Genomic DNA, 288,358 nt, shown 5'->3' with positions numbered 1-288,358 from the left:
AGCACACATATAAAGATACAAGGAAGCCTGATAGATAAGTCCTAGTGGACTAATGAAAGGGGTGCATACCTAACTTGCAAAAACACGTATATATTTTTACAGCTTTGAAAAATAGCACAGCCTAAAGATGGCTTTTCCCCATCTTTTGACCATAAAGAAGGCTGATCACCAAAGAATTGAAGCTTTTGAATTCTGGTGCTGGAGGAGACTCTTGAGAGTCCCATGGACTGCAAGAAGATCAAACCTCTCCATTCTGAAGGAAATCAGCCCTGAGTTCTCACTGGAAGGACAGATCATGAAGCTGAGGCTCCAAGACTTGGCCACCTCATGAGAAGAGAAGACTCCCTGGAAAAGATGGAGGGCACAAGGAGAAGGGGACGACAGAGGACGAGATGGTTGGACAGTGTTCTCGAAGCTACCAGCCTGAGTTTGACCAAACTGCGGGAGGCAGTGGAAGATAGGAGTGCCTGGCGTGCTCTGGTCCATGGGGTCACGAAGAGTCAGACACGACTAAATGACTAAACAACAACAACAAGATGGCTTTCTTTCAAGTTTTTCAAATATTTTCTAAACTTGGACTGATATCTTGTGGTAAATGAAACATACACACACACCTTTACAAAGGGCAGCAGTACCTCAACAGTTAACTGCATGAGCTGTGAACCGGGGAGATCTTAGTTTAGCCATGAACTCACTAGCCGTGGCCACATTTCGTGGTAAGTCATGGCTAATGGTTTGTCACGAATGCTCAGACTGCTGCCGCTAGTGAGGGGCAGCGGCGAACTGCAAATGGTGGAAATGACTGGATTTCCACCATCACCACCAACGGATTTTTTCCCATACATACACCCACCTATCTGGAATCAATAACTGCAAGCCAGCAGTTTTGATTCCAAGAAGGTCACTCTGCATGATTTGACGTGGGTGATTAATTGGACGCGGGAGTCCACATGCGCATAAACGTCAGCGCTGGCAATACATGCTGCTGTTTCAAAATGAGTCTGCTGGGGATCAAGACTGCTAATTCCCTGCGACCAAAAGGGTAATGCTAACATGGAAATATATGGATTCGATGGGGTGGGTTTTTCTGTTGTGGGAAGAATAATGATTAGTGTGAATTTAATGAGCTACTCAAGGATACAGGCAGTGGCGGAGCTTGAAGCTCTGGTGGGGGGCGGAGAACAGGCGGGGTGTGGCTGGTGCGTGTCCCAGGGGCATGGCACACTGCCCGCAGTGACACCCCACCAGGATCGTGCCACCGGGGCACGTTCCTCCGCCAGTGGGTACGGGAATATATCACATAGGGTTGCCATTTCAAGAAGTAAAAATCCGGAAACAAAAAACTTTTCTTGGGAAAGTTGCTGAGCTTTTTTGTTTGGGAAAAATCGCCCAATCCCACACCTGGGATTGAAAAAGAATTGAAAAAGAATTTTAACAGCATTTTTCTTTAAAAATCGCCCTAGTTGCCATCAGCGGTGGAGCATATGTCCACACTGCCCAGGGCGGGCGTGGTCCCAAGGGGGGCAGGGCATGGAGGGTGCCCTCCCAGGTGTGGGATAGCTGCTGGGTGCATGGAGCGGCATGTGTGCCTGCAGCCAGGGGCGGAGAGAACCTCCCACAAGGGTGGAGTGGGCCACTAATGGTGGACATTTGGCGTGCCGCCCACCCATGACTGCCAAATGTCTCCCCCCTCAGCGAAGACACCTAGGGTGGTCCGTCCCCACCACACCCCCTTCCTCCTCCCCTGGTTGCTGTACGTCTAGGTTTGCCGATTTGGTGAAAATCCTCCCAGAGGCCATTTTGACAGTCCAATTCCTGGACATGTCTGGGAAAACCCGGACGTATGGCAGCCCTAGGTACTCTGAGATCTCTTTTGAGTGTGTAACTGCTTGGTAATACAGTCATACCTCAGGTTGAAGTTGCTTCAGGTTGAGCGCTTTCGGGTTGTGCTCCGCGGCAACCCGGAAGTAATGGAATGTGTTACTTCCGGGTTTCGCCGCTCACACATGCGCAGATGCTCAAAATGACATCACGTGCATGCGCAGAAGCAGCGATCTGCGACCCGTGCACACGCAGACGTGGGTTGCGTTCACTTCAGGATGTGAACGGGACTCCAGAATGGATCCCGTTCGCATCCAGAGGTACCACTGTATAGCCATCGCCTGCCCAATTTTGCTTGACTCCCAGCTCCCATCGTCCTTGACCACTGATCATGTGGACTGAAGCTGATGGGAGTTAGAGTCTAACAACTTCAGGAGGGTGAAAGGGCACTCCATCCACATGGCACGGCCACCTCCACTTCCATTTCCTTCCCCTCTTCCTGTTGGAGAAAGGAAGAACCTCAGGTTAAGAACAGTTTCAGGTTAAGAACGGACCTCCGGAACGAATTAAGTACTTAACCCGAGGTACCACTGTAACTTTGTCCAGATTTTCACTTGGGGGAATATGGCAACCCTACATTCAAAGCACTCTTTAAATTTGAACAATTTTTCTTTCTTTAAAATTTATAATCCACTCTTCCATAAAGGAAGCTTATAAAAATCATTCGGGGAGGGAGGGGGCAAAAAGAAGAAAGAAAGAAAGAAAGAAAGAAAGAAAGAAAGAAAGAAAGAAAGAAAGAAATTGAAAAACATCATTTAAATGGGTTGAAAGATGTTCAGCTTTTTGGGAAAGTTTCAAAAGCTCAGACATTTCCTAGAATTCCAGCCGGAATCCAGATGCAGGCATAACCGGAGTGGAAATGGTGTAATGTAAGTCTGAATTTAACAACAGAAAATTGCAGCTTCCTTTTTAAAAGCATGCCTCTAGTCCTCAGTGTAATACAGAAAGAGATGAATGTGCATGGGCAAGCCTGCACTGACCAAAAATTGGAAGAGATGGCTTCTTTGCGGAGAATAGTTACTTGTACGTCTTACAGGCCTTAGTTTTTGTCTTCTTGTCTTACACACTAGGGTGGGAGGATGAGTTTATCAGTAGCTACTAGACCCAATGGCTACTCTCTGCCTCCACTCTCGGAGGCATCAGGACTTTGAATGCCTGGGAATCACCTGTGGGGAAAATTTGGTGATGCTCAGGTCTTGCTTTCAGGCTTCCCATAGGCGTCACGTTGGCCAGTGTGTGAACAGGATTCTGGAATACATAAGAGCAATGAAGTTTCTGACTGTTCTCACAGTAGGGACGCAGGTGGCGCTGTGGTCTACACCACTGAGTCTCTTCGGCTTGCCGATCAGAAGGTCGGTGGTTCGAATCCCCGTGACGGGGTGAGCGCCTGTTGCTCTGTCCCAGCTCCTGCCAACCTAGCAGTTTGAAAGCACACCAGTGCAAGTAGATAAATAGGTACCGCTGTGGCAGGAAGGTAAATGCATTTCTGTGCACTCTGGTTTCCGTCACAGTGTCCCGTTACACCAGAAGCGATTTAGTCATGCTGGCCGCATGACCCGGAAAGCTGTCTGCGGACAAACGCCAATTCAGCAATATACTTTCTCAGAGAAGGCCATGGGTCGTGGAGTGATCCAACAAGCTCTTCTAATGTCCGTTTTACATTCCTATGGGCCTCTTCTTAATTGTTTGCCAGTCAAAAAGCTTTCTCCCCAGTTCTGACAGTGGAAAACATACTTGGGCACTTTGCTGCAGGGAGCTACATTCTCTCCAGAATTTAAACCAGGCTATTTATTTGTTTAACCAGGTTTATATACAGCTTAATCAACATAATCGAGGCAGATTAAGTAAAACCATTTGTAATTTCACAAGTGCCTCCTCTTCCTGTTGGAGAATGCAACTTCCTGCAGCCTTTTCCTTGAGACTGGCTGGAAGGGGAGAGAGCAGCAGCCAGGAGGCTGTTCAGGCAACTTGAGAAGCCAAGTTTCATCCAAGTTTCAGCTCCTGCAGAGAACTGGCTCTGAGGTTCTTCCTTTCTCCAACAGGAGGAGGGGAAGGAAATGGAAGTGGAGGTGGCCGTGCCATGTGGATGGAGTGCCCTTTCACCCTCCTGAAGTTGTTAGACTCTAACTCCCATCAGCTTCAGTCCACATGATCAGTGGTCAAGGACGATGGGAGCTGGGAGTCAAGCAAAATTGGGCAGGCGATGGCTATACAGTGGTACCTCTGGATGCGAACGGGATCCATTCTGGAGTCCCGTTCACATCCTGAAGTGAACGCAACCCACGTCTGCGTGTGCACGGGTCGCAGATCGCTGCTTCTGCGCATGCACGTGATGTCATTTTGAGCATCTGTGCATGTGTGAGCGGCGAAACCCGGAAGTAACACATTCCATTACTTCCGGGTTGCCGCGGAGCACAACCCGAAAGCGCTCAACCTGAAGCAACTTCAACCTGAGGTATGACTGTATTACCAAGCAGTTACACACTCAAAAGAGATCTCAGAGTACCTAGGGCTGCCATACGTCCAGGTTTCCCCAGACATGTCCAGGAATAGGACTGTCAAAATGGCCTCTGGGAGGATTTTCACCAAATCGGCAGACGTAGACGTACAGCAACCAGGGGAGGAGGAAGGGGGTGTGGTGGGGACGGACCACCCTAGGTGTCTTCGCTGAGGGGGGAGACATTTGGCAGTCATGGGTGGGCGGCACGCCAAATGTCCACCATTAGTGGCCCACTCCACCCTTGTGGGAGGTTCTCTCCGCCCCTGGCTGCAGGCACACGTGCCGCTCCATGCACCCAGCAGCTATCCCACACCTGGGAGGGCACCCTCCATGCCCTGCCCCCCTTGGGACCACGCCCGCCCTGGGCAGTGTGGACATATGCTCCACCGTGATGGCAACTAGGGCGATTTTTAAAGAAAAATGCTGTTAAAATTATTTTTCAAAAAAAGCCCAGAAAAGATCAATACAGTGGTACCTCGGGTTCCATACGCTTCAGGTTACATACGCTTCAGGTTACGGACTCCACTAACCTAGAAATATTACCTCGGGTTAAGAACTTTGCTTCAGGATGAGAACAGAAATCGTGCTCCAGCGGCGCAGCAGCAGCAGCAGGAGGCCCCATTAGCTAAAGTGGTGCTTCAGGTTAAGAACAGTTTCAGGTTAAGAACGGACCTCCGGAACGAATTAAGTACTTAACCCGAGGTACCACTGTAACTTTGTCCAGATTTTCACTTGGGGGAATATGGCAACCCTACATTCAAAGCACTCTTTAAATTTGAACAATTTTTCTTTCTTTCAAATTTATAATCCACTCTTCCATAAAGGAAGCTTATAAAAATCATTCGGGGAGGGAGGGGGCAAAAAGAAGAAAGAAAGAAAGAAAGAAAGAAAGAAAGAAAGAAAGAAAGAAAGAAAGAAGAAAGAAATTGAAAAACATCATTTAAATGGGTTGGTTTGAAGCAAAATTCATGATGCAAAGACCTGTCAAAACAGTGCAGTTTTCAAGACACAAGATTTACCCACGCTGGAGGAATGGCAATCGCAGTTGATGGACTATATGGAATTGGCTGAAATGACTGGCAGAATCCGAGACGTGGGAGAAGAAACAATTGAGGAGGACTGGGAAAAGTTTAAGGACTATTTGAAAAAACACTATAAGCTGTATGAATGTTAAAAAATGCACCTTTCAGGAAATTCTAGCTTCAGCAAATGTAAGTTAATGAAATGAAAATTAAGACACAAGAATTTAGAGGTAAAATAATGAAACAACTTTATTGTGTTTAATACAAAGCATATAAGAATTGGGTTACAGTAAAATTGAAATTAGGGAACATGATAAAATGGAAGTTACAATAAGTTTTGAAATAAGTTAACAAATTGCTGATGCCTTATAAGACAGGGAACGCAGGGTTCGGAGGATGTGGGGAAGTCCTATAGATTGGATGGAAAAAGAATATGGAAATTTGTTATTCTTCTACTCTATTTTCTTATAACCACTCTTTATTCTTTTTTCTGTATTTCTGTATCTCTAAAATGCAATAAAAAAATATTTTAAAAAAAACAACAGTGCAGTTTTCAGAAGACGCAAGGGTGGGGGAAAGGCAGGGGTGTTTCCTGCCAAGCCTCTACAAGTAGTTCAGTCCCTAGTGAAGGCCAGCTGACCCTCAGGGGGATGGGGAACCACCAGAAGAGGCCCAGCAGAGGATCTCAGGTGATCGAGGTGGCATGTAAGGGATCAGGGAAAAAAGCCTTTTGGCCCTTACTGCTGGTCTTGGCCTTCAGAGTGCTCCATGTTTTCATCCTTGGTTGAAGAGAGTCTAGAATGTGTGCTGGAGGTAAACTATATAATAAAATAGAAACAGCAGCTCTGGGAGGCTGGGAAAGATCCAAAATTGAGCAAAAGGCACCACCTAGAGGTCTAGGAGGAGAAGGGACTCTTCAGTCTTAAGAAAAGGCCCAGTTTTGAACTAATTGCAGATTGCAGTACACCCAGACCAGACCGCTGCCTGCATTGCATTCCATTCCTGTGAGTTTTCCAGCCTTCCAGGACTGGATCCCATTTTTCTTTAAAAGGGAAAAGGAAAACGTTGGATTTGCACGGTTGCACCTGTGCAACTCAGGGACACAGGTGGCGCTGTGGGTTAAAGCCTCAGCGCCTAGGACTTGCCGATCGAAAGGTCGGCGGTTCGAATCCCTGCGGCGGGGTGCGCTCCCGCTGCTCGGTCCCAGCGCCTGCCAACCTAGCAGTTCGAAAGCACCTCCGGGTGCAAGTAGATAAATAGGGACCGCTTATCAGCGGGAAGGTAAACGGCGTTTCCGTGTGCGGCTCTGGCTCGCCAGAGCAGCGATGTCACGCTGGCCATGTGACCCGGAAGTGTCTCCGGACAGCGCTGGCCCCTGGCCTCTTGAGTGAGATGGGCGCACAACCCCAGAGTCTGTCAAGACTGGCCCGTACGGGCAGGGGTACCTTTACCTTTTACCTTTACCTGTGCAACTCTGTCACCTCACCCACAGTACCTTCGCCTCTGTTTGCTCAAAAATGGTGGTGGGAGTTGGAAAACCGTGGTGGGCAGCCAGGAATCTCCTCTGCTACCAAGACATTTGGTGAACAGGCAGAAATAATGTGTGTCTCTGCAGTGGTGCAAATTCTGCACTGATGAATGAGGGGGCAGATCTGACCCTCAGATGAAGCTTTGTTTTGAGGGCTTGAGAGACAAGACTGGCAAGGGAACGGAGCCTTTTTGGTGGTGGTGCCGACCCCGTGGAATTTTTTGACTATCAGTTCTGGGCCTTAAGGCAGAGCTGCCTCACGGAGGGCCAGTCACTATAGAGGTATTTTGTTTTGTTCTTTGCTCACACAACTGGCCCAGTCTGCTCTGAGAACCTTAGGGTCACCTGGTAGCAACATTCGCAGTAGGAGAGATGAGAAGTTGTTAGATTTGCTGAAAGGCCGTCAGATGGCTGCCTCCTTCTGAGCTGTTCCCATTGCCACTACTTCATAATGCAAATTTTAAGGATCGGCACGGAAGTTTGCTTCTCCCCAGCCCTTCCATTCCTCTTCCTTTTGTCTTTGTGAGTCGGCTCTTGTAGATTAGAAGTCTGCAAGCAGGCACTGCCTTGTTTTAATTTACTGTATGTAAGACGCTCTGGGAGCCTATGGGTCTGAAGAGTAGGGTGCAAATGCTCTAAATAAGAAAGTGTTAGAAGCTTGTCAATCAAGTTCCTAAGATGCATCCCAAGCAGGAGAAGACATTGAAGCAGCAGCAACAGCACAAAGGTTGCTGCTGGTGATGATGATGATGATAAAGAAGAAGAATTGTTGTTGTTTAGTTGTTTAGTCATGTCTGACTCTTCGTGACCCCATGGACCAGAGCACGCCAGGCACTCCTGTCTTCCACTGCCTCCTGCAGTTTGGTCAAACTCATGTTAGTAGCTTTGAGAACACTGCCCAATCATCTCATCCTCTGCCGTCCCCTTCTCCTTGTGCCCTCCATCTTTCCCAATATCAGGGTCTTTTCCAGGGAGTCTTCTCTACCCATGAGGTGGCCAAAGTATTGGAGCCTCAGCTTCAGGATCTGTCCTTCCAGTGAGCACTCAGGGCTGATCTCCTTAAGAATGGATAGGTTTGATCGTCTTGCAGTCCATGGGACTCTCAAGAGTCTCCTCCAGCATCATAATTCAAAAGCATCGATTCTTTGGCGATCAGCCTTCTTTATGGTCGAGCTCTCCCTTCCATACATCACTACTGGGAAAACCAGAAGAAGAATTAAATTTGTATAATGCCCTTCATCTATTTACAGGTAGGTAGCCGTGTTGGTCTGCAGTAGTCAAAACAAAACAAACAAACAAAATTCCTTCCAGTAGCACCTTAGAGACCAACTAAGTTTGTTATCAGTATGAGCTTTCGTGTGCATGCGCAACATAAAAATACAAGGATAAAAACTCCTTACATATCACCCCAAAAGAGGAAACACATCACAAATAAAGAAAAAGGACACCGATTTGCTTAAAAATTGCCCATGCTAATTTTATATGTATAGATGAGATATAATTACTGTAATTATTTTGAATATTTAAAGAATCTCAAGCTGAGCAATATCGAAAGAGGCAATATCATTAAACCAAATATGCAATATAAAATCAATTAAACAGCAGTATAGAAGCATATTTGAAACATATAAAAACGGCTGGAATAGCTCAGTCAGTAGAGCATGAGACTCGTAATCTCAGGGTCTTGGGTTGGGGCCCCATGTTGGGCAAAAGGCAGGGGGTTGGACTAAATGATCCTTGTGGTCCCTTCCAGTTCTACAATTCCAAGTGAAACAGGGATTCTGGGAATTCAGAGCCAGTGTGGTGTAGGGGTTAAGAGTGGTAGACTCATAATCTGGTGAACCGGGTTCGCTTCCCCGCTCCTCCACATGCAGCTGCTGGGTGACCTTGGGCCAGTCACACTTCTCTGAAGTCTCTCAGCCTCACTCACCTCACAGAGTGTTTGTTGTGGGGGAGGAAGGGAAAGGAGAATGTTAGCTGCTTTGAGACTCCTTCGGGTAGTGATAAAGCGGGATATCAAATCCAAGCAGGATCCGATCTTATAGGTCAGGAAAAGCCTGGGCAAATCATCTCATCAACGTGGGAAGATTTGACCTGCATGGTATTCCTGCTCACACTGCTGTCCAGGGCATGATTGTTGGTGTACCCAGAGCATAGCTGTCAACTTTTCCCTTTTCTTGCGAGGAATCCTATTTGGAATAAGGGAATTTCCCTTAAAAAAAGGAAAATGTTGACAGCTATGACCCAGAGGTATCAGGGAAACTGTGTGTTTGAACAAGAGGAGTGGTAAAACTGGTCTGATGAGCACGGGTTATTTTGAATTTCTTTACTGTAGGTTTATAAAATATCAATATGAAAAGCCAATAATAACTGTTGATAGATGGTCTCTCTTTCCGGTACATGCAGTTCCAAAGGAAACGATCAGTCATTAGATCAGGAAAGTGCAAAAAAATGTTTTTGAAAGAGTTTCAAGAAAAGTCCTGCTCTCATTCATTCATACTCATTCTCTCATGTGGGTTTCCTGTCGTTTGGGGGACTTGCTGGTTTTTTTGTTTTAAAATGAAACTTCCAGAATATACTTTCTGTTCAGCTTTTGCAATTTCCCGTGAGACTGAAACATCCGCCAATGGTGGCTTGAATTTTTTGAAAAAATTTGCCTCAGCAAATGAAACCTTCACCCTAGGAGGAAGATCAACTCATAAAGCCGGGTTCCAGCTTCCCTTTCTGTCTGGCTCTCTCTGCAAACTTAATTCATTCAGAAAGGGGGGGGGGGCAGTTAATTCACACACAAAAAAGTTGTGCAAACAGCCTTTGGCCCGTGTGGCTCATGGATGGTCAACGTTGCACTTCTGCAAAGGGCAGTGTGTGCTTGTCCTTCATACTTGACAAACCCTAATGGCTGCCAAGTCTGTTATCTGCCTATAAGTGCTTCCTATGTTCTTACCTGCCACAGACATCCTTAGAAAAACTAGGAGCCGTGACAAATTGAAGTGGGGCAAGGGGCAATGAAAGAAAACACGGTTTGGTTTTACGCCGGAAATATCTTTCAAGCTGCCTGTCATCACCTTCCTGCAAGGCTGTCAAACCAGGGAGAGCCTTTTGAGTTGGCTAATAGATTACCTGCTTCTGTTCAAATGTACTTGCATGCTGCCGACACCTCCATATAGGTGCAGCTTCGAAGGAGGTGTTCGATAGGGTGTGATTTAATAAACTATCAAAGGCTTTTCACCAAAACCAGACTAAACGTCTTTCCTTCTGCAGTGTTGGATGGTAGGTTAAGCAGAGTTCCCTACCAGGACAGACTTTGCTCTTGTGCTCAAGACATCGATTCCATAAAACATATTTTGTTGCACTGTGCAAAATATGAGCAAGCCAGGGCTGAACTGATATTACCCTTGCTGGTACCTTTCCCGGGAAAATCAGAGGCTCACTATGTCAGGTTCCTATTGGAAGGCGGGACAAATGCTAGAACATTAGTGGCAAAGTTTTTATTGGGGGTTGCAAGAACCAATGATCCCTATATTCTGAACAAAATGCTTGTTTAACCTGGAGATAGGCTGTATGAATTGTGTATTGCTTTGTAACAATTTGTTGGGTCTCTGGACGATAATAAAGATTGTTATTGTTGTTGTTGTAATAAACAAAACTTTTAGCTTGTTGTTAGAAGCGAAGTATTAAACAGCTCCTTTTCTCGCTGTTACAGCAACACACCAGAGCCCAAAAAAACCAAAACAAAACCCCACACAATTAAAGCAGGGTGCCTTTATTTTGAAAGCCCACGTCAATGATTAAAACTGGCCTTTGCAAGAGAGAAATCGCAGGCACGCTGGTGTAAAGCACGCAAGTATAAATTACCGGTAAGCAGGCGTAAAGTGAAGCCGCATCCAAACCGCATTCAGCGACAGGGCTACTGCCGCTGATCTGCCTAAGCTTGGCAGAGGGAAAACAAGCCTTTAAGAATGCAAGGAAAGCCTGTAGGATCAGGCCAGTGGTCCATTGAGTCCAGCATCCTGTTCTCACAGTGGCCAACCAGACTCATGAGCCCTCTCCCCCCCCCCCGTGGTTTTTCCAGCATCTGGTATTCAGAAGCATCGCTGCCTCCAGCTGTGTTCTGTGCTAAGGTTGCCAGGTCACATGCCCAAGTTGTGCAGGTTTTAGTGTAAGGTTTTATTATTATTATTACGCTTTTTTCTCAAAATACAGTAAAATTACAAGTACAAAAGGGGGAAAAGCAAAGCAGAGAAACAGAAAAGGGAAAGAAAGGGACAACAGAAGTAAAGGGGAAAGAGAAAGAGAGAATAAAATAAGGAAAGCAAAGAGAAACAGCAACAGCAAAAGCAGCAGCAGCAGCAGCAGCAACAACAACAACAACAACAACAACAACAAGGATTTATCATTTATACCCAGCCCATCTGGCTGGGTTTCCCCAGCCACTCTGGGCGGCTTCCAACAAAATATTAAAAATACAATAAAACATCAAACATTAAAAACTTCCCTAAATAGGGCTGCCTTCAGATGTCTTCTAAGATATAAAAGAAGAACTTCCAATTTCCCATCTGCCGGTTACATAGAAAAAGAAAATATGATTATTTAAAAGCTTCGGTCCAGGCAAACATCCATCTTCTCCACTTCCTGTTAAACAATATTTATTTTAAGTCAAGGTGTCTCAGAATCATTCGTTTCTTTTTCTTTCAAAAAGCTCAAGATGTTGTTATTATTAATACATGCTGACCATATTTTGTTTCCCTTTGAATTTTATTTCTGTGGATTCCCAAAGGCATCGTGGGAAATATAAAATGGTGGGCCTTAATGGTGGGCTTCCAATTTTTTACAGTGAGAGAACGGTGGCCATTTTGGTTGTCGCTATCTTGCTCAATTTTGTGGCATGGTTTTTGGGGAGGAACTGCATCGCGAAATAAACGCACAAAATCGTGGCAATGAAAATAGCTGCCATGCTCTTGTTATAAAAAAAGGGGACACCCAGGAAGATGGGCACCCCAGATTTTGGCTTCAAAGTGTGGGAAGATGTGCTTTTGTACTGTTTGGCCATGTGAACTTAGCATAGGATTACCAGACGTCCCCGGATTTGCAAATCTGTCCCCAGGAAACATGGCAGTGGCACCCTGAGCAGCCAGCCTGGTAGTGCAGTTGGCTCTGGCTGGCTTCAGGAGCTGCTCTCTGCTCGCTGCCATGGCGCCTGCCATTTTTCCTCTCCAGAAGTCCACATGTGTCTTGTGTGCAACACATCAAATAGGGACTTCCAGAGAGGAAAAGTGGCGGGCGCCATGGCAGCGAGCAGCTCCTGAAGCCAGCCAGAGCCAACTGCGCTACCAGGCTGGCTCCGGGCTGCTGACTGCCGCCGCCGCCACTGCCAACAGGAAACCGGGGACATCCAGCGGTACAGATCTCCTGCCCCCTGCCCCCTTTGTTTTGACCGATTGGGGGAGGCTCGGGTGCCACAGGCAGGCAGCGTGGCATTGTCCAGTTTTTTATAAAAAAAAACTCTGCGCATTTATGTTTCACAGGGTGTGAAAGAAGGGCTTTGCACCTTTATACAATATGCATGTGTGCTTGGGCCCAGGGTCTTTTGCCTCACCATCCCCACTACTGCTACTCAGTTTTTTTATTAAAAAAAGAAGTGTCGCCGGATTCATTGAAAAAAATCTGGTAACCATAACTTAGCATGCATTGGGTATCTTTCTGCCACAAAGTGCGGGATTGCTTGGAGGAAACCAAGATGAGGAGGATTCTGAAATGTCTCCACAGGCCTTCAAAGTGAAACCTCTGGTTACGTACTCCAATTCTCAGGTGCATTGTCAGCAAAACACTTCTGTTTGAGTGTCAGAGTGCCCTGCTTCATTCGCCTCCGAAATTAACCAAATAGCTGCACTTTATTCAGCCTTAAAACCACAAAACCCATGATGCGCTGTGTTGGCGAGTGAACCACATACAGCTCAACTTTGAAGGAAAATAGAAGGAACGGCAGAGAGGGAAGAACCAACTGAAATTCACATAGATGGATGGATGTTCTATATAGAGATCTTCATCTGTGGCTTAGGGAGATATAACCAAAAACAGAATTCCTGTGGCAAGCTTCGCACATGCTGAAACTCCAGAACTGGGAATTTGTGGAATGCTGAAACAGCAGCAACACTCTGGAGATTAACTCAGCCACTGATGTGTTTCTGTGCATCACAAACTTCCCAGATCCTGGAGGTTGCCACTGCATAAATACTGTTGTCTTATTGTGTTACAACAGCAGCGGAATGAATGAATGCATGCATGAATGGCTATCATTGGCTTTTGGTTTTCATTCATCTTCTCGTTTTCATTGAGGAAAAGAAACAGATGATGGGGTGCCTGTCATTCAGCGGCGTATGGCTTGGTGGGAGGCTGGTGGAGCACTTTATTTCAAAATGACTTGAAGCCTTCCCCACTGCGTGTGGAGGTTACTTCGCAGCCATGCACACACACACACACACACACACACACACACACACACTGTGAGTCAAAAACAGAAATGGTCTTCTCAGAATAAAACCGCTGCTCTTTATATACATGTGCTCACAACTCCCTAGAAGGGAGACCCTTTGCTAGCTTGTATCCAGACATCCTTTTGGTGCATTTAAAATGACTCTCTGGTGGCCAGAAACCAGGTGGGTGTTGGACTAGATCAGGGCTAGGGAACCTGTGCCACAAACACACCTGCCCAGATGTTGCTGAATTGCAGCTCCTATCAGCCCAGTAAGCATATTCACTGGCTAGGGGTCATGGGAGTTGTAGTTCAGCAAAGTCTGGAGGGCCAACGTGTCCCCACACATGGAATAGATAAGGCCCCTGCAGCTGTATGATTCTAAGAAGGCTAGGGGCAGTCCAACCATGAGGTAAGGCATGGTGACCACCTCAGGCGGCAGAATCCACAGGGTCAGCAATTCCCAATGTAGATCTTTATTCAGGGCCGGCCCACCCATGAGGCATGGTGAGGCGACTGCCTCAGGTGGCAGGAACCACAGAGGCAAGAGATCCTGAAGAAAATCTTTATCCAGGGCCGGCCCACCCATGAGGCATAGTGAGGCGACTGCCTCAGGTGGCAGGAACCACAGGAGCAAGAGATCCTGAAGAAAAGCTTTATCCAGGGCCGGCCCACCCATGAGGCATAGTGAGGCGACTGCCTCAGGTGGCAGGAACCACAGAGGCAAGAGATCCTGAAGAATTATAATTAAGTGTTTTAAAGTGTTTTAAATTTGTTGTTGGCCGCCCTGAGCCCAGTTTTTGAACCGGGAAGGGAGGGGTATAAATAAAATTATTATTATTATTATTATTATTATTATTATTATTATTATTATGAGGAGCTTTATTCAGGGCCAGCCCACCCATGAGCCATGGCGAGGTGACTGCCTCAGGTGGCAGGAACCACAGGGACAACAGACCCTGATGTCAATCTTCATTCAGGGCTGGCCTACCCCACTCATGAGGTAAAGCGAGACAACCACCTCAGGCAGCACGATTCTCCGGAGCAGCAGATCTTGATGTCAATCTTTCTCCACCCCTTGATCCCTGAGGGGAAGGGTGGCCGCCATTTTGGGGTCCTCCTCAGGTGCCAAATTCCCCTGCTAAAAAGGCACAACCTCAGGTACAGCCCTACTAGTCCTAACGACAGACATACATCGCTTGCCTGGGCCTTTCAGGATCTGGGGGCTTCAAATAGGAAGGATTCTGTTCTGAGGATGGATGCCGAATCTGGGGTTTTTCTTTTCTTTTCCCTGAAGCGGAACAAATTTCTCCAATCTTCCAGAATGCGGTTATGGCAGTTAATATGATTATTAGCAAACGGCTGCTCTTTATTTGTTCGAATCAAGGCTCCTGGGCATCCTCTGGGAACGAAGCCTTTCTCCAGAGAATTCAGATGGATTGCAAAAATGTGCCATGGATGTTTGAGCTGATTTACATGAGCAAGACAAAACAGATTGGGGCGGCGGGAGGGGAATATGCGCCGGCTGACAAGATGAGTGAGGGGATCATTCAGTGTTTGTTGCTTTTACATTTCCTGCAATAATTAAAGGACACTGCAACTCATCAAGCGGTCGGCGTTTCTTTTTCTTTTTTAGCAGCCAGGCCCGCAATCGAGATCGAAATCTAGCATAACGTAGAATTGGAAGGGACCCTGAGGGTCATCTAGTCCAACCCGCTTCAATGCAAGAATCACAGCTCTAGCTCCCTTCTCCTCTGATGTAAAGGAACAACTGTTTGAATTAATTCCCTTACAGCCCACCACTTTCGTTTTCCTGCCTCCGGTGAAATTTCTGGAGGAGGCTGATTTACCTCAGTTTGCCTCCTTGTTTTGCGTATTTGTCCTGAGTTACAAAAATAGGAGAACAAAAGATCCTTTCCTGTATGGTAACTCCTAGACAATGCCCTCTTGCCCTTTTCAGAGTGAAGGTGGCAATTACAGGGCCTGGGTCTATGTGAGAAGACGGCACTTACTGTCTCCTTTGAAATCCTTCCTCAAAACCTACTTCTCCCACGAAGCCTTTACTTAGCCCAGCAGAGTCTGTGTAATTACGCTCGCTTGCATCTATCTCTTCATACCGTTGCTTTTCCGTTCTCTCGGTTTTTGCCGACATGGTCAAGTGTTGTTGACTGTGAGTTCCTTGGGGCAGTGTCCTGCCCCTTTTCCTTGTGGGCCAAAGCCCCGTGTAAGTTAAGCACCATCGGCATAATGAATGGCGAAAGGGTCCTGTGGATCACGTCCGGTGGCAGAACTCTGACAGCCAGGGCATAATCTGCACTATGAACACAGATTGGTTGAATACCATTGCAACTACCGTGCTTTCCCCCAGTGAATCCTGGGAATTGTAGTTTGCTGAGGGTGCCTGTTTTAGAAGCCTTTAGCTCCTCTTCACAGACCTATTGAAGAGAGCAGGTGCGGACCCACACCATACATTTAAAACGTGCTCCATGCATATTTAAAGCGCATGGTTTTCCTTCAAAGAATCATGGGAACTGTAGTTTTTTAAGGGTGCTGGGAATTGTAACCCTGTGAAGGGAAAACTACAGTTCCCCAGATTCTCTGGAGAATGCGTTGCATCCTTTCCTGGCGCCCAGGGTCCAGGCGGGACCAGGGGCTGGGCGCAGAAAGTAAACAAAACCTGCCATGCCAGCCCAGCCTCCTCCGCCGCTGCTGGGCAGCTGTGGAGCATGGAGGGTTCCTGGGGCCACACTGTGCCACACCGCCAGCCTGCCTACCCATCCACACAAGGGGGTGCCCGGCCAGCCGACATGCCCTTGGTGAGTGCATTCCCCAATTCTGGCCAGGCAGCCATTCAACAAGAGGGCTGGTGATGCAGTGGAAAGGCCAGGCCAGGTTCCAGGGCTCAGAGACCCTGGTGGTAGGCAGGGTGGGGCCACCTGGCTTGCAGCCCTTCAAAATCATGTGCCTGGGGCTATGGCCCCCCAGCCCTCCCCACCCTACGCCCCTGACCTTTTCTCCAAACTAAGAATCCCCAAATGCTGTAACCTTTCATTGCACCACAGAGGGTGTTCCTCTGGCGTGGGGGTGGGGTCAATTTTTGCATGCCACCTCCTTCAGGTGAGAGCTTAGCCACACTTAACTTTTGCCCTGCTCTCTCCAGACAGAGCTATGTGCTTTCATACTCTCTGTCCAACCGCTCAATCAGAGCAAATGTCAATTTGGGTTTTCCACGTAGTGCTGTTTGTTCCGAATGGACTTCAGAGAGTGGGTTTTCATGTGGAAAGCTATGGAGCAAAAGGAAAAGGAGAAGGGGGCACTCTGACATGGAACTTTAAATCTTCTGCCTCTGTAGTAGTTGCTGGTTTGCTCTCCCTGGTCACTTCCAGACACCCCGGCTGGATCTACACTGACCTGTTTAACATTAGAATACTAGATATATCATTCTAAAACATCACAGGCCACACTTCATATTCTCCAACATTTCTCCCATGAAAATAGGGACGTCCCATTCCATAATGATAGTTTTACTATTTACAGTATATTCCACACATCTTACTGGGTTGCCCCAGCCATTCTGGGCGTCTTCCAACATATATAAAAACATAATAAAACATTAAACATAAAAATAAACACTTCCCTGTACAGGGTTGCCTTCAGACAACTGGGGGGTCAGATAACTCCATGCCATGCAAGATTTCCCCAATGAAAATACGGACATCCTAAGGAAAAGTGGGACATTCCGGGATCAAATCAGAAACCAGGATGGCTTCTCTAAGTTAGGGATGTCAGGGCCGGATTTAGGTTTGATGAGGCCCTAAGGTAATAGGGCCCTTTATATGTCCAGCTGTCCTTTGTCATCAACAAATTGTCGTTGTTTTTTGTGTTGAATATATCCTATATGGTAATTTATGGACCTAATAGGTATCTCAAGCCATTTGCCCCTGTTGTCATACAACCAGTCCATGCAGAACGTAGGCACCCTATATATAGAAATGAGCAAACCAGTGATATTTTAGGGAGCAGGCTAGCAGGCGGGGCCTATTACTTACATCATAGGAGCCTACACAACACAAAACACTGTTGGTGTATGTAGGTTTTATTTTATTTGTTTTTATCTTATATTTTGGAAATGTACATCCAGTTTTTTCCCCCTTTCAATTTTTTGGGGGGCCAAGAGAGTGGGGCCCTAGGCTACAGCTTGTTTACCTTATACGTAAATCCAGCATTGGGGACGTCTCTGGAAAATAGGGAGACTTGGAGGGTCTGCACTTGTAAATTATCAAAACGCGGCTTCCCTGCTACCGGTCACCAGTTGCTCTGCAGCACCACCTGTCACATTATGAACGTTAACACTAGGACACCATGCATCCATCTATGCTATGAAAACCATTCCTTAACCCTTCCTTAACATTATAAACCATGAGTGTAGATCTGACCCCTGTTCACTGAGCATTCACAGAATCATTCATCCCGATCGTTTTGCACGGATCATAGAATTATAGAATTGGAAGGTTTGCAGGGAGGTTAGGCAATGTCCGCCATTTGTTGGAACATTCATTCTCAATTATTTTGCAGAGATGTTATCTTTCTGGCTCAAGAAAGTCTTGCCTCACATGTCCCAGTACAGTTCCCTCTCACTTCACTCACCACAAAAAGTCTGCAGGAGTTAGCATATATTGCAGAAGAGATTCGAATCAACTTGCCACAAGGCAAGATTGTTTGCCTTATCCTTCAGTGGTTCTGCTGTGTTCAGCCGGCCCTCTCCTACCTTTCAACCTGACTCCTAGGTAGATCTGGGACCACAACACTTCTAATAATCCTTGGAATTGTTTGCATTGGGCGTGCAGATCTAAATTAACCTGAAGGGATTTTGCAGAGGAAGGAGGTCCTGCATGCATAACATAGACATGAAACCATGCAATTTCCCTCTTCTTGACAAACACAGGGACACAAAATCTAGCTTGCAGGGAGAGAAGCTTGTTTTAAAACTGACACTTAATACAAAGAAATATCACAGCAGCAAAAAAAGAGAGATGCTTGATTAACTGATCTCTTGTTATATTCCTCTTTCAAAACTTTGTTTTTCAAAAATGTTATCTCGGTCTCAGGGTGGAGGCCTGGGTAGGAGAGAGAGAGAGAGAGAGAGAGAGAGAGAGAGAGAGAGAGAGGTTTGCATAAAACCCCTGCCTGGTGCCACATCACCAGCTGAAATCTAACTAAGAAACATCAGGCTGACCAAGAAACCCTGATAGCTCCCAGGCTGGCACATTTCAAGCCCTAATGGAAAACCAGACCATATCTGAAGACAGAAGCTTCCCTTGAACAAGACTGACCCCTGCAGTTTCTTGTCAAAGCTTCGGTTTCTACCAAACAACCCCAAATTGACATTCTCGGCAAAGAAATCCCCCACACCCAGGACTAACTGGGGCAAAAATATGGGCTGCTGTTTTGATGACAACAATGTTGTAGGGACAGTGGGAGGCGGGAGGAGACCATAGGTGAAGACCATGGGTAGGCAAACTAAGGCCCGGGGGCCAGATCCGGCCCAATCACCTTCTAATTTTGGCCCATGGATGGTCCGGGAATCAGTGTTTTTACATGAGTAGAATGTGTACTTTTATTTAAAATGCATCTCTGGGTTATTTGTGGGGCATAGGAATTCATTCTTTTAGAGAGAGAGAGAGAGAGAGAGAGAGAGAGAGAGAGAGAGAGAGAGAGAGAGTCCGGCCCCCCACAAGGTCTGAGGGACAGTGGACCAGCCCCCTGCTGAAAAAGTTTGCTGACCCCTAATGAAGACCATCGATTTCATGATAAATTCTCATCTGCATGATTTTGTGCAGTAAACGCTGGGTACATTTCTGGGGGGGGGGGACATTTTAACAATATTTTTTTAAAAACAACAACAACAACAACAACAACAACAACACTATGGACTTTTAAATGGGGTATTTTTATACTATGTTCTGTATTTTTGTGTTTTTATATTGTGAACCACCCTGTGACCCTTGGGAGAAAGGCAGTATATTAAACAAACAAACAAACATCATATTCTCCCCCAGAATTTGGCCACACATTTGGCTGGGTTGGTGCCTCACAGCTAAAGGCATTTTGGACCATATTGGTTCTGTCTGACCCACATAGTAGAATATAAACCAATGCTGGAAATCCCATGTGAGGAGGGTGTCAATTGTGCTCACATTCTCCTTGCAGGGGCATCCAGTTGAGCACCACAGAAATGGAGACAAGCTAGGCCTGATCTAACAGACATTTCTCATGTTTGTATACACAGAGGCCCTTTTAGCCATGTACTTTGCAATAGCACCTCAAGAGGAGAGCACAGCTGCCTTCCTTTCCTGGGACACTTCATCCACTCCTAGCTGAGGGTGAATGAGAATCGGCCTGGGAGCTAAGTAAACCCCTAATTCAGACAAGTCCCCAAGAGTTTCTGCTGTCACTGAGAACAAACGCCTCGGATTGTTTCAACGCTGCAGTGAAACTCAAACCTGCCTTATCAAATGGCACTGCAAGGAAGACCCCCGGCTGCGATGATTGGAGTATCAAAGGCTTCAGGCCTCTGAGAGCAAGGAGCCAGCCTTCAAGTGGGGAAGGAGGAATGTGGGAGTAAACAAAGGGGCGAGCGTGTAAAGGAAACCAAGTCAGATTGCAGGGCAGGGTCAGCCCATTCAGCAAATGGCAGGCCGAATTTCCACAGCTGGAGGATACCTCTGCAGCAATCGAGGTATCCACTGGCACGGGCCTGCTTTCAAGGTGCAAATCAATGATTCCCAAACTTTTTCTGGACCACCCGTCCCCATTGGTTCCATGAACTTTGTCCCCAGTGCCCACTCCCCTACGAAAAAAGCATTATTCAAAATAGCGGTTTGCACAAATCCCACTTACAAATACAGTCTCAGAGCAGCACACTGTTAGGGAACAACATATATGTCCATTTGGGTTTCTCATTTTCCCAATCTTAGATGATAAGTGTTAGGTAAAGGTAAAGGGACCCCTGACCATTAGGTCCAGTCATGGCCGACTCTGGGGTTGCGGTGCTCATCTCGCTTTATTGGCCAAAGGAGCCGACATACAGCTTCTGGGTCATGTGGCCAGCATGACTAAGCCGCTTCTGGCAAACCAGAGCAGCACACGGAAACGCCGTTTACCTTCCCGCTGGAGCTGGAAGGTAAAAAGCACTTTGATGTGCTATCAAACTGCTAGGTTGGCAGGAGCAGGGACCGAGCAATGGGAGCTCACCCCGTCGCGGGGATTCGAACCGCTGACTTTCTAATCGGCAAGTCCTAGGCTCTGTGGTTTAACCCTCAGTGCCACCCGCATCCCATGATAAGTGTTCTGTATTGTTTATTAAATTTCTACATCCACCCTTCTTCCAAGAATCACAGGGGGCAGTTGAACAATATAAAAACAAAATGAAAATGCCTAACATAATGGCAAACAAAACAATACTATCTCACACACAAAGTTTGAAAGGCCTGGAAGAGGAATGTTTTTGACTGGTACCTCAGGACATGTAATGAAGGCGTCAGGCAAGCATCCATGGGAAGAGCATTCCACAAACGGGGAGCCACAGCAGAAAAGGCCTGTTCTTGTTTTGCTACCTTCCAGACCTCTCCTGGAGCAGGGACATGAAGAAGGGCCTCAGATGATGATCACAAAGTCCAGATCAGTTCTTATCGATGAAAGGCAGTCCTTGAGGTATTGTGGTCCAGAGCCATTTAAGGATGTATAGCTCAAAACCAGTACTTTGAATTGGACCCAGAAACTATTTGGCAGTTGGTGCAGTCAGACCAGGATCAGTGCAATATGCTCACAGCATCTTGCCCCCATGAGCAATGCGGCCACTGAATTTCACACCATTCGTAGTTTCTGAAGCATTTTCAAAGGCAGCCCTATGTATAACGCATTGCAGTAATCAGGTTACCAGAGCATAGACATCAGTAGTTAGGCTATCCCTGTCCAGATAGGGGCATAGCTGGGCCACCAGCTGAAGCTGATGGAAGGCATTCTGGGCCACTGAAGCCACCTGAGCACATTTTCAAACCTGTCCTTGTGAAAATTCACCAGCAAATTAGCACACATTTCGACTACTATACACAATTTTGGCAAACCATTTCCCCTGGACTAATGCATTTTGCTGTGTTATTTTCATTAACATGTGCATTTTCACACACATTTCCCCTTGCATATGGAACATTTTTGTACAGGTTATTGGGCAGGACAGGTGCATCGCAAATTTCGAAGACATGCGAGGCCATTGGTGATGGTTGTACATCCTTAGGCTTAGTTACAGCAGAGTAAGGATGAGTAACATTTGATTGACTCTGCAGATGTTGTTAGTCTCCAGCTCCAATCATCCCCTGGCCATACTGTCTTGGGTTGATGGAAGTTGTTGTGCAGAATTTCAGGCTCCTCCTCTTCTCTGCTTTGGGATTATTTTTGTCCAGGAATTATTTGTTTGCATTGTTTCTGGACTGTGTTTGTCTCTTGCCAGGGGGTGGGGGGTGGGAATTGTATGTTTTGGGTGCAGTTTTTAATTTAAAAATTAAGCCCCTTTTTTCGTTGTTGAAAAATATAGGACGATGGAGATAACGATTAAAGTTGTGGCAATAAGAACAACTTGATGGTGTTACTGTGAATCAACTTTTCTTTTTCAGTGGATGAAAGACTTCGTGATGATGCTCTAACAGTACAGTTGTACCTCTGGTTGCAAAAGGGTGGCACTGTGGGTTAAACCACAGAGCCTAGGACTTGCCAATCAGAAGGTCGGCAGTTCGAATCCTCACGACGGGGTGAGCTCCCTTTGCTCGGTCCCTGCTCCTGCCAACCTAGCAGTTCGAAAGCACGTCAAAGTGCAAGTAGATAAATAGGTACCGCTCCGGTGGGAAGGTAAACGGCGTTTCCATGCGTTGCTCTGGTTCGCCAGAAGCGGCTTAGTCATGCTGGCCACATGACCCGGAAGCTGTATGCCAGCTCCCATGGCCAATAAAGTGAGATGAGCGCCGCAATCCCAGAGTCGGCCACGACTGGACCTAATGGTCAGGGGTCCCTTTACCTTTACCTTACCTCTGGCTGCAAATGGGATCCGTTCCAGAGGCCCGTTCACAACCTGAAAAGAATGCAACCCGTGTCTGTGCATCTGCACGGGTCACGATTCGCTGCTTCTGCACATGCGCGTGGCGTCATTTTACACATCTGTGCATCCGCGAGCGGCAAAACCCGGAAGTAACCCTTTCTGATACTTCCGGGTCACCATGGGATGCAACCTGAAAACACGCAACCGGAAGCAAATGTAACATGAGGTATGACTGTACTGAAGAACTTCCTTTTACATCCTCACAGAATGGCCATGACTTTGCCCAGGCAGACGTTTTCGTATCCGACTCATTTTCGCCTGAGAACATACCTGTGCAATTTCCCATAAGGATTACACAAGCCGGCTTACGAAACGTAATTATTGTTTTAAAAAAAATGCTACCCGGCGTGCCTCTCTCTCGATCTTCCATTCACAAAACTGCTGTGTGTAAGCTTGTGGTTGCTGAGCTCCTTGGATAAACCTCTTACAGTAATTCTCACCACAATGTACAAGGTGCACTGGGAGATTGGGAGGAACTTGTTTCTTTCCGTTGGTAACCATAGGACTTTCTCTGAGGCCTTTTTGTTCATGATTCCTAGAAAAAGAGGTGTGTGTGTGTGTGTTTGTGTGTGTAATAGGGGGTGAGCAAAACACCCTTTCTCCCTGGTTTGCCACACATCCAGACCCAACTGATAAAGAAGAGTGGTTTTCAAACCCTACCTTCTCAGAGCTTTTCCCCCACCAACTTGTCTGCTGAAGAATCCCAAATAATTTTTTGACACGGGACTCTTGGATATTGCCAAGCATTGGGGGCATGTGCCTGGGGAGGGGGCAGGTGGGGATTGCCAGCCTGGGAAGGTAGCCCATCTAGGAGAAAGAAAACTCTGATCCGAAACCTCTGGCTCATTTGCGTCTTTTTCAAGATCTTGCAATTCTCTTTGTAACATTAGTCGGATCAATCTCCCCAGCTTGGCTCCCCTTCCAGGCTGCAGTCGGGCTCTTTTGTACTCTGTGCCAAATGAAACGAAAATAATTGTGCCATTGTAAACGTGTGTTCTGCCACTTGTATAAATTACAGGATTCATCTGTCTAATTTTGTGCATTGGTTTATTCTGCAACATTTGCTATTTGGAATCGTTTCGTTGACTTCCCTTAGGCTGCAGTTCTGTGCTCACTTACCTGGGGGCAATCTCACTTGAACTCAATGGCACTTACTTTTCCATAGACTTGTGTAGGATCGTGCTGCTAGCCTTCAGTTTTGTTTTGTGGGGAGGGAAAGTCCTGCTGTCTACTCAGAAGTAAGTCCTGTTGAATTCAGTGGGGGCTCACTCCCAGGTAAATGGATCAGGATTGCAGCCTAAGTGTGGCATAACAGTTAGAATATCAGACTAGGACCTGGGAGAGCCGGGTTCAAGCCAGCCATGAAGCTCACTAGGTGATCTTGGGCCAGTGACATTTTCTCAGCCTAACCTACCTCACAGGGTTGTCATGAGGCTGAAACGGGCAGCAGGAGAACCATGTAACTAGCTTGAGATCCTTGGAGAACAAAGATGGCGTATAAATGTAATAAACAATAAAATAAAATAGCTAGGCCAAAATGTTCAGGCCAGTGGACACAACACGAAAATTCAGATTTGGGCCTGAGAGGGGCAGAGCTTTGAAGGCAGAAGGTCCCAAGTTCAACCCTTGGCAGATCCAGGCAGGGTTCCTGGTTTGAAACTCTGGAGAGCTGCTGTCAGTCAGTGTAGGCAATACTGAGCTTAATGGGCCAATGGCCTGACTCAGGATAAGGCATCTTTCTGAGTTCCTTTGTTCCCACATAAGAGCCTTATTATGCATTCATTCATTCATTTTACCTTGCCCATCTGGCTGGGTTTCCCCAGCCACTCTGGGTGGCTCCCAACAAACAACAACAACAATGCGATAAAACATCAAACATTAAAAACTTCTCTAAACAGGGCTGCTCCAGATGTCTTCTAAAAGTCTGATAGTTGTTTATTTCCTTGTCATCTGATGGGAGGGCGTTCCACAGGGCGGGAACCACCACCGAGAAGGCCCTCTGCCTGGTTCCCTGTAACTTGGCTTTTTGCAGTGAGGGAACCGCCAGAAGGCCCTCGGCGCTGGACCTCAGTGTCTGGGCTGAACGGTGGGGGTGGAGATGCTCCTTCAGATATACTGGACCAAGGTCGTTTAGGGCTTTAAAGGTCAGCACCAACACTTTGAATTGTGCTCAGAAACATACTGGGAGCCAATGAAGGTTTTTCAGGACGGGGCTTATATGGTGTCTGCGGCCACTCCCAGTCACCAATCTAGATCCCCCTAAGGGATCAGATAATGATTTTATAAACTCCTGGCACCTCTCCCTTGCCTTTTCTCTAAGGCAAGAAGTCCCAAACGCTGCAGGCTGTCTTCATAGAGGGGCCACTTCAACCCCTTGATAATTCCGGTGGCCTTTTTCTGAACCTTTCCAGAAGCATGACCGTCCTCCGCCTGCCCCAGCACTCCTGTGCATGTAATTAAACTACCGCATGCCCATGTGCAATGAGCATGTTTATGGGGAAGGTGTACAGGAGAGGGATGCGCTCAGTAACAACCGGCCACGAATTACTTGACAACAAGCAAGGCAACAATCCATCTCTGTCAGTGTATCGGTTACAGGGAAGCATCTGCTAGAACAATCTATCATAGCTAGAGGAGCCTGGTAAACATGGGGGTGGGAATCTGGACCTAATCTGCTGTATGCATCAGAGGGAAGTTTTTTGAGCAGGGAGCTCATCTCCCAGGGATGTTCTTGAACTACTTTGTCCTGCATGTGTGTTGCTAAAGCACAGAGTTGGCCATGGTAAAGGTAAAGGTAAAGGTAAAGGGACCCCTGACCATTAGGTCCAGTCGTGGAATGGTACCTATTTATCCCGCCAGAGTGGTACCTATTTATCTACTTGCACTTTGACGTGCTTTCGAACTGCTAGGTTGGAAGGAGCAGGGACCGAGCAACGGGAGCTCACCCCGTTGCGGGGATTCAAACCACCGACCTTCTGATCGGCAAGTCCTAGGCTCTGTGGTTTAACCCACAGCGCCACCCATGTCCCTACCCCATGCTTAAGAAACCAAGGGTCAGTTGCCTCAATGCTGGGCTGCCGCTGTGCACTCTCCATGGAGCTGTCTTTGGAAAATGCTCAGAAGCTTCAGCTGGTCCAGAATGCTGCAGCCTAGCCAGGGCCAGCCAGCTCTGGTGAGGTGAGGTGAGACGACCACCTCGGGCAGCAGGATCCATCAGATTCCAATGTCAATCTTTCTCCCCTTTGCTTCTGATAGAGATCTTCCCTGACCCACTTCTTCCCTGGTGGGGAAGATGTAGAGGCAGCATTTGGGACTCTTGTCTCGGGTGCCAAAATGCACCTAGCTGTCGACTGGAGACGTTATTTGGAGCATTGCAATGGCTTCCCTGTTTGCCCTTCTGCTTCTGGGTCCAATTCAGACTGATAGTTATAGGTAAGGTAAAGAACCCATGGATGGTTAAGTCCAGTCAAAGGTGGGTGTGGGGTTGCGGCGCTCATCTCGCTTTCAGGCTGAGGGAGTCGGCGTTTCTCCACAGACAACTTTCCGGGTCATGTGGCCAGCAGGACTAAACTGCTTCTGGTGCAACGGAACACCATGACGGAAGCCAGAGCAGCACACAGAAAGGCCGTTTACCTTACTGCCACAGCGGTACCTATTTATCTACTTGTGCTGGTGAGCTTTCGAACTGCTAGGTTGGCAGGAGCTGGGACAGAGTTATGGGAGCTCACTCCATTGCAGGGATTTGAACCGCCGACCTTCTGATCAGCAAGCCCAAGAGGCTCAGTGGTTTAGACCACAGAGCCACCCACATCCCTGCACCTCTAGTTATGTCCACTGAGGAAATAAATGGCTTGGGATTAAGGGCTTCACAAGTACTGACTGAGTCACAAGTACAGTGGTACCTCTGGATGCAAACAGGATCCGGAGCCCCATTCGCATCCGTGCGCTGCTCTGGTTCGCCAGAAGCAGCTTAGTCATGCTGGCAACATGACCTGGAAGTTGTACGCTGGCTCCCTCGGCCAATAAAGCAAGATGAGTGCCGCAACCCCAGAGTCAGCCACAACGGGACCTAATGGTCAGGGGTCCCTTTACCTTACCACTCCCACTACTGAAACTTTAGCCTGATTTCTTGGTATGCTTTTTTCTTGCATCCTTATTCCAGGCTTCTCTTTAAGTTTAGGGCATCTGCTTGTCCTCTATGAGAACAGGCTGTTCTTACTTTCCTAGATCTGCCCAGAATTTGGCAGATACTGAATTCAACGGGTCTTTCTCCCATGTGAGTGGGTTGTATAGAGTACCGCAGCCCACATACCGTGCAAAATATTATCAGAAGAGACTTTCTGTTCACTCACCCAACCCAATGTTTGGGAAGCAAGCTTTCCTGAGAAACAAATGGATTTTCTGCTAACCTAAGGAGCAGCTATAGGCCAGCCTCCCAGAGAGACCCCCATTATCCCTGATACATCTGGGTTGGAAAGATTAGGAGAGGAGGGACTGCATAATAAAAGGAGGCAGGGAGTCTTTTCTGGAGTGGACAAAACAGATAAGGGAGTGGGGGCTCCTACCAGCGATGTTTGTGCATCACACCAAGGGATCTTATCCAGTGTCCTCCTCTGAAACTCAATGTTTATTTGCTCTGGGACCACAGATAGCTGGAGGGTGGGAGACTTGCGGTGTACTTGGGCAAACAGTTGGCTCATTTCAGTAAACAATGGGGCCCACAGAGGAAAATCAGCAGGCCTGGAATGGACCAACTAGCAAGGTCTGGTCGTTATGAGTACGGGACAGATGAGATACCTTTAGCTTAAAGCTTGTAGGTTTCAGACTCCTGCTTGTCCCTGAAGCTCTCTACCATGAAGGGGTCCTTGTGTGGACCATGACATGAGATAAAGACATAAGACTTTCCTTCCCATGGGTGCCACCAGTTTCTACTCCTAGTTCAGATCAGCGGGCAGAGTTTTGTAGGAGTACAACACCACTTCCGAACAGGAATGGACACATTCTCCTGCAAGCGGAAACTTATCACAAGACAAATGTCAGCAGCAGTTCGCATACAACTGCATAAGAAGTTCATATGTTAGTTAATACATGGAGATTCAAATTTAGGAATAATTGCTAGGATTTGAATAGAAATAGTCTCACTGTAGTGGGGAGTCAGTTATTAAGAACCGAAGAAGAGGCTGTGTGGGGCTGATGGGGCTCATCAACCTGGGAATGTAGCCCATCTTGGAGAATGAAAACTTTGACCCTAAACCTCCACTGCACTGTGGGAATATCTTCAGGAGCAGAAAAGGCTAAGGGGAAAACCCTACTCAAATCCAGAGTGGAGTCCCTAAGATGGTTGGATGGTGCCTTGTGCACCTGCTTCTGGCAACTCCTGCACATAGCTGTCAACTTTTCCCTTTTCTTGCGAGGAATCCTATTTGGAATAAGGGAATTCCCCTTAAAAAAGGGAAACCTTGACAGCCATGCTCCTGCAGCCAAGCTAGAGCTAAACATCTTGCTCTGCCTTCCTTTAGACCACATCAGAGAGGCCAAGAGGGGGTCTTGCCATCTGGGGAGCAAGCCCAGGGCCTCTAGACACACTGCCCAGGCTTGTGCCCATTGGTGCTGCTAAACAATGTGGTTTGGCTTTGCCCCTGTAGGCACACTCCATGGTGTTTCAAAGAAGAGCCTGTTGGATCAGGCCAGTGGCCCCGCTCATCCAGCATCCTTTAGTCACAGTGACCCTGTGGGAAGCCCGAAAGCAGGATGCCACCGCCCTGGTTTCTAGCAACTGGTATTCAGAATCATGTTGTATCCTGGAGTGACCTACCCACCCAGGGCCTTACAGAGCCAGGCAGAGGGCTGGGTCAGGTAGATAATGTGGGGCGCCCCCTTTTTTTACCCTGGGGATAACTGAAGTCTTATAAATAAGTAAGTATATAAATAATGTTTACAAACGTTATGCTGACAAATAATTTTATTTCAAGGCTTGAACCGTATCTGCATATAAAGACAAATCGCAGGCCCAGCTCCGGATGCCGGGGAAGTTTTCTCTCGCGCTGCCAGCCATGGCCCCAGGGAATCCGCCCACTGCCGCTGCTGCCTTTGCACCTCCGCGGTCGCCCCAGTGCATCCCCTGCGATTGTGAATATGCTGACCGAGGCCCCCTTTGGAATCAGAGGCCTGGGCCAAGTGGCCCATATGCCAAACCCTTTGACTGGGCCTGTACCCACCAGTGAGAGTTTTATCTTCTGTGAATTTGACAGAATTTGGAGCCAGGTGTGATTAGCCTGGAAAAAGAGGAGACTTGAGAAGAGATATCTCAAATATCTCAAGGGCGGTCACACGGAAGAGGGAACAAGCTTGTTTTCTCCTGCTCTCGAGGGTAGGACTCGAATCGATGGCTTCAAGTTGCAAGAAAGGAGATTCGGACTAAATATGGGGAAGAACTTTCTGACAGTAAGAGCTGTTCAACTGTGGAACGGGCTCCCTCGGGAAATGGCAGCCTCTCCTTCCTTGGAGGTTGTTAAGCAGATTAGATGGCCATATGTCATGGATGCTTTAGTTGAGATTCCTGCATTGCAGGGGGCTGGACTAGATGACCCCTGGGGTCCCTTCCAACTTTCTATGATTCTATAGTTCTCGTTTGGCCTTGCAGCCTGTCCCAGTTTGTTCTTATGATGCCAAGCTTGGGAGGGTGATGGTGGAGAGGAATAGGAGGGCGCTCAGAGCGAGGAAGGGCGGGGGGCGATGTCCTCCCAGTTCAGTTAACGCTCGCAGGAAGTGGTTTGGCAGCCCCCGGTCGAGCGCCGATACCCCTTCTCAGAAATGAACATGCAATTCTCTAAAGATAGATTGCGCAAATTGAGACGCAAACCCACCAAGGCCCTCGGGAGCCCACAGCTGCAATTCCCCAAGCATGGGGTTCCAGAAGGCCATTACAGAAATAAGATGGGGGGGAGAAGAAAATGCCCCCACCCCACCCGGCACTTTTACGCAGCTGCCTCATGGACCTAACCAACCAACGCTCCACAGCAGAGCAGGTCTCTTATGCAAGTTTCTCTTGGGTTTCACATCCGCAGAACCCACTTTTTGTCCAGAGTGTGGCAGCTGCACACATCCTTTTACACACACACACACACACAGCCTTTGTAATCTCTTAACTGTAACCTCAAACTACGCCTCATTCTCCCGGATGCCGCAATGGCAATGAGGAGTCTGCTAAAAATTGGGCACCGTGAGAAGACTTCCCACTTTGGGGTCTTTGATGAAACAGGTGCTGAGAGAGAGAGAGAGAGAGAGAGAGAGAGAGAGAGAGAGAGAGTGTTGTGGGTGGCACTGCAAGTGACAAGGCAGCAAGTCTTATCTCTGTAATCCAGGTCGATTGAGCATATCACCTCCTGCACGTTCCCATAGTTTAGGGGAAACTGTCCAGTGTACAGATTTATGTATTGTAAGAAAAGCTCTGGTGGATCAGGCTCACGGCCTGCCCACCTGCTTTCTTTTTTGGCGATCACTTGTAGCCAAGTAAGATTGTCTTCCATAAACACGGTTTTAACAATGAGTCCATAAGTGACTGTGGAGGCCAATTCTGGATCCACACCTCCTTCCACAGTGGGGACGTCTTTGTCGGCCCTTGTGGAAAGATAACTGCAGTGCCCAGGTAGGAGAAGCGATCGACATTTTGCAACGTTGCACCGTTGAGTTGGAATTGTGGCGCTGCAAAGGGGTTGTTTTGTGCTTGTTGGGGCAGCACTTTGGTATTTGGGATGTTGAGCGATAGGCCAAGCTTTTTGTAAGCTTCTGCGAAGATATTTATGGTGGTTTGGAAGTCATCCCCTGAGTGTGCACACACTATGTTGTCATCAGCATACTCAAGCTCTATGACGGAAGTTACGGTAACCTTATTCTTTGCTTTCAGCCTGCTCAGCATATTTGCTTTCCAGCATCCTATTCTCACTGTGGCCAACCAGATGCCTGCCATCGTGGCCAGCAGCCTTCTGTAGCCCTCTCCTCCATGAATTTGTCCAACCCTCTTCTATAGCCAGCTTGTTCTGGGAGAGCCCAGGGCCCTCCAGCTCAGGCTCAATCATTCGGCCCTCGTTCATCTAGAATACCTGATGAATCTACAGAGGGCAGAATCCTGTAGCAAGATCTGTGAACATGAGCAGCATAGGATCCAGCAGATCTCAGGCTGAGGTGGGAGATTCCTTCTCTTCATTTTTTATTCCCCACCCTTCTGACTGGGTTGCCCCAACCACTCTGGGCAGCTTCCAACATATATAAAAACACAATAAAACATTTTTTAACTTCCCCATACAAGGCTGCCTTCAGATATCTTCTAAAGGTTTGGTTCCTTGGTTTGGGGGGGAGGTTGCATAACTCCTTACCCATAAACATTTCTGTAATGAAAACAGGGACGTCCTAACAGAAAGCGGAACATTCCAGGATCAAATCAGAAACCAGGATGGCTTCTCTAAATCAGGAACTGTCCCTGGAAAATAGGGACACTTGGAGTGTCTTTGGGTCATGGCGCTTACGGAGGACTGGTGTATTCCTTGTGAAATTTATTTGTTTGCTTCCTTGAGCGGTGTATTCTGAATGCACTTGGATAGAATTATCTCTTGCAAACAAGCTTGCCTTTTTCACATTTTGTATTAAAGGACAAGAAAAGGCGGCTTCTATCGCTCTGTTTGGGGGGGGGCAGGCCCACCCAGTTACGACAATCGTAGAACAGAAAGGAAGGAAGCTCTTCCATTTTCTTCTTTTCCTCTGTGTGCAAAACAGGAGCCTCTGGGGATTCCTGCCTAGCTGAAAATCCCACAGCTATTAATAATAAAGAGCCATGGTATTTGCATATGCAGGGCCCCCACCTCAAAGCCTTGTGAGACCTTTTTTAAAAAAAAGAATGAGCAGGCTAGCCAACAACTCTTCAGTGGTTCTTCATATCAATCTCGCACAGCACCCCGAAACACACTTTTTGGGTGCTATGCTCTCGTGCACGACCCCAGAAGACGTGTGTCCCAGTTTTTTGCCTCGGTGTGTTGCGGGTTATGTCCTATTTCCACCCACTTTAAAGCAGTCTTCCATGTCAGGTTGCCATATTATGTGATCCTAAGCTGAACAGGAGGAGGAGACTCTTGAGGCTCCAATACTTTGGCCACCTCATGAGAGGAGAAGGCTCCCTGGAAAAGACTCCGATGTTGGGAAAGATGGAGGTTCACAAGGAGAAGGGGACGGCAGAGGACGAGATGGTTGGACAGTGTTCTCGAAGCTACCAGCATGAGTTTGACCCAACTGCAGGAGGCAGTGGAAGACAAGAGTGCCTGCTGTGCTCTGGTCCATGGGGGTCACGAAGAGTTAGACTAAACGACTAAACAACAACAAGCTGAACAGGCTTAGGATCCAGCCTAAGTCCACCCTCTCTGGTCCCCTGTCCCTGGAACGCTCCTTCTGAGGGACTTGTACTAGCATATTGAAACTGTCCCACAAACTGTCCCAGGCCCTAAGGAAGTCAGACAATCCTTCACCAGGGCCAGGGCCTTCTCAGTGATGGCTCCGACCTGGTGGAATGCTCTGTCCCATGAACCAGGGCCCTGCAGGATTTAACCTTCTTCCGTCGGGCCTGTAAGACAGAGCTATTCCACCTGGCTTTCAATTTGAACTTAGGCTGATCTTTTATTCCCCTTCCTTCCTTCCTTCCCTCCCCCTCCCCTTTTTATGAAGATTACCCGCTCTGAAACCCCACAGCTAATTCTCCCCTGGCTTCCTCGCTGGCCCAAGTAGGACCAATTCAGCCAGCTAGCCCTGGGGATTATCTAATTGATTTTTGAATTTTATTGTTCTTCATGTTTTTATACTGTATTTTATGCTGCTTTTATAATTATGTGTTTTAAAGTGTTTTCAATTTGTCGTTAGCCGCCCTGTGCCCGGTTTTTGAATCAGGAAGGGCGGGGTATAAATAAAAAATTATTATTATTATTATTATTATTATTATTATTATTATTATTATTATTATCTTTGGCTGACTTAATGCTGGCTGAGCCACAGATGTGCCTCACCTTAAGTTGCTCATTCCAGCATATCATGCCCCTTGCTCTTCAATATTCTCAGTTCTCCGGTTTTCGTGATGTGGTCCTCCAACCGATGCAGAGAAAGACGGATGTATTACGGAGCGAGAGTGCGCAAAATGCACACATTAGCGAAAACGGCTTACGAAAAGGCCTTCCGCTGGGGGAAAGTGCTTGCAAAAAATGTGCACATTTCTCAGAGCTGCATGCCAAAAATGTTTCGGGAGAAATGCACAGCAACATGCTTATATGTATTTTCACGGTCTAAAGGGTAAAAAAATCGCAAGATTCAGAGAACTGAATTTCGGGTTGGAAAAATGAGGAATCTGGGCAGGGGGGCTGAAAAATCGATGGGTTTGCGAAAAATTGGAAAAAATAAATAATTCCAACAAAACAAGAATGGCAAGATAAATTATTTAGTTATGTTGAATTGGCAAGATTGACAGATGCGATCAGAGGTTATAGGGAGAAAAAAAAAAAAAATCAGAAAGGCTGGAAGAAATATAGCGATTGCCAGAAAAAGCAATGCCCGCAAATTACTACTTCGACTTGTTTTAATTAACTTTCACAAGTGGATTTATGGTTAGAATAAAATATTTAAATAGAAATATAAAGAGAGTTCATAAGAAGATAAAAGGAAGCAGATTATTATGGTTGACAACAGACCTGCGTAGAGGATGAAGGAAGTCATCAAAGAAGATGGATCTGAAATTTGGTTAAAATACACCATCCATTAGAGTATTTTTTAGGTACGCTTTTATTTTTGTTATGGTTCTTTTTTCAAAAATATTGTTATTTCTTTTCTGTTTTTTCTATTTCTTTTTCCATTTTTATTTGTCATATAATGCATATCTGTGTGTTATGTCTGTTTGCCCGCACACAAAATAAAATAAAAATTGAAAAATAATTTAAAAGAAAAGAGAAAATCGATGGGTTTGGCCCATCCCTAATTTCTGAAGCTGTCGGTTCTTGGTGCAACCTCACACCAGTTGCCCGTGAATGCTATGTGTAAGCTGCTGATTCAAGCTGGGGAGCATGGCAGAAACGACACACCACAGCCTGTCTCGGTATTATGTACGTCCCTTTAAGCTAGCCTCGCATTCTCCTTCGCCCGGCATTCCCACACTGGAATTGTGTTGTATAATTTAGTGAGAGGGGTGCTCTCCTCTTCCTCCGGCACAACAAAGAGTTGGCCACACAGCAACAGAGGAAATGAGCAACATCTGTCCGGCTTCCTCTTTCTCTCTCTCTCTGGTAAGCATCGCAAATGAACAGCTGTGTCTGGTATTTCGTCCAGCGCATAAATCCATCATGCCGTATTTCTCATTCCCCCCTCCCCTTTTAACACACCCCTCAGCACAGGCATCCGCGCTCAGGCCAGAAAGGTAATCTGAGTATTTTTATTTCCTCCACGATACACTAGCTTTGTTGTTCGAGTTTCTCCTCAACAGGACTGGTGCAAATCGGGCTTTCCCTTCCTCCTCCCCTAAAAATTAGGAACCCTTTGTTCATATTAGGACCCCTTCATTCATATTCTGGGATCGCTTCATTCATCCCTTCCCATCTGCTTCTTTTTATAAGGCACAAATCTGTACACCTTACTATTTTCTGTATACAAATTTTTATAAAATTTGCATATCCCAGGGTGGTTTGCAACATAACGTCGCAAGATAAAAACGCCAAAAAAATCGCAACAAACACAAAATACATAATTATACGGGTTTTTTTTCATTTAAGGATTTTATTGTTTTTAATCTGATCTTGCATTCAGTAGACTTTTTCCCCAGTAGTGATATATGGAAGTGAGAGCTGGACCATAAAGAAGGCTGATCGCCGAAGAACTGATGCTTTTGAATTTTGGTGCTGGAGGAGACTCTTGAGAGTCCCATGGACTGCAAGAAGATCAAACCTATCCATTCTGAAGGAAATCAGCCCTGAGTGCTCACTGGAAGGACAGATCCTGAAGCTGAGGCTCCAGTACTTTGGCCACCTCATGAGAAGAGAAGACTCCCTGGAAAAGACCCTGATGTTGGGAAAGATGGAGGGCACAAGGAGAAGGGGACGACAGAGGATGAGATGGTTGGACAGTGTTGTTGAAGCTACCAACATGAGTTTGACTAAACTGCGGAAGGCAGTGGAAGACAGGAGTGCCTGGCGTGCTCTGGTCCAAGGGGTCACAAAGAGTCGGACATGACTAAACAACTAAACAACAACAGACTTTTTTTCCTGTTCTTTGTATTTCAGTGACAGCATAATATTCTTCAGTTTTTGTTATTTATTACATTTGTATACCGTCCTATAATCGTAGATCTCAGGGTGGGTCACAACATGCAATTACAATATGAAAAACACAAAATATATAATAAGAATAAGAACAAAAACAAACCAATAACCCACCCACCCCTTCCTTAATACGTCCAAAATGAACCAACACAGCCCCTAAGATCATCCCTTAAAGGGGCATCGGATGTCAATCAACCCAAGGCCTGGTTGAAGAGGGACATTTTCACCTGGAGCCTAGAGATATGCAATGAAAGAGCCAGGTGAGCCTCCCTAGGAAGAGCATTCCACAAACAAGGAGCCACTGCAGAAATGGCTCTTTCTCATGTTACCACCCTCTGGAATTCTGGGGGAAGAGGTACACTAAGATGGGCCTTGGAAGATGATCTCAGGGTCCAGGCCAGTTTATATGGAGAGATAGATAAGATAAAATTTATTCGCATTAGCCAATGGCCATAGCAATAGTAAAACATTACAGTATACGCAGAAAAGGAAACTTGATATAAGAGCACAATTTAAAGTCCTGAATCAGCAGTCAGTTAGTGGCCCTTATTCTGATTGCCCCTGCCATGAACCTAGCAACCTTTGCTGTTATCTGCTCATTTTGATCTGACAGAAGAACATTGTGGCAGTGGTTGGGCGTCCTGGCATGGTTAGTACAAGTGGGGCGATGATCTCTTTCCTCAGGTCTTTGTAGAGAGTACAGGACAGGAGGACGTGTGCCACTGTTACGGTGCTACCATCTCCACAGGGGCAAAGACGTTTCTCAGGCGGGATCTTCTGGAATCGGCCCTCAAGTACCGCAGATGGCAAAACATCCAGTCTTGCAAATGTAAAAGCACGTCTGTATTTTGGGATGTTAAGTTGGTGCAGATATGGGGCCAGAGAATCAAAATGGAGAGGTGGAAACTGAACATACCAAGGGCAGAATTTCCTTATAGTGGCCAGGTTGTTCTGATGCTCTTTTAGAAGTTGACCAATTAGACTGTTTGCTTTAGTGGGGCCCATAGTGAGTAGGTGTTGTGGGGATAGGCCACAAGAGTGGAGTTTTTGATAGACGGTTTTAAGCCAGGCACTTTTATGGGAGTCTTGAAGTACTAGGGATAGTAAACCAGGGGGAGATGGTCCTTGAGGTATTGCTGCCCCAAGCTGTTTAAGGTGCTTTTAGGCTTTAATAAGAACAAGAACAACAATCCAATAACCCAATCCTATACATGTTTAATTGGAGGTAATTTTCACTGATTTTCACTAGTTTCCCAAGGTCTTACCCTGCCAGCAGAACCAAGAGGGAGCCAGTCTAAGAAATTCCACAACAGGGAATTTGGAGAGAGCCTGTGTGGTGTAGTGGTGAGAAAGTTGGGCCAGACCTGGTAGGCCTGGGTTCAAATCCCCACTCCGGCCCTTAAGCTCAGTGGGTGACCTTCGGCCCGTCACTGCCTCCCACCCTGCCTGCTTTGCAAGGTTGTTGTGAGGATAAAATGGGGTGGGGAGGAAAATTGTACTCCTTGGAAGACAGGTGGGATATAAATTTAGTAATAATAATAATAATAACAACAACAACAACAACAATAATAATTTATTATTTATACCCCGCCCATCTGGCTGGGCCTCCCCAGCCACTCTGGGCGGCTTCCATAAAAACCAGAAATACAGTAAAATATCACACGTTAAAAACTTCCCTGAACAGGGCTGCCTTAAGATGTCTTCTGAATGTCAGGTAGTTGTTTATCGCTTTGACATCTGCTGGAAGGGCGTTCCACAGGGCGGGCGCCACTACCGAGAAGGCCCTCTGCCTGGTTCCCTGTAGCTTTGCTTCTCGCAATGAGGGAACCGCCAGAAGGCCCTCGGCGCTGGACCTCAGCGTCCGGGCAGAATGATGGGGGTGGAGACGCTCCTTCAGGTATACTGGACCGAGGCTGTTTAGGGCTTTAAAGGTCAGCACCAACACTTTGAATTCAGTAATTAAATAACCCAGTATTGTCAGTAGATCAGAGACCATTGGTCCGAAGGGGCCTTGGTCCTGAATACTTGAGCTATGACATAGAGCTGAAGTGCATTTAGGGCTGTTCTGCAAATTGCAAATCTGGGTGTTTGCATAGGATTTTGTGAGGTGGATCTGGAGCAGCAGGGAGGCCAGTCAGATGTTGGTAGACTCCAACTCCCATCATTCCCCACCAGCATGGCCAATGGCCAGGGACAATAGGAGTTGTAGTCCATCAACATTCAGCCGGGGATCCCACAGCTTCCACATGCTTGTCTTTGAAATGGTTTCTGAACGCAAAGAGATTTCTTTCCCCCCTAATCACCCAACATTCCGGGGGAAAAGATTTTTGATTCTTTCACAATGTTGCATTATATCATCTAATGACTTAAACATCCTCAAGCCAGCTTGGAGAGATTTTGCTCTATGACTGAATGTGGATTCATCACATGGGGGAGACAAAACGTATCTGGTTTGTCCATCTTCCAAAGTACGCAAACAATTGTTGCAGTAATAAAATACACTTTGCTACCCACACATACATTCATTGAATAATCACAGATGGAATTCATGGAGAGTTTGTTAAATTCAAAAAGATGTTGTGTTCCTATTTTTTCTAGGTTGTAGCAGAAATAGGACGATGTTTCACATTGCCCCAAATAAATCTGTCACAAGTTTCTGGGACCGAAGCATGGGGGTTCCTCTGGAAAACATATCAGAAATTGCCACATTCATTCTCTTACATGTGTGTTTTGTTGTCCATATCAAACTCACACAGGATCATGGGCTTTGTAGTGCTATATAACGAAGAAACACTGAAATAGAACAGCATATCTGTTCATCAGATTAGCACTGCATCATGGGATGTACAGTGTCTGGTTTGGCCCTTCATGGCACTTGTCTGTGTTACTTAGGTGTCTTTGCTGTTTCCAGAGAGAAAATAAGTCCTGATAACACTGTGGAAAAATAACAACAAGAGAACATAATTTGAGGAGAAATGAACAAAGAGGTTTTGTCATTCTTAGTCCAGGCATAACATAGCAGGGAGACATTCAACCAAACATACAGAGGAAAAACTCCCGCAGAACAACACAGCCAATCAGAGCATGTGATACCTCAGCAAAGAACACACCACTCTGCCTGGTTGCTAAGCAACACCTCCACCTGATCCCCTCCTGGCTAGCTGAGAACAGAATTAACCCTTAAGATGCAAACTGAATGATCCCTTGCTGCTGGACTCCCAACACCTGGTGCAGAGAATTTTGCAATTGAACTACTTGCCTTCCCATCAGATGTCAACGAGTTAAACAACTCTATGTCTTTTCTAAAGACAGCCCTGTTTGGGGAAACTTTACATGTTTGGCATGTTTTTCCCCTTCCTCTGTATTTTGTTGGAAGCTGCCCAGAGTAGCTGGGGCATCCCAGTCTGATGAGTGGGGTATAAGAAATAAATTATTATAATATTATTGTTACTGCCACGCATTACTTCATGGTGGAATCGTCTCTGCCAAGTGGACTAGGGGACAAGTGGAAGCCTCCTTGACCAAATGCCTCTCTCTCTCTCTCTCTCTCTCTCTCTCTCTCTCCTCTCCTCTCCTCTCCTCTCCCCTTTCATAGAATCATAGAATTGCAGAGTTGGAAGGGACCCTGAGGTTCATCTAGTCTAACCCCCCTGCAAGGCAGGAATATGCAGCTGCCCCATACAGGGATCAAACCTGCAACCTTGGCATTATCAGCACCATGCTCTAACCAACTGAGCTCTCATAGGAACAATTGTTAGGAACATTCCCATGCAGAGTGCAGAACGCTGGTAATCTACCATGCGAGATTTCCTTCATCAAATCCACTCCCGCAGAAACATTACCCCAAGCATTTGCCTACCATATATAAAAGAAAGCACAAAAGGTTGAAAAGGCTTGCCATTCTCAATAAGGCAATAAGCATATCTGCCTTTACAGTTGTCCAGCTGGCAACTATGAACCCGATACAGTGAGACATAGCCCTTGTGGGCTGCCCAAAGTCCTTTTTTTTTGTGGGAGAATGTGCAAATCCAGGGGGGGATGGGACATGGGGCTTAGAGACCAAAGATGTGCTTGTTTCTGCCAGTTTGGGTTCCACGGCTTCTAGCATCTCTATTTCATTGTGATATTTGGCATTCCACGAATGCTTTGGGTGGGAACCTAAGAAAACAGCCTTCCGCTCTTTAAAACAGCAGAGAGAAGGACACAATGCTGGTCCACAGAGCCAGAGGAGAAGGGAAAGAAGCAGAGAGGCCCGCTCACATCCTGTGATGGCCTGGGATTCGGACTCGGATGCTGAACCTGAGGGATCCCAGCCTGCACAGGATTCCCCGCCTCCAGAACCAGCTGAGCCGGGGCTGGGGCATGAGCCTGAAGGGTCCTCACCTGTGCTGGGTCCTCAGGTGCAGGCATCAGCTGAGTCTGCTCTGGCTCCTGAGGTGATGGAGGACCCATTGCCTGCAGGTGCTCCACTCTCAGCCCTGTCAGAGGAAGCTGAGGTTGCCTCTGGGCCCAGTAACCCTCCAGCCTCTCCTGAGCTGCAGAGGCTCAGGGCAGAGAGGCGGAGGGAACTAAGTTCCCGCAGGAGGAGTGCTCCAGGCCAGGAGAGGCGAGTCACCAAGGGATCAGGGCCGCCCTATGCCTTGGGGCAGTTAAAAGCCAGCCAGCCCCAGTCCCAAGTTGTGGGAGCAACATTGTTGGTTGCTAGTTCCTGCCTGACCCACCCTGGCTCCCTGCTTGCAAGCCTGTTCCTGACTTCACCCGACTCCCTGCCTTGCACCCAGCTTCAGCTACTACGGACTGCCTCCATCTTGTACCTTTGACCACGGACCGGACCTGGACCTCGTCTCTTGGGTAACCCCCGGGACCAGCACACATTCCAATGCAAAGGGATACAATACAACATTGCCAGATATTTGGGACTGCAACTCCCATCAGCCCTGGTCAGAGATGATGGGTGTTGTAGTCCCAAAAAGAAATCTGAAAGGCACCAGGGTGAAGAAGGCTGAAATGTAACACAAGAGCTGGTGTGGTGTAATGGTTAGAGTGTTGGACTAAGACTTGGGAGACAAGGGTTCAAATCCCCACTTGGACATGAAGGTCACTGAGTGACATTGGGTCACTCACTGCCTCTCAGCCTAACCTACCTCACAGGGTTGTTGTGAGGAGAGAGAGAACCATGGACAGCATCTTGGAGGTGGCATATAAATGCAGTCCATGAATAATGTTCAGACATATTTGCAGGGCAAGCTCCCTTGGCCAATAAAGCAAGATGAGCGCCGCAACCCCAGAGTCAGCCATGACTGCACCTAATGGTCAGGGGTCCCTTTATCTTTACCTTTATGTATTGCTTAAAAGCGGACGCAGGTGGCGCTGTGGGTTAAAGCCTCAGCGCCTAGGACTTGCCGATCGAAAGGTCGGCGGTTCGAATCCCTGCGGCGGGGTGCGCTCCCGCTGCTCGGTCCCAGCACCTGCCAACCTAGCAGTTCGAAAGCACCTCCGGGTGCAAGTAGATAAATAGGGACCGCTTACCAGCGGGAAGGTAAACGGCGTTTCCGTGTGCAGTTCTGGCTCGCCAGAGCAGCGATGTCACGCTGGCCACGTGACCCGGAAGTGTCTCCGGACAGCGCTGGCCCCTGGCCTCTTAAGTGAGATGGGCGCACAACCCCAGAGTCTGTCAAGACTGGCCCGTACGGGCAGGGGTACCTTTACCTTTTTACTAAAAGTGGACAGTTGCAAGGGATGTAGCTGGGCCACTGGCCTGGGTCACAAACGGGTCACAAAAGTCAACGCAAAGACAGGGAGAGCACCCAGGAAAGTGAAACGAATTTGCAATGTTCTTGGTCTTCCTTATTAGGGCTGCTCTGCCTGTGTCCTCCTTCGCAGGAAGGGGGTCAGGGTGCCAGTTTATTGGGGTTGTGTAATGATGAAATAAATACCCACCCTGAGTTTACTGAGAAGCGTTGGCTCTGGCCGCAAGAGTTGCTGCAGCACTTTCTGTTCCTCCCAGGATCCAGAGATCTGCCAGGCGCACACCAGCAGTTAAGTAATAGGAAGCCCCTCTTTCCGCCCAGTTTCCACATTAAGGCATTATATAATGAACACATTGTTTTGGAAGTGACCAACGACCAAGCCACAGGAGGATGCAACTCTGACAGGAGAATTTATGTCTCTCTCTCTTTCCTCTTTCCTCCTTTTGGGCTTCATTGCCAATAACACACACTTGCTCCTTCACCTTTCACCCAGTCCGTTGAAACAGCCGCTTGCTCCTTTTGCACCCGGGACAGTATCACTGCTAAACCTGCTTACAGAAACCCTAGTGCAAGAATGTCCAAACCATGTTCGCCCAGGGGGCCACTGTCGTAGGTGGCAAAAGCAGGCAGAGCAAGAAATGTAAAATTTGCCTTTAACTACTTGGCTGTTGTTGTTGTTGTTTTTTTCCTTTCTTTCTTTCTTTGCCCAAATCATTTTCGTTGATTTTCCAAATTTTAACAGATCAACCACTAATTAAAGCAAATTTAATGCAATCTTTTCCAAAAATTGGCTTCCCACCCTATGCCCTCCATGTGTCCATAGTTTCCTCTCGTTGCTGCATTGTTTTCCCAGCTACAGTTGTACCTTGGAAGTCAAACGAAATCCATTCCAGAAGTTCGTTCGAATTCCAAAATGCTCGAAAACCAAGGCACAGCTTCCGATTGGCTGCAGGAAGCTCCTGCAGCTAATCAGAAGCCAGAGAAGCTCCATCGGATGTTTGGGTTCCAAAAGAACGTTCACAAACCGGAACAATCACTTCCGGGTTTGTTCAGGAGCCAAAACGTCTGAATTCCAGGGCATTCGAGATCTAAGGTACGACTGTCTTTCTAATTCACATTCCATTCCTTGCAATTAACCTCATATTACAATAATTCTTTGTTGCTTTCCATGTATTATCCTTAATCCACTTGCCAATTCCTGCATGTACAATATTTTAACATTTCCAATATCTACAAGGGAGGTTGCTACTTGGCTATTTTCTACACACTTTGAGACACCCCCTCTCTGCCCTGCATCCAGGATCAGAGTTCAAGGACTCAGCTAAAACACTCAATGAGGGTGCAATGCAAGGGCTGTGGTTCATCGCAGGGAGCGGATGTGGCCTGAACAGAGTTTGAATAGCCGGAACGAGAGCTTGGATTCAGCTGCCCATCCTGGCATTGGGTCCTAGTGCAGTGTTTCTCAAACTTGGGTCTCCAGCTGTTTTTGGACTACAATTCGCATCTTCCCTGGCTGGCAGGACCAGTGGTCAGGGATGATGGGAATTACAGTCTGCAAACAGCTGAAGATCCAGTTTTGGGAAATACTGTCCTAGTGCAACACTCTACCCACTACACCATTATTATTGTGTGTGTTTGTGTGCTTAATGCTAGCTGCCTTGTTGTTACTGAAATATATATTAAATAAACAAATACTAAAATTGCTTTTTTATTATTATTACAAATCACAAACCTGATTTCCAGTTCATCAGAAGCACCTCCCTCCTTGGCTCAAAATATTTTAAGTTTGATTAAACTCAAAGATTATTTATCTGAACATTGCAATCCTAATTGTTACCGTCATCTGAAAGATGCACGTGTTGGCTGATGCACACAGAGAGATCTGGCTTTATGTTGACGAGACTGTTTTGGAACTCCAGAGTTCTGCTTCAAGTGTGTGGGTGTTTGGCCAAATCTTTGTGGAAGGCAAATGTTGTGTGTCATCTCTCCTGACTTCCGTTTTCAGATCGAGATAGAAAAGACCCTGATGTTGGGAAAGATGGAGGGCACAAGGAGAAGGGGACGACAGAGGACGAGATGGTTGGACGGTGTTCTCGAAGCTACCAGCATGAGTTTGACCAAACTGCGGGAGGCAGTGGAAGACAGGAGTGCCTGGCGTGCTCTGGTCCATGGGTCACGAAGAGTCGGACACAACTAAACGACTAAACAAAAACAGATTAGATAGCTAGATAGATAGACAGATACAGTGGTGCCCCGCAAGACGAATGCCTCGCAAAACGAAAAACGCGCAAGACGAAAGGGTTTTTCGGTTTTTGCGTCGCTTCGTAAGACGAATTTCCCTATGGGCTTGCTTCGCAAGACGAAAACGTCTTGCGAGTTTGTTCGCTTTTTTCCTAAAGCCACTTGAAGAGGCGCAGTTGCGACGGACCGTGCTTCGCAAGATGAAAAACATCGCAAGACGAAAAGACTCGCGGAACGAATTATTTTCGTCTTGCGAGGCACCACTGTAGACAGATAGATTGATAGATGATAGAGATAGATAGATGATAGATATAGATATAGATAGATAGATAGATGATAGATAGATGATGATAGATAGATAGAGATTAATAATAATAATAATAATAATAATAATAATAATAATAATAATATTTTTTTATTTATACCCTGCCCTCCCCAGCCAAGGCCGGGCTCAGAGCGGCTTACAAGCAATAATAAAAACAAGATGAATAATTACAAACTTAAAAACAAAAATAAAACACAACAATTAAAATAATGGAACATTAAAATATTAAAATGTAGCCTCATCGCAGGAGGAGAAGGAAAAGAAGGGGGGAAAAGAGAGGGGGGGAGGGAGGGAATCAAACTGGCTCCAAGCCAAAGGCCAGGCAGAACAACTCTGTCTTACAGGCCCTGCGGAAAGAAATCAGATCCTGCAGGGCCCTGGTCTCATGAGGCAGAGCATTCCACCAGGCCGGAGCCAGAGTTGAAAAGGCCCTGGCTCTGGTCGAAGCCAATCTAACTTCCTTAGGGCCCGGGACCACTAGGGTGTTGTTATTTATGGACCTTGAGGCTCTCCGTGGGGCATACCAGGAGAGGCGGTCCCGGAGGTACGAGGGTCCTAGGCCGTGAAGGGCTTTAAAGGTCAAAAGCAGCATCTTAAATCTGACCCTGTACTCCACCGGGAACCAGTGCAGCTTGAAAAGCACTGGGTAAATATGCTCCCATGGCAGAGACCCCGTGAGGAGCCTCGCTGCAGCATTCTGTACCCGCTGGAGTTTCTGGGACAGCTTCAAGGGCAGCCCCGCATAGAGCGAATTACAGTAGTCAAGCCTGGAGATGACCGTCACATGGATCACTGTGGCCAAGTCAGGGCGGAAAAGGTAAGGGACCAACTGCTTGATGCGGCGAAGGTGGAAAAATGTCGCCTTGGCTGTTGCTGTAACCTGCGCCTCCATGGAAAGGGAGGCGTCAAGGATTACACCCAAACTCTTAACGGAAGGCAATGGCACTAATTGGGCCCCCGCAAGAGAAGGGAGTTGGTCCCTCATCCCCATGCCATCCCGACCTAGCCATAGGACCTCTGTCTTCGAAGGATTTAGTTTCAATCGGCTCCCACGAAACCATCCAGCCACAGCTTCCAAGCATCTGGTCAATGTGTTTGGGGCCGAGTCGGTGTGGCCATCCATCAGCAGATAGAGCTGAGTGTCATCAGCATATTGGTGACAGCCCAGCCCAAAGCTCCGGATAATCTGGGCAAGGGGGCGCATAAAGATGTTAAAAAGCATCGGGGAGAGAATTGCGCCCTGCGGCACTCCACACACCAAGGAGTGGCGCGACGACATTTCCCTCCCTAGTGCCACCCTCTGTCCCCGACCAGAGATAAAAGAGCACAACCAGTTACGGGCTATGCCCTGTATCCCCACGTCTGCGAGGCGGTGGTCCAGAAGATCATGATCGACCATGTCAAAGGCTGCTGACAAATCTAAAAGGATCAGCAGTCCTGACCCGCCTCGATCCAGTTGTCTACGGAGATCGTCTGTTAAGGCAACCAGAGCCGTCTCCGTCCCAAAACCAGGACGGAAACCGGACTGAAATGGATCTAATGCCGATGTTTCCTCCAGAAACCTACCAAGCTGCTCAGCAACCGCTCTCTCAATTACCTTATCCAGGTATGGAAGATTTGAAACTGGGCGGTAATTGGATAGGTCTAAGGGATCTAATGAAGTTTTTTTTAAGAGTGGACACACCACTGCCTCCTTCAGTTCCCCTGGGAATGTCCCCGTGTCAAGGGACAAATTGATAATTTCAACCAGAGGGGTCCGCGCAACATCTGGACACTCCCTAATCAGCCAAGACGGGCACGGATCAAGGAGGCAGGTGGTGGGCCTACTAACTTGGAGGAATCTATCCACATCAGTAGGGAGTATCCGATCGAAATGGTCCAACACTGGACCTGAAGTCATTCGAGGGGCCTCCAGTTCAGTCACTGTATCTAAATTGGCAGGGAGGTCACAGCGGAGCAATAGGACTTTATCCGCAAAAAAACTCGTGAATGCCTCACAGCTGTGGGTCGAATTTGTGCTTGAATTTGATTGTCCTCCTAAGGATGTTATTGACCTAATTATTCTAAAAAGTTGTGCCGGGCGAGAGCTAGCTAGATAGATAGATAGATAGATAGATAGATGATGATAGATGATAGATAGATAGATAGATAGATAGATAGATAGATAGATGATAGATAGATAGATGATAGATAGATAGATAGATAGATAGATAGATAGATAGATAGATAGAGATATGAGAGAGAGAGAGAGAGAGAGAGAGAGAGAGAGAGAGGGAGAGGGAGATTTTTAAAAGGTGTAAAAAGAAATGCAGAAAGTATGCTTTCCAAGAAAAGAGGGTGAATAAAGTTCAGTTGACTTATTTTTAGACCTGTTGGCCAGTTTTAAGATGTGCGTCACTACTGCTGACATAAAAAAAATGTGCCCAGTCAGCTCAGAGAATCATAGAGTTGTAAAGTTGGAAGAGACCCAACGACTCATCTAGTCCAATCTCCTGCAATGGGGGAATCACAGCTAAAGCATCCCAAATGACCGTCCAACCTCTGTCTATATACCTCCACCACCTTCTGAAACAAGCCATTCCACTGTCAAATAGCTCTTGCTGGCAGAAAGTTATTCCTAATGTTAAGTTGGAATCTCCATTTTTATTTTTATTTTGTAATTTGTAATCCATTGGTTGGGGACCTACCCTCCAGAGCAGCAGAAAACAAGCTTTCTGGTGCTCTGCCACTGACTGAGTTCTGGTTCCCCTCCTTGAATGTGCCTGGAGGTTTCTGCTCTAAACCTTCAAATCAATTTATTAAGCAGCTGCAGCTGATTCAGAGCCGAAGAACAGATGCATCTATTAACAAGTCTTTTCCCCAAGAATTTACCGGTGCGTATTTTCTTCAAGAGCACATTTGCAGCCATCGGGGCTAGTAAATAAGTTTCTAGTCCTTTTGGCTGGAAAATACATATATTTCTATGAAGGTGGCTGGGGGGGGGGGGAGAACATTTGCCCAAGTGTAATTCTGAGCATGCAGAATTCATACAACCCAGTGTGCAATCTAAAGTTAAAACTTCAGCAGTGATCATCGATCAGGTCCACATATCAGCACGGAATATGATAGGAGTTGCAGAATTCAGCATTCTTAAAATTGCACGTTTATGGTTGTTGTTTTAAAGAAAGTTTCAGCATTCTTAAAATTGCACATTTATAGTTGTTTGTTTGTTGTTGTTGTTAAGAAAGAAAGTTTCCTAGATCTCATGTCTCTGATGAGTTTAGGTTATTGTATTTTAGTGTTTTGTTGGAAGCCACCCAGAGTGGCTGGGGAAACCCAGCCAGATGGGTGGAGTATAAATAAATTATTATTATTATTATTATTATTATTATTATTATTATTATTATTAGTTCAATTCAGAGCGAGGTGCACTTAAGCTGATTGATTTCACTGAACTTAAACATGCTTCAGTCTAAGTAAGATTGTGGGGAAAGCATGTAACCAAGATTTCCTGTTCACTATCTCTTTACTCGTCTCCCTGGAATAAATGATCAAATGCATGAGTTTTTCCTTGATTGTATAATGTACACAGGCTGCAAAATTAACCTCCTCTTGGCATTGTGTTTGTGATATTCGATTGGATTTTATTTTTAAAAGTTACAGACTAGGTGCACACCTGCTGGCGATGCAGTCTGCCTGCTCCCCTCCTCGATTCTAATATCCCGCCATGCGATTCCCTGAGAAGCGAAGTCGGAGTCACTGCAGCCGCTTCTTTCACACACACAAATGCACGGAGCTTCCTTAAACTTAACCTCCCCTGAGGCCTCATCAGGCAACAGCAGCTGCTTTGCTCGGAGCCTGGAGCTGTTCCCAGTGTGTAGCTTGTCCCAGAAAGGCAAGAGGATGAGATCAGCTTAGCTCTTCCAGGCTACCCAGATTCATGGGCCTCTGCTGCCATCTACCGCCTCACCAGCTTCTTGGGGAAATCATGTCCGCTCTGGCTGATGGAATGTGTGGGATGGAGGCAGATCCCACCATCGGCAAAGCAGAAGAGTTGAGAACATAAGAAAGCATGGCTGCCTCTAGTTGTGGGGTCAGAGTACAGCCAACATGGCTAGTAACCATCAATAGTCCACTCCTCCATGAATGCTGGAGATGTTTCAACAACGACCTTTAGCAATGACCTTCTTTAAACAACCCCAAAACAAAACAAAGTATATTTATCATAATTTCAAAACATCAGATAGTAAGTCCATGGCACTGTGGGTTAAACCACTGAGCCTCTTGGGCTTGCCGATCAGAAGGTTGGTGGTTCGAATCCCCACGACGGGGTGAGCTCCCATTGCTCTGTCCCAGCTCCTGCCAACCTAGCAGTTCGAAAGCACGTCAAAGTGCACGTGGATCAATAGGTAGGTACCGCTCTGGTGGGAAGGTAAACGGCGTTTCCGTGTGCTGCTCTGGCTTAGTCATGCTGGCCACATGACCCAGAAACTGTACGCCTGCTCCCTTGGCCAATAAAGCGAGATGAGCGCCGCAACTCAAGAGTCGTCCGCGACTGGACCTAATGGTCAGGGGTCCCTTTACCTTTAACATTCTGTATACAGTGGAACCTTGGTTTTCAAACGTAGTCTGTTCTGAAAGACCATTCAACTTCCGAAACGTTCGAAAACTGAGGCACAATGGGCAGTCAGCAAATTCAATAGAGAAAATTGAAAAACACAGTGGAAGCCATTTGACTTCTGAGGCGTGTTAAAAAAAAAAAAAAAGAAGCATTTACTTCCGGGTTTTCGGCATTTGGGTTCCGAAATGTTCATCAACAGAGACGTTTGAGAACCAAGGGTCTACTGCACAGTGGTACCTCGGGTTACAGACGCTTCTGGTTACAGACTCCTCTAACCCAGAAATAGTACCTCGGGTTAAGAACTTTGCTTCAGGATGAGAACAGAAATCGCACGGCGGTGGCAGGAGGCCCCATTAGCAAAAGTGGTACCTCAGGTTAAGAACAGTTTCAGGTTAAGAACAGACCTCCAGAATGAAATACATTCTTAACCCGAGGTACCACCATACTTAAAAAAAATAATAAAAATCAATGGATATTAATACTGATTTTCACTATGTGTATAGATTACTATAAATATGAATTTAGCAATTACCTTGTATGAGACTTTCGAAGCAATTTCAAACATGTAGGGCAGGATTCAGCTAACAGGTCCTGCTAGCAGAAGCCCACAAAGGATTTTTGCTAGTCCCCCACTTTCCTCCCTGCTCATAACCCCCCTGCCCATCCAAATTGACTTGGGGAGGGAAGAACCCCCCCCCACAGCCCATGTTTTCCTCTGTATTTCGTATTGATGAAAAATTTGTTGTGGCTCAGAGAAAAAAGTTTGAGAACCGCTGACTTAGGACCATCAGTTTCAGTGAGTTTGCACTGAGTAAATGCTAGTTGAAAGCAAGTCATATAAAACAATTTTGCACATGTATGTGAGTCAGCATGGTGCAGTGATCAGAGGTGTCGGAATAGGCCTTGGGAAACCCTGGAAATAATACATTGAAAGAGCCACCCTGGTGTCAATAGGCAGGGCGTAAATAAATTGTGAGTGCTCACAATCAATTATCATTGCAATTCTCACAGCCTTACCACGCAGAGAAGCTATTACAGTTGTACCTCGGGTTTCAGATGCTTCAGGTTGCGTTTTTTTTGGGGGGGGGGGGTTACGGACAGCTGAAACCCAGAAGTACTGGAACGGGTTACTTCCATGTTTTGGCGGTCGCACATGCGTAGAAGCACTAAATCGCACTTTGCCCATGTGTAGAAGCACTGGTTCGCAACCCGTGCGTGCGCACATGTGCCACTGCGGGTTGCAAACGTGCATCCTGCATCGATCACGTTCGCAACCCGAGCGTCCACTGTATATTTGTCAGCACCCTTATTATCTGTTTTTCATACGTGCAATCAGTGGGAACAATCAAAACTGGTTCTGTAACTGTATGCATTTCTGCAGCTTTCCAAATATTAACCAGCCATTCTTTAATCACAGGCTGAGCCATCTTCAAATATCTCAAGAGCTGGCACACGGAAGATGGGGCATGCTTGTTTTCTCCTGCTCCGGAGCATAGGACTTGAACCAAGTTACACAAAAGGAGATTCTGACTAAACATCAAGAAGAACTTTCTGGCAGTAAGAGCTGTTTGATAGTGGAACGGACTCCCTCAGCAGGTTGCAGACTCTCCTTCTGTGGAGGTTTTTAAGCAGAGGTTGGATGGCCATCTGTCATGGATGCTTTAGCTGAGATTCCTGCCTTGGACTAGATAAGTGTCAGTGTGATCGAGACAAGTTTTCCTTGGCCGCAAACTTGGACAGAGTATGAAGATTTCAGCCACTCAGAATGCACAGTAAACTTGCAATCACTGTCTTTATTTAATGTGGAAGTTCCATCTTTAGAATAATACAGCTGTAGAGTTCTGGGGCACTCAGTCCCATTCAAACCCACCACCACCCCACTCGGTGCAAGAGACCTACCACTCCAGCATTCACAACAAATCACTGTCCAACTTCAGCAAGAAGACCTCAAGCAAAAGGAAGCCCAGCACCTCTTTGAGCAATTGGCTCTGAAGCTGAACTGTGCTCTTCCAGAAAGCGTCTTTTTATGCTGCGTGAAAGATCACCTAAAACGTGGGAAATGTCAGGCAAGTAAACGGCAGGAAAATTGAACGAAGCTCTGTCGGAATGTAGCCCAAAAGCGGCACATGTTTGCCATCTAGTGTCAGGAGCCAGTATTCAGAAATAGTACCTCGGGTTAAGGACTTTGCTTCAGGATGAGAATAGAAATCGTGCAGCAGCGGCGTAGCGGCAGCAGGAAGCCCCATTAGCTAAAGTGGTACCTCAGGTTAAGAACAGTTTCAGGTTAAGAATGGACCTCCAGAACGAATTAAGTACTTAACCCGAGGTACAACTGTATTCACCTATTGCTTGCTGTAAAAGTAAAGGTACCCCTGCCCGTACGGGCCAGTCTTGCCAGACTCTAGGGTTGTGCGCTCATCTCACTATATAGGTCGGGAGCCAGCGCTGTCCGCAGACACTTCCGGGTCACGTGGCCAGCGTGACAAGCTGCATCTGGCGAGCCAGTGCAGCACACGGAACGCCATTTACCTTCTCGCTGGTAAGCGGTCCCTATTTATCTACTTGCACCCAGAGGTGCTTTCGAACTGCTAGGTTGGCAGGCGCTGGGACCGAACGACGGGAACGCACCCCGTCGCGGGGATTCGAACCGCCGACCATGCGATCGGCAAGTCCTAGGCGCTGAGGTTTTACACACAGCACCACCCGCATCCCTATTGCTTGCTGTATATGACCCTAAAGTCGGGAGCCAGAAATTCCTGCAGCACTGCATAGGATTCTGGGTGCTCATATCTAAGACTGTACCCTGCATTATACATGCAGGACCCCTAAAATACCGACACACTCTCTGTAACACTCTTTGCATGTCTTCTTGTGCACCTGGGTCCCAGCTTGCATCTTATTCCCACCATCCCCATCCCGGGCTCTTATTCCTCTTTCAAGGTTGTGTGAATTCTGGCCTAAGCAGTATAGAATTTAAAACCCAACAGGAGCTCCAAAATCCCTTTCGGCAAGCTGATCGCATCACAGGAAGGTGGAATTAGTCACGGAGAAGAGGAGCCTATAAAAGTTAGGGCCAGCTCCCAGCAGATTTGGCATTCCAGCCTTTTGCAAGTGCTCTCTAACCCCAAACGCCTGTGGATATTTATTTTAAGAAATCTCCCAGGGAGGTGGAACCATGTGCCCCAGGAAAAACAAATGTGTTTCCATGCTATTGAAACCTGGCAAAGCTGGGGCTACAGAATGCGAGTGCAAAGGATAAAGAAAAAACTGCTGGAACATATATATTTTTGCGGAAAACCCACCTACTAATTTGGATGTATGCATTGTGTCACCTACTCATTCAGTTAGTAGCTACTTCTTATTGTTTCCCTTCAATTTTAAAGATCTAAGTTGTTTATTCATTACATTTGCCACCTCCCCTTGCCTCCAAGGAGCTCATGCATGTTCCTTTCCCTCCCAATTTTATTCTCAATACAACCCTGTGAGGAAGGCTAGCCTGAAAGACTGTGAACTTGCCCAAAGTCACCCGAGTTTCATGGCAGAGCGGGGGATTCAAACCTAGATTTTCTTCGCATGAAGAAGGGCCTTGACTGAAAACAGGTTGGCATGGGAGCTGGAACAAAATATTTGCTCTCACAAGAGTGGTTTTGCAAGCAATGCCTCTTCCCAGGGGATTCTGTGTGTTGCAGCTCTGCGAGAGAAATAAGGGGTCTCCTACCATCTCGGCCGTTTACCATCCCACCAGAGCGGTACCTATTTATCTACTTGCACTTTGATGTGCTTTTGAACTGCTAGGTTGGCAGGAGCACGGACCGAACAATGGGAGCTCACCCCGTTGCGGGGATTCGAACTGCCGACCTTCTGATCGGCAAGTCCTAGGCTCTGTGCTTTAACCCACAGCGCCACCTGCGTCCCAGTTTCCGTGTGCTGCTCTGGTTCGCCACATGACCCGGAAGCTGTACGCCGGTTCCCTCGGCCAGTAAAGTGAGATGAGCGCCACAACCCCAGAGTCGGCCACGACTGGACCTAATGGTCAGGGGTCCCTTTACCTTTACCAACTCTCGGCACCCTTTACAATGCTCCCTGGCATCATCCAGTCATCTTTGGGTCCCCACCCTGGATTTGTGTAGGGTTTACTCCTTAGCCTTTTCTTCTTCCGAAGATGTCCTACAAGGCATCGGTTTAGAACCAGTTTTCTTTCTCCTAGATGGGCTACCTTTCCAGGTGGATGAGAACCACCTGACCCTCAATACAGCAGGTACAGAAACTGCCTTCTGGGTCGTTGGACCCACTGTTGGTTTCATCCGCTCAATTCCCCAGGGCCTGTCTGCATGCAGAGGAATTCCCTAACTCACCTAGGTTTTGAGACCCCTTGGCGGATACCCTTTACCTGGTTTAGCCGGCCAGTTGAAACCGTTACCCTGGGAAGCCATGATGGTTTAGAGTGGTGTAATGTTACCCAATGTTACTCAAGAGAGTCCCATGGACTGCAAGAAGATCAAACCTCTCCATTCTGAAGGAAATCAGCCCTGAGTGCTCACTGGAAGGACAGATCCTGAAGCTGAGGCTCCAATACCTTGGCCACCTGATGAGAAGAGAAGACTCCCTGGAAAAGACCCTGATGTTGGGAAAGATTGAGGGCGCAAGGAGAAGGGGACGACAGAGGATGAGATGGTTGGACAGTGTTCTTGAAGCTACAAACATGAGTTTGACCAAACTGCGGGAGGCAGTGGAAGACAGGAGTGCCTGGCATGCTCTGGTCCATGGGGTCACAAAGAGTCGGACACGACTAAACAACAAACAATGTTACCCAAAGTGTATAGTGTGTATGGATCCTTAAGTTTGATCCAACAGGGTTCATCTTGTGCTCAAATACTTTGCACAGTGCTAACAGCCCTCACACCACCTGGAAGCCACCTTGGACGCCATATCTGTATAATCTACAGCGACTGAGAGCAGCTCTCCAAGGTTTCAGGCAGCACAAATTCCCCGCCTTACCAGGAGGTGCCGGGGATTGAACCTGCGGCTTTCCGCATGCACGGATGGTGCTCTACTGCCAAGCCACAGCCCTGCTTGTCAGCCCCGTTTCCTTCAGCCCAGGACTATTCTGGGCTGAAGGAGATAACTCAGCCAAGTGGTTAATTCACAGAACAGGCACGCTGGAGAGGAAGGTGTGGCCCTAACAGGCATTTTGCGTAGGCATTTTCAGAGAAAGGAGTAAAGGGTCTTCTATCAGCATTGCTGGCTCAACACTGTGATAAGAAACCGTTTGTTCAGGAGAGAGAATATCCCAAAGAGAGGCCGGGAGTTTCTTCCAGTGCTTTGCAGGCAGTTTTGCTTGCAGTCCTGAACTGATAACTTCTACATGTGCAAAAATATGGAAGGTGGCCAGTTATCCCAAGTGCAAAGGATGACAAACCAGGTGGCAGTAGAAGGAGTCTTTGTGTGCCGAGCAGCAAATTAAAATCCAGACAAGCATACACAGGTCTTCTTGGAGGCTGAGCTCTCCAACATGCTATTATTTTCATGACGAACTCCTGTCATTGCCACAAGCCGGCCAAACGTGCCATCGGAACCAAACAAAAATATTTTTATTTACCCAGGCATTTTAATCTCTGCTCTTGGTGCTTTTATCTGCTGTGTTGTTATAGTTTAGTGTGTCAGGAAGCAATTCACCGGGATAAGCAGCTTAGGATGCAATGCATCTCAGGCCCACTCAGCAATTTCCTGGCTTAGCCAGCAGTCGGTCCCTAACCCCGATTCAGCCAAAGATACACCATACCTTGCCCTCCACAGCCCTCAGATATGGGTGCCCACCAGCAATTGATATTCAGGTGTTTACTGCCCTCGAATATGGCACATCCATGTAGCCACCCGAAAAGTTGTCGCTAGAACCATCCTACCAAGTTGCAGTCAATGAGAAGCTGTCAATGGCTTAAGAGCCCTGCTCCCTCCAAAGAATAAAAAGTGGATGGCCCCTTCTGTCTTGCAAAGATTATTGCCTTTCAAAGAGCTGCATGACTATGGGGGACTTATCTTTGGCTGAAACAATGGGTCTGAAGGAAGACAATTCGTTGCGTGGGGTAGTTTAACAGAGTTCAACTCCAGGGCAAGCCTACAAAGCACCAGTTACAAGAAGCCAGGCCCAGGATGGCTCCAGGAATCAGCACACCCTCCCGTAGCAGTGACTATCAGTTGCTGTACAAAGAGGGATGGTCCAATTATAGAGATGCAAACTTGCAAACCACTTGGGGCAGGGATGGAGAACCATGGGCTCCCTAGATGTTGCTGAACTCCACTGCCCATCACCCCCAGCCAGCATGACCAACTGTCAAGGATGATGGGAGCTGGAGTCTAATGGCATATGGGAGCCACAGGCTCCCTAGGATAGGCTGAACAGGGACATGGGTGGCGCTGTGGTCTAAACCAGGGGTCAGCAACCTAAGGCCCATGGGCCGGAAGCGGCCTGCGGAGGTCATTTGACCAGCCCACGAGCCACCCCCTGAACCAAGCTGCCAGCTCATGCGCTGCGCTAAAACCAGTGCAGCGCGGCACAGAGACTCGCTTCCGTGGTGCCAAAAATCACAATCCAGCCCATGGAGGGATCTCCGTGGGACCGATCCAGCCCAAGGAAGATAAACCTTGCTGACCCCTGGTCTAAACCACTGACCCTTTGGGGCTTGCCGATTGGAAGGTCGGCGGTTCAAAACCCCACGATGGAGTGAGCTCCCGTTGCTCTGTCCCAGCTCCTGCCAACCTAGCAGTTCAAATGTCTGCCAGTGCAAGTAGATAAATAGGTACCACTGTGGCAGAAAGGTAAACAGTGTTTCCGTGTGCTCTGGCTTCCATCATGGTGTCCTGTTGTACCAGAAGTGATTTGGAAAGCTGTCTGTGGACAAACACCAGCTCCCTCGGCCTGAAAGTGAGATGAGCGCCACAACCCTTTGACTTTGACTGGACTTAACTGTCCCAAAGGTCCTTCACCTTTTCCTTTTACCTTATGGTAGGCTGGCAAAGTTCTAGGAGACTAAGTTTAGGAAAGAAAGAGAGTTAGGTGTTCAGATAGAAGTTTAGGAGCTGACCAGCTGAAGGATGGATTCCCCAACATACTAAAGCAACCTTTGCTAACCATCCAAGGTATAAATGTTTGCAAACAGCTTTTCGAAGCTTTGGAATCGAGTGGATAGAAAATCTCATTGTCATATCAAGGATGAAAAACTCGAGGTAATTTATACAGTGAAATAAGCCCAGGCACAAAGGTTTATTAAAGGTGGTAATCATAGGATCATATGAGTTGGAAAGGACCCTGAGGATCATCCAGTCCAACCCCCTGAAACGCAGGAATATGCAGCTGTACCTTGCAGGGATGAAACCTGCAACCTTGGTGTTATCAGCACCACGCTCTAACCAACTGAGCTATCCATAACTAAGTTCCATAGAAAGCAATTAGGAACGTTCTAACATGCTGCTCTGGTTTCAAGGGGACTCTCTGGAACAGAGCAGCGCTTACCTGCTTACCTGGGAGTAAGTAGCACCCAATACATCAACACTTATTTCTGATAAAACACGCCACAGGACCCAGTTTCATGGGGGTTCATTTTTAAAGCTCAGGGACCTAGCAAAAAGCTACTGACCACAGGCCTCTCAACAACACTGGTAAAACAAATCACACTTAGAAAAATGAAAGCCGTTTTTTATTGTTGTCTCCACAGCCAATCATTTGACACGAACATGCATACGTAATTTGACTACGCACACACCACTTTTCTTTTTAAACGTTAGTTATTAAACATACAACAGACATCCTTACAAAAATGAGTCAAAATGCAAACTTAACTTTTTAAAACAAACAGTTTTACTCATTTATTTATTTTTTTTCTTAAAAAAAACCTTTGTGTGTTGGGTACCATTTGTACAAACACAGTTAATTTAAACAAATCTGCTCTTAAGTTTCCTCATGGTTGCACATAAAAAAGCTGCAATACAAAATGAAGTCACTGAGAGTTTCTTTCTTTCTTTTTAAATAGCAGAAATAGGCAGTTTCGCCATGCACAAGAAGCAATATTAAATATTAGTTTTTCAAAAAAAGGAAAAAAAACCACGTTTAAAAATATTTAGTTCAAGTCACAGAACTTTCTCCAGTCCAGAGAAATCCAAAACGCAATGCAGAATTAGCTGCCACAGAATGGCCATTCTGAAAGGCAAAATAAAAAATAAAATAAAAAAATCACCTCCCAGGGTTGATAAAATTTTCAATGATTTTGGCACAGAAAAGAAGTTATCAGCTTACTCAAGAACAAGAACGTGATTTTTTTTTTAATGGAGAAGACAAGAAGAGGAGAAAAATCAAAAGCAAGACTGAACAAGATAGTAGTTGCAATCACTTAAAAAAAAGAAAAAAGATCTGTGCATCTCCGTCATTGCAGAATACTGTTTACAGCAGAGCATAATTTCCAGGTAACTGTTATTGCAACATAGATTTAATTTGCTTCGAGGTAGTCTCATCATTCAAATGTTTTGTTGTGTACCTAAAAAGGAAAAATAAAAGTGTGTAAAAACCATGCACATATGTCTGCATTGCAGGGGGTTGGACTCTGTGATCCTATGGCTTTGTACGTTTCTGACAGTCTGATCCTTAAAAAAGACTATTTTGGGAACAAGAGGGCATTCCTGGGGCAGTGCAGTGGAAGGAAGCTCTGGGCTGGGTGTTCCTGCTGAATCCCCGTGTACGTAGGCATTTGAAAAATTCTAAAATGCTGTACCTGCCTTCACACTGTACCAGTAGTCCTTATTTACCAGTGCTAACCACTGTTTTCCAAGAAAGAAGAGTTGGCACTTACAGTGATTCCACGTTCAAAAGCTAGATACCTGAGAGCATTTAGAAGGCCTTCTACACTGTTTGGAGGCTGGTCTTTGAGAACTTTGATGCATCCTTTCATCTGGAAATCAATACAAAAGGGTTTGGGGAGACAGGAAACACACGTTAATTCACAACAAACCGGCGTTGGATGTAACCATGACACAACCTGCAATTTCACTTTTCAGAAAGGATCCAGCCCCTCGTGTCAATACAATTAGCTCAATCAGTGGGACAGCAATGACTTTAAAACAACAGCCCTCGAAGGAAGCCAAGGCAGCCATAGATACACTGACCATGATTCATAGAAATAGCATTTTCACACAAGTGCAGCCTAGCTGGCATAATATGGGAACTTGCACTGAATCACCAGCATCATTTTTATTGACATGCAGATGTGCTAAAAAATACATATTTTATAAATGACTATCTTCTGTGTTTCCTTCTTGCCTCCACCCCACCCAGCTGGCCCACCACAAGGAAGCGTAATTCACTCAGCCCCAGAACTTACATCAATTTTTGACGTTTTAGCAAACGCGCCTACTGGATGCACGTGGTCATAGAGAATGATGACGCCCACCATCACCCTCAGACAGAACGATACCGTTTGCTCGTTGGTGAACCTGCTTCTGTATTCCCTGGGATTTTAACAAGACACGGCAGTAAACACTTGATTATCCAAAGCTGAATTCTAAATAATAATAATTTATTATTTATACCCCGCTCATCTGGCTGGGTTTGGGTTTCCCCAGCCACTCTGGGTGATTTCCAGCAAAACACTAAAATACAATAACCTATTAAACATTAAAAGCTTCCCTAAACAGAGCTGCCTTCAGATGTCTTCTAAAAGTCTGGTAGTTATTTTTCACTTTGACATCTGGTGGGAGTGCATTCCACAGGGCGGGTGCCACTACCAAGAAGGCCCTCTGCCTGGTTCCCTGTAGCTTTGCTTCTCACAGTGAGGGAACCGCCAGAAAGCCCTCGGTGCTGGACCTCAGTGTCCGGGGAGAACGATGGGGGTGGAGACGCTCCTTCAGGTATACTGGGCCGAGGCCGTTTAGGGCTTTAAAGGTCAGCACCAACACTTTGAATTTTGCTCGGAAACATACTGGGAGCCAGTGTAGGTCTTTCCGGATCGGTGTTATGTGGTCTCGGCAGCTGCTCCCAGTCACCAGTCTAGCTGCTGCATTCTGGATTAGTTGTAGTTTCCGGGTCACCTTCAAAGGTAGCCCCACACAGAGCGCATTGCAGTAGTCCAAGTGAGAGACAACTAGAGCAAGCGTCTCAGCGGAATGCCATCCCCAAAATAACAGCCTTCTCAGGGTAAAGTTTCTTCCTTCCCAACTGCAAATCCTGAAGCCTGGTGCTGGGGTTTCGTTCCTACCTTTTCCTAACAGCGCAACACGCCTTGCTAAAACCACCCGCGATATCTGGCTGCACAATAACCATTTGTGGCAGGTTAGGGTGATCAAGCACTGGGGGTCAACCCTGGAAAAGAGGCTCAAGATGCAGGCAAAGTACGCTCCAGGTTCTTATATCTTCCTGATTTATGCATGAGATCAAACCATTTCCCAAAGCGTACAGATGCCTTCCGATACATTCCGGTGTTGAAATATTAAAAAGAACTGTTCCCACAAGAACTAGCCATCTGGCACATGTCCAGCTTAATCTGAAACAGGCACTACAAAACTGGAAGTGTCGAGACCTCTCAGAGAGAGCACCCTATCTGTCTTCTCCAAGGAGCACTATCAATAGCAGCCACTTCTGGGGAAGAAAGTAAAATGCACTTGGGAGACTGTTACGGAAGGAATCGCCTCTGCACAGCCCACCTTGTGGGTCACAGGCTCCTTCCCTGACCCTAACCGGACCATAACATCTGGGTCAGATGTGTTCAGTCAGGAAAATGGCATGGTCCAATTCAGTAAACCAGGCTTGGCCCCAACTCCTTGCTCTGTATAATGCACGGTCTTCAATGACCGAGACTCTCCACCCACTTCCCTCCTCTATCTGCCATATTACAAAAGTTTCTTACTAGTTCAATACGACTGCAGTCAGTCCTGCACTTGGGTACATACCAGAAAGGAACTACCAGGTTCTTAGCTTATTCTTCCTTAATTCTAGGTTCTGGTTTTCCTCAAATTGTTTATACCGTCGGCAAATTAACTCTGAATTTGTGACTTACTATCTATGGCTTATCGTGATCAGAGTATGATTCCTTCTTAGCGTTTGAAACTTCTCAGTAAAAAACAAAGAGGCTTTGCTTAGGGAGATGCCCATGTTTGTCAAATAAATAAAATGGTGTTTTGATCAAAAGTTATGTTTGAAGTAGCCTCGGTACTTACGGGGTTTCCAGCATAACTCTGCAAACGCTGGCCATGGTGCTTAAGCAGTCTGTGGTGTTCTCTATAGGCAAATTTTTGTTCTGTAATTGGCATGAGAAATACATAGTTACTGTAATGCAAGCAGCAACCCAATTTTTCCAAGTAGGACTGAGAATGTCTCCTGTTCAAACCCTGGAGAACCACTACCTACTGACGTAGACCAGTGTTTCTCAAACTTGCTGGACTACAACTCCCATCATCCCTGCCCGTTGCTCCTGCTAGGTAGGGATGATGGGAGTTGTAGTCCAACAACAGCTGGGGACCCAAGCTTGAGTAACACTGATCATGTTGAGAGCAATATTCTTCCCCTTGGTGGAGAAGCTTCAGTGACAAGTTTTAGGAGCCAAGTGCAAAAGGCAGACAAGTTGTTGTGGGGTAGGGAGGGAGCAAACTTTAGCTGCGCATTACTGAGTTGCGCTGAGATGCTGCCCTCTATGACGAGTCACAAGATTTACTGAATTCCGAAACCTCTCTTCTATAACTAAGTCAATTCTACAGCCCTTAACACCTTCAAATCACACTGACACGTGAAATTCAACATTAAGATGCACCCAAAAGTCTGTAACATGGAGTCTTGTCAGTAGCACAAGCCAGTTTTACGCAACACACTTGTGTTTTCCACAGTTTTCCTAACAAGGAGGTCTATTCACGCACATACCTCTGAAACGAATTTTGTCGTGGCATCGCTTAAGGTTTTCAACATTGGCGTTGCTTCGGCATAAAATAAAGACATTCTGTTGGCCAATTCGTTATTTACTTCATTTTCTCCTTCTGCCTACCAAAGTATAAAATTTTACAAATCACAATCTTCACTGGTTTTGAATAAACAGAGTAAGTGATACAAGGGTCACAAAGAAATACCTTCTTCACTTCTACAGAAGGGTACTTACTGGAACATTATTGATCCTCATACGACTCAAAGTTCTTCTGTAGTAGCTGAAGTCATTCTGAATTGCGGGATTCGTCATCTAGAAAGATGGGGAGGGAGGATGTATTGGTGACAAGTGCGGATCATACCCTAACTCATTATGAAGGGGCAAGGGATTTCAGTTCTGTGAAGACCTGGGAAATGAGGCCAGCATCTTGAGGTCCTGCACCGAAGCGGTGGTCTAGGGCAGGATCCTAAATATTATTTTTGTCAAGGCAGAATCTTGCATAACTAGGCTATTAAATATCCAGAATACTATGGAAGACATAATGTGATTTCGTGTGTTTTGCCCAATACCGTAATATGGAATAGGTAGCAGCTGAATCGGGCAAGCATTAGTCGCTGCTGTTAGCAGGACAGATAGCTCTGCCTGGATGCTTATAGGTATGGCTGTACTGTCCCTTGCTTGGAGAACCTCCAGCATTTTGTGCCAGTATGAGGAATGGGTAATTGGACTAAAATGTTCCTCTGTTCTGGTCCAGCAGGGGTCTTCTTATGTCCTTAGTGATGTGACGAGCTTGAACAATCAGTAAGATCAGGGTTAACAGTCCTTGGCTGCCATCCAGGAGCAAAAATGGAAAGGGATTTCCGTATTTGTTTACAGCAACATCGGATCAATGGACAAACAAGCACTGTGCAACGCCGTAACACGGATCACACCTGCTTTGCGACCGTTCAGTTTGGACAACTATGCGGGGATAATTCTGGACTTACCTTCAGCTCATCAAAACGAAGTGTGAAATGAAGGATTTCCGCAAACTGTTTTGCAAGAGCCTGCTCTCGCTCCAGGTGCTGCGTGGGAGAATATGGAGTGCTTGTCAAAGCCCCAAGAAGACCTCGTAATGCAGCTTCTGCACGCAAGAACAAGGGGGACAGTTATGTAAAACAGTGTGAAAGTGTTGAATGTCCTGTCGTTCTGGATGATTACAAAAGCAGGCCACAATCGAGGTGTTATAAAATCCTAGGTGCCAGTGGACTACCCAAAAAAAAAAGAGTCTCCTTCAACCTTCCTCAAAAGCAGTTGATATTGGTGCCAAGATACATTAGACTAGAAATTACAAACAACAAAAAACAAACCCACCAAATTAGCAGTAAATGTCAACATTTCGGTGTAGGTAGTAAATTAGCAATACAAGTCATTAGAAGTAATATCAACAAATTCTACCATGCTAAAATACTTAACACCGTGGGATCCTGGCCTTAATTACCTGGTAGATCATACAATATTGTGGAGCAAATCAATCAATCAGTTACTACTGACACTTACCAAGTCTTTGAGAAAATTCATAGAATTTCTTTAGTTTGCCCACTAGAGGGACAACCGCACCCCATGCCTTCTCCTGGAGCCTCTCATCAGTGGGATGCTGTATTGCCTGGAACAATTAAACACGAGCAAGGATGTTTGCTTTATAATAATATTTGCTTTACAGTATAGTTTTCTCTACATTTAAACCATATAAAAGCATGGGACAACCAAGCCATAAGACCACAAAACAGAGACATTGTTCTGTGTGACCATGCACATTCCCTAGAGGAGCTCAGAGAGAGAGAAAAAGCCTAGATGAAGCTCTCGCGGTACACAAGTCTCACTCTCATGTCAATAGCCTGCAGCGTGGAGAACGAGGATCACTTCATGGCAAAGGCAAGAGCGGGGGGAAGAAGGGAAATTGCACTGCTGATTAATGAGACTCGTACTATTGTCAGATCATTCTTCCACCAACTGGCAGCTGCTCCCCAAGGTCTCAGGGCAGAGGTCTCTCCCAGACATGGTGCCTAATATCCTTTTAACATGAGATGCCAAGGGCTGAATCTGGAGCCTTCTGTATGCAGTCATCATGTTCCACTGCTGAGCAATGGTTTAGCCCAAGCTACCTGCACGACTACATGTCATGCAACAATATCAGAAGAATGTCAGGAACTAACTGGGTGACGGATTCCCCCATCAACTAAATATTACAGGTGGTTAAAAGGTAGGGGAAATGAGATACCCTGAAATAGAATTGTGGCGCCAAGGAAAGAAAATGTGGTTGTTGGTGCAACAAGTGAGAAACATTCACACTGCATGTTTGCAATATAAATCTGATTATCCGGAAAGGGTCCAAAATTACCTCTGTTTCAGGACTGCCGAGAGGGCAGTTAAAACAAGATAGTAAAAATTACTTGAACATAGAGCATGCTATTCGTAGTGCACAAACTGTTATTTAAAAGTTATAGAGACTCTGGCAGAAACTGAACCTTTAACTGATCTGTATTAAGGTCATATGGGACGGTGGCGCTGTGGGTTAAACCACAGAGCCTAGGACTTGCCAATCAGAAGGTCGGCGGTTCGAATCCCCGCAACGGAGTGATCTCCCATTGTTCGGTCCCTGCTCCTGCCAACCTAGCAGTTCAAAAGCACGTCAAAGTGCAAGTAGATAAATAGGTACCGCTCCGGTGGGAAGGTAAACGGCATTTCCATGCACTGCTCTGGTTCGCCAGAAGCAGCTTAGTCATGGTGGCCACACAACCTGGAAGCTGTATGCTGGCTCCCTCAGCCAATAAAGCAAGATGAGTGCCACAACCCCAGAGTCGGCCACGACTGGACCTAATGGTCAGGGGTCCCTTTACCTTTATTAAGGTCATAATCACTAATGCAAAGTATGACATGTAGCATCACTAAATTGATTACAAAATACTCCATCCAATTATGCTTTTTACCTCTCGTATTTCATGACCGGCTCCTCTGTATGACTGCAAGTCTTCCAGGATTCCTTCTGCATCCTTTAACACTACATTTACCTGATTATAAATTTCTTTTTCTGATTCTGTAGGTTGAGCATCTAAACAACAGGACAGCATATTAAGTCATATTTGTAGTTACGCAATTTTCAAATATAAACATCTTGAGTGTGCTTGAATATACTCCTGAAAATAGTGTTTAAATATATATACATGGTTTGGGTTTCTTTTTCCTATCAAAATATACTTGCAATCTGTGCATTATGTCTAAATGCAACTGGAATATCTAGAAGCCTTGTTTGTCAAAACAGCTTTGGTCAGTTCAGCCTTTCACAATCTACATGGTAAAAGCCTTCTAGGTTAGAGAAACACATAGGTTAGGGTTGACATATCCAGGATTTGCACATCGAAAATAGCGTCCGGGAAGAATTTTCGAAAATTGGGGAAATGTTCAGGAAAACCCGGGTGTATGGCAACGCATGTCAGAAGTGTTGATTTCCTAAAACTTTTGTGTCCGGATTTTCAGTTTTTGAAATATGGCAAGCCGAGCATAGGCTTACTAGCTTTGGTAAGAGGAGCAAATGAAGCAATAGCTCACAGAATGTGGATAGTAATATCACAGCTGTGGGCAAGTGAGGAACCTCCTTATCAGCTGTATAATGATTTGGTGTGAAAACATGAGGCAGAGAATTAGTAAGCTGAGTAATCTTTTTTAATATACAAAATCAATAAATAGGCATCTACAATTTTAATCAACCTTGCCATGCAACACACAAGAAGGGAAGCGCCACAGATCAGAGCAAATGCTTTGCGCAAAAAGACCTGATGTTTAATCTCTGGCATCTTCCATTAAAAGGATCCCAGGCATCAGGTGATGGGATAGACCCTTAGATGCTGGAGAGCAGCTGTCAGTCAGGGTACAGAATACTCAGCTAGATTGACCAAAGGCCCAGCTCAGCAGAAGGCAGGCTCATTTGCGCCTATGAAATAATACCAACAGGTATGTGGACTGTGTGGCATTTGTGTACAGGGCTTGAGTCCTGGGCACTGGGCTATTTATCATTGCTCCAGATAAAAATCAGAAGGTGCCTAGCTGGATAAAAGCCGCACACAGACCTTTGGTCAGATGTCATGAGTAGCATTTAGGAGTAGAATACAAAATCAGATACTAATACTGTTCAAATCCATGTTGGTACAGCATCTGTTCTATTAAAAATTCCTTGGGTGGTATTCAGCTAAGTTTTACAAGACCCTTGGGTTAAGCTCATTTTAATTTCAGTGAGTCTGCTCTTGAGTAAAATCTAGTTGAATACCAACTCTTATTTAAGATCTGGAATTCACATGCCATTCTAGAAAATTTCTCTATTTAACAGCAAAATTATACTTGCTACCGCAAGGGAGATGTTTTTGCTGGGAAAAGCTGTTGCTGTTATTGCATCCTTATAAAAAGGCCATTTCTTAGGGCATAGCCCTAACAAGATAGCTCATGCAATCATGAAATAAAATGCATATGAAATCAAATTAAGTTAGCTTCAGTAGATCTAGCTCAGAGTCCTGACTTAAGTCGGATACCATTTTAAAACAGTTCCATCATTGAATACATGTGGCATTAGGATACCTCCTTTAAGGAAAGGCAATTCTAAACAGATCTTAATGACCATTTAAAATAAACAATGTTAAAGCTACATGCAACTGAGTGTGAGCTAGAAACTCACAGACTGCAATCAAACATTTGTCGCTTCATTTAATTTCCATTGATATTCACAGGCCTTTTGCCTGAACACACGGACACTTCAAACGCCCCCTTATAAATGATAACAGTTTCCAATTTCATCTGAACTGGGAAGTAGCATCTGAACTGGGGGCAAGTCAGGGTCTTAAACAAAGTTTAAGCTGTGGTTTAAGACCTTGGCTTGTTCTGAAGCTGCTAGTCATAGATTCCCCACTCAGATGAAAGGGGAAACTGTGGTTAATTATAGACTTTCTGGCTCCCCCAGGTGTGCCATGAAGGAGCTACATCTGAGACAAAAGGCTTGTGCATCCCTTGGCTTATTAAGATGAGATACGAACTTCTGAACTGGGTGTTAAGATGCAAAAGGCATAAGGCAACAGGCAGATTCTTTTATGACTTCATCAAAGGAGGCCCAGAAGCACAGCAGCATCTGATTTTCACAGCAGTAAATATAAATTGATATTAAACATTGTAAATTATAAAAACAACTACTTAGACCCCCTTCATTCACATGCTACCTCTGCAGTTGCTCCCAAACTTGGTGCTGTGTTTACAAAGAGGCAGCAACATGCACACAAATAAAAGTACATGCAAAAGTGAGTCTAACTGGTAGACTCTCTTTGGACTACTTAGGGCACAAGATAAAAGATACATTTTTTTTTAAATGTTCTCACTTTCAAAGTCAAGGAAAAAATTTGGTCCCTGCTCAAGGTCTGTGCACGTCAAAACTTTAAGAAGGTTCCCCATGCTAAGGTACCTGTTGAGACAACGAGAAAAGACAAAGAATATTTCTTTTAAAAAAGAATATGAGATTAACAGGGGGGAAATGCATTAACTTTCCAGGTACTCCTGTATTTTAAGTTCCTGTATGATCCAAGCAATGGAGTATTGTTTCCAACTTCCCAACACATCCAACAGCTGAAAAGTGGGTTACCCAATAGCAGACAGAAGAACATCCATCAGAAAGCAAGAGAAAATCTCACACCATGAAGCTCCCCAATTGTACTCATGGAAGTCAGATGCCCATAATACACTGTTCATAAATTAGAATTTCAAAATATCCAATTCTGTATGGCTGTGTTTCGCAGGCATCCTCTTCTCACACTGTTTCACTTCAGAATATCTATGGATGATAGCAAAGTTTGACAGCCTTTTCTAGTTCATTTTAATGGATTCAAAACTCCAAGTCCAAAATGGGAGTGAGGTACCTGCGGCCATTCAGACGTAGTTGGACTCCAGTCAGCCGACATGGCCAATGGTCAGCGATTGTGGGAGTTGAAGTTCAGAGACATCCAGAATCTGCAGGTTCCCCATTCCTAGTCTATAAGAACATTTCAGATACCCAGCAATACCTAAAAAGCATTTTCCGTTTCTCTTCTATAGTCCGCCTTCTCTTCTCTTGATATATGCAGCTACCTGTTCTACTTCCCTGGATCTCCCCCCCCCCCCAAAAAAAAAAGTGTGCTAGGAAGGGAAAGGTGGGTCATGTCTATTGTTATTTGATTGTTTGCGCTTTTATTATAGCCAATAAAATGTTTCTTGAGGGCGACAGTTGGTACTCCTAATGTAGCTGCAGAGGCAGAATGCAAACCAATGAACACAAAGTAACTGCCACACAGACATATGAACTCCGCAGCACAACAATACAGCAAGAGTAGAACTGCAAAAGTCCCGGTCATTCATGGCAGCACAAAACCCAGGCCTAGTTCTCACTGAGAGAGTAAAGACATATCTAGAATGCACCTCTTCAGAATGCAAGGCAAGCTCCACGTGACCAAACTCTTCTTTTGATAAAGGATTCTTTCCATGTAGGAAATTAAAACACTAGGGACAGGTAGGTAGCCGTGTTGGTCTGCCATAGTCGAAACAAAAAATAAAAAAATTCCTTCCAGTAGCACCTTGGTCTCTAAGGTGCTACTGGAAGGATTTTTTTTTGTTTTGTTTAAACACTAGAGGTTTCTTCATATTTCCTGAGACATATGGGATAAAACGTAGTTTTCTGTTGTATCTAGTCTGTACACTTCGCTACAAAAATCACTCTGCTTCAACCATGCAACGGTCGGCGGCCATTTTTGTGCAAGCATGTTATTACATTTTGAAAAGGGCTACAGGTCCATTAAGATGGATGGCACTGCAGAAATGCCTCGTTTTAGATCTAAGAATCTCAAGTGCTGACAGTTTAACAAGATGTCAAGTCTGTGCTCCAAGGTATCACGTTGAAAAGAAAGATATTCTTGGAAAGCCAGCAGAGTGTGGCTTGAACGGTGCATGAAATCGTCTGTTCAGAAAGCAATTACTGGTGTGTGAAGGATAAAGTACTTAGCCCTCAATAAAACTGGCAAGGCTGTAAGCTTGGATGTTTTTACAGCAGAAGTTTGTATTTCAGAAGGCCCTGCAATACAAAGACTGCCATACCATACGAGATAGATTTATTCCCCAAATACATCACAGCATCACCAATATTTTCCCTCCACCAATTCAACAGAGTCCACACCTGAATTGTCTGGGAGGGGAGAGGGGTTATTGGTTTGTTCTCTTCTTCATTTTGCTTTTAGGATGCATTTTGTGCTTTTATCCAGTATTTTTATGCTGTGAATTGTCCTGAGATCTTCAGATCAAGGGTGGCATACAAATTTAATAAATAAAATAATCTGGCTATGACAATTTAATTCATTTTCGTATCCAGCTGTAAGAATTTCGCCTTCTAAGCCCGCTTAACATGAGTTCCCCTTGGAAGCAAAATTAAAGTTCAGCTGATGCCTGTTAGATGCGATGCAGTCCACCTAAGAATACTGCTTTATTTGAAGTGGGGGAAGGGAAAGCAGGGAAGAGCCTCACTAACACTCCTGCCAGCAAATGCTCTTGAACAACATCCAATGGGGTCAGCTTCCTTGCAGAATAAATTTCCAGATTTTCGGGGAGGTGGGACAGGCATGGCGGGCTGCAAAAGCAGGAGAGGAAGGGGATGTGTTGTTGTGTCTGGTGGCTTCTTAAGAGTTTAAAAAGCTATTTTTAATGTACCTGTCATATTTAATTTGAAAGACCAGCAATTCTTGCTATGTGACTTGAGATTCTATTGTTTTATGATAGTTTCTGTCATTACTGCTGCTAGTACCACATACTGCCCCAGATGATGGTGTGCAATGGCAGTAACACTGTCTTGGTCGGCTCAGCCAGGAGAGCTAGGAGAAGAGGGCTTGGATTGCTCTGCTTATCAAGTCAATTTGTTCTGGCCATAAGACATACATACACACAAAGCAAGCAACCACGGGAACCAAACAGTGCACTGGTACAAATAATTGCAATGAACTGTATCATCATTTTTTGATGCCACTTGAGAAATCAATTAGAATGAGCAGAGACATCTTTTCATATCTCATCAAGTTGAACAGTCCTTTGCTGGTGTTCAGTAACAGAGGGGGAAAATATGTGAATGCCACATATTAAAGAATAGTTTCTAAGGATTGTAAATAATTCCTATTTGTAAAAAAATCAAAAAAGGCTTGCTTATTCTTCCCCCCACCCCTTAAGCTCAAAACACATGTATCTACTTAACTTTAATCCTTAGCTTTTGTCTATTTCTTTGGGCTCACTTTCAATATATGATGCTATTCTATAAAGGAACTGCAGCCTGTTTAACGCCTGCAGCTGTGTGAAGCCACACCACTAGTCAGAGCAGATTATTACACCGAGGATCCCTTCCAGGGCCTAAAAATAATGCATCAAATTTAAATGCTTTTTGCCAGCTTCGGTTTCTAGTGGTTGTGTACTAAAGACTCTTGACTGCCCTTGCTTAGCGTCTCCTAATCCCTCCCAGCGGTTTCTATGGTATCAGCAAACAGCTCTCTCAGGCCCTGTGGAACCAGGTTGTGGGAATCACGGAGAAAGGCTGCTTCCAACTTGACCTACTTTCGCAGAATAAGACATACGGGATGCCACATCTGATTAAAATGACTCTGCCCATTACAGCCTTATGGGGTTGTCTGATGCAGAGTGCCATGTCAAATTCAGACAGGCGGAAAGCCCAGGCATATTTTCAAAACAACACTGGCACGCATGGCCTTCATTCTGAAAACATCCCAGGCACATTTCAGCTTGGGCTCCGTCGAGATAAAACGAAAGAGAATTACGGGATGTAATAGAAATTCCCAAGAACCAGAGATGACTCCCCTCAGGGGTAAGAGTAGGTTAATAACTATTTTGTTCCCAACTGGTGAACAAGACTCGCGGCTCAGTGAGTGGTAACCTCGCTCCCTCGTTTTCAATATTTATGGAGGAACAAGCAGAGATACAGAATTCCTCACCGCCAAGAACTGACGAGGTTTTTTTTTGGGGGGGGGGACTGTTGTGCTTTTTCGCTTGGAAAAAAAACAATGCAGAAGATCAAAGTCAATAAAAGAAGATCCCGATAAATCAGACCGGAAAAGATAGCATGATTTTAGAGCTAATTCTCTGACCGCAGAAAGAGGCATGACTTCTACAATGTGCCTTTTTCTTACAAATTCTCAAAGGAACAGAGTTTCAAGAGACTTAAGCTAAAGAGTGAAATCCAATGCTATGAAAGCAGATTTCCCTTTCTCTCCTCCCACTGCAGTATTTGTCTGAGGGTACCCCAACCTCCAGCGCAGAGTTTGGAGGCTTGTGGGGGTTGAAAGGCTGGGAGAGGGAGGTGAACTCCCACTGGGCCAGCAGATGTCTGTTTGGAGATAATCCTGTTAAAACTTGTACAGAATAAACTGGAATCACAAAGAAATTCTCCCCTCCCTGCAAAAAAGTAACTAAGGCCCTGATCCAGTTCTCATCATGAGAGAGTTATAGACCCAACCATTTGCACCTAACGCTGTGTTTTAATAAAAGTAGTTTAAGGTTGTTTGTTAAACTGATGCGTTTTGGTTGCAAGGAGCTTTTAAAGTTATTTTTAGTGATTTGTCATGTTTTTTATTGCCACTTGTATTAGCTGTTTTGAGTATTTTTTTAAAAGCGGAATAAAACTGTTCGGCCGTAGGTAACACACCACTATTGTGGTTTCCTCTTCCTTTCAGTCTGTAGAGCATGAGACTCTTAATCTCAGGGCTATGGGTATGAGTACCAACGGACAAAAGATTCCTGCATTGCAGGGGGCTGGACTAGATGACCATTGTGGCCCATCCAACTCTATAACTCTATGATATTACAATCTGTGAAAATGGAATAAAGCTCTGTTCTAACAATACACAAGCTCCAGAGTTCTGTAGCTTTCAAGCTAGACAGCTCTGTCAAGTTAGAATGGTGATATATAACTTCAAACATACAACAATTAGCACTCAGTTTTTCCAGTTCTAAATAATTAACTGATTAGTATTTACTCCTACTGGAAACAACATGGCAGTGACTATGTGCAAACTTAATTTGTGCAAACCTGCTTGACTTGCATAATACATTCCTTAAAATATGCATATTTCCAAGGCGCTGGCTGCATGACACTGAAATGTCCAGGAACATTAGACAAGCAAGTCAATCTGAATACTGAAATAAAAAGGACTAATTGCCGGGCATCTAAGGGGAACAGGATTTGGTAACATCCTCTCTTAGCATGCCACAACTCTGAGCTGCAGGCTAAGAAGAGATTCTTAACACAGGTAAGATTAGTCAGGTAAAATGGCCCTTAGCAACAGGCAGTATCCTAAACTGAGCAGCCAACTGGTTCTCTTTATATATCCAAGCATGCTGCTTATGAAAGCAGTCTTGCGAAGTGAGCTACTAGCGCTCATCCTTTTCCAGCAAGAAATCGGCAAAAAAAACAAACCCCCCAAAAATCCCAACACATTTGGAGAGGCTGAAGTTGAATCGAATAGCAAAGAGAATATAAAAATTCACAATTACTTCCAAACACACTAAAACATCATCTCCAGGCCAAACTGGATGTGATAGGGCAAGCCATGTGGATTTTTATACAATGCCTGCTCCACACTTATACAAAAGGGGGAGGGTTTACTCTTTACACAAAATGGAGGGCACAAGGGAGGGGAGGGAAATAAACTTTTAAGTCATTTTTTGCCTCCTCAACTTAGTATTGGAAATGGGCTGGAGAAAATGAGCTTGAAAAGCAGCAGAGTGCAGTAAGAGATGGCAATGGAGGTTTGTTCTTGCACCCAATGCTTCTTTTCAGATAAAGCAAGCAGACTGAAACACACACAGAGATACAATTTTTAAAAAATTAAAACGGAGATGTTGTATGGCTGCCCTAGGCTCCTTCAGGAGGAAGACCAAGATAAACATACATTAATAATAATAAGCAAATAGGGAAGATACATCACTATGGCCCTGTCACATCTGGTTTGCTCCTTACTGTGTGCATTATTTTATTATGCTGACTGGTAAGTACTGTAGTTGGATTAATGCCTGGAAATGTTAGGAATCAGGGGCCACAGTTGTCAGTAGTGACTAGGCTTTGGTTTTCCTTTTCACTACCGTGTCGTAAGTCAAATCCAAACAATGCACCACAATTATTTTAATGCCACCTTTCCTCCGAAGGTTCCCAAGTCTGTGCACATGGGTCTCCTCCTGTACATTCAAGTGCCTTCCATCAGCTTCGGATGGTGGCCCAGCTACGCCCCTATCTGGACAGGGATAGCCTAACTACTGGTATCTATGCTCTGGTAACCTCAAGGTTAGATTACTGCAATGCGTTATATGCAGGGCTGCCTCTGAAGACGGTTCGGAAACTTCAGCTAGTGCAGAATTCAGCGGCCAGGTTGCTCACTGGAGCAAGGTGGTTTAAGCACTTTACACTGATCCTGGTCCAACTGCACTGCCTACCAAATAGTTTCTGGGCCCAATTCAAAGTGCTGGCTTTGACCTATAAAGCCTTAAACGGCCCAGGACCACCTCTCTCCTTATGAACCTTCCCAGACCCTGAGATCATCTTCTGAGGCCCTTCTTCATGTGCTTCCTCCTTGAGAGGTCTGGAGGGTGGCAACACCGAGAAAAGGGCCTTTTCTGCAGTGGCTCCCCATCTGTGGAATGCTCTCTCCCCAGGGAGGTTTGCCTGGTGCCTTCATTATACACCTTTAGGTGCCAGCAAAAACGTTCCTTTTGAACCAGGCCTTTGGTTGATCTGTTCGACAGCCTATACTCTTTTAAAATGTGGCTCTTTTCTGTGGGGGTGTTATTGGGTCGTTGTTTTCATTTTGATTATATATTTTGTCGTTTGAACAGTGGAAAAGACTGGGCCATTATAGAGAGATTTAGTGGTTCTTGATTGGTCGGTGATGTGGTAGTGTTATACTGTATTATTTATGCAAATTGTTATGCTGAATTCGTACTTTCCATAATCTGTATACGGTGTTGGTTTTATAATGTGTGGTTTGCTATGCCTAATAAAGGATTGATTGAAAACAGTGGTACCTTGGGTTACAGACGCTTCAGGTTACAGACTCTGCTAACCCAGAAATAGTACCTCGGGTTAAGAACTTTGCTTGAGGATGAGAACAGAAATATCGCCGCCACCACGCAGCAGGAGGCTCCATTAGCTAAAGTGGTGTTTCAGGTTAAGAACAGACCTCTGGAACAAATTAAGTTCTTAACCCGAGGTACCACTGTATTTAGATTTTGTTCTGTGAACCGCCCTGAGACCTCCAGGTATAGGGCAGGATATAAATTAAATATATAATAATAGTAATAATAATCTTTACAGTCACCCTTTGAAATAGGTTCACCAGAGAGTTACTGTCACCTAGTGAGTGTCATCGCTGAGTGGAGACTTAAAATCATGTCTCTCTGGTCCTTGTCCGATACTACAATCATTATGCCATGCTGGTTCTAGAATTGCATTGCTTTTCTCTCCTCATGCTACAAATTTTGGGTCACATTAGTTAATAACATCCGATTCTAGTCTACTGCTGTTTTGCCTCTGCTAAACTAAGGGACATGCAACAGCTTGGATCTGGAGATGTCTACTCAAGCCATAACATACAACTCGTATCAGCCACTATTCCACTAGAGCTCTTTGCGACAGTGAGGCCTCCTACAGGAGCCTTGCTGGAACCAACCCACTGTTTGCCTCCTCCCTTCCCAGAAGCTTCTCCGGCAACGGCCATCATGTAACAGCAGAAAAGACTGGACACCTGAAGATAACGTGTTTTCCTTTTCCTTTCCTATTCACAGAGTTGAGTTTAGCAATCTCCATATACAGTACCACCTACAGTTGCGAATGGGATCCGTTCCGGAGGTCTGGCCACATCCCGAGAAATTCGCAACTGGAGGACTGCTTCTGCGCATGGCAGTTTAGCGCTTCTGCTCATGCGCGCGGGGTGAAACGCAGAAAAATACTTCTGGGTTTGCCGCGTTTGCATCCCAAAGTTTACATATCCAGAGGAATACGTAAGCGGAGGTACAACTGTAACTATTAATGCATATTGATAAAGGAGATCTTTTCACAGAATCATTGAGTTGGAAGGGGCCATGAGGATAATCTAATCCAACCCTCTGCTTTGGCAATGCAAAATCTTATACATACACTTTTATTCAGGAGACTGAGATTCTCTTTTCTAAAGTCAATGTAACCAGAGATGGCATAAGAAAGAGATTTTAGGGGATACTGAAATTAACTTCCACACATGTACAAGACTGGAAATAATGCAACTGCCGTAATTATACAGTTACTGTGAGCATGAAATTTTTTTTATGAATTTACTTCTGAGTCATGTTTGTCATTCCTACCCCATCATTCAGCATTCTCTTTTGTACTGCTGACATCTAGTGGTCGATTTTAAGTATACCAGCTCATGTTGCCCAAAGTCATACATAATTTAGGAGGTCAGAGCTGCAAATAGAATAAGACTTCTTAATGGTTCTCTCTGAAAAGCTGTCAAAAGTGAATGCATTTTCGAAACTCTACTCTTCACAGTGAGGAGAAATTGATATTAACAAGTTGTGCAATATTTATAATAATGAAAGCAGCTGCGGGGGGGGGGGGGGAGGAACTCAAGGCAAAACTAAGCGCGGGAAAAGGCTTGTGAACATATGGGATGGATCTAAGCCAGAGCTTTCCAAATTGTGTATTGCAACATGTTAGTGTGTCACCTGCAGTGTGTAGGTGTGTCACACGAACACTCCCTGCACTCCTTCCGGGGCTGGAAAGGGGTTAGTTTAACCTCGAGTTTGCAAGTACAGTGGTACCTCTGGTTACGAACTTAATTCGTTATGGAGGTCCGTTCTTAACATGAAACCATTCTTAACCTGAGGTACCACTTTAGCTAATGGGGCCCTCCCGCACCCGCCACACGATTTCTGTTCTCATCCTGAGGTAACGTTTTTAACCCCAGGTACTACTTCTGGGTTAGCGGAGTCTGTAACCTGAAGTGTTTGTAACCCAAGGTGTTTGTAACCCAAGGTACCACTGTAAAACTGAATTAAAGGTAAAGGTAAAGGGACCCCTGACCATTAGGTCCAGTCATGGCTGACTCTGGGGTTGTGGCTCTCATCTCGCTTTATTGGGCGAGGGAGCAGGTGGCCAGCATGGCTGGCAAACCAGAGCAGCACACAGAAACACTGTTTACCTTCCTGCTGGAGTGGTACCTATTTATCTACTTGCACTTTGACATGCTTTCGAACTGCTAGGTTGGCAGGAGCAGGGACTGAGCAACGGGAGCTCACCCCATCGCGGGGACTCGAACCACCAATCCTGTAATTGGCAAGTCCTAGGTTCTGTGGTTTAACCCACAGCGCCACCTGCATTCCCAAAAACTGAATTACTTTGTCTCAAAATGATGCATGTCCAAAAAGTGTGTCACCAACATGAAAAGTTTGGAAAGCTCTGATCTAAGCTGTATTTAAATAGATACTAAATATTACTATACTCCTAACCCATTTTTCTTGTGTCCCCCCAGGGTCTCCAATCCAGGTAACTGATTACACCCCACAGTCGCTTAGCTTCAGCAATAACTGCAGCATCAGGACATTTATTGGACCCAGTATTTAGACTGCTTGTCTTATCAAGTAGGTGACTAATGAACAGAATAATCCTATACACGACTACTCAAGAGTAAAGCCTATTACATTGGGGTGGTCTCTTGTGTTATTCAAAAGCACGCTACAGAAAAAGAAAAGGACATGAAATAAATGAGAGAGCATTTTCTTATTTAGTAGTCTTGTCTAGTAGCTCAGGAGAGAAAAAAAGAACTTTCTTTCACCAGGGACATCCTATAAAGTTCTCTCATACCAGTTTATGGGTACTAACAAAAACCAAGATTGTTTCTTAGGTGATAAACTTCATTAGAAAACAATAACATAAAGTGGACACTTACACACACAGATGACTGCAGCTCATGTGAAACTCGTATCAATATTTAGGAAGACAATATTTTTGTGCAGGCCAAATATTTGTGTGCCCTTTAAGATACCTTTGAAGCACTAAAACGTGAGCACCTGTGCCAACACTCCTGAAAAGGAGCATGGCAGTGCTTATATCCTGCCTTTCTGTCCAAAGGATTTCTAATGTGCGTTAGCATTATGCATAGAAGTGTCTTGTGAACAACATACACAGTGATTTAGTTCCCTTAGGCCAGTCTTGGGACCTGGGGCCCTCTGTGTTTTGGACAACTGCCACCAGCCCCCAGTTAGCACGGTCGGTCAATGGTCACAGATGTTGTAGCCCAACAACATTCGAATGGCACCCTGATGGAGAAGGCTGCCTTAGCCAAAACCTGGGTGCGACACACACACACACACACACACACACACACACACACACACAGAGAGAGAGAGAGAGAGAGAGAAAGAGAGAGAGAATGAAATTCTCACCTATAGCCAGTGCTTCTCTGTTTTTGTTCCCAATCTAAAAACATAAAAGAAGAACATGTGAAACCATCTCCACTAAAATTTTGCATAACAGTTCATGTATTTTCTCTCTCAACTTGTGGGGAGGGGGGGATATAGACCCATGCAAGCACCTCTAAAGAAAAAGGGAGAAGATTTGAAGAAACAGAACAGAGCTGAAGAGCACTCCTCCAGCATCACCCTCCAGAAATAACCGTCCAAGCAGGACTGGAAGCACCACAAAGTAGTGGCACCCACCCCTAACTTCAACAGCCACTCCAGAAGGATAGCATGGTCAATGGTATCAAAAGCCACTGAGAGGTCGAAGAGGCACTACTATTACAATATTGAAATGTGCATTAAAGATCCTTAAGAGCTCTTAAAGAAAGCAAGTACAGTGGTGCCTTGGGTTAAGAACTTAATTCATTCTGGAGGTCCATTCTTAACCTGAAACTGTTCTTAATCTGAGATACCACTTTAGCTAATAGGGCCTCCCGCTGCTGCTGCGCTGCCACCACGCGATTTCTGTTCTCATCCTGAAGCAAAGTTCTTAACCTATTTCTGGGTTAGCGGAGTCTGTAACCTGAAGCGTATGTAACCCGAGGTACCACTGTATCCAGAATACTACGGAAGACATAATGTGATTTCATGTATGTTACCTAATACAGTAATATGGAATAGGTAGCAGCAGAATCGGGCAAGTGTTGGTTTAGCTAATGGGGCCTCCCGCTGCTGCTGCTGCGCTGCCGCCACACAATTTCTGTTCTCATCCTGAAGCAAAGTTCTTAACCCGAGGTACTATTTGTGGGTTAGTGGAGTCTGTAACCTGAAGCGCCTGTAACCTGAGGTACCATTTAAGCCCCTGCTTAAATATCAGCCTATTTTCACTAGTATCCACATCTCTTTATTTTAAAAAAATTAAGGGGGGAAAATAGTTTGAAAGTATCAATATAACCTGTTCCTAATCAAACACCTCCCAGTGACTAAATGCTCCCCAGTAAAGAACAACCTTAATGCCCCTGAACACTTTCTGAGTATCTCTCTTACACACCGAATAAGCATAAGAAATGTGGGGCCTGGTAGCCAAATTCAGACTCCAGAGGATCAAAGTCCCAGGTCCCAAGGAGGTGAGGGCTTTGTGCATATGAAGTGCTAGATCGCACAGAAACAACCTATAGGCGATGGGCTCACTGACCCTGTCCCTTCCAAAACGAACTGCAACAGAGGCTCCAACGGAGTTATCTCCTTATTATGCACTTCAGCTGCTCGCTCCTGGGTAGAATCCAAAACACATATGCAACAAGTGGGAGCAGCTGCAATGCATATGGCAAGAATTCTGCTAACGCCACAGATGCTATTCAGATAGTGGGGTGTGTGTGTGTGTGTGTGTGTGAGAGAGAGAGAGAGAGAGAGAGAGAGAGAGAGAGAGAGTTAGTTAGTTAGTTAGTTAGTTAATTAACAGGAGCCGCCTAACAGCACCTTGTGTGAGTCAACAGGTGGAGCCAATGTTACCAAACCTTCAAGTCCTCTCAATTGGAATCAGAGGCCCTATTACAAGTAATTTGTTGACTAAGGGAACTGACATATCTGATGCTTCATCTTAGCTTGTGGGGTTTTAACATAAAAATCAGTATTACATGGTAACAAGTAACTGAACATGCAAGGGGGAAAAGGACAACCTAACAGTTCACCACTGTTCAGTGATGTGGGCCCAATCAGAAAGCCATCATTAAGTCAGAAAAGCACCAACCAGTTTGGACATGCCAACTGTAAACAATTGCGATCATTAGTATTTCTTGAGAACAGCCACTGTGAATGCTAAACCACAGATGATGACCATGTTCTACTACATCATGTATTTCGGTGTTTTCTCATTTCATTTGTGAAAAGACTGGCAGGGGGCAGTTTTGCTGTGCCAGAAAACCAAAAGACTGCTCTGGTTTCCTTGGACAGCTACTGCTTTGCTTTCTGGGCAAAGAGACTGCTAATCCTGCACAAGCTGGGAGCTGGCCTTCTTACCTGAGCAGCTGAAACTTAAGAGTAAAAAAATCAACCTCCCAAATCACCAGGAAATAGGTTTTGGAAATTGTAACATTTGGAGGAATGAGTGTGCCCATTCTTCATCACACTTGACAAACAGGTCTACAAAAATTCCTAGCCCATAAGAATATGCACGAGTCTGCATGTCCAAACAAACCTATGTTGGTAATCTGTGCCATTACCGATAGCCTGAAAGAAAAACGAAAGTGTATTCTTCCATTTTTTTCAAGAGCTTTCTTGCTCGGCTGCTCAAAGGTAATCTTAACTTGCCACAGGCAACCAGGCAGTTTGGCTATTTTACAAAATGGTCTTTGGGCTGTTTCACATGTTTCCAGAGGGTGGTCTGAAAGCTCACCAGTAGGTAATTATTTCACAGAAACCAGTTTGTCATTACATCCTAACAGAGCAAACCATGGTTTGTATCTGCTGTCAAAACAGGATTGCTAAATTAATAGTCCATCCTCTCACCAAGGAACCCTGGAAATAAAGTGTTGTATCCAACATTAGTCATTCCGCTAGCACAATACTTCTATTCATGCTACAGAATATCCCCCTTCTCTCCTTCAACATATCCTAAAAATCTAGTCTTAAGAACCCCTTGGAGCAGATTTTGGGGGCATGCAGGGAGACAAGAGGAGAGTCCTCTTGCATGTGCAGAAGTCCACACATACAGCTTCTGATACAACTCTAAAAATATGTGGAAGGCAGAATCTACATTATCACCAACCTAAATTTCCCAGAATTCTTTGTAAGAATCCCTGATTCTTAAATTGGCATGAAGGCAGATATACCTTTAAATTCTAGACATAAGATATATTGTGCTTTTTTCCCTTTTAGGAAACAGTAATCCAGCCCCCACATAGAAGGAATGGCTGCAAGTAAGTTAGCAAGATTATGTGTAGCTTTGAACAGTAAAAATCAAAGTCTCTCACAAAGAGTGTGAAAAAGATATTTATAGGCAAGAACATCTATCAAACGCTTACCAGGTGACAATATTGTCTTGAAACTTCTGTAGACTCTCACTCCTTAAAAGGCAGGCGTAGCAGCTTATCTGTGAAACCTGAAAAGATGAAAGAATAGAACATATGAAAAACTAGACAACCCATTCTAAGGCATACTGGTATTTGTCTCTCAGAGAAGTATAACCAATTCCAGGTGACTAAATCTAATAAAATACTGAAATATATGAGTGACATAAAGCATTGTCAGCCCCCTTGCACAACAGATTTCCCCTTCCCCAAATCTGTTTTGCAGTGTTAGGGAACCCTCCACAGCAGATGGGGGCACAGGGGGATTGAGAGAAGTCTTAATGTGATGTTGGATATCCCAAATTTAAATAGATACACAAACACAGAGTATAATTCCCACAACCAGGAGGGATTAAACACCATGTGCTGTAGTGTCTTTTAGTTTATCTGTTTTATGATCAGGAAACAATGAGTAATTAAAATATGTTGCTCTACTGTACCCATAATAGGCCCATCCATATCAGATCACAGTTTCTCTACTCTGGTTTTTAAAAAGTAAGGCCAGGGAGTTCCTTAACATATTATAAAAAGCATGGCCATCAGTTTATTTATTCAAAAAGCAGTGTGCAAATGAGAGAGAAAAGGGCACAAAACATCAAAAAGTAACAGAGTAACAGGAGAAATTAACCACCTACTGTTTGATTCATGAGGCCAGCCCACTTGTCCCAAGATTACTTAACATGCTTACAACACAAGGATGGCCAAACAGTACAGATACATGAGCCAGGCATGACCTAGAAAAGCATTTAATTCAGCCTCTGGAGGCTGAGCAAATCTGGAGTTGTAGTCAAAATCTGAATATAGTTTAATTTGTCTGGGACCAGAGGTGGGGGATCAAGCTGAATTTTGTAAGTAGTGCCCAAGCAACCATGCACCATCTTTTGCAGTTCCTACAAGATGGACCAATCTTATAAGAAAGCCTGGAAGTCAGGTTGCATGATTTCTATGTTAGTCTCTTGCAACAAAGAGTGATAACCGACTAAGTCACAGAGTAGACACAGAGTCTCTTGCAACAAAGAGTGATAACCGACTAAGTCACAGAGTAGGCCCATTCATTTCAATGGGTCAAGTCAATTGATTCCAATAGGTCTTACATACTGCCAGTATGACTAACATTGTATATCAGTACAGTCATACCTCTGGTTAAATATGCTTCAGGTTCAGCGTTTTCAAGTTACGCTCCGCGGCAACCCGGAAGAAACAGAACGCGTTACTTCTGGGTTTCGCCGCTCGTGCATGCGCAGACGCTCAAAATGACGTCACGCGCATGTGCAGAAGCGGCGAATCGCAACCCGCGCTCTCACAGACACGGGTTGCGTTTGCTTCAGGATGCGAATGGGGCTCTGGAACGGATCCCGTTCGCATCCAGAGGTACCACTGGGATTGTATATCACTGTATATCAGTAAAGAGTCTTGAGGCACCTTAAAAAATATAGTCCACAAAAGCTTCTGCCATAATCAGTAAATTTTTATGCTAGTTTAGTAATGCTTGGCTTGAAAGAAAGAAACAGGTACCAGTCAAACCAAAATCAACACAGGTAGAAGTACATTGCCATGAGTAGCAGCCCTGTAATTACATCAGCCAGTTATTAACAGAGATTTATGGGGTTACGCCAAGGGAAAACAGCAACTACATCAACTGGAACTTAATTACCCTTTTCACCAACTGAACTAAAGTTTGAACCTGTCTGCTAAAGATTCAGCAGCAGACTTTTGATAACAGCTGCCTCTGGTCAGAGGTGGGTTTGATCTCTGCACAGTTTCTAGGATGGACTTCCTAGCCCCAACTCAATCCTATACTGAAATTCAACAACCAAAGCCCCGCACCCCATCACCACAAATGGAAAAATCAGTTTCCATAGGTTGTGTTTTTTTAAAAAAGCAAGTATCCCAAGAACAACAATAAAGCCAACTAAAACAGTATCTGCAGTACGTTAAAATAGTCATAAAGCAAATTCTAGATCATAAGCAGTTCAGAAAAAGTCTTCATCATTTATTGCCCAAAGGCCTCCCTGTGCAAATGGGTCTTGTTTAGCTGCCGAAAAGGCCATGACTGGGGTACAAAACCACACCACTTGAAGTTATTCTGCAGTCCCAGAGACACAATCAAAAAATCCCTGTTCCTCATTAAGGATGAATAATGCAAAATAAAGGGGTAGAGGGACATCAGAGCCTTCATACAGACATTCAAACTAGCACTACTTTGAATGTCTGAAACGAACAAGGAAGTGAACTGTATTTTCCCCCTCTACCCACTATCCCAGGAAACCACAGAATAACTGCTTAGTGACTCCATCAAGCGTGTTGACATTTCAGATCTGACGTCTACTGACATTCTGTTCTCCTACATGAAGAGCTTTGTATAAACTGACAATTTGCATTGTCTTGCACTGAGGGAACATGATCCTTCTACAGAAGGATATCACGTTACCAATTTTCTATATTTATTTGTCTGTAATCACCCTGGAAATACTTGAAAAGCAGATTTCTTTTAGAGGCATGGGCACTGGGCACAACAGATGCCAAGGCCCTTCCCATCCCAAATCATTATGCCTTGAAGGAGAGAGGGAGGAGGTTGGTCTGTCCCAGTACATTATTATTATTATTTATTAAATTTCTATACAGCCATTCAGCTGAGGTTATCATAGGGCAGTGTACAACATGAAAACACAAAAATGCATAATATAGTAATAAATAACAACCCCCCCCACACACACACACCATTTAAAAGACCATCAATTTGTTTTAATTAGCCCGGGGGTTGGCAACCCAGAGCCGCATGTGGCTCTCTTATACCTTTGCTGCAGCTCCGGGGCAGATACTAGCGAGGGGAGGAGGCGCATTGTGTGCCCCGACACTCCCCACTGTGGCGGACGCTGTACTGGCTGCGACATCACATGGGGGCGGTGCGTCACCTTCCCGCCCGCCCACTACATTGTAAGGGGCATGTACGCTGGTCACTGCATTGAAAGGGGGCATGTACGCTGGTCACTGTTTTGAAGGGGAGTGAAGAACACACACACACACACACACACACACACACACACACAAAAAGGTAACTTGTTAATTTAACGTTTACTTCTATGAGGAGGAGTAATTCTGAGGGGTCAAACAAATAAATAATAAAAAAGTGACAAAAAAAGTTATTTTTAGAATGACGAGTTTTGCGGCTCCCAGTTTTTTTTTCTTCGGAAACGGGTCCAAGTGGCTCTTTTTGTCTTAAAGGTTGCAGACCCCTGAATTAGCCAAAGGCCTGAGAGAAGGGGAATCTTTTTGCCTGGCACCCAAAGATATGTAACAAAAGTACCAGGCTAGCCTTCCTGGGGAGAGCATTCCACAAATGTAGAACCACCACAGCAGGGTGGGCGATGTCTGGTTTTCAACATGGAGATATATCACCAGGTAAATATCGTGATACACCAATATATCACAATGTGTAGGGAATGAGGATGGAACTATGTAGAGGAGAACGGGGCAATGTCCTGGCAACTGCTACTACTTCGGCAACTAAAAATGACAAAGTTTTAATTATCTTTAACATATTGCTACAACTGTTATTTTAACGTACAGATCATTTTTAAATTAGCACATTTTCTTTAAAATTAAAAGCTGTAGATATCCAAGGTAAGGTGAGAGAATGTTTTCTAAAAATTTAATTACATTACTAAGCAAGAAAAAAGTCAATTCTGTGCCACACTTTTAGATATTCAAATATAATTCACTATTGGGTCTTAGTTGACTACATGTATACATCCCACACCACCAGTTCTTTTGACTGATTGTCAATTTTCTACACCAGGCCAAACTAGAAAGAATGGATAAAAATTTACAGAACAAAAAAATTCTTAGTCAATAAAAAAAATGCCAGAAAAATCTGCATTTTGACATTCTCTAGCAACAGAAACACCCTTTGCTTTTGAAGAACATTGCCAGCCATGCTGAAAACACTTTCACATGGCACACTTGTTCCTGGGATAGCTAAAAACCTCTTTGCAAGTGCCTTCAACATTGGGAAGGATGCCTCTTGTGCCTTTCACCACATCAGAGGGAATTCATCAAAATTCACTCTTCGCATAGCCATATAGTCTTGTAGCTCTCCTCCTGCTTTCAGTACAGACAGTGTTGCTAATCCATCACCTGCCCGGCCCTCTTCTTCCTCTAAATCAATTTTTTTTTTTTTTTGGCCAACTCTTTTTCTTTTCATGGCTCTGTAGAAACAGCCCAGAGTCACAAACACAGAGAAGAAGAGAAGCGAGAAGGGAGACATAGAAATGAGGGAGACACGGGCACACACAGAGAGAGAGAAAGAAGAAGGGAGGAAAGAATGAACTGTAAAACATTATGGATTTAGATTATTATGAAAAGAGAAGACGATAGTAAAGTGAAGGAGTTAATTTTATTAGAAAGAAGATATTGGAGAACTGTTACAAGGCGATTCAATGAAACTCAGTTAGGGAGGATTCGAGGAAGTCAGTTAACAATGAAAATTAAAGGGGGTCTTAGAAGTAATCTGTGTTTATATTTTTGTTTCTTTTTTTAGTATTGTAATGTCTTTTTCTTTGTGTGTTTTATATGTTATATCTGTTATAAATGTGGAAAATCAATAAAAAAAATTGAAGAAAAAAAGAAAGGAGGAAAGAGGTTTAAACAACAGGGCAAGGTTGTTGTTTTTAAACAGGGCAGCAACATGGGGATTTTGGTAGGCAAGGTGGAAAGGGCTTTCTGGTCTCGAGGGGGCCCCGGTGGGATTTGGGTCTCAGGAGGAGCTGGGGTATCAGGAGGCACCCATGGGGGGGGGGGGCTGCCAGCAGAGAGAGCCCAAAGAGAAGGGAGAAAGGTGCTCCCAGCAAGAAATTCAGACTAGCATCTCTCTCTGCCACCAACCAGCCTGGGGCCTGCATTTAAAACAAGGAGCTTGTGGGTGTCTATATTACTTAGGAAAGTTCCCAGATAGGTTGCTTTCTTCAGCATCTGCTCTTGTGGTTCCCTGGCCCCTGCAAGAGGCAGGGGAGAGCTGAGAGGCGGCAGGAATCGCTAGAGAAGCAGTGACCAGCTTCACGGTTTTCCCCACATCGTGATTTTTAACATAGTGCGCATGCACATTGTGATTCGCAATATATATTGATACACCACCCAGCCCTACACTGCAGAAAAGTCCTGTTCTTGTGTTGTCACCCTCTAGACCTCTCATGAAAGGGGCGCATGAAGAAGGGCCTCAGATGATGATCGCAGGGTCAGTTCATATGGGGAGTGGCGGTCCTTGAGATCTTAGTTTCATGCCTTAGCTTCAAAACATTACAACACTGCCTGGGCATTGCCAATTCCCCAGCAGGCTCCTCCCACAACACATTACTAACATCATGATGTGCTATGTAGATGGCTGAAAAAATAGGAAGAAGAAAAACCCCTCACATTAATCATTTTTCTCATCAAACTTGAAATAAATGTGTGGCAGTTTCAAAGATGGCTTGGTGCAACATCCGCTTTCTGAAAGTCAATTTTGTTGCCAGGCGTCTGGAAAACTCCATACAAGATGGAATGTCCTAGGATAGCACTGCACATGTATGTTAGCAATGAATGTATTTTAAATCAAAGAACAATCAACACCACAAAAACTCACTGGCTCACAAATCATTTTTCTTTAGCACCCCATTACGGAGACAAGATTTTTCCCTAACTAGTAAATTCGCCTAACTGCTTTGCAGATCAGCAAAATGGTCTATAGTCACACTTGATGTCATTCTATTACTGAAGTTAAGCAAGACTGGTCTTGTACGTTACCTGGATGGAAGACTAACCAGGAACCATATGTTGACAACTCTTGAGTTCCTTGGAAGACGATTGATGCAAATGACCAGGAGCCCACAAATATTGACTGACCTCTGTAGTCAATCATTATTTGTAACTGGTCACAAGTCTGCCCCCTTCCAAATTCTCCAGCACACATGAAGGAATTGGGGGAGGGGAGAGGTCAGTCTCCCATTCTGCAGACACTCTAATAATGCCTTCCAAGAGTTGAGCACAAGAAGTCAATTAATTCACACCAAATTTTGAAGGCAATTAGAATCACAGACTGTGTGTGTGTGTGTGTGTGTGTGTCTGTGTCTGTGTGTGTTGCTGTCATAAAACCCCCCAGAAAAGCTTGGATGCCAAATGAAAAGGGGACACACACACCCCCAGACACCACTCCATCACAAGAACACAAGAGAAGATCTGCTGGATTAGGCCAAAGGTCCATCTAGTTCAGAATCCTGTTTCCACAGTGGCCAATGTAATGCCTATGGGAAGCCCCAAAGCAGGATCTAAATGCAACAGTGTTCTCCCCTCTTGCGATTCTCAGCAGCTGGTATTCAAAAGTTTTCTTCCTCTTTGTACGCATGAGATCATGAAGGGTGAGGTGTCACTCTCCCACTTAGTACAAAATAGAAGACTGCTCCCGTAGAATTTTGCCTGACAAATTAGGCACGGGGAGGCATCTTGTCATAATGGAATCAAGTCGATGGTTGCCAGAAAAAGTTAATGATCATCAACAGCAGCCACATTTGAAGAAATCCATACTACTGCAAGAAATAACTCACTTTCAGAAGGACACAAAGATAAAAACTTTTTTTTGTACACAGATGAGTACTTTAAAGGAACCTAAAAAAAATAGAGGAAGTAGCAAGGAAAGTAAATGAAACCACTGCAGTGGATTATGTGCAAGACTTGCTGTATTGCTTAACTGCAAACCAGTTCAATTGCTCTTTGGCACACCTGCAAAATGTAAGAGCTCTTTCCTATAGTCTGAATACTGAGTCAGCATCACAACTTTATAGGAGCACTAAAAATGCTTTCCAAGTAGAATTTGGTCTTGGACAACTCAAGCAAGAAATATCAAGATAGGAAAATGAGAGGCCTCTCAATCAAAGTAAACCCTGTCATATTTAGAAAACCACAGATGCTGCCCTGGGAAAGCTGATGAAGGATGTGTTAAGACCCACAGCTTCGTGCATGATCAACTACAGAAGAAAAGAATCACACAAGGAAATGGTACGGACACTTTGCTTGCACAACCCTTATTTCCCACCTCACATCCATTTAACTTTCAATTTTCAAAGTTAAAATATACTAGCCATCGCAAACAAAAATATACATTTTACGTAATAATATTTGAGTCCCCCTGACTGGCTGACCCACAGAGGTATCAAAATTGTTAGGACACCCTTCATAAGGGAGGGAAAAACAGAGATTTGTAGTATGTGTAATCCAAGACATCCCGTTTCCTAAAAATGAAATATGTTTTCTTCTAGCAAACTGCTGCCTGCCTTATAATAGCTACCAACTCTCCTCAAAGAGCAAGCCTGGCCACACATGCGGTGGAATGCAAGGGTGTGGAGTTTTCCCTTTATACAGCCATCGATGAGAGATGAAAATTTTGGAGGCAGGCAGGAAGAATATACAGAGTAAATGCAGCCTTATATTCTGCAACCACATTCCTGAATGCCACTGCAAATACTCTACCTCCTCCCTGGCGTGTTCCAATTTTAGAATAACACTCTCACTGAAAGTGCATCCCCCCCCCAATACCTTCTCCTTTAAGCTTTGTTTGATCAGGTTTCCATTTTGCTGTAAAGTGACAATGGTGTACTAAGATTCCTTTCCCACTTTTGAATGTAACTCAATATTTCAACAATTCTATATTTCTACCAATTAATAGCACATTGATAAAAAGTAATGGAAACCCACTTTATATTTTTATTGCCACTGACTGGTTGTGCCTGAAACTACAAACCCCTGGTACTTGTCATCCAGTGTGTCTGGCATGCAGTTTTCTCCAAATCCAGGCTCATGGTTTATTATCACCAAATCTTGGTAACTACTTGTGGTTTGCTTGGAGATTCTTGGATTGGATGACATGACAAGCCACACAAACCCGATGCTGGCAAATCCTAGGTTAAGACAAGGAAACAGATAGCCCAACAGAATATGACAAGCTTCAACAGCCAATATATTCTATGTCGGGCCTGGAAGACAAGCTTTGGTGCACCTAATGAGCCAGCCCCATATCTCAGAACAGCAATATTTAAATTTCCATGCATGCATTCATATGTGCACAAAAATCTCTGTGGTTTCCTCTTCCGACAAGAATGCCTTATGCTGCATCAAATGCCCTTCTGGCAGGTCTCTAACTTTGAGAAGCTGGTTTTTGAGAGACACAAAGGCTGTGGTAGGAAGTGGCACGGTGTTCAGCTATTTGGATCCCAGATGGCTTCATGTGTTTGGTTTAAGCTACCTACTATTGATGGACAGCAGGCAACAGACTTATTCCTTTTACTAAACTATTGCTTTGTAGCTTTGCTTCCAGGGGCCATCGCTAGGTAAAAAGCCAGCTATGGAGAAAGCCAAGCAATAGTCTGTGGTGCACTCAGGTAAATAATAACAGCAATGAGATGAAATCACAGTATGAAAAATAATAATATAATCCATCGTGATACTGGACTAATAATGATCACAGGACAGGCCCTCGTGATTTCATTCTATCCAAGACCCACAAGAGAATATCATCAATATGGTGAGCAATGGAAAATTATATAGAAATACCAGTATGAATCACAAACTGAGGTGGATCTTGAAATGTTAAGAACACACCACCCTTTCTTTCTCTCATGCACATACATTGCCTCCAGTCAACTGTGAAAAGCTAAGCGTAGCAAAACCATGCTGTTCTACGTAGTAGAAAACTAGTCGGCACGGAAAACGATACTACCCTTCAGCGTCAGCATATCCCAGCATTTTTAAGAGTGCACTCACCATACATACAGTCTCACAGTTCATTAAACGACAGCAACTGCAGCTTGCACTTTGTTTGACCGCATCTCTGGATAATAGGTTCTTTGGTGACAAGTCCACATGCTTAAGAACCAAAACAGGCAAACAACACAAAACAAAGGACTCAAAGATCAATGAAAAGTGAAGCCCAAGGCTAATTTGCTTAGGCTTACAGGCAAGCATTAGCATTCCAAAATTCCCCATTTCATTTATATATTGAAAGGCATTTATAAACAACTTAATATTTTAAAAAATCTCTAAGCAGCATATAATATAAAAAAGCAATCAGTATCATTAAAACAAATAGAAACCTAAAACCAGCAGAAGTGTGATATAAAAGTGTGCGAAAGCATATCAAAGCAAATAAAGCAAGGCCCAACCACGAGGGTCAAGGGACAGCCTGAGGAAAAAGACACATTTTTACAATATATCTATACAATGACTCTTGGGGTCCCTTCCAATTCTAAGATTCTATTATCCAAAGCGATTGATGCTTGCCGCTTCATGTAAATTTTGAGACGAAAGCACACATGCACACGTTTCTAAACTTCATGTTGCACAGAGGATTAAAAGTAGGATGCTACAAATACTAACGGATCAAGCACAAAGAGGAAATAAAACTCCACTTAACTAGTTCGCAACCGATACAATGTACAAATCAAGATTCCAAGATCTCCCAAGCTCTGCCTCGTGTGTTGTATTGAGGCTAACCTTTCTAGAATAAGAACACCCTGAAAGTGTGATGTCTTATCAGTTACAAGCTAGGCCAATCACACAACTGAAAGAAGCAAGTTGTCTGCAAGAGCAGCTCGTAAGGTATTTTCAATACGGCTTGCAGGGCTGGGAAAGGTTACCTACCGCTGCACTAAACAACCATCTTGAACACTGCTGGCAAGTGAAAGATTTTGGTCCTGTAAGCAACAAGCTATGTTCAGAAGCAACTGCACACTGCAATAAGCTTGTCACAAGTTCTGCCTGCATTCAGTTAATGTTTCCTTCCTTCTACTGGGTTGAGTCACATCCTCCAGTTTGTTTCCCTTTTTTAAAAGAAACTAGGCTATGTTAAGAGGCAAGGGCTGCAATTCTGCATACATTTATATGGGAGATGGCTGCTTCCTCGCTGCTTCATGTATGTTACCACAACCATCACTGCACTATTCGAAAAGACAAGACTCGTATTATTATCATCATCATCCCTGTAATAGAGAAATCTTGATTTCATGACTGAAAGTTGAACTGCACCTTCCAGCGCACAGCTCATGCTCTTTATCAGTGTCCCACAACGGCTTTCCAGACTGCCGCTAACTATTGTTGCCCCAGGCGTGCTTAAAAAAAAACTCCCAGGAGAGAAAAAGCCCATTCCTGATTCAGTGGGTTTAACTAAATGTTTCCCTGACCACTGGCCATGCTTTCTGAGACTGAGGAGAGTTGCAGTCCAAAACATCAGAAGGGTACCATGTTGGGAAAGGCTGGCATGTGAGAACATGACTAAAAGCTTACAGTGGAGGATAAAGTTTCTACACATGTCCCAAAGGATTCACCAAACAAACATTGGAGCCTTCTGTAATGTCTTCCTGCATTGCTAAAAAGTGGGGTGGGCGGTGGGGAGACAGTAACAGCTACAATTTTAACTTAAATTGCCACACAGCATTGGAGAACACAGAAGCAACACAAATGATCATTTTAAAGGACTTTGCAACATTATTTTTTTAGCCAAACTGGTTTCTTATTAGTGTGCTTTGTATGAGGAAGTGAGAATCGTGTGCTCATTTCTTCAAACAAATCCTATTTTTAAGGGCTATACTCAGACACTCTTCTATGAAGTGCTATATTAAATGTTCCATTTTTAGAAGAGTATAATTGGGAAGCAAACTGGCATTCTGATCATATTCATCTTTGTACTTCCCGTTAAATAAAGAACGGGGGAATTTTGTTCATACAAGAATTTGAATAGTAAGCAAGCTCAGTCATCACTGAACAGGGTAGGCATCTGGAAAGTACTCAAGTCTGCCATGCCCTAACCTAGAGGGGGGAGGCCAGAACGAGATGTGGGCCTGGGGAGGATTACAGGTGTACTGGAAACCCAGCCAAAATGCCATCCATCCTTGGGGTTCAAATGGTTAAATTTGAAAGGGGATAGGAAAGGTCACTTCCATTCAGCTTCAAAGAAAATGCCACCCCAAAGAGGCAAGCCTCCCACAAGGATGCTCTTGGGAGCACCATGCTCTTCCATTTTTCTCTGTATCACTAGAAAAGACCAAAGGCTGATCACAAAATTCATTCATTCAGTTTGCCCCTTCACCTGCTCCTCCCCCTTTTCTGGTTCTTGGCACACTGCTTACAATTCTGACCCCAATAATGAGAACGCAATTTGCTTCGCCTGCCAAACTCTTTGTACAAATACTCAGCTTTCTCAAACGATGGTGGAAAAAAATCCTTAGTAGTCGCTGAATCCACAATCTGTAGACAGTGTCATGTATACTCTTCACTTCAAAATAACGCTGATGATAAAGATTTGCTCAAAAAAACACCCTGAATACTGCACCTTGTACAAATTATGTACCTTCAGAAACTGTGCACAATTTCTCATTTTGCACACATTATTCTGCTGTTGTTAGTTATGGGAGAGAGACAAAGAACTATGCAGGGCATAAAAGCCCCATTCCAGACCACTGCAAATCGAGCTAGTTCCCTGGTTTGTAAGATTTTGATAGGCATTGCCTACAAACTTTTAAGCATATCTTTTGCAGTCCAAATGGGCAGACACATGGTTTTTAGTGGGGGCTATCTGTGAACTGAATACTGCACATATTTCTATTTTGTGCTTTTTCAGTGCTCCCACAGAATAACAGTTCAGCACAGAGATACACATGCATGCCTGTGCACAGTCCAATCCCAGATGAAAGGCGATGACAGCTTGCAATTTAGCAAGGCGGCTGAAGGAAAGGCATTCTGTATCTGCTTTCTGGGAAGGCTGGGTGAAGAAGTAACAGCATATAAACTACTTGGGTCAGAATTACGAACCCACCTTCCGCCATGCTGAAAGAAATGCAACTCCTACTGTGAATTTAATGAAACCACATAGATTTCATATAGAATTCATGATAAATGACTGCACACCCTTCCATAGTAGATATTCTTTTAATGTGAAAATGAAACTGGCCTTAGCAATTCAGCCTCTACTATTCATGGAAGCTCCTTGAATTGGATGACAACAATGCATTAACAAACAAAGAGAAAAGGTACTCTGGATACAGTTGTCAGGATGGAGAGTCCCATCTATGTCACTCATGCTTGTAAGAGATCCACCTCAACGGAGCGTCCATGCCAAACAAGCATTCCTCTGTATATGTGAACTGCTTCCTGTGTATCTGAAGAAGTGTGCATGCACACGAAAGCTCATACCATAACAAACTTAGTTGGTCTTTAAGGTGCCACTGGAAGGAATGTTTTTATTTTGCTTCCTTCCAACAAATGAAATAGGGGGAGCCAGGTGGAGATTCATTAGGCATGGTTAAGCGTCCATTTTGGCTTCCTAGCAAAAAGAACAAGAATGAAACCCAGTGACCTGGAACTCTTATCCCTCCCAGAGTCCACTGGCCTGTTGAAATACCTGTTTAAGAAACTATCTCTTAGTTTTGGAATTCCCAAACTCACCTGCCATTTCCCTTCTACTCCCTTTCTTTCCATGTCTTAAGACTGCAACTGTGCAAATGTTATATGCAGCACATTGATACTCCAAGCATACTATAGAAGCCCTACAGAAATACTAACTAACCGAGATTCATTCATTTTTCTTTTCAAGACCTGGCATGAGAATCACTGTCAGGTGGGGCTACAGCTAACAAAAAGGACGGTAAGCCCCACAGCCCCTTTCAGAAGTCTACTGTTTCTACAGAATTCAAAGGGAAATAAATTTGCTTAAGCGTGACAGGCTTCTCTTTTACTCCTAATGCCAACTACACCTACTTTGTGCCCAGTGTGGTGTTTTAACATGCACATTTTAATCCCCCTCTCAAACAAGTTATACTACCTTTCCTTGCATTGTAGTTAAAAAAAAACCCCAAGAAAATTCACCCAAAGTATCAAAGAAGTGGAAGTTGCACAGAACCCTCCCCAAGAAACTAAGCACAACACTTTAAAAGAATGGCACCTGAGGAACTACTCAACTTCTACAGATTCCCAGTCCACATGAGGCTGTCCACTAACAAGAAGAAGAGGGTCTTCTTCACAGAAGCAGTTTTGGAATCCACAACCAAAAGATGTGGCAGCCATCACCAGCAGACATGGGTTTGAAAATAGGTATTTCCAGTGAAGGGTAGGCTTATTAGCCATGGCAGCTAAATCGAACTTACATGTTCAGAGCGTACTTGTATGTTGGATGCTGGTGGCAAACAAAACATTATCACTGTGCTGCTTGTGAGCTCCCAGATCTGGCCACTGCTGGACAAAGAATGCTGGAATTGATGGACTTTGGTCCAATTCAGCAAGGCCATTTAAAGTACCATCAATACCTTCTGCAATTTGGAAAAAAGAAGCATTTTCTCCAGTTCCCTTGGTGAATCCATTGCATGTAACTTTATTTCTGACCACATTACGCTGAGCTCTCTAAAAGGAAGCGCACAGCAGTTTACATAGGTTCTAATGCAGACTCCCACCCAGGCAACTTCAAAGGCCAGAACTACCTTGATTCATCACTTAGATTTCTACCCTCTTCTGGGCCAGTTATCTAATAATTTGATTTCAGAATTGATGTTGAGCTTTACTAACTTCCTGGTGTCAAAAGTCAGCCCTCATAGCTAGGTAGATATCAGCCTAACAATTTTGCAGACGCATCAAAAGCTTGTTTATGGCATTTTAAATGTTAGCTATACCAAACAACCAAGTTGCCAAGCTTGTTCTCTCTTTGCACTGTATGATAATCACTATCAGTTTTAATCCATTCAATTACATTTGTTAAATGAGAACAAATAATCCTGTTTTCTGACTCTTGATCAAAAATTGAAATATGTCAAAATTCACTGTGTTCCCTTGCAATTTACTGTATAAATGGAATCTTTTATAAATACAATTCTTGCTCATTGGAAATAATCCTATATTTAGGATGCTCGCCCTGCTAATCATATCCACAAGGCCATGCTGCACAAATTTAGCCTTAATGCTGGTTTCCAACCACCAATTGTCTACACCTGCTGAAAACCCACAGCAGGGAGGGCATATCTTTCAGAACGAAGTCCCTGCTGTTACTTCAGTGTGCCTTCCAACACAGCAAGGCTATGAAGTTATAAAATCTGCCTGGAATAGTTGTGGGAGGGCAACCTTTGCCAAAGAGTATGGGAGTCTTGCCAGCATTTGCTGTAGAGTTTAAACTTCAATTTTAAGAGGGGGAAATAATACTGTACACTACCACCAGCTTTCAAATGATTTAATAAAAGGATATGTACATAACAAGAGTAACTTCACTCTGATCTAGGAGGTCCCTACATACAGATGATCCCACCAAAGCAGTAGCATCTCTGGAATTTAATCCAAGCACTGATGGGCTGCTGACAGAAAAAGGACAAAGGAAGCTGTTTTAGCATCATTGTATCATTGGTCCATCTAGCTTAGTAATGTCTATATTGGCTGTGTTCATTAAGTTATGGTTTGTTTTTAACCATGGTTTCTTCAGCAAACCACAAGTCAGTTCACAGACAAGCAAACAAACAGGGGCTTCGCACTATATGTTGGCAGAAAGCAAACCATGGGTAGTGTGCAGGCTTCGGTTCACAGATTTAAATAAATCATAGTTAAACTAAACAAACCAAGACTTAGTATTATGTGAAAAGCATGCCACTGACTGGCAATATCTCTCCAGGGTTTCAGGTTGGCATCTTTCCCAGTCCTGCCTAGATATGCCAGGGACTGGACCTTGGAACAAAGAAGGGTTGTCGTTTAGCTTGGATGACTTTTTTTTTTAAGCATCAGACAAACTCATGGACAAATTACTATCAGTAATTATTTTCCATGATAGATATATGGAGCTTCCATATACTTGGGCAGTATTCTGCTGAATACCAGGTAGTAGGGGATAGACAACAAGGGAAAGCTCCCTCTACTTTATGTTCTGCTTCTGAGCTCTCAGAGGTTTCTGACTGGCCCTGACTAGATTAGGTATGACCAAGCAAAGCAATCTGCAAATTCCTAAATTATGGTACTTGTTCTCCAGAAATTCCATAAGTACACTGAACCAGGTTTCTGGTCCAGGCTCATGATGATGGTGATACATCTCATGTACTGAAGGTTGTTTTGCCACCCCCCAATAAATCATTGGACTCACTTGATGAACACAACCAAGTGAGATGGGTGCAGGGAGAATCAAGGAAAGTAGCATTGCTTTTGCCAGAATTTTACTAGCATTTTTAAGATTAAAAATCAAGAGGGCAGTGGTTTATTTGAAAGACTCAGTGCCCGTTTTAAAGAATGAGAGAAGGCATACTAAACTTTGCCTCTGGGTGACTCCAGCTGGCTGCAAGATGCAGCTGACAAGGCATGGTCTCTGCTGCAACAGCAGTTTGTTAGCCAACCTTTTTACTGTAACTGTTATCCACATTAAGAGAGAGAGATACAGAGAAATGTGAAGGGTTTGTTGCCTTATAGCTCACAGTAGCTTTCCATGACACTGAAGTCCACCCTTTCTTTAAAATTATCTGTTCTTGCTAGCAGCAAGCAAACTGCTCTTCTCAAACAGAAGCAACACGCTGAGCATCTCCTCACTCAGCACACTAATGTGCCTTTATGTCTGACCTGAATAATGAACTGCTATGCCATAACCAGCTCAGCACTGAGGCTTCAGACTAAAGATCACAGACATTAACAACAGGACTGGAAAATTCCAATTCCTAGGCATCAGAATAAAAGTGCATAGTCACCTGTTACCCACGACTTTTGTAGCTACAATTTGTATAGTACTTTAGAAAGTACGACATGTTTCCCACACATAACAACTTTAGTAACCCTTAGAAACCCACTCCAACCCTTAAGCTGGGTGAGCATTATTATCCCAAACTGTTGCCTGGGAGCAGAAGGATGATTGTCTAAGGCGACCTAATCCATCCCATGAAACTCACCCAATTTGTATCTGCAACTTTCTGCCTCAGTTTTCTGGCCACGTTACTCATTGCCAGAGCAACTGAAGTTCAATTTACAACCTAGGTTTTTTGTTGTTTTATTAGGCTAGGCAGTGGTGTCCAAACTTTTTTCAAAGAGGGCCAGATTTGATGAAGTGGAGGGCCGTGAGGGCTGACCAAAGGGCCAGCCAAAGTTGTTGACTTTTTTAAAGGATTGAAGTTGTTGAGCTTTTTTTATGATTTTACCCCAAAGTTGTTGAGCTTATTTTAGGATTGAAGTGCTTGAGCTTCTTTTAGGGTTTAAACTGTTTTTTTAGGATTGAAGTTGTCAAGGGTTTGGGGGGATTTTACCCCAGGAAATAAACTGCCACAGGGGCCGGATTAAACTGACCAGCGGGCCGGATTAGGCCCCCAAAACAGACTTTGGACATGCCTGGGCTAGGGAGTCAAATTAAGTGTTCATGGCCAAGCCAAACGGCCATCAGAAACTGATTCAGAGAACACTGCAATGTACTAGACTTGTTTATGTTTAAATATGAGCAACTCCGCATAAATTCAAATATTTCAATACTAACCATGTTGATGAAGCACAGACATGCAATGCAGGTAGGTTGCTTCAGATGGCTGGCACTCTGGATAGTGTGTACTATCTCACACTGATAGTAACCAGGCTGGGATGAGGAGCTGTGATGCAGCTTCTGCCACATACACAAGGCGAACAAAAGGGAAGTTGGACTGTGCTTTCACAGTGCAGGCCACAGCATATTTAAACAGACTTTGACTGCAAGAGAACATCCTGTGGTATTTCATGGTTGATAAGGAGAAATAAAATCTTCAGGGCTCATTTTATAATTGCTGGAAATGTTTTGATCCCATGGGGCCAATTTTACACGCCTAAGGTGGAAGAGCCTTTGTTGAAGTAAGTTCTTTAAATGTTTTGAAGGCTATTTATAAAATGGCATGAGTATAGACTGTTGTTAGATCATGAAGTTATTCCATTCAGCTGCTAGGACAACATAATTAATGAAGAAAAAAAAGAACTTGACCAAAAGTCCACTTGTTGTAAAAAAAAAAAGAAAAAAAGGGGGGAAAGGATATTAGAAATCATAAAAACAACTAGAATGGATACAAAAATGCAGTGTTGCCGTACTAGTGAAAATGATCACCTTAATTTACACTTGAGGACAACTTGGCAAACAGTGGCAATGCATGTGATTAAAGGGGCTTGAGCCCCCAAAACTTTTTATTACAAGAGATTTCCAAATCTTTAAGGTACCACAAAACTCTGATGTTTCTGATAGTAATCATTTTCTAAAGATTTCGGCCTTAAGGAAATGAAAATTCTGGAGACTGCTTAGTCATTCATTTTTGGCTTCATAAGCATCACACCATGCAAAAATAAAAATCTGTTAAGATGTAAAGGTAAAACTTAACTTGTCCACGCTACTTTATATAAAAGGTAAAGGTAAAGGTGTTGGAGGAGACTCTTGAGAGTCCCATGGACTGCAAGAAGATCAAACCTCTCCTGAGTGCTTACTGGAAGGACAGATCCTGAAGCTGAGGCTCCAATACCTTGGCCACCTCCTGAGAAGAGAAGACTCCCTGGAAAAGACCCTGATGTTGGGAAAGATTGAGGGCACAAGGAGAAGGGGATGAGATGGCTGGACAGTGTTCTTGAAGATACCAGCATGAGTTTGACCAAACTGCGGGAGGCAGTCAAAGACAGGAGTGCCTGGCATGCTCTGGTCCATGGGGTCACGAAGAGTTGGACACAACTAAACGACTAAACAACAACAACAAAAGGTAAAGGACCCTGGGTGGTTAAATCCAGTCAAAGGTGACTATGGGGTGCAGCGCTCATCTCGCTTTTCAGGCCAAGGGAGCCAGAGTTTGTCCCCAGACAGCTTTCCAGGTCATGTGGCCAGCATGACTAAACTGATTCTGGAGCAACAGGACTGTGATGAGTGCCAGAGCGCATGGAAACACCATTTACCTTCCCGCCGCAGCAGTACCTATTTATCTACTCATGCTGGTATGCTTTCAAACTGCTAGACTGGCAGGAGCTGGGACAAAGCAATGGGAGCTTACCCCACACCGCAGATTCAAACTGCCAACCTTCTGATTGGCAAGCCCAAGAGGCTCAGGGGTTTAGACCACAGCACCACCCACAGCCCTGCTGCTTTATATGAGGAAAGGGGGGGGTGAAATCTAGAAAAACAGACAGGCACAAACATGATGGTATCAGCAACTTTAAAAAAAAAAGGCACAGAAGTACATTACATCAGGAGATTACTGAGCAGGGGGTGGGGGAGGAAATCAGAAACTTTCTGCTGATATCCTGAAGTGTGTTTGTGAGGAGCAAGTGTTTCCTCATTTGTGAAGTGGGACACTAGTGGGACGCTAATATGTTTTATCGCTGTAACCGGAGCATGCAAGGGAGGCAGAACTGTGACTTAAATGAAGGAAGTAAAAGTAATTTCACTTTCAAATCCCCTTTGTGCAGCCAGTAAAACCAAAATAAGTGAACGCCAATAATGTTATGTGGATATGTTTTCACTGTTGACTGTGGTAATTATTCAGGACTGGTCTATCCACACAGGAGAATCAGATTAATAAAATCCCTTAATCATCAATGGGTTTTGCCTTTAATTTATTGTGGATTCTGAATAACCCGCTGTTTACCTAAGAGATTACAATTTGGAGACTGATGGGGTTTTGCTGCAAGATAACCGCATGGCCCTACAAACCAAATCATCAGCAGCTCAAATCAGGGCAGTTAATAAATGAAAGTTCAAGATGGACTTCTGTCCTGAAGCTTATTATTATTATTTATTACTACTACTATTACACAGGGGAAGCCACATTTCTAGCAAATCATGTCAGCAGCGTAGGAAATCTTCATTGGGCTGCCACTTGTGACTGGGAATTTGGACTAATTACTGGACAGAAGAATCCGAACACTTAGCATGCACACTGACAGGCATGGTCACTTGGAGTCCCCCCCCCCCCCCGATGCCATTACATCTTTTTTATATATAACTTATTTATTTGATTTTACAAATTAAAATTTACATTCATAACCAGAAATAAAGAGAAATACACAAAGATTCCCCCAAATCTTTGGACTTCCCTCCACCTCTCCACAGGTTCCATTACTAATCCTTTTCCTCTGCATATTTGAAGTCACTCCATTTTTAAAAATACTCCACTATATCCATCATTCTTGTTACATTACAAGTGTTTTTAAAATCCTGCCAAAGAGTTCACCTGCTTACAGTGGTCTCCTAGATAAACTATAAATTTCCCCCATTCTTTATTTAAATTTTGGTCCTCTTGGTTTCTGATTTTCCCAGTCAATTTTGCCATCTCTGCATAGTCCATCAGCTTGGTCTGTCATTCTTCTCTGGTAGGGACTTTGTCTTCCTTCCATCTCTGGGCTAAGAGATGTAGGAGATTCTTACATGCCATAGATAGCCAGGTGAATTTACATTTACAGAAAAGGTAAAATTATACTCAGCTGGTGCAATCAGCTCCTTTTACTCTCTACAGGCATAGACAACACAGTGCTATAATACTGACAAAAATTTTCAAAGACCCTGATGCAGAAATTTAAGCAGCTTGCAGCAGATATAGCATACTGTGCTTGAGGAATTAAGTTAACTAACACTTCAAGATAAGGAGAGCAGTTCCTGAGCAGCAGTGGAGTCAGGTTCCTTTGCATCTTTAATGGAGTATGCAATTACATGCCATCTTGTCTTGCAATAGAGTTAAACTGCTGAGAACATCCATACATTTTTAGGGCTGAACAGATCATCCACATCCCCCATGGAATTTGCAAGCAGTATCCACTTAAAGACCGAGAGCTCCTGCAAAAAAGCTCCTGGAGACTGAATTGGCCTTAAGTGCGAGGTATAAAAGCTATGTGAATTACCTCCAATATGACTGTGGTCTCCTGAGCAGCAAGCAACATAAATATGTGATAAAATAAAATGAACAGCTTACTCAAGTTCTGCTGCTTACTAGTTATCATCATTTATATTTTCACCGTCCCTCTTACATTCTTCACAATTTTTGCTCCTCCCTAATCATATCCCCATTTCAGCAATGGAAGAGAAATGAGGGCAAAATTGAATTATTTGCTGGCAAATCAATTCTGAGTTAATGATTCAGCAGGGATCTGTTCCCAGGTCTCACAGGTAGAAGCTCAATGTTGAAAAAACAAAGTGTCCAGAAGATAAAAATATATAATAATGTACTAACATTTTAATGTGGCATTCATTATGATGAAGTGTAGGGGGATTGATTAGCTGTGGTTGGGCGGTCAGAGGGGCTTCTGGTTGCTACTGGATCAGCTGCTGTGATCCTGCTTAGGTGCTCAGATAATAAAGCTTAATAACATAGGCAGTCAGGACACAACAAAGACAGACTAAGCCTAGGAAAGGAAAAGGCAGGAGTTAGAAAAATGTAGGCTATGGAGGTTCCTAGGAAAGGTTGTTGAAACAAGGGAATGGTCCAAACCAATACAAAGAGGACAAGACCAAAGGGAGGGTGGGACAGTCAGAGAGGGGAACAGCAAGGCACCAGGAGTTTTCACATAGAAATAAAATATTAAAGCCAGGTTTTTAGAAACCCTCTATTAAATGTCTTTGAACAGAAGTGGACAACTCCACTTAATGACACTAACACAACTTTGTGAAGCGAAGCTGAGTTTTCACCGGAAAACACAGCAACTTAACATATCAATGTAAGCTGAAAGAACTGCGGAAGAGTTCATTTTAACTAATCATGGGTCCCTCTTTTAATACCCATGCTAGTTCTTCATTGGTCTTCTTGTAAAACTTCAAACCCCTAGATCTCCAAATCTTCACCTCTGCCTAATTCACTTTCTCCACCTTGCCAACCAATTAGCCCCCATACTGTGTCCTATCCTCACACCTGCCTTTGTGCTATGTTCTCCTCCTGCATCTGGCAACACACTGGCTTTTCTACCTTCAAATAACTATTCTTACTATGTCTGCAAAGTCTCCCTCCTACCAGTTCACCACCCCTTGCCTCACTTTATCCTCTCCTGCTCTCTGGACAAAGATCAGATACAGACCACAAAATTAACAGCTACCTCTGGTACACATCAAAAAGCAATAGGTGAACTAAATACTTTCCCCAAAGTACCATGGACTGTCTGATCAGGTGGTCTGTAGAGCTGCTGCACTAATCAGGACATAGGAAAACCACTCCTAGGAAGGCTTACTGTTACAAAGTTGTGTTTTTGTGCTAAGAGCAACTTTTTAATAGTCTCTGTATGCCACCTATTCACAACTCCTAAGAAAATTAAAAATTGGTAAGAAAGAATACACCACAATTAAAACCAATCAGATAATATGTTGAAACCATATGCAGGGTTTTGCAATTGAAGAAGGCCCTCTGCCCAGGTCTCAACAGCTTCATGACGTTAAGAAGAAGGAATCAGGTTTGAAAAGAGCCATTTGTCTGACTGCCTGTGCTGAATAAACATTACCTTTGTATATCAGAATGGATATTGGGGGTGGGGGATTCTACTTCTTTCAGGCCATCTATTTTGACACTTGGAACCCACCCTTCCTTGCAAAGCTTGGACTCCTAGCAGTCTTAAAATGATGAAAGTTAATCTGCCATGGGACTAAGATATGGGAAACCCTTTCAAGGGCAGGAGGCTGAGTTGCATGACTTTCAGATCATCTCTGTCCTGTGGCTCCACGTATCTAATTAGCTTCTTTCAAAACAGTACAGAAGTAATGAATTCGTATTAGCTCTTCACTGTTGGCAAAAGGAAATCTGGACTTTTCTGTTATCAAGACAGTTAACCATATATTTATTAATTTTTGTGAAATATTTCTTCAGAGTGGCCACAAGAAGTTGAACGCAGAAAGAGCAAAAAGTAATTAGAAAACTGAAGTAGTTCATATGGGAAGAAAGCAATGCATTCGCTCAATTCTGTTTGTGGGAAGTAGGCACCAAAAGAAGAGAATGAATTCAGAAGCCACAGGTAGGAAACACAGAATCCTAAGTGGATGGGAAAGAGTTAAGTTTCAAGAAAGGCCTCTCTAGACAAAACAACAGAAAAGCTTAACAGAGATAACAAGCAGACTCAGAAAGCATTACAGAAGTCTAGATGTAAGTGACAACTTGAATTTCTATTTTAAAGGCATCATTTAAAATGGTAATACAGTACAAAGTTAGATGCTTGTACTACATGGGGGATACTAACATGAGTTTGACCAAACTGCGGGAGACAGTGGAAGACAGGAGTGCCTGGTGTGCTCTGGTCCATGGGGTCACAGAGACTTGGACACGACTAAACAACTAAGCAACAACTACATGGGGGATCAATATTAAAGGTAAAGGTAAAGGTACCCCTGCCCGTACGGGCCAGTCTTGCCAGACTCTGGGGTTGTGCGCCCATCTCACTCAAGAGGCCAGGGGCCAGCGCTGTCCGAAGACACTTCCGGGTCACGTGGCCAGTGTGACATCGCTGCTCTGGCGAGCCAGAGCTGCACACGGAAACGCCGTTTAACTTCCCCCCAGTAAGCGGTCCCTATTTATCTACTTGCACCCGAGGGTGCTTTCGAACTGCTAGGTTGGCAGGCGCTGGGACCGAGCAACGGGAGCGCACCCCGCCGCGGGGATTCGAACCGCCGACCTTTCGATCGGCAAGCCCTAGGCGCTGAGGCTTTTACCCACAGCGCCACCCGCGTCCCGGATCAATATTACTGGCATTCAATTTTTAGATACTTCTATGTGCTCAAGCTGAGCACCCAGGTTTTTCTAAGCTCTCTTTACAATATAATCAGTGCATTACTTTTATTATACAGGTAGTGCCTATGTAAGAGCATAGGAATATCCTTTCTGGATCAGACAAGCAGTCTACCAAGTCTACCACTCTCAATAATACTAACCAGCTGCCTCTCCCAAGGATGTGGAAAGAGCCGCTCCCTGTTTGCACTCATCCTCTGACAGAATTATACAACCTCTAATAGCTGCTGGTAAAGCTATCTAATCTTCTTCTTTAATAGCCTTCTAAGCTAGTAGTCATAAAATCATGTGGCAATTAATAGAGGGCACAAGGTGAGGCATTTCAGAGTCCTAGATTCTTAACAACACTGAACAGCCAGCTGCTGGCATTAAACTGGGGTTAAAGTACTGGGGTGAAGACAGATGTATTGGGACCATTGATTTCTAACAACACATTCCAGTATGCAAAATGCTTTATCATTTCTGGCTGATTTATCTTCATGACAGGTGTGGCAGGGTACAAGGAGGAGAGGGGTTGAAAGTCAGATCCACCTACAGTTATCAGAGGAAGGGAAGGGAATCAAATGAAATATAGACGGGCCACACAACTACAAGAGACAGGGAAGGAAGGAGAAACAACTTGAATTTTGGGAGGGGAAAGTACATACTGTCGCCTTAATCTATGCAAAGGAGTGTGGGGGGTTTTAGAGGGAGGTAAGAAATTGTTTTGCATTGGAAAATAGGGAGAATACAGAGGGCAAATGGGATCAGATCTACCTGGAGGGAGGGAGCAGGCAGTCAAAGCATGTCTACTTTGAAGTAATCTCCAATTTATTCAATGGGACTTGTTTGCTAGTAAACTGATAAGGGGTTACATCCTAATAGTAACAGGAGGAGAGAAATGATATGGAGAAGGAGGAAGTGTATAGGGACCTTAGGAAAATGAGAGGGGGGGTCTATGCAGTTATCCTAAATAGATAATATAAGAAGACTAGGAGGAAGGGTTTTGTCCAAAGTTAGGGAATGGGCAGGCTGTTATTATCATTACATTATTATTATTATTATTATTATTATTATTATTATTATTATTATAGATTTGTATACCGCCCAATACCTGCAGGTCACAGGAGGAAATCATGATATAGAAACACTAAATACATAATCAAAAGGAAAATGAAAACAACCCAATAACACCCCCCCAAAAAAACCCCACATTTTAAAAGAGCATTGGATGTCACATTCCAGTTATGCACTTGCCTCCTTTATCTTTCAGATCCTCTGGCACAAACCCAGGTAACCATCATTTTTAAAAAGCCATGGGGGGAGAAGGGTGGGCTTCCAAGACTCTCTTTCTTCTGCAGAGGTTCTACTAATTTATTCCAGTATCCTCCATTAGAAGGGAAACCTATGAACAAGTACGCTTGAGAAATGCCCGCCCAGGGATGTAGTAACGCAGAAAGCGCGTAGGAGAAAATCAGGGATTGGAAGGGGGGGGGGAGGAAAAGAGGAGCGGAGCCACGAGGCGGGGGAAAAAAATCCGAAACAGACCCACGTGGAAAGCAAGAGGGCGGGAGAGGGACGAGGAGGCGGTTTCCATGGAGACAGAGGAAGAGGCGCGCGATCGGCGCAGGGAGGGAAGGTGGGCGGGGCCAGCCCATGTGCCGAGAGGGCGGGACGCAGCGTTCCCTGAGAAGCGAGCCAATCAGGAGCGAGCGCAGCTCACACACTGAGGGGGGTGGCGGTTGGTTGCGCGCGCGGCGGGGGGGGGCGGTTGTGAGGGAAGGGTTCCCCCCCTTCCTCCCCCCTCCCCAGGTTTAACGGATAATACTCACCGCGCTGCCCCCCTCCCCCGAAGCTGAGGGGAGGGACCGATATGGGGCGGCGGCGGTAACAGCAGCGCCCGCAGGGACCAGGCTGAGGAGGCGGCTGAGGAGACGACAACCGCCGCCGGGCGTGCGTCACGCGCGTGCGCGCGGCCCCCCCGCCCACTCCGCGCAGTGACCCGGATGTACCGGGCTAGGCAAGGCGGGCTCGCTGTGAAGGCGGCGGCGGCGGCGGCAACGGGTCGCCGGCGGCGGCCGACGCTACTGCGCATGCTCGCTCGGCGCGGCAACCTAAAACATAAAAAAGAAACGCGCCCGCAGGTGATCTTTATGTTTCTCGGCGCGGGCGGGCGGGCGGGATTAGTCCCTCTAATCCGTTTTCTCTTAAAAGCGGTTAAATCTCGGGATGATTTCGGGAAGGAATCGCGTGGGGCTTTCCACACACACCCCGCAACACCTGATTAAAACGGAGAGGATTTGAACGATATGGTTAAAATTAATAATATTTCATATTATGCACTGCCTAAAGAACAGCTAATTTTTCCCCAAAAAAATATTTTAAAAAATCCATTGAAACATTAATAGAATTAAAACTGTGCGTTTGGGTAAATCTTTGTTTCTATATCTTGCATTTATGGCTTCAAGTTTCCCTTTTTCCAAACGGTTTGGAGAGCGCACACGTGTGTGCCTGTGCAGAGAGCACATGGCAAAAGCTGGTGCAGTCTCCTGGGTTGCCGGCATCTTCCAGCCATGAGCCTCATTCATGGCATGTTCCAAGGGGAAGTGCTAGCGATGATTGGTTTAGTTTTGGAAAAGGTGGAAAAACCAAACAAAAAAACTTCACTCTCTGAGGATATTTGCATGCCAGGCAAACTTCCCCAGCTAGACCCCTTGCCTGCTTCTTCTGGGCAGCTGTCCATCCACTTGAAGATGCAAGACTAACCCAACAAGTCACAAGACTAACCCCAACAAGTAATAATAATAATAATTTATTATTGACAGTACATACTTCGCTGCCTCGTCTATAAATAAGTTCAGTTATCTCCATCCGTTGTGCCACACTGATTTGCTGCTGTTTTCATTACATCTCGTGATTTTATTGTGGCTTTATTTGTATTTTGATACTTTGCCACCCACCCTTGGACCTTTTGGTGAATAATAAATCTCAAGAATACATAATAAATCAGGGCATCATTGGCTGATTTAGGATTGCCACGTCCCTGCTGTTTCTTTGACAGGTGAGCTTGGCGGAAAATCAAACAGGTGATGTCTTCAACGCCAGGCTGAGCTTTGCTTCACCTGTTCCATTTCCACCTGCCCTGCTACTGATAACGGCACAGGAGCTCTGGCACGGAGGAGTCCAACTGTGGCAACCCACCGCTGGCATCTCAAGCAGCTCCTGCAGTTTGTTTAGTCGTGTCCAACTCTTCGTGACCCCATGGACCAGAGCACGCCAGGCACTCCTGTCTTCCACTGCCTCCCGCAGTTTTGTCAAACTCATGCTGGTAGCTTCGAGAACACTGTCCATCTATCTTGTCCTCTGTCGTCCCCTTCTTCTTGTGCCCTCCATCTTTCCCAACATCAGGATCTTTTCCTTCTCATGAGGTGGCCAAAGTATTGGAGTCTCAGCTTCACAATCTGTCCTTCCAGTGAGCACTCAGGGCTGATTTCCTTCAGAATTTATAGGTTTGATCTTCTTGCAGTCCCTGGGACTCTCAAGAGTCGCCTCCAGCACCATAATTCAAAAGCATCAATTCTTCGGCGATCAACCTTCTTTATGGTCCAGCTCTCACTTCCATGCATCACTACTGGGAAAACCATAGCTTTAACTATACGAACCTTTGTTGGCAAGGTGATGTCTCTACTTTTTAAGATGCTTTCTAGGTTTGTATCTCCTGCAGTTAATAACTTGCAAATCCCAAATGGCTGGTGCAATATCGCACCAGTGGCAGGCGATAATAGTTTCACTGACCCAGCAACCTCATTATCTTCAGACGGGGAGATTTCTCTGGGTGCAGCACCAAAAAAGCTTGTAGTTCTACAATTTTCAATCAGAAAGATGTCCCTGGCTCAAACTGCATATCTGATATTTCCGACCTGATTTCACCAACGGTACTTGGAAACGGGGTCAGAGAGAGAGAAGGCCCAGGCACGAATTGCAATGCATCACTGTAACCCACCCTCCAACTGAAAAGGAGTTAAAAGGCACAGGCAGGGGCCTTGTGACCCTCCAAATGTTAGATGCCAATTCCCATCAGCCCCAATCACCATGTCAAACGACCAGGCATGATGAGAACTGTAGTCCAATAATATCTGGAGGGCCATGGGCTTCATACCACTGGCTTAAGGAACAGCAACCAGGAGCACCGCAAAAATAAACACAGCATAAGGAGATATTATGTGTGAGTATATGGGAGGCAGATCCATATTTTCTACAGAGCCGTCGGAACCACGTAACACTGGTCCTGAGAGATCTGCATTGGCTCCCAGTACGTTTCTGAACACAATTCAAAGTGTTGGTGCTGGCCTTTAAAGCCCTAAACGGCCTTGATCCTATACACCTGAAGGAGAGTCTCCACCCCCATCGTCCAGCCCAGACACTGAGATCCAGCACCGAGGGCCTTCTGGCGGTTCCCTCATTGTGAGAAGTGAGGTTACAGGGAACCAGACAGAGGGCCTTCTTGGTAGTGGCGCCCGCCCACCCTACAGATGTGAAGGAAATAAGCAGCTATCTTATCTTTAAAAGACACCTGAAGGCAGCCCTGTTTAGGGAAGTTTTTAATATTTAATGCTGTATTGTTTTTAACACTCGGTTGGGAGCCGCCCAGAGTGGCTGGGGGAAACTCAGCCAGATGGGCGGGGTATAAATAAATTATTATTATTATTATTATTATTATTATTATTATTACAGAGCAACTGCAAATCTGGCGTATTGTTGTGCCTGGACAGTGGTTAACGGGGACCCTCTCATCGTCCCCAATGCATAAGTAAAAGGGAACAGGGGAAACTTGTTGGTTGTTATAAACATTACTGGCTGTTATAAAAGGGGAGACAGAGAGGGAAATTGAGCTTTATGACTGCAAGAACTTAAAAGTGAGGAAACGCAACCTGTTCTAGAAAGGAAGGAAGGAAACCTACTATGCAGAAGCAGCTGACAGGCTCAGCATTATTTCGTTTCATTTTATTTTTTGATACCTCCAAGGTTTGATTAGTCAGTCTCTTTGATCTCTGTAAGTTCGCTCTTGTCTCCGACATATATGACATTAAGAAAGTAGTCCCATTGGGGCTTGGGCTGCCTTCTGGAGCTTTTCTGCACTTAATGAGAGAGCTGGTGCAGCAGAGATGCTAACTGCAGGGGCATGGAATCCCTTTCCACACACACCCTTTCAAATTTCACCCCAGCCATGAACTTGCAAGATGCCCTCAAGGCCAAGCCTTGGTTCCCTCATCCCTTACTCTCCATGTTCAGCCAGTTTGCAGAAGCTACAACTAGGTCACAATGATTAAACCCATCCAACGGCGTCCGGAAACGAGACTGTGCAACTTACCAACGACATGGCACAATCCAAGGAGCTGAGCTTGACATTTCTAAACCAGGTGTGGGTGGCCTGTGGCCCTCCAGGTGTCATTGGGCTCCAACTCTGATCAGCCTCCGCCCCGGTCAGCATGCCCAGTGGTCTGGGACGACGAGAGTTGTAGTTTATATCTCAAAAGTGGGCAACCAAAACGATCAAAGCTGGATCAAGTCCCTTAAAAGGACAGTTTGGGTGACTTTCTTGTTTGTTGGGTTTGTCTTTTAAAAAATGGTAAGATGGACATTTTTCTGTCTCGGATAATAGTACAACCCGAGGTTATCCAATGAAGAAGAATACAGTGCTACCTCTGGATGCGAACGGGATCCGTTCTGGAGCCCCGTTCACATCCTGAAGCAAACGCAACCCGCGTCTGCGCATGTGTGTGACGTTATTTTGAGCATCTGCGCATGCGCGAGTGGCAAAACCCGAAAATATTCATCCTGAAGCATATCTAACCCAAGGTATGACTGTAGTATAAGGACATGGGTGGCGCTGTGGGTTAAACCACAGAACCTTGGACTTGCTGATCAGAAGGTCGGCGGTTCGAATCCCCGCGGCGGGGTGATCTCCCCTTGCTCGGTCCCAGCTCCTGCCCACCTAGCAGTTTGAAAGCAGGTCAAAGTGCAAGTAGATAAATAGGTACCGCTCCAGCAGGAAGGTAAACAGTGTTTCCGTGTGCTGCTCTGGTTCGCCTGAAGCAGCTTAGTTATGCTGACTCCCTCGGCCTGCGAAGCAAGATGATCGCTGCAACCCCAGAGTCGGTCATGACTGGACCTAATGGTCAGGGGTCCCTTTACCTTTTGTGACTGTAGTAGGAGATTCAAGCCAGAGAAAAGGAAGCACTTCCAAATAAAATTGTGGGATTTAATCCCACAAGATGCAGCGGCGCCACCTTGGACGTCTTTAAAAGAAGACTGGGCAGATTCAAGGAGGACCAGGCTATGAATGGCTATGAAACCTGATGGATATGTCCCAATTTTGCTACCAGTTGTTGGCATCCATCTGTCTCGAGAGACAATGGAGTGTGCCTCTTGGGGTGAAGTCAGCAAGCCTCTGGGGCGCAAGCCTGGGCAGTGTGTCTGGAGGTCCTGGGCTGCCCAGACAACAAGACCCCCTCACAGCCTCGCCGATGTGGTCCAAAGGAGAGCAGAGCAAGACGTTTGACACCAGCTCGGCTGCAGGCGTTGCAGGAAGGAGACGTGTAAGGCGCCATCCAACCGTCTCCACTCCAAATTTGTGTAGAGTTAGCCTTTTCTTCTCCCACAAGGCAGTTTGCTTCTGGAAACCACAGGAGGAAAGAGTTACATTGAAGGGCCCTTTGGAGTAAATCTGACTTCAGCACTGGACCCCTTTGCTTTTCTCAGTTCTTTGGCACCGCAGTTATCAAGAAAAACCCGAGAGAGACCCAGCTAGATGTGAGCTCATTTTGACCTTGGGCAGAGTTGTTTTGTCTGCACAACTACTTTCCTGTCGCCGTTTCCTCCTCCTTTGGTGCAAGCTGTGCTTCGGGGAAGGGTTGCAAGCTCAGCAGCAGAGCACATGTGTTGCATGCTAAAGGAAAGGTCCCTAGTTCCATCCCTGGCATCTCTTGGCACCCTTGCCCAAAACCCTGGAGAGTCACTACCGGTCCGGGTGGACATTACTAGGCTCCATGGGCTCATGGAGGCACAGGTTGCAGCCACAGCAAAGGGGGCATTTTCCCATCTCCGCCGTATTAAGCAGTTGGTCCCTTACCTTTCTCGCCCTGATCTGCCCACAGTGATCCATATGACAGTCACCTCCAGGCTTGATTATTGTAACTTGCTCTACGCGGGGCTGCCCTTGAAGCTGACCCAGAAACTCCAGCGGGTGCAGAATGCTGTGGCGAGGCTCCTTACAGGCTCCTCGCCGTGGGATCACATTCACCTGGTGCTATACCAGCTGCGCTGGCTCCCGGTGGAGTACAGGGTCAGGTTCAAGGTGCTGGTTTTGACCTTTAAAGCCCTATGCGGCCTAGGACCCACGTACCTACGGGACCGCCTCTCCTGGTATGCCCCACGGAGGACCTTAAGGTCCACAAATGACAAAATTTTGGAGGTCTCAAGTTGCAAGGTGGTTAGATTGGTCTCAACTAGGGCCAGGGCCTTTTCAGTACTGGCCCCGACTTGGTGGAACGCTCTGTCACAAGAGACTAGGGCCCTGCGGGACTTGATATCTTTCCACAAGGCCTGCAAGACAGAGCTGTTTCGCCTGGCCTTTGGTTTGGACTCAGTCTGACCTTTATGTTTCCCTCCCTTTAGGGTTTTGATCTATGGGCTACTTTTAAAATGAGGCTGCATTTTAAATTGGATTTTAACCTGTATTTTAAATTGTGGTTGTTGTTTTCCCCCTATTATGTTTTTACTGTAATTTTACTAGTGATAGTCGCCCTAAGCCTGGCTCTGGCCGGAGAGGGTGGAGTATAAATTATTATTATTATTATTATTATTATTATTATTAAAGACCTGACTCCGCAGGCGACGGCTTCCTGTGCATTCAGGAAAAAGAAGTCTTCTCTGTAAATAACGGCAGGCAAAAGGTTTGAAGGAAAAAGCAAGTTTGTAGAATTAATCACACAGGTGCCCCATCCCTCCTTCATGAAGCCCCTCCATCAACAACCCTGTGAGGAAGGATAAGCAAAGAGATATTGGCCCAAGGTCCCTCAGTGAAATTCACAACTCAGCAGCGTTTAATTCGAACGCAGCTCCCAGCTGTACTACATTACAAAGCATAATCCTTGCCATGGCAATATCATTTATTTTATTTGCAGGCCTTTTGCCCAGTTAAGGCAACATTACCTTAGTAAATCTATGAGTGGCTTCGCAGCACAATCCTTCAGGACTAGGCTGGGGGAATGTGTCACCCGCAGGGTCTCGCCATCCAGACTGTGACCTCCCCTTTTCACCTCCCACACGAAGCAATCGGGGTTTTATTTTTGCTTTCCCTGCCCCCCAGTGGCTTCTGTTTCTGCCAATGTTAATGTATTGATGCCATTTGGATGCTCTGGGCTTTCATCTCTGCATGAATAACCCTCTTTTAGCTTCACTTGGCTCAAGAGCAACATGCTGATCTATTGCCTTGCTGGCAAGCAAAATGGATTGCCATCTCCGGTTGACTGGAGGAGCCCGGAATACTTCCAGGGCACCCAATGCCTGACAGTTTCAGACCTTAAAAGAATGGCAGGTCTACCAAAAGCCCAAGCCTGGTACAATCTGCAGCCCACAGGTTCCCGCCCTTTACTCCTACCCAGAGAAGCAACGTTTCTCATGCAAATGCTAATGGCTGCATTCCTTTTTAAGAAAATAGCAGCAGTGGCACACACACGGCAAATCCAGATAAGAAGCTCTACGTAGAAGGGTAGGCTTTCACCCAGACTGGTGCCTGGGAGCGGCCGCCGAGACCATATAACACCGGTCTTGAAAGACCTACACTGGCTCCCAGTACGTTTCCGAGCACAATTCAAAGTGTTGGTGCTGACCTTTAAAGCCCTAAACGGCCTCGGTCCTGTATACCTGAAGGAGCATCTCCACCTCCATCGTTCTGCCTGGACGCTGAGGTCCAGCGCCGAGGGCCTTCTGGCGGTTCCCTCATTGCGAGAAGCCAAGTTACAGGGAACCAGGCAGAGGGCCTTCTCGGTGGTGGCACCCACCTTGTGGAACGCCCTCCCACCAGATGTCAAAGAGAAAAATAACTACCAGACTTTTAGAAGACATCTGAAGGCAGCCCTCTTTAGGGAAGCTTTTAATGTTTAAGAGGTTATTGTATTTTAGTGTTTTGTTGGAAGCTGCCCAGAGTGGCTGGGGAAACCCAGCCAAATGGGCAGGGTATAAATAATAAATTATTATTACAATTATTACACTGGTCAACAACAAATTTGTTGTCTGCGTTTTTTCAGTTGATTTAGGACGAATCTGATGCGCTGGTTCCCTCATTGCGAGAAGCAAAGCTACAGGGAACCAGGCAGAGGGCCTTCTCGGTAGTGGCGCCCACCCTGTGGAACGCCCTTCCAGCAGATGTCAAAGCGATAAACAACTACCTGACATTCAGAAGACATCTTAAGGCTTCAGGGAAGTTTTTAACGTGTGATATTTTACTGTATTTTTGGTTTTTATGGAAGCCACCCAGAGTGGCTGGGGAGGCCCAGCCAGATGGGCGGGGTATAAATAATAAATTATTATTATTATTATTATTATAACGACCCTCTGGGGACAGAGACAGAATACTCTTCCCACCGCTGCACATCAAGCTCGGCTTAATGAAGCAGTTCACCAAGGCTCTGGACAAGGATGGTGACTGCTTCACTTACTTGTGCCAGGCTTTTCCAGGATTGACCATGGAGAAGTTGAAAGCTGGCATCTTTGATGGTCCTCAGATCCGTCAGCTCATCAGAGATCCAGAGTTCGGAAACTCAATGAACGAAGTGGAACTGGAAGCGTGGTAGGCATTTGTTCTGGTAGTGAAGAACTTTCTTGGCAACAATAAGGCCAGAAACTACACAGAACTTGTCAACAACATGCTGACTGCTTTCAGAAACCTGGGCTGCAACATGAGCATCAAGATGCACTACCTACCTATTTTCACATATGGACCGGTTTCCTGAGAACCTGGGTTCAATGAGTGACGAGCAGGGGGAGAGATTCCATCAGGACATGAAAGAGATGGAGACCAGGTATCAGGGTCACTGGGACGCAGTCATGATGGCTGACTACTGTTGGACTCTGAAGAGAGACCTCCCTGCCGCTGAGCATTCCAGGAGTTCCAAGAAACGGAAGTTCAAGCCCTGAAGTTTGAAAAATGGTGAAGCAACATGCAATTTACGTGTACTTACCTTTATCAATGCCCACCATTCAGTTTACAGTAAACCTGACTGTAAGCCTGACTTGGCCGCAATGGCACCCTACCAGGATTGCGCTGCCAGGGGCGGGGCGCTCCCGCACTCCTCTTCCTCTGCCAGAGTCTTGATCTAGGTGCCCCCCCTCCTGCAGCTATTTGCATGGGGTGGTAAAATGCAAGGCAAATAGCAGCAGCTGCTGCTGCTATATTTACTTGGTTTACATTCGTGCAAGTACCTAACTGCATGAACATTGCACCTGTTGCGTCAGAAACTCAGAACTTGGGCTCGCCTGTTCCCCAATGGCTCCTGCTCCTTTAGCACAGGGGTTGCCAACACCCGCTATCTGCTGGCACCAGCGCAGCTTCCATTGCCTCCTAGGCAGTGTTTGAAATTAGCCAGGCGCATTTTGCACCTGCCTATGGACGCGGGTGGCACTGTGGGTTAAACCACAGAGCCTAGGGCTTGCCAGTCAGAAGGTCGGCGGTTCAAATCCCCGTGACGGGGTGAGCTCCCGTTGCTCGGTCCCAGCTCTTGCCAACCTAGCAGTTCGAAAGCACATCAAAGTGCAAGTAGATAATTAGGTTCCGCTCCGGCGGGAAGGTAAACAACGTTTCCATGCGCTGCTCTGGTTCGCCATGCTTGCCACATGACCTGGAAGCTGTACACCGGCTCCCTCGGCCAATAAAGCAAGATGAGCACCGCAACCCCAGAGTCGGCCATGACTGGACCTAATGGTCAGGGGTCCCTTTACCCTTACCCTATGGGCATCTTGAAACCAGGTGAAGATGCCATGATGGAGCCTGACATGGGCACCATCTGGAGGTGCATACTTGGGGATCCTTGGATCTGGACTCTTTCCCTTTTTTTTAAGAATATTTATTAAGATTTTACAAAGTCATAAATACAAAAATGCATAAAAAATAAAAATACAAAATACAGAAAACGAAAAAGTAGGAAAAAAGAAGTTAAAAACAAATCCATTTTTTATAGCTTTAAACTCATTAGCTTGTTTCCTTGACCTCCTCACACCTCCCCTTTTTGTATTCCCGATTTATATAATCCATTCAGCAAATCCTTGCCCTCTTTCATTTATCTTAACTCTTTATCTTAACATATTACAACTCTATATTTTCATCCATTATCAATTCATTTTTGCATATTCTTATTAACTTTGTTGCTAATACCATTTATTTTCAATCCAACATCATTTTAACATTCATTAATTTTAATGTGGTTTTGCAGATAGTCTTTAAATTTCTTCCAATCTTCTTCCACCAACTCTTCTCCCAGGTCGGATCTGGACTCTTTCCATACACTAATGCCCCGTGTGGAATTCTATCCATTCTACTTCATTCGCACAATCAGAATGAATTTCAGGAACCAAAATGCTTTTTCTGAGCAGCCTGAGCATGAGTGGTGAACGACGTTAAAGTTAATTGTTGTCACTTGTATTCACTTTCCCCACCCGGCTGCCTTGCTGACCGTTGTGAAAAATATTCTTACGTTATGAATGGTCAGAATGAGTCAATATATATGTGTCCCTAGACTTTTCTCCTTTAAATTCTCAAAGCTCTTAACCTAGCTCACTTGGCCGTGAAACTCACCGGCTGACCTTACAGTCCAGTGTTAGAAACTCAGATATATACCGTAATATAATCCAAATTGATTTTCTCTGGAGTCAAAGATATGACTGGGACAAACCTTGTTATGTTGAGTTCATATTTTGCACAGTTTGTATACAGTGTCTGTTTGATAATGTGTGGTTTGCCATGCCTAATAAAGGATCTTCATTGATATAATATAATCGCCAAATGGCACTTTATACCTAGTTTATTGTCACCACAATGGAATGCCTAGGTGCCATTTTTTCCTCACTGAAGCTTGCTGCTGTTGTCATTATTATTAATTTCATTTCTGTGCCGATTTATATTTTAAAGAACAACCCTCAAAGCAGTTGGCAACACATTAAAACATCAGATAAAAGCATCCAGAATAAAACAAATTCAAGCTTAAAGGAAAATATTGCAGATCCTTCTCCAAGGGACATTTTGCTTTCCCCAGTTGCCAGTCTGGCATCCAGAGATCTCATGTAGCCATTATTATTATTATTATTATTATTATTATTATTATTATTATTATTATTATCATCATCATTATCATCATCATCATCTACACCCCGCCCATCTGGCTGGGTTTCCCCAGCCACTCTGGGCAGCTCCCAACATAATAAGAAAAACACAATAAAACATCAAACATTTAAAAACTTCCCTAGACATGCCTCCAAGTGTCTTCTAAAAGTCAGATAGTTGTTTATTTCCTTGACATCTGATGGACCTGTGCCAGTTGCAAAATATGCCTGGCACATGGGTAATTTTTAACACTGCCCTACACCGCAGGGCTGTTGTAAGGAGAAAGTGGAAAGCCCCGAGAGGAAGGAATAACTGATGTCCAAACTGTCAATATTCCACTTCTGGTTTTATGGCACAACCGTCAGAAAACTACACCCAAGAGAAGGGAAATAAAGCTGAATTCTTGCTATGCTACACACCACAACACAAAGGAAACTTATTGCAATGGTGTTGACCACCTTGAAAATGGTTGGTGCAAAAGCCATGAGAGGTTTCTCAAGAGTTTCAGTCTGATGGGGAGACTATTTTGATGCAGCAACGTGGGAACCTAAAGACAGGTTACCAAAAAGGGCGAGCATCAAAGTTGTGGAAGATGAATACCTGGGGATCCTTAGATCTTTACTGTTTCCACACATGGTTCCCACATCACGATTTGCCGCTTCTGCGTGTGACATCATTCTGAGCGTCTGCGCAAGCGGCGAAACCCAGAAGTAACCTGTTCCGTTACTTCCGAGTGGCCGCGGAGCGCAACCTGAAGCGACTTTAACCCGAGGTATGACTGTATTCCCGTTGTGGCGACTGCAACGCAGGTTGTATTGCGGGGGTTAGACTAGATGGCCCTTGGGTCCCTTCCAACTCTAGGATTCCATGAGGGTTAGCGTGTTCCTTTGGCAATTAGCTTATATATCTGAGTTTCTAACCCTGCTCTAAAGCCCAAGTCCATGTCCCCTTGCAGGCCAGCCTGACCCATGTTTAACAGAGAACCGAGGCTGTTGGATCTCGGCAACAGATGTAGGAATCTGGAAATGCAAACAGGGAAGACTGGAAAGTCTTGGGACCCAGCATCTGCTGTGACATAAGGCGATAATCTGCTTTTGTCCAAATGAAATCTAACCAGCTCAACCTACGATAAGTAGCCTAGCATGTGGTGGATGCTAACACATGGATAATTACAACCAGAAACACATTAAAAAGAGAGAGGGGGATCAGTGTTTGGGCTGCAACCGTACAGCCACTGTGAAACAACTCCACACAGCTTAACGAAGTTTAGTAGCTGATATAACCTGGGGTGTTGTGTATCATGAATAGTGTAGCACATAACCAGCTATTATGGAAGACCCAGCAGATTTAGATTAAAATCCCCAGGCCAGCCACATAATTATTTTCGGGCTTCCACCTATAAAAAGAGGAACAACTGTTAGCTAGCGCTCCTGGTTTCTATGGGGCTTTTAAATTTGAAAAGCGCTTTCTAAAGTTTGCATAAAAACCCAACATTGCAAGACTAGGATTTCCCCTCACTTCCTGCAGTTTCCCAAATCTGCTCAGGAGTGGAGGCATGCAAGGGGATGGGAAAAGGGGAAAGTCCTGTTGTGCAAATGGATGGACACATTTGGATGTGCCCCCCCCCCACGTTATTTGATGTTCCCTTCAAACTGGACCACACTGTTATTCTCATATCAGACTGGACGTGAAGGAAGGATGAGGACTAGTGACTTGGCTATAAACTGTCACATCAAAATTAAAATGCAGCACAGATCTCAGTTCATCCCATTAGGCTCATCCTGCTTCAACTCAGACCCAAGGCCTCATCTCACCCCGGGAAATCTAACTCTTCATTTGGCCCTATTGACTATCAACGAAAAGGCAAAAGTGGTTGCCTGCAAATTTCATCCACTTCTGCAAAGAAATGAGAAAAGTTTTAGGTTTTCCCAGTTGTGATGTATCAAAGTGAGAGCTGGACCATAAAGAAGGCTGATGACTGAAGAATTGATGCTTTTGAATTATGGTGCTGGAGGAGACTCTTGAGAGTCCCATGGACTGCAAGAAGATCAAACCTCTCCATTCTGAAGGAAATCAGGCCTGAGTGCTCATTGGAAAGAGAGATCCTGAAGCTGAGGCACCAATACTTTGGCCACCTCATGAGAACACAAGACTCCCTGGAAAAGACCCTGATGTTGGGAAAGATGGAGGGCACAAGGAGAAGGGGATGACAGAGGACGAGATGGTTGGACAGTGTTCTTGAAGCTACAAGCATGAGTTTGACCAAACTGTGGGAGGCGGTGGAAGACAGGAGTGCCTGGCGTGCTCTGGTCCATGTGGTCACAAAGAGTCAGACACAACTAAACAACTAAACAACAACAAGGAAGAAGAAGCAGCAAGTTTTACAGGCACCAAGCACAGAAGCCCCTGAACCTACTTGTCTGACATTTGGCAGGCTTCCCAGAAGGGGTGGCTAATTTCACCCCATTTTTGCCCATTTCTGACAACCGGGGGGCGGGATCCCCAATGCTAAAGAAGCCTCCGTTTTCCAAGAGTTAGGCATCAGATCCCAGTTGTAGTGGATCACACCCAAAGTGTTTTGAGGCAAAGCAGCTCACTTTCCATGGTCCCAAGGCAAGATCTCAACCAGATCTCCTTTCCAGTGCCCATCCCAAGGCTCCTTCACTTCCCTGAGTCATGCTGGAGCCGTGCTACTGTGGGCACATTCTGTACCATAATAGTTTTCTGCAGTCTGAATCATATTTATTTAGGGGGATGGGTGGTGGCTGGCCCGTTCTGTCTCTGCCAGTGGTTTAACTCCCATGTGCTCAGCACTTTTTAGTCCTGAATGCATCTGCTAGGTTTTGGGCGTGTTTGTACAGTGGTACCTCGGGTTACATACGCATCGGGTTACATACGCTTCAGGTTACATACGCTTCAGGTTACAGACTCCGCCAAACCAGAAATAGTACCTTGGGTTAAGAACTTTGCTTCAGGATGAGAACAGAAATCATGCTCTGGCAGCACGGCTGCAGCAGGAGGCCCCATTAGCTAAAGTGGTGCTTCAGGTTAAGAACAGTTTCAGGTTAAGTACGGACCTCCAGAACGAATTAAGTACTTAACCCGAGGTACCACTGTATTCTAAATCGGAACTCAAGTTAAATGCCATCCCCAGTGGATCTCACAACAGGTTCTGTCTGCCTTGCAGGTGGAAAAGCCATTTGCATTCCCCAGTTGTTGTTTTCCAGTGACACCCATCATGTCTTTACTGCAGGAATGAAGTGCAAAGAGCCTGTGAAATTTCTGGCCAAGGCTGTTCAACTATTGCAAACATGTTAGCCTCACAAACACAAAAGCATCCATGACTGATGGCCATCCAACGTCTGGTTAAAAACCTCCAAGGAAGGAGAGCACCACCTCTCGTGGGAGTCTTGCTGTTCCTTTGCCAGTATACTTCTCTATTTAGAAAGGTAAAGGGACCCCTGACCATTAGGTCCAGTCATGGCCGACTCTGGGGTTGCGGCTCTCATCTCGCTTTACTGGTGAACCGGCGTACAGCGAACCAGAGCAGCGCACAGAAACACCATTTACCTTCCCGCTGGAGTGGTACCTATTGATCTACTTGCACTTTGACGTGCTTTCGAACTGCTAGGTTGGCAGCAGCAGGGACCAAGGAACGGGAGCTCACCCCGTCGTGGAGATTCGAACTGCCGACCTTCTGATCGGCAAGTCCTAAGCTCTGTGGTTTAACCCACAGCGCCACCTGCGTCCCACTTCTCTACAGTGGTACCTTGGGTTAAGTACTTAATTCGTTCCGGAGGTCCGTACTTAACCTTAAACTGTTCTTAACCTGAAGCACCACTTTAGCTAATGGGGCCTCCTGCTGCTGCCGCAGCACGATTTCTGTTCTCATCCTGAAGCAAATTTCTTAACCTGAAGCACTATTTCTGGGTTAGTGGAGTCTGTAACCTGAAGCGTATGTAACCTGAGGTACCACTGCATTTACATTAATCTTAATTATACTGGAAAGTCTTCAGTTGTTACTAAACAGTTTCTACTGGTAGCCTTTAATCTTTCTTGTAAACCGCTTAGAGCAGTGGTTCCCAATTATTATTATTATTATTTTTTGGCCATGCCACACCTAAGCATCTCTAAAATCCTAATTGCCCCCCCCCCCCCGGACATACAATTCTTATTATTCAAAAAGTGAACTCCTATTCACGTGGAGGAAGCCTAAAAGGCCATTAACTGTTAATAACTCATTCTCTAATTGCCCCCCTGTGGGGTGTGTGCCACACGTTGGGAACCATGGGCTCAGAGGTTGTCCTGCAATCAAATGGCACATATATTTTCTTAATGTTTGGGGGAAATGCTTCAGAATAACTAATATGTGAATACTGTCACCCTTATTTTACCACTGAAAAAAGCAAAAGGACTATTCGAGAGGTGACTTTCATACAGGTCTTGATTTCGCCACATCAAGGGATGTTTGGTGACAGCAGGTGAATATGTGGATTAATATAATAATTCTTTTATTTATACCCCACCCTTCCCGGTTCAGAAAACCGGGCTCAGGACTAAGCAGCGGGAGCTCACCCCGTCGCGGAGATTCGAACCGCTGACCTTCTGATCGGCAAGCCCTAGGCTCAGTGATTTAGACCAAGTTTCTAGTAAATAACTTTGCAATTGTTATCATACAGCCTATTACCTTTACATGCTTTTTCAAGTTAGAGAGCAAGGCATTCCACCCCAAAGAAAGCGACAGAAGAGACTCACATCCACCGAGATGCCTTGTAGACTTTTCTTGAAGCTACTTTGCCATCTCTCCTCCTCTTTCCAGTCCTCCCCCTCCCAGCTGGGAATCCTCACCAGTTTCCCAAGGCTGAACAACCAAGGCCCTATAAATCAGGAGGGGGCATCTATCAAACTGCCAACACCCTTTCCCTCTATTCCCATTATCCTCCCCTCCCCATCTCCTATGAATGCAAAACGGGCCCAAGTTTCTGTTCTTAACGGCCCGCAATCTCATGCACACTTTGCATGGTATAGGGGACAAAGCTGCAATAAAAATAGGGGTGGCTTCTAGGATCCGGCTGTGGGGCTGCAGCTCCACATAGCACATAACCCTAACGAAAACAGTGTGATTCAAAAGCATTTGTGATGGTTCCTTTCCTCCTTTAGACACACACACATTGAAAGCCCTACAGCATCCAGTACAGTGGTACCTTGGTTCTCAAACTTAATCCGTTCCGGAAGTCCGTTCCAAAACCAAAGCGTTCCAAAACCAAGGCGCGCTTTCCCACAGAAAGTAATGCAAAACAGATTAATCCGTTCCAGACTTTTAAAAACAACCACTAAAATGGCCATTTAACATGAATTTTACTAACTAACGAGACCACTGATACATATAATGAAAGCAATATGTACTGTACTGTAAAATAAATAAGAGTATTGTAGATGATAAAAATTAAAATTACTTTTTTTTCCTTATTTGCACTGATGATAGTTATTGTTTGGATGGGAGGCCTCTGATCCATTTCCACAGTCACACAATCAATCAAATCAATCAATCAATCAATCAATCAGTAGCTGAACTGGGTTCCACACAGTCACGAAAACAAATGAACCAAAAAACCCTCAAAAGCAAAAATGCAAAATAAATAGCAAAAACAAAAGCTCCAAACTTAATCCGTTCCGGAAGTCCGTTTGACTTCCGAAATGTTCGAAAACCAAAGCGCAGCTTCTGATTGGTGCAGCCGCCCCAGAAACAATAGCCGACAACCGCAGTGGGCATTCTGCTTCCAAAAAACATTTGGAAACCGGAACACTTACTTCCGGGTTTTCGGTGTTTGAGAACCAAGGCATTTGAGTACCAAGGTGTTTGAGAACCAAGATACCACTGTACGCATAAACTGCTTTGTGCTTTGTAAAGTTGTTTGTTCCCTGTACATACGAACAGCACTTAAGAGATTGTTAGCGGTTAGGGGAGCCGGTCTCTGTCTCTTCTTGGGTACCATTTTCCAAGCTCCCAACAGTTTTCACGGCTGATTTCCAAAGCGCTCTGAACTTTTGGCTCCTTGGGAGTTCCTGAGCAATGTCAGCTACTAGGAGAGCATGAGATTCTTAGTCTCGGGACGTGAGTTCGAGCCCCGTGTTGGGCAAAAGATTCCTGCATTGCAGGGGGTTAGACTTGATGACCCTCGTGGTCCCTTCAAACTCTGCAATTCAAAATTTATGATGATGAAAATGGCAGTGGGAGATGTGAGGAAGTCCAAAGAAGTTATGAAACTCTGTCGAGATAAAAGTAAGGTTGTTTATTGTCTTTGTACTCTATTCTGTAAAAAACCCTAATAAAAATTTTATCAAACTCTGCAATTCAAAAATTGTAGGGATAACTGTGGGGTCTAAAGTCCCATTAAAAGAATTGATCTAATCTTTGTATGGCGCTTTCCCGACAGAAGTGAACTCCACACTGATCAGCTGACTGTACAGTGGTACCTTGGTTCTCAAACTTAATCCGTTCGGGAAGTCTGTTCCAAAACCAAAGCGTTTCCCATAGAAAGTAATGCAAAATGGATTAGTCTGTCCCAGACTTTTAAAAACAACCCCTAAAACAGCAATCTAACAGGAATTTTACAATCTAACGAGGTCATTGATCCATAAAACAAAAGCAATAATCAATGCACTGTACTATAAAATAAATAAGACAGTAATGTAGATACTTTTGAGAACCAAGGTGTAACAACAAAGCCATTCGCATTTAGGAACTCAAACATTTCCATTAATGTAATCAAACCATAATGCCAAATATTTAAATGAGCAGTTAGTGCAGTTCAATACAAACTCATAATAATTCAAATAAATTATTTTTCTATTATTATTATTATTATTATTATTATTATTATTATTATTATTAGCATCCGCCCATCTGACTGGGTTGCTCTAGCCACTCTGGGCCGTTTCCAGAATATACAAAAACAGAATTAAACATTAAAAACTTCCCTACACTGTACAGAGCTGCCTTCAGATGTCTTCTAAAATCAAGATCCCATGGTAAATGCATTGAATAATTTACTTATTTGTTGCATTTATATACTCTCTTTATCTTTGAAGAAGCTTAAGGTGCCATACACAGTTCTCCTCTCCAGTTCCATCCTCACAACAACCTTGTGAGGTAGGTTTGACAGAGAGATGGTGAGTCGCCCAAGGCCACCCAGCGAGCTTCATGGCTGAGTGGGGATTCGAACCCTGCTCTCCTGGGCCCTAGCCCAAGGCTCTAACCAATGCAAAGGGACGAAGAGAGCAGCTGCAGTTACATCCTCCTACAAATCTGGGACAGTTCGCATCTTCCGAGCCACATTTGAAACTGGCCTATGTGGGTTATCTTATTCAGAGTCAGATCACTAGGTTCATGTACCCCAGTATTGCCTACACAGGCTGGCAGTGGCTCTCCCGAGTGTCAGAGTTCCCCTCCTGGAGATACCTTGGATTGAACCCTGGTCCTTCTGCATGCAGATGCCCTGCCATTTAGCTATCGTCCCCCTACAATACTGAGCAAGCTGTTGATGCATCCAGCTCAATATTGCCTACACGGGTTGGCAGCAGCTCTCCAGAGTTTCAGGTAAGAGGCTCACCTGAGGATGCCTTGAATTGAACCCTGGTCCTTCTGCATGCAGTGCAGGTGCCCTGCCTTCTAGCTATCGTCCCCCTACAATACTGAGCAGGCCCTTGATCCATCAAGTTCAATACTGCCTACACAGGTGGGCAGCAGCTCTCCGGAGTTTCACCTGGAGATGCCAAGGAGATGCCAAGGACCTAGGGGCCTTCTAGCAGCCAAGCAGATGCTCCAACACGGAGCTCAACTTCCCTCTCCCCGCCTCCACCAGAACCAAAAGAGGAGGAAGAAGAAGAAACAGCCATAATATTTTGCTCTTCCTCTATTCTGTCGCCTGCTAGGGGGTGATCAAGAAAAGGCTACCCATGCAAACCGATCGAATTCTGCACCCTGCAAGTCAAGGAAGGATGCAACCCGAACCCCACTTACCTGGGAGTAAGCCCCACTGAAGTCAACAGGGCTTACTTCCGAGTAGATCTACGCTGTCAGGAGTTCCACCCCACGGTGTCAGAGTCCCCCCATTGAGCCGCACCGCGGAGGATCGGGTCGCACGTACGCAAGGAGCGAGGCTGCAACCCTGCGCTCGCTTCCCTAGCAATATAAATGCATCCTCCCGGAGTCACCAGGCAGAGGATCGGGACGCACAACAGTATGCATGCAATTTCCACCCCCTACACACACACACACACACACACACCGCCAAGGATCGTGGCCACAACCTCACGCAGGCTCCCCCGGGAGTAAAGAGCACCCACTGAGCGACACTTCCTGCCGAGGAATCCGCACGCGGAGGATCGGGCCCCGACGACCGCACATCAGCGTAGGGATCGGGGCCTGAGAAAGGCCTTGCCAATAGGAGGGGAGGGAGGCTGCGTCGCTTTGTCACCCCCCCATTCATTGGGAAAGGTGGCTCCCCCATTCCCCCTTATAAATGAGGCAGCCTGGAAACCGCAACGCTCCGCTGCTCCCCACCCGATCCCTCGATCCCTTTCCCCATAGTGATGCTCCACCGCGTTCCCTTTGCGCTGAAACCGGTTTGAATGACTTCAAAGACGGAGAGAGGGGCGAGGAAGCGAAGGGAAGGCGCGACGGTGTTGCAAATCAATGCCACGCAATGCAATGCCAAATAAATGATAATGCAAAAATAATACTATTAATAACCAGGTCACACTCACCGTTTCCGCCGCGCGCGGATCCGAGGGAGCAGGGTGGGTGCCAAGCGATCCGCCGAATTGCAACGGGTGGCGGCCAGGAGAAGGAACCAGATTTCTGCAGCCTCTTTTGCAAAAAGGCAACGGAGCTTCCGGGTTGGTCAGTCTCAACGTCACTGCTACAGGTTTGCAAGGAAGAGGAGGCGGCAAGCTGCGTGCGGGAGACAAAAAAGATAGCTATAAAAGGAAGGGACCCGTCAGGGGAGAGGAGGAGGAGGAGGGAGCCCTGTTTACCTCCGAGATGCTCGATCCGTGCCCCGATCCTGAAAGCATCTACCTGGGAGTAAAGGTTGTTTTTGGACACACGGTCGGCAGAAGGCGAGCAAAGCTTTTCCTAGCTTTTTACGTTTGGAAAAGGAGGGAGGATCTGCGTAAAGACAGCCCTGCAGGATCAAGCCAGGGGCATCTCGTACTTCACAGGGGCCATCCAGATACCTGTGGGAAACCTTCGAGCAGGATTCGACCACAAGAGCCCTCCTCTCCCCCCCCCCCCCTGTTTCCAGGAGCTGGTTTTCAGAAGCCAACAACTGTGAAGGCAAAACATCATGGCTAGTAGTCGCCATTGACAGCCCCTCATACCCTCCGAGCATCCCCGATTTCCCCATGGAAAGTCCCGGAATTACAGAAGCCATCCCGGTTTCTGATTTGACCCCCCGAGATGTCCCTGTTTTCCAGTTTTCTCCCCTCCACTTCTCGGAGAACAATTAAAAGTCTCTGTGTGTGTGTTTGTGTGTTTATACTGATAATAAAATACCTGCACCAAATGAAGGAAGGGGGCGTATGAAGCCCTTTCTATAATTTTGAAGAATAAAGGTCAAAAATCCTCTTTAAATTCTTTAAATACTTCAGCAGCCAGCCATTTGTTAGGCGTGTTTATTCCTTTATTGTAAATGGAGCTTACAGCTATACAGTGGTACCTCTGGTTACATACTTAATTCGTTCCAGAGGTCTGTTCTTAACCTGAAACTGTTCTTAACCTGAAGCACCACTTTAAGCTAACTGCCGCCGCGCGATTTCTGTTCTCATCCTGAAGCAAAGTTCTTAACCCAAGGTACTATTTCTGTGTTAGCGGAGTCTGTAACCTGAAGCGTATGTAACCCAAGGTACCACTGTAATTTTATTTTGTTCCATTTTCCTGTGGAAGGTGCAGGATCCCTTTCCTTGCACATTTTTTCTTTGCAACAACCCTGTGAGGTAGGTTCTGTGGAAAGGTTGCAATTGGCTCAAAGTGACTGACATATATGATATTTAACATATATGTGTGCAGCGAGACCAAACGCAGGAGCAGCTTCCTGTTGTAGAAGAGAACGTCCCTATTTTCATCTGAGAAATGTTGGGTATGGGTATGAGCAGTGGCGTAGCGTGGGTTGTCAGCACCCGGGGCAAGGCAAGTAATTTGCACCCCCTAACCCGTGGATTTGCACCGCCTAACCCGTGGATTTGCACACCCTAACCCCCAGATGTTGTGCCCGGTGCAGCCAGCCCCCCTGCACCCCCCACGCTACGCCACTGGGTATGAGCCCTCTCCTCCATGAGTTCGTTCCATCCTCTTTTAAAGCCACCCGGGTTGGTAGCTCTCACTGCCTCCTGCAGAAGTGAGTTCCATAGTTGTAACTTTGTACTGCAGTGAGGACGCGGGTGGCGCTGTGGGTAAAACCTCAGCGCCTAGGGCTTGCCAATCGCATGGTCAGCGGTTCGAATCCCCGCGGCGGGGTGAGCTCCCGTCTTTCGGTCCCAGTTCCTGCCCACCTAGCACCCTTAAGTACAAGTAGATAAATAGGTACCGCTTTATAGCAGGAAGGTAAACGGCGTTTCCGTGTGCTGCACTGGTGCTGGCTTGCCAGAGCAGCTTCGTCACTCTGGCCACTGACCCGGAAGTGTCTCCGGACAGCGCTGGCCCCCGGCCTCTTACGTGAGATGGGCGCACAACCCTAGAGTCGGACACGACTGGCCTGTACGGGCAGGGGTACTTTTACCTTTACCTTTTACTGCAGTGAGGAAGTACTCTTCCCTTTCCTGAACCTTCCAATATTTTCCGCTTCCTTGGATGTCCACGAGTTCTAGTGTTAGGAGGAGGGAGAAAAACTTGCGACATTTGCCGGGTGTCTATAGACACCTATGCTTTGAACCTTTCTGGAGGAAAAGAACCTAGAGGCCCCCACGAGATTTGATATCTAAGCTGTGCAATTCCTTTCCACCAAAGTAGAGTAGTAGAGATGCCACCTGTCTGATATGTAACAGGAGGGAGTTTCAAAGGGCGAGTGGCGTCACACTGAGGTCCATAGCTATGGACAGGGCCGGATTTAGGTTTGATGAGGCCCTAAGCTCCTGAAGGTAATGGGGCCCTTTATATGTCCAGCTGTCCTTTGTCAACAACAAATTGCCACTGTTTTTTTGTGTTGAATATATGCTATATGGTAATTTATGGACCTAATGGGCATCTAAAGCCATTTGCACATACAGAACGTAGGCACCCTATATATAGAAATGAGCAAACCAGTGATATTTTAGGGAACAGGCTAGCAGGCAGGGCCCATTACTTACACCCTAGGAGCCTACACAACACAAAACACTGTTGCTGTATGTAGGTTTTATTTTATTTGTTTTTTGTCTTATATTGGAAATGTACATCCAGTTTTTTTCTTTAAATTTTTATGGGGCCCCCAAGAGAGTGGGGCCCTGAACTATAGCTTGTTTAGCTTATATGTAAATCTGGCACTGGCTGTGGACCAGGATCTTGCTGCCTTGAAGATGAGAAGGATAGAGTCGCCCTTTCCTGCAGCTTAGGATGCCTTTCACAGCTGTCAGCAGGTTGAAAGACAGCAGGTGAGGCTTTTTCTTATCATCATTCCCCCACCCCAGGGCCAATACAAGCTTAACCAATTTCTACTTGACACGGAGCAGTTAAAGGCTGAGTAGCTCTGATTAAGCCAAGCTTGGGTTTCCAGCAGTTTTGGGACTACAATTCCCATCATCCTTCTAGCAAGGGGTGATGGGAGTAGTAGTCCGAAAGCAGCTTGAAACTCAAGTTTGGGAAACCCTAGATTGAGTGAAAACACACAAACACACACACATGGGATGTAACCTCTAGCAAGTCGTATAAGTGACTTGAGTTGTTTTCCATCTGACAGGGTGTAGCAAGGAAGCAGAAGTGAGAAACGGCACTTCCTTTGCTTGCCATTGAGAGTCGCATAAGATGGAAGCGCAATGATGTCAAGGGTTGTGGCTAACTTGCAAAAGCTGCAGCTGAATCTTACTTCACAACTGGTGGCTAGAGAGCTTCCTCTGCTGTGAATAGGCTTAATGGGTTTAAGACCCCCTGAGCTCCTTTGAGAGGGGAGGGAGGGATATAAATTGAGCAACTAGATAAGGCAGGGCACATTAGGAGGTATCTAGGTGAGACAGCCTAGTGGGGCCAGGTGCGCAGCCTGGTAGTCATCTTGGACTCCATGGAGGCGCAGGTTAATTCTGTGTCCCGGGCGGCTGTCTACCAGTTCCACCTGGTACGCAGGCTAAGACCCTACCTGCCCGCAGACTGTCTTGCCAGAGTGGTGCATGCTCTGGTTATCTCCCACTTGGGCTACTGCAATGCGCTCTACGTGGGACTACCTTTGAAGGTGACCCGGAAACTGCAATTAATCCAGAATGTGGCAGCTAGACTGGTGACTGGGAGTGGCCGCCAAGACCACATAACACCGGTCCTGAGAGATCTGCATTGGCTCTCCGTATGTTTCCGAGCACAATTCAAAGTGTTGGTGCTGACCTCTAAACCCCTAAATGGCCTCAGTCCTGTATACCTGAAGGAGCGTTTCCACCCCCATCGTTCAGCCCGGACACTGAGGTCCAGTGCCGAGGGCCTTCTGGTGGTTCCCTCGCTGCGAGAAGCCAAGTTACAGGGAACCAGGCAGAGGGCCTTCTTGGTAGTGGCACCCACCTTGTGGAATGCCCTCCCTTCAGATGGGAAGGAAATAAGCAGCTATCTTATCTTTAAAAGACATCTGAAGGCAGCCCTGTTTAGGAAGGTTTTTAATATTTAATGCTGTATTGTTTTTAACACTTGATTGGGAGCCGCCCAGAGTGGCTGGGGAGACTCAGCCAGATGGGCGGAGTATAAATAATAAATTATTATTATGATGTCTCCTCCTCAAGGAAGCAAGACAGCAAAGGATCTCCTTAGCCTGTGTGTGTTACCAACTTGTAACTTTAACTCTTCTGTTGGAACATACTTCATTATTGCTGCCCAAGGTTGGTGGGTACACAATCTTTTTTAGAAGGAGAAAGGCAGGGAGCAAGATTTTATTAAGATGACTGGTTCTTAATGCAGGATTGGCTATCCTGCGGTCTTCCAGATGTTGCTGGATTAGACCTCCTCCATTGGCCATGACGGCTGGGTCTGATGGACATTGGAAGCCCAAAGAGATAAGGGAGGCCACACCCACCTTTGTGTCCTTGAAACTTGCTGGTACATCATAGTAGGTCTGTGGTTTTCAAGCGTTGCTGGAGAATCTGAGGCTGAGGTCTCCTGTGAAAGGGTACAGCCAGTACCCAATTCTGAAGAAGGGATTTCATTGTGTTGGTCAACAAGGCAGACTTTCCTTACAGTCAAATGCAGTAGGTCATACATGCAGGACGCCCACATCTTTCTGAGCAAGATCCTGGCTGCAACATGGCAGCAGTTGCATGGTGTAACAGAGCCAATGGATAGACCAGGAAGAGAGCTTCATCTTGACAAGGTTGTAGGCTAGAGAACCTGAGTGAGGCAGGAGAGAAGCAGAGCAGGGACCCTAAAGGTTTGAGATCCAAGACGTATGAGATCCAGAAGTGGTGGCGGGTTGCGCATGCGCACAAATCCAACTCAGTGTAGAACTGCACAGTCAAGGAGCTGTAAGTGTGCAAACCATAAAGGTAAAGGTAAAGGTACCCCTGCCCGTACGGGCCAGTCTTGACAGACTCTGGGGTTGTGCGCCCATCTCACTTAAGAGGCCAGGGGCCAGCGCTGTCCGGAGACACTTCCGGGTCACGTGGCCAGCGTGACATCGCTGCTCTGGCGAGCCAGAGCCGCACACGGAAACGCCCTTTACCTTCCCGCTGGTAAGCGGTCCCTATTTATCTACTTGCACCCGGAGGTGCTTTCGAACTGCTAGGTTGGCAGGCGCTGGGACCGAGCAGCAGGAGCGCACCCCGCCACAGGGATTCGAACCGCCGACCTTTCAATCGGCAAGTCCTAGGTGCTGAGGCTTTAACCCACAGCGCCACCTGCGTCCCTATGTGCAAACCATAGGAGCAGTTAAAAATGGCTCTGTGTGTTTACAAGCTTTGGCACATGGAGAGCAGTCACCACAGAGTTTCCTGTCTCTTCTGCAACCCGGTGGTTTTAGTGAAAATGCTATGGTTTCCCTGGCTTTACTGAAAATCTAGCCCATGAGGACACAAGGCGGTGAACAAATAGTGCAAACTAAAAACCAGAGTCCTGTAAAACTTTTCTTTGAAAAATTGCAATCTGTGTAACAAAGCACTTAATATCTGCTATTTTTGTCGTCTGAATCTAAGAATTCGGTGCAATGTTTGCTCCTTTGGTTCTCTGACATCACTGAGGTTGAATGGTACTAAAGAGAAAGCATATAGGATGCCTTTCTTTTGCTTAAAACATCAGCAAACACATTATTTTACATGAAATTGCAATTCTGCAAGGTTAATACCTGTAGGTTTCCTAAGAAAATGTCTGGGATGATTTCCAGGCCAAATGTAGGATGTAGCAAATGAACAGATCAACAAAACCCTTAGCCTATGAAAATAAGCAGATGCAAAAATGCACCTGAAAAGTAGGCAATGTTTATCCTGTCATCACTGCTTTAAGCTGCTCACTTTAAAAGACACTTCCAAGGATGCGTCCCGAAATAGCAACCCTGCTTGGTATAAAAGGTACCAGAATTCCAGACATTTGGTGTACGCCTAGCCAAGAAACTGGGACGCGGGTGGCGCTGTGGGTTAAACCACAGAGCCTTGGACTAGCCGATCAGAAGGTCGGCGGTTCGAATCCCTGTGACGGGGTGAGCTCCTGTTGCTCGGTCCCTGCTCCTGCCAACCTAGCAGTTCGAAAGCACATCAAAGTGCAAGTAGATAAATAGGTACCGCTCCGGTGGGAAGGTAAACGGCGTTTCCGTATGCTGCTCTGGTTTGCCAGAAGTGGCTTAGTCATGCTAGCCACATGACCCGGAAGCTGTCTGCGGACAAACGCCGGCTCCCTCGGCCTATAGAGCGAGATGATCGCTGCAATCCCCGAGTCGGTCATGACTGGACCTAATGGTCAGGGGTCCCTTTACCTTTACCTAGCCAAGAAACTAATGGGGTGAGGTTACCATCTATTCTTTAAATGTAATAAGGGAACCTGAGGTAGGATTAGATAATTGAAGGACAGGCCTGATATGCCAGAGCTATAGCATGTTCACAGGTGAGCTTCTGTACAGGACCGCTACCCTTCCATGGAAAATGAATGGATTTGTGAATGAGTGTGTGTAAATACATGGGAGAACTTGTGTGTCCCCCCCTCCCCACATTTTGCTTTAGTCCTGCCCATTATCTTTGGGATGTGGCTCTCTACGACTTCCTGAAGGGACTCTGTGGCCCTTGAGCCTCTCCCAACAAAGTAGCCTACCTCTGTTTAAGAGTTGGGCAGCTTGTACAATAAAGGCAATATGCACACATCTGCATATTGCACAGTTGCACAGAAATCTTTTAAAAATGAGGGTTAAACAGAGTGGAAATAAAAGGACTAATGAAGGTGACCACAGATCTATCCACCCCCCCCCCCCAATTCTCTACCTCATGGCATGTGCACACAGGTGGAAAAGTTAAAGATGCTACTGAAAAGCAACGTTTTTTGTACTAGCAACCAAGTCTTAGCATTTAACACTTGGGAGCTGCGTATTAGGACCAGAAGAGAGACTGTTTAGTATAAACTACCTGCAAACAACGTAGTAAGAGACCAAAAGAGAAGAATTGCAGTGCATCCAGATCCCACCCCCACCCCCCGAAAAAATCTGTGCGCAAATCTGTATGAACACCAGAATAAATGTATATGTTTATCTGGTGCGCTTATCTCTTTACTGAACAGAAACTGAACATGAGCATCAGAAAAAACACATGCTCTATAATTGTATGTGAATGAGATCTACTTTTTCCTCCTATAGCAGACTCCAGTTGATAAAAGGACATTCAGATGCCTGGGATCAACTGAATACATTTATTTCAAAGCAATTTTAAATATTAAAAAAGTAGAAATTAACACATACAGTACTCAAACTGTCACATTAAACACGTGAGGAGACAAGTGTACTGATGTATTATGATTGTAACATTCAAATGAGACTTCAGTTTCCAACTAGTGGCTCTAACCAGATCTGCTTTCTATACATGTTGATGCACTATGTCATAAAAAAATAAATAGCAATTGCTGTTCAACAGTAAAATAACACACCATTCGCAGAACATACTTCCCTCTCCCCAGGGGGAAAAGAAACCCAAAACAAACAAGACTTCCCAAATATGTCATGTACAAAATTGCAGATAGTGGCTCTGAGTTTAAATACAATATTGTACTTAAAACTCAACCTATATATCATACATGGTATTTTAATTCTCCTATGGACTCTCAAATCACCCAGAATAGTCAACTCTTGTTCCTGATGGAACTCATTTTATTTTTTAAAAAAATTCATTATTATACTACTTCAAAAAAGCATACAAAATAATAGACATTTTGACTCTATATCATTTTACACATCTGGATCTCCTTTATATGGGTTGCGCTTTCTCTCTCTCTCTCTCTCTCTTTCTCTCTCTCTTTCAACCAATGGATTTCGAGATCATTTTAAAATATACTTGACAAAAAAGGTAGATCAGTTTTGTTCTTTAATGCATCTGAAGCACACTGCATTGATGAGCAATATGGAATGCAAAGTCATTTTTTTGTTCTGGCTTTCATATAAACAGCATGAGTCTGAGAAAACACTGAAATCGGTAACACTGCAGAGTCGATGCCAGTAGGCTCAGTCACTCACTTGAAAGCTTATATCTTTTTTAACAGAATGTGTCATGACACAGATGAAGCAATAGTTTAAAAACCACTTTCCAATAATAGCTGATAAATATTTTGCTCTTCTTCATGCAAGATTTCTTAAGTTGATTATGTTCTGTATGTTAACCATTTAAATAAAAATAAATATTCACTGACTACAGGTTTGTAAAACATCAAAAGCGAAAGCCTCGGAGTGAATAATGTGAACTTGTGCTTTTCGTGAAATGGAAACCTTTTGACAGGGAGTCACGAGAATCTGCTGTGAAGGAAAAATAAATTTGGGCTGTTGCAAAAGCAGTTGTTTAAAGCCGGGGTGGCTAACTAGTGGCTTTGCAGATTCGTCTATCTCCAGCTCGAATTGGCTCCAGCCAGCATAGCCAGTGATCAGGGATGACTGTAGCCTAGCAACATCGGGGCAGACACAGGTTAGCCAGCCTTGCTTTAAGCCAGGTGAACCCAGGAAACCACATGGAGCCACACTGTAAAACGTTCCGTGAATCATAAGCAAAACAAGAACATTCTGCTTTGCATATTATAACAATGATCAACAAATAAATAAATGAAACACCGTATCTGAAATGAGCATATATCCTTAATACATTGATCAGAATAAAGAATGTGTTTTAGATGCAAGTGATGGAGGGTGGAAACTCCAAAGCCATCTCAGATCAAAACATATCCTTCCTAAGTTCAGCTCAGTGGTTTCAGGATTGTTGGCAGATTGTGAAAGTTCAACCTCGAGCCATAATTAGGATTCCACAAAAGCAAATTTAATTCCAGATGTTACAGTCTGGCGTCATTATTTAACAGGTGATAATTTGCATGAAAGGTCATCTTTCACTTCTTTTGATGGCAGGGTTTTGTTTTTTAATTATTATTTCTCCAGGCGACAGAACTAAGAGAGCATTATGAACTTAATAGCTCCAGTGGGTCGAAGGCTCAAATCCCCCAACAGCAAAGGTGTCTTCTAAATGAGCCAATTAGTTAGCACACACTAGTGCTCGAGTAAACTCATCTTTCAAGTCTGTGTGGCAACCAGATTGTAACAGGAGTGCACTGCGTGAAACCTGAAAAAGCTGACAGACACTTATAACGTTTCTGCATAAACAGAGGTTGAAGGGAGTGTTATATGCTAATAAGCAGACGGGGATGGGCTGCTTTTCTTTTAAGACCCTGTTGCCATGAAAGGAAACCTCCAGCCAAAAGTCCCATAAGTGTTCCTTCATTCGACAGAGAAATTTTAACTAAAGACTTTCAGATGGTGTTAGGTGAGGTAAATATCAGAGAGAGAAACACCAACGACATAATACAAACATGAAATGCCTGTTCACACAAACACACCACAAAAGACTACTGGTTAATCTGTAGCATCAGTGAATATTTCTTTTGTTTGATGTGTACATTGAACACTTTCTTTGACAATACCAAGGAAGTAGATTTCGCAAGCTGTAAAGTGTGTACATTGGTAGCTGTAAACAGGGCTGTAAATGAGCCAAAGCAGTTCATTTCGAAAACTGAATCTAACTCTCTGCTAGTTATCTATTTTAGGAATACTGATTTATTAGAGATGGTAATTTCTGTAGATAAACAGGACCGGATGAGACCAACCACATTTAGGGAGCTGGTAGTTCATACACACAGACAAAGAGATGTAAGTGCTTTGATGCCAAGGATGGCTTGAGCAAACCCAATAAGGCATGCCAGGTCCCAAGGCTACCGTAATACTGGCAAAGGCAGAGTAACACCGTTATGTACAATACAAGTATAAGTCACCTCGCTGGGTGAGCCGTAAATGAGTTCTTGTTCTGTAACAGCAGTTATATATACATATATATCCACAGTTGTGCACAGAATTACAGGGAGGGAGCAGCTGTTTGCTTCGTGCTAAAAGCCCGTCTTGCAGGAAGGATGTGCAATGCTCAAGTTTCCGATTCGACTCAGTCTGACAAAATATGGACGAAGGATACTGGGAAGACCCCTTTTCTCTCTGGCTTGCCTTCAATGTGGCCAATCTGCAGAGAAGAAGAAACAATGTTGGCTCAGAAGGCATCGGCCCCCCCGCCCCCAAACCTCCGCATTTGCTATCCCACATGGAGCAATAATGTGTATTATGTGCTTGATTGTCGGTAGTTTTATGCTTCGATATCCTCACTCTGAACTTGGCCACTTTTATATGGAAGCAAGTCTAATTAATAGATACCTGAAACCTGGGAAACACCAAATATTTCAGCCATGATCCTTATGTGGGTAACAGTTATGTGGTTACATGGTGTGTGTTGTTGTTGTTTTTTTTTGGGGGGGTCCTCCCTCACTTCCCTGGAAAAGACCCTGATGTTGGGAAAGATGGAGGGCACAAGGAGAAGGGGACGGCAGAGGACGAGATGGTTGGACAGTGTTCTCGAAGCTACCAGCATGAGTTTGACCAAACTGCGGGAGGCAGTGGAAGACAGGACTGCCTGGCGTGCTCTGGTCCATGGGGTCACGAAGAGTCAGACAGGACTAAACAACAACCTCCCTCACTAAAGGTTTTTGAGCAGGGCTTTACAGCCCTCTGCTGAGTTTCAAAACCCAGTTGGCCAAGCAGACTTGCCATGCTAGGAATGCACACCCAAAAGCACCAGTGGGTGATGAAACTGGTTGTTGTTTTTTTAGTTTGGCCTAAATATGCAGGTCTGCAGAAACACAGTGGGCTCCTAGCTGTTAAGATAGGGTTAGAGTTAATTTCTTTTTTCTGTGCAAGGCCTCTTTTGTTCTCGCAGTCATCAACCGCAGCTCTGATGCAATGGTCTGCTGCAGTGAGACGGGGGTAGCCAACCTGGTGGCCTCCAGATGTTGTTTAACCACAACCTCCATTATCCATGGCCACTGGTCACTCTGCTGGGGATTGATGGGAGCTGCAGTCCAACAACATCAAGAGGGCACCATGTTGGCTACTTCCGTGCTAGTAGGATAACACCATGACCTATGCAGCTGCTCTGCTGCAAGGAATCTTGTACCTGAGTCTAACCCACTTTCCGACTTATGCAGCTTGTGTAGGAGCAGGTCACTTGGGTTCAGTCCATTCCCCACTTAAACCTGTGGCAAAATGTGCACTCTTCTTTGATGGAACTGCACTTGATACTTTAATTACAGAAAAAGACTAGCAGTTATAAGCAAGGTTTAAAATGCAATTAGTAACACAATGCATGCTAAAACTATATTGCCGCGCCATTTAAAGAAGTGTTAGGCAATGCCTGAGTTGTGTGGTGGAAGATTAATTTAATTTAATGTTAGAAACAGTATGATCTTGGGTGTTATTTTGCTTTTCACAGACCTGTAACCACTTAATAAAACTGGATTTGGTTTTTCAAAGCAGGAAGGTACATACCCACCACTCTTGGTCCTCTTCACCTGTCACAATGATAACTTCTCCTTCAACAAATGTAAGCTCATCATCATTATCTGCCTGGCAATCATAGATTGTCTTCACTCGCCTAACTTTGTTCTTTCCCTAAAACGTAAATCACATTATAGCTAAAAGGCAGGAAAATACCTACAGAACAAAATTTTAACGTAACAGCAAAAACACTGAATGCTACAATATGTTTAAACATTTCAAATACTTTAAACCAACAGAGGCCTAAAGCCCTCAAAAACTGTCATGTATGTGTTGGGTAATTTAACGTTTTCAATTAAAAAAACAACAACTAACACACTGGATTTTGAAAGCTACCCACAGAAACAAAGGTCCTGATGTACAGTGAATTACAGAAGAAGATGCAGGTGTACCCAGCAAGGCTGCAGCAGGGAATACACCATTTGTCTTGGAGGCATTAGGTGAATGCATTTTTATTTCCCCAGGTGTTTCTGAAGGGATGGAGAACTTGTGACCCTCCAGGTGTTGCTGGACTCAAACTCCAGTCAGCCTCAGCCAGCACAGTCAGTGATCAGGGACGATGGAAGGTGTGATCCAGCAACATCCATGGAATGCACAACGCATACATATGTGATTGGGTTATTTCTTGTTACATTTTTTTTGTACAGTGAACGTCGGGTTGCAAACGTGATCCATGCAGGAAGCATGTTCGTAACCCGCAGCGCCGTGCCTGTGCAGCCGCGGGTCGTGATTCGGTGCTTCTGCGCATGCGACGAAACCTGGAAGTAACAAATTCCGGCACTTCCAGGTTCGGCATGGTGTACAACCCGAAATCGCGCAATCCGAAGTGTCTGTAACCGAGGTATGACTGTATTTTATACCCTACTCTTCACCTGAAAAGGCTCCCAGAACAGCTTACGTAAGAACAAAGGAGGCAGCCCCTGCCACCAGGCTTACGTTCTAAAAGACAGAAAACAAATGGAAGAGAGGATCTGGTGCAAAAACACGCCATGCCACTTGGATCCCAGCCAACAGTATTTATTCCTAAAGTCCCATTCCTGACATGTGCAGCTCACCAAGATGTGCAGATACATTACCCTTGCAGTTATCAGAGCAAGAGGATAGAGAGTCTATAATAAATATCAACTAAAACCTTTATGGCCATTATCCAGAGAGCCTATTAAGAGATTTAGGACCAATTTCTTATTTTCTGGCTGAGTAGCTCACTATCATAATGTTGTGGCAGCAAAGAGAGGGCTGCCAGGCTGAAGAGGTTGGCCAACCCAGTTGCATATATAGATTTTATTTACACTGAAATTTCTATCCCACTTTCCCCTTCAACTTATCTGCTCACAAATCATGAATGATTTTGGGAAAAACAAAAGGAACAACCCTCACTCACAAGAGCCCAACCATTAAAATAACTCCTGCCAAATCCAATGATTCTGCACAACAGAAAATCCACTTGCACAATGGAACTGGGGGATTCTTTTCTCTGCCCTCCAGCCTCCCACACACCCTACAAAATCTGCTCCATATATGGGCAGGAGAGGAAGAAGAAGCCCTATTGCAGAAACAGACACCCGATTGTGCTTATTGGATCTCACCCTAAATAAAAACTAACACATCTCAAGACACGGAAAAAAATAACCCCAGAAAGCCAGAACATAGTAAGGGCAACAAAATCTATCTAGCAGCATTATACATTCCTAGATAGAAGGGAACATTTTTCAATGCTTTGCCACTGGCAGTTATATAAAGACAATTTACCAGGCAACCTTGGCACTTGTGAGTTTGCCTTTGTGAAAGTGGCTCAATTGAAATATTAGTCCATGTTCTTCTAGACAGGCAGCTCCCATTTCTACGGGGGTTGCATTTCTGCTCAAAGCACGCATTGGTGGAGCATGCAAAAATCTGCCCCGCCCCCTGTCCTGCCCCCACTCCTCCCTCTTCTGGCTCCAAAAGGAGCCGCGCATTGGCGGTTGCGCATCAACTGGACGCACTAAAAATGGTAACCGCCTGTGCTGCATTTTTATAGGAATAAAGGAGCCAGGTTTATCTCCCAGTACTTTCTTTACACTTTGGAAACTTAGATGAAATTTATTTTTCAATTTTCACAGTCCTCCAACCTGTCTGCCTGGCTACTAATCCAGAATGCGGCAGCTAGACCGGTGACTGGGACTGGCCGCCGAGACCACATAACACTTAAAGACTTACATTGGCTCCCAGTACGTTTCCGAGCATAATTCAAAGCGTTGGTGCTGACCTTTAAAGCCCTAAATGGCCTAGGCCCAGTATACCTGAAGGAGTGTCTCCACCCCCATTGTTCAGCCTGGACACTGAGGTCCAGCGCCGAGGGCCTTCTCGTGGTTCCCTCACTGTGAGAAGTGAAGCTACAGGGAACCAGGCAGAGGGCCATCCAATGTCAAGGAGATAAACAACTATCTGACTTTTAGAAGACATCTGAAGGCAGCCCTGTTTAGGGAAGTTTTTAATGCTTGATGTTTTAATGTATTTTTAATCTTTTGTTGGAAGCCGCTGGGAAACCTAGCCAGATGGGCGGGGTAGTAGTAGTAGTAGTAGTAATAATAATAATAATAATAATAATAATGATGATGATGATGATGATGATGATGTGACTCTCCAGCTTTACTTACCCCCTTCCTGACTGTTTTGTCAGGCTGGTACATCTCCCTGCACTCTGATTTTAAGATGGGGGATATAGAGGGGTGTGTGAGTATGTGTAGAAATCAACCTATTGTACAAGGGTCAATTTTACATTCAATGCTCCATCTGGCCCCGCCCATGCTGCTATGTATTCCCCAGAAGGTTGCATATAAGGACTTCAGCCTTCAAACTGAAAAAGATACCCCTCCCCTAGGCTAGATAACTGTTAACCTCCAATGGTGCCTTCCAATACTCTCCAAGCATCTGTGACCGGGTGGTAGTTATTGTAAACCTCAAGGTCAAGTAAGGGACACACTTATCATCCCTTTAAGGGCAGTAAGCATCACTTGCTTCCTCTGCGACACACTGATCACAGACTGGACCACGCTTAGTCAATTCCCCTTGGCTAGCTTGAAGCAGCCTTGATGGGCAAGGATAAAGAGCGCATGGTTAAATTACTGCAAGCACCTTGTCCACATAATCAGGCTGATTCCACAAAACAGGATTTGATGGGGCACCGGACACTTCATTTGCACATGTCCCAAAAATGGCATTCAAGTAATCATGAGAAGAGAGCAATTTTTTTGTTCTCAAATTGCCTGTGTTAGTCATACTTTATCAGTTAGGCTATTTTGAAATACATGATTGTGACTGTGCAGCAAGTGATTAAAGTCAGCCAAGAAGCAACAGAAAGGTATTGGCGTGGGGGCGCAAAATGCACCAGGAAAGCTGTTTTCTTCAAGCAGCTTTGCTGTGTACCTCGAATTCCCCCGGTGTTATTTTCTGCACAGAACTCTGCACACCCCAAAGCAGGGTTGGGCTTAATAGAGAACAAACCATCTATCTACTCACCACGTTAATTTTTCTAGGAAGTGGCACTGGGGTCTCTGGCAGTGCATGGGTTACATCATTGGAGTCTTCAGATGCTTGCTTTTGGACGGCCTCTTTCGATTGTACCTTTGGAGAAAGATCCACAGAATGAGACTTTTGATTTGCCTCCGAGGGCTGAGGCTTCGGTGACATTTCTCCAACAGGAGTTTTCGCCAAAGCATCTCCTAGCTGAGGCTTGGGAGGAAGGTCCTTCATTTGCGGCTTCGGAGGCAAGTCTGAGAGCTGTGGTTTTGGTGGCAGGTCTCCTAACTGGGGCTTGGGGGGTAATTCTCCTGGCTTGGGGGGCAAATCTCCAATCTGAGGTTTCTGGGGTAGTTCCATGGGTTGAGGCTTTGGGGGCAAATCTCCAGGTTGTGGTTTCTGTGGCAGATCAATACAAAGTGAAATGGACTTCTGAAAGGTTTCCGATTGTTGACTGGGCTTGTCTATTGAAGGAAGGTGAATCGTCTCGATTTTTCTTAGTGCCACTGAAACAGAAAGGAAACACAGTGAAATAAATTTCAGAATGGGTTGCTATTTCTCCATTTGCAACAGATAAAAGTTCCACACACTCCGGTGTACAAGGTCCTATACTTTTATACGCAATCACTGTGCACAATAGTATAGGATATTTATATAGGAATTTTAGCACTAACCCTTTGGAAATGCCTCGCTCTACTTACCAGACAGGCACTATCTCTATTGCCTTTCTGGCACCTATTGAAGACCTTCCTTTTTCAACCAGTCTCTTAAGTGGATATATTGATCCCAGTCTGCCTTCAAACTGTTTTCACATATGAAATACTTTCCATTTGCATATATGCATTTATTTTTCATTATCTTTGTTGTTGTTTTTACCATGAAATTGTTTTGAGACATTTTGTGGGGATTCATAATTAGAATTAAATAAATAAAACAGAGAGATGTGGAAGTGTGCACTTGGCCCTGATCCTGAAATTCCCCATCCCTGTTATAGTCTAAGAGACATTTGTAAAACAGAGTACTGCAGCAGCTATATTCTTAGTTCTTGCCACTCCTATGTCTTCAAACCTACAAAGCATCCCAGGATTAGACAGGTTTCTTATACTGAAACTTTTTATTGTTCAAACAACTCTTCACAATATTACTACAAACGTGCTGTGAGTAAGGCAAGAGAGGAAGAGACCGACCTGGGGAAAATCTATACTTGAGATTTCAGAGACCCCCAGCCAGTAAACAGTAGACCAGAACAGTAGTGGTTCAATGATCTGATTTAGTATAACATAGCTCTGTATGCATTCATGCTCAGAGATATACTTACCTTTTTGAGGTAGTTTTGGAAGAACTCTTGGACCCAGTGCAGTCTTAGCAGACCCAGTGCTGATGAAGAAACACATAATGGTTTACATCTTTATAATGAAATACCCAAATGCCTCCTTTTTAGAGTACCAGGCATCAACGTTAGCAGCACAAACACTTTCCACAGAACAGACTCAAAACCTCACAGGGGTGTTGACTGTGGGCTTCCTTTACTCAAATATAACAATGTTTGTATATAAGGATTCTATTATTCTAAGCTTGTTTTTGAAATAGGCTACTGAAAGGGTATGGATATTGACCTGTTCAGATAGGACACCACTGGAACAGAAATCAGAAGTCAAAACAGAACTGAAAAAGAATCATGAACTAGGGCAGGGGAGATGTTGGTTTTTTGAATTCTGAATTATTTCAGCACTGGATGATCAACTCAAGGATATTATTAAAAACTAAGAATATATATATATATGCCACATTATGATCTCTTGTACCTGACATGTTTGAAGATTTGCACTGATTGCCACATTTCCAGGACTTATTTCCTACTAAATGCGACATTTGAAATTTGCTCCAAAGGTTTTGAAACAGTGCTAGTTTAAGCACATGAAAGCACTGCATCACCTTTTTCTGGAGTGGAGAGGAGATGTCTGCATAGCCTATTTCCTCAAAGCTGTGCTGCAATAGCTTTTAAAAAAAGATTTTTTAAAGATGAAACCCTCCAAGTTCACTGGTGCTTTAGGCTTTTATATCATGGGTCACGAAAGCCGTGTGAACATGTGCCAGAAAAGGCTTTTCGTGATGTCAACAAGGTCCTTTCTGAAATCAGGCCTCCTTCTATTGACAGCTCTTCTAGCTCTGTTAACATCTTCTTCTTCTTTTTTAGATAAGAGTGGCTAGAAGTGCAGTGCACGTGGGGCTGTATCACAGACTTGTCTGAAGAAAACATGATACTAGCTTTTACATTACAAACCCTGCTGGCACGCCTAGCAAAAGCCATTAAAAAGAATAGAGAAGGTGAAATGTAAACAAGTTGAGTTCAACTATAAATATGTTTTTTTTAAAAAAAGGAACAATTTTCTACTGACTCACAAAAATCAATTATCTGGATTAATATCATTGTTTGGCCTCAGTGAACAAACAGGAAATATAATTTTTTTTTACCCTGATTGTTGAGACATCCCCTCAAACTTGTTTGCAGTCTTTGTGGCTGGAGGACCCAAATCATTACCTATGGATTAAAACATTAAATAAGTTTTTTGATTTTAAATAGGATGAAGTAGCAGATATCACAAATAATGTAAAGACTTTTCAAGTAGAAGCTATAGGATCTCACCGCTACCCTTTTTTTATGCATAGTGATTTAAGGCCAGAAAAGGCATTTATAATCTAGAATATGGCCTCCTATGCAATGTTAATTTTAAGCAATTTAAGTCCGTCTGCTAGTAAGGGAAAGTATTTAAAAGAATTATACTATAATAGCATTTTTGTACAGGAAGTGCATTGTACTGTGTTTGTGCCGTTATGCATGTGTTTGTGGCCAAGGTGCTATGAAAGAAGTTAGGCAAGAGTTAAAACTTTGTGATCTGAGGCATTTTCTCTTTTGAAAAATTGTTAACACTTCAGTCCATATGCAGAACTTCCTATTTCTGTAATATATATATATTTTTAAAAAACTCACCCAACTGTTTACACCAAAATGAGAAAGGAAGCTGAAGGTAGCACTCTAATTTACTAATGTAGGGCACTAGCTATATTGCTGAGGTTTCACATTCTGATACCAAAAACACACCCTGTTTCTATGATAACTTTTAATTTTATCACCTTCTTTCAGCACAAACTGGGAATTAATTTCTCCCAGAGAGGTTGAATTTGTTGATAACAATTAATCTAGTGATGCGAATGAAGAAATGCAAATAACCTTCCTGAAAATCTGTGCAATTCAGCCCTAAGAACCCAAGTGAAGAATTTAATACGTTTAAGGCCCTATTCATACAAATGGCAATCGCTTAGAATGGAGGCACAGAGCTTGTGTGTGAACTGGTCCTCAGAGAGTTAAATTGACAGTATAAAAGGAAACCACATTCTAGGCAAAGAAAAGGGCTGGTATGATGGGTGAATGAGTTGCTGCCTGAATTGTGCCTAGATGCACTCTTGCAGCCCAAGGAAAGAACTCTTCTTTGAGACAACACTCTTCCCAGCTGAGAAATCAAAACCTTTGGCCAGAACAGCAAGCAAAGGTTGGATGGGGGCAGCCAAAATGTGATTTAGCATGTGGTTTGCTTCACAGTGAGGAGGAGCAGAAGACAACAGACCACCTTTAGTGGCCACCCAAGCAAGGAGAAAAGTCAAAAGTTCTGGAAATCTGGAGATTCAAGAGGAAGGTACAAGCCTCTCCATGGAGAGGACAAGGGTATGTTGCAAATAGTGGGGCAAGGCCCCCACTTAGAAGTAACTCTTGTTCCTTTGTCCCCACCCATCCCCTCCAGTTTAAGAAGCCTTATTTTGATTATCCTGTTCTCGTCTACCCTCTAAAGGACACAACCGGGAGTGCAGTCAACTCCAAGGCTTTTTATAGCTAGAAAGGTTCTTATTGTTCTAGATCAGGCATATGCAAACTCAGCCCTCCAGATGTTTTGGGCCTACAACTCCCATGATCCCTAGCTAGCAGGACCAGCAGTCAGGGATGATGGGAATTGTAGTCCCAAAACAACTGGAGGGCCGAGTTTGCCTATGCCTGTTCTAGATCATGGCGGTCTAACTTTTCATACCATGTGGGCCTGCAAGTGTACTTCGACACGGAACCTGTGGACTGCACACTGCCTTGTTGCTGGGGTGGGGTGGGGCAGGTAGGCCAAGATAAGCGAGGCACCAGGCTTGGGGAAGGAGGTGTGAGGTTCTGGCAGGTCCTAGAGTCCTCCTACCTCCCTTCCACAACTGGGAAAGCACTAGCTAGGCTTTGGAAAGGAGGTGAGAGGAATATAGGACCCTGTCAGAGCCCTCACACTTCCTTCTCAAAGCCTCACTTACTCGGCTCATCTGTTGCCGAGTTATGTGTTGCCCAGTTATCTCCCAAAAATTATAGTTCTGTTATAGTTTAATCAACAGTTGCCATCTCTGTTTTATCTAGAAATTTCGGAGAATGTTATAGACTGTTGCAACAACAACAACAACAACAAAACCACTTAAACGAAATCAGGATGGTTTTCTGCCACAATACATTTGTTAGTATTTAACGTGTCACAACTATCTTTGTTGTCTCAGTCTGGAGGTGACACAAGCCAGAGATGCAAGCCAAAGATTTATAGTTACAAGCAGCACATGGATGCAAACACATAAATAAATTTAGTTAATAAAGGGCAGTTAACTAAGCATAGGCCTTCCCTTTGTCATGCAACAGCTAATTAACTTTTCAAAACAAAAAACAAGTGCACAATCCACTACTGGCTATGTCAGCTAGAAAGGGAGCCCCAAAGAATAATGCATTTGTTGTTAGCTCTGCCACAGTCCTTGTTTGCATGTAACACTAAGCCAAACTGTGGCTTAGAGTGAACAAGCATGTGGACTCTCAGAGAGGAGATCACAACTGCCATGCTCTCACCAGGTGTTCTGTTACTGTGCTGAACTGAAGGATCGTCTGGGCTCATGGTTTAGCTTTCTCCAGACACTGCACAAAGCTTGTTACAGCTTATAGTTTGTCTGAGGAAAAGTACCTTTACAAAATGCTATTTTGTATGGCCAGAAACATTTCCCCCTATTCCTGAATTTCACTTGTTTACATGGACGTGACAGGGCCTGCTGAATTTTTTGACTTTCAAATTCCAAAAATCAGGGGAGCTAAAAGGATTAAATTAATGTAGTTTAGTTTTGCTTGGTAAGTCAATTGCGTGTAAAATTGCATAGAAAAACCTCCTCACTGAAGAAATTCGCAAAAATAAAGTTTCACTTCCTAAAATGACAAGTTCACTGTGACTTGTAACAACCCTGTAACAATGCTCACCCACTTACAGTTGAAGGGAATTTTGATCTATAAACTGACACACCTATTTCCCGCTTATTCAACTGTTCTTGGATTGTGTTTTTTTTTTTTTGGGGGGGGGGGGGACATAAATCAAGTCCCAAAGAAAACCGTACAAATCTCATACTTTTTTCCTAAAGGCTAGGTACAAATCAAATTGTAGACTTTTTCAGGTTAAAGCTTTTTGCCATTGCAGTCAAAATCCATCATCATATTTGAAAATATAGTTCAGAACTAAAGTCGAGGGCTTTGAAAATACACTTGTCAGGCAAACCTGATGTATAGAAATGTCACACAAGACCAGTTTGTGCATCATGGTAAACCATAGTTAATGGTTTGCCAGGAAAATGAACCCACTCTTTCTTCGCTCTTTCCCTAGCACAAGGGAAAGCAGCAACCCATGATCCTTGACATAGCATTACACCAGAACCATAACTGGCAAGCTAAAATGTAGCATTGTCTTCACTCTATAGTTTATCTGGTGCAAAATAAAGCACAATGCCAAGTTAGGGATTGTGGTTTGTTGACCCCACTAGGGGAGGAGTAAAGCATGAGCCATCTGTATGCTCACAGTAAGCCACTGACTGTGGCTTACTATGATATGCAAACAAAGCCAGTGGCAAAGTAATTTAGGCTGCAATCCTATACACACTTACCTGGGAGCAAGCACTCAATGGGACTTACTTTTGAGTAGACATGTACAGGACTGCATGATAGTAAAGGAGAATCTTAGAAAAACCTGAAATTTACTTTGCCAGGCACAGAAAAAAATTCTGCTTTAATTATTGCACTTTAGCAGTGTAAAGTACTGACTATGGAGGCTAGAATGTTTTCAGCAGAGTACAAGGCAACATGGCAGCCTAGGGACAGCAGCAGCTTTAAAATCTTATGAAGGGTGTGCTTTTTTAGTTTCAAGCAAACACCTTAAGCTCTGCATAAACTGGCTTGATTTCCCTCTTTCTGCCCCAGAGGACCTTCCTATCAATCTAAACAGAACTGTGCTAACAAATATTAGAAATAATTAACTGCCCTATTATGAATGTTCCATCAGCGGATGCCAGATGGAATTAGTTATCTTCCCTCTTACCCCCCCCTACATGCAATTCATGGTTGGTTGGTGGGTGGGTGTCTCCTGATCCACAATGGCAATTCTGTAGGGGCACTGGGGGGGGGGAGATAAGCCCCATTGAGCTACGGAGACTTGTTGAGTGGGTTCACAATAGCACAACAGTTTAGCTGAACCCAGCTCAACATGTTTGGTAACTGTGTTAACTACTTCTGCACGTTGTCACCAATAGAATTAAACAAGGTAGCTATGGGGACGCGGGTGGCGCTGTGGGTTAAACCACAGAGCCTAGGACTTGCCGATTGGAAGGTTGGTGGTTTGAATCCCCACGACGAGGTGAGCTCCCGTTGCTCAGTCCCTGCTCCTGCCAACCTAGCAGTTCGAAAGCACGCCAAAGTGCAAGTAGATAAATAGGTACCGCTCTGGCAGGAAGGTAAATGGCGTTTCCATGCACTGCTCTGGTTCACCAGAAGCGGCTTAGTCATGCTGGTCACATGACCCGGAAGCTGTACGCCGGCTCCCTCGGCCAATAAAGCGAGATGAGCGCCGCAACCCCAGAGTCGGCCACGACTGGACCTAATGGTCAGGAGTCCCTTTACCTTTTTAAGGTAGCTATGAGCTTCAGAACGACACAGGAAAAGTCACAGAAAGCTTATCAGCTGGAGAGATTCATTTATAATTAGCGGCGACTGGTTTGATTCATACCTCACACTCAGCCATGGTTTTGCACTAACCCTGTAACAACCATTTTGCCGGCCAATTGTAAATTATGTTTTCCCCCCCAATTCCAACATTCCGCTGAATCTTGGATAGCCTTCCTGAACCAAGGTTCAGTGTGATGTGTGAACTGCGCCAATGTGAGCATCTCCCTCTCAACTGAGTGTTGTCTTAAGTGTTTTAAAACTCACCCCAAGGAATTTGGCCCTTATTCTGAGGTCCATGAGGTAGTGGGCTTGGTGGGTCAGAGAGGGTTCTTTTGTGTCCAGGGGGTGGGGGAGGGGGCCTCTTCTTAGACAGAGTGGAGCTGCCACTAGTGGTTTGAGTGCTTAAAGGAAGGGTTGAAGGAGGGCCAGGCGGACCTGTAAAATCAAACAAACAGCCTTTTACCAACACACAGAAGGGTTAGCACTAGAACAACACAAAAGGAACTACCAAAAAACAAAACAAAACAAAAAAGCACCAGACCACATTAAAACAAAGGACTGAAAAGCAACAATAAGCAATTCCAAACTTTAACAACACTCTTATTACACTGGCTATGTAGGTATTTTGACTGGAACGGTACACGTACACGTACACACACACACGCACACACACACTTGGCATATCAGAGAGAAGGCACCCTAAAGGAATTGCAGTTTAATATTTAGTCACAGCAGACAATGCTTAAATTACTTAATTATTATCTATTTTAAAATAAATCTATTATTATCTATTTTAAATTATTATCTACAATAATAAGGAAGATAAGGAGGAAAAGAACAGATGTGGATTGGAAGTTACTTTCTTAACTGTTTCTTAAAAGTTAAGGAAGCACATGAGCACTGCTGGATACTTGGTGCTTTAAGAAAAGAGGTTTATAATAGCCTTCAAAGTATTATTGTCCATTTATGAAAGAAAATGATAAACCTTCCGTTTGAGCCCTGAAAACATTTCAAAAAAGTAAAATCCCAGTTAACCACAAAAGTTTTACAACAAGTGTTTGATATTGAATAACATACCTTTACCAGCATTTCTAGGAGGGAGTGGAGGGGCATCTACTCCTGTCGGAGAAGTTGCAGAGTCTATGCTTGCGGAGACAAAAATCTGATTGGGGAAGGCTCCATAGGAGAGTCGCTGTTTGTCCCTTGGCGTGCTAAGACCAGGGAGAGCCATTTTGTCTTGGGGAGAAGTACTGGAGGAGTGACAAAAGCTCTGGGGTCTTGGGGAACGCTCCTTCTTTATCGGACTAGGCTGTGGGAAAATTTAATAGACTCATTATAATTGTGCACCATCCAGTTGTTTGTTTTTTTAAAGGGTAATGCTGATGAAAGAGAAAGAACTATTACACAAACATATATCTGTGCGTCTCAGACTTTGCAATCCCTCTGACCAGTAGGCAGCACTATACAATTTGGCTTCAGTTGACTCTTACCTAGCAGACAACCCAAAATCAATCTCCAGCTTCACTAATATACGGACTGCCATGTTTCTCTTTACTTCGGGCTTTCTGTCTAACCAGGAAACTGTCTTTCGCTTAAGGCCTGAGACAGATGTGGGTAACAGTAGGCCTTTATGTTTTCAAAAATGGTGATCTGTTCAAAAAGAAAAAAGAAGAAAGGGGGATCTGCCACTGCTTCTTTATCCCAGAATATTAGGTGTAACCTGATACCTTCGGCACCTAGCAGAGATTAATTCAATCAGTTCCCAATCTCAATTAGGTGACTAAATGCAGACCTCATGGTCACAACATTCAGCCTTATTTTGTTCTTTTTATACTTCTGGGTACCCACTCACTCATCTTCCATCTCCTGCTTTTTGTAATATCCAACCTGACGAAGAATTCTGGCGTGCCAGAAAGCCTGCTCATTATTTTATGTAATTTTGGTTGCTCCCTAATGTGAATTTTGGGGTTTTTCATAAGGACCAATATGGTTCCCTCTTTGTTTGTCTGTTTTAGAAATATATGAATACAGCAGTACCTCGGGTTACAGACTCCGCTAACCTGGAAGTAGTACCTTGGGTTAAGAATTTTACCTCAGAATGAGAACAGAAATCACGTACCAGTGGCAGCGGGAGGCCCCATTAGCTAAAGTGGTACCTCAGGTTAAAAACGGTTTCAGGTTAAGAACGGACCTCCGGAACTAATTAAGTTTGTAACCAGAGGTACCACTGTACTGTTAACATACATGCAAAAAGTTGCCAAGAAAGAAATTGAAAAAGGTTCATGCAACCCAACGATATACAGTGGCACCGGGTTAAGTACTTAATTTGTTCCGGAGGTCCGTTCTTAAGCTGAAACTGTTCTTAACCTGAAGCACCACTTTAGCTAATGGGGCCTCCTGCTGCTGCTGTGCCGCCGGAGCACGATTTCTGTTCTCAACCTGAAGCAAAGTTCTTAACCCGAGGTACTATTTCTGGATTAGCGGAGTCTGTAACCTGAAGCGTATGTAACCTGAAGCGTATGCAACCTGAGGTACCACGGTATAAATTGATCTCCTGTGTACTTAAGAACGACAGCGTTAAATGTACACAAACAGCTTTGGAGTATACTTTCCATTATGTGAGCAAACCTGCTCCCAACAGCAGAAAAGAAATTCTCTAAAACCACTTGGCGAAACAAGTTGTAGCATAATGTTCAAACTTGGACAAAATATAGCTCTGTTTATTAACTATGCAGTTCTGTTTGTTTGTACATAGATTTGCAACATATATAATGGAGCATGAACATTTTTTAAAAGATGAGAAAGAGCTTTTGGTGGAGGAATTTGTCAGAGATGCAGCTAATGAGATATAGCGCTTAACGTCCATAGGAAAATGTGTATTTTGAACCCTATGAGGGAGATGCTGTTTCTACTCCAAATTGTGTACCACTACTGCAGGTTTAAAATTGTAGGTTTAGATCCTCAAGAGGAGAGGGAGCAATTGGAAGGAGAAAATTTACAAGGAGGGTAAGCACTCCCCCCCTCCCACTTCTCTGCTCTGAGGGTTGGATCCAATGTTTGTTCATTCCATTATTTCAAAAAAGAAATAAAAGGGGGAAAGTGTACAGCAGGATTCTATTATGTATGTCTGCACATTGTGTGGCTTGCTTCTAAGTCCCAGTAACTTGTCGACAGTTTTAGTTAAATAGTTATTCTGTATTTGAGAACAAATTTTATACGATTCGTTGAATGCTGGGCACATGTTTTAGTCCCTTCCAGTCCTTAGATCTCTGATATCTTCAATATGTCTATAGACCTCTCAAGTGCTTGAGAATTTCCCCATTTTGTGTTAGTCATTTATTCTATATTTTATGATTTTGTGATGGTTTAATGATTTTATTGTACGCTGTCTTGATATTTTTCTTAATCAGATGGTGGTATATAAATGTTCTTATAAATGAATTAAACAGAGTGGCTGGGGAAACCCAGTCAGATGGGCAGGGTGTGTCTGAAACCTTCCATAAGCTTCTTTATGGCCAAACTAGCACCTGACATTGTGTGACGTCAGGTTGTTCAACTTTGAACCTGCAGCTTGCAAAGGAAGACTCAGGAATAGCCTTAGAATGCACTCTCAATTCTTCCTTGACAATATGATGTCATGCAATGGAAGAGGTGAGCATAGTTTGGGCCACACCATGCTATAGGTCAAATAGAGAAGCCTGGAGGCTGGAGGTTCCCCACCACTGTTTTACAAATTACTGAAAATATCTATTTGTGAGATTAAGATCAGTTACTAATCCATAGACTACATAACACTGGTTTAATGCAGTTATAGCTACTCTTTTCTAACGTGTTGATCATTCTCCACAGCTCCTGGATAAGCTTAGCATTCCTTCAGCAACCTTTTTGGACTCAAACTCGGCTTCTAAACTTCCTCCTTCTGCACTCCTCCATGCAGCACGAACCATCTATTCCCAGACAAGCACATTAAGACTCTCACACAACTGCCTACGTGCAGTCTACTTATATATGTAAAGAACAATTGATTAGAACAGTGATTCAATATTAATGAAAGTAGAAGAGGAACAAGTAGAACTCCTCTTAACAACAATATACAGAGAGAAATTATTAGATCAAAGCAACAGCTCTTACTGAGCTTCAGACTTCAGAGACCAGGGTGGAATGATGGGTGCACTAAGAGTGCAGTCACCCCCAAAATTCAATGTGTAATAATTTGATCCAAGACTATTCCTTACCTTGTCATCCAAGTCATCATCGCTTTCATCCATTTCTTCCTGCCGAAGATTCCACTCATACTCTACGTGTACATGTGGATTTAGCTTCCCTGCTTTGGCCTGAGAAAGCTGAAAAGACATGCATTTTGGAAATGTTAATCTTACCTCTTTAAAGAAAGACTAATTTTGTCCTTTCCAGGGGCAATTTTACCATGGCTTGACTTATACAAGCTCTAGACTATCAACAGCAAGCAGAAAACCCTAAATTCTTGTTTTCAGAGTCTGCTTTAAAAAATAAAAGACCCAGAACCCTGTGATTTGGACTAGGCCTACAGGCTAGTCACCCTTCTGTGAGTGGAGTTGGTCTGGGAGGCCAGCAGAGGCTGCCACTCACAAAAGGGAGACAAGGAGGTAACTTTTGTTGACACCCCCATTTCCTCCCATGCTGTACAGAGATTTCTCCAACTAGTGAAAACCACCCTGCTCTCCCATGAGCAGAACTTCACTAATAGGATCTATGGAACCATTCTACTGAACGATTAGAAGAATTCTCAGACCCTTTCCCCTCTCATTTCCATTTGTGTAACATAGCATTCCCCCCAGCCCCTTACCAAGTCTTCACACTGGATAGATTTCAATCTCTTTGCTGTGTCCAGAGCAGTCTCTCCAGTTTGGTTTACTAGAAAATGGAAATATGATATTAAATAGTCAAACAGTGCTGCAAAAAATATAATAAATCCAGGACTCTATATTTTAAAAATAGAATATGAAAACCAAGCTATTGATATGCACAAGAATGATCTTGGAAACAGCACAACCCACTGAACAATGGGAACAATTCAAGCTTATGAAATTACCACAGTTCAGAACTAAGGAATTCAGTTTTAGCTACATTGTTGTACAGAATGAAAGGGGGTTTATTGCTTTTCTTCTTGAAGCAATGTTGATGTGCAGTAGTTAGCAGCTGAGAGCTAGGTACTAGAAGCAAAAGAATGATATGGGGATCCTGGAGTGATCTATTCTTGCTGGATCCTGGAAATGCTCTTTATTTTGGGAGTACTACAATGACACCCCAACTATTACTTCTCAATTGTAAAGCTGTATAGTTATGAATCTTCAGAGAGTCCAAAGGCTCAGAAGGAACATTTTAAAAAATGGAAGCTGACATTGTAAATGTTACTCTGAATTTTCACTATCTGTGAAAGCAGGAGCAAAGCAGTATCTCATTTTAACAAGTTAACATCAAAGGCAATATAACTGAGTCAAATGATCAAAGGTGCATTTGAAATATGAGAAAAATGCAAATCAGGAACCACCAAGGGATTTGCACCAAGGGCTTTTTTTTTAATTACTTGAGAAATATTTTTTTTTTAATTACTTCAAGTCTGTGTCTAAGTTAAACAATTTCCTTGGTCAGCTACACTTTTTCTTGGGTAGTGAACTATTCACACCCCCGTTTAAAGATTTTATCCTTTAAAACATTTCTGTATGGAATATTGAAAATATTCTGAAGTTACAGACTTGCTCACCTATATCTATAGTTGGCTTCCCCTTCAAAAGCAATTTCAAACATTCAGGCTTATTATACATACTGCAGTAGTGCAGAACCGTATTCCCCAATGCTGTCTGTTTATCCAGGTTTCCACTAAAAAGCAAAGGGAAAAAACAACATTAGTGGTTTATAACAAATAATTCATATTGTGTTTGTTGTGTGCTATGCATGCAAGTGCACACACATGAATGTATATTATTCTATATTGACAATAGCATTTAACAAGGGGGGGGGGAAATAGTGATAGATTTTCGGATCCTTTCAGTACTTGGAGTACCCTTTGGGGGTACTCAAAGGTACTCCAATATTGAAGTACTTCAATAATAGAAGCCGTCCTATTCCCCCATCTCATCTGTAATATATATCTAGCATGCAAGTTTTCTATAATGTGAAATATTATGATAAGCAATCTTTTTGCCCCCACACCCTGCCCCAAATTTGACAGACGGGTGTATTGCTATTCCCCTCCACAAATACAAAAACAAAAACAACTTGTGCCAGCTGCTAGAAAAAGATTAAGCTAAACCTTGTGGTGGCAGGATAAGCAGTCAAGGTTGCTCATTCAATGGTACCTTGGTTGTTGAACTTAATCCATTCCAAGAGTCCGTTCGACTCCCGGAACCATTCGAAAAACAAGTCACAGCTTCCGATTGGCTGCAGGAGCTTCCTGCACTCAATCAGAAGCTGCGTCAGCCGCTTCGGACATTCAGCTTCCAAAGAACGTTTGAAAACCTGAACACTTACTTCCGGGTTTTCTGTGTTCGGGAGCCAAAATGTACGCATACCAAGATATACAAGAACCAAGGTATGACTGTATTCAGAAATTGTTACAAGAGCAGGAAGGTGGAGAGAGCCCAAAAGAGAGAGTGAGAGGTGGTGACGAGTGCATGTGGCAGAATGTGTGATGCATGATGGAGCAAAAGAAAATAAATTCCAACTTTACATCGATACATTCTGAACTGGTGGTGAACAGTTCCGTTTTGGAGCTGTGCTAGATAGCTCCATTAAAATATCAAATAGGGGGTCTAATTTAAAATACTGGCAACATTCATTTCATCCTCCCTCTCCCTCTCTCACATACACAAGCCCAACAAAAAACCACAAATACATGGAGTGCGACTGCAGCACAAGGAAAGTGGGCTGGGCTGGTCCTTTCCATGCTATTTTCCCACCAGAACCCTCCAAAATGCTGGCATTTCTGTTGATTGAAAATAGCTTCGGGGGGCAGCTTGGGGTGTTTTATGGCAGGGAAACAATGTTGGGAAGATGGGCCCCTGTATGGCTGCTTTTTGGAAAAAGAAGAAAAAGCGAGTTGCCCATTTTAAGCGTAGTTAACCCTTGGTTTGATAGCTGCACAACTTTTCTTAACTGGAGTATCAGGCGTAATTGGATTTTCAAAGTCGGGTGGAAATTGATGTTTATGTTTGCAGCTAAGAGGCAAGTAGGTGGCCTTTACCAGTTTTGTACCAGGAAGTCAACCAGGTGGAGTGAGGTCTGGTCAGCAGTCCGGACTGCTAAATGAAGGGCTGTTTCACCCGGCTCCTATGGATAGGGAAAAAAATGGTTGCATGATTCAAGATTCTCAGGTTCATTCCAACTGGGTAATAATGTTATGACACAAATTACTTCTCCCAGCCAGAACACATTAAAGCCATTCACAGAATTACTACATCATAAGTGGAAAAGGTACAATGAGCTACTAATCTCATGTGTGCACAAGAATTTGTTAAAATTTAATGTAAATTTTCCTCTGGACAAAATAATACACAGTATAACAGAAACATGTGCCAAGGTGAGTTGCATAGCTGATACTTATCAGCTATTGTTCTGCTGCATGTTATCTATTTACAGTGGTACCTTGGTTTATAACCGAAATCCGTTCCGGAGGTCCGTTTGTAAACCAAAACAGGTTGCAACCCAAGGCGCGCTTTCGCCAATGGGGCTTCCAAAATAAATTTGTTCGTAATCCCCCCAAAAATGGGTTGTGATCCAAAAAAAAGGTTGCAAACCAGGACACGCACTTCCGGGTTTGACGTGTTTGTAATCCAAAATGTATGCAAACAAAGACGTATGCAAACCAAGGTACCACTGGATAGTGTTGTGTGTTGTTATAATGCTCATACCTTTCATATTTCGACTAGTATCTTACCTGTCCAGTCTCTAGCAGTGGCTCCATTAGTTCGACCCCTTCTGCATAGACTTGGAGAAGTGCAAGTAGATCCCTGGATTTAACAGCCTCAAGTAGTTTATTCAGTTTAGCTGCTGCAGATGCACAAGCCTTTCTGGAGAACTTATGATCCACATACTTAGCAGTAATAAATTCTTTACGTGCAGTCCTGAAAATGGGGGAAGATATCACTAGAGGTCCCATAGGAATTAGCAGAATGTTTTAAAAAAAACAACAATGAAATGTAATTTTGTATTTAAGGCCACAAATTCAATTTAAAGCATTTAAAAAGGTATTCCTTATCTGAACAATTTAACAGTAACTTGTTCACCTATTATTCTCTAAAGAGAGTATGCTTTTACAAAAAAGCCCTCTAAATCAAAAATTGCCCCCCCCCCGCACCAAATCCTATGTATTATAAATGTCCAATTCCAGTTTGATCTAGAAATACTAACCAAAGCATATTAACTAAAAGTATTTTTTGTGTAAGCAGGCTATGTGTTAAATTTCTGAGATAACTAGCTTATATTTTTTAAGCGTATTTTCAAACCCTCAAAACTATGAAGAACATCTTAAGACGATTGCATGGAGCGTCCTAGGCAATATTTCCTAAATTGAGGCAAATGTGACTGGTCCACAGGTACTCCCAAATCCATGTAACATTCCTCTTTCAAGATCAGATTATAGCAGGTAAGCATATGTAATTGTCCAAACGCCAAACAGAAAGTGATAGCTTGAAACTGCAGGAAGGGATGAGCAAAAAGATGAAAGAGGGAAGTAATACTAAAGAATGAAAGAGAGCATGGAATCATTAAGGGCAGAAGAGGATCAGAACTGGTTAAGTGAGTGACTGGAGAATAGGAGGTAGCCACACAATGGCACTCTTTTTTAAAAAAATCCAATTAGATGGGCCTGAAGTGGTGCTGTAGGCAGAAATGCAGCTCAGGAAGTAAACAAAAAGTGACGTAATTCGCTGCATTTTGTCATCATAAGACATCCTTCAGAAAGTGTGTATTATGATATTTTTACCAGCAGGCTAATGTCACACTTGTAAATCTTGCATGAAAGTTTGAGCTTTTCTTTTATTTTCACAAATCTCTAAAAATAATCAAACAACAAGAAGACTAGCTGTGCAACAATTTTTCCCCAGAACCACTGGGTTGGGAACATGAACAAAACTTTAGAAGTTCACTGCAATTTGTTGAGAAAAATGCATTAAACTATTAAGAGATAGAACTAGATCAGGCATAGGCAAACTCGGCCCTCCAAATGTTTTGAGACTACAATTCCCATCATCCCTGACCACTGGTCCTGTTAGCGAGGGATGATGGGAATTGTAGTCCCAAAAAAACATTTGGAGGGCTGAGTTTGCCTTTGCCTGAACTAGGCGCACAAAAGGACAATAAAAGCATTAGCTTAAAGCATCTAAGAGCAAATTCAATCATTTGTTTGCAAACTTGCAATGTCTCAATTGGTAGCAATAAGGTCTGTCAGCCGTGTGAAATCTGCACCTCTATCAGCAAGCTCAGAATCAAAAAAGGTCTTTTATTTTCAGTGTGCATGCAGAAATGGGACAAAATTTTATTGTGGGAAAAGTAATCTCTGCCCTGGCTCTGAACTTTTTTTTTTGTTCACTATAATTACTGTGGTCCAAGCAAGGCCAGGTACAAGAGGAAATCCACAGGTTTCCCCCACCAATTCTTTCACATTACAACTGGTGCTTTTCTTTCATGTTACCATTGGTATTTATTACAATACTTAATCTTGTCTTTCCAAATTAAAAATGCCTTATGAAAGTATGAACACCAAACACATGTTGCTTCTGCTTATTATGTCTTTTTTTAAAAAAAAATGAAGCAACATGAATATCAGCTGGGGGGGGAGTCAATTTTGTGAAAAACGCCATCTGAAAAGTTGCTCAACATTTGCTGCTTGTTAAGAAAATTAATATATCGGCTTTGCTTTATCAGAGTCTCGCTAGGTCCATGAAACAAGATGTATATTAATTTTGTCCGCATACAATACTTTCCCCCATGACTTACATATCACTTGATGGAGTAGGTTTTGGAGAAGGACTTGGTAAATTCCCCTCCATAATTTCATTAAAACTATTGTTTCCAATGTTCTTGGCCAGCTGTGGAAGATACAGAACAAGAGTATTCATCTAAAGACTTTTAAGGTGTAGCATTTGAAGTATACTGCGTTTTCAAAGACACAGCCAGATAACCCCTCCCCGCAGAAGAGCATAGGCCTTCTGAGAAACCTTCCCCTTGGAAATGGCAGTCTGCCATTACCATTTTGCACTCAAGCAAATACAGTGGACGCTCGGGTTGCAAACGTGCGACCTGCACATCTACGCACGTGTGGGCTGCGATTCAGCACTCCTGCGCATGCACAAAACATGATTTAGTGCTTTTGCGCATGTGCCAAAACCCGGAAGTAACCCGTTCCAGTACTTCTGGGTTCGGCGTGGTGCACAACCCGAAGTGTCTGTAACCTGAGGTATGACTGTAGTACAAAAATCAGATACCCACCAGAACTGAGAACCCTGAAAGAAAAATAACATAGTAGTACTATCAGGGTCTAGATATTTCTCAATGCTGTTCTGAGCAGGCACAGATCTCTTGCGTGTGACAGAATTAAGAGATTCTGCCTGGAGGGTAGTTGTGAAATACATTCATTCAAACAGTCTATATGAATAGAATAGTCAAAGACATACAGTGGTGCCTCGCAAGACGAAATTAATTCATTCCGCAAGTTTTTTCTTCTTGCGAGTTTTTCGTCTTGCGAAGCACGGTTTCCCATAGGAATGCATTGAAAATCAATTAATGCGTTCCTATGGAGACCGCTTGCCAGGCTGGCGGTGTGGAGAAGGGCTTTTCTCCCCACCGCAAGCCTTCAGGACAGGTACGGGAACAGAGGGGAAGGCGCTCAGCGCTTCTCCTCTGTTCCCGGGGCTTGCGGTGGGAGGAGGGTTTTTCCTCCCCACGCCAACATTCAGAACAGCATTCTGAATGTTGGCGGTGGGAAGGAAAACCCTCCTCCCACCGCAAGTCTTCAGGACAGCCATCCGAAGGCTGGTGCGGGGAGGTCTCTCCGCCCCACCGCCAGCCTTCGGAGCAGCCTTCCGAAGGCTGGCGGCGGGAGGAGGTCTCTCCACCCCACCGTCAGCCTTCGGAGCAGCCATCCGAAGGCTGGCGGCAGGAGGGGGTCTCTCCGCCCCACCGCCAGCCTTCGGAGGAGGTCCGAGGACAGTGGGGAAGACGCGCTGCGCTTCCCCGCTGTCCCGGAGATTTCCCTATGGGCTTTCATCTTGCGAAGGAAGCCCATAGGGAAATTCGTTTTGCGAAGCGCCTCCAAAACGGAAAACCCTTTCGTCTAGCGGGTTTTCCGTCTTGCGAGGCGTTCGTCTGGCGGGGCACCACTGTATCCAAAGTCCCCTTCCCTCCCTGTCCTTTTCCCCTTACCATATTTTCCGCTCTGTAAGACGCACTTTTCCCCTCCTAAAAAGTAAGGGGAAATGTGTGTGTGTGTTATGGAGCGAATGCAGGTTGTGCAGCTTTCCCTGAAGCCAGGAGAGCAAGACGGATCGGTGCGCACCGATCCCTCTTGCTCTCCTGGCTTCAAGAATAGCCGCCCGAAGCCTCCTGAGCGCAGTGGGAGCGCTCCCGCTGTGCTCCAAAGGCTTCGTGTTGCTTTCGCTGAAGCCAGGAGAGCAAGAGTGAGAGCTGTGCAGCGCCCCTTCAGCGAAGCGGGAGGAGAAATGGAAGGGGCTCTGTTTCTCCTGCCGCTTAGCTGAAGGGGTGCTGCGCAGAGAGGGAGAGCTGGGCAGTGCTGAAGAGGCACAGCGCAGAGAGGGAAAACTGTGTAGCACTTTGCTGATATGCCATGTTGTTTTAGGCCAGGCATAGGCAAACTTGGCCCTCCAGATGTTTTGGGACTACAATTCTCATCATCCCTGACGACTGGTCCTGTTAGCTAGGTATCATGGGAGTTGTAGTCCCAAAACATCTGGAGCGCTGAGTTGGCCTATGCCTGTTTTAGGCTGTAAACCTGTAGGTGGGAACTGTCTTGACTTGACTGTATATAAGCCCGTCTGGGAGCCCTTTTTTTGGCCGAAAAGTGGGGTACAAATGCTCTAAATAAATAAATATTGATAAACATATCAAGCAAGGCCTGGTCCATCTAGTTTCAGATAGAAGTCTTTCCCAGTCCTGCCTGGAAGAAGAAGAAGAAGAAGAGTTTGGATTTGATATCCCGCCTTTCACTCCCTTTAAGGAGTCTCAAAGCGGCTAACGTTCTCCTTTCCCTTCCTCCCCCACAACAAACACTCTGTGAGGTGAGTGGGGCTGAGAGACTTCAGAGAAGTGTGACTAGCCCAAGGTCACCCAGCAGCTGCATGTGGAGGAGCGGAGACGCGAACCCGGTTCACCAGATTATGAGTCTACCGCTCTTAACCACTACACCACACTGACTATCTCTGGAGATGCCAGGGATTAATCCAGGGACCTTCTGTATGCAAAACATGCACGCTGCCATTTCCACGGCTTTGTAACTGCCCAGATATATTAATGCTAAGCCTGGTGAATTTTATGTTACTTACCAAGAGTTCAGATGTTCCTAATTTGTCTAGCTCTATAGATTGGATTCGAGAAATATGAACACCCATTTCTCTGTGTATTCCGGAGCACTCTATACAGGTTAAAATACCCAGGTTCGTTGAAAGCCATGTTGGATCTGAACGGGAAAAAAAAGAAGAAAAAACAAACATCATTTAAAAAAGTGTTTTTCTTCTTATAACAGCAGGATAGCTATTGATATTTTATACATCTGTGTGACGAATAAATCCCTAGAAATAAAACATTTGGGCAGACAGTTTCCACATTAGGAAAAATATATTTAATGCACGTAAAAAATACCTGGTGATCCACAATCACAGCAGACATCATTTCCAGGAAATCTCTGTATATCATCAATAATGGCTTTTGTAAGATCTTCTAAACTATTTTCCCCTGCACTTTGTTCTCCACGGAATGCCATATTTAAAGCTTCTTCTTTGCTGTTGGTCAAAACTGATATCCATCTAATTTAAAATACAAAGAGGTTGTTTTTTACCCATGTAAAAATCTATAAAAGACAACTGTATGAAGGCAGAAAAGAGTAGAAAGGTTACAGCACATGCCAATGGTAAACAGTAATCTGAACAGCAGAAAAAGACAACACAATAAATGGAACAGGTTAGAAATAAAACATGTAGGAAAAGTAGTAAAAAATGTGGGGAATATATATTAATAGAACTAAATAAAAAGTCTGACAACATTGTGCAACAGAATATTAACCACTAAAGTACTGCAGTTATGGAATATGTTAAAAACTCAGATCTTCCGGTTGCTAAGCATATGGTGTGTCAGGAGACGCAGTCTTGAAGTAGCAGGAATGCTTGTAACTAAGATTTTATGATCCAAATAACAGTCATTGAGAATAAACCAGTTCATTAACTTGTTGAGGTTAAAGAGATAGTTAACTTTAATGTTAATTAAACTGTGCCAGCTCCGAGGCTGGTGCAGCAGGGAAGCTCAGATCAGGCCCATTACCATGTTATTGGCAGAAGGGCTGGATCAGGATCCAGTAGATCCTTTGCCAACTCATGGCCCTTTTGGGGGGTTCTTCTGGCTATCACCAGAAGCTTTTGTCTGCCCACCTGTGCATGTGCGCTAAGGTGCCCAATCAAGCACAGTGGATCAGAGTTTGGATTGCATGGTAAACAACCATACTTAATGGTGTTATATTTTAATTACTATGAATAAATATATTTACTTACCGTATTTTTCCCTCTATAACATGCAGATTTTTTCTCCTAAAAAGTAAGGGGAAATGTCTGTGCATGTTATAGAGCGAATGTGTGGTCCCTGGAGCCGTTTGTCCCAAGTGCATGGCAAAAATCAGGCAAAACTCATATTGCGCCATCACGGAGGAGAGGAGGCTGCTGCTTTCCAGCATTCTGCCTCAGGGTCTTACTGCCCACCCTGTTCTGTTTCAGTTGCTGTTTGCTCAGACAGAACAAAGAGCAGTGAAATCCCCTCCCCTCCAGGCAACCCCTCCCCTCCAGGCAAGTAGAGAGGAAAGCAGAGCGTCCCTGCTCTGGTGCTGCTGCTGCTGCTGCTGCGTCTGGGGACTCGGCAGGCAGCGGAAAACATGCAGATGAGAGAGAGAGAGAGAGAGAGAGAGAGAGAGCGAGAGAGAGAGAGGGCTGGCTTGAGTGGGTGGGTGGACTTTTGCCTTCCTTTCCCCCCCTTTAAACCCCTCTCCTGCATTCTTATGTATAACTTGCTGCTAAAATGGAATACACAAGATGAAATGGTTAAATCGGCTATGATAAAGTGGGCACAGGATATTGGGCATAATATCATGTTTGAGGACTGGGAAAGGTTGTGAACCAATGGGCTGAACTTCACTGCATGTAATGCTTTGAAGGAAAATGTAATGAAAATGATATATAGATGGTACATGACCCCAGTTAAACTTGCCAAAATATACCATTTGTCTGACAACAAATGTTGGAAATGTAAAGAAAATGATGGAACATTCTTTCACCTCTGGTGGACCTGCCCTAGAGTGAAGGCCTTCTGGGAAATGATATATAATGAGTTGAAAAAGGTATTTAAGTATACCTTTACTAAGAAACCAGAGGCCTTCCTTTTGGGTATTGTCGGCCAGAAGGTGTTAAAGAAGGACCGAACATTTTTTATGTATGCAACAACGGCAGCAAGGAAACTCATCGCTAAGCACTGGAAAACTCAAGATCTACCCACACTGGAAGAGTGGCAGATGCAACTGATAGACTATATGGAATTAGCTGAGATGACCGGCAGAATCCGAGACCTGGGAGAAGAGAAGGTTGAAGAAGATTGGAAGAAATTTAAGATTTATTTAAAAAAGTATTGTTAAGATGGAGGCTAGATCATAAATAATTGACCACCACCAAATTAGATGCAATTAGGATGCTAAGTGAGATTGAGGAAAAATCATAAACCTTTGGGAGAAATATTAGATTATATTTTAAATGAATGGGACATAAGTATGTAAACAAGATGGTAAATTGCGGGCAAGAACTGACAACGATGCAAGTGGGAGCGGGAGACGTGAGAAAGTCAAAAGAAGTGAAGAAAGTATGTTATGATATATGTTATATTGTTCATTATATTTGCATTTATGTTTAAAAAACTTAATAAAAATATTTTTTTAAAAAATAAACCCCTCTCCTGCATTCTTAGCCAGCTGCTTCTCCGCACACCCCTCTCGTGCTCCTTGTCCCTTCTATATTTTTCCTTCCCTCCCCACTTAAAACGTGGTTACAAAGCACGGATCCACATGGATCCTCAGGATCTTTGCATTCGGTCACCCCAAATTCACCATCAGATCACATAGCAATGATCTGATGCAAAAACAGAGCTGCAATGGTGCAAAAACGTGGTTACAAAGCATGGATCCACATGGATCCTCAGGATCTTTGCACTGGGTCAGCCCAAATTCACCATCAGAGCACATAGCATGTCCATGGCTACAGCCTGCCCCCCCAAAATCACGCACCCACTGTTGCCTGGGGCTGCAATGGTGCAAAAACGTGGTTACAAAGCATGGATCCACATGGATCCTCAGGATCTTTGCATTGGGTCAGCCCAAATTCACCATCAGAGCACATAGCATGTCCATGGCTACAGCCTGCCCCCCAAAAATCACACACCCACTGTTGCCTGGGGCTGCAATGGTGCAAAATCGTGGTTACAAAGCATGGATCCACAGGGATTCTCAGGATTTTTGCATTGGGTCACCCCAAATTCACCATCAGATAACATGTCTGTGGCCACAGCATGAAGCACAAAAATGATACATCCACTGTTTCATTCAGAATGTTTTTTCCCTTGTTTTCCTCCTCTAAAAACGATGTGCGTGTTATGGTCAGGTGCGTATTATAGAGCGAAAAATACGGTATATAGGTGGGATCTGCTAGCTTAATAGAAAAGTACATTTGCCAGAGACATCTGGGCTTGGGCCAGGCTAGGACTGCCAGAAAGAACTGTTGAAATGGGAAAGAATAGGAAACAGAAATAACTAATGTACTGGGATACATGAAAAGGAGTAGTAAACAAAAGTGTACAAAACTCGAAACATACCTAAGAAGAGCAAGCAAGAATAAGTGGACACCGACCTTAGCAAAGTCTGCTAAAACAGACTTGCCACATTTCTCCAACTGAGTAACCCATGGGTAAGCAAACTAAGGCCTGGGGGCCGGATCCAGCCCAATTGCCTTCTAAATCCGGCCCGGGAATCAGTGTGTTTTTAAATGAATATAATGTGTCCTTTTATTTAAAATGCATCTCTGGGTTATTTGTGGGGCTTGCCTGGTATTTTTACATGAGTAGAATGTGTGTTTTTATTTAAAATGCATCTCTGTGTTATTTGTGGGGCATAGGAATCCGTTCTTTTTTTTTTTTCTTTCCAAAATATAGTCCAGCCCTCCACAAGGTTTGAGGGACAGTGGACCGGCCCCCTGCTGAAAAAGTTTGCTGACCCCTGGTCAATAACCAGTCCATCCCCAAATTTAAAATCTAACCTCATTTTAATAGGCACATTTTAGCTGCTATATTACTTTATGAGGTATATCATGAAATGTTTAAAAAACTGAACTCATTTCCAAATAATAATCAAGCATATTGCAAACCAGATAAACAAAATCTCACAAAAGGTACATGATGCCATTTTGTTTCATTTATAAGTAATTGCCTCGAACAAAATTGAGCTGAACAAACAGCACTGCAATTCTCTGTAATGTGTTAAATTTCTGAGGCAGAAACGTGTTATTAGTTTTCATTCATTTATTGCTGTTAAATTCACCATGCACCTTAATTTTATTTGGCAAGTCTAAAACAGCCAATGTAGCATCGAAAGTGTTAAACACTGTTCTGAGCAGCAAACATCCACAGCAGCTGCAGTCAAATGGCCATTATTTTGTTCTGTTGGATCGTGTTATAGCTAATGTGAAATTATACTAGCTTGAGTTTTCATGATGAACTGAACAATCTTTTTCTGCTTCTTCCTTGATGGGAATTCTAACTAGCCCCATACCTCCTCCCTGTAGTGCCCCCCCTTGCACATTAGTCTAGAAGTATGGAAAGAGGAAGTGTAGCCCGAACTTCCTGTTTCAGAGGGAGCACAGAACACAAAAAGCTGTTTCCATGCAAAACTATATATGGGCAAAGGGTAGGCCGGCTCAGGCAAGCACAAGCTATGTCATTTTCTCTCTGTATGACTAGAAGAAAGCTGTTTCAGGCCCAGGCTGTCTGCTGCAGCAACCCAAAATGACAGATGGCAGAGAATAGGAACCACATAGTGGATTTACACCTTATGAAGTCCCATTTACTAGTCCCAGCCTCGGGAAAAAGAAGGTAACAGGAAAGGCAAAACGTTAAACTCAAAACTGCTCCTGTAAGTACCTGCTTTGGAAGGTTCTACTGCCCATGATACAAGAAAGGAAAGCAGGGATAAAAATGGACAGATTCTCCTCCCAGAAGTGAACTGCCAATGAATCAAATAATGTCTGCAGGCCACAGGAGGGGCATGACTCATTTTACATCAAGCAGGGGAAGAATATGATTACCCACCCCTGTTATGAAATATACAAAAAAATCGATCTACTGAAAGTATTTTTAAATTATATCTTTTATAGAATATATATCACTGCCAGAGTAACAGGAGAATAAATGTGTGCGCTTCAGTAACGAAATTCAGGTTTTTGCCAACATAGTAGGCTATTAAGAATGAGAGGAAAATTTCCCTTTGACAGTACGAATACCAAGTGCTAAACTCTGAAGGGCAATGACGTGAACCAGTTTATAGCACACACTGGCTGCAAATCAGCATCCTAAAAACCGGCTTCTGCAAGCACTGGTGCCAGATCAAGGGCATGAGATAAGCAACAATCTGAAGAACTAGAACAAAGACTAGGGACTTAGCTATACAGCTGCAAAGAAAACATTTTAAGTGTGTTTTAAGTGCAATATACAATGTGACGCTAGATGGCAATGGTGAGCCTTATGGAAAATTCAATGCATTTTTTAAAAACTTTTTTTTAAAAAATAAGCATTTTCAAAACTTTTTTAATATGTGTGTAGATACCACCCAAGAGATAAGCTCAGAATGGGAGGGAACGGGACTTAGACAAAGCTTTCCACCAACGATTTCATCTCTGGAACTATTGGTAGAGAAAAAGAATGGTGTGTTCTACAACTGTATTTATTTTTATTTATTTATTTACTTCCGGGTTGGCGCCATCGCCGAATGGCGGACTCCCTCCGAGCTCCGGAGGGAGCCTGCTCGGCAGGGGCTGGGTCCTACCGCGCCGGCGATGCGGGGACCCTCAAAAACCATGGGCGCTGAAACCCATGGACATGGTGACTCGGCTGGCACCTTTTGCGCTCCCCCCGGCCCGCGAAGGAGCCTTTTTAAAGGCTACGGAACGGGTGACGGGGGGGGGGGGGTGCTTTGAGTCCTCCGCTTCCCCTGCCGAGAGAAGCCGCATGCCATTCGACGGAGAGCGCTGACTTCTTCTATTGAAAATCTGGATCTAAAAGAATAACCCGTGAGTAATTGGAACCTGGACTAAAAAGGGGGACAAATTTTTAAAAAATTCGGAGCGAGCGGGGGAGGCGCAAAAAGGAAGTCAGCCCCCCCCGTTGTAGAGGAGTTAAAGCAAAGGATTTGACATCTAAGATCGAGTGCAACCCTATTTTTACAAGGATATTAATTTCGCGACGGAAAACTATAAGACAGAGCTGGAGGAGAAAAGTGGAATTGATTTAAAAGTAAACCCCCCCCCGAACCCTGGGAGCGTTTTGTGAGAGCGCCGGGAGAAGACAAAGAGAGGTTTTGACAGCTGTCAAAGAGCTGTCAAAGCAGAAGAACAAAATGAGAACTTTGTTACAAGGACTTTGCCGGTTACATTTGTTATAAATTGGATACAAATTGTTTAAAACAAGGAATAACAAGCTATTTGGACTGACTGGGGTGATCTGGAAGGGAACTGAGTTATTGCAACCCACCTAGAGGAGCCGAGGGATATTACAAGTTGTTGACATGGAATTTGAATAGAACTTTCTATCTCCTGGGAAACTGCAGAAATGGAACACTATTTTGACTACAGAGGCTGACATACTAAAGAAGACAATAGACTTATCTATTGAAAAATGGAAGGGATTTGGCATTATGTTTCGTTCCTGAATAACAGAGCCTCTGTAGCTGAATTTGAAGCTTTTGGAATTAGAACATTTGTGCAGGAAAACAGGAAAAAAAAGAAAAGAAAAGGAGAGAGATCAACAAGAACAACAAGAATAACAAGAATTGGATAAAGTTGAAAGAGGGAACATTTGGGACATCCAGACCTGAAAGGTTTAAAGAAATAAAATTGGAGTTTTTACTCCTAATGTATAAAAATCTGGATGGAAAAAATGGGCCTTTTTGAGACAGACTCCTTCCAAGATTGGACATTCGAAATTAAAGATGACTGGTAAAGGACTATGGCTTAAATAAATTGTGGGAGCTCCAGGAAGACATCAGATGTTGATAAATTTTGGGAACGCAACCGGGAAAAGGGGGAGGGAAATTTGGAATCCAAAGGGTGTTAAACTACATTTTATTTCATTATATTTTAATCTGTAATGTATGCTAAAGGGGGGAACGCGTGGAAGGGAACAGGTCGATTTTAGGAGATGGGAAAATATTTTTAAATTGGGTCAATGACAATAAGTTCAAAATTTGGGATAAGAAATTGCTGAATTTATAAGTAAGAATTGGAATACAAGAGGGGGAGGGGAGGGGAAGTCCTGGAAAGATGTTATGGAAAACAAGATTTTAAATTTGGATGTTTTGTTTTTTATTTGGTTGTAATTGGAAACTTTTAATAAATATTATTTTTTTAAAAAAATATTTATTTATTTAATTTATATAAATAACTGAACTGGTAATGAAGGGCTTGGCAGAAGCACAAGGCAATTAACGGACAGCCCTGAACATCATTTTCTTTATAATTTCATACAATCGGGCTATGCAGAAAAGCATCAGTACAATCACCTGAAGGGAAAGGGCTATCAAACACATTACAATATATTCTTAAGGGGACTGGCAGGTGTCAGTGGCAACTCTCCCCTGGAAACCAGTTCTGGTAGAACAGGAAATGGAGTGTGATGCCATGGGCTGGGTTCTTAGCTTCGTTTGATACAAGGAGTAAAAGGAAAATGGCAAATGTGGTTGGCAAGTGGTTCCCATTGGTTTTCTGCTGGGAGAGGTGCACGTAGTAAGCAATTGCCTCCAGTTTAAAACCAGTTTTGCAAGCAAACATTTTGCACCGAGTCAAGGAACAAAAATATTCTTACGCAACATAGTCTTGCTCGTCCTCTGCCTGAAAATGGTATGTTCTGTTATCTGGAACACAAACACGTAAAGAACATTAATGAACATATGAAATGAATTTTACATTGGGCTTTACATTAGATTCTTGAAGCTTTCATGCCTTAAGTTAGCCAAGCCTATTTGGCAACCAAGAAAATACGCTGAATTATCAACCCTTAAAAATATCCACTTCAGAAGACAGCGTTTTGATCACATTAAGAAATATACAAGTTACCTCACTTATAAGAAGTATCTGGAGGGGCTGATTTCGAAGCAAATATGCAACTTAGAATAACTATGCATGAGAACCCAATTCATCTAAATCTACAATACATAGGCTAATTAACTTTACAGATAACATACGTGATATCAGGTCAAATGATTTCTTGTCCTCTGCATTTGGTTTCACCTGACAGGTTAGCAAATTCAGTTTAGCAGGTTGCCTGTTTGACTGAAAAAGAAAAGTTATTTATAGCATTCTTGATTCAGAGACAATATACAGATGTTCTATTTTCTTCCATGCATTTTTATGTTGCTTGTGTGCAGCAACTCATCTACATGCTGAAATATAAGCATATTATGGAACTGAAGAACTGCATATTTACCATCTCATCCAAACTTCTTTAAAAGAAAATTTATCAGAAGAAAACCTATTTTGATTCAAAACTCCAAGTAATCCATTTGTTATGACTTTCTGGCTATGTTATCGCTTATGAATGCTTTAGTTTTCAGTCTCATTCAGCTTGTACCTAACTAAAATGTGAAATGCAAATAAGTGTAATCAAGTGCTGATAGCCTCCCCCAGCCCTAAAAAAATTCTGCCTCCAGAAAGGTTGTTTGGAGTGCAAAAGAGATGAACAGGGAAAGAGAAGAGCCCCTTTTCTCCAAACTGCTACCTCCCTGGGGAGGCTCCCTGGGGAGCCCTAGAAATTCTGCAAAACACATTTGCATGCAGCATGTAGTATACAAAGTAGTGCATATGACGTATTTTGTTAAAGACTGTATAGGAGAAACATCTACCATATACTATATCGAGCATCAATGCATTGATCAAACAGTTCTTCAATTTTGTTTTTAGTACCGAATTCAGAAGCTACAGTATATGCATTTACTGGTTTGGCAAGCAAGTTTGAACACAAGGGGGCAATGTCTAGTAAAGATTTGTAAAATCAGAAGGAATCCAACTACCACAATCTTGTCTCACATGCCCAGCAAATGTTTCCCTGGAGCAATTTATATGCCTTCTTTTCACTCCTTCTCAACTTTCCCAAACGTGATCAAAAATATGATAATCTCTATCTTGAATTCATGCAGTTTTAGGGTGTGTTTTTTTTTTTATCCACAATGACATGAGCGGCAGCTGGTGTTCCCAAATACAGACTTGTGCGACTGCGCAGATTCTAGACCCTCTGAATATAAAGTTTCTATTACATAATGCAACACTGATCAACACAAAAATAACCCTTTAAAAATGCTTTTGACTGGAAGCATTTCACAGGCTAGGTCAAAGTCTTTGGGTGGTGCCTAAATATTTGGGGATTAACAAGATACTCATTTTCTCTCTTTGCTCTGTCCTAACGTAAGAATATCAGCTCCAGCCTTTCCTGGACAGAAATATTAATAGCTGCAGTGGTCCACACATTTGCAATCTCACAATTAGGATTACTGGAACATGTACCACATGGAGCTGTAATGTTTGGTCCAGAAGCTGCAGTTACTGCAAAGCGTTATCTGACTTGTGGCTAAGGCTTCCTTCCTTCAACATGTTATCACCAGTGCTGAGGGAACCACACTCACTGCCAATATGCCATGGGCCAAATTTATGGTTTTATCGTTAGTGCACAAAGCCCTATACAATTTGGGACTAAGATATTGGAGGGGTCCTCTCTCTGTATCTGCCCGTTCGCTATACAGGCAACTCCCCATTTATGTGGGGGTTATGTTCTGAGCCACCACGAGCGTCAGTGAAACTGTGTATGTTTGAAACACCACTGGGAAAGTCTGCAAACATCACAATTGCTCCCTCCAAATCTCATTGCTCAAACTCTCCATAGGTCTCAAAGGCTAGTGCAAGGGTTCCTGCAACTAACTGCACTTGCAAAGGTTTGTGGGACCGTTAGATGCAGTTTGAGTGCCTTCCCCCACTTTCTGGGCTTTTCTAGGGCCATTTATGCCATTTTAAAAGTAACTTCCGGGTCTGGCGCGATGCATAGAGTTGCATGTCAACTAGTCATTGCCTGTAATCTTCTGCAAAAGCCCTCTATGTTGTGCCACGTTTGACGGAGGTTCACTCCATGGTAGCTTAGACTGGGTCCTTCAGAACATTACCACCTATCCTGCTGATTACATCGCCCACTAAAGTTAAGGCAGGCTCCAACGATGTTACAAATTTCACTGGATTTAGGAAGGATGAGTTTAACTCGTGGGTAGCATCTGATTTAAGATTTATTTATTTATTTATTGAAAATAGAAATGTTGTATGGCACTGGTATTTTGTGATCTTTCACGGCTTATAAATATTACTAATATAAAAAAACACAACCCCAAAAATTTGTCTTGATCTTTATAGGGACTGATCTGTCTGGAACCGGAATTTGATAGTGTAAAATCAGAGGGCTGAAGCATGTATGGCTAATCACATAATGGAGATGCTTGGGAGAATGGAGGATCTACCATGGGATATGAGAGATATTATTTCAGGGCATAAAGGTAAAGGGTAAAGGGACCCCTGACCATTAGGTCCAGTCGTGACCGACTCTGGGGTTGCGGCACCCATCTCGCTTTATTGGCCGAGGGAGCCGGCGTACAGCTTCTGGGTCATGTGGCCAGCATGACTAAGCTGCTTCTGACGAACCAGAGCAGTGCACGGAAACGCTGTTTACCTTCCTGCCGGAGTGGGACCTATTTATCTACTTGCACTTTGACGTGCTTTCGAACTGCTAGGTTGGCAGGAGCAGGGACCAAGCAATGGGAGCTCACCCTGTCGCGGGGATTCGAACTGCCGACCTTCTGTTTGGCAAGTCCTAGGCTCTGTGGTTTAACCCACAGTGCCACTTGCGTCCCATTTCAGGGTATAGATAAGGAAAAAATTCTGAGGTTCTCAGAGACCTCCCTGCGCAAGGTGATGAAGGGCTGTGGATCTAGATATTTCTCAATGCTGTTCTGACCAGGCACAGATCTCTTGTGTGTGACAGAATAAGAGATTCTGCCTGGAGAGTAGTTGTGAAATACATCCATGCAAACAGTCTGTATGAATAAAATAGTCAAAGACATATCCAAAGTCCCCTTCTTCTTAATGTAGATGTACAAAACCTTGCACGTGCTAATGTCCACCCTCACTAGCTGTGTGTCTAGGTTTATCTCAGGACTCAGGTATCTGCACACAGAACTGCATGGACGTTATTTCTTCTTCGGTTTACGGTCCTCTGGTTCTTGAACAATGTATGTTCAAATGCTTTCTTGTCAAGTCTGCAGAGGTTATTTTCCACAGATGTTTCAATGAATTACTGCCAGCAGACAAGTCCAAAGAAAATGGAAATAATGGATATACGCAGCTGGGGAGAAAGGACACTGCTGTTTCAAAGCAAAAAATGTTACATATAAACACGGTCGGAAAGATTTGTACAAATAGCATTTTTTCTTTATGGTATTGCTCTGGGCTTTTAAAAGAAAATATCACGTTGGACCAGCTTGTAGCACAATCTTATACATGGCAGCGCAGAAGTTCATGCCGTTTTCAGTGGGGCTTATTCCCAAGGTGAGTATAGGATTGTAGCCTCAGTGATGTCAACTGATATAAGACCTTGTCAACGAAGAAAATTAGGGTGGTATAGTACAGTCAAGTTCCTAACAAAGCCTATGCTGGCTTCTATTTTACCCCTCCTATATGAATATAAAATTTACAACAGCCTGAATTTACAAAAATAAAAAACGAATTGCTGAAGAAAACCAACAAAAGCAAACAATAAAATAAATTATGCTTTAACCAGACAGGCTTAAAAATCATGCCACTTAATTCAGCCTTTCAAGGAGAATACCTCCCTGGGTGCTTTGCACATCTTATTTTGCAGAAATCCATATCACAGAACTGTATTCTTATCATTCATTATCTATTGTTTTTAATGCTGGTTTTGTTTTATAATGAATTTTTATCTTCTGTTTGTAAGCTGCTTCGGATACTTTTGGAGTAAAGTCTGGCGGGATTCACTTGTTAAACTGGACGTGTCGAGGACTCGGATTGGATGGTGGTAAATTCACTGAAGACCAAAACAAAAAAATTCCTTCCAGTAGCACCTTAAAGACCAACTAAGTCAATTCTTGGTATGAGCTTTCATGTGCATGCACACCTCTTCAGATACACATCACTGAAGACCAGATGGTCTGAAAGTAGGCTCTACCTGTATATAGCAGGAGTGGCCAACTCCCAAGAGACTGCAATCTACTTACAGAGTTATAAACTAGTAGCACCTTAAAGACCAACTAAGTCAGTTCTTGGTATGAGCTTTCGTGTGCATGCACACTTCTTCAGATACACTGAAACAGAAGTTTCCAGACCCTTCTATATAGTGAGAAGGTGGGGAGGGGTATTACTCAGAAGGGTGGTGGGAATGGGTGGATTGCAGATAGCTGTGATGAGCCTGTTGACGACTCTTAACGACTGCAATAGGTCTTACAGGGAGAAGCAAGGGGTGAAAAGGTGAAAAATGGCTTTGTCATGTATAATGAGATAAGAATCCAAGGTCTTTGTTCAGGCCAGGTTTCTCCATGGTTTTAAGTTTGGTGATAAGTTGTAATTCAGCAGCTTCTCTTTCCAGTCTATTTCTGAAATTCCTTTGTAGTAAAACAGCTACTTTGAGATCTTGTATAGAATGTCCTGGGAGATTGAAGTGTTCTCCTACTGGTTTCTCTGTCTTGTGATTCCTGATGTCCGATTTATGTCCGTTTATTCTTTGGCGTAAGGTCTGGCCTGTTTGTCCAATATAGAGAGCTGAAGGACACTGTTGGCATTTGATGGCATACACAATGTTAGACGATGAGCAATTAAATAGTCCCGAGATGGTATGTGTGATGTTGTTGGGGCCAGTAATGGTGTTGTCTGGGTGTATGTGGCAGCAAAGTTGGCATCTGGGTTTATTGCAGGCTCTGGTGCCAGTGTCCGTGTTAGGTCTGGTTGTAGTATTATTGTGGGTTAGGAGTTGTTTAAGACTTTTCACCCCTTGCTTCTCCCTGTAAGACCTATTGCAGTCGTTAAGAGTCGTCAACAGGCTCATCACAGCTATCTGCCAACCACCCATTCCCACCACCCTTCTGAGTAATACCCCTCCCCACCTTCTCACTATATAGAAGGGTCTGGAAACTTCTGTTTCAGTGTATCTGAAGAAGTGTGCATGCACACGAAAGCTCATACCAAGAACTGACTTAGTTGGTCTTTAAGGTGCTACTGGAAGGAATTTTTTTTTGTTTTGACTATGGCAGACCAACACGGCTACCTATCTGTAGCTAGAGTTATAAACTGGCAGTGATCTACACCTTTTGGGGGGTTCAGGTCAAACTTGTTGAGCTTTTTTTTACGAAAGAAAGCCCTTTGGGGGGGGGTGTTTCAGGTCAAAGTTGTTGAGCTACTTTGGGGGGATGGGGGATCCAGTGATCTACCACAGGCGCCCAGTGATCTACCCGTAGATCACAATCTACCTGTTGGACGTGCCTGGTATATAGGGATTAAACCCCCTTAACTTCCTTGAATTTGTTGACTGCACTTGACATAGCCCCAGGCTATGTGGACTTGCTTTTGGCTTTCCACTCAAGATGCCATCTTCTCAGAAAAAGGAGACACACTGCATGGAGAAGAACATCAATAAGTGTCATACAAACATCACACTTACAGAGCTGGGTTGGTCTGTAAGTTGGCAGGTTAAACCTTTTCCCTACAAGCTACTATTTTTTTTTCTTTTTAGCAAACTTTTAACTCTGCTTCATTAATTGACACCCCAAACCTTGAGTAGTTTTTGAGGAGAAACAAAGGAGATTTTAGCCTGGCTGGTAATAGACGGTGCTGTAAAATAAAATAACATTTTTACCTGGTGCCAGTGCAAAAGTCTAAAGCGGGGCAGTCCAATACACAGTCCGCATGTAGCCCTCAAGGTCTTTTTGGGTGGCCCTCAACAACATTTGACACTCCCCCACCCCGGCCCTCGTGTTGCCTTCCCAAAGCTGGGTAAGTGAGCCAATGGGCTTTGGGAAGGAGGCAGGAGGGCTCTGACGGGGTCCTGGAGGCACGAGAGGGCATCAAATGTTGACCTTGCCCACTTGGTATGAAAAGTTGGGACACCTTGGTCTAAAGGGAGCAGTTGGTGAGCAGAGGAATACACTCAGCCTTGGCTAGGAACTCCCTCGCCTGAACCACAGCACAAGGCCCGGAGAAGCTGGGGTTGTATGACATGCATGATCAGAAGAAAATGAAAAATTCTAATACCTCCGATCTGTAAAAACACCAAAATACACTGGGTGGTAGTCAACTAAGTTTTGTTCAGAGCAGACCCACTGAAATTAATGACCACTAATAAGTCTGGTCCATTTATTTCAATGGGTCTATGTTAAGCAAAACTTTACTGATTACCACTCACTGCTCATATTTGAACAGCTGTAAGCTATTTCTATGTTGAAAATTGTGAAAGGTTATACTATGTGAAAAACAGGTTAAAGCGTTTTCTTTCTCTTGCCATCAGGAGGTCCTGGTGCCATAAACTGTTCACAGAGGAGATCTAAATAGAAGAATCACTTCTTCTACTTCTAAGAATACGACAAGGCAAAGGCTGAGTGAGTTAAGGAGTCAATAGTGCTGAAGCAGCTCTCCATAGGTAGCTTCAGAAGCTATCCAAACCAACAACAGCTAGAGTCACTGGATGTAAGCCAGGGCATAGTTTAAAACTGAGTTAAATGTATTGTCTTGGGTGGTTCAAGCTACTTACAATGTTAGGTTTTCTTAAGCAGCACTACACCTAGCATCTAGCTCTGTATCTAACAATGACAAAGTAAACCCATGATACTTGGAACTACCAAAAAATGTATTACAGCATAAGCTTTCTCTATCAGAGCATACTTCACCATCCAATGGATATGTATACACACACACACACACACACACACACACACACACACACACACACCCCACAGGTACTGAGATACTAACCATCACTTTCAGTCATGAAAAGTCACTGTTTGGTCACTTACTCCCGAAAAGACTAACTACCAAACTATGAATATTGTGCTTTATTGTTTGGTTTTAAAATCTTAAAAACAATATCATCAGTGAGTTTAAATGGCTATGGGAAAAGAATGGCATGTTTATCTTTGGTATTTAAATGACCACTTGCTATTTTTATATTTGCCAGAAAAATCTGCCCACTACAATTTTACCTCCCTTTTCATGGCCTCTAATCTGTCAGGCTTTATAATATTTAACATCTTTCCCCCTTACCCTTTGAATTCAAATCATGAAAGTCAAGTTACATAAGACTAGAGGGATGAAATATTGGCATTCATCTCATAAGCACAGAGAAAAAGATAGGATAAAGTAGTCATCTAAGTGATATTTAAAGGCAGCAGGAGGGGAAGAGAAACAAGGAATGTGTCGTACTATTTATTGGAAAATTATCAGAAAACCTTTCTACTTCAGGCTACCAATAACCCTATTTTCAAGAATTTTAAAATAAATACGGCACTGTCCAAAATTTCATTTACAGATGTCTACACCAAAACATCCAGTCCTGCACTGGGCAAACACCTGAGAAGCCTGTTTCATAAATGACCACTTTAAAAAAAGAGTTTTTATTACAACAGTTCTAACAATGTCAAGACTACGTTAACAAAGATCTTCATCTGCATCATGAATGTCTCTCTGCTGTATTAATAACAACCAGGTGTAAAGTAAGGCAAGAGATGTCTCATGTATGAAAATGCTGTAAAGCTGGAATAAGCATTATTAAAGTATCCAAACTTCTACTCATGCATGGCAACCTGAAATACAGAGGTGTGTCAGGGCTTGATGTAGAGCATGGGGAATCATAAAGTAGACCAAATAAGAGTGTGCCTTGTATTATTTAATTAGGAAGAGACAGGCATTTACATGTTCTGGACATCTCACACCCCTATGCATAGCCAGCAAGAGTCCATCACTGATCAATCAATCAATCAATCAATCAAATCCAAACTTTTGCCTTGATATACCACTGATTGATATACCACTTAGAGGCAATATAGAAATTTATTGAGTCATGCTGCTGGGGGCATGTTTAAATGACAGTAAGGCTGAGCTCAATAATATTTCTACAACCATCTCAGCAGCTTTCCTGAGCGTACCAGGGGCTTCACGAAAAAAGAGGAATTGGGAAAAGTTGCCACTTCTTCCTCCAGGAAAAGTGGAATTCTGCTGCGTGTGTCTGGATCCAACCCTTTGGGTCTAACTCCAAGATGGTAAATGCCACATCTTAAAGCTGATTCTGGAAGAAGGGCAAAATGACTACAGATGACTATGGTTGGGAAAAGATGCAATTTCCCCCACTCTCTTAAAAAACATCTATAACTTTTACCTCCTCCACTCACAGATGTATATTGATCCTTCCATCTCCTGTTCATGTTTCCCACTTTCCTTTTTCAATGCTAATTATGACAAGTGTTAGATATGCGTCCAGTTTAATGCTACACACAGCTAGCTTGAATTTTACGTTTAAAAGCCACTTTCATGAGTTGTTGCAGAACTACAAACTGGTTGAAAATTAACTCTGCTTATCATCCAGGAATGCAGACACAGCCATAGTTAGCACTGAAAAAGGGAGGGGAATTTGAGTGAGCGGGAGAGCAGAATGTGTGCCTGAGGGGGTGCTCTTGATCTCTCACCCATGGCTATATTATACAGCCTTTAAGTTTATAAAATCTTAATTTCCATGATCATGAAACATGACTACTCAAGGAATATAAAAATGAACAACAAAAAACTTACTTCTGAATATCTTTTCTAATTCCAAAGGCCACTTAGATTTCTCTATTCGAAAGAAAAAAATGGGGGAGGCATTGGATGATTCAACCAAAAATCATCTGCCAGTTATCTTGCTAACAAATGTAAAACACGATCTCAGAGATTTAAAAAGACCAAGGGCTTGTTCAGAAGCAATGACAAACCAAAACTTTCTAGCATAAAATGCACCTGCTAGGTTACTAACTTTATTATTAACTTACTAGTATCCAACTAACCTTTGAACTAGGGAACTACAATTTGGTTTTCCAACTTGGTTCGCAGAACTCGCATAAACAATTGTTTGACAGTTTGGATGCAATGACAAGCTATGGTTTCTCCAAGGGGTTGATGAAAAGTGAAGCGTGTGAGGTGAGGGGCAACGTAAGAGGATAAGGCTCATTCTTGTAGTAACAAGTTGTGGTTTGGCATTAAACCTGAATCAAGCCTCAATATAACTCTGGTGAAAGTAAACATCTCTTTGGAGCAAAGCAAAATTTTAAATTAATTATATATTTTTATATTTTCCTATCAGTTTGAAAGTTCTTCAAATCTGTCATGTAATCCCATCAGCAAAATAAAATCATGTTAAGTTAAATGTACATGCAGATCCCGCTTTACAAGCACCATGTGTTCCCTGAAAATCATTCAATGGGTGAGCATTCACATTATGAGTCAATGATTTCCATTAATTCCTATGTTCTAATTTGTTTCTGACCATAGAACTTTGACCCCGAAACACACACAAAAAAACCCAGAAACCCCCAGAAAAAATGCTGTTCGATTCCTCCCCCTCCCTCCCTCGGATAACCAGCGAAAGGCAAACAAGAAAGTAGAAAAATGCTTTCTATTTGGATATCTGAATGTGCATAGCATATAGTGAGGTTTGGGTACCAATTCCTTGTGTTCTGATAAGTGAATTTCTGCATAGTGAGTGTTCATAAAGTGGGACCTGCGTGTACAAATTCTACATACTTGATTTGTAGGCTTTAAAAAATCTGCTGCTGTATGAACATGTTGTGAAAACAACCATGTTCACATCTGACATTTGGTACAATGACTAGAACCCATTTAAGGCAAGGCATATAAAGAAATAACCTTTATTATTAAACACTGTACCATAAAGGTAAAGGGTCCTTGAAGAAAAGCTGGCTTATTTATTTATTATGGATAAAGATGAGTAACAACCCTGTGATGGGAATTAAAAAAAAAATCCATGGGATGTCTTCTGTCACATAATGAGCTGTTCATTATCATCTGCCAGAACGAGCTGTTCATTTCATCTGCTATCGCCAAAGCACTGCCTCAGCACATTTAAGGTGGGTGACCAGTGATGTGGTTAGACTAGACTTTACTATGTTGCAAATTCCACCAGACTAACAGCTCACCCTGTGAAGTCAGCATTTCCAATTAAGCAGCCATCATGAGACACTTGCTCATCTGTAGCCACCTGTGTCTGATTAAAAGGCCACAGCTAATTAAAAGGCCACAGTGTTTAACCCGATATGGTACTATCAGTAATGGACACAGGCGTACATTCAGATGGAGCTTCACATTTGCTATTAACACACAAAGCTATACCAAAACTAAAGATGCAGAATGAAATAGTAGTATGAGTGGTGGAGGGTAACCACTAATTAAATGGCAAGAGGTACAGACGACTGTTCAAAAAGTTCCTATTTGTCAGCGAAAAGCAACATGAAGAAGAAAATCCACCACCGTTAAGATCCAAACTATTTGAGTAAGGGAGAAGCTTCACTCCAAACCTTTAATTACTTAGATTGGAGGACAGAATTTGGGTAGTATAAAACCCTCTTTAACTTGAGGAAAGTGACATAAAAGAAGCAGCTGTTTCAAGAGTTTTACCAAAACTAGAGAGCAGACTTACCAACAGTATATAATTTCAAGGTGTACTCCATGAGAGGCAAGCTACCAGCTCATAGAAGGCTGGGAAACTTAAAAACACCATCCTTAACGTAAAAAGTACAACAAAATAAAAATGTCTCATTACTTTGTGTGTTTTTAGCGGTTTTGAGAGAGACCCAACAGAGTGGAATATTAAATTTAAAATTTGTATACATTTCAATGTAATGCTAATTATATTTTAGGGACCAAACTATACAAGATCATAGTTTAGATCTATGTGCAATCCTTTTTATGTGTGTTTAACACACACACACACACACACACACACACGATCTGTAACTATATCAAAGTTACATTAACTGGAGCAGAATGCAGTTGGGGTATAATTGAATATAAAAGGTGCAGTATAAAAGACTACTTACGGTTGCATGTGATATGGTCAGAATACCATTTTTGACAGTGCATTTTCTTCTTTGCCAAACTTTCCGTAGGCTAAATATGGAAGGAATGTGGCATAGGAAAAAAGAAAAAAAAAAGCTTTAGGAATATTATTGCAACTACTGGTTGTACTTAAAGCTTGATCCTTAATTTTTCTAGTACCTTAAGACAAAAACAACATCAATAATTTTCACATGATAGCAGCAGCACGGATACGGTATGCAAAATATTGTGAAGATTACCCAGTTCCATTCATTTATGGTAAATGAATTAATAGGTCATTCCCAGGACAATTACAAGACTTGTTTTGTGGCCGGGATCCGTTCCGGAGTCCCGGAACGGACGCAGGGCCAAGTGCTGTTTTTGCGCATGCGGCAAACCCGTTCCAGTACTTCCGGGTTTGCCACAGACATTCGCCGGAATGGATGCTAGACAAGGCGGACGTTAGCGGAGGTATTACTGTAATGTAATGTTTCACAATATTGTAAGCTAAAATAGAAGGCTAATGCCAGTACAGCAGGGGCCCTTTTCATGCAAGAACTCACCATGCATTTTACAGCACTGGCTGATTCCACTTATCAAATACTGTGCTCTTAAGTACTTACCCATCACTCTTCTTTAAAAGATAACCCTTCTTCTCACTGCCGTATTCCTTATTTCCCTGAAGCTGGTGCATACTATATCCTCCTTGCCTGCTCTGTGAATCCTAGAGAGAACATAAAGGAACAAATAATACTTCTCCTTTTCCTTATTAGTTTTCAAGCCCTCTTTTCTTAATACCATTTCAATCCCTCCATTTATAGAACCTCTATACAAAAATGCAGTTATTTTGCTTTGAACAACAGTCCCAACTTTTTACATGGACAGTTTCTTTAGCATGTAAGGATAATGGTATGTTTTCACAAGGTGATGAAGGTGTTACTTAAAAAAATAAAACCAGAATGTTTTTGCGGAAAAATAAAAATGTTTGGCGAAACATTGCACATAGAAGAATAAAGTAAGTTATACACCCAAAGTGTATTTGCAATACAGATATTTTCATTATTTAACTAGCTTTACCAAATTATATTAATTGGTTTAGCTGATGGTTTAGAAGGGGTGGAATGAAATCCAATGTATACAAGTGTGTGCATGCCTGTATGCATATATAGATATACATATGCCGCTGATGAATGAATGCAGCTACTAAAAGCTGTACAAATTCACTACAATAAGCAATGATTCATTAAAGCGTTGACTTACTCTCCTAGACTTCGATCAGGAAAGGCAAAGGCAACATAGGAAGAAAAAAGTAGAATATTTTAAGACAGCATTTGTTAAAAGGAGTATATTCATGTGCATTTTGCAGTCTCTTTATTCCAACATTTCAGTCTGTAGAAAAGGCACAGATAGACATCTGTAAGAAATAGCTGTGTTTAGATGTTTCATAGCTAATGCTTGCTGGGTAATGGACAAATGTTTCACAGCACCTCACAAAAATGGAAAAAGAAGGACTAGCTTGGTAAGCAACGAAGGATAACCATTCCGCAGCTAAAGTGTTTTCATAAAGTTGCTGGTGAATCTGAAACAAATATTTTTTTCTACTAATATTCAGCCTATATTTTACCATCTCTCTTCCTTAAGTTTTAATACCTGCAATTCCATTAGCAGAGCAAGGCTCAAAGCCGAAGAGGTTCCACATCTTCAAGTTTTGATTGCTATTAATATGCCATGCTCTTCCTGGGTTAAGCTCCTTAATATCAAGTGGAAAGTAGCATCTGAATTAATTTACAAATTCTTACTTTTGGTGAGCGACTAGATTCTAAAATATAGCTTGCAAGTGAGCTACCAATAATTATTATTATTTATTTGTACCCCGCCCATCTGGCTGAGTTTCCCCAGCCACTCTGGGCGGCTTCCAATCAAGTGTTAAAAACAATACAGCATTAAATATTAAAAACTTCCCTAAACAGGGCTGCCTTCAGATGTCTTTTAAAAAGAAGATAGCTGCTTATTTCCTTCACATCTGAAGGGAGGGCGTTCCACAGGGCAGGTGCCACTACCGAGAAGGCCCTCTGTCTGGTTCCCTGTAACCTCACTTCTCGCAATGAGGGAACCACCAGAAGGCCCTCGGTGCTGGATCTCAGTGTCTGGGCTGAACGATGGGGGTGGAGACGCTCCTTCAGGTACAGAGGACCAAGGCCACTTAGGGCTTTAAAGGTCAGCACCAACACTTTGAATTGTGCTCGGAAAAGTACTGGGAGCCAATGCAAATCTCTCAGGACCGGTGTTAGGTAGTCCTGGGGGCAACTCCCAGTCACCAGTCTAGCTGCCGCATTAAATGCCGATTAATTGCAGTTTCCGGATCACCTTCAAAGGTAGCCCCACATAGAGCACATTGCAGTAGTTGCAATGTTCAGTTGATGTTCTCCTTATGGGCAGTTATGGCCTTCTATAAAAACTGAGCAATACTGGGTTGAGGTGGTCTCAGAAGGCAACCTGTCCATACAATCAAAACTTTTTAAAAACAAAAAACCCAAACAAACATAAAAATGGATCTGAATGGATGCTGCTGAATTCCAACTCCCATCAGTCCCATCCAGCATGGTCAATGATCAGGGATGATCAAAGTTCAGTCCCAGAGGGCAACATGTTTGAGAACCAGTATAGTGATTAGAGACTAGGACCTGGGAGATTTTCAAATCCCTACTTGGCCACAGAGTTCACTGGGTGAACTTGTCCAATCATATAACCAGGATTCCATGGTGCAGTTGAGATGTGTCTGTGCGTGCATGTGAGGATGTGGGGTGGCCACACCCACTGCTGGCATGCAGTCCCCAAAGGACAATATAATATATATAGCAGCTTTGTCCTTATGGTGGAAAAGAATAGCTTTATGGGATAGGATGAAAGAGTTTTTACAAAAGGGGCATGAACAACGCTGGCAAAGCAACAAAGAAAGATCCACTAGAAATCTAGGATTAAAGCTATGGGGGTTTTCTTTTTCTTTTTAAAAAAGACCATACCTAAAACCGGTATCCAAATTAATTCTTTACAAATTAACAGGACAATATCCATTATTCTGATTACTGTATAAATGCCATAATCTTAAAGCCATAATGGAACACTGTATAGAAAAAAAATATTCATTTTAATGGGAAAATGCCAAACAAGGTCTTTCCTTAAAAATGCACATCTTTAATCACTAAAAAAATAATAAGAAGAAGAATACTAGCTAAATGATAAACAAATGTTTCTTTAAAATTGATCACTGCCTCTCCAAGTTTCCGCAAAATCTGGCTCAGTACTACAGGGTATTTTTTACAAACATCTCATGATGTTTGTAAAAATGATCTCCGTCATTTGTTGACTACCTTAAAGAATAATTAAGTTGTTTTAAAAAACAACAAATAAATGAAAAGCAGCAGAATACTACTGTGAGAGAAAGAGACACCAAGGTTGAGGAATAGATGCTTAACCTTTTTCATGTGAGCCATTTTATAACTCAGAATTTTCTTGCTCACTAAAAGGCTTTCCATTTTGAAACACGTCAATTAAGAATCACATACATCAGTGTACTGTGAAGTGTCCCTAAGGTTACACCAAGTCTTTCTTCTACAATTTCCCTACTTCCTTTAACATGGCCCTTGCTCTTTGTGTTTCTATAGAAAGCCCAACTCCTCTGCCCCAAAGCAGTTTGTTTCCTTACATTAAATTTTCTCCCTGGGCTCCAAATGTACTTGAATGTGATTACAAGGTTCCAACTAAGCCATTGTTTTATAGTTTTTAAATGCCAAATTTTAATATGAAATTAGAGAGAATTATACATGTGGAAAACATACTTCCAAAAAATGTTTTGTATATTTCACCAGCTTGATATTTTGCTCTTTTGTTTGCAGAAAGCACATACAATTAAATGTAGAATGATGCTAATAATTTAGAAGCACAATCAATAATGCTGTCACTGAACAAAATATCACAAGATTGGTTTTTTATTTTATAGCTGCATTCTAATGATATACTTTTGTAAACAAGTATATCTTACTCCGATTTGTTCTCATGAAAGTTGCAACCACTGCTGAAAATCTAAATAGATTTTAATTACACACACAAAACAGAGCAAAATCTTGAGGTCACCTCTCCTATTCATCCTACTAAGAAACTCGGAATACAGATGTGAATGTATCCATTATGGTCATTTATAATTCTTTTTAATTATTAATTTAACTGCTCTTTTATGAAGAAATAAGCCAATTTAAGAATACTTTAAGAATCTGTCTGACATACAGATGCCAATCAATTATTACAGGTCACTTGTAACACTACTGTAGTATCTGGTGTATAATCTTAGCAACGAACCTCACAACCTCACCCTTATGTTGCTAATTTTAATTAGCTATGAACTAAATAAATTTAGTGTTCTTTAAATTTAGTGTTCTTTAAAGTGTGTATACATGTTACTAGGGTTCGCAATAAAGCTGCCAATGCTATAGTACATAGCTAGGGGAAGGATAGGGACCTGTGACCCTCCAGATATTGTTGGACTACCTCCCATCATATTGTTTAACTTTTAATCATTCTGTTGGAAGGTCTTTCTGTATTTTAGGGGTTCTTTCCACTCAAATGTATGGAATCAAATATCTGTGATGGTTTTGTTTTGTCATTTAAAGGTATGTGGACTATTAATCAACTTAACTTAAAACAGTTATTTACTTAGTTCAGTCCGTGTTGGGGTGGGGAAACTATTTAGTTCCTCATTAGGCTCAGACTCACGGGCTAAATTTGAAGATAACCAGGACCACTCAGTTCTCAAAATCCCATATGCTGGGTTTCAATGCACCCAAAGAGTCAGCTGGAAGCACCAATCATAGGGTTGGCAAAGCACAGCTTTCTCCCATCCTCTTGAAGAATTTAACAGAATTTAACCCCTGCTTGGCAGCTGTCAAGAGGGAAGTTAAATATTTGTTTGGGCTGCACATCCCTGTTCCCAACAGAGCCATTTGACAGCCCTTCATTTTAAGCAAGATTCCAATGGAAATACCCTCCTGAATAAGAAAGAGGTTTGCGTTGGAACCCCCTGCTTAAACAAAAGGAATAAACTTTCCTTTTAGCAGCGGTTTCCATGTAAACCCTTTTCTGAATCTGGAAAGCGTTTGCATAATATCCTAGAAACTGAACAAGATTTAATCCTTGATCATCAGTTTATGAGCGGGGTTAAATCTTGATACCTTAGGTAAAGGTAAAGGTACCCCTGACCGTTAGGTCCAGACAAGGATAACTCTGGGGTTGGGTGCTCATCTCGCTCTATAGGCCGAGGGAGCCGGCGTTTGTCCACAGGCAGCTTCCGGGTCATGTGGCCAGCATGACTAAGCCGCTTCTGGCGAACCAGAGCAGCGCATGGAAACGCCGTTTACCTTCCCGCCGGAGCGTTACCTATTTATCTAATTGCACTTTGGCAGGCTTTCGAACTGCTAGGTGGGCAGGAGCTGGACTGAACAACGGGAGCTCACCCCGTTAGGGGGATTTGAACCGCTGACCTTCTGATTGGCAAGCCCTAGGCTCAGTGATTTAGACCGCAGCGCCACCCATGTCCCTTAGATGCATGCGATCTCAGTTCAGCCAAAGCAGAATTTTAACTCCATCCTCATGCCCACCAACTGATGTCATGACTGATGTCAGCTAAGGGCAGGTGGGTGTGGTTTGGGGAAAACAACCTTGTGGGTCCAATTGGACCCCCTGAGATGAGCCTGTGGGACAGCGGTTCCTTTACATGGTAAGAATAAGAGAAAATGAAATTCCAATGTCAAGTATACAAGTTTACGTTTTTTCAACATGAGAGGTGGACATTTGTTAACTTCTCACAAAGATGTAATCTTTATGGTTAATTAAACAGACCATCTGCTTCAAGAATAATTAGTATACTTTTTTGTGCATAGAACCCAAAATACATTTTGGCTGCCTTTAAAATGTGCAGTTAAAAATGGCATTTGTGTAGGATGATTTTCTGGGTAACAAAGCTGGTGGTACACTTCTGAACATCATGGTCATATGGCCTAGTATAGGAGTTCCCAAACTGGAGTCTATGGTTCACCACTGGTCTGCAAGCTTCATCATGTAGTTTGCAGTGTATCTGGGGATTTGTAATTAAAGATGAAAGACAGCACAACTACATCCGTACCTTGGTTCTCAAACGCCTTGTGACTCGAACGTTTTGGCTCCCAAACGCCGCAATGTGAGTGTTCCGGTTTGCAAACTTTTTTGGGAAACTGAACATCTGACGATGCTTCTGCAGCTTCCACTTGAGTGCAGGAAGCTCCTGCAGCCAATCGGAAGTTGCGCCTTGGTTTTTGAACGTTTTTAGAAGTCGAAAGGACTTTCGGAATGGATTCAGTTTGAGAACCAAGGTACCACTGTATTGTATTAAATTTTGCTAGCTTCTTTTATTTCTTACATTGGAATACAAGAAAATACAATATATAAGAAGTAAAAGAAGCAATAAATTACAATTTTAAAAAGTATACAGCATCCAGGATAGTGCACTGCAAGTGTTACAAAAGACAGAAAATCATTGAGTGGTCTACCAAGACCCTCAGCTATTTTCAAGTGGTCCGAGGGGGCGTGATAGTTAGGGAAACCGCTGGCCTCGTGTATGAAACAGCCTTTCTAAAGTTCCTGGACTAGTTAATCTGTATGATTTCATCAGTGGGCATTTCTGGCTTCTGAGTATTGAGTATGTGTTCTGAATATTAAGTATCTGAAATAGTGCCACTACTGAAAATTGAATCTCCACCGAATTGAACATTATTTTTGAGCAGTACTTAATAAGCAAAGAAAGCACCAGACACAGAAAAAGATCCACTGGGTAACAGACATGGCAGATCCTTATCATAAATCCACATCATACCAACTGTGAACTACATGCACTTATTGAGAGAGAACATTAGGTGCATTCAGTGCTGTATAATTTAGTGCTATGTGAATGAGTCTAATCCTCTTTTTGGGCCCACACATTCCTCCCTCTCCTCCTCTACAGCCAAGAAGAACTACTTTGGAAGCTTTCACTTTGGCTAACTCAGCTTGAATTTAATCCAAACCAGGGATTAAGTTTTTAACATGAAGCATAGTTAGCCAGCATCATAAAACATGGGTTAAAATTGGCTTGCTTTGAAACCACCACAAAACTGAGACAGCACAATTGATCAGGCAATAAAAATGTTGTGAGGGGAGGGGATGAGCACTCCAGGTACTAGAAATGTACTGTATTGTAGGCCCAACATGTTTTTTAAAAAGTCTTCAAGGGCACATTTTATAAACAATTATCACCAGTTTTTCTTGGATGTGAGAACTGTTTATAAAAAAGCATGCCCCTGAAACTATAATTTTCTGAAAGCTTTTGGGCCTACAATAATTTTTCTGAAAGGCATGGGACCTACAGTAAGTAAGATTTTCTGTTCTAAAAAAAGCCATAGCAATAGACCATTTCCCCTTATGCAGATGAAACAAACAGGGCTTAATAAAAAGCCAAAGCTTTTGAACACCTTTGCTTGCATGACTGTGAGGAGAAAAGGAGGGAAGGCACATGAGCCCAGGAGGAAGCTAAGCTCATTCATGTATTACTTGGCTAAACCAAGAGTGAGTGTTAGTTATGTCCAAACACTGGCATTATGTAGTTTAACGTACATGTAACTGTGCACTTTTAATAAACTCAGATAAGTTCAGCCCATAACTAATAGTTTGCTTAAGATCCTTACCTCCTTCTGGTCAAGCTGTAATGAAGATTTTATCAAGTCTCTGAGTGCAGTGAGCTGTTTCTTCTCCTCATCTTGTGTCTGCTTTATCTAGAGTAAAATGACCAAACACTACTTCAGTTTTTAAATAGAATTGTAGAGTTTGAAGGGACCCCAAGGGTGATCTAGTCCAACCCCCTGCAATGCAGGAATCTTAGCTAAAGCATCCATGACAGATGGCCATCCAACCTCTGCTTAAAAACCTCCAAGGAAGGAGAGTCCACCATCTCTCGTGGGAGTCTGTTCCACTGCCAAACAGCCCTTACTGTCATGATGTTTAGTCGGAATCTCCTTTCTTACAACCTGAAGCCACTGGTTAGAGTCCTACCCTCCAGAGAAGGAGAAAACAAGCTTGCTCCCTCCTTCATGTGACAGCCCTTAATATATTTGAAGATGGCTATCTCCTCTCAGTCTCTTCTTTTCCAGGTTAAACATACCAAACTCCTTCATGCACTCCTCATAAGGCTTAGTTTTCATACCTATGATCATCTTGGTTGCCCTCTTCTGCACATGTTCCAGCTTGGCAACATCCTTCTTAAACTGTGGTGCCCAGAATTGGACACAGTATTCCAAGTGTGGTCTGACTAAGGCAGAATACAGTGGGGCTATTACTTCCCTTGATCTGGACACTATACTAGAATAGCATATATAATTTGCCTATTATACATATTAATATATCCTAGTCCAGCTTTTCTTGAAAAGGTCCAAGACACTCCATTTTAAATTCCAAGTAAAAGTGTGTGTTTGCATTGCTCTTGCCTATATGCATGTGTTAAGATTTATTCATTTCTATACTATACTGAAACTTACTGAGCCAAGCTACTAGAAGATGGTGCTTTTTCAAACCGTTAGTCATAATATTCTTTTTCAAATGTTGTGAGAAGTGGCTCATAATGGTGCAAAGGGGAAATTATTTTACTGGACTTCATACTGAAATCATTAACCAATTTATTACATAGTTTTTATTAGGAAAAAATATAGATTGCTTAATCACAAAACTCTAATTAGGGTACATAATAACTAGCCTAATTTAAATGTTTGAAAGGTTGCTGCCTCAAACTAGATTTGTAAAAAACTATTTTGTATATTAAGGTGCCTAAAACTGAAATGCTTTTCCATTTCTTTAGCAAAAATATTCAAAAAACAGTAATCCAAACAGGCAATATTCCTATCTTATGAATGACTTACATTATATAAATCAGCAGCCAGTTTTTCAATATATTGTTTTAGTTTATCAGCCGTCTTCAAGCCATCCTGGAAGAAACTACAATGGAAAATGCTTGTGATTATCAGCAAATCAGTACTTTCCCCACTGCCCTTCTGACGTCTATTGACCATTTCTCCCCATCTGCATATCATTTAGCTGTAATAATGAATTCCTTCATTATTAAATTAAATTATTATTATAATTATATTATATTATAATTATATAATTATATAATTATAATTATATTATAGTATAATTATTATTATTATTATTCATTATTAAATTAAATTATTAAATTCATTAAATTCAGAACTTCACATTTACAGTCTTCTCACAAATATAAGCAGACACTTTATTCAGGGATGCACTGATTTTGGTCATTAAGAAGCATAACAGATGTGTGAGCCCACTGGACTGTACTCAACACTGCTGTTCCACTCATGTAGACTTCTGCTTGCACAATGAAACTTCCTCCTCTCCTCTGCAGCTCCCCCCTCGCCCCACCCCCCAAAAGTGTTCTGGGGTTGGAAGAACCTCTGAAACAGATTTTGAGGCAGGTATTCTAGAGGAAAGGGGCAGTCCCATTGCACAAGCAGAACATATGCAGCATTCGATACAACCTACTGTAAATATGTTCACGCAGAAATACAACAAGGTTGAATTTTGCTGAATAGTTTCACCTACTGGCCAATTTTCAGCCCTTTAAAAATCAGCAATCAGCTGATGAACTTGAGGGCTTCTGCATTCATGCAAAGCTCTGTTGTTCCCAACGCCACATGGAAGTAAACACATGTCAAAGGACTGGAATCTTGGGGCAAAACATCCACTGAAAAGACCTCAGACAGTTCTATGCATCAGCTCACAACCTTCTGAAAGTCAGGCTGCAAGGAATATTGGTTTCTAAATGCCAAAAGAGGTAAAACACACACACACACACACACACACACACACACACACCCTGTTACAAAGCCAGAATTTTTCCTAAGCTGCCCTTTCCCTCTTTCTGGAAAAATTCCATACACATGGTTATAGTAAGAACTGAGCACACTTATTACGAAGGGTGGCTTGAACTGCAGTAGAAATAATTTTATTTATTAAGGAGAAAAATAAAACCTTGCAAATCTACTATAAAATAGCAACAGAAAACACCAAAGCAAGTCAGAAAAGTAAGATCAGTTTTAGCTAAATAATTATACTTACTTGCACTGTGCGTGATAATACTTAATAAGATTCTGTAGAAGGTCCACACCTTTTTTTGTCTTGATTTCATTAACCTTAATGAGATACTGTAGAAAGAAAAACCAAAGCTCAGTAGATAATTATATATTGGGGCTTCAGCTGTGCTCAAATACAAGCGCTATTTCAGATCTGTTTAACAAATTCAGCAATTATCTTGGAGGTTGCCTTGCAGTTGACATCTGAAACCACTCCACCAATACAGTGATTAAGATTTTAGTGTATACAAAATAGATCAGTATGGCATAGGAAACTTAAAATTTATTTAGAAGTAATTAAAAACAAACACCATGATAAACAGATGGTCCCCACCCCCAAATTGTTTGAAGCTGTTGGTTTCCTCTTCCTCTCCACAATTTCTAACCCATTCTTAAAACTGAATAGTGCCTTAAGTGTGAATTAGCCCTGAAAGTCAACATGGAATTGGCTAGATGAAGCTTTATGTGACGTTCAGATTAATAGGAAAAGAAAATTTGCTATGCCACTGAGTTGTCCAATGTACTATTTCTTACCAAGCAACATTTTGTAACAGGACTTTTAGAATATTTCAGTAGAAATTTGGATAAAAACATTTCAAACAATTTGTTACTTACTTCACACATCTGGAGCTGAAATAGCCTTCTTTCTTTCTCCATTTCTTCTGCTATCTCAGCTCCAGTTATCTCAGTTCGTATCATCCCATGCTGTTTTGCATGTTCTCTTTTTTCCTTTTCAATTTTTGTGCTGAAATTTCAAAAGCATACATTCAATAAACATTGTCACTTCTTACTTTTCCTGCACAGTCTATCAATTTTTAAATACTCTTTTCTTTTTTCAAAAAGTGAGAGGCAGAAATTAACACTCAAAACGGATGAAGTACATGCTGCACTTAAAAAACAAAAATAAATCAGACAGCTGTCTGAAGCATGTAGAAAGGAAATTTAACCAGTGTTCAATTCACTTAGCACAACTGTCACTAATATTATAGAGGTGATCTTGAATGGCTGCAAATCCTATTTTCTTATCCTCTGTATATGACTCCACCTTTCAAAAGTGTTAATAAACACATATTTTTCATTTTCTTTTTGCTTAATTATTATTTCTGTTACATGAGTCATGGGATGGAAGCCAAAGTAAACAAGAAGCATACAGAATAAACCAGAAAGTGAAAAAGAGAAACCAAACTTTGCCATAACAACATCCTTCAACTACTACTGACATTCTTCGTAGTTTATTTCTATCCACATTCCACCTTTATACGTTTAGCACTCAGTTTCAAACGTTGCATTTTGCTCAACATATTGATCCGTTTCTCCAGTTTTACAGCAATACTGTATGGATGCAGCCAGCAACTCACCAAAGTCTATCAAAGACCTACAAGTCTCTGCATTGCTGAATTCCTTCAAGTGTAAGTTGTTAGATCAGCTGCTACTTTTACAAATTTATGAATTGTTCCTCAGAACTAGAGATTGCTGCTGTATCATTTCTTTTCCAAGTATTACAAATACACAAAGCAAATGCACAAAACATATATTGGAGTCCAACTGAAATCCACCAAAACCAAATGAAACTGGGTTATACGAAGTTCCTGACCGTAATCTTCCATCGTAATCTTTTCAAGCAGTGAAATATCAAATCTGTTAACAATTATGCTAATTACAAATAAAATTATATATCTATTATTGGAAACAGTAGATTTTTTTTTAAAAAAATGAATTATTTGATTACATATTTATTTTCTCATAAAGAGTTGACACCATGTGTAATTCCCCTCCTCCAAAGAAAATCACAAATCAACACAATAATCCTGTGAAATATGATGGCTTGAGTGTGTGTGACTGGCCTAGCATCATCTAAGCAATATTGTAACCGAACAAGAATTTTGAGTTTGGGTCTCCCTAGTCTTAATTCAACATTCAATGAATGTGACAATGGTATTTCCCACCAAAGATCGTTTTAAGTTCTGTTTCGAGAGGACTGCATTTATACCAAATTGCCATTGGGTGATCTGCTTGCCCCGATTCCTACTGGGTAAGGTATCATTCCTGTCCTTGCTAACAAATGGGCCCCATAAAAAAAGAATTCAGTGGCTGAATTCTGACATAATAATATCTGAATGAATCTCATGCTTAGCCAATTCCCCACACTACTCCAGTGCAGCAAAATAAATGAAAAAGGAAGGAAGGAAGAACATCCATCCTTTTTCAACTAACTGCAGTTTGTCTTTATGTACGAACCAAAGCTTTAACTAAGACTTGCCTGAATAAGCCAGCTTCAAACGATAGTTTACAAACCTTGCTGGTATGGACAAGCTATAGCTTAAAGTGCAGTTTTCCTGATTCAGGCATAACAAATCATTGTAAGCTGAAAGCAGAAGCAAATTCATCCCATTTCCTTATGCTTACACTACAAGAAGAGGAGAGAGGTGTGGCGCACACATAATGCTAAGCCACAGTGTGAATGAGGCCAGTGGCATTCTTGTAATATTTGTTATTGCATGCATATTCACTAAACGAGGAATTTACTATAGTAAACCAGGTTTGTCAATCCACAAGAACATATTCCCGAGCATCGCTGAAATGCGTAAGTTTACTATGTGCCTATTAAATAATTCCATATCATTCATTGACACTGAAGAAAGTGACAGACATCCCCAGAAAAGCTCAAGGCTTGAAAGAAATGATTAGGTTACACACTTAAAGCTGCTCAAATGTTTACCCAGAGTGAACAATACTTACAATTTGGTCTCATAATCCTTCCAGGCTTTGTCAAAAGGCTTTTTAAGATCCTTAGGAAAGAGAAAATGCACTTAAAATAAGTTTATGACACTGCTATGTTAAAATGTATATACTTAAGATATTCTTTCAAGATTATAATTTACTTTTTTAAAAAGAAAGAAAGGCTTCTCTTTTTATAACTTTAAGAATTTCTTTCCCATGGATCTTAAGGCACATATATCTCAAGCTTTGAAGAAGGAGCATGAAATGTAAAGCATGCAATTACAGGTGATTCTACAGAATTGTATGCAGATATGATGTCACCACAAGAACACTGATGGGAAAGCAGCAAAAGCCCATGCAACAAAGTCAGCAATACTATTATAGTTCTCAAGCAAAAAACTTACCCCTTTGACACCTTTCAAATCTCCTTTTAAGAGGGAATCCAATGTGAAGATGACATTGTGGCTCAATCCTTGAAGCTAAGAAGAAAAAGCTGTGTTATACAATTTTTTAAAAGTATGAGCTTAAAGTGAGCTACAAATATCCATTAATGTCTTGTTTCTACTACTTGGCATTTACACCTATTGCAAAAATTTAGATTATTGCTTGAAATAAGCCCTTTATCAAGCTTCATATCATCAGGGTCCTCAAAGGGAAACTATACCAATGCATGAAACCAGGAAAAAAATCCAACAGCTTTGTAAAAAGTCATTTTGTTCTTGAAAATGGCTCAAAGCGTTTTGAGCTTTACTGCTCTCGCTCTCTCTCTCTCTTTTAGAACAAGAAAGTTTTCCTTTTTAGAGGAAGAACAGGTTCTCTTTTTACAGTGCGGGTTGGAAGGAATGTCAGGTACCATCCAAATAGATCTATTTAAAGGTTATTCTTGAAGAAGAGATATAAAGCCCATAAGCCTGAGGCTTGGCTAAAGATGAAGCATAAACCATATTGTTCTCTCATTAGGAGAGTAAAGTGTGAACAGAGCTAAGCTTTGCAAACACAAAAAAAGAGAAACAAAACACAAGACACCTTTCAGCTCTCTATTCTGCAATATGCTCCAAAAAATAGCATACTGAGGTGTCCATTAAAAATCATATACAATGGGCTAGAACCATAGGCATGTCAATGTTTTCTGTCAACTCTACACTCTAGCCTCTATTCAATATCCCATGCCATTCTCAAACATTTCTCCAACAATCAGGAACAGCTTTTTTGGGGGTGGAGAGGAGGCAGCTGAGCTCTGTTCCATGAGCAATCATCACAATCCACTCTAGTATTGTAAATAATTCCCTATTAAATGTGTTTTCAAAAAGCACTAAAAATGAAGTAAGACCTTTTAAGGTTTCTGACTATTTCTTTAGTGTTACAAAGCAGTTTGAATAAATCAGAAACATACAATGATGACATTGTATTGGTCTATGAGCTCTTAATGGTTTAATTAAGTAGCTCCTTTACTGTTCCATTCAAGCACAGACTGCATTGAATGCCGCCCCTGCAGCACACGTTTAAAACATTCCTTGTCATTTGCAGAGCTAGGAAAATCTCACGCCTAAAAATATGGTGCGTTGCTGTTGTTTAGTCATTTAGTCGTGTCCGACTCTTCATGACCCCATGGACCAGAGCATGCCAGGCACTCCTGTCTTCCACTGCCTCCCGCAGTTTGGTCAAACTCATGTTGGTAGCTTCAAGAACACTGTCCAACCATCTCGTCCTCTGTTGTCCCCTTCTCCTTGTGCCCTCCATCTTTCCCAACATCAGGGTCTTTTCCAGGGATCTTTTCTTCTCATGAGGTGGCCAAAGTATTGGAGCCTCAGCTTCTGGATCTGTCCTTCCAGTGAGCACTCAGGGCTGATTTCCTTCAGAATGGAGAGGTTTGATCTTCTTGCAGTCCATGGGACTCTCAAGAGTCTCCTCCAGCACCATAATTCAAAAATATGGTGTACTATCGATTAAATGATATATTCTCCCTGTTTTTATCTGCAGCTAGAACCAAACACATGCTGCTGTCTACAGAAAATCTGAAAAGTTTTTCTAGAGCGGACAATTTGTTACATAAATGAAAGCAAAGCAAATACTTGTTTAAAATGTAAATATTATGAAGAAACAAAACATTAGAAACTCCTTACCAGATTTTTCAGGAGTGTTGATAATTCTTTAGTCAATGTAGAAAACTTTACAAAAGCAGTGCCCAGATCTGGATTATCTCTACTTAAGAAATTACTCCCAAATTTATCTAGTACTTGTGCATAGTTCTCTTCATTTTGGACATGTTCTGAGAGGGAAAAAATACAGAAATGTGTTTTTTTCCTACGAATGAGAAAAAATATTAATACTAACAATAACATTAAAACAAAAAAAAATTCCTTCCAGTAGCACCTTAAAGACCAACTAAGTCAGTTCTTGGTATGAGCTTTCGTGTGCATGCACACTTCTTCAGATACACTGAAACAGAAGTTTCCAGACCCTTCTATATAGTGAGAAGGTGGGGAGGGGTATTACTCAGAAGGGTGGTGGGAATGGGTGGTTGGCAGATAGCTGTGATGAGCCTGTTGACGACTCTTAACAACTGCAATAGGTCTTACATATAACATTAAGAAGAAGAACTTTAAATTGGCCTCTTGCTTGTAGCTTTATTAAAGTTTTGATAGCAAGATTACCACTCTGAATAATATTTCAGTGAGAGAGATGCTTATTTTCCTGTTAGTCAGTCTTTTGGTCCTTAAACAAGTGCTGTAGTTCACCTAGCTAATTTCAGAACAAGAATTTGAAAAATGGCTAAAATGTAAGAATTTTGTGTAAGAAGCCGCACCACTGCTACAACCACAGGAATTGCTTGTCATAAAGGTTTTAATGTGACTGGACTAAGCATCACAGCGTATTTATATAGTCAGGTCATCCTAAGATGTCTGCAACTACTGTGTTTTGATACCACAATAAAAATGTGAACATCCCCCTGTGGCTAAATGGCTTTACAGAATGTGGCGGAAGTTTGGTATTTGTGGCCAGTGACTGATGGTTAACAGGAAGAGTGGTGAGCTTCTTGGCTATGCCTGGAACAGTTGACAGCATGACTTTAAGATACAAAACATAAACACAAAAACACTAATCAAATCCGCCTTTGGACTGTCGTAAGTGGCAACTAAACTGTATTACACGATGATGGGTAGGGCACTTCTTTAAGCTCTTAACATACTGATAATGACACAAGTGTGTCATAGTGGCAGCACCATTACTTATCAGAGAAAAGAGAGTGGGCTTGGTAGGATGTAAACGTATTTGGTGTTCCAAATATACACGCTCAATTTGCTCATTAAAATCCTGAGCCATGAGGAAAAGGAACAGCAACTGAGACACATCAAAATGTTGTGAACTTTCTTTCTTTCTTTCTTAAGATGACTATAGACCAAAATATGTGAAGATGGCATAGGCACACATTACGTTTAAAAGAGACCACTTGATTTAAATACTTCATTTAGCAGTTATTTTCTTTGCAGGTCATACTTTTATTAAATAATTTCTAGGAAAGTCATCTATTTCCTGTTCACTTTGCACTGACAAGAACCTAGTCAAAATAAATAATGCTTAACTGATTAATGGAATCCTGAATCACACTCGCCTCATTCACATGCATTTTTTAGGACAGGAAAAGGTACCGGGGGCGGGGGGCAGACAGGAAGTGACGGACGTCTAAAATCATGAGTACAGAAAGAAAAGTACTCTCAAAATTCAAACTCAACAGTCCACCAATGAACTAAGAAATATCAATCACGATACAGCCAAGAGGAAACACTTCTATTTGAACAGAATAATCTTTATGATATTGTGTTTGTTTTGACAGCCAAATATTGTTCTGAGCAACAGATTATGCTTTTTGGGGGGGGGGGTTTGAAATCTCACAAAAAATTATATATACCCACGTGCATTGTTACTTCAACCTGCAAAACAATTAAAGCTGTGATAAATGGAACTGGAAAACTCTAGTTCAGAAAAAAAATACAAAGCTCCGTTAAATCGCTAGTGCCTTTCAACTGGATTTTTTATCCATAGGCATTTTTTATCCATAGACAGCCATTTCTTGAATCTTAAAAAGAGTAAAATTGCAAAAACTATTAACACTGAGTAACTCTTTATTATGATTAAGAAAAATAAAGCTTACCTTGCCCAGAATTATATATAGATTTTACAGATTTTTTAACTTTTTGTAGTGCAGTTCGGTCCTGATCTAACGCCTAGAGACAGAAAAAGAAAGACCATGTCAAAGGCAAGCTACTTCAATTTTGAATTGTACCTCTGAAAACCTGAACATGAGGCTCTTGTAAGCAAATACCGAGTAATGTCAGGAGCTGCCAGCACCGTACAGTAGAGGCATTGTTATTACCCTCTAGGGAGGTCTTCAGTCACTCAGTCACTTCAAGTCAATTAAAGAACTCTGAACTAAAGAGCTCCTGAGGCAAAAAAGCATCTTGAAAATAGTTTGGCAGACCTAGGAGGTAGTGCTATATGGTCAGCTTGAAATCAAACAAATATACTGAAGTTTATAGTAGTTTCACTATTATCTCAGTTGAAATTCCACAGTTTTAAGTGTCATATTTTAAGTGTCATGCATTTCTCGGACTTCAGCTACTAAAAAGTAGTTCTACAAAAGCAGAGTAACAAGCAAAACAAACGTAAGGGTCAGGTCATACATAAATATTTTTCTTCTGTATTTCATCCTACAGAATACTAGGCATGTCTACCTGGAAGTAAACACCACTGTGTTCAGTGGGATTTACACCATAGTAAATGTGCTTGGGAGAAATGTGCAGCTTTAGAATAGGATAAACAAATATAAAACACTAAATTCCAATACGTACTAGAAAAAATGTACATATAATAAGTTAACAAATATTAAGCGGCAAATAAATTATGGCATCTATTTCGTAAAGCCCTATGAATGATAAAAAAAATTCTGTTTTTAAAATCACAATTTAGCAGCATGCAAGACAGAAAGAAGAATTACCATTATTTATGGAAGAATATCAATGCATACAAAGTAATATAGAACAGGTATTTATCAAAGTAGCTTTGGTTTCTCTCTATGAGTCTTCCATTTTTGCTGGTTCTTGAAACAAAATAGGGTATCTGATGTCTTAGGATATAGTAATGGGATAGACAGCCTTTCACCTCTAGGTCACCAAACTAATCTTGCTCAGATCAACAACAATTCACAAATGTTACCATCTGCTGGGTGTCTGGTGTCTGAGGTGAAGTGACTTAACACTTTCAGTTCATTTCTACCAGTGGTAAAAGTAACCAAGAATGAAAAAGGCATCTTAATGGTGGCTGAATGTTACTGACCATAGATATGGATTATGATTGTGCCAGTGGCATAGCGTGGGGGGTGCAGGGGGGGGCCAGCCGCACCGGCCGCAACATCTGGGGGTTAGGGTTAGGGGCGCAAATCCACGGGTTAGGGGGTGCAAATTACTTGCCTTGCCCCGGGTGCTGACAACCCACGCGACGCCACTGGATTGTGCACTTGATACTTATAGAATGGAAATTAAATGAGGTTTGCCAACTTGTTTGTTTGTTTGTTTGTTTGTTTGTTTGCTGAAGGATCCCAGGGCACTGTAAAAACACACACACTGCTAAAATTATATATTAAAAATACAAAACAATTACAATCAGAATTAACCATATCAGTAATTAGATTTATAAAAGGTGTCTGAAATTATCCATCTCCCCTCTCTCAGGAAGAAAAACTAAAATATACTAATGAAAATTGCCAAAATGTGTTTTGCTTCCTTCTTTCACATATTTCTTTATTGAGTTTAAGTCTGAAATACCGACAACGGAGGGGGGGGGGGACAACAGAGAGAGGGAGAGACAGACAGAGGAGAGAGATTGCTTGGGCCCTTTGGTCTGATAAAGGTCAACACTCGATCTTGGGTATTCCCTGTTCTGGTGGCTATGTAATTCTTGGGTTGGTATGGGGGGGGGGGGGGAGAGAGAGAGAGAGAAACATGTAGGGATTTTCTGGAGGCTTCGATGAGAGCTGTGAGTTCATGTAAGCATTTTGCTTTGCACTCACCATGCACCCCAAAATGTGGTTTTCAATATGGAAACTGCTGTGCAGTGAAATGTACAGTGGTACCTTGGTTTGCAACTGCTTTGGATTACAACCATTTTGGATTACAACCAAATCAAACCCGGAAGTGCGTGTCCCTTTTTTCGGATTACAACCAATTTTGGGGGGGGAGGCCCCATTGGCGAAAGCGCGCCTTGGGATACAACCTGTTTAGGTTTACAACCGGACCTCCAGAACCGATTATGGTTGTAAACCAAGGTACCACTGTATTGCATTTTAAATTAAACTCCCAAGAGATTTTGAGGCCCAACAGAGAAAGAGAGAGATGCACTAAATCATCAGCATACATCTAAATTAAAATCTTTCTGTTCCTAATTACTAGGGAGGGGGAGTCTGCATTGGCACCAAATCATCAATATAAAAGTTAAAAGGAGTGGGAGCCAGAATGCAACCCGGTTTCACTCCTTAAAACATTTTTAAAGCATCAGTCATACCACCATTTCAACCAACTCTGACTCTCATTTCTGTGTTATTTTATTGATATTATTGCTACAAGATTGTCATGGCCTTTGGCTAGAACAATAAACCTGTGAACTGGCGGAAAAATAAACTAAAAAAAAAGCCTGAATACATCATTTCCACAAGAAAAACTGAAAACTTTCCTTGTTAGTGATTTTTATTTTTTAAAAAATAATAATGTAAAAACCGGTTGTCTAAAAGTACATAAAAACCAGGCATTCAAACAAATAAAAACAGAGCCTGACTTTATGGGTCAGGGAGAGCCTGGGTAAAAAAAAAGATGGCTCTACAAGATGCCTGAAACAACTAATTTAGCAATGAGGTTTGTTAAACTGACAACATAGGGGAATTTCCAGGACCCAGAAGGAAGCTTTGATTTCTTTTTGAAGCACATTTTCCTTTTTATAGAGAGTTGTGTCTCAGCTGGTATACAGCAAATCATTTTTTTCCTGTTCACCACATGAGGAGATACCATTCCTGTGGAAGATAATCCCATTATACATCGTTGTAAGGGTTAGCACAGATTGTACTGTGTGACTAAAGTAGGCTAGGGATGTTTGAGGAATTTGATATTTGTGAATTCTGATAAAAAGCTGACCTGATCTGCCCCTTCTAACCAATGTGTGTATCCATCCACCAACTCTTACACTTCTCAAATGTTCTGAGAGTTCTCAGTTCTCAGAAACTGCATAAATACTTTTTAAATGCTTATTTTGAGTGGAAATGCATTATAAAACAAATATCAAAGTATGTATATAAATACAAATTTTCTTTCCTTCTTTTTTTAATCCACATGAAAAATACAGAACTGTGATGGAAGAGGATTACGGATGAACAATGCAGAAGTGGCATAGAGATTGCGCTGTATCCACCTATATTTTACTCAGAGTAGACATATTAAATCTAATGGACCAAAGTTGGTCATGTCCATTAATATGTATGGATTTATTCCGAGAATGACTAACACTGAATACAAGCCAATGTGTGTGTGTCAAATGACATCAGGCGCTCAGGTGACAATCTCTACATCTCAAGCCCAAAAGTACCTCAGCAAAATATGAAACAGAAATGATTGATATGCTCTCTCCTGTCTATCACTACATATACATATATATGCAGCAAAGACAGAAAGAGAACAAACTATTATCTATTTCTAAAAGTATTTACTAGGAGCTGGTGAAGTAGCTATAGCAAGAGTACTATTGATATTTGGGTTCAAGTCCTAGTAATTTCTGAAAGAGACCCTAAAAACACAATGGCAGGAAGATTCTGGCTATATTCAATCCCCTTAAGACAGATATATTGTGTTGTTGCAGTTATCTTTACACAAGGGCCAACATTGATGCCGAAATCCAGCATCGCCTGAGCTCTGCAAGTGCGGCTTTCTCCCAGTTGAAGTGCAGAGTGTTCGAGGAATGGGGCATTCGCAGGGAAACCAAAATGCTTGTTTACAAAGCTATTGTACTACCAACCTTACTATATGCTTGTGAAACATGGAGCACTTATAAACGCCATCTCTAACTCCTCGAAATATTCCATCAACAGTGTCTCCAAAAAATTTTGCACATCACTTGGGAAGACAGGCGAACTAATATCAGTGTACTGGAAGAAGCAAAGATCACCAGCGTTGAAGCAATGATTCTTCAGCATCAACTCTGTTGGACTGGTCGTGTTGTGCAAATGCCTGATGATCGTCTTCCAAAGCAACTACTCTATTCCCAACTTAAAAATGGAAAGTGTAATGCTGGTGGTCAACAAAAGAGGTTTAAAGACTCTCTCAAGGCAAATCTAAAAAAAAATGTAGTATAAACACTGACTACTGGGAAACACTGGCCTGCGAGTGTTCCAGTTGGAGAACAGCCTTTACCAAAGGTGTCATGGGCTTTGAAGACACTTGAACTCAGGACGCAAGGGAGAAACGTGCTAAGAGGAAGGCACGCTTGGCAAATCCACACCATGATCAACTACCACCCTTCCACTGTGGAAGAATGTTTGGATCCAGAATTAGCCTCCACAATCACGTACGGACTCATTGTTAAAACCGTGTTTATGGAAGACAATCTTACTCGGCTGCACGTGATCGCCAAAGAAGAAGATATTGCAAGGCTGGAATGACAAACATTCACCATCTAGTACCCAGTGGTCTGAAGTTCTCACTGCCCTTTCTACATTTGTACACATGACTTATAAACAGCAATCTCGTTTAGATACCTATTTGGACATATGGACTGCTTATCTTATTACTGAAATAACATTTTTATTGTTAATGTCAGCTGGGGATGTGGGTTACCCCCCACTTTCTGTGTTATATTTGCAAATAAAAATCCTATGCAAACATTTGATGGATTAGACTCCCTTTAACTTGCATCAATCACATTTTCTGTAATAGCAGAGTACTTAGTAATTAAAAGTTTTATTTTCCCCAAACCAACTGATTTTAAATTCCTGATTACCGCTGTCTCTGCAAGAACAGCTGATTTCCTTTGCTCTAGAACAAAGCATCACTTTTCTTAGTTACAACCTTATCTAGCAAACTGAACACAGAATAGAGCCAAAGAGAATAAGAAGATTGAGTTAATGGCCAGATAGAAGCAGCAAGTGGAATTAATTCTCCCCTTTTATCTCAGGGCTAAGGTTTTGCACTGCTCACATAGAAATTACTAAACCCTGGTTTAATACACATTTCTAAACATCAGCTACCTAGCACAGAGCAGCTAAAGTTTGTTCTCTGCTTACCTCTCACAGTGTGGTTGGTTGGGGGGGGGGGGAGCACAAGCAGTGGTTCACATGCAACACTTAGCCAGCCACTTCACCGCTTGCTTCCCTACTCTAGCAGAGGAGAAATGAGACAGGAACGACATGAGCTACATACACCAGCTCACAGTCCATTCACAGGCTGATTTCCCTAACTATGGCTATGGTCAACATGACGTTAGTACATGGCCACTGCAGCAGGCTTCAAATTCAACATGATATGGAATATCCAGAATTTGAAGTATAAAACTTTTAGCCAAAAAGCAAAGACGTGTGTCTGCAGCTAAGGAATAGTACCTAACAGTTTAAGAAAACACGTAACAGTACACCTAAAGTAGATTACTCCCCGACTCCCACCCCCAAACACGTGAAAATGCTTTCAGCTGTATTTTGCCTATGGATTTTCGATAATCACAGAACTAAATGAATCATTTTCTTTGCAATTGTGAAGAAAAAGAAGGAAAACTTATTGCTACCTGTTACAAAAGGAATGATCAAGTTTTAAAGGGCAACTGAGTGCTTCTCTTAATTCTCTATAAATGCCTATTTGAAAATCTAAAATCAGGTTATTCTCTATTAACTCATGCCGACGTTAGCATATATTAATCTTGACAATTCAAATATACAGCATCACATTTCATTAAAACGTCAATGCAATTCAAAAATTAAGAATAATATACCAGTTATAGGTCCACTTATTTTTTTTCAATGCAATTATTCTTGTTGAACACTGGTACAGGTACAGCAGCTATTGTTTCATGTGCATAGCACCACAACAGACCACAGGCATATTAATTCTGGACTTTCTGCTCCTCCCCTAGGGCAGTGACTCATGATCTGCTTATGCATCTGCTTATACTAGCCATTCATGCCAAGTATAAGCTCTGTGCATGGTGGGGCTCAAGCCACTTGCTGCCTCATTAGAGAGAAGCAGGACCTTAGAGATGTGAGGGTGTATGTGGAAATATTGTGGGCTGCCCATGTCTTCCCTGCTCTTCTTTCTTCACTCATTAACCTCGTTTGTGTGGGCCACAGTTACTGTGAAGTTATTACCATTAAGTTGAAATAACAGGGAAAAAGGGAAAATAAACTGTCCATACTTGCTACTTTGGAATCATATGGCAGCAACAGTCCTTATGAATAAGGCTATCAATGAATACCAACCACAATAGCTATGTTCCTAGAATCATGCAGTTGGAATAGACTACAAGGATCATTTAGTCCAACTCCCTGCAATGTTGCACCCCCACTGCCAGCTGCCTATACCAAAACAAGCTTCTCAATTTATTTATGAGTTAGTTTATTTCTTCATTGTACACTTATATTGTTAAAACATTCATCAGTTTATTTCACTCGATATTGGATTGGAAGATTCTGAGCCAAGCAAAATGCATAGGAACAATCTGCTCAGCAAACTCACAGACTGCACTCCTGGGTCCAGTAGTAGTAATTTCAAGTAATTTCAAATGTTGAAAAATTCACAACTTTTCCAATATGAGGTAAGAGTATTGCTTATTTAGCAACCTAGTAAATGCATTAGCACTGCTATTATGATTAACACACTTATCTTTGCTTGACAAACTTTGCATATGAACTTCTATAACAAAATCTTAGATATTTGTGTTAAAACAAAATATTTTAGCATCAACATTTATGAGGAGCCTTCTCTCCTCCTCCTCCAGTGTGCTTGCAAGGAGAATGGAAGCATTTGCTTTCGTTTTCAAATGAAGTTTGTCCCACTTTGGATGAAATTGCAAACTCTGATTAGTTTGCACTTGCCCAAACAAGCCAGAATGTTATTTTTTTACTTGGACAAACTATAACGTAAACCAACCACCATTAGTTCTTGTTTAAACAAAACTATCTGTTAGTTGAAAATATTAATAGATGCTTTGTTGCAGGTAGAAAAAGAAGACCAATTTCCTTCTTTTCTCCTTGCAGAAAGAAAAAGAAGGCCCAATTTCCTTCTTATGGTCACACTGATGAAGGGAAGGGAGGAGCATGCTTGTATACAAAGCACAAAACATTCAAAACAAGGCAGAGACTAATAAACAAAATAAAGCTATGAAGTCTTCACTCACTAGCTGTAACTATTTAAAACTCTTGAAGACAGCACCCCAGTTTCAAATGCTGGTTAAGATAAACATTAGTTAGTGCTGGTTGTGTAATAGCTGTAGAGTCTGGTAGTAGCAGGAGTCCATGCTTAACAGAGAAGCAATTGGTAAATGTGCACATGATTCCATAACCCCATAACCATTTTTAAGAGATATACCACATTAAGTCTACATCAGCCTAAAAAGACAGGCAACATGGAGAAAGATGAGTCTTTCACCTCAGAACCGCAACTGTTATGTAGTATGATGCAAGCATAATTCCTACTGAAATGTACAATCAATTTATTTTTGTCTCCAATTAACGGGTTTTTACAATATTTGTTTGACCAGAAGTAACACCAGGACCAAAATAAATAAATAATTATGATCCATTCGTGACATCACCTACAATGTTCTTAAAATAATAATAATAACAATAACAATAACAATAACAATAATAATAATAATAATAATAATAATAATAATAATAATAATAATAATTTATTTATACCCCGCCCATCTGGCTGGGACTCCCCAGCCACTCTGGGCGGCTTCCATAAAAACCAAAAATACAGTAAAATATCACACGTTAAAAACTTCCCTGAACAGGGCTGCCTTAAGATGTCTTCTGAATGTCAGGTAGTTGTTTATCGCTTTGACATCTGCTGGAAGGGCGTTCCACAGGGCGGGCGCCACTACCGAGAAGGCCCTCTGCCTGGTTCCCTGTAGCTTTGCTTCTCGCAATGAGGGAACCGCCAGAAGGCCCTCGGCGCTGGACCTCAGCGTCCGGGCAGAATGATGGGGGTGGAGACACTCCTTCAGGTATACTGGACCGAGGCCGTTTAGGGCTTTAAAGGTCAGCACCAAGACTTTGAATTGTGCTCGGAAACATACTGGGAGCCAATGTAGGTCTTTCAAGACCGGTGTTATATGGTCTCGGCGGCCGCTCCCAGTCACCAGTCTAGCTGCCGCATTCTGGAACTAAGAACTATACACCCTGATCTTAAGTAAATTTACTCAATACAGTCCCAGGTAAGTGTGCGTAAGATTGCAAGTTTAGCGTGGGAAAGCTTACTAAAGCAGTTTGGGTGGAACCCAGACTCAAAAGGACAGTAAAATTCCAGATGTGGGTGGCGTGGGTGAAAACAGGAGTTGTTCTCAAAAAAGGTCATCTGGGGTTTGTACTTTAGTGAAACGGATTACTTGGCATGTGGCAATGTATTCAGCTTGAAAATGGAAGTTCAAGCACCCTCTGGGATTTATTTTTAACTATAGCATGACTTAGCATTTCCCCCTTCTATCTATTTGTTGCCCTTATGAATCACTTTCCTTTAAAAGTGCAGTTAAACTCAACTTCATTTTGAAACAAGGTCTTTTCCCTCTCCAACAGTAGCTGACTGTTCAGCTCATACTTGACCACAAGCGGTGGAATAATGAAAGGCTGCTACTGGGAGAGTACAGTAGTAGAAGATGCAAACTCTAGCTGAGTTTCGTGCAATTCATACACTACTCTGTTTCTTTATGTTCCTGTTACCTCAAATCACTGGCTCAACCAGATGGAAACTAATGTTTGGGCTGGAGAGCGATATTGAAAGAGATATATTCAGGTGTTGCTTACTTTCTCTTCTACATCTCCAGACTTATAAAAAAACACACCTCACATCAAACTGATTCCCAAAATACAATTTTCTGGATATTGGTTTTTAAAACCAGAAGTTATAATCAGAAAAATAAATAACTGAACGTAATAAGTTGTATTTAAGGCTCAGTGATTCTTCAGTATGAAAATAGCCATTTCTACTATGGGTCTGCTATAAAGCAAGCTCTGTCTACAGGAATAGCACTATAGTCACTGAATAATCACGAATGCTATTATTCTTGAGTAAGATAAATGTGAAGTTTCCATCTGTGAAATAATGCAACATGCACTGTGCTACATAACCATCATGGAATTACTATGAGGAGTCAAACATAAACTAGATTATTGTAAGAAGCAAAAATCAAAGAGAATCTTAATCCAGAATGATCCTCAAAATCAATGTACAGCAGCAGTGCTGGAAATCCATCCTTGTTGGATTCTCTATCTTGTTTCCAAGACCATAGCATAATTAATCAGCAGAGTGGCAGTTGGAACATCTGAGGACCTGGGACAGGCTTCTAATACCTTTATTCTGCCAGCATCTCTTACAAATGACACCAGAAAACTGTCCACTTTCACAACACAGATTACAGATTCAAATGGAAGAGGAATTCATTTAGCCTGCTTTTTTTCAGAAGACTGACCCAATCTAATGCTGCTGAACTTGCCTGCAGACTAGAATACCACTCCCAATCGGATTACATGCTTATCTAGATTCTGTGATACATTCTTACAGTGTGGAAAAATGTACATTAAAAAAAAGGGTTATGTAAACATTCACAATTTTTTTGTTTGTTTGTATTTTACATACAAAATGGGCACAATTTAAATGCAGATTTGGAGAGGGAGCGTTCTTTCAAAAAAGTCCACACAATATGTGATGGGCCTATGACCGAGCACTATCAAATTTAAACAGGGATAAATTTGGCTGCTCAGTCCATAGTTTTGCTATTCACTCAGATTCACTAACAATGGAAGCTTGCTGATTAGAAGGTCAACAGTTCGAATCCGCACGATGGGGTGAGCTCCCATTGCTCTGTCGCAGCTTCTGCCAACCTAGCAGTTTGAAAGCATACCAGTACAAGTAGATAAATAGGTACTGCTGTGGCAGGAAGGTAAACGGCATTTCTGTGCACTCTGGTTTCTGTCACAGTGTTCCGTTGCGCCAGAAGCGGTTTAGTCATGCTGGACACATGACTCAGAAAGCGGTCTGTGGACAAACACTGGCTCCTTTGGCCTGAAGCAAGACGAGTACTGCACCCCATAGTTGCCTTTGACTGGACTTAATCATCCAGGGGTCCTTTACCTTTACTTTACTGCACAATAGGTCTCCAACATTAACACATCCATTAGCAGGGTGGAAGCCGCCTGAAAAAAAATCACTAAACTTATGAAGTATTGATGTTCATATTCTTATTCTACATTTAGTTTCAATACGTACAACATAATGACACTTACTACTGATATTTATTCAAAAGCATTAATTACACCTAAGAGTAACTTGTGCTGAAGCACTCCTGTGGTATTGCATTAATCTTACTGCACACGTTCTAGTACATAGAGAATGCATTACTTTTAAATCTAACAACCTTGTTCATCACCATAAAAATATTCATTCAACTCACTGCCGAGTGTTTATTTTATTGCTATGATTGCAGAAGATGTCACTTTTTAGAATGGGGTGGGTTACATGTTGCCCTCGGCTTAATGTCTTGCAGGTGTAGGGGCAGGAGGGGCAGCCAACATAGATGGATCAATGGAGGGAGCAGCAATCTCCAATGAGAAACGCCTTCTGCCACCAATCAGTTTAAGTATCTGGTGAGAGTAATCTCCTTTCCTGACAGCCCACTGAGCAAGGAAGGAGTGGGGGGGGTCCCAATTTTGACTCCACAGCTTGCATGCAGTCCAACAAAGAAAAATGCTTCCCTATATTAGAATATGGAATGCAGAGATTGTTGTATCATAAATACAAAGTAAGTTTGGGGAGGCATTATATTGACACTGAATTCTCAAGCATGCATAAGCAGTTTAACTCTTCCCCTTTCTTTCACTTTTCAGTTGGCACTAGGTAATCCACAGAAGCAAAATGAAAAACTTTAAATTGAATACCATGAAATGAATGCTGTCAAATGCTCAATAAACGAATTTGAAAATATTTTTATCCCTACAAGCATTTTCTTCTTAACTGTAGCCCTCAATATATTTACTAATCAACGGCTTGGTTCTAAAATATACTTGAGTTAATAACCCCACTTTTCTTTTGTAGGAAACAAAAGGCAACTAATCATATAACTGAAACATTCCAAAAAAAATCCAAACATAAGAGCAATAAACCATGTCCAGAGCAGATGAAAGACAAAACAAGAAACCAGCAAAAATCTGAATCAACACTTATCCACCACCAAAAGCCTTCTGAAATTTCCACATTTTCTTAGGCCCCTATGGGAAGACTGAAACAACTCCATCTCTTGCTGCCAGCGGCTGAGCTCCAGCAAGCAAGGGAACATGGAGCAGGGCCGCAGATACTGAACAATGCCTACAGGAGAGAACACAGAGGAGAATGCGATTTTCAAGCCCCCAAGGCCTCAGGCCATTTGAAGCTTAAAAGTTAAGAACACACACTTCATTAAACTGGGCCCAGAAAGACAACAAAAGGAGATAGTGGAAAACTGGAGGTTTGCCAGCTCCTGTCAACCATGACAATGACATTTTGGGCCAGTAAGAGTTTCCAGACTCTTTTCAAGGGCAACCCCACACATACTGCATCACAACAGTTTTTGTTCTAAATTCACTGTATTTTAATGAACTCCAATGGACTGCAAGTTAATATACATTCAAATGTACTCTAAATTGTGGTATAAGGTTTGGTAAACCATGTTTTGTTATAAACCTATTACATTTATATCTCACCTATCTTTTCACAAGCTCAAGATGGTAGACATAGTTCTCCTTCTCCCCTACTTATCCTCACAACAACCCTGTACCATAGGTTGAGGTTAGGCTAACAGACAGTGACCGGCCCACGGTGAGCTTCATGGCTGTGTGGAGATTGAACCCCAACCTCCCAGGCCTTAGCCCAATGCTCTAACCACTACATTATATTGGCTTAACACTGTTGTTCCAAAAGTTGATCTTCCTCTTAACGTAACTATTTTTAAAATACATCCAGCAACAGCTCTGTCAAGAAGCCAAGCACCTCCATTCATCAACCTGGCAACAGCTGCTCTATCCAGCTGAATCAAAGAAAAGAGACACAGGACCACTCCATTAACACAGCATAGCCCCGCAACTTTTGGCACCTTTTTTTACTCATGTCATTAGATGAAATTGTAACTAAGAGCTTGCATCTGTGTATCCTACTCCCTCAGCACTCCACACTGCATACTGTATTAAGTTCATGCCAGCAGTTTGCTGCAGAACATGGTGAATATTTAAACTTATGTTTCTGGCCTTAACTCTAGTGTGATGAAAATCTTTTAAGGAAAGCCACCCTGAGCTCTCTCGACTGAACAGAAGGACTGACCTACCTGCACGGTGTTATAGAGAAAGGTAATATATATAATTCTACACATATACTTTATACCTGTGCCCAACAGGACATATTGAAGAACAAATTCTGAACAACTGAGACAAATTGTGGTGACAGAGATTGGAAATCCCAGGACCTATCAACAAAATGACAGTTAACAAGTCACTAGAGCCAGATGGTATCCACCCAAGAGTTTAAAGAACTGAAATATGAAATTACTGATCTTCTAACATCAGTCTCCAAGGAACTGGAAAGCAGCCAATTTAACAAGGGATCCAGAGAAATACAAGCCAGTTAGCTTAATGTCACTTCCTGGCTAATTGGTGGAAAGTGTTATTAAATACAATGTTATGATACATATGGATGAACAAGCCTAGCTGAAGATGACCCAACACAGCTTCTACAAAGGTAAGAATGCAGCAGAACTCCCAATTCAGCTGAAAGTTCTGTGGCTCAGCCAATGTTAAGTCCCCAACCTTGGCTCAGCCAAAGATACACCAGCATACACTATCTTGCTTATCCTGGCTGAACAGAGGCTGGTGTATGCTCCCTTAAAGGGGTGGCAGCGGCAGCAGGTGCGAGATCAGAGAGGGGGACTTGGCTAGATCCCAAGTCCATTCAGCTTGGTCATGTGACCTGGCAACCCGGCATAGAATACTATTTTACAGGCTTGTTTTCCTTCTGTTAGGCTTCAGCAGAGCAGTAGCCTTGCTGCAGAACAGAGTTTGCATCTGGTGTAACTTTACACCAGGTTGCTTTATAGCAGCTTCACATGCATAGGATTGCTCCCTATATCAGTTTCTGAAAGTCAGCTGTTGTGTAGGAAATGTCCCCATTGCATTCTTTTGTCCCACCTTGCTGCTTAAAGGACATGCAGAAATTCAGAGATAGGATTTCCTTTACCCAAACTCTTAAATGTTATGCCCTCAGCTATTATAGAAGACACAAATAAGCAATATTCCTGCCTTTGTGCTTTAAAACATGCTGAAGATCTTACACATATAAACTATATATTACCCTTTGGATGTTGTGCTGACGGAACAACACTTGGCACAGATAGGATCAGTGGAGCCCACCAATTAGTTGTACTGGGACCAGTGCTGTTTAGTTTGTTCTTAATTAATGTACAGTTAGGCATGAAAAGTGAGGTGCTCAACCTTGATGATAACATCCAAATATTTAAGGTGGTTAATAGGGATTGTGAATAGCTCCATAAATATATATTTCAGCTGGGAGAACAGGCAACAAAATGGTTTAGCAAAATGTTTTTCTCCCTCTATTAGAACCCTGCATTTCTCCCTGTATTGGAACCCACAGCCATTCGATGAAGCAGACTGGCAGAAGAACAGAGTGGCTATGGAACAATAGCAGAAGAGGGCTACAGCCCTTAGACCTATAAGCAGACTTTCCAGAGGCACCTAGCTGGCCACTGTGTGAAATAATGAACTAACTAGGTTTTGGTGTGCTCTAGAAGCAATAGCCAGAATATTTTATAACTGTCAAATTAAATAATCTGATAATAGATTGCTAGGAAGAACAATATGCTCAGAGTTGTTTTAACTAGAACTCTCTTATTCGATTTCACTGACTGCAGTAGTGCACTTTACAGACACTTACAAATCATAAATGTATACAGTGGTACCTCGGGTTAAGTACTTAATTCGTTCCGGAGGTCCGTTCTTAACCTGAAGCACCACTTTAGCTAATGGGGCCTCCTGCTGCCGCCGGAGCACGATTTCTGTTCTCATCCTGAAGCAAAGTTCTTAACCCGAGGTACTACCGTATTTTTCGCTCTATAACACGCGCCTGACCATAACACGCTCCATAACACACACATGGTTTTTAGAGGAGGAAAACAAGGGAAAAAACATTCTGAATGAAACAGTGGATGTATCATTTTTGTGCTTCATGCTGTGGCCACAGACATGTGATCTGATGGTGAATTTGGGGTGACCCAATGCAAAAATCCTGAGAATCCCTGTGGATCCATGCTTTGTAACCACGTTTTTGCACCATTGCAGCCCCAGGCAACAGTGGGTGTGTGATTTTTGGGGGGCAGGCTGTAGCCATGGACATGCTATGTGCTCTAATGGTGAATTTGGGCTGACCCAATGCAAAGATCCTGAGGATCCATGCTTTGTAACCACGTTTTTGCACCATTGCAGCCCCAGGCAACAGTGGGTGCGTGATTTTGGGGGGGCAGGCTGTAGCCATGGACATGCTATGTGCTCTGATGGTGAATTTGAGGTGACCCAATGCAAAGATCCTGAGGATCCATGTGGATCCATGCTTTGTAACCACGTTTTTGCACCATTGCAGCCCTGTTTTTGCATCAGATCATTGCTATGTGATCTGATGGTGAATTTGGGGTGACCCAATGCAAAGATCCTGAGGATCCATGTGGATCCGTGCTTTGTAACCACGTTTTAAGTGGGGAGGGTAGGAAAAATATAGAAGGGACAAGGAGCACGAGAGGGGTGTGCGGAGAAGCAGCTGGCTAAGAATGCAGGAGAGGAGTTTAAAGGGGGGGGAGGAAGGCAAAAGTCCACCCACCCACTCAAGCCAGCCCCCCCATCTCTCTCTCTCTCTCTCATCTGCATGTTTTCCGCTGCCTGCCGAGTCCCCAGACGCAGCAGCAGCACCGGAGCAGGGACGCTCTGCTTTCCTCTCTACTTGCCTGGAGGGGAGGGGATTTCACTGCTCTTTGTTCTGTCTGAGCAAACAGCAACCGAAACAGAACAGGGTGGGCAGTAAGACCCTGAGGCAGAATGCAGGAAAGCAGCAGCCTCCTCTCCTCCGTGACGGCGCAATATGATTTTTGCCTGATTTTTGCCATGCACTTGGGACAAACGGCTCCAGGGACCACACATTCGCTCTATAACACACACAGACATTTCCCCTTACTTTTTAGGAGAAAAAATCTGCGTGTTATAGAGGGGAAAATACGGTATTTCTGGGTTAGCGGAGTCTGTAACCTGAAGCGTATGTAACCTGAAGCGTATGTAACCCGAGGTACCACTGTATCTAGTGGTAAGTGAAAAATAAAGGGGCCATTACATTTTATGTTTTGAGTGGTATAGGCTTCTAGCAAAATAATTAAACTAGATGAATGAACAGAAGAGAACTAATGTGTAGAGTGTGGTTGTGTGCCTCTATCAAATTCCAAAATATATTTTAAGCAAGAAAAAAAAAATGCAATACAAGAAGATCAATAAATCCTTTGTTGAATATTACTGAAACAAATCAGCAAGAACATAAAATACAGAAATAATCCTATTATTTTAGCTTTAGTAAAGATTACCATGTAACCTTCCTTGATTGGTAAAAATAATACACTTTAGAACCCAGGTAGATTAATACTGCCTGCAGCTTGCCTTAGACATTTGTAAATTTAGTAAGATTCTACAGGTTGTTGTTTTTTTAAAGTATTTCTGCACCTATTAAAGAAGCATATATAAGTTAGAAAATGCAACAGAAAATGCACTCAGTGAAAAGTGTTTAGTTAACTTTATACACAAGGATGAAGCCGGATTTCTACCTAATAGGCAACTAAAGGATAACATAAGACACGTAATAAACATTATTGAATACTTGGAGTGTAAAGATGAAATTCCTGCGGTATTAATGTTTATTGATGCCGAAAAGGCGTTTGATAATGTATCTTGCCAATTCTTAATAAAATGTATGGAAACTGCAGGGATAGAGGGCACATTCCTGGAGGGAATAAAAGCAATATATTCGAACCAAAGAGCTACATTAATCATTAATAATAATTTGATGGATTCTTTTGAAATCTCAAAGGGTACAAGACAGGGGTGCGCTCTATCACCTCTCTTGTTTAGCATGGTATTGGAAATTATTGCAAATAAGATAAGGAAAACTTCAGAGATACGTGGAATAAAAATTGGTGTAAAAGAATATAAATTGAAAGCATATGCTGATGATTTGATGTTGTCATTAGAGAACCCACAAAAAAGTGTTAGTAAAGTGTTAGATTTGCTTGAGGAATTTGGAAAGTTATCAGGCTTTAAATTAAACAGAACAAAAACTAAAATGATGACCAAAAATATGAAAGAAGAGTTAATGTTTTTCTTTTACTTTTCGTTTTTCTTTTTTTGTTTGTCTTTTTTGTTGTTTTAATGCTTGGTGTTGTATAATGAATTGAAATTAATAAAAATATTTTTTTTAAAAAAGATAAATTGTCTACTGCATCTCCTCAACTATCAGGATCAGTCCACCACCATGGGACACACCTTGGAATGGATTATTTTCCTAAACTCTACATGAGGCTGCCTCTGGAGGAGCTTCAGCTGGTACAAAATGCAGATGCGTGTCAAGCCCTACTGACTAACTACAGGAAGCACATTTCAGTGATCCCAGCTCAACTGTAGTGTCTGCCTTGGCTCCCAGGCTCAATTCAAGGTTCCAGTTATACTCTTTAAAGTATTAAATGGCTTGGACTCATTTCTCAAAGAATGCCTTCTCCTGTATGAACTTCCCTATGTGTTGAAAGTGCACTTAGAATAAATACAGATTTCATAGAGGCTTTCACAGAATCTTAGAGTTGGAAGGGACCCAAGGGTCATCTAGTCCAACCCACTACAATGCAGGAATCACAGCTAAAGCATCCATGACACAAAGGCATCCAACCGCTGCTTAAAAACCTCCAAGGAAAGAGTCCATCACTTCTTGTGGGAGTATGTTCCACTGCCGAACAGCTGTGATTAGATATTGCGTGGAGTAGGCTTTTATTTTATCCAAGCTAATAGTACGCAGTTACCTTCCCAAAGTCAACTTAAATTGCAATTCCTTTTATCCTTTCTAAATGAACTCCTGATGGATCTGCCCTACCCCACATCTAAGTTCAGTCAGGTGACTTTCCCTTCACACACACAAAAAGTTCCCCCAAATAGTCTATCCTCTATTAGTGGTCTTATGTGCAATATATTCTGGTTAGTAAGGAGCAGTCCTTGGACGTCTGTTTTAGCAGCAGATGTGCACACAGAAAAGACAACCCCCAGGCTTGAGCATCAAGGGAAAATAAGACTATAAAAACACTTTGCTGGAAATCAGTTGATAACTTTAAGAATCCTTGACATTGCATATCCATAGTAGCAGAGGAGTCCTTCAACCAGCCAGTACTGCCACAGTAATTCAAGGAATAACCTGGAGAAACGGCATACAGATTCTCATTTGAGAACTGTCTATGCTGACATTCATCCCAGAACTACATTGTCATGCCAATAGAACTGCCATTTGTTCAAACATTATACTCTATTAACTATTTAAGATGATGGGATCAAATCTTGAAGGCAAAACTTCCACGTAATAAAACATTTCCCTGCCATCCAGACTTAAAATTACTTCTATTCAAAAACTGCAGCACAGAGGTAGGGAATCTTTTTCAGCCCAACGGCCACACATGACAGAGGTAATAAATAAGCAGAGCAATAAATAGGAATTTTACCTTTGGTACAGTAAAAAAAGTTGTTCACACTCACATTTCCCTCTCTACCCTCCTTCCAGGCAAGCATGAAACATTATCACAGTTCAGGGACATATTCCAGAGGGTGCAAAGCAGGGCCAGTGAGAGGTATGGCTCAGAGAGAGTTCCAAGGGGTAGACAGAGATGCTCCGAGGGCTCATTGGTCCCCAAAGCTGAGGTTCTCCATTCCTTCTGGTGCAGGTATTTGATACTCCAACAGTGCAACAGAATACCAGTTAATGGCTGTTCTTCCTCTTTGATAAGCAGAAGGTAGACATGTTTGCAAAATTACCTCCCTTTACTATTTTATACTGTATTTACTTTATGCTACACCCATGAGCATTCACAGCTCATCAGCATTCCATAAAATAAAAAGTTGATGATATGAGCAATGACAAAAAATACCTCTGATTATTCTACAAATTTGACCTTCTCCTGACCCAATTGTGTGTTACTTTCTTTCCGCTTTATAAAAAGACTGAACACTGGATTCAGGCTTTTTCAAGTATGCTTCCAGTTGGCTATACAAGAGCTCTTCAGGAACTCGATCTCTGATGTTTCTTTTTCTGAAAGATGCTAGTACTTTATTAACAGGCTCCCTTCTAAAAACCTGCCAGGGGGGATTTTGACTGCTGCAGCCATTTGATAGAAATATATTGTCCAGCCTTTTCACTCAATACAGTCTTTAAAAGACCATTCCAAGGATTGCTTGCTCCAGCAAGGCAAGATGCATTATATAAAGTCATAAGGAAGTGAGCATAAAGCCTGAATAATCAGCAATCTGGCTTGCTACTTGGAAAAAGAGGAGGAAACTATAATCAATAAAGCCAATGAATTCCATCACTTCCTTTCCCCCTCATGAATTTGTTCCATTTGTTATGACATGAAAATGAGGAATTCATCTCTGTGATGTCTTGTTGGCTAGAATAAAGGAATGTGGAAACAAAATAAAAATGATATTTTGTCACACTCTCACTGATTCAATGACTTACTAAAGAAAGGAAAGGGATTAAATTACTTTTGGAAGGGTACCGAACAAAAACAGGCTGATCCCTACTGGCCTAGTCCTCCTACTGTGGATTAACAGCCTTTTTGAACATTCTCACTTGCAGCAGTTTCCCCACTAAAAACACTTCCTTGGATTCATTGTTTTGAAAATTCTCCAACATCTGAATACATGCTGGGCATAGTGGACCCAACTTGTTCCTCACTAAGTGTGTTAAGGACTGCAGCACTGAAACAAATACATATTTTTGAACCACATTCTGACACAAGTTAGTAGCCTGCTTCCTCCACTCAGTATAATGGCCTAGGAAAAACTTAAACTGAACACAAGTTTTCATCGGATTACCAGTTTATGCAGCCAGACTACATATAACACAGAGAGACTGTATTGCCAGTTTTCTTTTACCAACATATTGTTTTAGAAGCTCCAGTACTAGTATTTCAAAGTTATATGTCTGTTCAAAATGAACGCCAGAGTGAAATTAGTGACTGCTCAGCACAGCACTCAGTTATCAAGATCCCTCCCATCTCTTCACCTGGACCCTGAAAATATATTTTTTGTGCTTATTTGTGAGTTGTACATACCACATTTCCCTGTCCCTTTCTTGGATCTGAAAGCCAGAGGGAGATACCAGCAGTGATTGTCAGGCTGCAAGTAAAACTCTGACTTCCTTTTGTCTATATGTTTATCAACTCTTTAAAGAACAATAAAGCCTGAAGTATAGGCACACAGTCTGATATGAAAGCAGACAGTCCTAAACTGCCTAGCACTAGGCACTGCCATATGAGCTTATAGATAGCTTTCTGACTTCCTCCAAGGGCCAGCAACACTTTAGACAGAAGAGGTCACCATTGTTTCCACAACCAGATGCAGCAGCATCCCATCTCAGTGCTCTCTGAAGTCACATGAAGAGCTGACAGCAATGTTTGACTAACTACATACAGCACTGGAAGAAATTTTACTTGAGAGTACTCTTGCAGGGGCAACTACAAACCAACAGTGTGGCAAATCTGCAAGCTTGAATCAATGTCACTTCAAAAACAAGATATTCACAAACAACTGGTCTTATCCTCCAATTCTATTATCCAATTACTTAGTAGCACTCAGGCTGTTAATATACAAGATTACTTTCAACAAGGAAGTAATTATAACTAATCTTTTGGAATGGCATTTTGGGTCCCCCAGAGCACAAACTTGATCAGTACAATTTTATTGTGCATGTGTGAAAGAAAGCTCTTCTGCAATTTCAATAAAGCTAGTTTATCTTACCTGTTACAATATGCACAAAACCATTATAATATGAACAACACCTTTTGAAAAATAAAGTAACTGGAAACTCAAGACTTAGTTTAAGAAGCCATGTGGACCATGATAGGAAAATCAAATTTTAACCTTGCTGTGATCTCCACAAGCTTTTTAATCACCACGCAAACAAAATTCAATGTCAGATTTTTAAATAACAATGCATCCCACATCAAGTACGATATTCAAAAATATTAGGAACTGTATAGGTATGTTGCCTGATTTAGACGTAAAATGACATGCAACTGCTAATATTGAGATGGGTGACATGAATCAGGCTGTGCAGAGCTGCTCTACCATCCAAGAGACGGCATCACTGCATCATTTTGCATTGCATTCCTCCCCTTTCAACACCATAGCCCAAAATGTTTGTCACCAATCTCCCATTTCAAAGAGATCTCCTCTACAGCTTGTCCTTGCCACCAATTATCCATTGCTTCATCTGTGCCAAAGACACATCAAGCTTCATTCATTCTGTCTAACCGTTTGCTCTGCATAAATCATGTCATCAAACAATCCTGCTGCAGTCAACACTACTGACATCAGGAAAGCAACACAGGATAACAAGACACAGAAGAGACAATATTCAACCTCATTTAACACCGAAACCCTTGGAATTCATAGACATGAGCACTGTCTGCAATCATCACCCAAGAGCATCCAGGCTATAGTCATGAAGAAGGCAGGGCGGTATGCATGTCAATTGGCTTCCCCATGCAACCATACACAGAAAGCAAAGGTGACAAGTGTTTATTTACCTCTTCCAGCAGCGTGACAGTATTCCTGCAGTTCTGTAGCCGGGTAGTAAAGCTGGATGTGGTTGGGGAATTGTAATCCTCTGTGGTCTCAGCAATAAACTCCGACACAGTGATCTGGTCCGGCATGATCCTGCCGAGCAGAAACAGATGAACACAGACAAGGAAAGAAGAGACAAGGAGAGACTGAGCATTAAACACAGGACAGGGCAAAGAAGCTTTAGCTGAAGGAGGCGTGTAAGTAATCCGCACCACCACCCCTTTCTGCACCTAGTTTCTCTTCTGACTGCACGGCACCCTTTTGGGAATAGAGTTCACAGCCTGCTTTTGTAGAGGGGGGTGGGTGGGAAGACAGGAGATGCCTGTCTCTGCCCCCATCATCACTAGGCTCACTTCTTTCGAAGATGTCTTATTTTGAAGGAAGAAAGGATGGGTGTCCCTCCACCTCAGTTCCTTACAGAGCATTTCTATGGGAAGGAAACCCTGCCTCATAGATCCCATCTCCTTGGTGCCTCTTCTTTTCCTCCACAGTTTGAGACTTCCTTCGCTTCTCCCACTTAAGAAAACAGGGTATCCAGTTGACTCATCCTCAAGATTATCCTAAAGGCTACATTAGTGCCCACTCAGGGGTGAGGGGTGGGGAGGGAGGAGAGGGGTGCAGACTGGCGATCCCAAGGTTAGACCACCAACCATCTCCACACCAGATCCCAAAAGAGTGGGCTTTCAAGCTGCAAACACCGGCGTGCTCTTGTTACACTTCGTAAGGGATCTTCTTCAACTGTTTTGCCCATTCCTTATTTTTAAAAATAAATTAAGAGGGTGCATCTTCTGGAACCTCAGAGAGCCTTTTGAGCCTTTTGAACCACAGCATCTGAGCCTTCTCTGTTGTAACACCCTCTCTTCTGCTTACTGCCTTTCAGAAAGCGAAATTCCTGACCAGATCTTTCTTTTTCCTAGCAGGAAAGTGAATGGAGGAGGGGGGGAGGGAAACCACAGTCCCCCCCCATTAAAAAAAGCAACCACCCCCCACCCCAGGAAAGCTTAACTCCCCAAGTCCCTATTCATATTATCTTCTCTCTTTTTTGGTGCAGGGGGTGGGGTGGGATAGAGACATCCTCTTGACATCTCCCTCAGGAAAAAAAAGGGGCTGTTCACTCATCCCAGGTCTTATTTCCCTCCCCCCCAACCCCCCCCCCAAAAAATAGATGAAAAGTGGGCAGAAAAGCGCCTTCAATGAACCTAACGCACAAACCCACAACCACAAGAGTGAAGTGGGGGGGGGGAGTGTTTGTGGCCAAAAAATATACTAATGATAAAAAGAGAAGAGGAAAACCCCCTTCCTCCTCCTCCCTCAGCGGCCCCCCCCCCACATTTCTCCTCAGAGGGCTACTAACTTGCGCAGGCGGCCCCCCTCCCTTCTCGGCGGAGATCCCCCCCTCCCCAAGCCGGAGTTGGGGGGCGGGAGGAGGAGGGAAGGGTCGGCGCGGGGAGGCGGAGGAGCGGCGGCGGCGGCGGCGAGGAGGAGGAAGGCGGAGGGCAGCGGCGGCGGCTGAGGGGGTCCAGGTCCAAGTCCCCGGGAAGACGAGACGAGAGGAGGGAGCCGAGCCGCTCTCCGCCCGCCAGCCTGGACTGCCTGCTGGACGCGCGTCCTCCTCCTCCTCCTCCCTCCGCGCAGCTCGCTCTCGCGCAGGCTCCTGCAGCCGCCTCCTCCCTCCTCCTCCTCCTCCCGGGGCGGGAGCGCGCGCGAGAGAGGGAGGGAGTGAAGGAAGGACGGAGGAGGAGGAGGAGGAGGGGAGAGAGTGCGCGCGCACACGCCCTCGCGCCTGACGGTTGTGAGTGAGAGAGAGAGAGGCAAGGAGGGGGGGAAAGAGGCACGCGCCGCTCGCCCGACCGGTCCGACCCACCGCAGCCCGCTTTTCCATCACCCGTCGAACGGACCAATCGCCCTTTACGCTGCTTTCCCCCCCCCTTCTCCCGCCTCTAGCCTCCCGCGCTTGCTCCGCCTACCACCAACCACCCGCCTCTCTCTCTCTCTCTCTCTCTCTCTCTCTCTCTCTCTCTCTCTCTCTCTCTCACACACACACACAAGAGAAGGCTTGTCACGTGAGGAAAACAAGGAAGTAGGCCTGCGCACGCGCCTAGGCGTACGCAATGGCTCTCCTCTCTCTCTCTTTCGCGCGCATGCACGCACGCGCCTTTCCGTGGGGTGAGCGCGCGCAGCTGAGGCAGCTTGCGGCGGAGGGTAATGTTCCATGCAGAGACACGCAGGCAGCCTCTAATATAACAACAACAACAACAACAAAGTTATTTATTTAGCCCGACTTTCCACCCTGACAGGGGATCAAGGCGGCTTACGGATAAAAATGAGAATTGCTAAACACATAGGGAAAAAGCAATTAAACTTTGATGTAATCAAAACTCTCTTTCTCTATATTTTATCAAATTTATACATCGCCTGATTGGTGTGTTTTGTTTTTTTTTAAAAAAATAAAAAAATCGCCTCCAAGCCATTTACAAAAGGATAAGGCAATGACATCGAGAAAAATTCACAACCATATTTTAAAAACACACTGGAAAAATAACAACCACTAAAAGAGATTTCTAAGCACCTGGGTACGCTCGCCTAAAAACGGGGATGTTTTTTGCAGGCGCCGAAAAGATTGAAGTGAAGGAGCCTGATGGACCTCAACAGGCAGGGAGTTCCAAAGTGTAGCTGCTTCCACGCTAAACGGTTGAGTTCTTACGAATGTGCGGCACCTGCAAGAGTCCCAGTTCCACCCATGGGAGCGGTTGAGTGGGCACGTGTTTAAAATCTATTGCTATATAAATCTATTAAACAGATAAACTGTTAAAACCGTACATATAATAATCGAAAACAGCATGGCACCTTTCATTTAAAAGCACTCAGTTTCCCCAAAGCCTTGTTGGGACAAGAAGGTACTGTATTCACCTGCCAACGGAGGGACAACAAGGAGGGAGCCAGTTTGACATCTCCATGGAGGGAATTCCAGTGTCGTCTGGGAGCAGGCAACTTTAAAATACTACGTGACCTGACCCCCGTCCACACGTTAGCTGCATGCTTAAATGCATATGCTTTAAATATGCAGGAACTTAAATGGGAGAGGAGGAGGAGGAGGCCTGGAATCCCCTTTTCCCCCCCATGGGTAAGGGTCAGAAGTTAGAACGAGGAGGTAAGAACTTGCTGTTGCTGTTTGAAGTATCTCCTTGTGACTTGTTTTGTGGGCCACAAAACCTGCTGCTACCATAGAAGGTAGCCTTTGACTGTGAATGTGCTGATTCCTTGCCTTAATCTTGACTGAATATTTTTTTAAGAGAAAGCAGGAAAGAAACACCAGCACTCACAGTGTTTGTGTACACACTATTCGTGTGTGCAACAGCCATATCGGTCCAATGTCAAAGCAACCACTGGCATATCATGAAATGCCAAGAGATTTCCTTTTCCTTTGTCACACCAGACTTTTTTTTTAAGCAGGTTGACCCACATTTGCTTTGCAGATTTGTTCCAATCCCTTATTGTTGGGGGGGCAGGGTCTGAAGGCACCCAGCCTTGCTAAGCCGAACAACAAGGATTTAAAGGATCTGGGTAAAAAGAAAATCAAGCCAAGATAAGCCTCGGCTGCAGTAGCTCTTTGCTGTGGGGAAGTGCTGACTGGGAAGCTTTTTACGATGTCTCCAAGCCTGTGCAATCCAACCTGAGAAAATCTGACAATGTCATTAGGTGCAATGTTGCTGTTGCACCAGTTTGAAAAGAAGGAAGTGTCCACCGGTTGCCCGATGAGGTGCCAAGACGTACATTTATGGCTCCAGCATCACAGCCTTGCATGTCCTCCAGATGTTCCTGCACAACAGCAGGACCACGCTGGCTGGGATTGAAGGGAGCAAGAGTCTAACAACACCAGGCAGCCCACAGGTTCCCCATACTGGATCTAGGCTGATTAACAGGCAGTAGGCAGAAAGGGGGGACGTGGGTGGCGCCTAGGACTTGCCGATCAGAAGGTCAGCAGTTCGAATCCCCGCGGCTGGGTGAGCTCCCGTTGCTCGGTCCCTGCTCCTGCCAACCTAGCAGTTTGAAAGCACGTCCAAGTGCAAGTAGATAAATAGGTACCGCTCTGGCGGGTAGGTAAACGGTGTTTCCGTGCGCTGCTCTGGTTCGCCAGAAGCGGCTTAGTCATGCTGGCCGCATGACCCGGAAGCTGTACGCCGGCTCCCTCAGCCAATAAAGCGAGATGAGCGCTGCAACCCCAGAGTCGGTCACGACTGGACCTAATGGTCAGGGGTCCCTTTACCTTTACCTTTAGGCGGAAAGGGAAGGTGAAAAAACGCAAGTCAGTTTACATTTAAAGGTTCCCCGCTACCTAATTTGCCCTTTCGGAACAATATGCAAACTGAAACCTTCACAATTCAGAGTTCTCCAAATTTTGCAATGTGTGCAGAAAGCATATCCTAAAGTGTGCAGAACAATGCACATATTAAGGGAGGCAACATTTTGTGTTGGGGAACTCTGATCTACAAAATTGTGTCGATGAGGCAAAATTGCATTCAAACTTGTGTATTCAGAGAAAATCACACTAAAATACAGTGGACACTCGGGTTGCGAACGTGATCCATGTGGGATGCATGTTCGCAACCCGCAGTGCCCGCAACCTGCAGCGGCACAATTCGGCGCTTCTGCGCATGCGCAAAGCACGATTTAGCACTTCTGCACATGTGCGACCGCCGAAACCTGGAAGTAACCCGTTCTGGTTCTTCTGGGTTTTGGCGGTCCGTAACCCAAAAAAAAGGGCAACCTGAGGCATCTGTAACCCCAGGTATGACTGTACTAGTGTATTTGTGTGATGGCCTCTTTTCGTTCTTTTAAAGCAGACAGGTGTGAAAACATGGGTAACTGAGAATTTCTTTCACCTTTGGTGGACATGCCCAAGGATTAAGGTCTTCTGGGAAATGATTTATAATGAAATAAAAAAGGTACTTAAATATACCTTTCTGAAGAAACCAGAGGCCTTTCTCCTGGGTATGTTAGGCCAATCGGTGTCAAAGAAGGACAGAACATTTTTTATGTATGCCACAACAGCAGCAAGAATACTTATCGCAAAGTACCGGAAGACACAAGAATTACCCACCCTGGAAGAATGGCAGATGAAGGTTATGGACTATATGGGACTGGCGGAAATGACCGGCAGAATCCGTGACCAGGGAAAAGAGACGGCGGAAGAAGATTGGAAGAAATTTAAGGACTATCTTAAGAAACATTGCAAGATTATTGAATGTTAGAACGATGTTGACTTAGAAATTAAGGGGTTTCTAGCTGTAATGATTATGTATTAAGAAAAGAAAGATTAAAAATTAAATCAGAAATTAGGGGAAGGATTTGCTGAATTGGCTTGATTAGAGATTGGAATACAGAGAGGGGAGGTATGAGGAGGTCGGGAAAGTAAGTTATACGACTATAAGGGATTGAAATTATACCTGTTATTTGTTTCGTATGTATGTTTATCTTATTGTTATCTATGTTTTCTTTTTTTTCCTTTTTGTTGTTGTTTTTATGTTATATAATTTTTTGAAAACTTCAATAAATATTCTTAAAAAAAAAAAGAGAGAGAATTTCAGATTGGGAAAATGCAAAACTAAAATCGACAGAGTCACCCATCCCTAGCAGGAGAGGTGCAGGTGTTGCAGCAGACACGTGGCTGCCGCAGAAACCACGATCTCTCCTCCCTATTCCATTTCGCTGATTCCACATAGCATCTAGTGTAAGTCACCTTCTGGAAAGTGACATCAGCGCACTGCGAGTTTTTCTGGACTCCAGTCCGCGTCACTGGCTGCTGCTAGTAAGGCGAGGTGATGATATCACATCACCTGGCCAGTTTCACGGTATGTTGCAAGTTTCATTATACGTTGCATAGAGGAGAGCAGGGGAAACTAGACGCTGCCGTTTTCAGCAGCAAATGCTATACTAGAAGGAAGGAAGGAAGGAAGGAAGGAAGGAAGGAAGGAAGGAAGGAAGGAAGCTGCATGAGGAACAGAACTCCACTGCAAATAGAGCTGCCCTGTTCTCCAGCCCTGGATGTTGTCATCAGCTGTGCTCCTGGATCTGACCTCAGGGATGGGAAAGTATTTCAGGGGAGAGACTGCTCTTCTGGAGGGCAGGACATCCAAAACCACCACCAACATTGCTTGTACAGTGGTACCTCGGGTTAAGAACTTAATTCGTTCTGGAGGTCTGTTCTTAACCTGAAACTGTTCTTAACCTGAAGCACCACTTTAGCTAATGGGGCCTCCCACTACTGCTGCTGCCGCACCACCACCACACGATTTCTGTTCTCATCCTGAAGCAAAGTTCTTAACCAGAGGTACTATTTCTGGGTTACCAGAGTCTGTAACCTGAAGCGTCTGTAACACAAGGTACCACTGTACCTTTAAGGACTTGTGACTGAGTTTGCTCTTCTCTCCTCCCACCCTTTCTGGGTCCCCCCCCCCCCTCCTGTGTCATGCCTTTTCCAGATTGTGAGTCCTAAGGACAGGGCCTGCCTTGCATCTGATCTTCGTAAGCTGCTCTGAGAGCCTTTTTTGGTGAAAGGGTGGGGTACAAATGCCGCAAACAAATAACACAAGGAGGAAATAATTAATAAATCTGCAACACCCGGTTTTGCCCTTTTGTTCCCTATTCACGGTACGTTAGGGTCAGAGCACATCATATATGCAAGCACGTGCAACGGTCGCCTCATGACCCTTTTAAACAGGAAAATCAGCACCAGGAGGCTGCGGCAACTAGAAGCGGCAGAGGAGGGGAAGGGTATTTAACCCTTTGCCTGCCAGCCATTTTACAGCATCATAAATTGCCCCTGCTAAAGTGGCTTTCCCCTTTTTCCCCATTCCCTTCTTCACAGTCAATTCACAGATTTACGTTAGGAGATAACGCAGCAGCGGCAGAATGGAAATGGGATAGGGGTGCCTTTATCCTTCAGTCCTTCCACCCACAGTACATCCTTAAAAGGCCTCAGGTGTTTTTTGTCTTCTTCAACGGGCCAGTTAAATATGGCCTTTTGTTATGTGCAAATTGTGTATGCCTCACCTGTTCCAGACTGAAAAAACCGAGGAGGGAGGAAACCCCAGGACATTTCTGCTCCGTAATTTGATTGGCAGCATTGAGCAGAGGCAGATTAAGGGCAGTGCAACCGATTCTGCCGCACTGGGTGCTGAGCCAGTTTTTGGTCTCGCGCAGGGCGCGGTTGAAACTTGAAAGCCCAAAGTCCACTCCTGCATTAAGGACCTAATCCAGAGAACAGTATGCACCCCCCCCCCACTGGAACACATGAGACTATGACTTAAACATGAAGTTCCATGGATTTTAATAGAACGTAGGCTCACCAGCATGGAAGTGAGAGCTGGACCATAAAGAATGCTGATCGCCAAAGAATTGATGCTTTTGAATTATGGTGCTGGAGGAGACTCTTGAGAGTCCCATGGACTGCAAGAAGATCAAACCTATTCATTCTGAAGAAAATCAGCCCTGAGTGCTCACTGGAAGGACAGATCCTGAAGCTGAGGCTCCAATGCTTTGGCCACCTCATGGGAAGAGAAGACTCCCTGGAAAAGACCCTGATCTTGGGAAAGATGGAGGGCACAAGGAGAAGGGGACGACAGAGGACGAGATGGTGGGACAGTGTTCTCGAAGCTACAAACATGAGTCTGACCAAACTGCGGGAGGCAGTGGAAGACAGGAGTGCCTGGCGTGCTCTGGTCCATGGGGTCATGAAGAGTCGGACACGACTAAACGACTAAACAACAAGAACAAGGCTCACCAGCTATCCTTATTTGTCTTGTTCAGTGGCAAAGCACCTGTGCTTCATGCAGAAGGTCCCTTGCATATCCTTGTAGGCATGCAGAAGAATGCTGTCTGAAACCCTGGAGACAGAACTGGCCCAATACTTTTTGGCACCTGAAGCAAACCACACAATGGCTCCTCCCACCGATCAGGCAAGAAGGGGTGAGTGAAGATCAGGAGCAAGGGAAGATAAAGAGCTACATCAGGAACAAGAGTGAAAGGAGACCATCAGCACTTCCTATTCACTAAGAGGCCGCATGGAAGAGGGCTGCCAAGGAAGAAGCAGACCTGGCTGCAGCTGTTGCTGCCACCACAGCAGTAGCTGCAACGCGCAATGTCTTCCTCAGAGGCCGGATCTGATGTCCCCAAGGCATGGAGACCCATGGCCACTTTGTGTAGACAGTGCTACACAAATGTTTAGGATTGGACCAGGAAAGAGGTTGGAAAACACTTCTTAGGGTGCAAAGGGAGCTGCCTTGTACTCAGTTCAGCACTGTCTACACAAAGTGGCCATGGGTCTCCAGGTAGGGCCGGCCCACCCATGAGACAATGTTGGGCAACAGCCTTGGGGACCTCACACCCATGGCCACTTTGTGCTGAACTCCCTTTGTGGCAGCTCCCTTTGCACCCTAAGAAATGTTTTCCAACCTCTTTCCTGGTCCAATCCTAAACATTTCCATTTCAGCAAGTAAATATTTAGGGATGGATCATAGTCATTGTTTTGCCAGTGTCACGGAGTATGACGTTTGCGTTGCAAGCAGCACAGATGTTTAGCAGATGTCAAAGCACAAGTCATGATGTGAGAGCACATAGCAGCAGTGTTTGGTGGGCTGGGCCCATAGGTTTGCTAAAAAAAACCACCCAGTTACATTTGGAATTCCTTAAATATTGAGAGTTTCACATTCACACCATACATTTAAAGCCAATTTAGATTACATGACTTCCCCCAAAGAATCATGGGAAGGGTAGTGAAATATACTCAGAGTCGCAAAGTGATTTCATGCTCTTTATTCAGCTCATAGTGGTGAGGAGGAATGAATGAAAGTCCCCTCAAAGTATCTGCTTTATATACATTATTTACACAATGGGCTGCACATGATTGGCTAATTCCGGAATTCTACTGTAAGCCAATCAGGTTGTGGATTCACTTCTATCTGCAGCATGATTGGGTGGTTCCTGCCAACCAATCATATTGCTGCATTGTTCTAGGACCAATCAGACTGCTGCATTCTGAATCCTATTGTTCTAGGACCAATCAGACTGCTGCCTTTTGGATCCTATTGTTCTAGGACCAATCAGACTGTTGCAGTTTGGATCCTATTCAATTCAGTACATAACAGGTAGTTTAACCTAAAATTCTCATTGTCCTACCCAACTCAGGATTCTGGCTGTATATATACCATGTGCTGAATGCACATGGTTTTCCCCAATGTACTTTTAATGCACAGTGTGGTTGTGAACAGGCTTCTTTCTCTTCTGTTCTTTCTGTTTCAACCTGCTCCTGTCCTTTGCCTTTGGGAACACACAGCATATATCCTGCCATACATTTACTTGTTTGTACCTTGACTTTCTCAAATAAAACCAAGGCGGCATCAAAACCCCACCCCACCCAATACAGGGATGGCAAAACTGTGGCCCTCTAAATGCAGTTGGAGTCCAGCTGCCATCATCCATGACCACACTGGCTCTGCAGGATCTGGCTGATGGGAGTTGGAGTCCAGCAACATCGGGAGGGCCACAGGTAGAGCTGGGAGGAATAGGATGCAGTTCGCAACAATACGAGAACCAAAACACAACTACCCTTCAAAACCCACACTTTTTTTGCAGTGCAGCTCTCCAACCATACAACATTTACAAATATGCATATAGTATAGGAAAGTGTTTGCAAAATGAATATATGCGTGAAAATAACCTACATGATCACTGCAGATGGTGACAGCAGCCACAAAATTAAAAGACGCCTGCTTCTTAGGAGAAAAGTGATGACAAACCTAGACAGCATCTTAAAAAGCAGAGACATCACCTTGCCAACAAAGGTCCGTATAGTTAAAGCTATGGTTTTCCCAGTAGTGATGTACGGAAGTGAGAGCTGGACCATAAAGAAGGCTGATCGCCAAAGAATTGATGCTTTTGAATTATGGTGCTGGAGGAGACTCTTGAGAGTCCCATGGACTGCAAGAAGATCAAACCTTTCCATTCTGAAGGAAATCAGCCCTGAGTGCTCAATGGAAGGACAGATCGTGAAGCTGAGGCTCCAGTACTTTGGCCACCTCATGAGAGGAGAAGACTCCCTGGAAAAACCCTGATGTTGGGAAAGATGGAGGGCACAAAGAGAAGGGGACGACAGAGGACGAGATGGTTGGACAGTGTTTTCGAAACTACAGCATAAGTTTGACCAAACTGCGGGAGGCAGTGGAAGACAGGAGGGCCTGGCGTGCTCTGGTTCATGGGGTCATGAAGAATTGGACATGACTAAACAACAAAAAAACCTACAAAAATGCATTCTAGTAGGGGACATTGCTTGCAAAAATATGCATATATTTGTCAAAACCACGTACAAAAAATGGGTTTACTAGAAGAATTTCATTTACTAGAAGAAGGTTCATATCCGCACTCAGCCCTACCTACATCATAAGGTTGTTGTGTGCATAAAATGAGAAGAAGTATGTATGTCACCTTCAGCTCTTCGGAGGCAAAGGTGGGTTATAAATGTAATAAATAAGTTCCCATCATCCCATCATAAGCCGTTCTGTCTCAGGTTGCAGCCACATCATAAGGTTAAGGCACTCTTATTCCACCATGGAGTCTCCTGGGTCTGTGAGGTCATCATGCTTAACAAACTACAGTTCCCAGGATTCTCTGGGGGGAAGCCATGACTGTTAAAGTGGTATCAGAGTACTTAAGAGGGTTGATCAGGAGTGTCCTGAGCCATTTTGCTGCCTGAGGCAAAGGACAAGATGGTGCACCCTCTGTTTTCTGCACAAAATCTGCCTAGACTGGTAGTTCAATCATGCTTCCGTGCTTGTGGTGGAACAGAGTTCTCCATTGCACCCTGGTGCAGCAAGCTAGCTTAGGGGCTGCAGGGCAGAGCGCATAGCACACATTTCTAGCCACTGCCTGCCCCTCACAATGTGCTGCCTGAGGCAGCTGCCTTACTCTGCCTTATGGAAGGGCCAACTCTGATGAAGATGTGGCCAGAATCCTACCCTATCTTCCCCCAGTCTTCAATCCAGTGGTGATAATACTGCCCTACCTTGCTGGGTTATGCGGGTGGCGCTGTGGGTTAAACCACAGAGCCTAGGACTTGCCGATCAGAAGGTTAGCTGTTCGAATCCCCGCAACGGGGTGAGCTCCCATTGCTCGGTCCCTGCTGCTGCCAACCTAGCAGTTTAAAAGCATGTCAAAGTGTAAGTAGATAAATAGGTACTGCTCCGGCGGGAAGGTAAACGGCGTTTCCGTGCGCTGCTCTGGTTCACCAGAAGCGGCTTAGTCATGCTGGCCACATGACTGTACGCCGGCTCCCTTGGCCAATAAAGCGAGATGAGCACCGCAACCTCAGAGTCAGCCATGACTGGACCTAATGGTCAGGGGTCCCTTTACCTTTACCTTGCTGGGTTATATCATAAGGACTGAAAGAGAGCTATTGAAATAAATGCACGCCAAGTCCTTTGAACTTTTAAAATGCAAAATGTGACACAGTCACCAGGACAAACTCTGAAACCTGCTGTGGGGTAGAGCTGACATCATTTATTAACTTTCCATCAAAAAACAGAAAGTGACACATTTATTTTTGAACCAGTTAGATGCTACAGAAATCACTACTGCCCTCTCACCACAGCTTCCTCCGAGTTGCAAGAACTCAGCGCAACAATGCCTGCTAAATACTATGCAGGCTGAGCCTGTCAGCATTCTGTATTTCAGATGCAAGCTTCAGATATGCCCGATAGGTCTCGCACACGTGAATGCAAATATATATCATTGTTTCTTGGCCTCCCTGTGCAGAGCAGTAAAGATTTCAGTCTCATTTCATTTTCCCCATTGGTTTAAATGGACTTAAACATAGGGTGGGAATCAAGTGTGATAACTGAAGAGAGGTTTTCCACGCATTGTAAGTGCCAGCGGCAGCCGCCAGAAACACACGGCTGTAAAAGGAGCTCAATAAATAGTCAACACGCAAAGGACTGGGGCTTTGCATTCTGTCCATGGTATTTTTGCAACTTAAAGAAAATAGAGGGGTGTGTGGAAGCTTCCATTTCAGTTATCCACATTAAGTACTTCCGCAAGGCACTGCTTCTTCTAGCGACTAGTTCAGAAGAACCCATGTGGCATATTGGGGAGAGAGCTAGGCTAGGACCTGGGAGACCAGGGTTCAGATCCCTGCATAGCCATGAAGCCTGGTGGGTGACCTTGAGCCGGTGATAGCCTCTCAGCCTAACCTACTTCACAGGGTTGTCGTCGTGCGGATAAAATGGAGGGGAAGAGAACCATGTTTGGTACCTTGAGCTCCTTGGAAGAAATGTGGGATATAAAGCTGATGGACAGAAAGATAGAGAGAGAGCAGTGGCGTAGCGTGGGTTGTCAGCACCCGGGGCAAGGCAAGTAATTTGCGCCCCCTAACCCATGGATTTGCGCCCCCTAACCCGTGGATTTGTGCCCCCTAACCCTAACCCCCAGATGTTGCGTCCGGTGCGGCTGGCCCCCCCTGCACCCCCCATGCTACGCCACTGAGAGAGAAACAGCAAGAAGAATCCACCTCGTGGAAGTTAGAAAATAGGGAGGAAGCTAGGACCCAAGACCACCTGCATTTCCTCCCTGACTTCTGGAAGGGTGGGATTCTGACACTGGACATAAAAGTCAGCTGCGGGAGGTGGGAGAGCAGAGTTTCAGCTAAAGCTCTGTGGGTGGTGCTAAGTGCGCAGGATGAAGCCGCAGGAGGAAGACTGTGCATGCATGGAACACACTTGACGTTCATGCCAATCTTTGGTTCCCATATACCTGAAAGGGCATGTGAGACCTACAATACACAGAGTCATAGAACTGAGAAGTTGCAAGGGACCACGAGAGTCAGCTAGTCCAGCCCTCTGAAATGCAGGAGTCTTTTTTGCCCACTGTGGGGCTAGAACCCACAATCCTGACATTAAGAGTTTCATGCAGTTGCAAGTCCCGCAGGCTCTTTTATGCTGTTGGGGACCAGTAAGGCAAGAAGCTTAAAATCCTCTCACCTAGATTCCACTTAAATCTTCTGGAAAAATTATCCTGATGCTCTGACTTACAATACTAGCCCAACCTAAGTAATGCTAAAAGGTAAAGGACCCCGGAAGGTTCAGTCCAGTCAAAGGTGACTATGGGGTTGCAGCGCTCATCTCGCTTTCAGGCTGAGGGAGCCGGGGGTTTTCCACAGACAGCTTTCCGGGTCATGTGTCCAGCATGACTAAACCACTTCTGGCTCAACAGAACACTGTGACAGAAACCAGAGTGCATGGAAACGCCATTTAGCTTCCCGCCACAGTGGTACCTATTTGTCTACTTGCACTGGTGTGCTTTCGAACTGCTAGGTTGGCAGGAGCTGGGACAGAGCTCACCCTGTTGCAGGGATTCGAACAGCCGATCTTCTGATCGGCAAGCCCAAAAGGCTCAGTGGTTTAGACCCTTCACTAGCCCAACCTGCAGAGCTGCCCGCTACTATATTTCCCCAACAACCACATCACACACAGGCTGTGTGCACATTTCCAACTTAAACACAGCTAGGGTGTTCTTTTCCTCTTTTTGGATTGAAGCTGGTTTGGGGGAAACCCAGTCTTTCACAAGAAATGACTGGATAGACATGGCTTGTTGCTCACCACTGGTTGCAGAATATATGGGAGTACATACACAGCCATAGAGTGTTTTCATACAGGACACTAAATACCTTATGCTGGGGAACAACAGTATAAGAGAGCTTTGAGACATCCCATAGACATCTGGCCAGCTGGTGTAAAAACCAGGATTCTAGACTAGACAGGCATTTGGTCAAATCTAGCAACGGTCTTCAGAAGTTCTTAGGAAATAACATAGTTCCTAATTATTTTTCTAAGTAACTCTGGAGTGTACTTTGGCAATTTAGGGAAGCCAAAGGCTCTCATTAATGTTTTCTAGGAAACAAGAAAAAGTGTCGACCAATGGAAAAGACTTTAGGAGGTTCAACTATTTCAGTTGTGCAATACTGCAGATAAGTCATAGGTGGTCATGTTCAAAATATTTCAGAGATTAGTCACTCAAACCATGTGTTCTTAGTGTCTGTGAAATCTCTCTAGTTATGCACACCCACCCACTGACTTTTGAACAGTTAGAAGTCCAGAATATCAGCTTATCACTTGCTTAGCTCTCCGTGTGGCACATTGCAAGCCCTAACAATCAGCTGATGGTCGCAGTGTATACAGGACGGGTCAGCAGGTCAGTGATGCCTGCAAAAACCACTTCATTCTAGTCGCATCTTTACCTGTCTTACACCTCACTTCATATAGGACATCAGGTGTATGGCAGGTAGCCAAATGCAGGGCCTGCAGGGGGGAACAAATCAATTTCCTTTACCATTCTCCTCTAACCCCTTAGCATTCTACCAACCAAATTCTCAACTTATGATGCTGCATGTGACCTGAGGATCTCTCCTTATCTGTGCTGCTTCTCAATATACAGCTGTTGATCCTGTCACTGTCGCTGATTTTAGCCCAGATGTGGGGAATCTACTGCCCTCCAGATGTTGTTGGACTACAACTCCCATCATTCCTAAGCATTGGCCATGCTGGCTGGAGCTGATGGGAGTTGGAGTCCACAGATTCTCCCTCTATCATCTGTGCAAAAAACCATAGTTCTCAGGAACTTTCATGGTAGTAGCTTCCACTGAAATGAGCACAGCTAATTTCAGAGTAACTAAAATTAGGACAGGGAGTGATTTCATTGCACATTTTATTTCTGTGTTGTAACTTGCCCTTAGAGTGAGGTGGGCTAGAAATGATTCACTGCGCACCTAATGTATTGGACTGCACGCATGCATTTGCATATAAATTTTGTGTTGAGTGGTAACAGAAGATACTTTGATGCTTGCTTTTCAAACCTCTATTTGCCTTCTCACATAAGCTTCAGGTAGTAACTCTCAAAGCACTTTGTCTGGGGCAGAGTTTTAAAGCAAAGCTGCTGTGTCCAGTTATAGAAACACATTTTGCAAGTGTTTGCATCCACTAACAGGGTTTCTTGTGTGTGTGTGAGAGAGGATGTATTAAATTCTAGGCCCAGGCTACCTGAAGGACCGTATTTTCTCATATGAACCTGCCTGGGATCTGAGATCTTGAAGGGAGGCTCTTCTCTCAGTTCCAACACCCTTATAGGTACTCTTGGTAGGGACACAGGAGAGGGCCTTCTTGGTGGCTGCCCCAGAATTTAGAACTCCCTCTCTAAAGAAGCTAGACTGTCTGCCTCCTTGCTGTCCTTCCACTGGTGGGTGAAAACTGTTTTATTCCAACAGGACTTTGGGAACTGTTTGTTTGTTTTTAAGGAAAGAGCTTTAATAGTGATCTGCTGTTTTTATTCTACGTATTTTAATAGACTTGTTTTTGTTGTTTTACTTATTTTAATTACTTTTTTTTGCCATCCCTCCCTCCTTGGGCCAAAATAGACCTTGGCTTCAATGTGCACCTTCACTAAAAGCTAGCGCACATGCGTACATCTGTTATTCAGCCAAGGTTATCATCCAGAAAGTGTTGGGGAACCTGTGTTCATTCAGATGTTGCTGGACTACAGCTCCCCACCATTCTTGTCCATTGGCTATGCTGGCTGATGGGACACTCAGTGGCATAGCGTGGGTTGCCAGCACTTTGGGCCGGGGCGGAAAGTATGCATCTGCATTCAACTCCCTAACGGGGTCCATGTTACCCAGGAGATTGCAGCCCCCATGCTATGACACTGATGGGCGTTGTAGTCCAACAACATCCAGAGTTCCTGTTCCTGATATACTCAGAAAATGAGTGCTAATCAGACTCCTAGAGGGCTCTTGGTTGGTCATATGCAATGGAAATAAAAAAGGCAAGCAGCTTGTGGGAGATATTGAGATATATTTGGGGGACATTTCTTCTTGAAATGTCCTTTTGACCCTATTGCACATCTCCACTCTGAGCGTAGAAGACAGAAGAAATTAGCACTAGGTGGTCATATTCATTAATGTCAATCTTAGGCTGATGAGAAGGGACTGTAATTCACTTGCTCATTTGGTCCCAGCTGGGACCATCCATTTCATTTCATGCAGGTCAAGCAATCAATAGCCCAGCAGGACGTTCCCCTGTTGCCATGACGAGATGAAACCTGTTTTGGGTAATTGTACTTTTCTTCCATCTAGAGATGGATGAATCTGTCCGGTTCAATTTCTCTCCGTTTCTCATTTTTACCAGCCTTAAATTTAGTTCGCCATGTTTCTGCATCAGTTTGTGATTTATTTATTTTAAGTTGTCTTGAAAATCCATCAGCATTTAAATGCTATACAGTGGTACCTCTGGTTAAGAACTTAATTCGTTCCGGATATCCGTTCTTAACCTGAAACTGTTCTTAACCTGAGGTACTACTTTAGCTAATGGGGCCTCCCACTGCCGCTACGCCGCCACCGCGCAATTTCTGTTCTCATCCTGAAGCAAAGTTCTTAACCTAAGGTACTATTTCTGGGTTAGTGGAGTCTGTAACCTGAAGCATCTGTAACCTGAGGTTATTTCCACTAATATATGCATTTTTGTACATATTATTATGGTTGGTGAACTGCATTGTGAAATTCAGAGAAGTATGAATTTGCAAAAAACAAAACAAAACAGCCCTGTGTCCCACCTATGGTTTGAGAAAGTGTGAATTAGGTAGGTTCAGATTAATCGGCAAAGTGAACCAAATTTGTCTCCCATCCCATTTTTCATGCATAGGCTTTAGTTCTGCTTGAAAATCCAGCGATTCGTGAACATCAGGTACAAGAAGAACTGCAGCTCTGTGGAAGAATGCAGGCGGCTTCCGATTCAAACCCTGGCATCTCCAGGTCCGGCTGCAAATGTTCTCTCTCTGCCTGAAACCCTGGAGAGCTTCTGCCAGTCAAGTGTTCACAATGTAAAACTAGATGGAGTAATGGTCTAATTCGGTGTGATGCAGTTTCCTGTGTTTAATTGATTAATCAATTAATCAGCTATACACTGGAGACCTCATTGCTTTGCTCTCCATATTCGTCTCCCAGGGAAACAAAGGAGCCTGCCTTATACCAAGCCATTCGTTTTTTAAAACCCAGCATTGTCAACTCTGACTGAGGGGCATTCCCAGGCAGAGGTCTCTCCCACTACCTGCTGCCCAGTCCCCTTTAACTGCAGATCATAGAATAATTGTAGAGTTGGAAGCAACCCCGAGGGTCATCTTGAAAGACCTACATTGGCTCCCAGTACGTTTCTGAGCACAATTCAAAGTGTTGGTGCTGACCTTTAAAGCCCTAAATGGCCTCGGGCCAGAATACCTGAAGGAGCGTCTCCACCCCCATCGTTCTGCCCAGGCACTGAGGTCCAGCGCCGAGGGCCTTCTGGCGGTTCCCTCACTGCGAGAAGCAAAGCCCTGTGGAACACCCTCCCACCAGATGTCAAAGAGAACAACAACTACCAGACTTTTAGACAACATCTGAAGGCAGCCCTGTTTAGGGAAGTTTTTAATGTTTGATGTTTATTCGTGTTTTTAATATTCTGTGGGGAGCCGTCCAGATGGGCAGGGAATGAATGAATGAATGAATGAATGAATGAATAAATAAATAAATATTGTCATCTGGTCCAACCACCTGCAATGCAGGAATCTTATGTCCAATGTGAGGCTCAAACCCACGACCCTGAGATTCAAGGAATTTCTGCATGAAACGATATCTAGTCCTGCTGTGGCTTCCTCCCATAGATAGCCCCTCTAATCCCTGAAAATATTATTTTATTTTATTTTTGCAAATGAAGTAGAAAAAGCGGTTGATTTTTTAAAATCTGACATGGCTAAATTCTTGACATGCGAATGTGCTGTGCCCCAACCCTTTGCTACGTTTGCCCTGTTGAAGAATTGGGCATAGATCTGTCTTGAAAAACGGGGTGCTTCATGTTTGGGATCACACAAGATGAACTGCAATATACCTCTTCATCTTTGTCTTCTTCCTCCTCCAGTCACCTGAGCTCTGCAACACCCCCCCCCTCCTTCCCACGTTTGCAAGACTAATAGGTTTCTAGCAAAGATTTTTTTAAAAATCCAGCCCCAGGGAAGTGCAGTTCTTCAGCCCACATAATCATGCAAATTTGGATGGCTTGGTTTATTTTGCCTTTGCGAGTCGTGGTGTCCATGCCCCACCCATTCAGGAAAACCGGAGATAGGGTTGTTGCTTCAGTAACGAAGCATCTCAGACTCGGAGCATCTATAAAAGTTGGAGGTTCCCCTCATTTCCGGTGCTCAGCCAGGCTCTGATCCAGATAGCTGCTTCCATGCTCTTCCCCTTCTCTGGAGTAGTTTCATGTAAGGTATGTAATCCACTGGTACGGTGGTACCTCGGGTTACATACGCTTCAGGTTACATACGCTTCAGTTTACAGACTCTGCTAACCCAGAAATTGTACCTCGGGTTAAGAACTTTGCTTCAGGATGAGAACAGAAATCGTGCTCTGGCGGCGCGGCGGCAGCAGGAGGCACCATTAGCTAAAGTGGTGCTTCAGGTTAAGAACAGTTTCAGGTTAAGAATGGACCTCTGGAACGAATTAAGTACTTAACCTGAGGTACCTTGTTAGCCGCCCTGAGCCCGGCTTCGGCTGGGGAGGGCGGGATATAAATAAAATTTATTATTATTATTATTATTATTACCTGTCCAAATCCTACGGTGGTGTGATTTACTGCTTGTAAATAATAAAGCTTCTTAGATTAGAAACCTCTTGTCTCTGGACTGTATCACTCCCTATTCTACTTCACGACAGCAACGCCGCTGCATCTCTGCTGTTCCTGCCTCAGGTGAAGATTGCACTGTGAACACAGCAGTGTTTTGTGCACAGGGGAAGCGCACTGGACAGGCAGAAGTTCAAGAGTGCCACTGTACAGGCAAATGCAACATTCCTTATTTCCCTAGAGTGGGCACAGCCAGTGGGACATCTAGTCAGCGTAATTTCCTTTTCCACTGGTCTGCAACATCCTGCACCTGCATATGACCTGAGAGATGGGCATGGCTCTGGCTGACTCCACAAAAGAGCCGAGTCATGCAGCCATTTTCTCAGTGTGTTGTCCTGTTTAGTTTTGTCTTTCTATTGTTGCTGCTCTCTTGCTCCCATGCTGGTCTTCTGCAGCCATTTTGTTATCTAATGTAATTTTGCTGTCTGCGGGCTCTCAGCCAGCAGCACATGAGTTCAGTCTCCATATGAGATTAACTCACCCTCTGTTTATTATGAGGCACGGGTGGCGCTGTGGTCTAAACCACAGAGCCTAGGGCTTGCCGATCAGAAGGTTGGTGGTTCGTATCCCTGCGACAGGGTGAGGTCCCGTTGCTTGGTCTCTGCTCCTGCCAACCTACCAGTTTGAAAGCATGTCAAGGTGCAAGTAGATAAATAGGTACCGCTCCAGTGGGAAGCTAAACGGCGTTTCCATGCACTGCTCTGGTTCGCCAGAAGCGGCTTAGTCACGCTGGCCACATGACCCGGAAGCTGTACACCAGCTCCCTCGGCCAGTAAAGTGAGATGAGCGCCACAACCCCAGAGTCGTCCACGACTGGACCTAATGGTCAGGGGTCCCTTTACCTTTACTGTTTATTATGTAACTACTAAGAAAAGCCTGCCTTTCAGGGATCTTATCGTGAAATGTGAGTAAACCTTTTGTTACTTTACTCAGAAAGCCTCTTGTGTCTTTATTCTTTTAAGAGGGATCAAAGGGGCCACCAGGAAATAATCTTAACTAAGAGATTCAAAAGAATCTGCAAATGAGTTTCCAGCTATCTTGAGGGGAATTTGCTCTGCTGCATTACTCACTAGTGTGAGTGAAGAAAGGGTAATATTTATTTAGTATATCCTTTCCTACAATCCTTAACATTCCCACATCATGGACACTTTAGCGGCAGCCCTGAAACTCCTGCCTGGCTGGCCACCCTCTGCTCCTGTGGTCCAAAGGGAGATGAGGTAGGTCTGAAAGCTGAGCAGGCAGCTGGTATGGGAATCTCAGTCCGGACTGCATCAGCAACAGTCAGATCCAACTGCTCTTTGGGGTCCCTGGCAATTTGGAGATCGGTGGAGCTTGTGTGTTTCTTCAGTTCCCCCTTTAAGGAGGCATCAGGTTCCAGGTCTTGGCAGGGCTGAACCCTGACACGAGAGGAGAGGCACATTCTCTGTGAGTTACCAAAGACTTCTTTGCCAGTTCCGTTCAATGTGGAAGACTACTCTTTCTTAAACAATACGACATTCACTTTCTGTGTGCCAGCCTGTCCAATGAGCTGAGCCTTGTGCAATGACCAAAAAGAATTTAAAAAATGGTAAATTAATACAGCATGTTGGCTTTTTTCAAACCCGCAACTTGCTGAGCAGAAGCCAACCCAATGCTAACTATTAAAGCCAAAACCAAATATTGACATCGGCGCTCATTTACTTCGAAGAAATATGTTGCGAAATGACTTCTTGCACAGACTTTTGACATTTGAGTATTCTAGGGATATCTTTGCAAGCGTTTCCTTTGGAGCATAAAATGTAGGAGGCTTTTGACAAGTCAAGGGCTCCTTTCCCTTCACCTCATATGATTCTTCTTTGCCTTCTAAATAATGCCCATTATTTTGACAAGCAGCCGGCGTGCAGGGAAGTCCCATTTATTTCTTTGTTTATGGAACGTTAAAAAATGCAGCTCTTGAAATAGCTGCTCTCAAGGCAGCGTACACACAGAGCATCGACAGCTGCTTGAAATTCAGATTCCAGCAACATAATTTTCCAGCTGATAGAGCCAGGGCCAGCCCAATACATTTTGCTGCCTGAGGCAAAGGGCAAGATGGCTCTTCCCCATTCCGTGCTCAGAAGCCAAATGGACTGGCAGCTGAATCCTACGTTGCCATGGGCAATGGAATACCTTCCTCCATTGCACCTGAGGTCAGCAGGTAGCCTAGTTTAGGGGGTATATGGCAGGCTATATGCCACACACTGCGCTAATCTCTAGCAGCAGGGAATGGTCAGGGCTCAGGAGGAAATGGGTGGGGATGCTGGCCTCTGGTAGCTGCTGCCTGAGGCAATTTCCTCACTCTGTCTAATGAGAGGGCCGGTTCTGGATAGAGCAGCCAATCCTATTGAGGCCCTAGTATTTTGGAAAGGCGAGATGCAATGAGCTAGCAATTTCTCCTGAATGCAATTGGGTCCCTGCTATCCTAGAGTAGGGTTGCCATATTCCCAAAAATTGTTGAGCTTTTTTTGGGGGGGGGGCTCAAAGTTGTAGAGCTTTACAGTGGAACCTCATGTTATGTACCGTCCCCCTTACGAATGCTTCGGGTTACGAGCTCTGCTAACCTGGAAGTTGATGTTCCCGGTTGCAAACTTTGCCCCGGGATGCGAGCGGAAGTCGCACACCGGTGGTGTGGCAGTGGCGGGAGGTGCCATTAGCGAAAGCACGCCTCATGTTAAGAACGGTTTCGGGTTACAAACGGACCTCCAGAACGAATTAAGTCCGTAACTTAATTTTTCCTGCCACCCTGTTCTTTCAGCCAGCCTCTTCTCTCTTCCCCCTCCTCTTCTTTTCTACCCTGTGGGATGCCAGGGGTAAAGGACAGATTATTCTTGCCCAGAGCTGTGAGCTGGTCCCTTTCAGAGGGCTTTCCTCCACACATCTTTCCACCCTTCCATCTGTTTTGGCTTCTTCTACCCAAAAACATTTCTACCTTCCTCCCTTCCTTCTCTCCCCCCTGTCCCCCCCACCTGCTTGAAATTATATGGAACTGGCGGAGATGACTGGCAGAATCCGAGACCAAGGTGAAGAGTTGGTGGAAGAAGATTGGAGAAAATTTAAAGTCTATCTACAGAAACATTGTAAAATTCAGGAATGTTAGAAGGATGTTGGAGTGAAGTAATGTGGTATTAGCAGAAATGCTATAAAAGATTAGGTAAAAATTGATTTTTTAATTGTTGAAAGACGAGAATGTAAAATTATACTACATTAGGATAAACTATTAGGATCAAAACCAAGCTGGAAAGGATTTGCTGGAATATTTAATCGAACCAGAATACAAAAAAGGGAGGTGTGAGGAGGTCAGGGAAATAAGTAAATGAAAGATGGAAATGTTTTTAATTGCTTTTACTTTTCTGTATTTTGTATTTTTTGTTTCTTTTCTTTTCTTTTTTTCTCATTTTTTCTTTCTCATTTTTGTAACTTTTTTGAAACTTTAATAAATATTATTATAAAAAAAGAAGAAATTAACCCATGCACAGCCCTCGGGCAGCGTGCGACCCACCCCTGCACTACACCCCCACTGTGATGCAACCCCTGAGGTTGGCTGAGCACTCTCTGCGCCTGCTATGTATTCATAAGAAATAGTCTCCAGCCGTGCTTCAGCATGAGCCACAGAAACAACACCCCCAACTTTCTTTTTCTCGGCGTGTGCCTATTTTAGATACACCCACCAGCTGATTTGATATTTAAAGCACTGATCTGCAGGGGACGGGGAAGTGGAGGTGGTGGGGTGAGCCGAGGTGGTGGAACAGGGAGTGGAGGCGGTTTGGGACTTAACAATCAGATGTAGGGAAACGGGCATGCTATTTCGGAAACTGCCAAGTGCCAAATTGGGAGTGTTCGAGTCGTAAAGCGGGACCGTGAATGAAAGGCCCATTTAACGTGGACGCAAAGGAGGAGGTCTGCAGAAGGAGGCCATTGTTTTCCCCACGATACATGACATTTCACTAATGCTAACTCTTTGAAATGCCAGTTTGAGGGTGGGGACGGAGACTCCTTGCTAAACAGCTGCTGTGGGTGATGAGAGGCTAGAAGTCTCTGAGTCAGAGGGCTGAGGAAGGGCAGAGAATGCAAGGAGCATAGGTGCACGAAGGAAGGAAGGCAGAATGAACCATCATTAGATATCTAACAGATTGAGGTTGAATCCTGACAAGACAGAAGTACTCTTTTGGGGGGACAGGGGGTGGGCGGGTGTGGGGAACTCCCTGGTCCTGAATGGGGAAACTGTGCACCTGAAGCATCGGATGTGCAGCCTGGGAGTCATTTTGGACTCACAGCTGTCCATGATGGTGCAGGTTAATTCTGTGTCCAAGGCGGCTGTCTACCAGCTCCATCTGGTACCCAGACTGAGACCCTACCTGCCCGCGGACTGTCTCACCAGAGTGGTGCATGCTCTGGTTATCTCCCGCTTGGACTACTGCAATGCGTTCTACATGGGGCTACCTTTGAAGGTGACCCAGAAACTACAACTAATACAGAATACGGCAGCTAGACTGGTGACTGGGAGCGGCCGCTGAGACCATATAACACCAGTCCTGAAAGACCTACATTGGCTTCCAGTATGTTTCTGGGCACAATTCAAAGTGTTGGTGCTGACCTTTAAAGCCCTAAACAGCTTCGGCCCAGTATACCTGAAGGAGCGTCTCCACCCCCATCGTCCAGCCCAGACACTGAAGTCCAGCTCCAAGGGCCTTCTGGCAGTTCCCTCACTGCGAGAAGTGAGGTTACAGGGAACCAGGCAGAGAGCCTTCTTGGTATTGGCGCCCGCCCTGTGGAACGCCCTCTCATCAGATGTCAAGGAAATAAACAACTATCTGACCTTTAGAAGACACCTGAAGGCAGCCCTATTTAGGGAAGCTTTTAATGTTTTGTGGTGTTTTTAATATTCTGTTGGGAGCCGCCCAGAGTGGCTGGGGTATAAATAATAATAAATTAATATTATTACAGCGGTACCTCAGGTTACATACGCTTCAGGTTATATACGCTTCAGGTTACAGACTCCGCTAATCCAGAAATAGTACCTCGGGTAAAGAACTTTGCTTCAGGATGAGAACAGAAATCGTGCTCTAGCGGGAGCAGGAGCCCCATTAGCTAAACTGGTGCTTGAGGTTAAGAACAGTTTCAGGTTAAGAACGGACCTCCGGAACGAATTATGTTCTTAACCCGAGATACCACTGTAATGTAAATATAGAAATAGACCGCATTTATATATGCTTGTAAATGTAGTGTGTGTATATACATATGTTTGTGTGTGTGTTTATGTGTGTATTAGGAAGAAATTTCTGACCGTAAGTGTTGTTCCATGGACTGCTCTCCACCGACGACAAAAAACAACAACAAGAAACCCAACAACAACAAGCAATCCGGGCAAGGAAGCCAAGCTCCTAGCTGCATGTGATAAAGCTGACTGATCTGCTGATTCAGTTTTGCCTTTGTGTTTTGATGTTGTCATGCGAGAGCAAGCCCCGCTGACAAACGCATTGTGGCATGCCAGGCTCGCAGGGAGAACAATCAGCAGTAAGGCTGGTGCTTTGGAACCTCGGTATCCGGAAAGGAAACCGAGAGCACAGCAAATCGGAAACAAATGCCGGAACATCGGGGGAGAGGGAATGTGCTTGGGGAAGTAAAAGATGGAATGGTGTAGGGCGAGTTTTCAGCCGTTGATCACGGCTCCTTGTCTCCAAGGGCCTTGGGCAGTGGAATGGGAATAATAATAATAATAATAATAATAATAATAATAATAATAAGCAGTAATAGAGGGAGCAACAATAATAGCAACTTTCATGATGCATGGTGAGACTGTAATGCAGAAAACAACCCTTGTTGATAAGAGGAAAGGCGGGGAGTACGAGCAGGCAGTGTTGCCAGATAATGGGTTGTATCGAGTGCTGTTATTCCGCTCATGCAAGAAAACACACACACACGAAGCAACTATATACAACATGGTGGAGATAACTCAGTTAGTTAGAACGTGGGGCTGATAACGTCAAGGTTGCAGGTTCAATCCCCGTTCGAGACAGTTCCATATTCCTGGTTAGATGAAATTTGGGGTCCCTTCCAGCTCTATGATTCTATGGATTCCTTCCTTCTACAAGGTATGGGGAGCCTTTGGCCCTGCAGGTGTTTGCTGAACTACAACTCCCATCAGCCCTAGCAAGTATGGCCAATGGCCAGGAATGACGGGAGCTGTAGTTCTGACAAAAGGCTCCCACACCTGCTTCTATGAATATCTGAACCAATGTTTTCGGAGGAACTATCAAGAGTACCTATGTTAACACAGGGGATTAGTTAATGAATATCTTAAGTAACATTCTCCGGAGCTTGGGCAGCTCACTCATTTTAATTAAAAAGAGAGAGAGAGAGCTAGTAATGTATTACTGTTCAACACACAAAGCCACGAAGGATATTGCAATAATTGGCAGGCTGAAAAGCAGCTGGTATATGAGGATTGTGCAGCAAAAACAACCAAGACAGCTCATCAAGCCATATTGCAAATATTTCAATATTTTCAGTCTCATTTATCGCCCATCTGTAACTGGGAAAGTATCCAGATCATACACCCCAAGCAATGAAACACCAATTAATGGCCTTGTTTGTTTGCTTTGATATAAAAGATTGCTGCTTCAGGACCTCAGTGGGAGGAGAATCACTTCTTGAGGACCAGATGTGATGGCTTAGCTCAGACATCTCGTCCAAGCAAGGTAAAGGGATACTTTTGGAGTGGTGTCTGCACTGATAGACAATAATTTGGATGGGTCATGTTGTGCGGGTGCCTGATGATCGTCTTCTAAAGCAACTACTCTATTCCGAACTTAAAAATGGAAAGTGTAATGCTGGTGGTCAACAAAAGAGGTTTAAAGACTCTCTCAAGGCAAATCTTTTAAAAATGTAGTATAAACACCGACAACTGGGAAACACTGGCCTGCGAGTGCTCTGATAGGAGAACAATGTTTACCAAAGGTGTCATGGGCTTTGAAGATACTCAAACTCAGGACACAAGGGAGAAACGTGCTAGGAGGAAGGCACGCTTGGCAAATCCACACTGTGATCAGCTCCTGCCCGGAAACCAATGTTCCAACTGTGGAAGGACGTTTGGATCCAGAATTGGCCTGCACAGCCACTTACGGACTCACTGTTAAAACCATGTTTATGGAGGGCAATCTTACTCGGCTACGAATGATTGCCAAAGAAGAGAATTTGCATCAGCTGGTGGACCAGAATAAAACTCATAGCTTGAACTGGGTTTGCAAATTGTGGTTTGGGCTAGCTATGCCAGGCCACACCTCCCATCAGCAGAGTGAAATGGTTCAAAATCCAGACCCACCAGGTGCCCCTATTTTCCAGGGACAGTCCCATATTTACAGAAGCCACCCCAGTTTCTGATTTGATCCCAGAATGTCCTTAGGACATCCCTATTTTCACTGGAGCATGTGTGTATGGGGGTATGGAGTTATGTAACCCCTGAGGCAAGGAGATAAGTAATTACACAACCTTTAGAAGACACCTGAAGGCAGCCCTGCATAAGGAAGTTCTTTAAACATAGAATCATAAAACCATAGACTTGGAAGGGACCCAGTGGTCATCTAGTCCAACTCCCTGCAATGCAGGAATCTCAGATAAAGCATCCATGACAGACGGACATCCTACCTCCAATGTTTAATGTTTTATTGTGTTTTATATATACATATGTTGGAAGCCACCTAGAGTGGCTGGGGCAACCCACTCAGGTGGGCTGTGTATAATCATAACCATAATGGAATGGTTTTCCCAGTAGTGATGTATGGAAGTGAGAGCTGGACTATAAAGAAGGCTGATCGCCGAAGAATGGATGCTTTTGAAGATGGACTGCAAGAAGATCAAACCCATGGACTGCAAGAAGATCAAACCCATCCATTCTGAAGGAAATCAGCCCTGAGTGCTCACTGGAAGGACAGATCCTGAAGCTGAGGCTCCAATACTTTGGCCACCTCATAAGAAAAGAATACTCCCTGGAAAAGACCCGATGTTGGGAAAGATGGAGGGCACAAGGAGAAGGGGACGACAGAGGATGAGATGGCTGGACAGTGTTTTCGAAGCTACCAGCGTGAGTTTGACCAAACTGCGGGAGGCAGTAGAAGACAGGAGAGCCTGGCGTGCTGTGGTCCATGGGGTCGCGAAGAGTCGGGCACAACTAAACGACTAAACAACAACAACAAAATTTTCATTGGAGAAATGTTGGAGCGTATGTACATCAACCTACATGACTCTCCCTAATCCTCCATCCTGACTAGCAAGGGGAATTTCCAGCCAGGCCAAAACACTCCAGGAGTGTGTAAAGCAGTACTAGCGAGGGGTGTGTCCTTAGGAGATCCCTGAAAATCTGACCCAGAGGCCTAGAGGGCTGAATTCAGCCCAAGGCCGCTCACCCTTGGCTAGAGATACATTTTTCTCTGGCTGCCCAGCCCAGCAGAGAGCTAAACCCATACCTTCCCTGGATGAAAATTGGGACGCAAGAGTGCAGCACCGAAAAAGTGTGTCTTTTAGTGCCACGCTCTCACCCAAGTCTGCTGGCTCACATGAGAGTGCGACACCATTACAAGCTCCAGGGTCATCTGCAAGTGCCGATTCATCCTGGAGCATTTGGGGATCAAATCAGAAACCAGGACAACAACAACTTATTATTTATACCCCGCACATCTGGCTGGGTTTCCCCAGCCACTCTGGGCAGCTCCCAACAGAATATTAGAAAGACGATAAAAGATCAAACATTAAAAACTTCCCTAAACAGGGCTGCCTTCAGATGTCTTCTTAAAGTGAGGTAGTTGTTTATTTCCTTGACATCTGATGGGAGGGAGTTCCACAGGACGGGCGCCACTACCGAGAAGGCCCTCTGCCTGGTTCCCTGTAACCTCAATTCTCGCAGGGAGGGAACCGCCAGAAGGCCCTCGGCGCTGGATCTCAGTGTCCAGGCTGAATGATGGGGGTGGAGACGCTCCTTCAGGTATACTGGGCTGAGGCTGAATTGTGCTCGGAAACGTACTTGGATGGCTTCTGTAATTCCAGGAACCTCCCGTCAAAACAGTGAGTTGGAGGGTATGCTAACTCTGTGGTAAGGTAAAGGGACCCCTGACCATTAGGTCCAGTCGTGGCCGACTCTGGGGTTGTGGCGCTCATCTCTCTCTATTGGCTGAGGGAGCCGGCGTACAGCTTCCGGGTCATGTGGCCAGCATGACTAAGCCACTTCTGGCAAACCAGAGCAGTGCACAGAAATGCCATTTACCTTCCCACCGGAGCGGTACCTATTTATCTACTTGCACTTGACGTGCTTTCGAACTGCTAGGTTGGCAGGAGCAGGGACTGAGCAACGGGAGCTCACCCCGTCGTGGGGATTCGAACTGCCGACCTTCTGATCAACAAGTCCTAGGCTCTGTGGTTTAACTGACAGCACCACCCGCATCCCTTTTAACTCTGTGGTACATTGTTTCATTTTACCGTTCCATATGACAACAGGTTAAAGGTTTGTGGGTTTGATGCTAGGGGCAGAAGGTGCTGATTTTACATTTTGGCAGTGGTTTTGGCTTTTAAAGGTCCTCTAACCTCAAACATCCTAACTTCACACTTGAATCCAGAGGAAGACCCATCGCAACCTTACAGTTCTTTTTTGTTTGTTTTTAGGGGGTGTCAGTTTGCGACGCCCACGTTAAGCGGGTTGTCGCTCAAAGTGACTTTCACAAAGTACACAACAGACTTTAAATTAGGACTCGGGGTGGGCACACGCCATTCAGAGAACGAACACAAAAGCTTATTAAGGCTATGGTGGGCCGTTCTGCATTCTCCAAGGTTGGATGGGGAGGAGAGAACAGGCTTGACAAACCTTCGTCTTGTGACATTCTTAAGAATGTTTCACATTGACTGTGTTCTGATAAGGAATGTGTACAATTTGCAAAGATTTAATGAATGGGGCATTCTTACACCAGCGAATTAAACTCGTGCCCTCCAACATTTATCCGATGAAAATAGGGATGTCTTATTTAGTTATGATGGTGATTATGATGATGGTAATGATTTGAATATTTATACCCCACTCATCTGACTGAGTTGCCCCAGCCACACTAGCTGGTTTCCAACATATATAAAAACACAATAAGACATTAAACATTAAAAAAACACACTCCCCTATACAGGGCCGCTTTCAGATGTCTTCTAAAGGTTGTATAGATATTTATCTCCTCGGCTCATTCACACTGGACTGCAAAACACATCATAGGGGGGTGGGGTTGTGTTTGCAAGCCAGTCATCATGCCTCAGCTTGCTGTCTGTAAAATGGGCGCCATAATTAACAAATTTGCAGGGATTTAGGGAGACTTGTTAGGACTGCAAAGCACTTTTGCAAGTCTATCAGGATATTAAAAAAAGGAAGAGAAAGGAATCAGCTTGGCTTTTCCCGTCCCCTTGTTTTCTTACCGGTTCCATAATGAATCCCTAGAGGAAAAGCTGGAAAGCCGGGAGGCTGAAGATCTCATGTCTCATCTGTCACCACAAGAACGTTACCTACACAAATAAGGGGGGGGGGAATAAAATAAGAGGGGCAAAGTAATTAAAAGGAAACAGAGGATATAAAGAAGAACAAACAAACAAGCACACATACAACGTACCCTTGTCAAATCTCTCCTTTTATAAATGAACAAGCAGGAACAGGACCGAAAGCGTCGGGAATGCAACTGCAACAGAAATCGCTGCCAAGCAGTTTGACATAAAAGTTACTCTGAAGCAAACAATTAGACTTGTTCTATTGTAGTTGACACAGCAATTTTCTTCTCAACATGGTAGCAATCGCTTAAATTATGACCGCTTCACACTTAAGAATGTATGAAGAGAAATGATGCCCAGATGCGAGCGGGTTGGGGAATTACTACAGACTAAAGCTGCTGTTTAGTCTGCATCCCGTGTGCTCCCATCACTGATTTGGTAAACAGGGTACCCAGGACATTGGCGACAATCCATATCTATCCTCTTTCTACCCTGGCGTTTATGATGAAATGTTGTGTTTCGATGCTTCCACTGTCAAAGCACCTTCGACCCCTGAGGGATAGCTTGGTTGGTAGTGCGTGCGCCTTTCAATCTCAAAGTCATGGGTTCGAGCCCCACGTAATAATAATAATAATAATAATTTATTTTTTATACCCATCTGGCTGGGTTTCCACTCTGGGCGGCTTCCAACAAAGTATTAAAATACAGTGGTCTGTTAAACATTAAAAGCTTCCCTAAAGAGGGCTGCCTTCAGATGTCTTCTAAAAGTCTGGTAGTTGTTCTTCTCTTTGACATCTGGTGGGAGGGCATTCCACAGTGCGGATGCCACTACCGAGAAGGCCCTCTGCCTGCTTCCCTGTAACTTGGCTTCTCGCAGTGAGGGAACTGCCAGAAGGCCCTTGGTGCTAGGCTTCAGTGTCCCGGCAGAACAATGGGGGTGGAGACGCTCCTTCAGGTATACTGGACCGAGGCCATTTAGGGCTTTAAAGGTCAGCACCAACACTTTGAATTGTGCTCGGAAACGTTGGGCAAAAGGTTCCTGCATTGCAGGGAGTTGGACCAGATGATCCTTGGGGTCTCTTCCAACTCTACGATTCTACGATTCTATGACTCTCAACAGAGAGAAAGAACAACCTGGCTCAGTTTTATGCTGGTAAATGTGTACACTCAGCTTTTAGCTCCTAGAGACTGCCCAGTTGGACAATCATTCTGACTCCCTGGGAACTGTAATTCTGTAAAGGAAGCTCAGGATTTCTAAAAGAAGTCATGATGTTGCAGAGCAGCGGTGGGTAACCTTTGTGGGCTTCCAGATGTTTGTTGAACTACAACTCTCATCAGCCAAAGCTGACATGGCCAGTGTCAGGGATGATGGGAGTTGGAGTCCAACAAATATCTGGAGGGCCTCAGATTCTCCATCCTTGTTTTAAAGACCCAGCAGGACCCCATGGAAGGTTTTCTTATTCCTCTTTCCCTCTGTCCCCTCTCAAGTGTGTCATTTCCCTTTTTCCCATTGTTTTTTTCTAATCACATTTATGTACAGCAGGCATGGCCAAACTTGGCCCTCCAGCTGTTTTGGGACTACAATTCTCATCATCCCTGACCGCAGATCCTATTAGCTAGGGATGATGGGAGTTGTAGTCCCAAAACAGCTGCAGGGCCAAGTTTGGCCATGCCTGATGTATAGTGTAATCCTTTGTGTGCCTTACTGAGTTCAATGAAAACTTAGTCCTACTGAGTCCAATGGTTCCTACTGAGTGACCTTACTGCCAGGTAAGCATATATGATTGCAGCAGTATTTACTGCCTCTGTCTGACAAACTTATACTCCACCTTTCTTTAAAGTGCTTTAAAATGAAAAAAAAAAACAAGTCAATGCAGAATACTAAAAATCAGAAACCCATAAAACCAATCACAAATCTAAAAGTGCCGCGTGTATGTTTACTCAAAAGTAAGTCCCATTGTGTTCAATGGAGATTAGTCCCAGGAAAAGGTGTATAGGACTGGTGCCTTGGAAGCAATGAAAGTAGCCTTAAAAATGCAACAGTCTTTGCAGCCTGTCCAAAATGAGCAGTGAGCAGGAGGCCTCCTTTGGCAGACTATTACACAGCATGGGTGCCATGACTAAAAAGGCCCTGAGGACACACCATACATATTTCTGAAAGTTGAAGGGACCTGATGCAGGACCTCAAATGATAAACAAAGCTGCCAGAGAAAGCTCCTTTGAAGGAAGACAATTCTTGAGATATTCTTGTTTATGGATTTAGAGGCTAAAACTAATACCTTGAACAAAGCCCAGAAACAATTTAGTGGTCGGCAAAGTGGAAACAAAATCACTGTAATGTTATCTGATCGTCTGGCTCCGGTCAAAAGTCTGGCAGCTGCATTGTGCCACTAATTAAAGCTTTCAGATGGTCTTCAAAATCAGTCCCAAGATCAGTTAAGTACATTGCAGTAGTCTAACCTGAAAGTTACTGAAACATAGATGACTGAGGCCCAGCAAACCACAGTTTGCCAGTTTTGGCGTCAGTGTTTTGTTTCGCAATCCTGAAACTGGAATTATGGTTTGAAGTGGGTTTACAGATGATAGATTGGAAGCAGTGGTAGCCACAGAGTTGATAATGTGAGACCATAATTTGGCACAACGAGAACGAGCCCTGTTTTCATGTCATCCCTATGCTCAATAAGTTCTACTTTCTCCTGGCATGATTTGATGAATTCGCTACTTCTGGGTTTGATGGTACATCTGAACTGGAAACTATGGTTTGCTCTAGTCTTCCAAACTATATTTGTGGCTGGCTTTCAATCAAGCCCAGCAGTATTCTGGTTCAGTTGTAACGACAAACCTCTGGCTTGCAGAACACCAGGAACTAATGAATTAACTGGAGCATGTGAGAACACAGAGACCATCAACCTTCCAATCTTTGCTTTGCAGGGTTGTTGTACTGATAAAAAGGGATAAGTCAAGTTCTTCCATGCTGAGTTCTTTGCAGAAAGGTTACAGTGCTAATAGGATACTTGAACATATTTCTGCATCTTCGTTGATTATCATAATTATATGTTTCAAGGGAAAGGGTGAAGACTTTCACTTTAATTCAGCACTAAAAGCATTAGTTGGTTAAATCTATTCATCATAGATTGTAAAATGTGGATTTTAAAACACAGTTTTAATGAAATCCCCGGGGAAAGGGTGTTCGGTGCTAAAGGAATTATTACTGTTATTAAAAGCAATCCACTGACATCTCTTTGTTCAGGCAATGGATCTCAGGTGTTCCACCGAGCAGATGCCTTCTCTGCGTTCTGCCGATAAAGGAGAAAACCATTATCTTCATCCGCTAATCTCTAGACATCCTCTGCATCGATGCCGTTCTTATAATTATTTTAATTGGATGAGTAAGCAATTAATTGGCTGTCAGGCAAGGCGTTCCGTCAGTTCAGAAGCTTTTAATTGGCTTGCAGCTTTATTCTCAAAATATAGGGCGCATGATTTAAGTGCTCAGTTACGCAATCAAAACTCGGAGGCTGTTATCCTGGAACTCTTACTTCTAGATGAATCACCCGTTTGTAGCAGGGCTGGGGAAATGTGAGGCCCTCCAGATGTTGCTGGACTACAGAACCCATCAGCCCCGGCTGCTGCTTATGCTGGCCAACAGATTGCTCTGATAGTAGAAGCAATATAGCAGCTATTGGTAGCCTTGCCCATCATGTTCCAGTCTTGTCCTTGGATGTTCTATATATATCATTTTTATTAAATTTTCTGAAATATACTCGGAGTTGAGTGTGGCTTTCATGCTCTTTATTCAGCTCATAGCAGTGAGGAGGAATGGAAGTTCCCCCGAAATGTCTGCTTTATATACATTATTTACACAATGGGCCCCACGTGATTGGCTAATTCCGGGATTCTCCTATAGGCCAATCAGGTTGCGGATTCACTTCCACCTGGAGCTGGATTGGGTGGCTCCTGCGGACCAATCAGACCGCTGCATTCTGAATCCTATTGTTCTAGGACCAATCAGACTGCTGCATTCTGAATCCTATTGTTCTAGGACCCATCAGACTGCTGCGTTTTCCTCCAAACCAACCTCAATCTGAATTGAGGAGGGTGCAAACAATCTAGCTGCCTTTCGAACCATTATAAACAGCCCCACTCCTTGTTCAGCTGTTGTCCTCTGCTCTCAGTTTTTCCTTCCTTCAGAAAGGGAAATCCTCACCGGAAGGAATCTGAGTGATGCAGAAGGGATTTTTTGTGAAGATTTTTGCACACCATCCCTCAAACCTCAGACAGGTTTGGACTGTAGGACTGTAGGACCTCAGACAGCAGGACTGTCAAGTCGCCGACTCTTTTTTTGATTACCTTGTGCTCTGATTCACCCCTGGAGCATGTGAGCAAACCAGAGGTTACCATGAGTTCAGAGACTGCTATCTTAGTCGAACTGGTTGCATCAATCGCCTATTCTTTGACATCTTCATAATCTGTAACTGCCTAGACATCTGGTCCAAGGCCTTAATCGAGTGTTTTATTCCTCTTCATTTAGCTGCAATGACCAAACGTCTGTGTGGAATATTCAGGGACCCCTTTGTCGCGCAACGTGTTGTATTAGTGTGTTTGGTAGATTTATACTGGATTATCCAAACATCATTCTGCCTTATTAGTTCTTCTGCGATGCTTTTCTGGTGCTGCTACATTAGGGAGCCAGTGTGGTGTAGTGGTTAAGAGCGGTGGACTCGTAATCTGGGGAACCGGGTTTGCTTCCCCGCTCCTCCACATGCAGCTGCTGGGTGACCTTGGGCTAGTCACACTTCTTTGAAGTCCCTCAGCCCCACTCACCTCACAGAGTGTTTGTTGTGGGCGTGGAAGGGAAAGGAGATTTTGGGCCACTTTGAGACTCCTTAAGGAGAGTGAAAGGCGGGATATCAAGTCCAAACTCTTCTTCTTCTTCAGGGATCAGCAATCTCTTGCCTTCCGGATGTTATTGGAGAAGAAAGTTACTAACCTTGGGGCATCCTTGCACAGGAGCAAGATACACGCATACACACTAGAACATCTGAACAACTTGCAACCTTCGCATTATCAGCACTATGCTCTAACCAACTGAGGTAACTTGTGAGTAGTAGTAGTAGTAGTAATAATAATAATTTTATTATTTGTACCCCACACATCTGGCTGGGTTTCAGCACCCATATGCCTTACAGCACTTATAAAAGCAGAGTAAAACGTCAAACATTTCAAATCACGAATAAACAATAAAAAGGGTGTCTAGAGGGGGCCAGGTGTGTTATTAACTGTTGGGTTCATTTGCAGAGATTGTATGAACTTTCTCAGATGCAGTGGTACCTCGGGTTAAGAACTTAATTCGTTCTGGAGGTCCGTTCTTAACCTGAAGCTGTTCTTAAACTGAGGTACCACTTTAGCTAATGGGGCCTCCCGCTGCCGCCGCCACACGATTTCTGTTCTCATCCTGAAGCAAAGTTCTCAACCCGAGGTACTATTTCTGGGTTAGCGGAGCCTGTAACCTGACACGTCTGTTACCTGAAGTGTCTGTAACCCAAGGTACCACAGTATGGGGTAAGGAGTCTATGCCCAATCCTGATGTTGTTAAGACTCCAAATCCCATCAGCCCCAGCCATCATGGCCAAATGCTGAGAATGATGGGAATTGTAGTCTATCAGCATTTGGAGGGCCACAAATTCCCAGTCCCTGTTTAGATGTTGCTCATTACTGTTTCATTGAATCTGTGCTTTACCGTTTTTTCTTTTTAAAATTCCAGCCCCTTTGAAAGGAAAGGTGGCCTGTATTCATCCTATTGTTCCTTATGAAATCCTGTCTCTGGATGCGTTTTCCTCCAAACCAACCTCAGTCTGAACTGAGGAGGGTGCAAACAATCTAGCTGCCTTTCAAACCATTATAAACAGCCTCACTCCTCATTCAGCTGTTGTTGGGCGTCCTCTGCTCTCAGTTTCCCCTTCCTTTAAAACAGTTGTACTTCTGCAAATCCCAGGGTCCCCCCAAACTTGCTCTTGTGTGCAGAAAGTGGGCTTTTGGCCGCATAACCAAAGGCCCTCGGAGCCTGAGCATCGGTGATAGAGGAAATGCTTTCGTTACTGTCCTCTCTAATACTGAGCAGCCTGCTTTCTTGGCAACACTGGAGTTAGCCAAGACAGAAAAAACGGTATCAGGTCCATGTTAACTTTGTTGCTACAGTACTGTCTGCCACTGTGCCAGAAAAACAACTCCCTTTTGTCCCTAAACAATGGCTTGAATCACAGAGTTTTGACCTTGATATATAATGCAAGCCCCGAGTAATTACAGTACTGCTTTCTATGTAAGCAAACAATTCCGTCTGTAGAGGTTGGAGTGTGGCTGGTTTGCACACTGCCGTTTTCAACAAATGTCGGGAGTGTGTGTGTGTGTGTGGAAACATCATTTTATACTCTGAAGATGTTGGAGCATAGGAGTGGGGAATTTTCAGAGATGAAAAGAAAATATCAATTATGGAGATGCAATTTGCGGCTAGCATCTGGTGCTCTGAATGGTGGGGCAAGTGGTAAAAAAATGTAAGATGGTCCCCAGGGATGAGAGGGGGAAGGGGAGGTGCGACTTAGAGGAAGAGCACATGGTTTGCAAACAGAATGTGTAGTGTTAGGAATGCGAGAACTTCTCCCATTTTTCCATCCTTAAATTTAAAGCCCTAAACGGCCTCGGTCCTGTACACCCAAAGAAGCGTCTCCACCCCCATCATCCAGCCCAGACACTGAGGTCCAGCGCCGAGGGCCTTCTGGCGGTTCCTTCCCTGCGAGAAGTGGGGTTACAGGGAACCAGGCAGAGGGCCTTCTCGGTGGTGGCGCTTGCCGTGTGGAACGCCCTCGCACCAGATGTCAAGGCAATAAACAGCTATTTTACTTTTAAAAGACATCTGAAAGCAGCCCTGTTTAGGGAAGTTTTTAATGTTTGATCTTTTATCGTCTTTCTAATATTCTGTTGGGAGCCGCCCAGAGTGGCTGGGGAAACCCAGTCAGATGGGTGGGGTATAAATACTACACCACCACCACCACCAACATCATCATCATCATCATCATCATCATCATCATCATCATTAATTCAGTTTCCCACGTTTCCAAATCAGTTTAGGACTTTGTTTGTGTCAAGTTTATCCTCAGGCTTGTGTGCATTTTGTCAGATATACACATTTTTTTGCAAAGCGATTTTCACTTGCTCATGCATTTTAATGCACAAATCTATGCGTCTTCGTACACGTTACGGAGAACCACATTGCAAAATTGGGGGAAATGCGGACTTTGAAGGATGTGGTGGAGTTTCAGTTCTGGAAAGGGTGAATTTGGTAAATCTGCCCTTAAATGTGAACGGAATCAAATTTCTTCCCTATCCCTGCCTCCACCTATAATGGTCAAATAACAGGAAATGGGTCAAACCTCTGCTTGAGACCTTGGAGAGCACTACCAGTCAAAATAGGCAATATAGGCTATGGGCCCCTTCAGGTTAGTTCCCACCCCTCCAGGTATATTTTGCGACATGTGATTGACACAATAATAGTGACATTCAGTAGCGGGTTTTTCCTTGAGAGTCCACATATAACCCCAATTCATTAATTTATGTATTGTGGCACAATAGGTCAGTGTGTCTGGAACACAGACCAGCTGGAAATGGACCAACATGTCTACCCTGAAACTTTTACAGGTGCAAACAGTACGGATTGTGTATGCACAAGGAAAAGTACCGTATTTACTCGAATATAACACTCACCCTTTTTCGCCAAATTACATAGTGGAAATTAAGGTGCGCATTAGATTTGATAGCACATTTACATTAGCCAGCAAATGCTTTTATTATTATCGTTTCAAGGTTCTGAAAATTGAGGTGCTCATTAGATTCGATGGCATGTTAGACTTGAGTAAATACGGTACATCTGGAAGGGGGGTAAATCGCAGGAAGGAATATTCCTGCAGCCCCAAGAGCCTGCCAATTCCTTCAGTGCAGTCTTCCAAGTCTTGAGACAGAGAGAGCATGAATGGAAGGGAATGAATTCATTTCATAATCTTCTGTACCCTTGCTCTATAAGTTGTGCTCCTCCTCTAGTACCCAAATTAAACAATTTGGATGATGCCAGTGTCGTTCAGCCCAGACACTGAGGTCCAGCACCGAGGGCCTTCTGGCGATTCCCTCCTTGCGAGGAGTGAGGTTGCAGGGAACCAGGCAGAGGGCCTTCTCGGTGGTGGTGCCTGCCATGTGGAACACCCCCCCCCATCAAATGTCAAGGAAATAAACAACTATCTGACTTTTAGAAGACATCTGAAGGCAGCCCTGTTTAGGGAAGTTTTTAATGCTTGATGTTTTATCGTGTTTTTAATATTCTGTTGGGAGCTGCCCAGAGTGGCTGGGGAAACCCAGCCAGATGGGTGGGGTATAAATAATAAAATTATATCATCATCATCATCATCATCATCATCATCATCATCATTATTGACTTTCTGATATGCGCTACTGAGACAGGGATAATCAGGCTGTACAAATCCCCAGGAAATGACACTAATGGGCACTGCCTTGGAGTATGTACAACAGTTTTGGACCCCGCAATGCAGATTAAAATGATGATCACATTTCCTGAGTCAAAGCAGTATATGAAGTTCTCCGGCGTCACATCTATTCCCCCCTCATTATGTTATCTCCTCTTTTGGCAATAATTACTTGACACAAGCTTAACTGAGAAAAAGAGGACATGTATCTCATGCAATTTGGGAAAGGAACTTTGACGGCCTTGCTGTTCACTCATATTGACAGGTCCTCCTGGATGCAAAGAAAGAAACATACAATCATCCCTGGCTGTAAGTCCCAAATTTGCTATATTTTATGGTCATGCCTTGCAGAGAAATTGAATCAGAAATTTTATGTCTGGGCAATATATAAATATTTACAATCCCATAATTATTGGCCACGGTTCGCATCCATCCTAGATTACTGCAATTTGCATTGCCTGTGGGTTCACCACTGGAAAACTGTCAGAAGTGTTAGCTGCTGCAGAATATGGGAGCCAGTTTGTTAACTGGCTATCTTTACTGAGAACATTTCGGTTGGCTAAACAAGCAGAGACATCACCTTGCCAACAAAGGTCCATGTAGTTAAAGCTATGGTTTTGCCAGTAGTGATGTATGGAAGTGAGAGCTGGACCATAAAGAAGGCTGATCGCCAAAGAATTGGTGCTTGTGAATTATGGTGCTGGAGGAGACTCTTGAGAGTCCCATGGACTGCAAGACGATCAAACCTATCCATTCTGAAGGAAATCAGCCCTGAGTGCTCACTGGAAGGACAGATCCTGAAGCTGAGGCTCCAATACTTTGGCTACCTCATTAGAAGAGAAGACTCCCTGGAAAAGACCCTCATGTTGGGAAGGATGGAGGGCACAAGGAGAAGGGGACGACAGAGGACGAGATGGTGGGACAGTGTTCTTGAAGCTAATAAAATGAGTTTGACCAAACTGCGGGAGGCAGTGGAAGACAGGAGTGCCTGGCGTGCTCTGGTCCATGGGGTCACTGTTATGTACTGAAGTTCTCACCCTGGGCCAGCAGGGGATACTGTAGATAGTTATGCAAATGAAGGATCGAAAGTGACGTTCAGTGATTGGATAGTTAGTATGCAAATGAAGGATCAAAAGTGACGTTCAGTGATTAGTTAGTTTTAGAAAGTTGTTATAGTAACAAGGTACTGGAGCTCTATATAAGCAGGCTGACTGAGGCCTTCAGTTCAGTTCTGTTCCAGCTTACAAATAAAGAGCTGCTTTGGAGAAATCGCTGTGTCGTCTGATATGTTCACCCACTACTTAGCAGTCACGAAGAGTCGGACACGACTAAACAACTAAACAACAACAACAACCATTTTATTAAGGCAGAAAAGCAGAACATTGCCTCCCCTAATGTCATTGGACACTAGCTTCCATTACATGGAAACCTGGGAAGCTGCCTTAGAATCATAGAATTGTAGAGTTAGAAGGTGCGCTGAGGGTCATCTAGTCCAATCTCAGCTAAAGCACCCATGGCAGATTCAACCTCTGCTTAAAAACCTCCAAGGAAGGAGAGTCCACAACCTCCCGAGGGAGTCCGTTCCACTGTTGAACTGCTCTTACTGTCAGAAAGTTCTTCCTGATGTTTAGTCGGAATCTCCTTTCTTGCAACTTGAAGCCATGGGTTTGAGTCCTACCCTCCAGAGCAGGAGAAAACAATTTTGTTCCCTCTTCCGTGTGGCAGCCCTTGAGATATTTGAAGATGGCTATCATATCTCCTCTCAGTCTTCTCTTTTCCAGGCCAAACATACCCAGCTCCTTCAACTGTTCCTCATCAGGCTTGGCTTCCCGACCCTTGATCATCATGGTTGCCCTCCTCTGCACATGTTCCAGCTTGTCAAAATAAATTGTGGCAAAATAATAAAGATAGAAATAATAATAATAATAATAATATTCTGTTGCATTTGGAATTGTGACTGTCTATTTTCAATTAGGGGCTGGAAACATTTCAGCTGTCCTCTGTAGCTGCACACCATGGCTTGATCTGCAACAGTTATTAGCAGGAAACGATAGTCCCACATGCTCATTCCTGCATCTCAAATGCACGGCTAAAGAGGCTGATGGAAAAGTTGGCAACCCTGTTCTCAGCTGATCTACATTAACTGCCATATTAATATATGATGTGTTTATATTAACTTGTCAAGGGATCCGATACTTGTAATAAAATACGTTTTATTATATACAACATGCATTATATATAATGCATTCTCTCATGCTTCCCAGTTCCTCTGAGCTCTGAGCTCCCAGTTCCTCCAAGGGCTGCTGGTTTGGGCTGTGTTTCTTTGTCAGGTGAAGGTGGTGGAGACTTGCAGGAGTTTTTGTAATATGGCACTGTGGGTTAAACCACAGAACCTAGGGCTTGCAGATCAGAAGGTCAGCGGTTCGAATCCCTGTGACGGGCTGAGCTCCCATTGCTCAGTCCCTGCTCCTGCCAGCCTAGCAGTTAGAAAGCATGAAGTGCAAGTAGATAAATAGGTACCACTCCAGCGGGAAGGTAAACCGCGTTTCCCTGCACTGCTCTGATTCACCAGAAGCGACTTAGTCATGCTGGCCACATGACCCAGAAGCTGTACGCCGGCTCCCTTGGCCAATAAAGCGAGATGAGCGCCGCAACCCCAGAGTCGGCCACGACTGAACCTAATGGTCAGGGGTCCCTTTACCTTTACAGTACCTTGGGTTAAGAACTTAATTCGTTCTGGAGGTCCATTCTTAACCTGAAACTGTTCTTAACCCGAGGTATCACTTTAGCTAATGGGGCCTCCTGCTGCTGCTGCGCCGCTGCTGCACGATTTCTGTTCTCACCCTGAAGCAAAGTTCTTAACCCGAGGTACTATTTCTGGGTTAGCGGAGTCTGTAATCTGAAGCGTATGTAACCCGAGGTACCACTGTATCTGCTTAATATATTGTTATAAGTTTGTGGGTGCCAGACATTTTAACACAGCTAGTGTTAAAAAAAAGCCTATTTAAAATATAAGCCAGGCAAGTTTCCATATAGTGTGTGTGTGTGTGTGTGTGTGTGTAATTTTTCATTTTCCCAGTTTACAAATATTTTTAGAAAGAAAAGGTTTGCACAGTCAATATAAATTGCCCAGTCTTCAAGTCGGCCCCCTCTCCCCTTTCTGCAGTTACTTATCTTTTACCACTGCATTTCCCCCGTTTACTAAATTCCCTTTTGTATTCCCTTAATTTATTCTTACTACATGTTTTCATGTCAATCCTGCTAATGATTTAAGTCATTCACAATAATTCTTCCAAGTAGTCCACAAATTCTTCAAGTGGTCCACAAATTCTCCCCATTCTGTATTTAAAAAGTCTCTCTTCTTGGTGTCTTATTTGCCATTTCTGCGTACTCCATCAATTTTAGTTGCCAGTTCCTCCTTGGTTGGAGCTGCAGGGAAGTTTCTTGAGAGGTATTGGCCTGGTGTCATGAGCCATTAAGAAAACAAAGGAGAGGTGGCTCTGTGCCAGATGACAAAGTGGTGAGGATGCTGTGTGAAATTTCCATAAGGAAACACGAATCCCAGGTGAGCCCCTGGAATCTTGCACCGCTCAGTATTGTATTTTTTGTTGTTGTTGCTTGGATTTATTTATATTGCAACCCGATATGTGAGCGTAACCCAGAAAACTTTTGCTATAGGTCAGGATATAAATACAGTGGTACCTCGGGTTACATACGCTTCAGGTTACAGACTCCGCTAACCCAGAAATAGTACCTCGGGTTAAGAACTTTGCTTTAGGATGAGAACAGAAATCGCGTGGCAGCGGCACATCAGCAGTGGGAGGCCCCTTTAGCTAAGTGGTACCTCAGCTTAAGAACAGTTTCAGGTTAAGAACAGACCTCCAGAACGAATTAAGTACTTAACTTGAGGTACCACTGTAATGTAAATATAGAAATAGACCACATTTATATATGCTTGTAAATGTAGTGTGCATATGTATACATGTGTGTGTGTGTTTATGTGTGTACACAAACACACATACAGACCTATAATGACTGAGTAAACACTATATATTTAAAGCACATCTCTCCAAAGAAGTCTGGTAACTGTAATTGGTTTGGGTTGCTGGGAATCATAGCTTTGTGAAGGGAAAACTACAGTTTCCAGGTTTCTTTTGGCTGGGAGTGATGTGCTTTAAATATATGCCATGCACGCAGCACTATCCTTGCACAGGACACTTTAAAATGTTCAGCGCACTACATTCACATTCACTGTCTTCATGTTATCCCTATGACAACACAATTTAATTATCCCCATACTACAGATGGGGAAACGGAGGCTGTGAGAGAACCTCTTGCTGAGTAAGTTCATGGCAGAGGCAAAGATTACGGCCGAAGCCCTAGTGATTCATAGCTATATCGCTCAGCCACCGTGCCGGATGTTTAGCTCTTTTGATTACTCTGCCGTTAAGTGCAGGTATTCAAATAAATAACTTCCAGATAACTCGGCCTGGGGCAGGATTAATCATCACCTCCGTATGTCATGATAAATCACTTGGTTGGCTGATGGTTGTTGATCCCTTTGCTATTCGTCGCCGCTGCCCTGTCCGAGTTATGTGTTTGCTATGCTCCGCTGCAGATTGGGTTACCGTCTTTTGGCAGAGATAAGCAGAGCACCTGCTGACCCATTCAATTATTGAGAGGAAACGTAACGGAGATATGCATCTCATAAACTGTGCAGCCAGGCATGCTTCCCTGGAGTTCCTCAGATGGCAATTCCCTCTCTCATTTGGGCTGGTGTTGTTATGTAAGCAGGAAAGTTGCGTAGTGAATAAGCAGGCTGGACTAAAATATTCGGGGTGGTGGTTTTTTTTTTTTTTTTTTTTGCTGAGGCACCGGTTTTCTACTTGCAAGGAGTTCAAAAACCAAATCAAAATGTGGCTGTGATACCTCTGCCTAGGTCCCCTGAACAGTCTGCCTGTGTTTTGACTGCCTGAACTTCCTATGTACAGTGGTACCTTGGAAGTCAAAGGGAATCTGTTCCGGAAGGCAGTTCGACTTCCAAAACATTCGAAAACCAAGGTGCAGCTTCTGATTGGCTGAGTTGAATAGGATCCAAAATGCAGCAGTCTGATTGGTCCTAGAACAATAGGATTCAGAATGCAGCAGTCTGATTGGTCCTAGAACAATAGGATTCAGAATGCAGCAGTCTGATTAGTCTACAGGATTAGTCTACAGGAGCCACGCAAACCAGCTCCAGGTAGAAGTGAATCCGCAACCTGATTGGCCTACAGGAGAATCCCGGAATTAGCCAATCACGTGGTGCCTATTGTATAAATAATGTATATAATTCTGGGGGAACTTTCATTCCTTCTCACCACTATGAACTGAATAAAGAGCATGAAATCCACTCTCGACTCAGAGTATATTTCAGGTTCCAAAGAATGTTTGCAAACTGGAACACTCACTTCCGGATTTGCGGCATTCGGGACCAACTGTACTTAAAATGGAAGGATGTCTACAGTGTCATTCATTCATTTATTTTTCAGGCTCATTTTGTCGATCTCAAACGTTTTCGTAGGGACCACTCTGAAGTGCCTTTCCAAATGTTATATCTTAACAAATTGTAAAGAAGTCAAGAAACAGAAGAATGGAGAATTTTCTTCACGGGGCGGATGCATGTTGCTGGATTGGCAGAAGGGCTGGAATGCTATGACATCTGCCCCAAGGGAGTTTCTGCATCAAATCCCAACATCATCTTTCCCAACATCAGGGTCTTTTCCAGGGAGTCTTCTCTTCTCATGAGGTGGCCAAAGTATTGGAGCCTCAGCTTCAGGATCTGTCCTTCCAGTGAGCACTCAGAGCTGTTTTCCTTCAGAATGGAGAGCTTTGATCTTCTTGCAGTCCATGGGACTCTCAAGAGTCTCCTCCAGCACCATAATTCAAAAGCATCAATTCTTTGGCGATCAGCCTTCTTTATGGTCCAGCTCTCACTTCCATACATCACTACTGGGAAAACCATAGCTTTAACTATATGGACCTTTGTTGGCAAGGTGATGTCTCTGCTTTTTAAGATGTTGTCTTGGTTTGTCATTGCCTCTTTAGCAGCCTCTTTAGCATTCCTCAATTCACTCTTCAAACCAAGCACCGAAGGAAGATTTCACAGCAATCGAGAACAACAGCCAAGCTCTTTTCGGGTGCGCAGACTGCAGATTTGGTCCAAATGATAAAAGAGGAACATCTTTTTGCCAGGAGGTTGCTGTGGAATGCGCTTGGTTTCCTGCATCTGCGTTTTGCCAACACAAAGAAAAGCTTTTCCTGTCCAGGGAGCTGCTCAGTCTGCAAACACTTAAAAGTCAACTTCTTGGGAGTGACTTTCCCACATCTTGGAAAAGACTGGCGGTTAGCTCCCAATTCAATTCCTACTGGTGGTATGCGCATGTGTCGCAGTTACCATAAATCTCCTTTAGCAAAGAGCAAGAGAAATGTGTTTTTCCCCTCTTGCCAGTGGTAGCACTCCAAGAATATGGTGGAGTCAGCTTGTGTTGCATCCTGTTCCTAGAAAAACAAGGGCATTCCTTTACGGCAGACATGTAAATAGTCACTTACATAAGAGGAGCTCTGCTGGAGGCCACAGTGCCTTATAAGAAATCTACAGCGTTCGGGACAAATGCCACTGAGGCCAGAGACATAAGTAGATGGAACCACAGATATCTGTCTGACCTTTTACAGTAGACAACAGAAAAGCCAGAGATTTCTACACACCCTTCTCTAGATGCAGGTAAGAGCCACGGATCATAGAATCATAGAGTTCTGGAGATGGAAGGGACCCCAAGAGTCCAACTCTCTGCAATGCAGGAATCTCAGCTAAAGCATCCCTGAAAGATGGTCATCCAACCTCTGTTTAAAAACCTGGAAACCTGGGAAGCTGCCTTAGAATCATAGAATCGTAAACAGGCTGTTCTCTACTGAAAGAGAACTACATGAAAATGATGTATAGATGATATATAACTCCAGTACAGATAGAAAGAATGTACAAAACAGGTTCAAACATATGTTGGAAATGTAAGGAAAAAGAAGGGACCTTTTATCAGATGTGGTGGGATTGTAGAGAAATTTTAAAAAATTGGGAAATGATATATAATGAGTTGAAGAAAATCTTTTAGATTAACATTTGTAAAAAAAAAAGCCTGAAGCATTTCTGTTAGGGATTGTAGGGAAAGACCTGCCAAGGAAAATGAAGAACATATTTATGTACGTGACAACGGCAGCTAGGGTCTTAATAGACAAAGATGGAAGAAAGAAGAAACCCCGACAAAAGAACAGTGGCAAGCGAAATTGATGGACTATGCGGAATTGGCCAAACTACGTGATAAGGACAACTGTGACTTTAAAGAGGAATGGGAACCTTTTACAAAGCATTTTTAAAAACAACAAAATGAGTTAGACTCCTTGGCAGGTTTTGAATAAACATGCACTATTTGCTAGAGATTTTTACACTTTTGTAACATGCAGAGAAGAATATAAGCAAATAAATTAGAAAGAGGAACTGAGGGAAGTCGTAGGGGGAGGGGGTATGTGGGGGGGAATGGGAAAAAATGCAATTGTTGAAATAATTTGTTATGTGAAAATAACCAATAAAAACATTTTTTAAAAAAGAATCATAGGGGTGCTGAGGGTCATCCAGTCCAACCCACTTCAATGCAGGAATCTCAGCTAAAGCACCCATGGCAGATTCAACCTCTGCTTAAAAACCTCCAAGGAAGGAGAGTCCACAACCTCCCGAGGGAGTCCGTTCCACTGTTGAACAGCTCTTACTGTCAGAAAGTTCTTCCTGATGTTTAGTCGGAATCTCCTTTCTTGCAACTTGAAGCCATGGGTTCGAGTCATAGAATCATAGAATCATAGAATCATAGAGTTGGAAGAGACCACAAGGGCCATCGAGTCCAACCCCCTGCCAAGCAGGAAACACCATCAGAGCACTCCTGACATATGGTTGTCAAGCCTCTGCTTAAAGACCTCCAAAGAAGGAGACTCCACCACACTCCTTGGCAGCAAATTCCACTGTCGAACAGCTCTTACTGTCAGGAAGTTCTTCCTAATGTTTAGGTGGAATATTCTTTCTTGTAGTTTGGAACCATTGCTCCGTGTCCGCTTCTCTGGAGCAGCAGAAAACAACCTTTCTCCCTCCTCTATGTGACATCCTTTTATATATTTGATCATGGCTATCATATCACCCCTTAACCTCCTCTTCTCCAGGCTAAACATGCCCAGCTCCCTTAGCCGTTCCTCATAAGGCATTGTTTCCAGGCCTTTGACCATTTTGGTTGCCCTCCTCTGGACACGTTCCAGTTTGTCAGTGTCCTTCTTGAACTGTGGTGCCCAGAACTGGACACAGTACTCCAGGTGAGGTCTGACCAGAGCAGAATACAGTGGCACTATTACTTCCCTTGATCTAGATGCTATACTCCTATTGATGCAGCCCAGAATTGCATTGGCTTTTTTAGCTGCCGCGTCACACTGTTGGCTCATGTCAAGTTTGTGGTTAACCAAGACTCCTAGATCCTTTTCACATGTACTGCTCTCAAGCCAGGTGTCACCCATCTTGTATTTGTGCCTCTCATTTTTTTTGCCCAAGTGCAATACTTTACATTTCTCCCTGTTAAAATTCATCTTGTTTGTTTTGGCCCAGTTCTCTAATCTGTCAAGGTCGTTTTGAAGTGTGATCCTGTCCTCTGGGGTGTTAGCCACCCCTCCCAGTTTGGTGTCATCTGCAACAAACCCTACCCTCCAGAGCAGGAGAAAAGCTAGCTCCATCTTCCATGCGGCAGCCCTTGAGATATTTGGAGATGGCTATCATATCTCCTCTCAGTCTCCTCTTTTCCAGGCCAAACATACCCAGCTCCTTCAACCATTCCTCTTCAGGCTTGGCTTCCAGACCGTTGATCATCTTGGTTGCCCTCCTCAGCATGGGCTTTCACGTCATACGCTGCTTAGAGGTTTAAAAAATAAAAAGTGCTTTCAAAATGTTTTAAACAAACTAGCTGTCAAATGAAAGGTGGGGTGCGGAAAATAAAAAAACTGATTTTTTTGGGGGAGGAGGACTCTGCTTAGCTTTGAATGTTGACACTGGGTTGCTCCCTAGGAGATTTTCTGCAATGCTCCCGCAATGCTGCCACATCATTGCTGTCTAAAGCAGCTGTAGAGTGACAACAGCAGGACAAAGACCAAAACAACCCCCTGAACATTTATGGTATGAGAAGTGAGCAGATTTTATCAGGAAGTTACAGGATATGCATCAATGGAAAACGAAGAAGTATGGTATCCTCAAAACCTTTGCAGGTACAAATAGTGTTGAAAGTGAGTTTAGCTATGATTGCTCTGGTGGCATCAAGAACACAAATGATAATGAATATGCACATTTGGAGGAGGTCTTCCCTGGTGGCCTCGCCATAGGGAAACTATTCATGGCTACACACCAGCACTGCGTTTTCCTATGTGTGGCAAGTCATGCATGCTTCCTGTCTCTTGTTTCTGGAATTAATGCCGGAAAAGAGAGAAGGAAGGCCTCGACAATCTCCAAAACTAGGCATTAGATCTCCAGAGCTGAGCAAAATCAAGAGAAACAGCAGCGGGGACGGGGATGGTGAAGAGGGAAAGCAATCGACACACATCCCCTGAAATGTTGTTTGTTAGTCCAGATTTGGTGTTTGCTTTTTAAACTTTGGAGTTTTCATTTTGAGTTCATATGAGAGAGACAGAGTGACTTGTCAAAGGCATGCATGTTCCCATGGCCCTAAAATTTGATGCGGGAGACTAATGATTTTCTCCCCACCCACATCCACATTCCTTTGCAAGATGGCTGTCTGAAAAATTTGAAGCAGGCCTCTCAAGAAGAGATTCCACAAGCTTGAAATCTGAAATATCTGCCCAGCCCTGACTTAATCTCACCTCCACCGCTGAATTACCTGCAAGGATTCATTGCACTCATACAGTAAAGAACACAAATGTGACAAGGGGAGAGAAAAAGAGCAAACACTGTTCTGCCACATTTCCCCTCGTACGGTGTGACTTGGAGAGGAAATACCAAAATACCACCAGAAAGCTTATTCCCACAGTGCATTCAGCCTAATCGAAACCAGAAGCACTCGGCGTTGTCCCTGTACAAAGGCTACTCTTGCCAGACTTCCAGATCAAAGAGACTCTGAAGAACCCCAAATATTCAGCATCCCTCCAGAATGACCCTCTGATCCCTCGAGAAGGCCATCTTTTGCTAGCAAATAATGGTTGTCCAAGGAATATTACGGGGATGCGGGTGGCACTGTGGGTTAAACCACAGAGCCTAGGACTTCCTTATGTAGGATGTCCTTATTTTTATCGGAGAAACATTGCAGGGTATGGAGTTATGCAACCCGCGAGCCAAGGAGATAAGTAACTATACAACCTTTAGAAGGTATCTGAAGGCAACCCTGTATAGGGAAGGTTTTTTTTAGTTTAATGTATTATTATGTTTTTATACGTGTATGTTGGAAGCTGCTCAGAGTGGCTGGGGAACCCAGTCCGATGAGTGGGCTACAAATAATAAAGTTGCTATTATTCAGTGTGTGTTTTTCTAGAAAAAATGGAGTTACATTAAGTGCCACACTTTTTAACAGCAACAAAAGAGAGGTGTCAGCATTGCGTATCCTTGAGTACCCGCAGAATAAAACACTGCTATTATTATTATTAGGGACGCGGGTGGCGCTGTGGGTTAAACCACAGAGTCTAGGACTTGCCAATCAAAAGGTCAGCGGTTTGAATCCCCATGACAGGGTGAGCTCCCGTTGCTCGGTCCCTGCTCCTGCCAACCGAGCAGTTGAAAAGCACATCAAAGTGCAAGTAGATAAATAGGTACCACTCTGGCGGGAAGGTAAACGGCATTTCCGTGCGCTGTTCTGGTTTGCCAGAAGCGGCTTAGTCATGCTGGCCACATGACCCAGAAGCTGTACGCCGGTTCCCTTGGTCAGTAAAGCGAGATGAGCGCCGCAACCCCAGAGTTGGCCATGACTGGACCTAATGGTCAGGGGTCCCTTTACCTTTACCTATTATTATTATTATTATTATTATTATTATTATTATTATTTATTAAATAGGACATTCCTTTTTTCACTGGAGAAATGTTAGAAGCTATGGAGCATATTGTGTAAATTGGCTCTTGCTGAGGCACAAGGAACGGACATTCTGCAGAGTTTTACCAGGGCTGAACACAGAAACAAATTTCAATGTGTGAGCTTACGCTCCAGTAGCCCCATTTCAAAATCGAGCCTCCGTTTTCCATATCTACAGCGCTGGCTGCTCTCTCTTCTCCCTTCCTGCTATAAAAATGGCACAGTCACAAGTTTCGGGGAAAGGAAAACAGCTTATACTGCAAGCCACGCTCTTTTTTCCCCCCTTTCCCATTTGTGCTGCCCCCAAACACCATATGCCAAACCCACAGCAAGCAACCACATTCAGATGACCTGCTTTCTTAAAGCTATTTTTTGAGGACATTCGAGAATCATCCACTTGTCCCTCCTGAAAAATTAGTGTGGGCGACACGGGATCAGGGCTAACACATGGAGAGGGGAGCACTTAGTAAACTCCCTCCCAGGGGAAAACACACACACCCTAGAAACCTTCTGCCAAGGAACAGGCTGGTTCAATCAAATATATGGCATGCAGCATCCATTGCTTGCTTAGACTTGCCAGGTTACACTGCTGCACTAAGCCAAGTTGGCCATGTGCCCCCCCCCCCTTATGCTTTATTTGTCATAATTGCATCCATACATGCAAGACAAATCATTACAGTCATACCTCGGGTTACAGCTGCTTCAGGTTGTGGGTTTTTTTGGGTTACACACCCACCGAAACCTGGAAGTACTGGAATGGGTTACTTCCGGGTTTCGGCGGTCGCACATGCGCAGAAGCGCTAAATCGTACTTTGTAGACGCGCCGCTGCGGGTTGCGAACGTACATCCTGCACGGATCACGTTCGCAACCCGAGAATCCACTGTAGCTATATATCAAAATTATCAAGATAAAATTCAAAGAAATGTAAATCTTCAAATCATAAGTTTGTTACATAGTTTGACTTCCCATCCTTTTCAACATCCTTTAACTCTAATAAACCTATTGCCTTGAATTATCAATGTACAGTATTAATAATAAACTAATAATGTACATCTTGTCTATTCTTACCCTTATATCTTTTACAGAGCTTGCTCAAATGCTGCGACTTAATTCAAATTGCAACACTTATTTTTCAAATATCTCTTTAGAGGTTCCCAATTATCAATGAACTTTTGTTTTGGCATATCTTTGATCTTTTCTGAGAGACTATCTAATTCTGCATACGCCACGTGCCCTTTCTATGCCATACTTAAAGGTAGGATCTATAGTGGCAGTGGCAAACCCAGTGCTGGATTTATGTATAAGCTAATTTTATGTATAAGCTCCTCTGCTTCCCTTTCCAAATCTGATCCTGGCTCATCTAAAAATGCATTTCTGTCTTTGACAGAAGCCTGCCAACAAACAGTGGGGGCGAGACCCCAGAAGTTCATTATGACTGCAATAATCCCCATGAACTTCACTGGACCTTCAGCTTCTGAGTAGAAAATGCATATGGTTACTCTATAAGTGACACGTGTGAAATCTGCCCTCTTAAGGCTGCCTAGGATTGTGGCCTTAATTTGGAGAGCATTACTTGGTAGTCAGTGGAAGAAAGTTATCTCTATACCAAATGCACATTCTTGGCACCACATGCGCTGCATCTATTTATTTGTGAAATTTATAACCCACCCTTTACCAGATGGCCCCTTTTGATCCACTGACAATGGAAATTCCATAAAAATAGAAATTAAAAAAAGGATTTTTCGCAGGATTACTGTTGAAAATATTTTAAAAATAACTCTATGGTGTGAAATATTGCATAATTAGGGTCTGATCTTGTTGCATGTAACAATAGATGATATATGCACAGGATTGGACCTAAGAACCCCCTTTCAGCACAGAGGAAGACCATCCAATCCTTTTCATAATGATCCTATTAAAACACATACACACTACATGCAAAGAGCACTCCCACCCGAACATTCAGATACAATTTTGAGCCGTTAGCCAAAGAACTAATTTTTATATTCACACTTTTATTACTGCCTAATTTTTCAGCAGGGATGTCTGTGGCTAACCCTGGCCCCTTCACGGCCTCTTCTTGCATTTGATCCAAGTCTCCCCTTTTAGCGCTGAAATATTTGAAAAGACAACAGAAATAAATGGGGCATGCACATTACGGAGAAATTTTAAAACTGAACTGGAGTTGATTTGCAACAGGCCTGTGAGGAATGCAAATCACATTCATCCATAATGATATAGTTATTTGAAGAAGGTTGTGTGTGTTTTCGTTTTTTGTTTTTTTTTTTGCTGGTGGGAAAGACTCAATGCGAAAACTTAACTTTCTGCCAGTATCAAGACAATGGGTTTGAGCATGTGGCTTCTTTGCAAGCCCAGCTCTGTAAAAAATTTGCTCACAAGAGCAGTTCTTAAAAGTTAATGTGAGTAAGGATTTCTGGGCTGAGCGTACAAGTTTGTAGAGTGATCCTTCCTGACGTTGCAGAAGTTAATTGCTTAGCACCATTTATTTCGCGCAAGGAAAAGCAAGCATTTGCAGACAATTAAAACATGAGACAATCAACATAGCAAAAACAAGCACTTTCTCTGTGATTTGAAATTTAAGACAACCATACATAAGGAGCAGAGACACAAGTTGGACTCCCGTCTCTCGACTAAGCATCCCTAAAGACGGTGTTGATAACTCACCAAGACTTGTCCACAGTGATCTCCCATTCCAGAAGTGCCCACCAAAATGTAGGCCATCATTCCATATTAAAGGTTAAAAATTATTTTCCCACGGGCAGCTGAACAGGGAAAAAATGGTCCACACTGCTCCAGTGATAACTCCCAGGAATTGGGGGTTACTATTTGATTTCTTGGTTCAAACTGAAAGAAAATCCAAAGTCCAGGGATCCACAGATGTTTTCTGGGAGCCTAAAAGTTTTTGACTTGCATCCATAAAAGTCCTGGCCGGTAAGGAGACACAAATACAATTGTTAAGGCAGCAGGAAGGAAAGTCTACCAAAAGGGGCTGGGGGTGGGGGTGGCGAAGCTACTCACTGGACACCCCTTGGGCTGATAGAAGAGATTTCAGGAAATCCAAACACTTAAACAGGAAATCTGAATGCTGGATAAACATTCCATAATCTCCACTGCTAAGTGAACATGCAACCTCTCCTGTTAACCCTTCCCTGCTCTGGGCGGAATGCAAAACTCAATTGGACATACTTTGTTGTAACCGGATCTGTCTTAACGTTCCACCATGTGCTTGTGTGTGTCTCTGAGGTATGACATTACTCCAGAATGGTGGTTAGGTTCCCCCCCCCTTTCTTCGTTTCTTTCAGAATTTACTAGCATCTGGCGGGGTTAGAAAGCCTCCTTCCTCCCCATTGTTCCTTAATCTGTGCCTGGCAACATGTTAGTTAAAAGCGTGGCGATTTTCTGCCGGTTAATATTTTCCACCAGCCAAGCAGTCCTGCAATGCAGCTTTGATTTGTAGCAGGAAAGGAATGCTAGGATACTTATTAGCTAAGTGTGTCCACCCCCCCATGGCTCCTTTTTGCTTTGTTTCCATTGCACAGAGTAGATCCCCTCCACGACCATTCCCCCTCTTCTTCACGTGCTCCTACATGTCATTTTCTCAAAGGTTAATTTCTGCGTGTCACCTGTTGATTTATTTTATTATCCTCCTGTCCCTCTGTGTTTGGTCAGGGAGTTCCGGTTGCAATAATTCCATAAAGAAACCAGAAGGATCACTTAAAAGAAGATCTTGGGTTGTGGCCAATGTTAGTTCTACTCAGAGTCCAACCCACAGAAATGAATGGACATGACGAACTTGGGTCCATGCATTTCAATGGGTCTTCTCTCTCTGTACAGTGGAATTTTGGTTCCTGAACAGCTTAGTTGTCGGACAAATCGGCTCCCGAACACTGCAAACCTGGAAGTAAGTGTGGCGGTTTGCAAACGTTTTTCGGAAAACGAATATCCGATGCGGCTTCTGATTGAGTGCAGGAAGCTCCTGCAGCCAATCGGAAGTCGTGCCTTGGTTTTCTAACAAACTCCCAGAATGGACTAAGTTCGAGAACCAAGGTACCACTGTATAGAACTTAGCTGGGTGCAACTCACGGGGTAGTAGTTAGAGTAGACCCCTTGAAGTTGACATATTTGACTAACTGTTCCCTACTAAGGCCATATCCTAACCAAAAAGCACTTCAAACAGGCATAAAGGTAAAGGTAAAGGTACCCATGACCGTTAGGTCCAGTCACGGATGACTCTGGGGTTGCGGCGCTCATCTCACTTTACTGGCTGAGGAAGCCAGCGTACAGCTTCCGGGTCATGTGGCCAGCATGACTAAGCCACTTCTGGTGAACCAGAGCAGCGCACGGAAACGCCGTTTACCTTCCCGCCGGAGTGGTACCTATTTATCTGCTTGCACTGCTGTGCTTTCGAACTGCTAGGTGGGTAGGAGCAGGGACCGAGCAACGGGAGCTCACTCCGTCGCAGGGATTTGAACCGCTCACCTTCTGATCGGCAAGCCCTGGGCCCAGTGGTTTAGACCACAGCGCCAACTGCATTTTGTTGGGTGCTGAGCGTGTTAGGAGACCCCATTCCCTTACTACAATTTCCAAAACAGTTTAATAAAGGAGATTCTGACTCAACATCGGGAAGCACTTTCTCGGCAGTAAGATCTGTTCGACAGTGGAACTGTCAACACGTGGGACATTGTGGTCTCTCCTTCCTTGGAGTTTTTAAAGCTGAGGTTGGATGGCCATCTGTCATGGATGCTTTAGCCGAGATTCCTGCATTGCAGCGGGTTGGACTAGATGACGCTCGGGGTCCCTTCCAACTCTGCAATTCTGTGATTCTACAAAATGCACGAAGGACAGGACTATTGATGACTATTAGCCGCGATGGCTCTGCTCTGCTGCCACAGCTGGAGAAAGCAATGGTTCTGAATACCAGCTGCTGGAAACCGCAGGAGAGGAGAGGGGTGTTGTGTTCGAATCCTGCTTGAGGGTTTACCACAGGCTGGCCACTGTGAGAACAGGAAGCTGGACTCCGATGGGCCATTGGCTTCCCTGATAGTTTATTGCACTACTAAAATCCAGAGCACTAAGACCCGGTGCGAGGGTAGTGGCAAGGTGCCATTATATTATGGGTATTTTGTCTCAAGCTTAAAAAAAATAGCTCTGCGTGCCATTTGGAGGGGAGGACAAACTGGCCGCTTGTTCTGTGTCTCGTACAGGACTTGCTCCGAGGCTCCCCTGCTTTGCAAAGGCACACATGCCCTCACCAATGTCACCAGACTGTAGCAGCTGTCCAACTGTGCAGAACAGCGGCGCATAATAGTTCGGGAACAGAAGCGGAAAAAGCGAGAGCAAAAGGAAACAGCAGGAATTTCGACATAGTTACTCGGGATGAAATGTATCTAATCCTCAAGCATTTAGATGCCTGCTTTATTCATGTAGGGTGTGTGTGTGTGTGCGTGCGCGCAAAAAGTTTAGCAGCCACAAATACACAAGGATTTCACTTGCAATGTTGTTTTGCTTTCAGCACAGAAGGAGAATCTTGAGATTAAGAATCTTAATGGTTTTTAAATTGGCCTGATGTGTACATTCTTTCTTCTTATCCCATGCCAGCAAGTTAATGAGACATACTGATATTTATTTAATGTTCGTGTTTCAGACTTTTTTTTAACTGCCCACTAGCATAGCTTACTTGAAATGTGGAATGGATAGGAACATAAATTATGAAAGTATTTCAGGGTCATCTAGCCCAACCCCTCACCAATGCAGAAAATTGGTGGTAGGGTTTTAAGCAGGGCTCTGCTAAGAAACTTCAAATGAATGAGTTTCCAAGGTGGTTTTTCCCATAGCTAGACATTTCATACTGTGGTGATCACACAGGGTCCCCGGACATCTAACGGTCTATTGATCCCTGTGCCACTACTGTGCTCGCTTCCCCACTGCCTTTAACCTGTTACTCTCTGGTAAAACACTGAGTCCAGACAGTTGTTAAAAGTGAACCAAAAAACCCCACCAAGTTTATTTTACAAACATTAACATGTTTGTGGTTTCTCAGATAATATTCCTGTCAGTATCTTAACTTTAGTTTCTTTACGGGCCTATACTTTCCTAATACCTTCTGACTGATTATCTCAACTGTTTGACTGGCTCCTCTTAACAAATTCTCTCCCTCTCTCACATCAGACTAGCCCAACCCACAGACTTATCTTCTCTGTCTCTTCTAACTCCAGACTGTCTTCTCAACCACCCTAACTCTAACTCATCTCGCTTTATTGGCGCTCATCTCGCTTTATTGGCCAAGGGAGCCGGCGTACAGCTTCCAGGTCATGTGGCCAGCATGACTAAGCCACTTCTGGTGAACCAGAGCAGCACACGTAAACGCCGTTTACCTTCCCGCCAGAGCGGTACCTATTTATCTACTTGCACTTTGACGTGCTTTCAAACTGCTAGGTTGGCAGGAGCAGGGACCAAGCAATGGGAGCTCACCCTGTCACGGGGATTCGAACTGCCAAACTTCTGATCGGTAAGTCCTAGGCTCTGTGGTTTAACCCACAGTGCCACCCGTGTCCCACCCTAACTCTAACTCCCCCAAAAAACCTCTCTGCACTTAAACCTTATACAGTCATACTGCGAGTTGAATGTGCTTCAGGTTGGGCGCTTTCGGGTTGCGCTCTGCGGCAACCCAGAATTAATGGAGTGCGTTACTTCCGGGTTTTACCACTCGCGCATGCGCAGACGCTCAAAATGACGGAAGCAGCAAAACACAACCCACGCAGACGCACCGTTGTGTCTTACATTCAGGATGGAACGGATCCCGTTCGCATCCCGAGGTACCACTCTACACAGTTAACTCTGCCCTTTAGGTTCCCATTGGTTAGTCCTTTTACAATTAGTTAACCCTTTCCTTATGAACCCAGTATTATGTCACACACCTAGGAGGGCAAACACCACACATACCATCTTGTCTTCTGCTGTTTATGTATGATCATGCTTATGAGCTGATGGAGAATCATGCTTCATTCCTGATTGTAGAACTGTAGAGTTCAAGAGGGACCATGAGGGTCATCTAGTCCAACCCCCTGCAATGCAGGAATCTTTATGCCCAACGTGTGTCTCGAACCCATGATCCTGAGATCGAGAGTTTCCTGCTTGGAGCCTGTGTACAGTAGAAACCAAACTCCTCCAGCCAGGCCACACCTCTGAGCGAGCTCTACAGGAGCTGCTTGCCTGGGCCATAGCTGGTTCTCTGAAAAGGCCCTTATTTAAATAATCGTGCATACATTACAGATATCGTCAGGAAGTTCTCCCTCATGCTGATTCGAAACTCCCTTTCTTGTAATTTAAACCTGTTGGTTCAGGTCCTCCCCTCTGAAGCAACACAGCACAGATCTACTTCATCATTTTCCAGGAACATTGACTGCTGTTTTATATTGAGTCAGACAATTGGTCAAACAAGTTCAGCATGGCCTACATTGCTGGCAGAAGCTCTCCAGAATCTCAAGCTGAGTTTTCTCCCATCCTTACCTGGAGTTGCCAGGGATTTAATGGATTACAGTCCGCTTTCCTTTCACACGGGGGACGCAGGTGGCGCTGTGGGTAAAAGCCTAGGACTTGCCGATAGAAAGGTCGGCGGTTCGAATCCCTGCAGCGGGGTGCGCTCCCGTCGCTCGGTCCCAGCGCCTGCCAACCTAGCAGTTCGAAAGCACCTCCGGGTGCAAGTAGATAAATAGGGACCGCTTACCAGCGGGAAGGTATACGGCGTTTCTGTGTGCGGCTCTGGCTCGCCAGATGCAGCTTTGTCACGCTGGCCACGTGACCCGGAAGTGTCTCCGGACAGCGCTGGCCCCTGGCCTCTTAAGTGAGATGGGCGCACAATCCTAGAGTCTGTCAAGACTGGCCCGTACGGGCAGGGGTACCTTTACCTTTACCTTTCCTTTCACACGAATCGCAAAGCATCTTCTAAACAATTAACAGCAAGAGCAGGGCATCACAGATGCAACAAATGGTACAGAATATTAACAGATCACCATTAAAACAATGGCAGTCCATAAAACACTATTAACGAAATGACTAGGAAAATAAGCAAAACAGCACAATCGCGTTGTGGGATTCACAAAGCACAACAGCATTAACAATCTCTAAAACAATATTAGCTTTGTTAACAAAATAGCGACCAGAAAATAAACGAAGCTCTGTTGAGTTTGTGCACACACTCTCCCCAACCCCATGACTCATAACCTCCCACTTGATTCAATTCATTAAAATACACATAATGCAACAATTCCTTTATGAAGATTCCTAGTGCTGGAGCAGTGGTGTAGCATGGGGTGGGGCACAAGGGAAGTTGCCCCGGGCACAAAATTGTTAGGGGCACAAAATTTCAACACCTGATGCTGCCCTATTACTGCTGCGCACTTCCATTGTTGGTCTCCATTGAAAATGGCTTCTCCATGTGAATCAGGAAGTGATAATAATTTATTATTTATATCCCGCCCATTTGGCTGGGTTTCCCCAGCCACTCTGGGCGGCTTCCAACAAAGTATTAAAGTACAGTAGTCTGTTAAACATTAAAAGCTTCCCTAAAGAGGGCTGCCTTCAGATGTCTTCTAAAAGTCTGGTAGCTGTTCTTCTCTTTGACATCTGGTGGGAGGGCATTCCACAGGGAGGGCGCCACTACTGAGAAGGCCGTCTGCCTGGTTCCCTGTAACTTGGCATCTCGCAATGAGGGAACCGCCAGAAGGCCCTCGGCGCTGGACCTCAGTGTCTGAGCAGAACGATGGAGGTGGAGACACTCCTTCAGGTATACTGGACTGAGGCCATTTGTCTCCAGACAATGGAATGTCTCTTCTTTTCTTATCTCTGTGGCTCCAGTTTCCTGAGTGACACAGATGCTGTTAGGCCTGTTTAACTCCCTCCCTCCCTCCCACCCCATTCCTCTGCTCAGCCCTGGGTACTTTCAACCCACGCTATGCCACAAATGGAACAAACCATTGCCTGATAGCCAGTACAAAGCCTTTCTCCCATCACCAGGATCAAAGCTGGGCCTTCTGCATGCAGGACACGTGTTAAGCCACTGAACTACAGCCCCATCTGTGTGACAGTCCCTTAAACATTTGAAGATGCCTCTCATCTCACCTCTTTATTTTCTTTTCTCTGAGGCTACAAATGCCCTCAAACTTTCCTCATAAGTTATTGTGTGGTTTTTTGGGGGGAATTTTTTATTTATGATTTTCAGGTTTATACATTTCACTAGTTTTACAATCTTTTTAACATTTCAAAACTCGACTTCCTTCCCCCTCTTTCTGCGGTTCTGTAAATTTATTTTTAATATCTTCTGCATGTCCAAATAAACTTAATTTGTTCGTTTATTCGTCTACTTTAAATATACACTCTTATAAAACTGCAGGTTATTACAATAATCCTGCCAATGTTCTTATCTGTTTACAATTTATCTGTAAATATTCAACAAACCATTTCCATTCTTTTATAAAAAGTTTGTTATCTTGATTTCTTATTCTTCCGGTAAGTTTTGCCATTTCTGTATATTCTGTAAGTTTTTGTATTCATTCTTCCTTTTCTGGGACTTCTACTTCTTTCAATTTTGGGGCGAGTAACATTCTTGCCACTGTGTTGGCATACATGAATAAGTTTCTGTACAAGTTTGGTAGTTCTGTCCCTATAATTCCCAAAAGATAAGCTTCTGGCTTTTTATAAGAAACGTTATTTTAAACATCCTTTTCAATTCATTATTTATCATTTCCCAGTAAGCTTTAACCTTACTACAAGACCACCAAATATGACAAAAAGAACCTTCTTTCTCTCTACATTCCCAACACTGATTTGATTTAGATTTATACAGTTTTGCCCATTTACTTGATGTTAGATATTGATATATCATTTTCATATCATTTTCACTTAGACCATAACATTCTGTAAATTTTATATTCATATTCCACAATTGTTCCCATGCTCTTTCCTCATAAGTTTTAGCCTCCAGACTCCTCTCTGTCTTTATTCTCCTCCTCTGGACACAGCAATTAAATAAAAAAAGGAGAACCTCTATACTATATACTATACCTCTGAGGCTGTCAGGGGCTGGTCTGGATCGGAAGGCTGGGGAATGCAATCGCAGGGAGATCAGCTCCTAACAGAAGAGGAGGGGAAGTATTCCCGCCCCCCCCCCATTTTCAGAATCAGAGAGATAAGCAGACACAGAAGCTGCTCAGTTGAGAGAGGAGCTAGACAGCTATGAGATAGTAGCTAAGCAACCAGAAGGGAGGGAGCAGCTGGGCAATACATCAGTTGAGAGTGGGGGGGAACTCCCTCCCCCCCTGAACTCAGAGGTCCAAGTGTGTCAGAGAAAAAAGGAGATGGGGGGACGACGATGACTTCCCACTGGCGCACTTCTTGTTGAGGAAGTCAGGGGTAGGAGTCAGAGTAGGCAACTGATATCATTGTGGAGGTTTGCCTGTTTGTGCTTGCAACATAATGCTGTAATAAAAGGATTATAGATCTACCAAATGCTCGTTAGTTCTTATCGGTGAGAAGGGAGAGGGGAACTCCCGTCCTTGACAGCAGCCTATGCATACTGGGGACTGCTATCTCCATCCTTCCTGTCACTTATGGTATTTCTGGGAACATCTGGTCAGCTACTGGGAAGCAGAGATGCTGGGCCGTATTTCTGGATGCTGAATTTGGCACCCAATTCTGCCCTTTCTTTGCTTCTGCATGAAGACGCACAGCCAAGACCAAGGTCGCCTTTACATTGCAAAATCTGGAGAGAGCATGACCTAGTTGTTTACTGCATGTTAGGGCTAAACTTTCTATCAGGATGTTCTTGTTCTGGCAATTTCAGCCTGCTCTTTCTCTCTCTCCTTTTCCCTCTCTGTGATGGCCTGGGATTCCGATTCAGAGGCTGAACCAGAGGAATCCCAGCCTGCACAGGAGTCCCCGCCTCCAGGGCCGGCTGAACTGGGGCAAGGCCTAGATTCTGAGGAGCCTGCACCTGTGTCAGATCCTCAGAAGCAGGTACCAGGTGAAACCATTCTGGCCCCAGAGGTGCTTGAGGACTCAGTGTCTACAGGTGAGCCTCCTCCGGGGCCCAGTAACCCTTCGGCCTCTCCTGAACTGCAGAGGCTTAGGGCAGAGAGGCGAAGGGAACTGGTTGCTCCCAGGAGGAGTGCTCGCCTTAAGGCCAGGGGAGGCGGGGCTCCTGGGGGCCGGGACTGCCCCTGGCCTTAGAAGAAGATAAAGGTCAGTCAGCCCGGTCCCAGGTTGTGGGAGCAACGTCGTTGTTGGCTTCAGACCTTCCAGTGTTCCTGTTCCCTGCCCGGCCTCCTGCTCCTGACCTTCCAGCGTTCCTGTTCCCTGCCCGGCCTCCTGCTTCTGACCTCCCAGCGTTCCTGTTCCCCACCTGGCTCCCTGTTTCGGACCTCGCCTCTCATCTTGTGAACTCGGACTACAGTAACGGTACCTTCCCCCCGGGGCCAGCACACTCTCAATCCTTAACACGCACGCACGCACACACACACACACACACACTTACTTAAATCCCATGTAGAAGGAAAATTGCTATGCACTGCAATAAGATAGCATGCATAATCTTCCCTTGGAGCACAGAGACTAAGCAGAGGAGAGACGGACGCCCTCGCTTGACAGATGTTCCCACCAGCTTCTCAATTTCTGCACATTCTTCCCCCCACTCTAACCTACACAGCGATGAAAAGCCACATTCCAAATGTGCCGTGTGACTCTAGATGCTGGGTTTCACAACAACGTGCTAGGGTGGTTGGCAAACTCTCACAGAATCGACTAAAAACGCATAGGGAGAGGCAGCGTAAACACTGACAGCCCCGTTATTGCATAAACAGAGTTTTCAGTCGCAATATTCGGCACTTAAGGGGCTTAAGGGCTCCTCGCTGGGTTTCGAACAATGGTCTCTCTGCAGCCTGGCTTTCAGCGCCAAACCCCTTCTTGCTACTTTCTTCCAAATGAGCAATCAAGGAGGTTTCCTGGGGGCCTCATTCCTGCTGGTTCTCCTTTTCCCAGAACGAAAGCAAAGGGTGCTGGTGGGGGTCCCTTATACATACCAAACTCTGTTGGAGTTCCGGTATCAGGGCAATGAATGTGCCAGTGGTTTTGTCCCCCCCCCTTGCCCAGAGCTCATTCAGAAAAGCACAACGGAAATGGCATTTAACAAGGGTGCCTTTAAAGGCAGCGCTGTGCATTTGTTAACCCGATTAGCAGTCTGGTCCTGTGCAACGTTTCACAGTAAAAACAAAACAAAACACAGAGGCAGGCTTCTGTGTGCTCGCTGCTAAATCCTCCTCCCCTGCTGCAGAAATTCTGCACCAAGGCAAGCCATGTTTTCAGGCAAGGAAAAGATGAATTCTACATCCTTTGCAAATGATGCAAACGTACGAGTCCTCCCAGCTGATAAGATCTCGAAATCATTTGGATTTCATGGAGGCTGCCCCCCCAACTCATGCATGGCGGCCCAAATTTATTTATTTATTTACTTATTGAATTTTTGTCCTGCCCTTCCTTCGCAAGGAGCCCCAGGCTGCAAACAGATGTACTGATTTAGGAACAGAAACAAAGCAAAAGGACATCCCTTGAAAATTCATCTTTTCCTAGCAGCCTTTGAGCGGGTTGATTTAATTCTGCTCCTGTTGCATTCTTAATTGATGCATTAACAAACAAACAAACTTGGCTTTATGTACTCAACCCTTCGCATTTGTTTGCAGCACTCTGGATTCCCTCACCTAAAACAATGAAAAGTGGCCCGTAATATTTTTTTAAAAAGAAACCTTTCTACAGTGGTACCTTCAGGTTTCACACTTCAGGTGATACACTTCAGGTTTCATACGCTTCAGGCTACAGACTCCGCTAACTCAGAAATAGTACCTCGGGTTAAGAACTTTGCTTCAGGATGAGAACAGAAATCGCGTGGTGGCAGCACGGCAGCAGCAGGAGGCCCCATTAGCTAAAGTAGTGCTTCAGGTTAAGAACGGACCTCCGGAACGCATTAAGTACTTAACCCGAGGTACCACTGTACTTAGCTTAGCACAATGTACCACCATATTATGAATTTCCCTCCTGCTGCTTGCAGTACTGGAAGGAATGCACACCCAAGACATGCATTCTGCACCACTAAATATTACCTGGGGGGTAGAAAGGCTGTTGTTATCAGCAGGAGACACCTGGCTCCTCTAATGCCTGGTTTTGGACTCAGCGCCTTCATGTGCTCCATAGGCTCTCTGCTCCTGCACATGGAAACATCCTTCCTGTTTGTTCCCACATGGCAAACCTGCCTCTCTCTCCAGAATGGGGAGCAGCTGCAGCCATTGCTGGCAAGATACACAACAGGGATTCATGGAGGAGCCCGGAAACATCAGACAGACTTTTAATATTTTTTTTGTAATAGGTAACTTTGCAACGTGCAAGGACTGTTGATTTGCAAACGATTTCGCAGCTCTCTTGGGCACTTCTGTGCTGCCCTAGAATGGAATAAGACAGACAAATCAGTTTTAGTTTCTCCATTTCTCACTTTTCCTGTATCAATTAAAAAGGAAAAACAAAACAACGTGGGAATTCGTGGACATTTTCGTGCGAATTTCTCCTAACATACGCATTTTTCTATGCAGTTTTGTTATATCCATTTTTGCAAGCATCCCCCCACCAATATGGTGCATTCTTGTGTTATTATCACCCAAAGTTGCTGGGAAACCAAAGGAGGGGAGAGGGATCTTGTGTTCGAATCCTGCTTGCAGGTTTTTCCACTAGTATCTGGTTGGCCACTGTGAGAACAGGATGTTGGACTAGACGGGACACTGACCTGATCCTGCAAACTCTTTTTATGTATACTTTCCCTCCAACACATGTATTTTTTTGAACACATTGTTTAGCTTCACTAATGCATCTTGAAATTTGTACAAGTGCAATTTTTCAAAGCATAATCCTGTTTAGGTTTCCATATTGGTTCAAAGGGGACAAACTTTGAATAATTGTGGTTTCACTTCTTTAAGGGAAGTTTTTAATGTCTGATTTTTGTTTTGTTTTATTCTGTTGGCAGCCCCCCAGAGTAGCTGGGGAAACCCAGTCAGATACGCAGGGTATGATAATAAAATTATTATTATTATTATTATTATTATTAATTACTACTACTACTACTACCACATAATTGTCAGATAGGGAGGCAGGAGATCTATTTTTTTCCTAGTTATTTTTCCTTTGTTCTTCTTTCTCTTTTTAACGTTTTCTTTCTCTTTCATTAGTTTTCTTTTTTATATACTGATTTTTATTATCTTTTTATTAATGTGTTTGGATTTTAGTGCTCAATAGGTTTAAAAACCTTCAATAAAATTGTTTAAGGGGGGGGGGGCAAGGCAAATTTGGTAGTTTCTCGTTAAAATGCATCAGCTCTGATTATCCCTTCCTTTAAAACCCACCCCATATTGAACACCGGAAAGCTATTTTATCCTGCCTGGAGAGAAACCAGGGGAAGGAAGAGGGCAGAGAAAACAACCAATCAACCAACAGATTACTTATTCTAGCTCTGAATTTCTGCCCCTGCTTTATCAGCTAATTGCTTCCTACTGTGGGTCCATCTGCTCTGGCTTTTTGGGACTAAACTCCTGTAGATGGCAAGGGATGAAATATTCCTGTTTGTGCCAAGAAAAATCAGAATGCCTTTTAGCACCCTGTTAGCACCTGCAAGCTCATTGGCTCTGAGAGCATTTTTTATTTTAGAAGCTAGACTTTAAAGGAAAGCTAGGTCCAGTCAAATTATAATTACAAATCGCGCTTTGCACTTGTGCAGAAGCGCCGAATCGCAACCCGCGCGTGTGCAAACGCGCAGATGTGGGTTGTGAATGCTGTGGGTTGCGAATGTGCATCCCGCACGGATCACATTCGCAACCCGAGCATCCGCTGTACTAACCAATGAGATAATGAATTGAGGCAAAATGCAAACAAGCTAAGGAGAGAAAAGATTGTTTCCAGTTCGGGTAGGCAGCGGAAAAGTTATTATAGACTTCTGAATACGTCAATAAGATGGCAGGACCAGGAAAGTATCTCTAGAAACAAACAAATTGTAATGAATCACAACAGAAAGAAATGGAGTTGCCTCGAGAAGTTTCTGTGGGTGACTTTTTACGTCTCCTTTTGCACATGCAGTGCTCTGCTTTGCTGAGAGGTTTCTCCTCGTCTCTGCCTCCCCCCCGAAATGCGTTTGGGGCCGGCATGTGGCCCCCGTCTCTGCGCTGCATCTTGCCCAGATGCTTCTGCTCAGCAGCTGGTGCCGCGGTCGTGCTGAGCGCCACGGCCCATGCCAGCAGCTGGTGCCCCTTGAAGGTTGCAAACACTGCTGGGTGTTATGCTGAGGATGACATAACTCTGTCCATGACAGGACACATGCCTGGAGCAAGGAGGAAGGAGAGGAACATCATTTCTAATTAGCAGTGACACTGGGGGAGGAGACTCAGCCAGGATGAGCACTGGCACAGACAGACGTGGAAAGCCAGAGCATCAGGTCGTCCGAGGCATTTTGACCCAGGTAGCCACGAACTACATAGCTATAGCTATGGTTTTCCCAGTAGTGATGTATGGAAGTGAGAGCTGGACCATCAAGAAGGCTGATCGCCAAAGAAGTGATGCTTTTGAATTATGGTGCTGGAGGAGACTCTTGAGAGTCCCATGGACTGCAAGAAGATCAAACCTCTCCATTCTGAAGGAAATCAGCCCTGAGTGCTCACTGGAAGGTCAGATCCTGAAGCTGAGGCTCCAATACTTTGGCCACCTCATGAGAAGAGAAGACTCCCTGGAAAAGACCCTGATGTTGGGAAAGATGGAGGGCACAAGGAGAAGGGGGCAACAGAGGACGAGATGGTTGGACAGTGTTCTCGAAGCCACCAGCATGAGTTTGACCAAACTGTGGGAGGCAGTGGAAGACAGGAGGGCCTGGCGTGCTCTGGTCCATGGGGTCACGAAGAGTCAGGCATGATTAAACGACTAAACAACAAGAAGCCATGAACTTTTTACACTGGGATAAATCCCTTGACAGCGGCCCCTACAAGCTAGCTGGGATGGTTTCCTCAGGCATCCCAGTAGTGATTGCAAGCAAGCACCTTGCAAACAGAGATCTAGGGCGTCAGGAGGGAAATATCTGTAGCCTGGCCCTTTGCCTTCCGCATTGGTCCTCTTTTTTGTAGGATGATGATAATACAGTGGTACCTCTGGTTGCAAATGGGATCCGTTCCGGAGGCCCGGACGCAACATGAAAAGTCCACAACCTGAAGCACTGTATCTGTGCAGGTGCACGACGTGAGTCGGTGCTTGTGAGCATGTGTGATGCATGATTTGATGCTACTGTGCATGTGTGAGTGGCGAAACGCGGAAGTAAATCTTTCCGGTACTTCCGGGATGCCACGGGACACAACCTGAAAAAACGTAACATGAAGCAAACGTAACATGAGGTATGACTGTAATTAGATTTGTACTTCACCCTATGGGGATCAGGGACCATGCAAAAACGTGATCGCTTGTCTTCAGCTCGTGTTGGTTCAGTCCATTTTCATAGACTTGTTATAAGAATTTAAGGTTGCAAATATATAAATTTAAGGGACGCAGTTGGTGCTGTGGGTTAAACCAGAGAGCCTATGACTTGCAAATCAGAAGGTCGGCGGTTTGAATCCCCGTGACGGAGTGAGCTCCCATTGCTCGGTCCCTGCTCCTGCCAACCTAGCAGTTCGAAAGCACAACAAAGTGCAAGTAGATAAATAGGTACCACTCCAGCGGGAAGGTAAATGGCGTTTCCATGCGCTGCTCTGGTTTGCCAGAAGCGGCTTAGTCATGCCGGCCACATGACCCGGAAGCTGTATGCTGGCTGCCTTGGCCAGTAAAGTAAGATGAGCGCCGCAACCCCAGAGTCGTCCACGACTGGACCTAATGGTCAGGGGTCCCTTTACCTTTATATAAATTAAATGTTCATAAATTTACAAGGCAAACACATACATGTTGTTGTTGTTTAGTCGTGTCCGACTCTTCATGACCCCATGGACCAGAGCACACCAGGCACTCCTGTCTTCCACTGCCTCCCACAGTTTGGTCAAACTCATGCTGTTACCTTGGTAAACCACATGTCTGAAATGGTACAGGAGAACAATCCTAAAATCATTTTGACTCTCCCAAATTGACTTCAAATGTTTCTCTGCAAGGAGGAAGGAAATGGGAAAGCCTCTCCATCGTCTTTTGCTTACCTGTCTTTAGGGCATCTTTGTGTATGAATGGGGTGAGCTTGTGACCTGGATTCAGGAATTAAAGTATTTACCATCGCAAAAGAATGGCCGGGCTGTCCAAGTAACCAATCAGTGGCCATTGTCAGGTATCCTGGCAGACAGGATTTCTGTTGTAGACCGCCTCCTTCTGTGATGTTTGTATGATGTTCCTGGGGGTGATATTGACCTACAGGGCTGACAATTTCAAAAGTCTATATAAAGGCTTGCACACCATGGTTCTGGGTTCCTCCTCCCTCCTTCGTGTGGTGAGTGAGGACCCTGTTGCAACAGTTTAATAAAGATCAGGCTTACTAGTTGCTTTGCTTCTCAATATTCTCTGGTTGGCCTCTGTTATTTTCTCCTACCAATAGGGGACCCACTTAAGGACTCTATACCGACTCCCCATAAGGGAAAAGGAGCAGGTTTTGTTTAATAATAACTAATAATAATACATTTTTATTTATACCCCGCCCTTCCTGCTTCAGAAAACTGGGCTCAGGGCAGCTAACAACAAATTTAAAACACTTAATTGATGCAACAAAAAACAGCATAAAATACAGTATAAAACATTAATAACAATAAATTCAGAGTTCAAAAATCAACTTAGGAGGGAAATGCATCCAATAAACATTAGGTGATCACCAGGGCTGGCTGGCTAAATTAGTCCTATTTGGGCCAGTGAGTAGACCAGGGGAGAATTAGTTATGGGATCCAGAGCGGGTAATCTTCATAAAAAGGGGAGGGGGAGGGAAGGAAGAGGAAAGATCAGGCTAAGTTCAGATTGAAAGCCAGGCGGAATAGCTCTGTCTTACAGGTCCTGCAGAAGGAAGTTAAATCGTGCAGGGCCCTGGTCTCATGAGACAGAGCATTCCACCAGGTTGGAGCCATCACTGAGAAGGCCCTGGCCCTGATGGAGGATAATCTGACTTCCTTAAGGCCCGGGACCTCTAAACTATGATTATTCATGGACCTACGTCAGAATCATAGAATTGCACAGTTGTAAGGGACCACGAGGATCATCTTGTCTAATTCCCTGCAGTGCAGGAATATTTCGTCCAACATGGGGTTCAAACCCACGACCCGGAGATCAAGACTCTCATGCATTTTACCACATTGTTTTGTGTTATGTACTGAAGTTCTCACCCTGGGCAAGCAGGGGGATACTGTAGATAGTTTTTACTCAGGTCCCCATATGCAAATAAGGAATTGAAAGTGACGTTCAGTGATTGGCTAGTTACAGAAGGTTGTTACTGTTGCGTTGTAGTGGAGCTCTATATAAGTAGGCTGGCTGAACCCTTCAGTTCAGTTCTCTTCTGGCCTGTGAATAAACAAGAGCTGTTTTTTTTAAAAAAATAATATTTATTAACAGTTTAGGCACTACAAAAGAAAAAAAAAGAATTAAACAATACAATACAATACAATACAATACAATACAATACAATACAATACAAAAGCAAAGACACTACATAACACCAACACTAAGACATTAAACTAACAAAACAAAACAAAAACAATTTAAAACACATCCAATAATTTCAATATCTTATCTTTCATTCACTTGTTTCAATGACCTCCTCACACCTCCCTTTTTGTATTCCACTTCAATTAACTGTTTCAGCAATTCCTTTCCATCTTCCTCTGTTTTCTGTCCTGTAATTTATCTTAACATGTTCTAACCTTATTTTTTCTCTTTAATACATTAATAATCTATTTGTACTTAGTTCCTTATAACATTTCTACTAAAGCCATATAAGTTCATTCCAACATTTTTCTAACATTCATTGATTTTACAGTATTTCTGTAAATAGTCTTTAAACTTTTTCCAGTCTTCTTCCACCGATTCTTATCCCTGGTCTCGGATTCTGCCAGTCATTTCCGCCAGTTCCATATAGTCCATCAACTTCATCTGCCATTCTTCCCAGGTGGGTAAATCTTGTGTCTTCCTAAACAAGAGCTGTTTGAGGAATCGCTGTGTTGTCTGATATGTTCACCCACAACTTAACATTTTGCTGTATTTGTAGACCAGACCTCAGCCTGTGCAATAAAGCACTTCCTGGCTGTAGGTCAGTTCCCCTTTCTTATCCTTGCAGGTTCTTCTTTGATTTCCTTCTGTGGGCAAGGCAGTCCCATTGCCTCTTTCTCTCCTGCTATGCCTTTGACTGCCTGTCTGAATTTGGCCTCTTTAGAATTGGCCCCCTTTAGCAAGACTGCCTTGCTGGAAAAGACCCAGTGCTGTAAAAAATCCCAGCTATTTTCCTCCCCCTGAGATGTCCCGAGCCTGCAGGGAAGAAAGGGCTTGAAAAACAAAAGTATCAAGAGAGAACAAGGAGCCAAGGGGAGGCAGGATTGATGCCAGAATCCTGGCCTTCATTTGTTCACTGACATTCCTTCACATGAGCTGGGCTTGGAGCACAAGAGCAACAAATGGAAAATTGTATGCGGGAGTCTCAGAGATGCTTCCATATTTTTTTTTAACACAGATCATCTGTTTACATTTATCTTAAAAAAAAGACACATCTGTATTGCAAAGGCTAATGTGACACTCCAGTTTTGGGGACGGTGACCCAATTTTTCTCATTTGAACTGTAATCTATGAGAGATGTCAGAATCGGTAGCTAGCAAAGTCTGCAGAGCAAAGGTGTGCTGTTGCCGTTTTTAAAAACTGCAGTGTTCTTTAAAAGTTTGGTATTGAAGACAAATCTGTTGAGATGAGCAGAAATAATGGAAAACATGTGTTTCTGGCACGGTTACATAAACGTACAGTATACGCAGAGCAAGAGGGGACTTTTTCCTCCAAAGGAAGAAACGTCAGCAAATTTCAAACACTTCCGAGTCCCAAAATGTTGTGTTTAATGGAATGTAAAAAGCCAATGGTGCCTAGAGATCTCCTGATAATAAAAATGGACTTGTCAGGATTATTAGATTAGGAGATGGATTTAGGAGGACTCATAACAACACCAATGGGTGACTCCTTGCAGAATCGCAGTCTTAATCCAAAAAATGCTACACCATGGGTAGGCAAACTAAGGCCCGGGGGCCGGATCCAGCCCAATCACCCCCTAAATCCGGCCCACGGATGGTCCGGGAATCAGCGTGTTTTTACATGAGTAGAATGTGTGCTTTTATTTAAAATGCATTTCTGGGTTATTTGTGGGGTATAGGAATTCATTCATTTTATTCCCCCCCCCAAAAAAAAATATATAGTCCAGCCCTCCACATGGTCTGAGGGACAGTGGACCGGCCCCCTGCTGAAAAAGGTTGGTGATCCCTGTGCTACACCTTTCCAGTTAGGGAGCAGGACCTCAATAGCAGAGTTCATGGTTTGGGTGCAGAAGGCTCACAGTTCAGACTGCACCATCTCCAGTTAAAAAATATCTCAAGCAGCCTGACTGGGGCAGATTTCTACCAGAGGTCTGAGAGAGCTGCAGTCAGTCAGAATTGATACTATTGAGAGCCAGTGTGGTGTAGTGGTTAAGAGCGGTGGACTTGTAATCTGGTGAACCAGGTTTGCTTCCCCGCTCCTCCACATGCAGCTGCTGGGTGACCTTGGGCCGGTCACACTTCTCTGAAGTCTCTCAACCTCACTCACCTCACAGAGTGTTTGTTGTGGAGGAGGAAGGGAAAGGAGAATGTTAGCCACTTTGAGACTCCTAAGGGTAGTGATAAAGCGGGATACAGTGGTACCTCGGGTTAAGCGCTTAATTCATACTGGAGGTCTGTTCTTAACCTGAAACTGTTCTTAACCTGAAGCACCACTTTAGCTAATGGGGCCTCCCGCTGCCGCCACACCGCCAGAGGTACGATTTCTATTCTGATCCTGAAACAAAGTTCTTAACCCAAGGTACTGTTTCTGGGTTAGCGGAGTCTGTAACCTGAAGCGTCTGTAACCTGAAATGTCTGTAACCCGAGGTACAACTGTATCAAATCCAAACTACTACTACTACTACTCTTCTTCTTCTCCTTCTTCTTCTTCTTCTCCTTCTTCTTCTTCTTCTTCTTCTTCTTCTTCTTCTTCTTCTTCTTCTTCAGGGATTGGCAATCTCTTGCCTTCCAGGTGTCACCCATACCCTCCAACATTGCTCAGATGAAAGTGGGGACATCCTATTTAATAATAATAATAATAATAATAATAATAATAATAATAATAATGATGATGATGTTATTAATTATACCCTGACCATCTGACTGGGGTGCCCCAGTCACTCTGGGAGGCTTCCAACATACATAAAAACATAGTAAAACATTTATTACGTTTAATGAAGTTGTGCATTCCCTGTAAGAATAAAATTCTTTTTTTCTTTTCTTTTTTTTAAGAAAAAGGTTTCAATGTTCCGTAGGGTGCTCTTTTACAGTTGCGTATTTATTTGCAAGACATGGTTATAATCTCTGGTTGTAGCCAAAGTGGTGCCCTCTAGCTGTAATTGAACTACAATTCCCATCACCCCCAGCCAGGATGGCTAATGGCCAAGGAGGATGGGAGTTGTTAAATGTTGGTGCTCTCAGGTCTAGGTGGTTTTTAATGTCCTCACTGAGGGGAATGTTTGGATCTCATGAATTGACTTTAAAGAAGAGATTACGTTAATGCCTCATGTTACACAGGGACCAAGACACTTCACTGCTGAAGCCACGGGCAGAATATTACACTTGACTCGGATCCCGTTGACAAAGTCATCTTTGCAGCGATGACTAATCCCCGTGGAATACTGCAACATGGAGGCGTTCTCCTGATTGCATTAAGAAATCTATCCACGAAGCCCGAACATTGCGTTGGAAGAGGCTCACTTCTTTCTCCATCTGTTACTGCCAGCCTCTCGGCATGCCTTTCTGCCATTTCTTCAAGGATGACTGCTCTTTTTCTAAAATTAAATTTGTCCAAGATAGATTAAAAAAATATAAAAATCCTCCTCCTCCTCCTTCTATTCTTTCTCATTTCTCCTCATTTGCCTGGTGTCTGTTTATTGACTTCTGGTGCTCTGCGTTCCAGCACGATTTTTCATTTCTTCTCGTTTTCTTTACGGATTCAGAGCAGAAGTAAATTTGATCAAAAACACAAGGCTGCTGCTGAAAAAGAGCAGCCTTGTCTCCATTTACCTCCATGACGTGTAACACAATCTAGGGCTCCTCCTCTTGACCTACTTATTGAGCATCCATCCTGATTTGCTTGCACAAAGCTGCTGCAGAAGTTAGATTAGGACTGATTCTGCTCAGCATTTGTTCTGATTTGTTTGCAGGGAGCCTATTATAATATAATAATAATAATAATAATAATAATAATAATAATAATAATAATTTATTATTTGTACCCTGCCCATCTGGCTGGGTCTCCCCAGCCACTCTGGGTGGCTTCCAACAAAGATTAGAAATACATTAAAATGTCGCACATTAAAAACTTCCCTGAACAGGGCTGCCTTCAGATGTCTTCTAAATGTCAGGTAGTTGTTTATCTCTTTGGCATCTGATGGGAGTGCGTTCCACAGGGCGGGTGCCACTACCGAGAAGGCCCTCTGCCTGGTTCCCTGTAGCTTTGCTGCTCGCAGTGAGGGAACCGCCAGAAGGCCCTTGGCACTGGACCTCAGCTATTAAGCCATGAACATTCATCCTACATTCATCCTGATTTAATTTATAAAAGCTTGGGTGTAAAGGTAAAGGGACCCCTGACCATTAGGTCCTGTCATGACCAACTCTGAGGTTGCAGCGCTCATCTCGCTTTATTGGCTGAGGGAGCCGGCGTACAGCTTCTGGGTCATGTGGCCAGCATGACTAAGCCGCTTCTGGCGAACCAGAGCAGCGCACAGAAATGCCGTTTACCTTCCCGCTAGAGTGGTACCTATTTATCTATTTGCACTTTGACGTGCTTTCAAACTGCTAGGTTGACAGGAGCAGGGACCAAGCAACGTGAGCTCACCCCGTCGCGGGGATTCGAACTGCCGACCTTCTGATTGGCAAGCCCTAGGCTCTGTGGTTTAACCCACAGCGCCACCCACGTCTCTTTCTCCAAACTAAAACATCCCAAATGCTGCACATACAGCCATATCCACCTGCTTAGTCATTTTGCTCGCCCTTTTGCTTTTCTAATTCTACAATATCCTTTTTGAGGTAAGGTGAGCAGAACGGTACACAATATTCCCATCGCAGCTGCAGCACAGATTTGCATTGATTAAAGATGCGTTTTAAAATTATTATTTGCATCCTGTCCTTTCTCCCAAAGGAGTTCTGGGCAGCCGAACATCAAGCAAAAGAACAACAAAACTTTTTAAAAAGCAATTATTATTAAGTCAAATGTAAGTACTGAAATATACTCGGAGTTGAGTGTGGATTTCATGCTCTTTATTCAGCTCATAGTAGTGAGGAATGCCCCCGAAATGTCTGCTTTATATACATTATTTACACAATGCGCCCCACGGGATTGGCTAATTCCAGGATTCTCCTGTAGGCCAATCAGGTTGTGGATTCACTTCTACCTGGAGTTGGATTGGGTGACTCCTGTGGACCAATCAGACTGCTGCATTCTGGATCCTATTGTTCTGGGACCAATCAGACTGCTGCATTCTGAATCCTATTGTTCTAGCTCCAATCAGATTGCTGCGTTTTGGATCCTATTCAACTCAGTACATAACAAGTACTTTCAAAGGCCGCATAGATTAGTTGATAGCAAATGGTCTAGAAAATGGTTTAGCAGAGAGGGCCTACCAGTGGTGTTTGTTGAGTTTTGATACTACTGATGGAATGGAAGGAATAAATGGATTTCCTACACACACTCCTAAGGTTCTTCATGCAAGACAAGTGATCCCGATTGAGCCCATGCTGACTGGTGTATTAGAGGTTACTGCCCACGCATTTCTGCTGCGCTTTTCTGCTTGTGTGGTGGCACCTAGTTAAACCTTGCTGTTTGAAGTAGAGTTTTCCCTGGAGGCTGACGACAAGAACAGGAGTCATACTCAAGTTAACAGTCAAGAGCTTCTTTATTGCCTGACTGGTTGCACAAGCACTTCTGTTACTATTATATACAAGCTATTTACATTCCTTCTCTCTCTCTCCAGCACGGTATAATCTCAGTCCAGTCATTAACAACCCTGACACAGCAAAACGCACAGAAGCAGCAGCAGCACACATTGTCTTACTTCCAACCTTGTTGTCAGCATGTGTGCTGACAGTGTGTGTGTGTGTGTGTGTGTGTGTGTGTGTGTGTGTGTGCTTTCCTTGTGCGGAAATTGCAGCCTTCAACTTCCTCCCTTTATTTGCACCTCCACCTGACACCAATCAATCCTAGAGTGCCACTTCTATACACTAAAGAAAATTCTGGAAGCCTCTTCAAACAAACAAACAAACAAACAAACAAACAAACAAACAAACAAACAAACAAACAAACTCTGGGTGGCTCCCAACTTGAGTGTTAAAAACAATACAGCATTAAATATTAAAAACTTCCCTAAACAGGGCTGCCTTCAGATGTCTTTTAAAGATAAGATAGCTGCTTATTTCCTTGACATCTGATGGGAAGGTGTTCCACAGGGCAGGCGCCACTACCGAGAAGGCTCTCTGTCTGGTTCCCTGTATCCTCACTTCTCGCAATGAGGGAACCGCCAGAAGGCCCTCGGCGCTGGACCTCAGTGTCCGGGCAGAACGATGGGGGTGGAGATGCTCCTTCAGGTATACTGGACCAAGGCCATTTAGGACTTTAAAGGTCAGCAACAACACTTTGAATTGTGCTCGGAAATGTACTAGGAGCAAATGCAGATCTCTCAGGGGTTATGTAATCCCAGCGGCCAGTCCCAGTCACCAGTCTAGCTGCCGCATTCTGGATTAATTACAGATTGGAATAAGTTTAAAGACTATCTATAGAAATATTGTAAATTAATGAGTGTTAGAAAATGTTGGAATGAAGTTACATGGCTTTAGTATAAATGTTATAAGGAATTAAGTACAATTAGATTATTAGAGTATTAAAGGGAAAATAAGATTAGAATATGTTAAGATAACTATATGACAGAAAATAGAGGAAGATGGAAAGGAATTGCTGAAACAATTAATAGAAGTGGAAGACAAAAAGGGAGGTGTGAGGAAGTCTATGAAACAAATGAATGAAAGTTAAAATACTGAAATGATATGATTTGAGTTTTAAACTGTTTTTGTTTGGTTTGGTTTAGTTTGTTGTCTAGATGTTGTGTTGTGTAATGTCTATATATTGTATTGTATTGTTTTCTTATTTTCTTTT

The 288,358-nt window shown here is 43.8% G+C and overlaps 2 protein-coding genes and 1 long non-coding RNA gene across 11 annotated transcripts; 1 reads left to right on the top strand and 2 right to left on the bottom strand.

Annotated features, from left to right (window-relative positions):
- Positions 1 to 55,485: 55,485 nt before the first annotated feature.
- CYRIB (CYFIP related Rac1 interactor B) lies at positions 55,486 to 122,269 on the bottom strand. 5 transcript variants are annotated; one of them, XM_083749382.1, is made up of 13 exons: positions 122,123 to 122,269; positions 78,245 to 78,321; positions 75,207 to 75,240; positions 65,099 to 65,181; positions 62,672 to 62,793; positions 61,242 to 61,347; positions 60,689 to 60,825; positions 59,937 to 60,014; positions 59,705 to 59,821; positions 59,008 to 59,087; positions 57,177 to 57,303; positions 56,677 to 56,747; positions 55,486 to 56,336 (listed from the first exon to the last, which is right to left on the bottom strand). In XM_083749382.1, exons 4-13 carry the CDS (start codon positions 65,169 to 65,171, stop codon positions 56,273 to 56,275), a joined length of 975 nt encoding a protein of 324 aa, XP_083605508.1. In that variant the 5' UTR covers positions 65,172 to 65,181; positions 75,207 to 75,240; positions 78,245 to 78,321; positions 122,123 to 122,269; the 3' UTR covers positions 55,486 to 56,272. The 5 variants fall into 5 exon arrangements, with proteins under 5 accessions (XP_083605508.1, XP_083605507.1, XP_083605509.1 ...); XM_083749381.1 differs by lacking the exon at positions 122,123 to 122,269 and adding an exon at positions 102,807 to 103,083; XM_083749383.1 differs by lacking the exon at positions 122,123 to 122,269 and adding an exon at positions 102,232 to 102,430.
- On the top strand, positions 103,102 to 106,648 carry LOC310849349. The gene is made up of 3 exons (XR_014566885.1): positions 103,102 to 103,118; positions 106,271 to 106,394; positions 106,637 to 106,648. It is a non-coding gene; the product is annotated as an uncharacterized lncRNA (long non-coding RNA).
- A 7,118-nt stretch (positions 122,270 to 129,387) lies between the features above and the next one.
- ASAP1 (ArfGAP with SH3 domain, ankyrin repeat and PH domain 1) lies at positions 129,388 to 265,968 on the bottom strand. Of its 5 annotated transcripts, none has more exons than XM_083749060.1 (30): positions 265,547 to 265,965; positions 243,141 to 243,227; positions 213,897 to 214,026; positions 192,901 to 192,973; positions 190,871 to 191,016; positions 189,152 to 189,226; positions 188,766 to 188,815; positions 186,642 to 186,771; positions 186,013 to 186,098; positions 184,794 to 184,869; positions 183,570 to 183,656; positions 176,445 to 176,545; positions 175,824 to 175,893; positions 164,889 to 164,976; positions 164,510 to 164,558; positions 157,001 to 157,164; positions 156,685 to 156,818; positions 154,124 to 154,215; positions 152,064 to 152,250; positions 151,371 to 151,456; positions 149,892 to 150,007; positions 148,974 to 149,041; positions 148,384 to 148,491; positions 145,226 to 145,457; positions 144,413 to 144,583; positions 139,585 to 139,651; positions 138,428 to 138,486; positions 137,110 to 137,615; positions 133,603 to 133,725; positions 129,388 to 132,247 (listed from the first exon to the last, which is right to left on the bottom strand). In XM_083749060.1, exons 2-30 carry the CDS (start codon positions 243,197 to 243,199, stop codon positions 132,173 to 132,175), a joined length of 3,408 nt encoding a protein of 1,135 aa, XP_083605186.1. In that variant the 5' UTR covers positions 243,200 to 243,227; positions 265,547 to 265,965; the 3' UTR covers positions 129,388 to 132,172. The 5 variants fall into 5 exon arrangements, with proteins under 5 accessions (XP_083605186.1, XP_083605187.1, XP_083605190.1 ...); XM_083749061.1 differs by lacking the exon at positions 265,547 to 265,965 and adding an exon at positions 243,332 to 243,411; XM_083749064.1 differs by lacking the exon at positions 144,413 to 144,583 and having other exon boundaries at positions 265,547 to 265,968.
- Between the last annotated feature and the right edge of the window lie 22,390 nt (positions 265,969 to 288,358).

This window comes from Podarcis gaigeae (genome assembly GCF_964106915.1).
Source record: "Podarcis gaigeae genome assembly, chromosome: 7".
NCBI classification, from domain to species: Eukaryota; Metazoa; Chordata; class Lepidosauria; order Squamata; family Lacertidae; genus Podarcis; species Podarcis gaigeae.
Note: the sequence above shows the minus strand (reverse complement) of the source record. Positions and strands in the feature narration are given on the sequence as shown.

Coding starts and splice junctions, on each gene's coding strand:
- CYRIB (XM_083749382.1), bottom strand. CDS start 65,171: ATGGGGAACCTTCTTAAAGTTTTGACGTGCACAGACCTTGAGCAGGGA. Junction 60,826..61,241: donor TGAATTTTCTCAAAGACTTG/GTAAGTGTCAGT, acceptor TCTTGCGTGCAG/AAGCTGCATTACGAGGTCTT. Junction 56,748..57,176: donor CTAAAACGTCAAAAATTGAT/GTAAGTTCTGGG, acceptor ATTGATTTCCAG/ATGAAAGGATGCATCAAAGT.
- ASAP1 (XM_083749060.1), bottom strand. CDS start 243,199: ATGAGATCTTCAGCCTCCCGGCTTTCCAGCTTTTCCTCTAGGGATTCA. Junction 156,819..157,000: donor CTGTGATTGTGGATCACCAG/GTATTTTTTACG, acceptor TTTCCCGTTCAG/ATCCAACATGGCTTTCAACG. Junction 144,584..145,225: donor TCCTAGAAATGCTGGTAAAG/GTATGTTATTCA, acceptor TTGATTTTACAG/GTCCGCCTGGCCCTCCTTCA.